We start from the raw sequence: 280,172 nt of genomic DNA, 5'->3' as shown, positions 1-280,172 counted from the left end.
AGACAGGGAATGAATGACCAGGAGGTTCTAGCTGTTTAGTTCAAAACCAAGGCCATGGTTGTGCTGGAGCTAGGACCTCCCCTCCCCCAGCAGTCTGAGCCCTGGAATCTTTGGGGTCTCAGGACCATTGTTGCCCATGGACCTCAGATGGAACCATTTTAATCAATCAGAGGCGTTCTGGTGGGTGGATGGAGAGGGCTCCCGCTTTTTAAAAAAAATATTTTTTAATTGATTTCAGAGAGAGGAAGGGAGAGGGATAGAGAGATAGAAACATCGATGAGAGAGAGACATTGAGAGGATTCCAAGATGGCAACCGACAGGACGGCAGTAAGAAAGAGGGTGTGAGTGAGTGAGGGGGTGAAAGGGGATTGTGTGGACATGTGGTGTGTGTGTCTGAGTGAGGGACAACTAGATCTTGCAGGACCTTCAGGGGCTGGCGGACTGGGCTCGTATAGCCGAGCAGCCTCTGCTACTGCTGTAATCTCTCCCAGGGTGCCGGCTCTGCTGCAGAGGCCACACCACCTTGAAGGGGAGAGCGCCTGTGACTGGGAGCCCAGTCTCACCTCCACCTGGATGCTCTCAGACACCACCCAGGATCCTACAGCCCCTCAGCCAGAGACCTGCTGCCTCGGCTGCCAACCCATGGACACCGGAACTTCAGGTGCACCCCTCCCCACAGCCAGAGGCTTTAGCCCCAGGCACTGCAACTGCACATGTAAACAGCCGAGCCTTACACAGCAGTCCAGGGCTCCAAGACTGTGCAAGCGCAAACAGCCAAGCCTTACCCAGCAGCCCCAGGCACTGTGACTGTTCCAGCAGCCATGTGAGCAGCCACTGCCCACAACCACTGGAGAAGCAGATGCCCCGTGACACTCCCCCCAGGAGTAACTGCTGCCCGCAACCACACGAGGCGCAGACATTCCACGACCACTTAAGGAGTGGCTGCTCCGCAAGCAGCCACCGTCCACGATCACCTGAGGAACAGCTACCACTAGCGACCGTGTGAAGAGCAGCCATGCTATGCCCCAGGAAGGAGCAGCCGCCCCACAACCACCAGAGGAGCAGCCGCCCCTGAGCAGCCACTGCCCCACGACTGCGCAAGGAGTGGCTACACCGTGACTGCCTAAGGAGCAGCCGCCACCTGCGACCACTTGAGGAGCAGACACTGCCAAGACCGCCTGAGGAGCAGCCGCCCCGCGAGCACACAACCCGCCACCAAGCTCACTGCTATAGCCACAGGCCCTGCATGACTTGACACCTAGATCCTTTGGTGAGAGCAAAAATGGGGAGACAGAAGAACCCCCAAAGGAAAGAAAAGGAGGAAGCACCAGGAAAGGAACTAAATGAAACAGTGGCATGCAATATGTCAGAAAAATAATTCAGAATAAGTGTCATATAATTCATAAACTGGATGGATGAGAAAATCACCAACCTATGTAAGAATTAGGAGGAAATAAAGAGTGATATAGCTGCAATAAAAAACAATATGGAAGCTTTCAACAGTAGACTAGGAGAAGCAGAGGACTGAATTAGCGAATTAGAAGACAGGGAAGCAAAACACACTCAATCTGAACTGCAATTGGAGAAAAAAATCAAAGGAGGAGAGCCTGAGGGAGCTTTGGGACAACATGAAATGAAGCAACATACCTATAATAGGGGTTCCAGAATGATAAGAAGAAGAGCAAGGGTTAGAAAACCTATTTGAAGAAATAATGCCAGAAAACTTCCCTGATTTCAGGAAGAAAAAGTCACACAAGCACAGAGAGTCCCAAACAAGATGAACCCCAAAAGACCCATACCAAGACATGTCATAATTACGATGGCAAATATTAATGATAAAGAGAGAATCTTAAAGGCTGCAAAAGAGAGACAGAAAGTTACCTACAAGGGATTTCCCATTAGATTATTAACACTTGGATTGCGGGAAACGAGTTAAGTCGGCTTGCGTGAATTGCGCGTACTCCGCGGGAGCCGTCTTAACTCGGTTCATATAGATTTGCGGTGGAGTGCGGGAAACGTGTAAACTCGGGCCGATTGTAACTGCGTATTACCAAATATTTGTTTGTTTGCCGTTCACAAAGATACCTACCTGCGTATGCGAACCGTTTCATACCCATTGGGGTAATAGGTATCATAAAAATCCCTTGTAAGTAGAGAACACTTTATGGCGCTGGTCGAGTACAATACCGTTAGGGTACCAATGTATTGTTTTCTCATTTTATAACCGATATCCCTGGATATCTCACCATGCAAAGAGAATAGTTATTGAGAAATACTTCTTGTGTCCGGACATCTTTAGTTTTGAGTTTTGTGAATATTATTACGTGTTTAAATATTTAAATATATTGTGATAAAGACATTCATATAGAATTTTTTAACCAAATAAAATAAAATCGTTCCGCAAAGTGTTCGCATAATAATTATTTTTTTATATCAGATATCTATCGGAGTACCGCTATTTTCAGTTAGTATTATTTTTATTTGCTTTAACCTAGAATGTCGCAGCATTCAGACTATAGTGATGATGAGTTTTGTGCAGACAAGTTGTCCAATTATTCTTGTGATAGCGATCTTGAAAATGCGAGTACAAGTGATGAAGATTCTAGTGATGATGAAGTAATGGATCGTCCCAGGACATTGAGGCGACGAAGAATTTCGAGCTCCAGCTCTGACTCAGAGTCAGATATAGAAGGCGGGAGAGAAGAATGGTCGCATGTTGATAATCCACCGGTCTTAGAAGATTTTTTAGGGCATCAAGGATTAAACACAGATGCTGTTATAAATAATATAGAAGATGCCGTGAAATTATTTATCGGAGATGATTTTTTTGAATTTCTTGTAGAGGAGTCAAACAGGTATTATAATCAAAATAGGAATAATTTCAAACTTTCAAAAAAAAGCCTAAAGTGGAAAGATATAACCCCTCAAGAGATGAAGAAGTTTTTAGGGTTAATTGTTCTCATGGGACAGGTGCGCAAAGATAGAAGAGATGACTATTGGACCACGGAGCCATGGACGGAGACGCCATATTTTGGTAAAACGATGACGAGAGACAGGTTCCGACAGATATGGAAAGCTTGGCACTTCAATAATAATGCGGATATCGTAAATGAATCAGATAGACTTTGCAAAGTGAGACCAGTACTAGATTATTTTGTGCCTAAATTTATAAATATTTACAAACCTCATCAGCAATTATCACTAGATGAAGGGATCGTACCTTGGAGGGGAAGATTATTCTTTAGGGTATATAATGCTGGCAAGATCGTTAAATATGGAATATTGGTTCGTTTGTTGTGCGAAAGTGATACAGGATATATCTGTAACATGGAAATTTATTGCGGCGAAGGAAAGCGATTATTGGAAACGATACAAACAGTAGTGTCTCCATACACTGATTCGTGGTACCATATATATATGGACAATTATTATAATAGCGTCGCAAATTGTGAAGCACTTATGAAAAACAAATTCAGAATATGTGGAACAATCCGGAAAAATCGAGGTATACCTAAAGATTTTCAAACAATTTCTTTGAAAAAAGGTGAAACAAAATTTATAAGGAAAAATGATATATTGTTACAAGTGTGGCAATCAAAAAAGCCTGTATACCTGATTTCTTCGATTCATTCTGCGGAGATGGAAGAAAGTCAGAATATTGACAGAACATCAAAAAAGAAAATTGTCAAACCGAATGCACTCATTGACTGCAATAAACATATGAAAGGTGTTGACCGGGCCGACCAATACCTTTCATATTATTCGATATTGCGGAGGACGGTCAAATGGACAAAAAGGTTGGCAATGTATATGATAAATTGCACATTATTTAATTCTTATGCAGTTTACAAATCAGTGAGGCAAAGAAAAATGGGTTTTAAAATGTTTTTGAAACAAACAGCTATCCACTGGTTGACGGATGATATTCCAGAGGACATGGACATTGTTCCAGACCTTCAACCAGTACCGTCTACTTCTGGAATGCGGGCTAAACCACCTACATCTGATCCACCATGCAGGCTATCGATGGACATGAGAAAGCATACGTTACAGGCAATTGTCGGAAGTGGAAAAAAGAAAAACATTTTGAGAAGGTGTCGCGTATGTTCCGTTCATAAATTGCGCAGTGAGACACGCTACATGTGCAAATTTTGCAATATACCTCTACATAAAGGGGCGTGTTTTGAAAAATATCATACGCTAAAAAACTATTAATTTCTATTTGTTTTGATTTATTATGAAAATTTTATTTTAAACTTTAAAAATATGTGTATATTTTTAGGTAATAAGTATTTTTTGGGTTTTTCGTATTTAGTTTATATATATCGAATTATTTATGTACTGAATAGATAAAAAAATGTCTGTGATTGAATAAATTTTCATTTTTTACACAAGAAACCGAAAATTTCATTTCAATCGAACCCATACTTCAAAAGATATAGGCATTTTAAACTAACTCTGATTTTGCGCGGGAAACCTAAATAATTGCCCGCGCCATCTTATATTTTGGTGGGAAATTCACCCGACACCGTAGTGTTAAATGATTTTTCAACGGAAACACATCAGGCCAGAGAAAAAATGGAAGAAAGTATACAAAATGATGCAAAGCAAGGGACTGAATTCAAGAATACTCTATCCAGTTATCTTTCAAAATTGAAGGGGAAATCATGAGCTTCACAGACAAAAAAAAAGGCTAAGGGAGTTTATCACTAACAAGCCAGCAATGCAAGAAATGCTAAAGGGACTGTTGTAAAAAAAAAGAAATAGAAAGGGAAGAAGGAACACAGGCACAAAAAATAAAAATGGCTACAAACAAGTAACTACCCTATATGATAAAGAGGTAATATGCAAATTAACCCTCACATCTTCTCAAGATGGCTGCCTATGACCAGGCCAGCAGGGGGGTTAGTGAGGGACGACCAACCGGCTGAACAAGCAGGTTGCGTGGGGTGACAGGCCGGTGGGAGGGCCATGAGGGGTGACCAGGGTGGCAGAGGGGGCAGTTGGGGGTGACCAGGTCAGCAGCGGTGGTGGTTGGGGGTGACCAGGCCGGCAACGGGAGCAGTAAGAGGCAATCAGGCTGGTGGGGGTGGGAGGGAGATAGAAGTGACCAGGATGGCAAGGGGAGCAGTTGGGGGTGATTAGGATGGCAGCGGGGGCAGTGAGGGGTGACTAGGCCGGCTGGGGGGGGCAGTTGGGGGCTACCAGGCCAGCAGAGGGGGGAAGTTGTGGGTGACCAGGCCAGCAAGGGGGCAGTAAGGGGTGACCAGGCAGGTGGTGGGGCAGTTAGGAGCAACCAGGCTGGCAGGGAAGGGGCAGTTGGGGGAGACCTGGCCAGCAGAGGGGTGCAGTTAGGGGCAACCAGGCAGGCAGGTGAGCGATTAGGAACCAGTGGTCTAGGATTGTGAGAGGGATGTCTGACTGCCGGTTTAGGCCCGATCCCCCAGATTGGGCCTAAACCGGCAGTCAGACATCCCCCAAGGGGTCCTGGATTGGAGAGGGTGCAGGCTGGGCTGAGGGGAACCCCCCCATGCATGAATTTTGTGCAATGGGTCTCTAGTCCATATATATATCCTATCTAATAGTAGACAAACATGGTAATTGACCGTACCTTCGCTACGCCTCCAATTGGCTAATCCACGAGATATGCACATTAACCACCAACAAAGATGGCGGTTAATTTGCATACGTAGGCGCAAAGAGGCAGAGCGAAGACTGAAGGCAGCTCCGGCCGGAGCAGTGAGGGCTCTGATGGCGGCTCCGGCCGGAACAGCAAGGGCTCTGATGGCAGCTCTGGCTGGAGCTGCGAGGGTTGTGAAGGCAGCTCCGGCTGGAGCTGCGAGGGCTGTGAAGGCGGTGCTGGCAGTCGGGGGAAGGAAGGCCTACTTTTGCATGAATTTCGTGCATCGGGCCTCTAGTCAATAATAACTTTAAACGTCAATGGCCTAAATTCTCCAATCAAAAGACACTGAGAGGCTGAATGGATAAGAAAACATGACCCATAAATATGCTGTCTACAAGAGACCCACCTTAGAACAAGAGACTCACACAGACTGAAAGTGAAGGGATGGAAAAATATCTTTTAGGAAAATGGAAATGAAAAAAAAAAAGCTGGGGTAGCAATACTTATATCTGAAAAAATAGACCTCAGAGTGAAGGCCATAATAAGAGATAAGGAAGGTCACTTCATAATACTAAAGGGATCGATACAACAAGAATAAGAGGATATAACTCTGGTAAACATATATGCACCCAATGCAGGAGCACCCAAATACATAAAAAAACTTCTGGAAGATATCAAGAGAGAAATAGACAGCAATATAATCATAGTAGGGGACTTTAATAACCCACTGACATCACTGGATAAATCCTCTAGACAAAAAATCAGCAAAGAAACAGCTATCTTAAATGACTCACTAGATCAGATGGACTTAGTTGACATCTTCAGAACATTTCACCCACAGAATATACATTCTTCTCAAGTGCACATGGGACATTTTCAAAGATAGACCACATATTGGGTCATATGCAAAGTCTCTTCAAATTCAAGAGGATTGAAATCATATTAAGCATCTCCTCAGACCACAATGGCATAATATTAGAAAGCAACTACAATAACAACAATAAAAAAATTCAAACACTTGGAGGCTGAATAGCATACTATTAAGCAATGATTGGGTTGCCAAAGAGATCAAAGAAGAAATTAAAAACAACCTGGAAATGAATGAAAATGAAAACACAACAATCCAAAATCTATGGGATACAGTGAAAGCAGTCCTGAGAAGAAAGTTCATAGCATCACAGGCCTACTTCAAAAAACAAGAAACAATGGTAATAAATTATCGAACTCTACAACTTAAGAATTAGAAAGAGAGCAACAAGAAAAGCCCAGAGTGATCAGAAGGAAGGAGATAATTAGAGCAGAAATAAATGACATAGAGACCAAAAACACAATACAAAAGATCAATGAAACTAAGAGCTGGTTCTTTCAAAGGATAAACAAGATTGATGAACCTCTAGCCAGACTCACCAAGAAGCAAAGAGAGAGGACCTAAATAAACAAAATCAGAAATGAAAGAGGCAAAATAAGAATAGGCCCCACAGAAATACAAAAGATTATAAAGAAAAACTATAAACAACTCTACTCCAACAAACTAAACAACCTAGAGGAAATGGACATATTCCTAGAAATATATGACCTTCCCAAACTCAATCAAAAAGAATAAAAAAATCTCAACAGGCCGATAACTAAGGAGGAAATTGAAGCAGTCATCAAAAAGCTTCCAGCAAACAAAAGCCCGGGACCAGACGGCTTCACAGGAGAGTTTTACCAAACATTCAAAGAAGAACTAAAACCTATTCTCCTCAGACTAGTCCAAAAAATTCAAGAGGAAGGCACACTTCCAAGCTCATTCTATGAAGCCAGCATTACCTTAATCCCCAAACCAGATAAAGACACTGCAAAGAAAGAGAATTACAGGCCAATATCCCTGATGAACATAGATGCTAAAATCCTGAACAAAATTCTAGCAAACCGGATCCAGCAATACATTAGAAAATCATACACTATGACCAAGTGGGATTTATTCCAGGGATGCAAGGATGGTACAATATCTGGTAATCAATAAACATGATACATCACATAAATAAATTGAGAGACAAAAATCACATAATCATATCAATTTATGCAGAAAAGGCATTTGACAAAGTCCAACACCCTTTTCTGATAAAAACACTCAGCAAAGTGGGAATAGAGGGATTTTACCTAAACATAATAAAAGTCCTATATGACAAACCTACAGCCAACATCATACTCATTGGGCAAAAACTAAAACCATTTCCCCTAAGAACAGGAACAAGACAAGGATGCCCACTTTCACCACTCCTGTTCGACATAGTATTGGAAATGCTAGCCATAGCGATCAGACAAGAAGAAGAAATAAAAGGCATCCAAATTGGAAAAGAAGTAAAACTGTCCTTATTCACAGATGACATGATATTGTACATAGAAAACCCTAAAGACTCCATCAAAAAACTACTAGTCTTAATAAATGAATTTGGCAACATAGCAGGATACAAAATTAACACCCAGAAATCCATGGTTTTTTTTATATACCAATAATGAACTCAGAAAGATAAACTAAAAAAAAATCCCATTTACCATTGCAACAAAAAAATTAAGATACCTAGGAATAAATTTAACCAAGGAGGTAAAGGACCTGTACTCAGAAAATTATACGACACTGAAAAAAAGAGATAGAGGAAGACATACTAGTAAACAAATGGAAGAATATACCGTGTTCATGTATTGGTAGAATCAACATCATTAAAATGTCCATACTACCCAAAGCAATCTATAGATTCAATACAATCCCCATTAAAATACCAATGGCATATTTCACAGACCTAGAACAAACTCTCCAAAAATTCATCTGGAATAAGAAAAGACCCTAAGTAGCTGCAGCAATCTTGAGAAAGAACAAAGTTGGAGGGATCACAATACCAAGTATCAAGCTATACTACAAAGCCACTGTTCTCAAAACTGCCTGGTACTGGCACAAGAACAGACATATATAGACCAAGGGAACAGAACAGAGAACCCAGAAATCAACCCAAGCCATTATGCTCAATTAATATTTGACAAAGGAGGCAAGAGCATACAATGGAGTCAAGACAGTCTCTTCAATAAATAGTGTTGGGAAAATTGGACAGATACATGCAAAAAAATGAAACTAGACCACCAACTTACACCATAGACAAAAATAAACTCAAAATGGATAAAGAACTTAAACGTAAGATGGGAAATCATAAAAATTCTAGAAGAAGCCATAGGCAGCAAAATAGCAGAAATTTGTCATAGCAATATCTTTACTGATACAGCTCCTAGGGCAATGGAAACTAAGGAAAAAATAAACAGATGGGACTACATCAAAACAAAAAGCTCTGCACAGCAAAAGAAACCATAAACAAAACAACAAGAAAGCCCACTGTGTGGGAGAACATATTTTCCAATGTTATCTCTGATAAGGGTTTAATCTCTAAAATTTATAGGGAATTCATACAACTTCACAAAAGGAAGACAAACGATCCAATAAAAAAAAATGGGCAAAGGACCTAAATAGATACTTTTTTACAAAATAAATTTTATTGATTTTTTACACAGAGGAAGGGAGAGGGACAGAGAGTTAGAAACATTCATCAGCTGCCTCCTGCACACCTCCCACTGGGATCGTGCCCACAACCAAGACCGGAATCGAACCTGGGACCTTTCAGTCTGCAGGTCGATGCTCTATCCACTGAGCCAAACCGGGCAGGGCCTAAATAGACACTTTTTGAAAGAAGACATACAGAAGGCTTAGAGACATATGAAAACATTCTCAAAGTCACTAATCATCCGAGAAATACAAATCAAAACAACAATGCGGTACCATCTCACACCTGTCAGAATGGCTATCATCAACAAATCAACAAACAACAAGTGTTAGTGAGGATGTGGAGAAAAGGGAACACTCGTGCACTGCTGGTGGGAATGCAGACTGGTGCAGCCACTATGGAAGACAATATGGAGTTTCCTCAAAAAACAAAACATGGAACTCCCATTTGACCCAGTGATCCCACTTCTAGGAATATATCCCAAGAAACCAGAAACACCCATCAGAAAGGATATATGCACCCCTATGTTCATAGCAGCACAATTCACCATAGCTAAGATCTGGAAACAGCCTAAGTGCCCATCAGCAGATGAGTGGATTAAAAACCTGTGGTACATCTACACTATGGAATACTATGCTGCTGTGAAAAAGAAGGAACTCTTACCATTTGCAACAGCATGGATGGAACTGGAGAGCATTATGCTAAGCCAGTGGTTCTCAACCTTGGCTGCACATTAGAATCACCTGGGAATCTTTTTAAAATCCTGATTTCTGGGCCTCATCCTCCGGAAATTATATTTCTTTGTTACTAATGTTGTGGCCCCACCCCATAACAAAGAAATAGAATTTCTGGAGGATGAGGCCCAGAAATCAGGATTTTAAAAAGATTCCCAGGTGATTCTAATGTGCAGCCAAGGTTGAGAACCACTGTGCTAAGCGAAATAAGCCAGTCAGAGAAAGATAAATATCGCATGATCGCACTCATTTGTGGAATATAATGAACAACATAAACTGATGAACAAAAACAGATCCAGAGACAGAGAAACATCAAACAGATTGTCCAACCTATGAGGGAAGGCGGGGGGTGAGCAGCTAAGAGATCAACCCAAGGACTTGTGTGCATGCATATGAGCATAACCAATGGACACAGACAGTAGGGGGGTGAGGGCATGTGCTGGGGGGTGGGTGCGGCCAGGAAGGGTCAATGGGGGAAAAAGGAGACGTATGTAATACTTCAAACAATAAATAATTTAAATTTAAAGAAAAAGAGAGAGAGACATTGATCGGCAGCCTCCTGCCGCCTCCTGCATGCCCCCTATTGGGGATCGAGCCTGCAACCCGGCATATGCTTTGACCGGGAATCGAATCGGGGACCTCTTGGTTCATGGGTCGACAGTCACTGTGCCACACCAGACAGCCTGGGTCCTGCCTTTTTCTCCCAAGAGTCTCTGGCACTCTGGCAGTTTTGTGTCCCCCACCCCCACATACACATCCCAGTACCAGTGCTCCATGCCCGGGAGTACTGGGCAGGGCACCTTTGAGGCTCCCTCAAAAAGGGGTAATGGGCCAGAACCGGTTTGGCTCAGTGGATAGAGCGTCGGCCTGCGGACTCAAGGGTCCCAGGTTCGATTCCGGTCAAGGGCATGTACCTTGGTTGCGGGCACATCCCCGGTTGGGGGCGTGCAGGGGGCAGCTGATCAATGTTTCTCTCTCATTGATGTTTCTGGCTCTCTGTCCCTCTCCCTTCCTCTCTGTAAAAAATCAGTGAAATATATTTTTAAAAAAAGAAAAAAAAAAAAAGGGTAATGGGCCCCAGCTGGTGTTGCTCAGTGGATAGAGCATCGGCCTGCGGACTGAAGGGTCTTAGGTTCGATTCCAGTCAAGGACACATGCCCCGGTTGCAGGCTCAATCCCCAGTGTGGGGCATGCAGGAGGCAGCCGATCAATGATTCTCTCTCATCAATGATGTTTCTATCTCTCTCTCTCCCTCTCCCTTCCTCTCTGAAATCAATAAAAACATATAAAAAGGGGGTAACAGGGGACTCCATACTTCTCAAGTGATTGACAATACTTGAACATAGATTATTCTGAAGGGACACCTGGGACAGACAATTTAGGGAAAAAAAACCCCCCAAAACAGCTGCTCTAGATGTTGACATAAGAAATGTCCAGCCCTGACCGGTGTGGCTTAGTGTATAGAGCGTCGGCCTGCAGACTGAAGGGTCCCAGGTTCGATTCTGGTCAAGGGCATGTACCTTGGTTGCTGGCACAACCCCAGTAGGGGGCGTGCAAGAGGCAGCTGATCGATGTTTATCTCTCATCGATGTTTCTGACTCTCTATCCCTCTCTCTTCCTCTCTGTAAAAAATCAATAGAATATATTTTTTAAAAATGTCCAAATCTGTAAACAATTTTTAAAGAGTTTATCTGAGACAAATTGATGTCATATGCTGGGGAGCATGATCTCAAATACAGCGGATAATAACAGTCTTACTGCTTCTTTTATGCACCTGAAATTGAGGAAGGCCCTAACCGGTTTGGCTCAGTGGATGGAGCGTCGGCCTGTGGACTGAAGGGTCCCAGGTTCGATTCCAGTCAAGGGCATGTACCTTGGTTGCGGGCACATCCCCAGTAGGGGGCGTGCAAGAGGCAGCTGATTGATGTTTCTCTCTCATCGATGTTTCTAACTCTCTATCCCTCTCCCTTCCTCTCTGTAAAAAATCAATAAAAAATATATTTTAAAAAATTGAGGAGGGATTTAAGGAAGATCACATAAAGATTGGAGGAAGCCAGGCAGGGGCTGGGTTACAGGATAGTCACCAAGACTGTGCTCTCTTGAGAACTAATTCCCTCCCTCTTCAAGGGGTGTCCTCCTGGTGTTCCCATGGCCTGTTAACCTGGATGCACAGGAACAATGCACAGGGCAGGCTTACAAGCTTCCGCTTGCCCTGGCCGTGGCGTAGCTGGCTGGGGCATTGTCCCCCACTCCAAAATGTTGCGGGGTGGATTCCCAGTCAGGGCACATGCCCGGGTTGCAGGTTCAGCCCTCTGTTAGGGTGTGTATGGGAGAGAACCAATCAGTCTTTCTCGCATCAATGTTTCTCTCTCCTTCCCTCTCTCTCTAAAAAAGTCAATGAAAATATATCCTTGGATGAGGATTAAAGAAACAGCAAAGTTCACTAAAGAAGTTATAGGCTGAGGGCGTGACTACGCACCGTGACCTTCCCTTTAGGAATTTATGATCAGGTCACCCTGTGAGGTTACTTCCCATAGAACCCCTCTTCTTTCGGTCCACATAGATAATAAACACACACAAGTTAATAGAAGGCTGCCCCCGCCCATGGCCTTCCTCTGACTCTGGCATTGCCCACTGTGCTGCACGTTCTTTGAGGGCTGCCCTGTGAGTGAATGAGCGAGTGAAGGTGTGATTAACACAGCCCTCCTACTTGACAATATAGGAAAGTTTTAACACATTAATTTTGCTGTATTCTTAACCCTTACCCTAATACCTGGCACACAGTAGGCACTCAGTAAACATCTGTTGAATGAATGAATAAGTATACGATTGAATATATATAAAAATACATCAAACATGTTTTTACTTGCCTTTTAAAAAGCCAGGTGAAGAGTGGCGCCCAGCCCGGCCGGTGTGGCTCAGTGGTTGAGTGTCGACCTATGTACCTGGAAGTCGGGTTTGATTCCTGGTCAGAGCACATGTCCAGGTTGCGGGCTCGATCCTGGTAGGGGGCGCGCCGGAGGCAACTGATTGATGCTTCTCTCTCATCATTGATGTTTCTATCTCTCTTTCACTCGCGCTTCCTCTCTGAAGTCAATAAAAATTTTTATTTTTAAAAAAGAGTGGAGCCCGTTAGCTGCAGCACTGTCAGCTCAGGGCAGTGGCACGGGTGGAGTCCCTGCTGCGCGCTCAGCGCTGCGCCTGGGCACTGCCGCCGCCAGGCTCTGCCCACACAGGCCAGTTTCTCTGAGCGCATTTCTCACAGAGCAAACAGCCCAGTTATTTTAAAACACACGGCGACATAAAGAAATGCACAGTTGCCTCAGAAAATGATGCTCCCTCTGAGCCCATGCACTTGTCCTGGGCGCTGCTCTTCTGTCAAGAAGGGGGCTTTGCAGTGACGGAGGGAGACAGTCCCGAAAGGCGGCCAGCAGAGCACGCGCCTGGGCCCGAGTGGGCCCCGCAGTGCCTGCCGCGGGTTCACGTCTCCAGCGGGAGCAGAGCCACAGAAACGGAGATGTTTATTCCCTCACTTCTAGTTAAAGATCTTTGCCCTGTTCTCCCCGTGACTGGGCCAATCTTATTTAATCCTTTGTTCTTTTATGGTTTTTAAATTTTAAATTTTTATTTATTGATGAGAGAGAGAGAGAGAGAGAGAGAGAGAGACATAGAGAGGTTGAGGTTGAGAGAGGGGTTGAGGTTGAGAGAGAGAAACATTGATGTGCTGCTCCGCCCACCCGTGCACTCACTGGTTGCTTCCTGCCCGGGTCCCCAACCAGGGAGTAACCGCAACCTTGGTGCAGCTGGAGGATGCTCCAACCAACTGAGCTACCCGGCCAGGGCCAGTCCTTTGTTCTTTTCTTTCTTTTTTAAAATTGATTTCAGAGAGGAAGGGAGAGGGAGAGAGAGATAGAAACATCAATGATGAGAGAGAATCATTGATCCGCTGCCTCCTGCACGCCCCCTACTGGGGATCAAGCCCGAAACCCAGGCATGTGCCCTTGATTGGAATCAAACCCGGAACCCTTCAGTCTGCAGACCAATGCTCTCTCTGCTGAGCCAAACTGGCAAGGGCTAGTCCTTTGTTCTTAAAGAAAAAAACACATAAAGGAGGAAAGGAAGGAAATCAAGCCACAGACAGCTCAGCAGTTCAGGAGGGAGACAGTGTCACCAAGCCACAGTGACATCCTGATCCGCTGCATCTTTGTTACTGACGCAGCCACGGAGGAAATGGTTACATAATCCTATCAGGATGCAGACTTCCTAACCCTGTTCCCACAGAGGCACTTCTCAACTGTTATGATTTCTTTTTCAATAACTCTTCTTTAAAAAAAATCGCATCAATATTCTATGGTTCTCTCTTCTCTATAATTTTAGAGGGCAGGAAATTTCATTAGAACTAAAAACACACAGCGTATTGTTTTCAGATTTGATTTTTTGAATGACAGTAGAACCCTGCTGTGATGTGATTTATTTGACTTATTGCAAAATAATGGAGTCAAATTTCATTCCCTGGGATATAATAACATGGAACAAAACCTCCAGACTTTAAAAAAATACATGTTTTTATTGCTCTAGCCGGTTTGGCTCAGCGGATAGAGCATCAGCCTGCAGACCAAAGGGTCCTGGGTTCAATTCCAGTCAAGGGCACGTACCTAGGTTGTAAACTCCTCCCCGACCCGGGCCCTGGTCAGGGCGCATGCAGGAGGCAACCAATTGATGTGTTTCTCTCACATCGATGTTTCTCTCTCTGTCTTTCCCTCTCTCTGCCACTCTCTCTAAAAATCAATGGAAAAATATCCTCGGGTGAGGATTAACAACAACAAATATATATGTTTTTATTGATTTCAGAGAAAGAGATTGAGAGACAGAAACATCCATGAGAAACATTGATCAACTGCTTCCTGCACGGCCCCTCTTGGGGATCGAGCCCGCAACCCATGTGCCCTGACTGGGAATCGAATCAGTGACCTACTGGTGCCTGGGTTGATGCTCAACCACTGAGCCACACCGGCCAGGCATAACCTCCGGGCTGTTTAACCAGGGAGGGGATCTCGGCCCTGTGTCTGGTCTCCTGGATTTACAGCTGAGGCCGGAGGTAATGAGGTTTTCCAGTGAGTGGCAGAGAGGGGGAGAGGGCCATGCCTTCCACACTGTCCCAGTAGGAGCGGGACTCACTTCTGTGAGTCTGGAAGAGGCATCCTCTAACTGAGATGAAGGTGGGGCAGGGCTGTGAGCCGGTCTGTGATGAGTCAGACTCAGGGAGCCAGGCACACCCAAGACGCGCTTTGCGACCTGGGTGTACCTCCGATGGGGTGTGGGTGCGAGGCCCCTCTTCACCGCCAGGGACTGTGTCCTGGGACCACGACCAAACAAGCCTTCTCTCAAAGCTGCCCAGAGCCCAGTCTGAACGCATGGACTCTCCCCAGCCAAAGGCCGGATCCTGCTTTATAGTCATCAGCTCACATGGCTGGTTCATCCATCTAACCTGGCACTTCGGCTCATTCTGGAAACTCTACACCTAGCGCAGTGGCAGGCGGGGTGCCTGTAGGCTATCAATCTCCTTTGCTATGTTGACCTAATTGTGGGGTCAGGAGTAATCTTTGCTTTTAAAATCTGCTCCGTCCTAAATCTTGGAGATTAGGACGCTTGCCTAGGTCTTGGGGAGTTTATTCCTTAGCCTGGAAATAAGTTGCCCTACCGACCACTAGATGGTGTCTCTCACACACACACACACACACACCCTGCACACACATCACTGGAAACGCACAGCGAGGCGTGGTGTTGAAAGAAGGCCACTGGATCCCATCCATCCCACCTGCTTGTCGTGTTTTGCTGGCTGGCAGCGTGCTCTAGGAGACGGTTGGGAACGGGCATGAGAGGAGGAGGAGGATGTGCCTGAGACAATCCCTCTGTGGCACTGTTGCGAGCGCAGAGGCAGAGAAAAGCAGGGAGCCCTCCTGGTCAGAGGGGATGCTGGCTTGGACCAGGGCCGCAGGCAATGAGGACGGAGAGAAGTGGATGGGTTAGGGGCAGGAAAGACAGGCCTTGATGATGGATGGGATCCAGCACTCTGCATCCACTAGTTTCAGACTCTCCCTTTGCCAGTTGGTATTTCCAGGCTGCATAGAGCAGACGCTCAGTATGTATTTTTTGGATAATAAATAAAGTAGTTAACATGTATCGAGTGCTTTATGGACCCTTTACATATATTAATTTCCTTTATCCTCCCCACCCCAACACACATGTCAGGCCCCTCCCTGCCCAGATCAAAACCTCTGGGACAGTCCTGGCCGGTGTTGCCCAGTGGATAGAGCGTCAGCCTTCCGACCAAAGGGTCCCAGGTTCGGTTCTGGTCAAGGGCATATACCTTGGTTGCAGGCTCCTCCCTGGCTGGGGCCCTGTTTCTCTCACATTGATGTTTCTCTCTGTCTTCCCTCTCTATTCCATTCGCTCTAAAAACCAATGGGAAAATGTTCTTGGGTGAGGATTACTAAAAACACACACAAAAACCCCCCACAACAACAACAAAAAAAACACTTCTGGGACGACTGGGCCAGAGCCACTGTATTTTGAAAGAAAGCACAGGTGACCTTTCAGCACTTCCCGCCCTGCTGGGAACGCATTGAGCCCCAGCAGGCTGGTCCTGCGATGGGTCCTGGCCCCCTGCTGGCCACTCGAGCTTTCCTAGTGGCCTCGGGACACGTTTCTTGTTATATTGTCAGCCAGGGAGCTAAATACAAGACGCCTTGCCGAACCGGTTTGGCTCAGTGGATAGAGCGTCGGCCTGCGGACTCAGGGGTCCCGGGTTCGATTCCGGTTGAGGGCGTGTGCCTTGGTTGCGGGCACGTCCCCACGGGGGGGGGGGGGGGCGTGCAGGAGGCAGCTGATCGATCTCTCTCATCGATGTTTCTGGCTCTCTGTCCCTCTCCCTTCTTCTCTGTAAAAAATCAATAAAATATATTTAAAAATAAATAAATAAATAAATACAAGACGCCTTAACAAGCCGATTAATTAGGAGTCTTTATTAACACCAGCGGGGCCCAGAGGGAGATGTCTCCCAAATTCTGGGCAAACAGAGGAAGGAGTATTCCCTTTTTATATCCTAGGTCAGTGATGGCGAACCTTTTGAGCTCGGCGTGTCAGCATTTTGAAAAACCCTAACTTAACTCTGGTGCCGTGTCACATATAGACATTTGCTGATCTTTGCAACCATAGTAAAACAAAGGTTTATATTTTTGATATTTATTTTATATATTTAAATGCCATTTAACAAAGAAAAATCAACCAAAAAAATGAGTCATAGGTTCGCCATCACTGGTCTAGGTCTTTGTGTCAGTTATTTTTGCAGACAGCTTGTAACCTTGAGTACATATCATATCTATATAGACACCTGGCATGAGAATATAGGAGTATTATCAGTACCAGCTCTTTTATTTATTTAAAAATATATACATATTTTATTGATTTTTTACAGAGAGGAAGGGAGAGGGATAGAGAGTTAGAAACATCGATGAGAGAGAAACATCGATCAGCTGCCTCCTGCACACTCCCCACTGGGGATGTGCCCGCAACCAAGGTACATGCCCTTGACCAGAATCGAACCTGGGACTCTTCAGTCCGCAGGCCAGCGCTCTATCCACTGAGCCAAACTGGTTAGGGCCAGTATCAGCCCCTTTGGATGGCTAGCTTGCAAGGTCAGACAGTTAAGTTTATCTTTTCTGTTATTTAAGCTAAAAAGCAAAGTTATTTTTACAGAATAACAGACCGTCTAAAAATAACAGAGTTGACTTATGGAACAAGGGACTAGCAAGAAATAGCAGAGAATTTCAAAACAGTTTTTCCAAAGGAGGGATCATTACTATGCTTCATTCTCTTCCACTTTGACCTCATTACTTCCATCAGCCACACACCACGCAGGCTCTTTTCTCCTTTCTCTCTTCTCCACAGGGCACCCCAGGCTCTGCCCAGTCCCTCTCCTGTCCCTTCTCCCTTCCATGCATTGTGCTCAGGTCTGGAGCACATCCGTGGGGTTGGCCCTGGTGCCCTCACTCAAGAAGCCCTGCCCATAAGGTGCCCTCGGAGAGGCTATCCTCGCAGCTCCTGGCTCCTGACCCTGCAGGGCGGCCATCCCGACTCCACCTCACCCCACACCCAAGCCTCTGTGCTCCTTGTTCCTTCTTACTGTCGGCTTTCCTCAGGCCTCAGGGCTGCTCTGCTTCAGAAGCCTCCCCTGGGGCCCCTCCCCCAGCCCATCTCAGCTGCCACCTCTGCTCTCCACCAGTACTGGGAGCCAACAGGGGACCAGACAGCAGGGAGGCCCGAGTATGTGGCACCTGGGAGCCCTGGCTGTGCTGCTCCTGTTCATTGGGCACCTGCTGGGCACCAGGTCCTGTGCTAGGCCCTGGGCTTACCCCGGTGAGTGAGACACCCTCACCTCTGCTCGCAGATGCAGCCACATGAACATCGTTACAGGCACCTGGTAGAGAAAAGGTGCAGCAGGCGGCGGTCACAGGGAAGGGGGGTGGGAACTGCGTCTGAGAAAGCACCCAGGCAACCCTAGTGCCCCTGAAAGCTGGACTCACGTGTCGCATCGACCAGAACACCGCATGCCCCTTGCGAAGACCATGGTTCATTGCAGAGCGCTGCCTCGGGGCTGCCAGGACCCCGTGGCCCTTCCCACACCTTCCGCGATGCCCAGGGTCCCTCTGCTTGTGAGCAGCGTCAGGTAGGAACCAGTCTCCACTTCCCACTCCAGACACCTGGGCCCTGCGCACAGTAGGTGCAAGGTGTTTGCTTGCTGAATGAGTAGGAGGTGCCATGTGAACTGGGAGGAGGGGGTGAGGAGGGGGTGGGGGAGAGGGGTGGTACAGGAAAGGGGAGATGTCACCAGGAAGAAAGGAGACAAAGGCACGCGGTCAGACTGCTCCCTGCCCCTCTGAGCAGCAGAGGCTCCAGAACCACCAGCTTTCCGGCTTTGGGGGCCACCAGCCACCGTCAGAGCCAGGTTTGCTGACCCCGTCCTCTGGGACGGGGCATTTGCGTGGCCTAAAAGGGAGGTGTGTGATGGCCTCACGTCCCTGGGCCCAGGGGGCACCCATCCTTTCTCTGTCTGCCCAGCAGCCAGGGCTGACTCTGCTGATCTCCTCGCTGGGTGAACTTTAGAATCACCAGGGATGCTTTTTAAAAATCCCGATGCTTTATTTAACTGGGCTGGGCTGGGCTGGTCTCGGGGAGCGTACGTTCTGAAAGCTCCTCTGGTGATTCTAAGGCACAGCCAGTGCCGGCAGGGCCCTGCCTCCCCCTGGCCTGCTCTGATCTGCTCCAGGCCTCCTTCACAGCAGTTCTGTCTCACACAGCACATCCCAGAGCCCTCTCGACACTGAATATACACACCCCGAAGGCTGCTGCCGTGCTCTGAGGCCAGAGCTGCAGAGACAGCTCCTGGCGGATATGTTAGAGCGAGCGCTCATTCAGCAGGAGCCCAGCAGAGACTCTCAGCCCCTGGAGCGTGAGGTGGGGTGACAGGTGGGGGAGCGACGGAGAGATCAAGAGAGGGAGCACGTTGCAAGGGCTGTCTCTCAGAGAGAAGCCTCTGGGCAGAGGGAGAGAGGAAGGAAGTCACAGGGAGCGTGAGCACCACAGGCCAAGCGAGCCCCTCCCTGGGCCCCTCCCTGGGCCCCTCCCTAGGAGGCTGGGACAGAAGACACTTGTCTAGTGTGGAGGCTGCAGGCGGCAGGGAGGTCACAGGCCAGCAGCCCCACGGGTTACCACTTGGGTGCTGGGCCGATGGGTGTAAAGGCCCCTCAGGGCGCAGTGAGCCCTTAGTCAGATAAAAGGCGGGTGTTAAAGGGCCTCCTGTATCAGCCCTTTAGGGCCTGAGCCAGACGTTTCCATCCTGAGGATCAAAGACAGGGTGTCCCAGCCCTGACCACAGGGGCTTCTACAGGCAGGGGCTCCTGGGAGCGCTCAGTCATTGTGTTTTAAAAAATTTTATTATTGATGTTAGAGAGGTGCAGGGAGAGAGAGAGAGAGAGAGAAAGAAATTGGTTGCCTCCCATATGGAGATCAGACCTGCAACTTGGGTACGTGCCCAACTGGGAATCGAACCGACAACCGTTTGGTGCACGCATGATCAGCTAGCCCACGCTTGGCATTCAAAACTTTACAGCTCACACGCAGGAGTCTGGATCGGCTCATTGTTAAATTGAATCACTGCTCTGATTGAATCATAGTTAAAAGTTTTGTGTGTGTTTGAATAAGTGAATAAAAAGATGAATTTGTTATGGGTTGGCTCAACGAGATAGACCACCGACTCAGAATTTAAATTTAAAAGCCTTTTATTAAACCGGCCAGCTGACCACAGCACCTATCTCCCCCTCTGGGAGATTCGGAGCATGTGGCCCCGACCAAGTGTGCAGCAAGATCTTTTATTGCCAACTACACAGTGTTAGAAAAAAAAAGAAAAAACCAACTACAAAGCGGTTCATTAGCCGTTCCTGGTACTGTCAGGGTAAAAAGTTTACATAAAATTTACGAGCAGGGTCATACCTGGCTGGGTTCAATCATAACACATTGCTTTTTTAGCGAGATAATTAGCAATTTTTCTCTCCCATGGTCCTTGCCCTTGACACAATCAGTAACTTTTTCCAGGCCGCAGTCCCTCCCCCCCAACACATTCAGTAAGTTTCTCATGTTTCATTTCCTTCCCCAGCACAAATTCACCGACGATGAGGAAGAGGCTGCCCAGCTCCTCTTGTTGAGAATTGAAGGCTGCCTTGCACGTCCTGGAATTGTATCGGGACGGAGGGGCCTGGGGGCGGGCGGGGAGTTGGGCTGCTCCCCCTTGGGGCACCTGGACCTCCTGAGGAAGGAGTAGCCATGTCCATCAGGAGGGTGGCTGGACCGCTGAGCAGGTGTCTATCCAGGGAGGCTGAGGACCCGAGGCCCGCAGGCTGCTGGGAAAGCCCATTTACCCCTCACCCAGAGGCCCCCTCCATTTCCAATCAGCTGGAGGCTTGGCAGGCAGTGGCGGGCTCCAGACTCCACCATATTAATGAAGGCCCCGGCCCTACTGGAGCCGGTGCTGAATTAGAAAGGAAGTGAAGTTAGCTTATCCCCAGAGGGCCACCCAGGCTTCAGTGGGCGGCTGTGGGCTTCCCTCCGGCAGGGCCAGGGTGCTGCGGGTGGGAGAGTTTCACTCCTGGAGCTAAGCCTCAAGGGGGGAAACAGGAGCTGAGATCAGAGCTGGGGGCCTGTCATTTTGGGCTCCCAGCAGAGAGGAACCCTGGGTCCCGGACAGACACTGGGCATCGTCTATCCTCATGTCGGTGAGGCAGGGGCGGGGAGCTAGGAATGGCTGGCCCCTCAGAGTGATGGAGGCGGCCCAGACTCCATGATGGAAGCCTGACCAAGCCTCAGGCCCTGGTTCTGTAGACAGAACTGAGAAAGGAGGGGCTGGCAACTTCTGTCCCTCCAGTCAAACCCCGCATGGCCCCACGTGCTCCTGGATAGTTGTGGGGGAGCCTGGGAAGCAGCCCACACTCCCGGGGAGGCCAAGCCAGCGGGGGGTGGGGTGGGGGACCAGCCGTCCTTAGCGATGTGCCCTCTGCCGTCAGATGCGAACAGGCTTGCATAGAACCCAGAGAGACATCTGAGGAAAACAACACAACGGCCACCAAGTGTGCTCTGGGCGCTTGTGCTTTTCTCCGTCCTCTCCTCTGGCTGCTCAGAGGAGTTGGAGGGGAGATGGAGGGGAGATGGAGACCAGTTGGAGGGGAGATGGAGACCAGCTGGAGAGGAGATGGAGGAGAGATGGAGACCAGCTGGAGGGGAGATGGAGGGGAGATGGAGACCAGCTAGAGAGGAGATGGAGGGGAGTTGGAGGGGAGATGGAGACCAGCTGGAGAGGAGATGGAGGGGAGTTGGAGGGGAGATGGAGACCAGTTGGAGAGGAGATGGAGACCAGCTGGAGAGGAGATGGAGGGGAGTTGGAGGGGAGATGGAGACCAGTTGGAGAGGAGATGGAGACCAGCTGGAGAGGAGATGGAGGGGAGTTGGAGGGGAGATGGAGACCAGTTGGAGAGGAGATGGAGACCAGCTGGAGAGGAGATGGAGGGGAGATGGAGACCAGCTGGAGAGGAGATGGAGGGGAGATGGAGGGGAGATGGAGACCAGCTGGAGGGCAGGTGGAGGGGAGATGGAGACCAGCTGGAGGGGAGATGGAGGGGAGATGGAGATCAGCTGGAGGGGAGATGGAGACCAGTTGGAGGGGAGATGGAGACCAGTTGGAGAGGAGATGGAGGGGAGATGGAGACCAGCTGGAGGGGAGATGGAGGGGAGATGGAGACCAGCTGGAGGGCAGGTGGAGGGGAGATGGAGACCAGCTGGAGAGGAGATAGAGGGGAGATGGAGATCAGCTGGAGGGGAGATGGAGACCAGTTGGAGGGGAGATGGAGACCAGTTGGAGAGGAGATGGAGGGGAGATGGAGACCAGCTGGAGAGCCCCGTGCTAACCCCAGGCTGCCCAAGGGCCAGGAGCAGCCCTTTGCCTTTTGCCTGGATCCTCTGGACGGTGGAGGTGAGTAGAGGCCTTGACAGGCAGGGGCCCAGCAGAGGGAGAGGGGCCTGCAGCTGATGACCCCACCCTGGCGCCTGGCCACCACCTCCATGACCATCATGAACATGACTTTCTGAGTGTGCCCAGCAGTGGACAGGAGATCAGGAGGGAGGGGAGCATGGACCACAGCTGGGAACCACACTTCCTCAGCGGAGCCTTGACACTGAGGAGCCGGGGCCGTGGGCTGGGTTCAGAGGATCGGTGGCCGGAGGGGCCAGGTCCCACGGTCTCGGCACACAAAGTCCCGAGAGCAGCTGGATCTGTCCACATACTCGGTCTCATAGGGTCCTTCCCAGGGCCTGGCTTGGGAACGTGGTCCGCCTTCATATGCATCCAGAGATGGGAAGGGTGCCAGCTGAGTGAAGTCCCCAGCAGAATGGGCCATAGAAGAAGGGATGCAACTCACACCCATGCTCTCTGCACTCCTTGCCTGATGGCAGTTCTTAATCTTTAGATTCTAGAAGAATCCTGAGGATGAAATGTGCCAGGCCTCACTCCCATAATCCTGACTAAGGAAGTCTGGAGTGGGGCCCTCTCAGTAATTTTATGAATTTCTGCTTTTGTAAGGAAGTCTAAGCAGTGGTTCTCAACCTTCCTAATGCCGTGACCCTTTAATACAGTGCCTCATGTTGTGGTGACCCCCAATTTCATTGTTACAAATTGAACATAATTAAAGCATAGTGATTAATCACAAAGACAATATGTAATTATGTCTGTGTTTTCCGATGGTCTTAGGCGACCCCTGTGAAAGGGTCGTTCGACCCCCAAAGGGGTCGCGACCCACAGGTTGAGAACCGTTGAGGGGCCGTGAAGCCTGCATCTTCTCTGGAGGATGGGTTCTCAGCCTGGAAGACCCCGCCCGCCGCAGGGCCCCTGCTGCCAGCCTGCCCAGCACAGGTCTGGGCGGAGATGGAGACAGTTAGTGTCTGGCCAGGTGCCGGGCAGGGCATAGAGGTGGCCGTCCCCTCCGTGGGCTGGCAGCACCCCCTGGAAGCCGCAGGATGGCGGCCCCTCGCCTCCTGCTCCGGGTACTGATCTGTGCTGTTGCTCCGGGGTCTCCCGTCTGCTGTGGCCGGGGCCATGGGCCCGTGGGAGCCGGAGCCACTGTCTGGTCTCTCCCAGACCCGGCCCTCCAGGAGGTACAGCTCCCTGACTTCAGTGAAAAAGAAGAAAAGCCAGCGTTCACTGAGCACCCCCTGCTCTCCGAGTCCCACTTAATTTTCACTGAATACAGTGTCTGTAAACATTCATGTACAAGTAAATCTCTTTGTGTTCATATGTTTTCATTTCTTTTCAGTAAAAACAAAACAGTGGACTTGCTGAGTAATATGAAACATGTATGTTCAACTTGATAAGAAACTAGCCGGTTGCTTCCCAAAGTAAGTGTATCATTTCACACTCCTATCAACAAATAGCTCTACATTTTTATCAACACTTGGGACTGTCTTTTAAATTTTAGCCATTCTAGTGGGTATATAGTAAGCAGGATCTAATATAAATTTAATTTGCATCTCCCTGATGATTAATGATATTGAGCATCTTTTCATGTGCTTGGCCATTTGTAAGCTTTTGTAAAGTGTCTTTTCAAATCTCTTTTCCATTTTTTTTTATTGAGTTACTTGTCTTCTGAATTTGGAGTTATGGGAGTTCTTTATGTATTTCTCCCTGAGGTTTAATTTGCATTCTTTTGTTATGTCTGAGGTTGGGCATCTTCACTTGCTTCGGAGCTATCTGTACTGCCTTCCCTGCGAACTGTCTGGTAATATCCCTTGCTCACTCTTCTTTTGAGTTATGTCTTTGTTCTACAGATTTCTAGGAGGTCTTCATCCATTAGAGAGGTTAACCCTCTGAGATAGGAATTGCAAGTACTTCCCCTTGCTGGTTGTCTGCCTTTGACTTCGCTTATGCTGTTCTTTGTCATGCAGAAGGTTTTTATTTTTATATGTTTGAATTTGCCAATGTTTTCTTCTGTGACTCCTGGATTTTGTTAGAAGAGACTCTGTCCAAGATTACAAAGGCAGTCCACCGTGCTTCCTTCTCCATGTCTTAGCCCAGATGACCTTTCTTTCTCTTTCCCTAAGAACCTCCTCTTTGCTCAGCAAAACTCCTCTCTCTCTCTTTTTAAAAAAAAAAATATTTTTATTGATTTTTAAAAATATATATATATTTTATTGATTTTTTACAGAGAGGAAGGGAGAGGGATAGAGAGTTAGAAACATCGATGAGAGAGAAACATCTACTCAGCTGCCTCTTGCACGCCCCCTACTGGGGATGTGCCCGCAACCCAGGTACATGCCTTTGACCAGAACGGAATCTGGGACCCTTTAGTCTGCAGGCCGAAGCTCTATCCGCTGAGCCAAACCGGTAAGGGCTTGATTTTTTTTACAGAGAAGAAGGAGAGGGATAGAGAATTAGAAACATCAATGAGAGAGACACATCCATCAGCTGCCCCCTGCACGCCCCCTCCTGGGGTTGTGCCCGCAACCAAGGTACATGCCCTTGATCGGAGTCGAACCTGGGACCCTTCAGTCCGCAGGCTGACGCTCTATCCACTGAGCCAAACCAGTCAGGGCAAAACTCCTCTCCCTGGATAGTGGGCGGCATCAGGCTTAGCTCTGGAATCCATTTTTGCTCTCAATGCATCCCTGTGTGAACCAATAACGTTGCCTGCTGAGTACCAATCACAGGCTGGTGCAAGTGGGCAGCCCAAATCCAGCTTCTTGGTCAAGTAGGTAATGTTTGCAGAAGCCGTGCATCTCATTGGCTTAAATTAGGTCACATGCCCTTTTGGGAACCAATCACTGCAAAGGATAGGAGAGTAACTTGAGACTAATCAGACCTACTCCTAATATTGGTCGAAAGGTGACTTTCTCTGAAGCACAGGGGCTGCAGGAGGTGAACCGAGACCTGAACTAAATTGGAGTCCTGTCAGGGGGCGGGGAAATGGGTGTTGGGGAGACAACTAGTAGAGCTCGGAATGATGAGAACAACTTAAATACACAGAGGAGGCGGAGAAGACACTTTGAATTTGTAAGGATTTCTTAAGGAGTCTGTGGCTCTGTCTGTTGAAGGGAGTGCTGTGGAAGTGACCTGCGGAAATGGCCATCTGACCATTGGACAAGCAGGAGGCGTCTGGTTATTCCTGCTTGATCCAAATAAACAACGTGGCTATCCAAGACCATTTGTCTTTTTTCAGTTACCCAATGGCCTTCTTAATTCAATTTCTCAAGTAGATTTTCTTACCAAGAAGACAATGTTAGAGTGTTCAACATACATTCTCTGGTCATCTTCTTGTCAATTAAAGATTAAATGCCATCTTTCTCATTCTAAGTTAATAAATAGTCATTCTGGTTTCTCGAATAATTTCTTTGGAATTTCAGTTAAATCAATTTGCCGAGGCCTGATCATCCCTGGTGAACGAAGGACACTTGGTCCTCCTGGACTGAATAAAATACCTAGGTAAGTATAAATGTGTCACATGATTATGATCATGATTGTGACTGCTGGTGTTAGGTTCTAGGTGACGGTAACAGGGTGATAAGCTGGGTGGTCCATTCCAAAAACAATTTCCTTTTTTTCAATCTGACTGCACGATCGTGGTTGGCCACGGCGGCAAGAGGTAAGTGAACAGGTAGTAAGACTGTCCAGGAGAGGCTGGACATATTCTAAGAGTGAGGTGGGAGCTGGGCAGCCTGCAGCCCATGGACTCTGTCCTGTGGACCGCCACGCGGCAATTAGCTTAAAGCTCGTGAGGGCAACCTAGCTGTGGAAGAACTTTAGCGACTATATTTCATCCTTAATTAGAACACCAATGAGCACTTATTAATCACTGCCTCTGTGAACGCCATAAGGAGATGCGAAAGTAACAGCATGAATACACAATCATCACACTATCAGAACTTCTGGGTTTAACAGGAAAACCAAACTTTCTTGTAAGTAGAAAATCTGCTTATATAACAGAGCTGCTGTCACTCAAAGTTCTCAGCGTCTCTCCGTTCCCCTCTGGCCTCGCTCACCCCTGCTTGTGTTATTTGTCCTGCATGCACATCCTCCTGACCTGGCCACTCCCGATGAAGGAGCGTCTCTCCCAGCTAATCTCAGAAAGCCTATGTTTGGCCCCAATTAGGTCACACGTCCCTTTATCAACCAGTCACTATGGCAGGAGGCTAAGGTACAATGACCGGCCCTTTCTGGACCAGCTCTACCCGTATGGGTTCTGGTGGAGGAGGTGCTTCCATCATCATCCAAAACCATTTTGCAACCCTGAGTGCAGGTGTTTGCAGGGGACATTGTGCGAGGGATGTAGGAGCCGATGGACATGGTCCCTGAACGCCAGGTGTTTACAGGGTCTGTCTTTGGCTGGGGGGGACACTGGTTAGGGTGAGGTTCCACTCCCCATTCACTAGGGGCTCGTTGGGATGTGGCAGTTTGAGAAGAACGAGGAGAACAGAACTGCCCTTAGAAGTTTGATTCTGTTCTAAGGGAGATGAAAGCACATTTGTGTAGAATGTTTGAATTATGACTCAAAACCGACCCACGAGGCTGTCTGCATCCTAATGAGGCCCCCTCATGCTGTGTGCATTAGCATGACTGGCTGGCTAATTTGCATGTCCACGGAACTACCACCAGATGGTGGGAGTGACAGAGCCAGCAAACCCAGCCATCACATCTGGGATCACTGTAACTGGGCTGCTAGTTTGCTATTTTGGAAGTCCCCACTCTGGACCCAGTCTACAGGTTGGCCTGGGCAGCTGCTCAGGGGAGAGAATATTCATTTTGCAAGGTGACTAAGGACCTGCCCCAGACAACCACCTCGAGATTAAGGTACAAATGGCCTTTTATCCCGACTCCAAAGGAATGTGTGTGTCCTATAAAATAAAAGGCTAATATGGAATGTGTGCATCCTATATAATAAAAGGCTAATATGCAAATCGACCAAACAGCAGAATGACCCGTCACTATGACGCACACTGACCACCAGAGGGCAGACACTCAACGCAGGAGCTGCCCCCTGGTGGTCAGCGCACTCAGCTAGAAGCAGGGTTCACAGCTGGTGAGCACAGCGGGTGGTGGGAGCCTCCACAGCAGTGCTAAGGATGTCTATCTGCCGGCGTAGGCAGGCTTGGGGGTGGGGAACGGACCTAAACCGTCAGTTGGACATCCCCTGAGAGCTCCCAGACTGTGAGAGGGTGCAGGCCGGGCTGAGGGACCACACCCCCCCCAAGTGCACGAAGTTCTTGCACGGGGCCTCTAGTTTTAAATAGAGTTCATTTAGGTAATGTAGTACTGAATGACCTTTTTTTGTGCTGAGCAATCTTGTAACAATGGTAAGTAGTTTGAAAAGTCTGCCTCCGGGCCGTTCCCACCGGTTGCATGAGGGGTGACTAAGGAGGGTTCCGGGAGGCTGACCTTCAGCCGGCCCCACGGGCTCGACTCAGTGGGGGCCCCACATCACACCCACTGCTGAGCGAGGGAGTGGGGAGGAGGATCTTTGAAGTCAGTCAGCGGCCCTGCCGAGAACAAAGCCCACTCACTGAGGTGCCTTGCTCTCCTCCGGGGGCGGCTGCAGGAAGACAGGGCGGCTGCTCCAGGTTTCCTGGGGGCTGAGGGCGGTGCGCCCACTCCCGCACCTGCTTCTGCACCTCCGGCTGAGCACAGGCTATAACCCAGCAGCTCCTGTATGGCTCCGTGGATGTTGCTCAGAAGAGCTGGAGGCTCTTGGAACACCTGCCCTTTGTTCTTTGGGGTGGAGGGGCTGTCATTTCAGACCTTAGGCGCTGAGGGTGGCCACGGCCACGTTCCCACAGCAGGCCTGTGGGCAGTGGCTGAATGGGATCACTGAGCCATTCCAGTTCCTCCAAGGAGGGAGAGAGACATCCCGCCAGCAGCAGGCACTTCTGCAGGAGGCTCTCGGGAGCGAGGGACGATTCTGAAAAGCAGAGGGTCGCCTCGAGGGGCCCGGCTGGGGTGTTGCCTGAGCCCAGGCGAGCATGTCCCTGCATCGGACCCCATTGGCTCCTGTGTCCTCACAGAGGAGGAACTGCAGATGGCAGAGGACATGAGGCCTAGGATTCCTGATCTATGGAGTCGTCTTCTCTGTTTCTGACGGCATTAGGACTTCGGGAAGAGGAAAGCACACTCTAGGGTCATTGGATCAGCTATTTTTAAAAAATATATATTTTATTGATTTTTTACAGAGAGGAAGGGAGAGGGATAGAAAGTTAGAAACATCGATGAGAGAGAAACATCTATGAGCTGCCTCCTGCACACTCCCTACTGGGGATGTGCCCGCAACCAAGGTACATGCCCTTGACCGGAATCGAACTTGGGACCCTTCAGTCCACAGGCCGACGCTCTATCCACTGAGCCAAACCAGTTAGGCCTGGATCAGCTATTTTTACTTCTCCCTTCTTAGCTTTTAGCCTGCAGAGCATTTTGCCTTAATAATAGCAATAATAGCCCCAACGCTGCAGCTTACCTGCGCCAGGTGCTATCCTTTCAGCAGCCGCTCTCCATCACCTCATTTTCACAACCCTGGCGACCCTCTCTGAGGCCCTCTGGGATCGGAGCCAGCTCTTCTGCGGCACTGTGAGGCCCCGAACCTGGGGAGTGGGGTGTAATTGGCCAAGGACAAGATCTTTCCTGGAACTGTCGTCTCCAGCCCAGGACAGACCCTCTGGCGGCTGATGGCACTGAATAAGCCAGGAGGCATCATTTTTTTTTTTTTATAATATATTTTATTGATTTTTTACAGAGAGGAAGGGAGAGAGATAGAGAGCCAGAAACATCGATGAGAGAGAAACATCGATCAGCTGCCTCCTGCACATCTACTGGGGATGTGCCCGAAACCCAGGTACATGCCCTTGACCGGAATCGAACCTGGGACCTTTCAGTCCGCAGGCCGACGCTCTATCCACTGAGCCAAACCGGTTTTGGCATGGAGGCATCTTCTTCTTATGCTCTGAGCTCCTCCGGGGGGAGGGTGGGCGGTTTCTGCTTCATGTCTGGGGGGATGTATCCATGCTGGGGGCTGGGTGCCTGTGAGAATGCGAGGATGGCGTGTCTTAGACAGGATTCACCGGCTGATGGGAAAGACAGGGCGAGGAGTCAGGGCAGAGCTGCCCACCTGTCCACCTGCCTGCCCACCGCCACTCTCCACTGAGGAGCTGGGCAACACGTGGACATGGTGGATAGAGAAGCACCAAGTGGAATATTGACGAGCAAGGCCTGGGCCGGGCCCTGACTTTGGGCCCATCAGGTTCTCTATAAGTTCAAGTTAAAGGAGTAGAGCAACTCGATGGAGAAGGGGAGGAGTTCTTTAAGTGCCTTTTTAAAAGCAGGCGAGTGTAGGTGGTTAGGGGGGTGACTGAGCAGGAAACAGTGACAGGTTCAGCTAAGGCTGCGCTGGCCCCAGGTGACGGTTGGGATTCGTGCTCAGGAATCACAAAAGGGGCTGCCAGGCACGTGGGCCGAAAGCATGCTCTTCCCGGGACGAGGAAGGGCAAGACCCAGGGTGGGCGGGAGGCATAGAAGTGCCGCTCAAAGTCTGTGCAGAACCTGCCAGTCACATGCAAACCGGGTGCAGGTGAACGCGAGAGCGCATTTCACATGGTCTCCGGCCCTGGGGACAGGGGGGCTGAGGGGTGGCGTGCCTCTGTGTCGTTCTGGGGCCTCCAGCGGGCTCTGCAGCGGCTCTACGCGCTGCAACGGGGCTGCCAGCTGGGTTAAGAGGCTTCCCTACAACCATGGTCAGCAAACTGCGGCTCGTGAGCCACATGCGGCTCTTTGGCCCCTTGAGTGTGGCTCTTCCTAAGCCGTAGGAGTACCCTAATTAAGTTAATAACAATGTACCTACCTATACAGTTTAAGTTTTAAAAATTTGGCTCTCAAAATAAATTTCAATCGTTGTACTGTTGATATTTGGCTCTGTTGACTAATGAGTTTGCCGACCACTGCCCTAGAGGATTTCATCGCTGGGTCAGGGGTGCCCCACCCGGTTCTATGCTGGCTCCCCATCCGACAGAGCAGCCCCTGCAGGTGGAGAAGCAGGCCCCGGGCACACCTGACTACAGGCTCCTTTTATTTTAAAAAACATATTTTTACTGATGTCAGAGAGGAAGGGAGAGGGAGAGAGAGAAACATCAATGATGAGAGAGAATCATTGATTGGCTGCCTCCTGCACGCCCCTGACTGGGGATCGGGCCGCAAACTGATCAGGAATCGAACCCTGACCTCTTGGTTCATAGGTCAACGCTCCACCACTGAGCCATGGCGGCCGGCCGGGTGTTTGGTTATTGGCAGCGCACCCTGATACGGACAGCTCAGGGGTTCCGATTGTCAGGTCGTGCTGGTTGGCAGAGAGCACCCACTCAGGAGTCCGAGCACGTGGGCTCATCACGTCGGAGCCGGTGAACCCAGCGGGTCCCATCTCTGAGCCCGGGTGGCTCAGGTGGAGGCAGAGAACACTGAGTCACGCCTCCCTCGCCCTGACAACATCTGCAAAGGACAGGGACTGAAACGCCTCCCTCCCGCCTCCCCTTCCCCCGCCATTAGAGCCCTGGGAAAGGCGTGGAACACCTGAGATTCCGTGGACAGGCTGTTATTACAAGTCATTTCGTTTGTCAACTCCGTGTCTGCAAAGCACTTTACAGTAATAACAAAGAGCGATAACCACCTGCACTTAGAGAGGGATTTTGCTTCTCGGGCACTTCCACCCCTTCATCTCACTTTAAATAGTCCCGGGATTCCACCAAACAGCGACAGTATTTACGGGGAAGGGAACCCGCAGCTCCAGAGCTTTGCGGGGTCCAGGGCGCGCGCTGGCGCTCTGTCTGGGGTCTTGTTTCATCTTCAATGCCCCCCACCTGGCCACCTGGCCACCTGGCCACTTGGCACCAGGAGCCCAATTTGTCGGATGAAGAAAATGAGATTCAGAGAGATTAAGACTTGCTTCATCTCAGGTCCCTTCCCCCCCAAAGAGCAGACATAAATTAATCAATACCAAATAAAAGCCACGTGCCAAGGCAGCCCTGTGAAAGCCTCGGCCCCCACAGGTCTGGCCTGGAGCTGGGTCACATCTGAAGAACCACTAAGGGAATCGGAGTAAATAATTGAAGAGTAATTGCACCCTGGACTCAAGTCTCCTGAAGGGCAAATCTGATTTATAATTCCCAGCTGTACTTCTAGACCCTCCTTTCCTGGCCCCCTAATTCTGACCCTCGCATTCTCGGGAACTCCAATTCACTCCCCCCCCCGCCCCCCCTCACTTGGCCCAGCTGGCTTTGCGCCCTCTTCTGCCCTCTCTTTTGTATTCTTCTTGTCACTTGGACTTTTTAAATTTATACTTGTTGAAAGAGGTCTTTCAGACTTAGATTTTTGTCATGTGTCATTCTGTGCACGCATCAAGAAGAAAATGTAAGTGAAAAAAAAATCGGTTAGGGTATTTTTCTGGCAACGACAACTACATCATCACCGCTGACGGCGATTCTAAGATGTCGGAGTTGTTAAGCACCTGCGACCAGCGCCGTGCTTAAGAAGCAGAATCACTCCCAGCTCAACGGAAAGGCTCTGTGCTCACCTCTGTGACACACCGTCGTCCTTTCTGCCCGAGGAGAGCCATTCTCCTGAATTCTGTGCTTGGTGAGATATGCATCCTACACAATGTGTTGCTTGTGGATTGCTCCACAAATGGGACTACAGTCGACCCTCGAACAACACAGATTTGAACTGCATGGGTCCGTTTATATGTCAACTAGAGGCCCAGTGCACAAAATTCGTGTACAGGGGTGGGAGGTGTCCCTCAGCCCGACCTGCACCCTCTCGAAATCCAGGACCCCTCAGAGGATGTCTGACTGCTGGTTTAGGCCCAATCTTGGCAATCAGACATCCCTCTCACAATCCAGGACCACTGGCTCCTAACCGCTCTCCTGCCTGATCGCCCCTAACCACTCTGCCTGCCTGCCTGATGGCCCCTAACTGCCTCTGCCTTGGCCACCATGGCTTCATCTGGAAGGACGTCCATAATGACATCTGGAAGGTCGTTCGGCTGTCTGGTCTACTTAGCATATTACGCTTGTATTATTATAGATTTTTCTTATAAAATATTTATTGTTGAAAGTATTGCATATGTCCCCTTTTTCCTCCCATCAACCCCCTCCAGCGATTTTTTTTTTCTTGATGGGATGTGGGGGTGCCAGGCACGGTTGATGGTACAAAATCCACTGTGAGGCCCTACTAGGCTGTGGGATGTGACAGCTCAAACAGAAGACAGCATTCCACTCTCACATGCACGCTGCTCCTTCTTATTTATTTACGCTGCGACCAAGAAAGTGGGTGTGGGTTCTCTGGGGATACTTGCTCGAGCCCTGGTCCCCTCTGCAGCTTCCTGCCTGGTCAGGGGTTTGTTGTGGACATAAGTTTCGCTCCTTTGGTGAATACCAAGGAGCGTGATTGCTCCCATGGAAAGCGTACGCTTAGTTTTATAGGAAACCAGCTGACTGTCAACCAAGTGCTGCACCATTTTGCTTTCCCACCAGCAGTGAGCGCTCCTGGGGCTCAGCATCCCGGCCGGCGTTCGGTGGTGCCGGGTTCTGGATTTTGGCCATTCGAATAGGCGTGTAGTGGTGTCTCATTATTGCTTTAATTTGCATCTCCCTGATGACATGCGCCATGGAGTCTCTTCCATGTGCTTCTGCCACCTGTGTAGCTACTAGGATGAAGGGTAGTCACCTGTGTCTTACAGAGCCCAGCTCCACACCCCCTGAAGGTCGGACAAGGAGAGAAGTTCTGAGAACTCTGCCTGGAGCTGCCTGATGAGGTGGAATCGCTGCTGGTGTTGATGTTTACTTTGCCTGGTCTGTTTCATTTTGCACATCAGCACTGTCCCCCACCCCTCCCGCCTCTGATTAGCATGTGGAGCGCAGGAGCCCACGGCACCAAAGCCCTTTGGTCAATATGAAGTGCTCAGCAAAAAGGTAGGACGGATAGAAGGTGTTGCTCGTAAAGCCCCAGTGGAGTCCCTGACTTTAGGAAGCTCATATTAAAAAATCAGAGTTAAAGAACAGCTAGACTAGGGACCAAGGAAGCCAGGATTTCATGTTTAATAGCAACGAGAAGGACACTAACCCCTTCGTGGGCCCTCACCCACATGTACATGTGCCAGGAACCTAGTTCTTGCTGTCCAGCGCCTCAGAGTCACGCAGGAATGCAGACCGGAAACATGGACAAGTGCTCATGGGACCATGGACTGAGTGTGCGCCTGGCAGAGGCACAGGGTGGGGGCAGTAGCTAACGCCATCCCAGGGCTGTTTTAGCCTGGGTCTGGCTTGACTGCATAAAACCACAACACCCCAAATCACAGAGGCTCAGAGGGCTTATTCTCTCTTATTGCAGAAGCAGGCGAGGGTGAGGCAGCCCAGGTGGCAGGATGCACCTGCAGTCATTAACCTCTAGCCCAAGGCAGCAGGAAACTGGACGGTGGAGAGCGGTGCATGATCTCCTTTTAAAGAAGATGTGCTGGAAGCCTCGCCCACCACCTCCCACACTTGTCAGGGACCCCGATGTAGTCACAGGCCACACCCAGCTGTAAGAGACTCTGGCAATGGAGCTTCTAGCTGAGAGCATGACTAGAAACTCGAAATAAAATCAGGATTCCGTCACACTGAAGATGGGGAGAATGGATGTTAGGTTATCAGATCTTGCCACAAGGAGTTGGGTACGTTTTCCAAGAAAGATAAAGTTTCCACTACTAAACGCTGCGATTTTACAGAGAAACCCTACAGTCCAAAGCTGTAAGCCAAAAAAATATGTCTAGGAGATAATTTGGCAGGGGAAAGATGAAGAGGAGGAGGAGGAGGAGGAGGAGGAGGAGGAGGAGGAGGAGAAAGTAAAGCTTTCAACTGTCAATATACTCCTCTCACTCCCCTTTAGAAATCGTTCTCCCTCATCTAGCCTCAAACCACGATCAGAGTAACACCACATACAAGTGCCCCATCCCTAACACTAACCCTAACACCAATCACAACTTTAACACTAACCCTAACCTTAACCTTAAATCTCCTTGATCCCTATCCTAATATTAACCCTAACTCTAACCTTAATACTAACCCTAACTTTAACCCAACCCTAATTCTCTCCCAGACTCTAACCTGAACCCAAACCTTAGCCTTACCCCCAACCTCAACTTCAACATCAATTACAACCTGAATCTCAGTTCTAACCCTAACTCTTGCCCTTCCTCTAATCTTACCCCTAATTCCCAACCCTGACTGTAATCCCTGCCGTAATCCTAACCTTAACTTTAACCCTTAGTGCAATCACAACTCTGTTACGGTTCTTCAGAGAAACGGAACCGACTGGATGTGTGTACAAAGAAAGATGTGTTTTGAGGAACTGGCTCACCTGCTTGGAGGCTGGTAAGCCCCACATTTCCTTGGGGGGCTGTCATCTGGAGACCCCGGAAGGAGCCAGGTTGCAGCTCAAGTCTGGGGGCCGCCTCCTGGCAGAATTTCTCCTGCTCAGGGGAGGTCAGTCTTTGTTCTATTCAGACTGTCCACTGACTGGGTGAGGCCCACCCCCATTAGGAGGGCAACCTTTTTTACCCCCAGTCACTGACTTAAATGTTGATATCATTCAAAAACACCCTCAGAAAAGCATTCAGAGGAATGTTTGACCACATAGCTGGGCACTGTGACCGGCCACCATAAACCTCAGCCCAGATCCAAACCTTCATGCTAATCTTCTCCAGAAAGAATCCATTCTCTTCACCAAGACACCTTCCCTCTGCAGATGGGCTGGGTGACCGGCGCCAGGGGGCCACGTGGTTGTTGGAGTGAGTGTGGGCACCCGGCCTCACGTAGCCCCGCCTACAGTGGGGCTAACAGTGGGGGTGCGGGGGGCAGGAGGAGTGTGGGGGCAGAACCACAGCAGGAGTGTCCTGGCCTCAGCCTGGCCCAGCAGGCTGCAGGAGCTCAGGTGCTGGGACTTCAGAATGCAGCTTCACCACTGTGGCTTTCACCTTGACTTTAAGTACAAATCGTGCTGATTTCTACTTCACAGGGTAGGGTTTCGTGGCTTTTGAATTCCTATAATGTACATAAATTAGCCGCTCTGATCCAACATTCAGCAATTTTCATGAGCGGACTGTTATTCGCTTTTGCTTCTTTGGTTTTTAACTGTCATTTTTGTAGATGGACTTTCTACCAGCTCCTGCTGGCACTGGTGCCCTGGGCATGGGGCCCAGTGGAAGATTCAAATGAGGAATGAAAGAGCATTGCTGAAATTCACAGGAACAAAGCACGCTTTCTAGAGCGCAGAAGAAAAGCAATGGATGGCTGTGATCTGTACAGTCTTGGATATGCGCAAACATGAGAAAGACGGTTACAGGCTGGGGGTGGGGACACCGGACAGGCGGAGACCAACCCCCTCCGCTCCCTCATTCCCTGCTTCAGTGTCAGTGTCAGGAGGGCGTCCCCGTGCACTCTGTACAGAAAGGCAGCCCACTCTGTCTGAGTCCCAGGTCCCTCGGGAAACAGGAGGTACGTTGCACAGGGATGTTGAGGGGTATTCATGCAGAATGGAGGAGCCGGGAAAGGAAAGTAAGGATAGTGAGGACGTGGGGACCAGCATCAGTGAGAAGCTATTTCTAGCCGGCAGAGGCAGGAGGAGGGAATGGTGGATGGACACCTGTGAGCTAGAGCTGTTCTCCTGGGGGAGGCAGCCCGTCGGACCGAGGGTGGGCGGACGTGGGAGGGACTTTCCCAGACCTCCCTCTCCTGCCGCCAGTGCGTTGAAACTGGCTGGTGCTGGCTCCCGAGGGCTGACTGTACGCTGCCCTTCCCACTCAGCATCAGGTTGGTAGTTGGAAATCTCTCAAGGTGGAGTATTTACACCACAGCAATGGGCAGATGTACAACCAGGGTATTTCACCCGGAGAGCTGGCTGATGAACACCTGTCAGCACCCCACTGGCCTCAGTCTCTCATCTCCTCTCTCTGCCTCCTCCAACTGCACTGTATGTGAGTTACATGCCAACGAAGCTGCTGTTTAAAAATTTATTACCACAGCTCTGGCCAGTGTGGGCTCAGTTGGTTGCTACACCATCCCAGGCACCAAAGGGTGGTGGGTTCAATTCCTGGTCAGGGCACATACCAGGTTGCAGGTTCAACCCCTCATCTGGGCATGTATGAGAGGCAACTGATTGATGTTTCTCTCTCGGCCTCTCTTTCTCTCTCCCCTTTCCTCTCTCTAAAAATCAATTTAAAAATTAAAAAAATTATTACCACATATTTTTACTTACAAATACATACCTCGTATTTCATCTAATCTAAGGCATCATCGATTGTTAGAAGCATCATTATTTTATGTCCCACCAAAAAAGATAAAATTTTACCAAAAAACTATGGCACAAGGTTATTTTTTTCCTTATAACACTGATTGTGAGATGCATCCCAATTTCAGAGAGATTAAAACAATGTTTTTAAAATTGATTTCAGAGAGGAAGGGAGAGGGAGAGAGAGATAGAAAAATCAATGATGAGAGAGAATCATTGATCAGCTGCCTCTTGCATGCTCCACACCGGGATCGAGCCCAAACCCCGGGCATGTGCCCTTGACCGGAATCAAACCCGGGACCCTTCAGTCCACAGGTCGACGCTCTATCCACTGAGCCAAACTAGCTAGGGCGAGATTAAAATTTTAAAATGTGTGTTTTAGAATTCATGAAACAAGGTACATAGCACACAGAGGAGGCAGGAGTGGCTGGATACAGGCTCCATTCTCGCATCTCAATAAGTATAATGATCTCAATAAGTATAACAGGCCCTAACGGGTTTGCTCAGTGGATAGAGCGTCGGCCAGCGGACTGAAGGGTCCCAGGTTCCATTCCGGTCAAGGGCATGTACCTTGGTTGCGGGCACATCCCCAGTAGGGGGCGTGCAGGAGGCAGCTGATCGATGTTTCTCTCTCATCAATGTTTCTAACTCTCTATCCCTCTCCCTTCCTCTCTGTAAAAAAATCAATAAAATATATATTTTTTAAAAAAAAGTATAACAGAATGTGTACCCATGTACCTACCACCAGTACAGCCGTAGCCTTTTTGCATCCCTCTCCCTCCCCCTATGCTGATCACCATCTTGTTTTTCTTTTTAATGAGGTACAATATGCATAACATAAACTGTACCACTGCAATCACTGTAAGTGCACAGTTCAGTTCTATGAAGTACAGTCACATTGTTGTGCAACCATCACCACTGTCCATCTCCAACACATTATTATCCCAAACTGAAGCTAAACGAGCCGAGTTGAATGGTAGCTCTTCATTCCTCCCTCCCAGCCACTGGCAGACTCTATTCTACTTCCTGTCTCTATGACTTTGACTACTCTAGGCCGCACGTGAGTGGATTCATATCCCATTTGTCCTTTTGTGTCTGGCTTATGTTGCTCAGCATGATGTCTCCCGGGTTTATCCGTGTTGTAGCATGGCCAACATGTCCCTCGTTTTTTTTGTTTGTTTGTTTTTAAATATATTTTTATTGAATTCAGAGAGGAATGGAAGAGGGAGAGAGAGATAGAAACATCCATGATGAGGGAGAATCATGGATCGGCTGCCTCCTGCAAGTCCCCCACTGGCATCGAGCCCACAACCCGGGCATGTGCCCTTGACTGGAATCAAACCTGGGACCTTTTCAGTTTCCAGGCTGATGCTCTATCCACTGAGCCAAACCGGCTAGGGCAACACGTCCTTCATTTTAAGACTCAGTGATGCCGAAACCAGTTTGGCTCAGTGGATAGAGCGTCGGCCTGCGGACTGAGGGGTCCCGGGTTCGATTCTGGTCAAGGGCATGTACCTGGGTTGAGGGCACATCCCCAGTAGGGGGTGTGCAGGAGGCAGCTGATGGATGTTTCTCTCTCATCGATGTTTCTAACTCTCTATCCCTCTCCCTTCCTCTCTGTAAATTATCAATAAAATATATTTTTAAAAAAAGGTTCAGTGACGTTTCACTGTATGCACGCACCACATTCTGTTCATCCATTCATCTGCCGATAGACATTCCGGTTGTTTCTACGCTTTGGTGGTTGTGGATAAGGATGCCGTGAACATTGAGTTCCCGTTTTCAATTCTATGTATACAGCCAGAAGGAGAATTGCTGGGTGGAATGTCATTCTATGTTTAATCGTGTGAGGAACGGCTGTATGTTTCCCACAGCGGCTGCACCATGTCCATTCCCACCAGCAATGCACAAGGTCTGTGTCTCCACATCCACACCCACCCGTGTTATTTTCTGTTTGTTTTGTCTTCTAACAGCCAACCTAATGGGTGTGATCACCATCCTGATTCTGGTGTACAATTCTCTTGCTTTCCTTATGGCTCACTAAATATACGTACCTCTAACACATTGTTTAATTTGTAGGTTTTAAAACTTTATTTCAAGGAATCAGTTACTCACTGAGCATCTGCTGGATGCAGGCACTGTGCTGAGTGCTGTGGAACCACAAGGAACAGGGTGGGCTAGGCCCTGTTGGGGAGGGAATGGGGCGGGGGGGACGAAGAGGGGGGGGTGACGGCCTAATGGGCCTGATGGGGAATTATGCATAGGATGCCCGCTCCCAAAGGGACTTGTGGGCGAGGAACTGGGAGTTTAACCCAGTTCCTGGGGGCAGGGAGGCCTCCTGAGGAGATAACTGGGGGAGATGGATAATAAAGAAGAGGCTGTGTGGAGGGGAAGCAGATCAAGAGGTTTTTGTTTTGGAAAAAGAAATGTTCCGCAAAGAAGGAACAAGGAGAGAGGTGGGTGGAAGAGGCCAGGCCCTCGGGCTACACAGTCCCGGGCGGCAGGTGGCCTGGGCGGAGCCCTGCCCAGGTGGCCTCTGCCACGGTGACCCCTGCTGCAGGCCCCTGGGAGGGGTCCCCTGGAACTGGGCTTGCCCTCGAGAATTCCCAGGTGGGCACCTGAGGCCCGAGGGGACACCTACCCCGTGCTCACTCGCCCTGCAGCCTCACTCCCAGAGACCTTTGCAGGGAACGGGAACAGGGAAACGGCAGGTTGTGAATGAAGAAGCTCAGTTCAAGTGGGCCGAGGGGATGGAGGGAGGGGAAGCCACGGCGCCCGCAGCGGCAGTCTCACCACCCACCCTGCAAGCTGCTCGCCACCCGCTGCCTCTCCTATTGATAGGCTCAGCGAGCACGTTCCAGCTGAGCACAAAACCAAGGGAGTCTGTTAAAATCTTCTTCTGCAAAAAATAAAAAATAAAAGTAAATAAACCTTCTTCTGCAACAGTGGGGTGGTGTGGGGGTGCAGGCAATGGGGTTCAAGCCCCCGGTGCTCCGGCCCCATTCCTGTGACCCCTTCCCCTCCATGTCCAGTGTGCAGAGTCCCGTGGGCTGGGAAGGTGGCCAGGCCCTTTCCCGCTGTCCCCAGGGCCTGTGGGTGGGGCTGGCAGGGAAGGTCAGGCACCTTGTGGCTGAAGAGCCAGGACACAGGGTTAGGTCAGGCATCAGAGGGAACGATGTGACGGCAGCGAAACCCAGTGGAGTGAGACTGAGTGCACATCCCGGACAGAGCGCTGGGCGGCCTCTGGAAAGTTACGCAACTTCTCTGAGCCTCGCTCGCCTCAAAGCAAAGTGGCGATCACAGTTCTCCTTTGTGAATGGATCTGAGGGTTAAGAGATAATGAACATGAAATAATGATACAGGGTCTGGCATATAGGAAGCACTTAATAAAAAGTAATTATCTATATAAATAAAAAGCCAGTGACCAGAATGCCATAACGACCAGAACTGGCGAACCAGCCAGCAAACTGGCAGGATCAGGGGGTGGGGCCGGTGGCCAACCTCTCTCGGCCCCTCCCCCTGGCCGGCCCTGACCCTTATTGACCTCTCCCACCCTGATAGAGAGCAGGGCAGCCAGCCAACCCCTGCCCCAACCCCCGTGGCCCTTCCCTCAGCCGCCCCCGCCCCTGATCGGTCCGCCCCACCCTGATCAACCCACAGCCCCTCCCCCCAGCTGGCCCCCCTTGATCTCCACCCCACCTCAATAGGGGGCGGAGCTGGCTGGCCAACCTCCTGCAGCCCCTCCCTCAGCTGGCCCCACCCCCGATGGACCCCCACCACCCTGATAAGCCCACAGCCCCTCCCCATGGTTGGCCCCGCCCCCAATCAGTCCCCCACCCCAATCAGAGGTGGGGGCCGCCGGCCAATCACCCGCAGCCCCTCCCCCCAGCCAGCCCGGCCCTGATGGGGGGCCAATCAGGGTGGGTCTGCCCGCTAACCTCCTGCCATCTCCTCCTCCCAACAGGCCTGGCCCTGATCCACCCCCATTGACGCCGGGCTAGCCAGACCCCACCTGTGCACGAATTCGTGCACTGGGCCTTTAGTATTTATATAAAGGAACATCATTTAGCAATAAAGAGGAATAAATTCTGCCAGCTACCTGAATGAGTTTAGAAGGCGATCCCTCCTCAGTCCAGCCTTCGGGCGTGTGGACATGGCCTGGGAAGACACCTCGGAGGGTCCAGGCCCAGCCTCCACACCTATGGCACCTGTGAGGCAATAATCCATGCTGTTTTGAGGTGCTAGGTTTGTGGTTATTTTTACGCAGCTGTGGAAAACAAATGCACTCTTGAGCTGTGTCTTCTGGTGTTTATCTCTGTATTTCTAAGTAATGTGCTTATGTTGCTTTTCTCCATTTACCAAATTTAGAGATTACTGATGTCCTATTATGGCAGACACGGATTTGTTTTCTTCCCATCCCTTCCCCTCTTCCTACCCTCTCAGGATAATGGCTTCAGTATTTTTAATGAATATTAGTAGGCAGTGTTTAATTATTACAACTCTGTAAATGTTGTTTATAGCAGGGCAAGTAGTATGCAGTGATTACGTTTCCTTCTTCCTTTGTTGATCTTGGAATTAATAATTACCTCATTTTAAATTTAGCTAGTTTTCTACGTGCCTTGCCTTATTCCCTTATTCTCCTTCAGCTCTTGCAAATGCCTAATAATATGGTTTCTGAGCAGTGAGACCTTTATTTAAAGAATGGATCCCACCCTGGCGGGTTTGGCTCAATGGATAGGGCGTCAGCCTGCAGATTGGAGGCTCCCGGGTTCGATTCCGGTCAAGGGCACATGCCTGGGTTGTGGGCTCGATCCCCAGTAGGGGGCATGCAGGAGGCACCCGATCAATGATTCTCTCTCATCACTGATGTTTCAGTCTCTCTCTCCCTTTCCCTTCCTCTCTGAAATCAAGAAAAATATATTAAAAAAATAAAGTATGGGTCCCATTTCCCCCTGGCGTCTGCCTCCTGAGCAGACCTCCCTCCTTCCCCAAACTGCTGGCTCTCCAGGCCCGCTGCCCAGCTGCCACTCAGAGCGCGGCCTTCCTGCTCTGCTCAGTCTCAGCTCTGCTTTCCCAGTCAGTGCCTTCCCAGTTGGCCGCGGCCGGCGTTGGTGGAGCACATTTTTGAGCAGTTGTTTAAAGACAGGATACACGGAAGAGCTATTTGTTTGAGTCCCTTCACACCTAAAAAATGCAACACTGACTGACAGGGGCTGGAAATGGAATGCTAAGCTGAAAACCAAGCTTCTTCCCCGGAGAAATGTTGAAGGCGCCGCCCTGTGTCTCCTGGTTCCAGTGTGGCTGCAGACAAGTCCGTGCGACTCGGGCGCCTGGCTCTCATTGTGCCGTGTTAGCTCTAGACGCTTCTGGATCTCCCGGAGCATAGTAACTTCCATCTTGTACAGAAAACTGCTGTTTAAAATTCTCTGCTATTGTTAGATAATCCCTTGTTCTGTAAACTCTGTCATTATAAACTCTGTCGCTTTAAGACAGTCTGTTATTCTGTAAAATAGCTTTGTTTTTAGTTCAAATAATAGAAAAAGATAAACTTAACTGTCTGATCTTGCAAGCTAGCCATCCAATGTAATAGACCCGAGGTCGGCAAACTTCGGCTCTCAAGCCACATGCGGCTCTTTGGCCCCTTGAGTGTGGCTCTTCCTAAGCCTTAGGAGTACCCTAATTAAGTTCATAACAATGTACCTACCTATATAGTTTAAGTTTAAAAAATTTGGCTCTCAAAAGAAATTTCAGTCGTTGTACTGTTATTTGGCTCTGTTGACTAATGAGTTTGCTGACCACTGTGACTAATACTGATAGTAATTACGCCAAGTACAAACTCATTATGTATTCAAGGTGACAACTGTCTGTAACAATAACTCGCACAGAACCCTTTGTAATATCTGCAAACAAAGAGGCTCTGAGAGTATAAATACGGGAGACTTGCTGTATGTGGGGTCAGAATTTGACAGGGGTAATCTGCTCTGAACCTCCGCGCAGTAAAGATGACTCCTAACTGATTGGCTGATTAAGGCATCTTGTTCAGCTCGCTGATTTGCTGCGATACAACACTCCCATTGTTGGTGTTCTGAAATTTCAAAATTAGTCCAGGTCTTTTCCCCCCATTTGCAATGATGAACCCTCAAGGGGCCCTTTCAATGTAGAAATTCATGCCTTCCTATTCCATGAATATTTTTGTATATATTTTAAAAATTATTTCTTCCCATCTAGTTTCTTTGTCTTCTTGATTCTTTTTTTTTTTAAATATATTTTATTGATTTTTTACAGAGAGGAAGGGAGAGAGATAGAGTTAGAAACATTGATGAGAGAGAAACATCGATCAGCTGCCTCCTGCACATCTCCCACTGGGGATGTGCCCGCAACCCAGGTACATGCCCCTGACCGGAATCGAACCTGGGACCCCTCGGTCCGCAGGCCGACGCTCTATCCACTGAGCCAAACCGGTTTCGGCGTCTTCTTGATTCTTTAACTCATCTTCCCTTTGTCCTCTTTGTTAGTTCTCTTTTCTGGCAGGTTTTCCTTTACTGAATTTCTATTTCTATATTATATGTTTTTAATGTCCATGAATTCATTCTTTTAAAAAATATATTTTTATTTATTTCAGAGAGAAAGGGAGAAGGAGAGAGATAGAAACATCGATGAGAGAGACACATCGATCGACTGCCTCCCCCATGCTCCCTAAGGGGACTGAGCCAGCAACCCGGGCATGTGCCCTGACGGGGAATTGAACCTGGGACCTCTTAGTCCATGGGACGACGCTCCATCCACTGAGCTACACCAGCCAGGTTGTGAATTTGTTCTTGTTCTCTGATTATTTCCTTTCCCACGAAGGGCAAAGTCTTCTCTTATTTCTCTGAGAATTTGCACTAGAATTCTTTCTCAATGTGTCTTCTGGGCCTTGCACTGTCTCAGTTGCTCCGACAACCCCACAGCCTGCCTTTGATTTGATCTCATTTTCATGTTGGAGTCTTTCCTGAAATATCTCTTGGGGATGGAGCCCACAACCCGGGCATGTGCACTGAACGGGAATCGAACCGTGACCTCCTGGTTCATAGGTCGATGCTCAATCACTGAGCCAGGCCGACCAGGCTCTATAAGTCTTATTGGAAGCTCAGCGTAGGTGCAGCATGAGGACAGGTGCGGCTTTTACCTTGGAAATCGCCAAATGTCAGGATTTCGTGATCTTTTTCTCTTGCCTGGGGGCAGGATGCCTGCAGCAGGACCAGCAAATAGGACCCAGAAATCCACTCTGAAGTGTTAGACTGTAGCCCTGAACTTCCCCGCACCCTTCCCTTTGCCTGGTAGCCCCACGTTCACCTGGGTAGGTGAACCTCCTCCGCATGCACTAGGCTCACCTCTTCCTCTGCTCACTTTCCTCCTCCATCTGCTCTCTGCCTTCTAGACGCTGTCAAAGTCTCTTATCTATAATTGTCTCCTCTCTAGTCTCCTGGTCTTTTCGTTTATACTTTCAAAAACGCATTTGTGCCTGGCCGGCGTGGCTCAGTGGTTGAGCGTCGACCTATGAACCAGGAGGTCATGGTTCGATTCCTGGTCAGGGCACAAGCCCGGGTTGTGGGCTCCATCCCCAGTAGGGGGCCAGTCAAGGATTCTCTCTCATCATTGATGTTTCTATCTCTCTCTCCCTCTTGAAACAAAAATAAATATAATGTGGTTCACCCCAAAACCCTGGCCTGACAGAAGCAGATGCCCTGTGTCTGTTCTCCCCAGCACACAGCCTGGGGTGGGGGTGGGGGGTGTCTTTGGAGCCAGTCACAGGATTTAATATGCGAGGCTGTTCTGAGCTCTCCTGTCTGCCAAGCTAATTGGATCTGGGGCATCTGCGAGCTGGGCTGAAGTGTCTGCATCACCCAGAAGGCCTGGGCCTGCTGGTCCTGCTAATATGTGCCATAGTCCCGCACCCAGACCCCCAGCTGCTGCCTGGGGCCACCTCAGAGTGGCCAGAGCTCAGCGCTCAGGCTCTGAGGCAGATGCAGGTAGGGAGGCAGATCTGAAGACAAAGAGTTCTAGATGCAGAAATAGAAACAGATACAGACGCATGGAGGCAGATGTCGTCGCAGAGACATAGACATGGGGACAGATGCAGCTAAAGAGACAGCGAGGGCACCAAAGCCAGCCAGGCGAAGGCACACCTTGAAGGCAGCCACCCCTTGCAAAGTCCATCGAGTCCGCAGAGCAGCCTTGTGGGGTGGGGTTTTTAGCCCCATTTTGCAGACAGGAAACCAGGGCTCCTGGAGGCTGAGCCTCGCCCGGGTCACACCTGAAGGAGACCTGAGCTGCGCCTTGTCCTGGGGCCCGAGTCCCCTCACGGCCAAGGCCTGGGCTGGGGAGCCCTGGGATTCGGGCCTTCCTGGCTCCCAGCAGACGCCACAGCCCGGGACTGAGCAACGCTGCCCCTGGGAGCCCCTGCCTGCCTCTGCCCCTCCCCGTGTGTGGGGGGGGGGGCTCCCTGATCCCCTGACACAGGGTCTGCCTTTTCTCACAAATTCCGAAAACCGAACACTAAGGAATGACTCGGATGAGCGGCCCCAGGGACAGGCCACGCCCAGCCGCGCCCCAAGGTCTCACACTTTATCTCCCCTCCTCACAGACAGCGGTTCTCAACCTGTGGGCCGCGACCCCTTTGGGGTTCGAACGACCCTTTCACAGGGGTCGCCTAAGACCATCGGAAAACACATGTATAATTACATATTGTTTTTGTGATTAATCACTATGCTTTAATTATGTTCAATTTGTAACAATGAAATTGGGGGTCACCACAACATGAGGAACTGTATTGAAGGGTCGTGGCATTAGGAAGGTTGAGAACCGCTGTCACAGACCCTGTCCTGTTGCCACACCCAAGCCTACAGGCCCCCAGGCCTTACTTTACAATCAGGGCAAGAGAGAGATGAAAGGACCTGCCCCTTCAGCAGCGCTTTGATGCGGAGGCTGGAGACCCTGGGTTTGCCCACCCCCCCTCCCCCCCATGGACCGAGTCTGGTGGCTCTGAGAGCGTGGACGGCCCACTGCCTCTCCACCTGCGGGTGAGTCACCTCTGAAGCTCCTGTGGGCAGACCTGGGGGAGGAAGGCTCAGGGACAGAGGATGCGAGCGGTGTCGTCAGCAGGCCCTGCTGGGCGGTCGGCACATCCTGCAGTTCCAGAACCAGATCGACTCTGTTATTTCCTTTGATTAAACTTCTGTTTTCCCTCAGCCCACTGAATCCATCTTCCCGTTATCTAATTCCAGCTGTAATAAAAAATCCATTGAGCTGCAGCTAACGCAATAGGAGGCTGGCAGCTGGCCGGGGGCAGCACCGAGCAGAGTGGCACCGACAGAGCTTTGTCGTTCTTATGGGCTCAGGCTCAGAGACAACCGCGTGGCGCTTTCAGTCAGAATGTGCGGAGGGGACGCACCAGTGAAAGTGGGGTTTGGGGGCAGAGGGAGGACCGGTGCTGTCCTGGCTGAGAGCACGCTGTCCGTTCCTAGTCGCTGCTACCTTCCTCATGGCTTTGTGGGGTCCAGCCCCCCTTTCCCGCGCCCCCCCCCCGCCCCCCCCAGGCTCAGAGCCTGCAGGCCAGCGTGGACCTGGCCCCAGGCACCCATATAACATCCCGTCTTTAGACCGGAATCAATGCTCACCTTCCAAGCCTCCAAGCACATCGTTCTTGTGTTTTCTGCTCTGTCTTTGAGGCTTATTTCTCTCCCGGGCCTTGTCCCACCCCACGGACTTTGACTTCCTGCGCTTTTGCTCCCTGCAGGCCGCCATAGACCCTCCCCTGGACCATCCTTCCAGCCAGCCCGGCTCGCCAGGGCCCCACAGTTGGTCAGGCAGCTTGGGTGTTGCCCAGCTGGTTATGTGGCCTCTGACAAGACCTGGCTGCCCCCGGCTTGAGCGGCACACCGTCTGTGCTGCGAGGCTGAGCCCCAGACGCAGCTGGGTCGGGGCAGGTTGGGCCGCTTCATCCCAGCTCAGGATGGCTGGGGAGGCCCTTTTAGACGGCAGTGCCCCTAGAGGGCGGGGCCCAGAGGAGAAATTCAAAATAACAAAAAAAGGGACCAGCACTGACCACGCGCCAGCCACCCCTGGAGCGACGTCCAGGAGGCCCCGTGCAGGGTCAGGCGTTAACCCTTGAGTGTGGGGCTCCTGCGCGGTCAGGGCGAGGGGCTTGGGAGGGAGATGTCAGGACCACGGCTCTTTGCCAACTTGTGTGGACGCATCTCAACCAGCCACCACCACCACTGGGATCAACAGGTCCAGCTGCGGTGCCACCAGCTGGTGGGGAGTCTGGCTGGTTCTGCTGAATGACTGTTGGATAGAAAGACAGGCTCCATGACCGGCCTCCTCTGTGAACGCAGCCCCTTGCCTGAGGCCTCCCCTGGAGCCACGGGGCCTCCCAGGGAGCAGGCTGCCGCCCCCAGGCTCTGGGTCCTACCCCCCACCCCCGTTTGCTCTTTGCAAGAGGAGGGGCACAAGGCAGCAGTCAGAGGCTCTGAGGTCAGGCTGTCCTGATTTCACCACTGCCTATGTGGCAGGCTGTGTGACCTTGGGAAAGTTGCTTAACCCCTCTGAGCCTTGGTTCCGCATCTGAAACACAGGGTTAATAGCACTTCTCTCGCCAGGGACCCATAGGGGTTTCTATGTTAAAAGTCTGCAGAGCACCTGGCCTAGGTAGGTGCTTAATCAGTGGTAACAGCGTTACGTCATTAATCTGGCTCCGATGGTGCAAGCTATCTATGCCCCCTCTCAACCTGACCACGCCCACATCCAGCCCACAGCTCCTGGGCCCTACCAGGTGCCCACACCGCTGGACACGCATTTCAGAAACGAACACCACAAACTCTATACTAAGTGCCACGCGGCGCTTATGGAAACAAACAAGGGCAGATCGCCTCCTGCTCTGTCCCCATAGCCCAGCCCCTCACCTATCCTGCTTGGAGACACCCCTAAATGTCAGGGTCCTTGTCCTATATTCCCACAGAGAGGCCCGGAGGGGGAGGGCCCATGCCCGTCACAGCCAGCGCCCACATAATGGCAAGGGGCTCGGACCCCCTCCAAGGCCGTCAGTCCTCAGGGAGGGGCTCTTCACAGCGGAGGCTGCGGGTGGAACAGCAGGGTTCCCTAAGCCAGAGACCTGGGGACCCCGGGCCCAGGACAGGCCACCCCCCCCCCCCCCCCATCAGGGCGGGTGGGGCCCAGCCAGGGAAGGAGGCTGGAACTGTGTGCTTCGATTTCTTTCTCACTGCACCCAGCCGGGCCTTTCGAACGGCCAGGTACGTCAGAGCTGATACGTTTTACGTGAGAGCTTTTCGAAAGTGTGCACTTAATCTAGGCTGTCTTTCCAGCTACCTCCCTCTCTAGTCCTCGGTCAGAGATCAGACTCAGCTCCGGTCTCCTGCTAGAACAGACTAACCCCGGCCAGCCTGCGAGACAGAAACCCACCGCTGGCGGCATTGCTTCCTCTGCCGGAGATGGAGACGGCCACCGAGAGCCGCAGAGACTTCTCCCAGCTCTGAGATGGAGGGAGAGGCCCTTTCCCAAAACCGATCATTTATAAAACGTTGGCCACATCGTTTCTTTTTGTTGTTTTTTTAAAATATATTTTATTGATTTTTTACAGAGAGGAAGGGAGAGAGATAGAGAGTTAGAAACATCGATGAGAGAGAAACATCGATCAGCTGCCTCCTGCACATCTCCTGCTGGGGATGTGCCCGCAACCCAGGTACGTGCCCTTGACTGGAATCGAACCTGGGACCCTTCAGTCCGCAGGCCGACGCTCTATCCACTGAGCCAAACCGGTTTTGGCGACCACATCGTTTTAGAGCGGTTCTCAACCTGTGCGTCGTGACCTCTTTGGGGGTCGAACGACCCTTTCACAGGGGTCGGCTAAGACCATCGGAAAACACATATATAATTACATATTGTTTTTGTGATTAATCACTATGCTTTCATTATGTTCAATTTGTAACAATGACATTGGGGGTCACCACAACATGAGGGACTGTATTAAAGGGTCGCGGCATCAGGAAGGTTGAGAACCACTGTTTTAGAGACACCCCCTCCCCCGTCCTGGCCGCACCCGTACCTGTGGCCTTGGTGGGGGCACCTGCAGGAAGAGGGCCCCGCCCCGAGGCCAGAGCCCATGTTTCTCAGGCAGGAGCGTTTAATTGGGCCAGAAATACCTCCTGGGCCTGTTTCTGGAAGAGGATCTCAGCTGTCAGGGACATCTGTGGTTCCCGGAAGGGACACGTGAGCCGTGGGCTGGCGCCTTCGAGAGGGAGCAGTTTCCTTTGTGCCAATTCCGTGCTGGTGTTTGCTGTTCTCTGAACCACCGAGCCTGAACCTTTGGCCCTGGGCTGACATTCTGAGCTCACGTGTGTCCCGCCACGACCCGCAGGGAGGCCCGCCAGGTGACTCTGGCACTGCAGGCCTTAGGGCAGAGGGGGCTCCCGGCAGGGGTGCTGCTTAAGGGAGGGGGGAGGGGGAGGGACTAGCAGGGCAGTGAGCTTGGGAGGGGCAGGCAGGGAATCCATGGGCACGAAGTGGCAGCACACCCATGCGTCCCTGGTCCAGCAGTACTTGCTGAGCCCTGTTGTGTGTGGGGCCATCGGGGGAAACCTGTTCCTGCCGTCGGAGGGGAGGCAGAGAAGGAAACTCGCATTTGACGATACCTGGGAGGGAAACATGCTGTGAAGGAAAAGAAAACCAGGTAAGGGGAGCGGAGGGGACAGGGTGGTTTTGGCTGGGGTCAGGGCACGGTGGGCCAAGGGCGACTTCCCTGAGCGTCTGCCAGGACTGCCAGCCTCCAGCAGCAGGGAGGGGCCTGGCCCAGCGCGTGCACAGAGGTGGCGTTGGGTGTGCAGTTCCAGGCGGTGGGGGCTTGGCTTTCTCTGTGTATTAGTCCTCAGGGGCCGCTGAGCTGAGGCCCGGCCCTGGTGCAGGCGCCCGTGCCTGAAGGCGTATGAGTGCCGTCGTAGGCCAAGGGCCTGGCTGGCACCGCAGCTGCCTGCTGGCTGACCCTTCCACCCGCACGGAAGTCCGAACGCCTCTCCTCAGACATTCATCAGCCCCCGTTAATGCAAAACAGAAGCTCGCCCTCCACAGAGAGCCCTTAGCGGGTGCCCTGGAGTCTGTCCCTCATTTGTCTGCAAATTGCCCAACAAATCGTGGTGAGGCTTCAGTCCCTTCTTATCAGAACAACGAAAGGGCCGAAGGTGAAGGTCAAAGGCCTTTGCAGACTCATGCCTTTCCTCGGCCTGTCACTGAAGATGCCCCCACCCCCCCAGACCCTCTCAGGGAGGCCTGGGTCTCTCATTGGCAGCTGTGGACGGATCAGAGCGCCTCCGTGGCTCAGGGATGCCCAGGCTTCTCTAAGATCCCGAGCGGGTTGCAGAGGTGCCTGAGCGAGTGGCGCTGTCCCCAAGAGGAGGAGCTGGCCGGCCTGTGCAGGGGCTGGGGCGTGAGCAGCCTGTGCAGGCAGCCGGGGTGTGAGCGGCCCGTGCAGGCGGCCGGGGTGTGAGCGGCCCGTGCAGGCGGCCGGGGTGTGAGCGGCCAGTGCAGGGTCTGGGGTGTGAGCGGCCAGTGCAGGGGCTGGGGTGTGAGCGGCCAGTGCAGGGGCCGGGGTGTGAGCGGCCAGTGCAGGGGCCGGGGTGTGAGCGGCCAGTGCAGGGGCCGGGGTGTGAGCGGCCAGTGCAGGCGGCCGGGCTGTGAGCGGCCAGTGCAGGGGGCCGGGGTGTGAGCGGCCAGTGCAGGGGGCCGGGCTGTGAGCGGCCAGTGCAGGGGGCCGGGGTGTGAGCGGCCAGTGCAGGCGGCCGGGCTGTGAGCGGCCAGTGCAGGGGCTGGGCTGTGAGCGGCCAGTGCAGGGGGCCGGGGTGTGAGCGGCCAGTGCAGGGGCCGGGGTGTGAGCGGCCAGTGCAGGCGGCCAGGCTGTGAGCGGCCAGTGCAGGGGGCCGGGGTGTGAGCGGGGCGTGGGCGCAGGGAGACCAGGATGTGACGCTCAGTGGGCTGCCGCTCACGCCCCAGGCTGTGCGGACACCCACACGACGCCTGACGCTCAGGGGACAAAACGGTCAACTCAGCCAAGGGGTGGTCAGCCTGGCACGCAGATGGCGGAACAGCAGGCGGAGGTGGAGCAGGCCCCACACCACAGTGACCCTGGGGGGAGTAGCATTTGAAGATGGCCAGCTCGCTCTTCCCTTCTTTTCCTGTATGTCAGCCCCAGGAATGAGCTTAGTGCTTCCTCCCACACCAGGGGTTGCTCAGTCCCCTTCCTGGCTCCCGCCCACCTGCCCTCTGGGCTTGGTCGGCCATGTCCTGGGTGGGGGTGTCCACGGCTTAGCCCCCCTCAGGGCCCCGTGCAGCAGGGCCCTCCAGCCCAAATGCAGAGTCTGGGACCCACCCTCTGTGCCTGAGCTCGGGGGCCCTCTAACCTGAGTTGGTGACGACATTGTGTTCGGACCTGCTGCCTGGCGGTCCAGGGAAGGAAGCCGGCCAGGCTCTTCAGCCCCTGGCGTGTCCTTGACCTTGAGGCCAGCTCCGTCCTCGGGGATCCCTGACTGTGCCCTCAGCTACCGATGCCACCCCGTGCCCGGATCACCTACCACCCATTGGCAGCCACATTATCTTCAGTTTCCTGGGATCCGCCTGCTTGATGGGCTCTTACCTGGGCCCGGCAGCTGAGCTGGGCCTCTGTTCTCAGCTCCTGCAGACTTTATGTGTGTGATCTCTAGGATCTACTGCAGTCCTTCTTCTGTGTCGGTCAGGCTATCGCGTTATAAGGTTGGAGGGTACACCTGGGCTTGGCTCCTTCGCCCTTTGACATGACCTTGTTTTTGGTAACAAGGTCCCCATGCTCCCCTTAGGCATCTCCTGCCCTCGACCTAGAGCTGGTCATCCCTCCAGGGAGCCTGGCGTTGGGAGGAAATGGTATTAGAGGCCGCCCTGGTGTCGGAGTGCTTGTGCTCCTGGGTTGTCATCACCTCCACAGCTCACTTTCCAGTCCTCAGAGCTCAGGAAATTGTTTAAAATTAAACTTTTCATGGGAGCATAACACATAGACCAGGAAAGTGAACGAATCACCCGGCTTCTAAAAAGGAAAAAACAACAACTCGAGTTCTACCGACACTTTCAATTCAAATGTAAGATTGTAGGGTTTTTACTTAACACGGTTGTATTTATACTTTCATTTCTTTTCTCTTTCCTGAAAAGCTTGATTTTTAAAGACTTCAACACAATGACTTATTTGCTCCGTTTGACAGTTTAACTATAATAGTTTCAAAGTAGCTATGTGCATCTTGCTGCTAACAGTGAGATTACTGAATCCAGCGTAAGATTTCTTTGTGGTCTGTTTTGCCCTTACAATACATCCCACCAGGAGAGTGTAATCAAATTCTGTCTTTTAAATTCACTGGAAGTAATCATTTTCTCTGTGCCTTTATGCCATCAATGCAGCATGCAGCTAGACGCCTGTCTTTTTGTTTTTGATTTTTGTCTTGCTTTTTTTTTTGGCCTTTTTGATTTAAAAAGTGTTATGAATTCAAAGCCAAAACTATATGACAAGATATATTTGGAGAAGTCTGGCTTCCATCCCTCTCTCCTCCACCCTGCTCTCTCTCCCTGCGAAGGTAACTTTTATGAACATAGGTAATTTTTACTAGTCTTCAGTCAATTGTTAAAAATATAAACAAATATGTGTATATTCACATTACCCTCCCATTTTGTAGTGGATTGTTGTCACGTTCCCTGTCAAGAGGAGATTTCTTTCTCCTCCCCTTAAACCTGGATGGTTGGATGAAGATGTGCATATATATATGTGTGTGTGTACACATGTGTATATGTATATGCGCCTATAGGTATATATGTATAGGCACACACATGTGTATATGCATATATGTATGTATACATATATATGTTAGTGCACATGTGTCTCTCTCTCTATATATACACACACACAATGGAATACCACTCAGCCATAAGGAAAGATGAAATACTGCCATGTGGGACCATGCGGATGGATCTGGATGCATCATGTTACGTGAAAAAACCCTGTGACTTCTTCATCCACAAGACTGCAGGGGACATGACGCTCCGCCAGTGCCAGGACCGAGAGGACCAGCAGCTCCATTTCCTCCATGTACCCCCGCCCTCAGGACTTGGGATCCAGCTGCCAAGGAAAAGAGCCCAAGCTGGCCACATGGAGACTGAGGGCCCGAGCCCTCACCCAGCCAGCCCCGCCCCGCTCGGCCCGGCTGCAGCAGCAGCAGCCCCCCCAGGCACACCAACAGAACTGCTCAGTCAACCACGGTCCGTGGGAGCGGATTATGTTTACTGATGCCTGAAACCACTGAGTTTTGGGGTGGCTTGTTAAGCAGAAGTAAATGACCAAACCCCCTTTCCTGTGGAGGGAAGCATGCCAGTCACCCCTCTGTGCCTTCTCTAACCACCTCATGCACGCGGGGTCCCTGTGTGTCACATACATTGGCTCTTCGCTTTGTGACGACCCAGGTTGCAGGTGGGGAGCCGGGGTCAGAGATATGGAGCGACTTGCCCGAGACTGCACAGCTAGTTCTCAGGCTGCTCGGCTGCCATAATACAGCTCTGTGGCCTGCGTGGCTTAAACAACCGTGATTTATTTTCTCAGTTCCAGCAGCTACAAGGCCAAGACCGAGGTGCCAGCGGGTTTGCTTCCTTCTGAGGATTCTCTCCTTGCCTGGCCGATGGCCACCTTCTCTCACGGTCTTTCCTCTGTGTGGGCATCCTGCCGTCTGTCTGTGTCCGAAGTTCCTCTTCTGGTCAGGTCCCCCGTCAGAGTGGGTCCGGCCCACCCGCCTGATCGCATTTGAACGTAATCATCTTTAAACGCCCGTCTCCGAAACAGCCACCTTCTGAGTGCTGGGGCGTTAGGGCTGTAACAGAGGAATTTGGGGGACACAGAATTTGTGACCGTCTTCACGCTGCTGTTGGGTTTAGACTAGTGCATATGCACAAGGTCTGTGGGTGGCCACTGGAGACGCTAGAGAACACGTTTGTAATCTCAAAGTGGGGATTGTGACTGTGATGGGTGAGAACTCAAACAATAAATAATTGATTTAGAAAGCATAGGAAGAGCCCAGCCGATTTGGCCCAGTGGGTAGAGCGATGCCTGTGGACCGAAGGGTCCCGGGTTCGATTCCATTCAAGGGCACAGGCCCAGGTTGCGGGCTCCATCCCCAATAGAGGGTGTGCAGGAGGCAGCCGATCAATGATTCCTTCTCATCATTGATGTTTCTATCTCTCTCTCCCTCTCCCTTCCTCTCTGAAATCAATACAAATATGTTTTAAAAAGCATAAGAAGAGAGAGTGAGAGACTCCCACCCCCTCTGTAATAGGGTGAGAGTGATTATTAGGGAAAACCTTGCTGGGCGGGGGGGGGGGGGGGGGGTAAGGAGGGCAGTTCTTCACTGAGATGCTTCTGTGTCGTGATATTTGCCAGGTTGCTTAGCGCCTATTTATTTAAATATTTATCTTCTTAAATTGGAAAAATGTAAAAGGTGTCCAGTCGGGCATAATGTTCCCCGAAATATGAATGTCACTCGTCTCTGAGCAGCGGAACGACAGGCAGTTTCTCTCTTTTTACAACGTTCCTGTACCTTTCCCCGCCTCCTCGGAGTAGTTTTAACCTTCATAATGGGACAAGGAGACATCTCCCTTTCGTCCGAGGAAGTCTGGTTAGAGACCAATCATCGCACCGGGAAGGACATAGCGGCCCGGGGCACCATGGAGCCGCGGAGTGGGCGGCTGGGTTCCGGGGAAAGTGTCTGTCAGAGGCAACCAGGCCACCAGGCCCCCCGGGTCCTTCCACAGCGGGAACTCGTCTGGCTCATCAAGTGCAAAACAGCGTGAGGCAGAGCGTCTGGTCCCGGGAAGGGTGTGCAGTCCCCTGGCTTTGCAGCAGCCAGCGCGGCCCCAGCCCAGGGAATGGCGGGCCCCACCTGGCTGCCTCCTGCACAGCGCCCCCCCCCCCCCCCCCCCACCTGCACTGGAGATCACCCTGGAGCTGCTCAGTGTCATCACACTAAGCTGGCTGAATAGATGTGTAACGATGTAGGTTTATTTGCTTGCGGTCTTTCCCCTTTCTCCCTCCCCTCCCTCCTTCCCTCCCTCCCTCTCTTCCTTCCCAATTTCCTTTCTTCCTTTCTTTTCTTCAAGTGGGGAAGGCGGTAACCAGCCACCATATCTTATGATCCCTCTGACCCAGCCCTCAGAACCCCTTAGGCCTGTGGTCGGCAAACCGCGGCTCGAGAGCCACATGCGGCTCTTTGGCCCCTTGAGTGTGGCTCTTCCACAAAATACCACGTACAGTGCGATTGAAACTTCGTGGCCCATGCACAGAAGCCGGTATTTTGTGGAAGAGCTGGTATTTTGTGGAAGAGCCACACTCAAGGGGCCAAAGAGTCGCATGTGGCTCGAGAGCCAAGATTTGCCAAGCCGCAGTTTGCCGACCACTTAGGCCTTGTAGAGAGAGAGTCGCTGTGTTGAACCCAAAGCAGAGCCTGGCGTGGTGTGGCTGGCAGAGGGCCTTTCTGTGAGGGAGCCAGGAGGGGCCTCGGGTGACTGGGCAGCCCAGGGGCTCAGGTCGGAGCAGCGGAGGATGAAGGGAGGAGGATGAAGGGAGCTGGGAGGAGCGGAGCCAGCCAGCGAGCGGTGCTGGGAGGCACCAGTGTAGGTGTTCTGCTTTTGAACTTCACAGCCGGACCTCTGCTGTGAGGGCTTCCCAGAGCCCCTGGGCTCACCCGGGACAGCTGAGAGCTGGGCGGGGAGGTTGAGCCCAGCGTGTGGATGGAGGTGGCCCTGCTGCAGTGGGAGCTGCTGCAAGACACTCCTGCCGGAACGACAACGATGCTTTGCTCCCGAGTGGCACCAGCTAAAAAAGGCTCTCAGGTTGGGTTGTCTGCCCAGAAGCTGATCTAGAAAGTCCTGTTGAGAATAACAAGAGTGCGTTCACCCAGGAATCCACAACGTATGGCGTCTTTGATGTAAAGTTACTGTCTTCTCACTTGGGAGCCTGTGTTGCTTTGCACAAACCCACACATGACACACCAGCCGGCTCTTGGGTTCTTAGGGCCACTTCCCAGGTGGGGAGGGGCTGCCGAAGCCACACAGGTGTGCGGACTCCGGGGGTTAGAGCTGATTGCTACCGCAGCCATCCGGCCGTGTGGTCGGTGGAAGGCCAGCAAGGTTGGCTCACCTGTTGGTCTCTCCCCTGGAACAGTGAGTTCCTGGAAGGCAGGCACTGCGGTGCTCAGTCAATGCTTCTGGAGTGAAGGCATGGAAAGGAGGCTGGGACAGCATTCGTTCTAGAACATTTCGCATTACTTCTCCCTGTCCAGCTGCTGTTATGACTTCCGATTGATCTTGCTGTTTTGTTGTTGTTGTTAATCCTCACCTGAGGGTATTTTTCCCATTGATTGTGTGTGTGTGTGTGTGTGTGTGAGAGAGAGAGAGAGAGGGAGAGAGAGAGAGAGAAAGAGAGAGAGAGAGAGAGAAACATCGACGTGAGAAAGACACATCGATTGGTTGCCTCTTGTACTTACCTAACTGGAGCTGGGAATGGAACCTGCAACCCATGTATGTACTCTTTTTTAAAAAATATATTTTATTACAGAGAGGAAGGGGGAGGGACAGAGAGTTAGAAACATCGATGAGAGAGAAGCATCGATCAGCTGCCTCCTGCACACTCCCTACTGGGGATGTGCCTGCAGCCAAGGTACATGCCCTTGACCAGAATCGAACCCGGGACCCCTCAGTCCGCAGGCCGACGCTCTATCCTCTGAGCCAAACCGGTCAGGGCCCATGTACGTACTCTTGACCGGGCATTGAGCCCGAGACCCTTCAGTGCGTGGGCTGGGCTCTGACCCGGGAGCCGCACCACCCAGGACATCTCGCTGTGTTTTACTTCTAAGACATCACCACTGACATGTTCCCAAACCTCTTTTTTTTTTCCTAAAGAAAAAGCCTCTCCTCCCAGCCACTGGGGATGGCACATGCGTTGCAGCCTCACAGCGTTGGAGAGCAATTGGCGTCTCCAAACAGCATCCGAGACGGCCTGGATGGCGGCTTGCAGGGTAATAAAATAAAAAGCAATTTATAAGTGGCAAGGAATTTGAATTGAAGCGTAATTCCATTTTCTGCAGCAAAGCCAAGCTGTTCTGCATAACTTGTCATCCAGCCAGGGCTCTCTGACTTGCTCAAGCCAAAGGCTCCTCTCTCCTCCCCATCAGCCACTGGTTCCTTCTAATTTAATTCTGAGTGGCAGGGCTCCCAGTATCCCCAGTGAATATGTTTGCGATCTCTCAGCTGAGCCAGCTGGTGTATGCTCTTTGCAAATGCCTGGCTGACCTGGGATGAAAAAGCTTGGCTATACGATCCCCGAAACAGCCCCCCGCCCCCCCCGCCAGGTTCTATGGTGGTTTTCAGTTACCCAGCACTGCATAACACCCACTCCAAAATGTGGTGGCTTCAAGTCGCCTTTTATCATTGATCATGATTCTGAGAGTGGCTGGGCTCAGTGGGCAGTTCTTCTGCTCCCTGTGTGGCCTAAGTCACTCTTATGGCTGCATTCAGCTGGGAGCCTGTCCGTGGCTGGAACATCCAAAATGCCCCCCCCCCCCCCCCCCCCTTCTCCAGGGCTTCTCTCCACGTGGCCTCCATCATCCGGGGCCTAACTGGCTCCTTCAGCAGCGCGGCTGGCTTCCCGGGAGGAACACTGAGAGGCAAGCCCCTGTGCAAGTGCTTCTCAAGCCTCTCGCCGGCCAGTATCCCTCGGGCCGAGCCAGTCGCATGGCCCATCCTCCCGGCCCTGAGAGGGGGATGTGCCAGGAGCCCATATGCTCCTCTCAACTCGGACTGTGGGGCAGCTCTCCTGGAAGGCCAAGGGCAGCGCCAGCTCCCAGATCACGGGGCACATGTCAGGGCACCTGAGAGGGAGGAGGCGGGAGGACGCAGTCTTCCAGGTGGAAATGCTCTCCGTAGCTGAGTGTCTAGGGCAGCGGTTCTCAACCTTGGTTGCACATTAGAATCACCTGGGAGTCTTTTTTTAAAAATATTTTTATTGATTTCAGAGAGAAAGGGAGAGGGATAGAGGGATAGAAACATCATTGATGAGAGAGAATCATTGATTGACTGCCTCCTGCATGACCCCTACTGGGGATCAAGCCCACAACCTAGGCATGTGCCCTTGGCCAGAATTGAACCTGGGACCCTTCAGTCCACAGGCCAGTGCTCTATCCACTGAGCCAAACCAGCTAGAGCATCACCTGGGAATCTTTTTAAAATCCTGATTTCTGGGTCTCATCCTCCGGAAATTCTGTTTCTTTGTTACTAATGTTGTGGCCCCACCCCATAACAAAGAAACAGAATTTCCGGAGGATGAGGCCCAGAAATCAGGATTTTAAAAAGATTTCCAGGTGATTCTAATGTGCAGCCAAGGTTGGGAACCACTGGGGTAGCGGGTCCCACAAATACAGCCCGATCCGGCTGAAGAACAGAATAGAGGGGGGCTGGCAGAGGGGTCAGGGTTGGCCCCAGCTGAGTGAGAAGGGGCTGACGTGTCCAGCGGGAGCCTGTCGCCAGCGCCTCCCACCTCCAGCCCAGGGGGCGTTCCCTCCATTACACCAGTTTTGCACTGTCAGGATCATACAGGCTCAGTGACTGGAACAGCACACATTTCCCTGTGAGAGCTCTTGGGTCCGAAGTCTGGGAGCTGGGGCGGGCCTAACGGGGCCCTGGGGTTAGGTCTCAGGGCTGCAGCCCAGGTGTCAGTTGGCCGCAGCCTCCTGGGGAGGGTCGGGCAGGAAGAAGCCGCCTCCGCCTCCGAGCGCTCAGGCCGCTGAGAGGGCTGATCTTGCCTGTGACCCGGGGCTGCTTTCAGGCCCAGGACGCCCGCTCCCTGCCATGTGGCCGCTGACTCCCTCCGGCCCGCAGGAGAGCTGCTCTGGGCAGTGCGGGCCCAGTCCCTCTTTAGGGCTCTCACCTCATTAAGGTAAGTTCACACACCTTAACTCACAACCAACTCATTGAGGCCCTAATTACACCTGCAAAATCCCTTCACCCTTACTTCCAGCCCCAGTCCCAGGCTGACCCTCCCCTTGTTTGCTAAGACTACACCCCCCCCCCCCCCCCCCCCCCCCGGCCCCAGACCCGCTCTTCTCTGTGGATATCGGATATCGAAGACTCAACTCTCCATCTTACTCACCCCGCCCCCCACCCCCAAGGTGTTTGATGAGGTGGCAATACTTAGATCAAAGAAATAAGTCCCCCAAAGGGACTCAATCTTTGTCCGAGGGCTGTACAGTGGGGCCTTGACTTACGAGTGCCCAGACTAACGAGTTTTTTGAGATACCAGCTGTCTCGCCGCTGATTTTTTGCATTGAGTTGACAGAGTAATTTGAGTTAACGAGCTCTATAACGAGCTCGGTCTCAGAATGAATTAAACTCATAAGTCAAGGCCCCACTGTACCTCATCCCAAAGAAGTGACCAGTGGGGGACATTTTAGGGACGGGGACTAGTGATTGATGAGAATGGTCCATGGGGGATGCTGGGAAGGGGGAGGTCACTCTTCGTCACTCTGCTGAGATGACCACTCACCTCATTACTGTAGGGAGTGGTTATAGGGTTAAGCCTCGGACTGACCTGTTGGGGAAGCCACAGACAAGTCCCAGCTTAGAGGGCACAGCCCTCTTAGCATAATTAGGCTTGACCTTATGACGCCCCCTAGATCCTTCCTAGGAAGCTAATGGGCTGAGCGAAGTGCAGCAAGTGCTGCCAGAACAAGTGAAACTCACAAGAACACTGTAACTGTGGTGACCACAACCTTGTTTACCTCTGGCTATAAAATAAAGGCTCAGCTTGCTTCTGGGTCTCTCTCTATGGCAGTGGTTCTCAACCTTCCCAATGCCGTGACCCTTTAATACAGTTCCTCATGTTGTGGTGACCCCCAACCATAAAATTATTTTCGTTGCTACTTCATAACTGTAATTTTGCTACTGTTATGAATCGTAATGTAAATATCTGATATGCAGGATATATTTTCATTGTTACAAATTGAACATAATTAAAGCATAGTGATGAATCACAAAAACAATATGTAATTATAGATGTGTTTTCCGATGATCTTAGGTGACCCCTGTGAAAGGGTCGTTCGACCCCGGAAGGGGTCTCGACCCACAGGTTGAGAACCGCTGCTCTATGGCCTTAGCCAGGCACAGGAGGTCCACCTAGAGTAGACCCAGCTTATTCTTTGTCTGTCTTTTCTTTAATTCTTTGCCGCCTCCCCTCAGGCTCACCGAACCCTTGACTGTGCTGGCCCGGCACAGTGACTCTACAGGGTCCTTTCTTCTGCGCTTTAGGGTCAAGCCTCCTTCCTCACACCAACCCCGAGGACCCCTGGCCAATCACCTATACTCGTGTGCTTGTGTTTTGCAAAGGAGGCGACTAGAGAACCCGGCATTGGGGACCTGCCCAGTCTCCTCTTAAAGTGTTAGCAATGGTAACGTAACACGTGCCATTTACTGGGCACCTACTCTGTGCTCAGCCACACGCTGAGCCATCTCGCTGCAGGCCTCACGCCAACCTGAAGAGGCAGGTGCGCTCATGGCCCTTGTTTTCCAAGTGTGGAAACTGAGTCGCTGAGGTCTAAGTCTCTTGCCCAAGGTCAGGTCGTTGGAGAGTGACAGAAGTAGGATCGCCCACCGTGGCCCCCACCTAACAGTGCCTCTCCGTGTGGCGTGCGCATGTGCCCTGCCCACCTCCCAGGGCACAGCCACACTGGGGCTCTCGGAGGCAGCCCCCAGGGCCCTGCAGTGTGGGGGATGGGAGTGGGGCCGGAGGAGCTGCCCTGGGCACAGGCCTGAGGACCTTTGGGGGGGCCTTTGCAGCACGGCAGCCCCCCTGGAGCCTTGGAGATGCTGGCATACATGCCGAGTGGTTAAGAGGAAACAAACCAACCTACGCCAGGAGCTAAATGCCAAGGGACCCGTCCGTAGTGCCTGCCAGACAACAGAGCTGCACGTCCCATGTGCCACCGGAGGACCCGTGAGACCAGGCAGCTGTGCAAACGCTGCCCCGGGGGTGGGGGTGGGGGGGCTGCGGCTGCAGACCCCAGGGGAGTGCTGTTGGTGGACGGGCAGCAGGTTAGTAAGGTCTCTGCCGTGACCCGCCCCCGGATTCGAGGATGTGCAGGACCGACGGCACCTGCCTTCTAGGCTGGGCGGGCTTCTCGGTTGCTTTTCCGGGTTTTGTTTTCTGGGATGTACCTTCCTTAGCTAAATGTGTGAGTCGTGAGTATAACGGCACATGGTCCAGCCGTGTGCCCCGTGCAGGTCACCTTTAAGGCAAGAGGTAAGCTCTCTGTCCTGGCCTGTCTGTCTCTCTCTTCCTCTCTGCTTCCTTCTCTCTCCTCCCTGTTTCTCTTTTGATCCCCCCCACCCCCACCACCGCAGTTCCTCCCATCCTCTGGGGAGTCATCAGTTCTAGGACTTCCACTGCTTCCGGGCGGCCTGGGACAGCTGACAACACAAACTGCAGGTGCTGCTTCGGGAACTGCCCGGAGCACCCTGATCGCACTGATCAATCACCCAGGGCGGCCCGCCCGAGCTCAGCTGGGGGTGGCAGGCGCAAAGGGGAGAAGAGCTGGGGGTGGGGTTGGGAGGAGGCCCAAGCTTGACCCTGAGGAAGATCCTGGGAGCAGGGCCCTTGCTCCAAGGCCACTGGGGTCTCTGGAGCGGGAGCAGGACAGGAAGAGGGACCTTCCGTCTCCAGGGCACCTTCACCACCTGCCCTGAGCCAGCCTCCTCCTTGGTCTCCACCGTCCTGCCCACTGCTGCCTGCAGTCCCTCTGCTCCTTCGAGAAACAGTCCAAGTCAAACGTGGTTTCCAGGCCAGTTAGGCCCCGCCCCCCTCCCTCAGGAAGCCCTGCCCCCTCACTTCTGCACCCAGTGGAGGGAGAGACCCCAGAAACCGAAGCAGGGAGAGTTACTGCCTGCGCCCTGGAGGGGGAGGGGCGTTTGTGAGAGCGCTGGAGGATTCCTGCCCACCTGGGCGATCCCTTTTCTGTGAAGGTCAGGATCTTGACCTCCAGCCCGAGGTCAGAGGTCGTTCTGGCCTCCACACACTCAGCCTTGGGGCAGCTGGGAGCGAGGTCGTCTGTGGTCAGGGCCTGGCCAGATGGGCCACAGGCGGGAAGAGGCAAGGTGTTCTGAGATAACCCCATTGGTCCTGTCAGTCGATGTGATTTATCGTTCAGGTTTTCAGCTGAAATTACAGGGAAACGCACCCTAATCACAGCAGGTTTAATCAGGAGAGCTGATTTATAGATTGATTACAACTTAATAGATTTCCTGTGTTAGGAGCCGAGTGGAACCGACGAGTAATTGTCTGAGTGAGGCTGGCCTGTTGCACTGGGAGACAGAAAAGAAAAATGAAAGCCAGGAGTGAGGGGAGGAAGGGAGGGGGTTTAGATGTGAGGAGGGAAAGGCTGGGGAGAGAACCCAAGAAGGAGAGGTGGGCCAGGCCAGGGAGAGGAAAAAGCAAGTGGAATTTGGTGGATTTGGAGAGAAAGCTTTTGGGCCAATCTAGTCTCTCTCATTGAACTCTTCTGAGCTACAGTCTGTAAAACGGGCATAATTCATTCCTTCCCCACAGGGTGGCTGTGGAAGAAAAATGAGGCTGTGTATGTGGAAGAGCTGAGCATGGTACCTGCTACACAGAAGGGGGTGCAGTGGGGAAGGGGTCAAAGGAAGAGGAAGGAAACAGGAAAGTGGAAGGAGAGAGAGAACAGAGAGGTCACCAGAAAGAGAACGCCGCAGACACTGACTCAGCGATGCCCAGCCGCCGTGGAAGAGACCGCACATGCCCGCAGCGGCCACTCCCCTGTCCACCGCCACCCACTCCTTACTGCTGACCAGAATGAAGTTTCCCAGCTTCCTCGCTGTCAGGTGCGGCCACATGACAAATGCTGGCCAGGGATGCAGTCGAGGTGATGCCTTTCAAAGGAAGGAGGAGCTCTCTGCTTCCCTCTCCCCGGCGCTGGTGCACCCTCCGGGACCCTGGACCGTGAGGAGAAGGAACCTCCCCAGGAATGGCAGGGTCGCGATGGAAGGAACCGGATGAACATAACTCGTCCTGAGGACCTCGGGGAGCGGCTTTACTGCCCTAGACTTGTGGGAAAGAGAGAGAGAAGTACACCGTCATGTCTTTAAGCCTCTCTGATGCTGCAGCTTCTTAATGTGCGGCCCGATCATAATCCAGCTCGGTGCTGTCTGACCACACTTCCGGAGACGACTGTTCCCCATCTGCACTGCCCAGTGTGGCAGCCACCGGACACACGTGGCCATCGAGCACGTGAATGTGGCCAGTGCAACCGAGGGACCGGATCTTACGTTTTGCTGAATGTTAACTAACTCTAAGTAGCCACAGGTGGCTGAAGGCTACTGGTCACAGGTGGGCGCCAGGCTGCCCAGTCCTCTCCGGGGACCCCCTGCCCTTTAGCTCCCTCTCCGTGTTGGGAAGAGCCTGCTGGGCCAGCTCCTCCTTGCCTCAGGTTTGAAATGGGGCCTGTGCTCCGGCCGAGGACTAGGAGGCCTTGGTTGTTAAGAGGATGAAATCTGTTCGATTTCAGCTGCTTTTAGATCCGGCCTTTGCTGGCAGGAGTCTCCTGCTCCCTCTCTTCACAGCATCCAGTTTCCTGGTAACCTGGTCGGCGGCGGCAGCAGCCTCCCCAACTTTAGGAAAACGTACAGCTGTTTGCGTAAGAAGTAGGATGAAATGAATAAAACTAAAAAAAAAAAAGACCGTACCTTTTTATGTGATGATGTTTACTTTGAATTTATATTAGTTCACACAAACACTCCATCCATGCTTTTGTTCCGGCCCTCCGGTCCAGTTTAAGAACCCATTGTGGCCCTCGAGTCAAAAAGTTTGCCCACCCCTGCTAGTCTGAGCGTCTGCTGCAGGGCGTCCCCTCCCTGGCCTTCTAGAGCTCATCGCAAGATGTTGTTCTCTGATCACCAAGACTCTAAATGTGGTGCAGTAATAGTCCTTCCCTGTCCTTAGAGACTGTGTAGGGCAAGCACGTCAAACTCGCAGCCCGCGGGCTGCATGCGGCCCACAATGAATGTTTTTGTGGCCCAGCCAATATAGCGGTAAGAAATGTTTTAATAAAAATTTCGTAACTTTTTACAATATCCTGTTATACATCATTATTAATGACGAACTACAACGTTCGCTAATGACTGCTGACTATAATCCTGTTGCATTCATTCCCCTTACGCGCCTTACGTGCAGGCGCACCATTTCTCCTCACTAATACCAGCAGCGAATATTTTAGCAGCCGATGGCCACATCATTAGTCCTGGACTGACTTGTTTGGTGTTCGAAACAGGAAAGATTTCACTTTCGGAGAACAAGAAAAATAGGTTTATTTGCATTGCCTTTATTAATTTGTGCAGTTATTCAGTGTCTGGTAAGTTAATGTTCAAGAAAAAATACTAGTTTTTATTAAAATGTTCTATTATTTTGTGTTAACGATGACTCATTTATTTCGGCCCTTTGTACTGAGCATGTCTCTATCGAAATGAACCTACGTTTCTATGAAAATGGAAGCTTTTGCTTTTTGCAGCCCACATGCACTCAAACCTTGCTTATTTGGCCCATGTTAGCCTTTGAGTTTGACATGCTTGGTGTAGGGCAAGGAACAAGGCTGTTTAACAGTCGCCCTGGGAGCTGGCAGTGCAGCATTGGTTGGTAGTAGAGATTTGGGAAAGGAGCAGCTCTGGGAATGAAGGCAATGGACGGGCCCTGCCTGTGGGCGGCTGGCCAGCAGGGCAGGCCAGAGGCACAGGAATTAGAGGTGCAGGCGGTTTCATCGCGTTGTGGTCACGAGCAGCTGGACACCCACAGGTTGCAGTCAGGGAGGAAGGTCGAGAGGGAAGGGAGAGCAGTTGTCAGCCCAGCAGCTACTTGGTGAGTCTCCCTGGAGAAGGCCTACGCCTGCGTTCAAGTGTCTCTAACTCAGCGGCTCTCAACCTGTGGGGGTCGAACGACCCTTTCACAGGGGGCGCCTAAGACCATCAGAAAACACATATATAATTACATATTGTGTTTGTGATTAATCACTATGCTTTAATTATGTTCAATTTGTCACAATGAAAATACATCCTGCGTATCAGGTATTTACATTACGATTCATAACAGTAGCAACATTACAGTTATGAAGTAGCAACAAAAATAATTTTATGGTTGGGGGTCACCACAACATGAGGAACTGTATTAAAGGGTCGCGGCATTAGGAAGGTTGAGAACCGCTGCTCTAACTGATTAAGTCAGACCCCCCCCCCCCCCCCCGCCCCCATTATCACCCACTGATGAACTTAAACCAAACTGATTAGGGATGTGATTGCATCTGCAGAATTCCTTCGTGAAGCACCGAGGTTAGTATTTGGTTAAATACCCCGAGAAGGAGCATGTTTGCTGTGAGATGGCCACGCCTCCCTTCCTTCCTCCAGCTCTTGAGAGAGGATCCCCAGAGCCCAGCCTAAACGCAAACAGCTTAGAATGGGAATTCTGGGGACTGCAGTTCAGCCTTGACAACTGATCTGTCAAAAGCCATCACATCTATACACGCCCCCTTGCCCCCATAAGCTAAATTTGGGTTAGGTTTCTATCACTTGGGATGAAAAGGCTCCTGGCTCAGTTGCCACTTACTGAGCGCCTTACACATGATATTTCACTTAATCCTTCCTCACACATACATCAATGAGATAGATATTATTTACAATTTTGGAGACTGAGGCTCAGAGAGGTTACAAAATTATTCAAAGACACAGAGCTCTAAGCAAAGTCTGTCTTTCTACTGACAATGCTATAATGCCAGTCTGCCAACAGGAGCCAGCCCTGCTGCTGTATGAATTACTTGTACAGTTTGGAAGCCGACTTTAGCAAAATTATTATTATTTTTTCAGCTAAAAGAGGTCCAACGCTGAGGCACTTTATTCAGCTGATGACAGAACAAGGCCAAGAAACAGATTTTGTCTTCATGACCCGATGCCTGGCCTCGATGTATTACTTGGCTGATGTAATCCAACGGTTCAATCTGGTTCCCCTGTCATGTTTGTGTCTGATTTTGAGGGGGATTATTTTTTAAGGTTTTAACTTTTATTTGGAGGCTTCTTCCTACCTGAAATAGCTTAGATCTTAAACCCTCTTTCAAACATCAGCCATGATCACAACGCCAGATGGGTGTGGCATGAACTCCGAGCGAGAGTGATCAGGAAGAGAGAGAGCCCAGATGAACAATGTCAGAACTGAAAGAGGAGACACCATCACAGATTTACGGGTATTAAAATGATGATCAGAGTATATTATGAATAATTATATGCCAACAGATTCAACAACTTTGATGAAATGGACAAATGCCTTGGAAATGGACAAGTGGGTGAGATTTTTGAGCTGGGACTCCAGTGAGCTAACCTCTTCAGTGCCAAATCCATCGGGCACTTTTGGGTCTTACTCGGCTCCTCTGTGGCCTTGGACTCTGCTACCTGCTCCTCCCTAACGTCTTCCTCTCCCGGCTCCCATGAAACTCTTACTGTGTCTCCTTTCAAACCTCTTTCTCTCCCCTCCCCTGTGCTGAATTCACAGTACCCGCCAGTGCGTCTCCCGGGCCCTCTCTTTAGTCCACATTTGTATACGGGGCTTTAGCTACCATTTGTGTGCTGATGGCTCCCAAATCTGCAGCCCAGGTTGCTTTGCTAAGCTCCAGATGGGCGAACTATCCAGCTTTTGTCCAGACAATCGTCCATGCTGGTCAACAAGTGCCTGCCACCCCTGGGTGCCCTCAGACCCTCACACTCAACTTCTCCCTCTTCGCTAATAACATCTAGTTTGCATTGGGGAACTATCCCTCCCCCAGTCTCAATCCCTGTATGTCCCCTCTCTTGGGACCCAACTTTACCCTCTCTAGTCCCTCCTCCACACTGTTGACGGATGGTTTACTCCCCAAACCATATCGCATTACGGTGAGTTTAAAGCCCGGGTTCAAATTCTTTGGCATTGCTCCACTGAGAGATGGGGTGTCCTCCACTTGATTCTAAGCAGGTTGGTGACTGCTTCAACCAGTAGAGGCCACAGAGTGACACTGTGTGATGTCTGAGGTTAGCGTCCACGGGTCCTGCAAGGCCCCTCTGAGGACTGTCCTCTCAGAACCATGTTGTGAAAAGTCTAGGTCATGTGCAGAGGCCACGTGCAGAGGCCACGTGCAGAGGCCACGGGAAGAGGCCACGGGCAGGTGCTCCAGCCAACAGTCCCAGTGGAGTCAGCTTTCAAGTTATCCCAGTCCAGGCACCAGCCCTGAGAATCACTTCGGAAGTGAGTGCTCTGTCCCAGCTGTTCCAGCTGCCTCCACCCAGTCTTCGCAGCTGAGCCTCAGACATAATGGAGCAAAGGAGAGCTGCCTCAGCTGCGCAGGCCGTTCTCCAGGCCCACGAAACTTGTGATCATGACAAAATGGTTGGGCCACGCCAATGAACGTTGGGTTGTGTTTCACATCGTCCAGAATAGGAACTGGGACACTTACGCCGCACACCTGCTTCCGATGTCCCAGTGACTCTACATCGCCACCAGGACCAAGTCCCAATTCCCGTGCCCTTCATTCCCAGGTTCCGGCCCATCTCCTGCCCCGCCCACACGAGCCCTGGTCCAGCCACACTGCACAATTCTTGGGATGTTCCTGCCCTTCTAGGCCTCCGTGCCTTTCTTTGTACATGCTGATGCTCTGCCTCGATCTCCTTCTGACCCCCAGTGATTAAGTGAGTCATCTGGGAAATTGGGGGATGTGAATCTGCTTCCTCCTCTGAAACCCTTTCTTCCAGGAACAATCGAGTTTGCGTGGCTCTAAAACAGTCCAGGTTCGCTGTGGAAGAATATTTTAAAATTTAAGGATATATTCTAGGTCTCTGCGCAGTTATGTGGATCTGGGGCCAGACTGCCTGCATTCAGATCCCAGCTCTATCACTTGCTAGCGGGCAACTTTGTGCAAGTTCCTTAACTTCTCTGTGCTCCATTTTCCCATCTGTGAAATGGGTAACATATAATACTTCATAGAGTTGTGGTCAGGATTAAATGAGTTAAAATGTGTAAAGTGCTTAGAATGGTGTCTGCAGGGAGTGCTTGGATAAAGAAGTGTTTGTTTAAAAGAAAATAAATCTCAATTGTTAAAAAAATTAATATCCAACCAGAGAGAGAATTATGGAGAGAGGCAAAGGATCATATAAACACATAATTGCTTAAATCTGTATGGCACACTCTCCTATATAATATCCTATATAATAAAAGGCTAATATGCAAATCGACCAAAGGGTGGAACGACCGGTCACTATGACATGCACTGACCACCAGGGGGCAGACGCTCAATGCAGGAGCTGCCCCCTGGTGGTCAGTGCACTCCCACAGGGGGAGCGCCGCTCAGCCAGAAGCCTGGCTCACAGCTGGTGAGTGCAGTGGTGGTGGCAGGAGCCTCTCCCACCTCCGATACAGTGCTAAGGAGCAGTGAGCAGGTGGGCCGTAAGGAGTGAGGGGTCCCGGGCTGTGAGAGGGATGTCTGACTGTCAGCTTAGGCCCACTCCCCGTGGAAATCCAGGTGGAAATGCCCTGAGGGGTCCTGGACTGTGAGAGGGTGCAGGCTGGGCTGAAGGGTCCTTCCCCTACCTCCCCCCCTCACCTCCAGTGCACACATTTCGTGCACCAGGCCTCTAGTCTTTAATAAAAGTAGCTTGGTCTTAAAAAATAAAATAAGTCTCCAGCAAGCAGCTAACTCTGGTCAGCGCTCAAGTCTCATTCAGTATCACCTTCTTTGGGAGGCCTCCCTGCTGCCTCCCCCACTGGAGCTGCCTTCAGACAGGTTCCTGCTTCCTCAGCACCTCAGCTCCCGCAGTCACACGGGCCACTGTCTATCACCCGATCCTTGGGGTGTTAGTGCCCCTCCGCTATGACAACCTCCACGGCAGAGAGAGGCCTTTCTGTCCCCCACGGCTAAGTCATCCGAGGCCTTTGATAAATGTGTATTAAACTGAGGATGCTTTGACTTCATAATCCCAGTAACTCCAGCCCAGAAAAGACTAGACGAGTTCTCCTAAGTGACACAGGAAATTAGTGGCTGAATAGAGACTGAAGCTTTTAGTCTTGTTCTCTGCTGACTGCCAGGCTTAAGCTGGTTACTGTGTGTGTGTGTGTGTGTGTGTATGTGTGTGTGTGTCCACCAGTATCACCACTAGCCCCTGCTGGCCGACTGACTGCTTTTAACATTATTTTAATCGGATAGCAGTAGAATAACCCAGGTCTTTGGGCGCCTCCCTCTGAGCCCTGCCCTGTGTTACTCCTGGAGGAAGAGGGTTCCTGGGAAGTGGATTTGCTTCCTTCCAGTTCTCCCCACGATGTGCTGAACTTCTGGAAACTTCTCATGCATTGAACCCCGAAGGCAAGAAGCGTTGCTTTCATCCTGAAAGTTCCCTTTTTCCAGGTGGGGCGGTGAGGGCGGCCGGATTCAGAAAATGTAATTCCAAGCACAGACGGCCTGTTCCTCCTGCTTCTATCCACTGCCGCATCGTCAACACCAGACGGCGCTGTGTGCTCGCTGGCGTCTAACCACCCCTGGAGCACACACAGGCCTGCTGTTCCTCCAGGGCAGATCCGGGGATGGTACCCAGCACCCCCCAACCCCCCACCCCCGTAGCAAGCGCATTTCTTTCCGCTTTTTGCGTGTGTATTTGTGTGTGGGGGGGTCCCTCCCTTTTTTTTATAATCCTCACCCGAGGACATACTTGGAGGGAGAGAGAAGGGAGAGAGAGACAGAGACAGGGAGTTAGAGCAACAGATGGGTGGCCTTCCCTACGCTCCCATTCCAGGTCCAACCCGCCACCCAGGAATTTGCCTTCACTGGGAGGCGAACAGCAACCCTGGGGCGCACGGAGGGCGCTCAACCAGCTGAGCCGGGCGGGCAGAGGGCGCACTGAATCCGCCTGCGGAGAGCGGCCTCCGGCTGCGCACTCCACCTCCGAGCCTAAGGTCGCCTTTACTCCGGGAGACGAATCCGTTCAATCAGAATGACCTGAAGGCCTACTAGGCACCAGGCTCCCTGGGTTCCTCGCCTCTGTCTCCCTAACGTGCAATGCCGCCGCCTCCAGATCCAGACTCCCGTTCAGGCTTCCCCGGCCCCGCCCGCCCTCCCGCCGAGAACACGCGCCGGTGCTCAGTGTCCCCGCGGAGGGTCCCGCCGAGCCCCTCTGGGGCGGGCGAGGTCTGTCCATCCTCCCGTCCTGGGCACCAGCCCCTCTGCGCGCCTCCACCACTTTCTTCCCTTCGCCCTGATCTGCAGGTGGCGGTTTGGGGGCGTGGGGTGGGGGCGGGGAGGAGGGCGGGGAAGGGCCGGCGGGGAGGGGCGTCGGAGCGCTGTCACCGAGTCACGCCGCCCTGCCCCGGGAGCGGAGCTCGCGGAGCGCAGAGGCCGGCGCGTGCGGGAGCGGCGTGCGGGTCCTGCCAGCCGCGGGCGCCCGAGCCGCTGGCCGCCGGAGCTCGGCGCGGAGCCGCCCTCGGAGCCGGCGCCCCAGCCCCCCGAGCGCCCGCCATGGAGCCTTCGCACAAAGACGCCGAGACGGCGGCGGCGGCGGCGGACCCCCGGGCGGCGGCGGCCAGCGGGGTGGTGGTGCAGGTCCGCGAGAAGAAGGGCCCGCTGCGCGCGGCCATCCCCTACATGCCCTTCCCGGTGGCCGTCATCTGCCTCTTCCTCAACACCTTCGTGCCGGGGCTGGGTAAGGCGGGGCGCGGAGGGGGCGCGGGGGGGGGGGGGGCGGCGCCCGGGCAGGTGGCGGCGGCGCTTGGAAAGGCGCCTGGAGGGCGCGGCGCCCCCGGCCCGCCTCTCACCTTCTCCCGCCCGTGAACGAGGTTGTCCGGCCCGAAGAGCCGCAAACTTTGCCGGGATGTTGGGAGCCCGCGGGCGGCGCCCCGACCCCCCCCTCCAGGCGCCCCGAAACCCTGCCCCTGCTCTCGCCGCGCACCCCTTTCTCCGAGGGGCCTGGGACCGGCCGGGGGAGCGCTGGCGGCCACGCTGGCGGCGCCCACGTCCCGAGAGTCCGGGGAGTCGGAGGAGCGGGGAGAAGGCAGCCGCGGGCTCAGGAGGGGGCGGCCGTGGGAGGGGGGGCGCTCGTAACCAGACACCCCCTCACCTGCCTTCGGAGACGCGATTCCGCCAGCAGCCCCGCGGGGCGCCGAGGGGACGGGATGGTTAGTTCGGATACCTGTGGGCTTGTGTGTTTTTAAAGATTTCTAAAACTTGATTTTGAGACAGAAAGGGAGGGGGAGAGAGAAACATGGGCTGCTTCCTGCACGCCCCCTAGGCTCCCCTACCCCCCCAGGAGCTGAGCCCCCCACTGGCAACCGGGCATGTGCCCGGACCTCGGACCAGGAACCAAACCCCAGCCCTCCAGGTGCGCAGGACCAGCCCAACCCACTGCGCTACACCGGCCGGGCAGGCACCTGAGGGATGGGGTCCCGCGTGGGGGGAGGTGACCCCAGCTCCCCCCTCCCGTTCCCCTGAACGTGGAGAGCGCGCCCGTGCAGTTCTGTGTTGCAGCCTGGCGTCTGGAGGGACCCTGGTGCCCCCCCGCACCCCGCTTTCCAAATTTTAAAACCGGAGCCCGTCGCAGGGACTGGGGTGCGGTGGGTGCGTCCGGGAGGGGAGCTTTCCCCAGCACCCCTCTTTACCCCCCTTCTCCGTCTGCACGCTCCCCCCACCAGCTGGCCTGCTGGGCGCCGCCGTCCCTCCTGCAAGGGGCGCCCTCCCCACTCCCGCGCGGGACCGAGGGCACCGCGCCGCCCGCCTCAAGGCAGCCCACGCTGGCCGCCAGCCCGGTGCCCGCGTCCGGCTCCCAGTTCCCGAGAACCGAGAACCGAGAACCGAGAACCGAGGTCGGTTCAGCTCAGGTGTTTTCTGTTCTGCTCGGCCTTTCCCGCCGCCTCGCTCTTGGCGGCTTAGCGGGGCCTCCGCGGCGCCGGGAGAGGGTCGCACCCGCCCGCGCAGGACTGGCCGCTCCCCCTGCGGGTCCCTCCGCCCGGGCCGGGGCCAGCACCGCCGCCCGAGCAGGGGAGGCGGCCGGTGGTCGCAGCTGCGCCCCCTCCCGGTGCCTCTCCCGCTGCCGGGCGCGGGCTGCGGGCTGCGGGCTGCGTTTGCGGGGCTCGTGCCCGGCGCGGAGCTGGGGTCCGCGGGCGCAGGAACCCACCCGCGGGAGTGTGAGCACCGCCGCCTCCCTGCCGTGTGGCCCCCGCCCCCCGAGTCCACTCAGTGTTTTTAAAAAGTGAAGTCAGTGCCACCCGCTGGTCCTTGGAGGAAACAAAGGAACTGGCGCCGGGCGGGGGCGCCGCACCAGGCCCTGCTGGGCGAGGGCGCCGGCAGCTACCACCTGTGCCCGCCCGGCCTCACCTCCTGGGTCCCTTCACTGCCACTCCCCCTCCCCCCTTAGGGACCCAGTGTCCCCTCTATGCACTTCCCTTTGTTAGGTCAGAGTCCTGTGGGATTCTTGTAAGAAACCTTCTGAGAAAGTAAGGGAACTGCAAAAGTAGTGGAACAGGTGAGTCTCGGGCGCAGATTCCCGAATTTTCAGTGCGCGAATCCCGCGTGTTTCCTTTAGTCCCTGTGGAGCTGACGGTGCACAGCCCGTGCCCCCCCACCCCGCCCCCCACCGGAAGGGGTGGTGATCCTGGCAGGGTCTCATCTGCGAATCAGAGGTGCGTCTCCGGGTTGCGGGCAGGGCTGTGAGGTTACCTAGGGCGCAGGGGTCTGGCGCATGGGGAGAGCCCTGGAGGTGGTGGCCCCTCCTGCTCTGTGCCCGGCTGCAGAGCTGACTCCGGTTCCATCTTGGGGTGTGTGTGTGTGTGGGGGGGTGCCGCCTTTCCGGACCTTTCTTCTGAGCACTTAATCTCTCTGCTCCCCTCGACCTGTGTGACATGCCAGCCCAGGCAAATGCAGGCGCCTCCCCTCCACTTCCCGGGGTCCTCCTGGCTCATCTGAAGCCCCGGTGAAAAAAGGGGGCGGCCGTGTGAGGGGGACAGCTCATTTCAATCCATTCAATCCACTCACGCATTCATCCCACGAGCACAGAGCGCCCGCCACAGGCCAGGCACTGGGGATGTGATGGCGAACAAACCAGCCAAGATATCATAGATCATCGGAGCAACTGATGCGAACTGTGTTTAAATTCCATGAGTGCCCGGATGGCAGAGCAGCAGTGTTTTAGCCGCTCCCAGTGGGAGCAGCATTAGGTTAGAGTCTAACGAGGAGACCCATCACCGCCCGGGCTCTCCCACCCTCACTTCACCCCGCTCTCTGAGAACTGGGCAGACCCTTGGCCCAAAGGTCTTCTTCTTCCTGGAAGTTTCCTTCCCTCCAGTCCTCTCCTCATTTGCAAGTCGTACAAGAGTGCAAGTGTGGGGGTGAATGAAGGCGCGTGTTCTCTCTGATGTAGGGGTTGTAGGTCCATGGAGGACCTGCCATGGAGAAGCCCAGTCTTCACAGTTCCCGGGTGACTTCTTCTTTATTATTTTTTTATTTTTAAAATACATATTTTCATTGATTTCAGAGAGGAAGGGAGAGGGAGAGAAAGATAGAAACATCAATGATGAGAGAGAATCATTGATTGGCTGCCTCCTGCACGCCCCCTAATGGGGATTGAGCCTGAAACCAGGACATGTGCCCTGACCAGGAATCAAACCATAGGTGGATGCTCAACCACTGAGCCACACCGGCTGGGCCCTGGTGACTTCTTGACCCAAGCAGTGGTGCTGTTGGGATAACACTCCGGCCAATAAGAGGGATGTTTCCTCTCCTGGGGAGTGGATGGGGAGCAGAAGTGATTTGTGGTCTTTCTGACTCCTCATTGGAACAATAAAAACAAATTTAAAATATGGATGATGGAGCCTGGCCAGGTGATTCAGTTAGTTGGACCGTCATCCCGTACACCGAAAAGTTGCAGGTTCTCTTCCTGGGCAGGGCGCATACCTAGGTTGCGGGTTTGATCCCTGGCTGGGGCGTGTGAGGGAGGCAACCAATCAATGTCTGTCTCTCTCTCTCTCTCTCTCTCTCTCTCTCTCTTGCTTTTCCTCTATCTTTAAAATTCAGTGGAAACATATCCTCTGTTAAGGATTAAAAAAAAAAAAGGACGGTAAAGAGAGTGACCCAGTCCTATTCAGCGACACCCCACTAATAAAGACCAGTGCCTGTACCTGCATAGTCCAACAAGTAGGGCAGTTATAAGGATATACACAAGCCTCATACACGTAGGGAAGTTCATTGTTATGGCCCTAAATAGCCAGAGAGTGTGTCTATTGGTCAGGGGTAAAATTACACTTTCATATTTTACAATTATATCTTGATTGACTTGGTGAAGGGAAAATGTTAGTAACTCCGATAGTGGGAGGGCAAGTGGGATGGAAGGGAGCTTCCATTGACTGTCAGCCCTTCTGTCAGACTCATGTTGGCCATTAGTCTGCTGCTGAATATTCATAAATACTTAATCTACCCCGAACATATTGCCTACTCTCTGAACTCAACTGAAGACTTGCTTCCCCCGTAAGAGCATCACTGGCTGGTTCACTCTAGCTTCTCTCGGCCTAAGGCTCTGATAGTTAATAGGTTCTACCTGAGGCATCTTTTGTATTGTTGACTTTTTATTACTCTTTCAGGAGTTTATTCTTTGTCTATATGTAAGTTGCTTGAGAGCAGCAACCATGTTAATTCTCCTTGATATAGCATGTCTTGTGTGAATATTTATTAACTAGAATTATACTCCAGGAATAGATATTAGCTTAATTTTATAGAAGCAAGGCAGGCCAGCACCTGGAAGTTTATATCCTACTCAACCTTTTTTTTGTTTGTTTTGTTAATCCTCATGAGGATATTTCTCCTTTGCTTTTTTAGAGAGAAGGAAAGGGAGGGGGAGAGACAGAGAGAGAGAGAAACATCAGTGTGAGAGAGACACATCAACTGGTTGCCTCTCACATGGGCCTTGACTGGGGACGGGGAGTGAACCTGCCACCCAGGTACCTGCCCTTGATTGGGAATCCAAACAGAGACCCTTCAGTGTGTAGGCTGACGCCCTAACCACTGAGCAACACCAGCCAGGGCTCAACCTTTTAAAGGAAGTTATTTGAGGATGTATTTTAGAAAACAACAGTGTCAACCAAGAAGAAAGATAAGAGATTCAGGAATAATGTATCTAATTCATGGCAGCCATAAAAGGCAACCTCAGGATGAAATTGTCCCCAGGTTTGGCGAGCAGTCTGTCTTATTAGAGTAGGAGGATGGAGGCACCAGGAAAGCGGTCTCTGAGGATGGGGGGTGGGGGGACCTTCCACAGAGTAGGATGGAGGTACTGCAAGGAATTGATGTGGTGATAGAACACACACAGCAGGAAGTAAGCAAGGAAAACAAGGCGATTGGTAACTGCAGGAAAGTCAGAACGTTATGCTAAAGGAAGTTTCTATTAGGGTCCCCAAACGAAGGCGTCTGCCCAATGAGAGTGGGTGTCAGCAGGCCTCAAGAAGAAGGACGGAAAGATTCCAAACAGTAAAGGGAAGATTTGGAAGCGACTAGGGACCCGGGGAAGAAGGCACAGATTTCTTCTTCCAACTGTGAAAGAGAGGCAATCAACACCTTCTGGAAAACCCAGACATCTTTATGAGCGGCATAGCTCCCATATGCAGCCAACAAAAACGTGGCCTGATTTTGAGCAAGTGGTGGAGAGTGAGAACGGCTCCTGTAAGTGCGCAGGGCCTGTCCCTGGCCCAGTGGTGCCCAAGGTGGGCTCTTAGTTCTCTTTGACTCTGCAGCAGAGAATACTTGCTTAGTCATATGATGTAAAGGCTGCTTCTAACACCAAACGCAGACAAAGCACTGGAGACTAAAATAGCTAGAAAGGAGGACGGAAAGGCTTTCCACCTGGACAAGAAAAATGAAAAGCACAGCTTGTAGCTGGCAGACAGGCAAGACAAGGGAAGGGTAACTGTGATAGATTAGATTATTGCTCCCAATTATTCGCTGTCCTCCCCTGGCTTGCCACGCCTCCTGTGGGAGGGGAATCCTTCCTTCCCTGCCCATTGGTGTCAGGCTTGGACATGTGACTTGCTTTGGCCAATGGGATGTAAGTGGAAATGACATAAGCTATGTCTGAGCAGACACCTCAAGAGGCACTGTGAGCTTCTGCCTTGTCCTTTTCCCCTCTCTCATGAGAGTGGCAGGTCTCAGGTGGGGGCTGCTCTTCAACCTGCTTCCCAGAATCAAGAGGAAATCAGAGGCAGGGCAGGGCAGGGCATGTGAATGGGAAATAGGCCTGAGTTGCTAAGGTTTTTTGTTGTTTACAGTGTTGTTATTGTCCTGGCACACCCTTCAAAGCTGACTGACATGTACAGGGGAGAGTAGGGGTGTGAATACCTTCCTCATATAAAGTGGGGGATCAAGAGATGCTGTCTGTAATCAATAGATTAAGAAATAAAGATTACCAAGGTAATCAATAGATGGACTGCAATAGTGATATGTTGGGACAATGGGACAATAACAGTGTACTGGGTAATGCTGGGAGAAGAGTAGAGCCAAGATGGGGGTGATGTAAGTGGCTAACTCTTATGCATCATAAGATTTTCTCTAATAACTCATTCCCAGAACCACACACATTTGCTGAACTCCGCCCCCCCCCCCCCCATCTTTTAAAAATAGCCTCTGTTGATCCTACTCTGGCCACTGCCCTTCTCCTCCCCCCTTTATAGCTGAGTGCCCTGAACCAGTGGCCTGGGTTTGCTGTCACCAGTCCCTTGAACCTTGCCTCCGCCTCTCACCTAAATGGTACATCAGGATCAGCAAGCACGTCTAGGCTGCTGACTGCTCCCGTGGTCAGTTCTCTGTCTTCATCTTCCTGGACCTCTCGGTAGCAGTGGACATCATTCTCGCTCCCTCCTCCCCGAAATGCTGCCTTCACGTGGCTTCTGAAACACCACCCTCCTGCTTTTCCTCCTGCCTCGTGTTTCCTTTGCTGTTTCCTTTGCTCATCTCATCAACCTCTAAACCTGGGAGTCCGCCAGGGCACTTGCTCTTGATCTTCACTTTGATCTTCATCTCCTTTCCGCCTACACTCACCTCACTCCCTTGATGCTCCGGCTCAGCCTCCTGGCTTGAAATTGCATCCTTATGACGAAGACTCCCAAGTCCACTTCTGCAGCTTGGACCCCTCCCTTGAGCTCCAGTGTTATATTCAACCGACTTCTCAGCATCTCCCCTTGGGAACCAAAAGACACCTTGGAGTTAACTTATCCAAAACCAAGCTCCTGCTTTTCTTCCTGAACCTGCTTCCCCCCATTTTTCTCCATCACACGAATGGCGTTCTTCAGAAGCTCAGGCCAAACACTGGGACTCACCCTTGACTCCTCTGTTCCTCATACCCTGTTGCCAGGAAATACTCTCGGCTCTACTTTCAAAATCTACTCAGTGTCCGACCACTTCTGAAGCCTCCAGCTTCTCCTGAATGATTTCAGTGGCCGCTTAATGGTCTCTTTGTCTTTACTGACATCCCTCATAGTCTCTCAACACGACAACCAGAGTGACCTTTTTAAAACACAAGGGAGTCGGATCATGTCACTTTTGAGCTGGAAACCCTCCGCTGGCTCCCATGTCCCTCAGAGTAAAAGCTCAGGTCCTTATCATGACCCACAAGGCCATAGGCCGGAACTTTCCAGAAGAAATATAACACGAGCCACAGAGGTAATCTAAAATTTTCTAGCACTTATATTATAAAAAGTAAAAAGAAACAGGTGAAATGAACTTTAACAGTATATGGGTTGGGCAAAAGTAGGTTTACAGTTGTATAGGGTGTCCCAAAATTCACGCAAGATTTGAATTTTTCGTGATCATTAACAACAACAAAAAAATAAAAACCTAATTTTACTTGGTTTATTGAATCAGATTCTAATATCTTTTGCCCTTTGATTTCAATCCCTTCAATTTGATAAGCATTACCAAGTACCAATTATGGCCCAGGAGCAGGGACAATGAAGACCACGGCTTTGTGTATGTGCCAGCAAAGCCGTGGAGGCCATTTACCCGATGTGCTATTCCATACATAACCCTATACTGTATACTTTGTGTATCAATAAAACATTTACAATTTTCAATTATAAACACGTGTTTTCTATCAAAATACTTCTTGCGTGAATTTTGGGACACTCTATACAAGTAAATAATAAATACAATATAAGAATAAACTCTGTTTTACGTGCTGGCAGGGCTGGTTTCTCCTGAGGACTCTTGCTTTGGCATGTATACGGCTGTCTTCTCTCTGTGTTTGTCTGTGTCCTAATCTCCAGTTCTTATAAGGGCACCAGTCATGCTGGGTTAGGGCCTAAGCTGGGTCAGGGCCTATGCATTTAAACTCATTCACCTCCATAAAGACCTTACCTCCAAATACAGCCACCTTGGGGGTTAGTGACCCTCCACAGCAGGTCCCTCAGCAGACGCACTTGCTCCTGCTATGGGCCAGGCCTGGCTCCAGCTGAGACAATGTCACGGAAGGCACAGTCCCGCCTCACACGGTCCCGCCTCACACGGTCCTGCTTCAGGGAGCTGACCTTCTGTGGGAGGGTGGGTTGTGCTAAGTGCAGACAGCAGTGTGTGCTCTATGGAGGGAAAGAGAACATGGCTGCTGGGCCCATCTCAGGTTCACGGGGGAGAGAGCACAGCTCCTGGGGGAATGAGCAACAGCTGTCCAGAGTGACCCCGAGGGCACCCAACTAAGTAACATTTCCAGTTCTGTGTCACATTCATGAAGCCACAAGCGTCATGGAAAGTAGGGAGGCCCGGCCAGCGTGGCTCAGTGGCTGAGCATTGACCCATGAACCAAGAGGTCGCAGGTTTGATTCTCGGTCAGGGCATATGCCCAGGTTGTGGGCTTGATCCCCAGCAGGGGGCGTGCAAGAGGTAGCTGATCAATGTTGGTATTTTTCATTGATGTTTCTATCTCTCTCTCGTCCTCTCTCTCTCAAAATCAATAAAAACATTTAAAAAAAGAAAGAAAGTGGGGTGAACCTCAGAGCTAGTTCTGGTTCTTCAGTAGCATCGAACCTTGGGCAGGTCGCTTAACTTCTCCGAGTCAAAATGGAACCAATGATCCCTGCTCAGCCACCTCACAAGAACATTATGTTCTGTTCATGGTAATGCCCTGCGTGGTCGGGAAGGGTTATCACTGCCGATTAACATCAGCAAAATTTCCTTTGTCCCGAGATCATTTCTGGGATTTTCCTCAGAGTGGCATCTGGGCTGGGCAGGAGACCAAAAGGCACTTCTGCCTTTCCCAGCATCCTGGTCCCTGGCCACGTCCAGAACTGAGACAGGGTATTCCTGGGCCCGACCAAAGTTCACATGCCTGGCACGCTGAGGGTGACAGGGGGTGAGCAGGCTCTCCAGGACTTGGTTTACCACACCCAGTGGGAGGTTTGCCATCCTACTCCCCAAACCCTGGGCCTGAGGCATCTGTCCCTGTGTAGGAGGCTGGGGGAGCATCAGACTGGTGAATGAGTATGGGTGTGTGTGTGTGTGTGTGTGTACATACATGTGTACACATGTGCATGCACACGCAAATGTCCCCACAGGATTTACCTCTCAGTTATTTCACTATGAAAATTAGAGGACTGCCTGGCTGGTGTGGTTCAGTGGTTGAGTGTAGGCCTATGAACCGGGAGGTCACGGTTTGATTTTCAGTCAGGGTACATGCCCGGGTTGCGGGATCGATCCTCAGTGTGGAGTGTAAGAGGCAGCCAACCGATGATTCTCTCTCATCATTGATGTTTCTCTCCCTCTCCCTCTTCCTCTCTCTGAAATCAATAGAAAGTTAGAGGACTGTTCTCAGGTTCATGTTCGAACAGCCCAGCCTCACAAGCCCAGGGAAGAATTGTTGCAACTTGGGGGTTTACAGTCTTGAGGCCCCATCCCCGGGGCAGGGGGGGCTGGTCGTGGGAGGATGTGTGTTGTGGGCAGGAGTGTCCTCAGCATGGAGCTTCCCGGTGAGAGCCGGGTGTGGGTCCCAGTGGCTCCGCTGAGCACATGTTCTCCAAGCCGTGTTCCTTAGGAAGGGCGTTCCTAGAGAAAAGCTGAGGCAGCAGTGAGGGACAGTCTCCTCCTAACCAAAAGGGACAGCACAGGAGTAAATGATGCATTCCCAGTAAGTAAGGTCTTAAATGACGTCGAAGGAGTCATTTTTCTTGAAGGAATCTACACTAATAAAAGAGAAACACATGGTAATTAGTGTACGACCGCTACCCTTCCCATTGGGTAATCAGCATATCCTTATGCAAATTAACTGTCAGCCAAGATGGTGGCTGGCAGCCATGCACTGAAGCGAACAGGGAGGCTTGCTTGCTCCAGTGACTGCGGACTACAACGTTCCCTGCGTAACTTGCCGGCCTCTCAGCTGCAACTCTAAGCAACTATGTACTATGTTGCAAATAAGAAGCTAAACAAAACCCAAGAAACCGGCTTTCAGTCAGCCCCGGACCGCAACATTGTATCAATGTTTTCAGCAGCGAGGCCTCAGAGCTAAAGCTGGCCCAGAATAAAAAAAAAAAAAAAGAAAGCAAGGAGCGGTTGGGAGCTTCAGTCACTCGCCAGCCAGAAAACAGCCCTCAGCCCCTCACCCATACTGGCCAGGCCCCAGTGGGGACCCCCACCCTGATCCAGGACACCCTTCAGGGCAAACCAGCCAGCCCCCACCCATGCATCAGGCCTCTATTCTATATAGTAAAAGGGTAGTATGCCTCCCGGCACCGGGATCAGTGGAGCAGCGAGGCTTCTGGCACCGGGATCAGCATGACAGGGGGCAGCGCCCAAACCCCCTGATCGCCCTGCAGCTCTGTGTGTGACAGGGGGCGGGGCCACAACCTCCCTATCCGCCCTGCTCTGTTCATGACGGGGGAAGACGCCCCAACCCCCTGATCAGCCCTGCTCTGTGCCTGATAGGGGGGAGCTCCCCAATCCCCTGATTGCCCTGCGGCTCTGTGTGTGACAGGGGGGAGCTCCCCAACCCCCTGATCGTCCTGTGGCTCTGTGTGTGACAGGGGGCGGGGCCACAACCCCCCTGATGGGCCCTGCTCTGTGAGTGACAGGGGGCAGCGCCCCAACCCCCTGATCAGCCCTGCTCTGTGCGTGACAGGGGGTAGCGCCCCAACCCCCTGATCGGCCCTGCTCTGTGCGTGACAGGGGGCAGCGCCCCAACCCCCTGATCGGCCCTGCTCTGTGCGTGACAGGGGGCAGCGCCCCAACCCCCTGATTGGCCCTGCTCTGTGCGTGACGGGGTGGCGCCGCAACCTCCCCATCGACCCTGCCTTGAGTGTGACAGGGGGTGGTGCCCCAACCCCCCAATCGGCCCTACCCTGGGCGTGATTGAGGGTGGCATCGCAACCTCCCAATCCGCCCTGCTCTGTGCATGACGGGGCGGAGCCCCAACTCCCCAATCGGCCCTGCTCTGAGCCTGACCAGGGGCTGCCCCTAGGGATTGGGCTTGCCCTCTGCCACCGGGAGCAGGCCTAAGCCAGCAGGTCGTTATCTCCCGAGGGGTCCCAGACTGCGAGAGGGCACAGGCCGGGCTGGGGGACCCCCCCCCCCAAGTGCACAAATTTTTGTGCACCGGGCCTCTAGTCTATATATATAAAAGCCAAGCGATCGAATGGCAGAAGGACCAGAATGACCGGTGGCTATGACAGCCGGTGGCTATGATGCGCACTGTGGTGGCCAACTGGCCTGATCAGGACGGGGCTGGCCAGCCAACCGCTCTCAGCCCCCCCCGCCCCCCCCATCAGGGGTGGGCGGCCGGACCCCACCTGTGCACTAATTCATGCACTGGCCTTCTAGTAAAATGACATGAGACCAGGGCTGTGCTGGAAATGAGCGTGTGGGGGCCATGGCCAGGGTCCCCTGGGTCCCCAGCACTTGGTAGACCTGGGTCTTTGTTAACTGAGAATTTTGACCCTGAGAACAATTTGGTATTTGTGGAGAAGAGCCTTCCCTAAAACCTCGACAAAGAAAATGGTCCACCAGCCTGGCCACGATGGCTCAGGGGCTCAGCGGCAACCTATGAACCAGGAGGTCATGATTCGATTCCGGTCAGGGCATATGCCCTGGTTGCAGGCTTGATCCACAGTCAGGCAGGAGGCAGCCAATCAATGATGCTCTCTTGTCACTGATGTTTCTCACTCTCTCCCCTTCTCCCTTGCTCTCTGAAATCAATTTTTTTTTTTAAAAAGGCCCACCTCTCTGAGGGCCGGACAGCTTTAGGGCCTCTCCAACGTCTTCATTTTAGAGAAGAGAGGGCTCCCCTGGTACCCAAGGCTCTTAAATTTCACCATCACCTGCCCCCGCCCGAGGCCTCCTGCCACCGCAGCGTCTGGCTGGTGCTGGGTGGTTTATGGATCTTTGTTGAATGGAGTGAGCGCACTGGCCTTTAATACAGATCTGGTGAGGGCTGCGGAGGAGGACCCATTCAGACCCCAGCACCGGACGGACCAGCACCGGACGGACACCTTCTCACCGCCCAGCGTTTTCCTACTAACAACGTTATTGAGATGTATTTTTATATCATCAAAGTCGCTTTTTCAAGGCGCAGCAAGTTCTTCCCCTGCCCTGCCTTCCAGTCTCACTATTCCACCGCTTTCTGAGCTTCGGAAGCTTTAGGTGAGTGACAGAGCACCTTCCAGCAGAAGCTGTGGGAGGTGCGACTGCTGGGAGCCTTCGGGTCGCCTTCCCGGGTGCTGCCTGTGCAGGAATCCTCGCCCCACGTGAGTGCCGCAGATGGGCCAGACACAAGCAGCCTGGAGGCTTCCGGAACAAACACTGTTTGGGAGGTTGTCATATTTTATTTTCTGTTTTGTTTTGAAAAGAAGCATTTCACCAAGAAGGCAAACTTCCTCAACGAAAACGGAATAGCACGGCGCCAGGAGCATGACTTTCGACGTGGGCCATCTCCCAGGAGGAGACAGATGGGCGCGGGCCCTGGCGGTGGGTGTTGCCTGGTTCCGAGAGGGTCGCCCTGAGGCCACGTGGCAGAGGGGAGTGCCATCCGCCCATCAGAGGGACCTGGGTCCTGGATCCCACTCAGGGCGGCTCTGGTCTTGCCACATTAATACATTTCTGTGTTAGCAGATTAAGCACATCCCTGCTCGTGGCTCAGCTCTGACCATTTTGTTCCTCTGCTCTGGAATCTTCAGCTCCTGATCCCGGAGCTCAGTTCACCCCACCCTGGCCCGCAAGGACCCATGAGCTTCACCTGCTTGCTGCCTCCCTTTGTGTAGTTGAGCTGGGCCACTGCCTTTCTCAGGTGCTGCCCAGGGGTTCTGCTCCTGCCTGGACCTCCCTCCCCACCATCATGTCCAAACCCCACAGCCGTCGAGGTGCCTCTCCGTGCCCCTCCAAGCCCGTCTTGATCACTCCCGTGCGGCGAGCTCCTCCTTCCTGGGCCTCTCAAGCCGCGTAGGACACTTCTCTTGCTCTTCTTCTGTTCTGGTCCTTAAGTCTGGCTCTTCTGTTATTGTCTTAATCTTCTTATTCTTGAATCCTCTCCTGGAGGGCGGGGGCTACGATTTCCTCACCTTCTGTGCTCCCAGCACCGAGCACCTTTGCGTAGGTGTTGACGGAAGTGAGGCCGCGCATGCGCACTGCCTGCTGGTGGTGGGGCCAAGAGCAGGGCCCGGCTCCTTTCAGCTAGTGAGCCCTTATCCACGGGACACGGGTTCTCCTGTCACCTCTCAGCATCCCTAGCTCAGAGGGACACAGGGACGGAGTCCTCAGGGCGGCAGGCAGGTGGGCGGGGGAGGCTGTACACAGCCTGTGTGTCTGAGGAGTCCTTGGTGGTCTGGTCACTCAGGGTGGGACGTGGGCAGAGGAGGGGTGTTGGCTGCCCCATCACAGAGGCACGGGGCTGCTCTCTGGGGGTGGGTTGGGGGTGGGTTGGGGGCAGTCACACTGAGAAGAGCCAGGCACCATCCGTCTTTTTGAGTCGTATCGCTAATGACACATAAGTGGGGGGTGGAAATGTTCAAGCTTAGCAAACTGCTGTAATAAAGATTGGTTTGGCCAATAACCATCAAATTAAATCTAGGGGGAAATTTTGATGAGGAGCAGGATATTAGCATGAGCTTGCAGTGTCCCTCTGCAGAACGCTTATAACTTTCAGGGAGAAAAATCCTACCGTGAGGAAATCAGATAGCATCGTGCCTGGTGAAAAAAACAGCAACCTTACCTGGACCCTGCGAACACTGTGCTAGGCGAAGGCAGCCTGTCACCAAGGACCACGTGTCCCCATCGTGCGCGGTGCCACTGCTATGAAATGTCCAGGACCGGCCCATCTGTAGAGGCAGCAGTAGTTGTCGGGGGAGGACGGGGGCGGGTGGAGAACTAGACAGTGATGCTGACGGAAGTGATGAAAATGATCTAACATTGATTATGGTCATGGTTACATAACTCTGACTATACTGAAGCCATGAATTATTAAGGGTGGATGTTACATTCTGTGAGTTCTATCTCAAACCTGTTAAAAATGAGCATCGGTGAGGAGGGACAGACAGACAGCACGTGCCCGTGTCACTTCTGCGGTATTCTGGCTGGGAGCGCAAATCCTGAGCTGAGTCATGAGGAGATATCAGAAAAGCCCACGTAAGGACTTTCTACGAAGTACCTGGCCTGTGTTCTCCAAAAATATCAGTGTCATAAAAGATTGAAAAAAGACTAAAAACATGACAACTAAATGCAAAGGATGATCTTGGATTATATCCGGTACTAGAGAAAAAAAATGAATACCAATAAGGACATTAGTAAGATGATCAAAAAACTTGGAATATAGACTGTAGATTAGATAAAATATATTCACCTGGCTGGTGTGGCTCAGTGGTTGAGCATTGCCCTAAGAACTAGGAGGTCACGGATCAATTCCCGGTCAGGGCACATGCCTGGATTGTGGGCTCATTCCCCAGTGGGGGGTGTTCAGGAGGCAGCTGATAGATGATTCTCTCATCATTGATGTTCCTATCTCTCCCTCTTCCTTCCTTCCTGAAATCAATAAAAATATATTTTAAAATATATCCATATCACATTTCCCGAAATTGATATCCCTAATATGAATATGTAAGAGAATACATACCTTTGTTCTTTGATAAAATATCATATGGTTAGAAGCCAAACATACTGAAATATTAAGGAATAAAGGCCTGTGATATATTCAGCCTACTCACAAGTGGTTCAGAAAAATAATAATATGAAGAAAGCAAGAGAGAGAAGGATAAAACAAATGTAAAGTGTTAGCAATTGGCAATCTAGGTAAAGGGAGGATGGGAGTTCTCTGTATTATTCTTGAAACTTCTCTGTAAGTTTGAAAGTATTTTAAAACAAAGAGTGAAAATATATGGTTAGAAGCCAAACATACTCATACAGTTCACAGCAATTGCACCGAAATCCAAATTACTGGGCCTGACGTTAGTCACATCCTTTCTCATCACTGAAGGCCTCTCTCCCAGCTCTAACTCACTCAGGGCCACCTGGAGCCACAGGAAGGAAGTCAAGGTACAGGTGCCTTGGCTCGCAGATCCCAGGCCCTCCAGAGAGGTTGCCCAGGGATCCCCGCTGTTAAAAGCCCATGGTCGCACCAACGCTCATTGCAGCCCTTGGGTGTCAGCTGTCCCTCCGCTCCACAGTGCAGGCTCGATTATTACGAAAGTGAGTTTCCCAGAAAGCTGGGGCCAGTGCCCACAGCTAGGTTCCTGGCAGGGGCTGTTGGAACTGAACAGGCTGCATTGGTAGCCGTCCTTGGGGGCCGACCAGGAATGGAAATGCTTCGGCCAGAGCTGGACCAGAGCCCAATGCTACAGAGCTATTTGGAGAATTCTTTCTCTTCTTGGTCATTCCTCCTTTTGACCTGTCAGGATGGAGTCCAAGAAGCATTCATGGACCTCAAACCAACAGCCAGTGACCTCGCCTTCCCAGGAAGGCATGGCCTCGCTGCCTCTGAGCCTTGGCTACTCTGAGGGGTCATGTGAGCTGAACACACAACTGGAATCATTCTGTGGCCCGACTCAGAAGGGAACAAACAAAAACACTACCATCTTAGGCCCAAATAAGTGGGGTTTTAAGGCTGAAGAAAGAAAGGGGGGGAGCGGAGGATGCACCGAACCATACAGGTTGGGCTTGACCGAAAGAGTTGGTCCTGGGCTTCAGTGCCGAGGCCAGACTCTGAGTCTGATACATCCTGAGAAGAGGGCCTTGGGAAGTGATCGAGGCAGAAGGAAAGCCAAGCCAAGCCACGGCTTTGGCCAGATACCTGATTGCTTGGGCCCACTCTTGGGCAAGACTGCTGTGCATTTTATTCCCCCTATAGCTTCTCATCTAAGCCCAGTGCAGCCAGTGTCACAGAATGTTCTTGATCTCCTGGTGCAGGTTTCCCTGAAGACTCGAGAGCTGGGTCTGCCCTGTGTCAGGATGCTTGGCGATCGACCGAAGCACAGTCCGGGGGTCGGGGAGCATCGATGTCTCCCCAATGCTGTTTGGAGAGACATCATTTCACATTCTGCATGGGGTTGCCCACCCACCACGCCCAGACAACGGGATCGGCACAACCACCAATCATGAGGGGAAACACACTTGATTCTTTTTAATTTTTTCAATATATTTTATCGATTTTACAGGGAAGAAGGGAGTGGGATAGAGAGTTAGAAACACTGATGAGAGAGAAACATGGATCAGCTGCCTCCTGCACGCCTCCCACTGGGGATGGAGCCCACAACCAAAGTACATGCCCTGGACCAGAATCGAACCCGGGGCCCCTCAGTCTCTGGGCCAAACTGGTCAGGGCCACACTTGATTCTTAACATAAGTCTGAAGACAATACCAGCTAGGGGGTAAGGGGTGCAATGATGAAATCAAGATGCATTGAAATCAAGTGTCTCCTCTTTTGGGTTATCTGGTCTACCTACCAGTCTAATTTTGGGTTTTCATTCATCATGTGGGTTAGTCTTACCTCTTCGACTACACCTTCTCTGTGTCTCCCTCTAGTGTGTGGGCCAGTGCAGAGCACTCAGCAAGACCCCAGGAAACTGCTGACTAAGAGAGAGTGCGCTGGGGAGGAGAGCGGGCTCTGCTGGGCTGTGGCCCAGTCCCCCAGCTTCTCATTCCGGCGCTGTCCTCACGGCACCCTTGGCTGAGTGGCGCTCTCTGTCTCTGTCCGAGCTCCACTTTGTACCCACCTGGAGCCCGGGTGGTTATCATTCCTGCCTCCGGGTTTGAGCGGATGTTGTAAAAGCAATAGGATTCTATGTACCGTGTGCCTTTAAGTCAGGAAGTGAACGGAAGCTCTGCTCCAGGCCTGAGTGCATGCTCTCAGGTCTGAAGGAGGGAGACCTGCGCTTGCAGAGGTGGCAGGAGAGGAAGCCTTCGCCCCCATTGCTCCCCGCCCTCCCCCATCCATTCTCCACCCGCCCCGCCCTGCCTCACCTGCTCCCCATGTGCTGACCAGTGGGAGGCACAGGCCGGGATGGAAGAAGGGAGGAGAGAGGTTGGGTGTTGGCTCCTCCAGCCCTGACCGCGACCATGGCCTCCGTCCTGCAGTCCTCCCTCCACCCCAGCCCTCTCCAGACTAAGACAGTGTACCCTTCCCTCTCCCTTCCCCTTCAGGCCCAGGGGTGGAAATGGCCTCCGCTGCTTCTAATCCTCAGCTTCTCATCTCCCGTGGGCTCCCTGGTCCCTCCTGGGCCTCTGTGAATAGTCCCTTCAGCAGGCCCGGGGCTCAGGCCTCTGTTTCCTGCAGGGACGCCCACTGGCACAGAGATGTTTGTTTCTGGCGCCCTAACTGGGCTGTGGGGCCCTGACCACCCCCTGGCAGCACTGTTGCCTCCCACCCCCACCCTATGCCCCCCTAGTTTTCCTAAAGAGGTTGGTTTCTAACGTCTTCCTCCTGGAAGCTCTGGAACAGCCAGCACAGGAGCCAGAGCGCCTGCCGGCTGCCGAGCGTGGGCGTCCAGCTTCCAAATGGCTCTCCTCGTGAGATGCCACGCTCCCACGGGGCCAGGGGAGGGGCTGGGGGGACCGGGGCAGGGGCTGCAGGCATGCTGAGCTCCAGGGGCCTCAACCGGCACTCTTCCTCCTCCGACTTCTTTTATGGGTTTCCATGTTCTTGCTTAACACAGGCACCAGCCTCAGCCCCTCCCTGGGCTGCTCTGGCCCCTGTGCTTGGCCCAGAGACCTCGCATCTGCCCACCTGCCCTGTGCACTCCCCAGCCCTGACCGCGGGAAGCCCAGATCCCCGGCAGCTTTGTGGCCCCAGGAACCACTGCCCTCCTTCACCCCGGAGCCCTGTCTTTTCTCACCTGCTCATGGCTCGGCCCACCTGTCCCCTTCCCCTCACGCGCGTCCACAGACCGGCCGAGCTTCCAGAACCAGCTCGCCATTCTCAAGCGACTACGGGATATGTTTCCATCTTCCTGATCATTTTGGAAGATGCAACACCTGCCGGCCTGTGTCCTCCTTACCTTTCCTGTGCTGAAAGGACATTGAAAGCAAACCCCCATCCCAGTACCGGCACTTGCCACTCCCTAGGACCCACCATTTGCTCTTTGTCCTTCATTTCCTTCTGCCCCCCCCCACCCCCCCGCCATGACAGTGATGGTGAACCTTTTGAGCTCGGCGTGTCAGCATTTTGAAAAACCCTAACTTAACTCTGGTGCCGTGTCACATATAGAAATTTTTTTATATTTGCAACCAGAGTAAAAAAAGACTTATGTTTTTGATATTTGTTTTATATATTTAACTGCCATTTAACAAATAAAACTCAACCAAAAAAATGAGTTCGCGTGTCACCTCTGACACGCGTGCCATAGGTTTGCCATCCCTGCTCTATGAAGATGGAGACCAGCTAGAGAATAAAACGGTCTATTCAGTTTGATCATCATCTCCCACTCGCAACAAGACCCTCGCTGTTTGAGTTGGAAAAGCCCCAATGACTTCTTGTTGTGAGAAGAGTCATCAAAATACGCCCAGTGCGTTTCGTCTTTACAAAAGACGCCAACCGTTAGTGCAGCATCGACGCAAAAGGACCCCCTTTGGTGCCACCCCGGCGACACTTTGAGAAGCGCACACGTTCTAGCTGGACAGGCCGCACCCGGCTCCCCTCCCGTGGGATTTGTGCGCAGCCTCTGAGACGCGGTTTTGTGAGTAGAGAGCCGGCGGGGCTAAGTCGCAGTGGCAGGAGCTGATGCAGCGGCTGAAGTCCTGAGTTAACCATGGGGTTGTCCGCAGGTGGGGAAGGCAGTCACACCAGGGATGAGGCTAGAAAGGAAGAGATCAGTGTGTCAGCAAGGCAGGTCTCTACACAGTCCTCTCACCAGAAGGGCTTGGTGTCGTTTTCCAGAATAGATCGAAAGTGCAACCTCTTTTTAGGAAAAGAAACCAGAGTCACACTTCACTTTCCCAGATTCAGCCCTCGGTCCGTGGAGCCAGGGCCAGGGCCTTGTCCCTGACTTCGGCCGTCGCGTCACGAAGCTCACTTGGTGTTGCCACCCGTATGCTCACTAATGCCCAGAAGGAAACATTTTAGGTTTTTCTAAGTGGGTTCTGGCAATTTGCTATTTTAAAAATACTTGTGAGACCTTTACAGTTGCCATGGTGATGTAATTTCCATAAACACGATATTTGTGAGGATTTTTGCACATTAAAGGCTGGGGTTGATACGCCGAGTTGGGGGGGAAGTAGGTGGTGAATTTGGCAGCCGGCCCATTGCTGCTTCCCTCGCAGGCTGCAAATCTGGTTCTGAGAGCGCGTGTTTATGGAGAGACCTGGCTCCAAACAGCACAGTGGGCACGAGAGGCTGCTGGGAAGACCTGGGGGGAGAGGCCGGCCGCTCCCTGGACGAGGCCACCGGGTGCTGGGCCCTGGGCGCCCCCGCTGCTGCTCGGTGGTCCTGCCCAGGCCAGGTGACCGGCAGTCTCTCCCCAAACCTCGGCTGCACAGAGCCTGCGAGGACGGACACCCTGGAGCTGCCCGAGGGATGTAAGGAGCCTGAGGGCTCCTTTCCCCTGTGCAGATTCGTCAGGAAAAACCCCCTTTCATGCATGACACGCTGCAACGCTGAACACCGCGATGGGAAATGACAGGAGGTAAAAGCAGAGCAGTATCAGCCACAAAGGAAACACGGGCGAGAAGCGGACAGCTGTATAGCCGCCCTGAATGCCGGTGGTTGAGCAAGAGCAGCTTTAATTAGAGAAAGAGGCAGACGGTCCCGAAGGCACCCGGCTTTGGCCAGATACGCTGGGTGGCTGTTGGGGCTCCGCGGGCTTCCCTGAGCTCCCTGTTACCTTCATTCCCCAGCAAACGGAACATACGAAGGGGTCAGGGGAGACGCGGAACAAACAAAATTTTCTAATAACGAAAAGTGTTTTGGAAGAGAAATGACCGTAAAAGGAGTTAAAGGCAGGAGTGCCGGTGCGAGAGAATCCCACGAGGGCTCGCTGGCGTGTAATTGAACACCCGGGCGCAGCGCGGGGTTTGCATCATGCAGAATTGTGAGTCAGGAGTAATAATTACTAGAAAGCCATTGTGTGGACTGTCACAACGTGTGCGGCGCCGGAAATTTGAACAGGGCCCCTGAGGAGGACGTGTCCGACTTCCTGCCTGAGGAGTGCTCCTCGCCGCTCCCTGACAGCCAAGCTGCGATGCCCAGGAGGGGCTGTGTGTGCACACCTGGTGCCTTGCATGTGTGTGCATGTGAGCCTGCACACCAGTGTGCACACGTATGTGTGAGCCTGCATGTCTGGTGTGCATGTGTACACATGAACCTGCACACTCACATGCACATGCATGTGTCAATGTGTACATCTGTTGTGTGTACACACATGAGCCTGCATACATGTGTGCATCTGCACACCTGGTGCCTTGCATGTCTGCACACATGTGAGTCTGCATGTCTAACGTGTGCATGCACATGTGAATCTGCATACTTGTGTGCGAACATGTACACCTGTTGTGTGTACAAACATGAGCCTGCATACACATGTGTGCATACAGGTGTGAGTCTGCATACCTAGTGCATGTGTACATGTGAGCCTGCACGGCCAGTGCCCAAATGTGCACAGGACAAGTGTTCTTGCAGAGGCTCGCACACGTCTGAAAGGCGAGAGCACCAGCCCACGGCTGACAGTCTGCCCTCACGAGGGAAAAGGCCAGGGGACTGTCTAGTCTGCAGGCTCTGGCGACAGCAGCTGCTGCTGCCGCTGCCACCTTGTGATTTAACTATGTTTATTGAAAAACAGAGAGCGATGAGCGAGAGACGTTACAGGACGCTTTGTGCTTCTAGAGTCGTGAGGCTCCGGGTAAGCCTCATTCCAGGGCGAGCAGGCCGAGGCCTGAGGCTGCGGGTGGAAGGCAGCCGCTCTGCCGCTGGGCTTCCCCGCCTGGGACGCGGATGTGACGCCGTCAGCCTGGGGGGGAGCCCGTCTAGGACAGGCGCCAGCCTCAGGGACGCCGTCCAGCTGCTCGGAGGGCGGCCAGGCATTGACTTTGGCCTGAAATGTCCGGAGGAGCGTGACGTGAAAAGCTGCCCGAGGTGGCTCACCGCCCCGTCCGGAGTGGGAACCTCGGTGCCTGCAGCCTGCCCGGCCTCCTCCCTTAACACACATTTCACTTAAAGCTGAAAAAGCCCCAGTAGCCGGCAGTGTGACGGGGCCGGGGCAGCAGGAAGGAGGCAGCAGCCAGGCCCCCCTTCGGCCACTGCCCTGCTCTGGGCAGGAGCAGTGTCCTTCGAGGGGGGCTCTGCCCTGGGGCCAGGCACCAATGCCGGGGAGCTGTGCCCTGGGGGTCGCCTCCTGGGATGCTCCCCCCACTCCAGGGTCAGGAAGGCCAGGCCGGCCCTTGCCCCCCTGCCAGGAACGAGAAGATTGCGTTCTCTGGGAGGGAGAAGTAGAAGCAGACCGCCTGCCACCCTGCCCAGAGGCGGGGCCTGGGGGGGAGACAGCCCCCGTGGGTGCAGAGCAAAGGGCATTTGGGGATGTGGCCCAGGCTTCGTTTATTTACTTTCGGGGTGCTTCCCTAAACGCCAGGACCTTTTCCTGGGTATAACTTCCTTATTTTGCTGAAGGTCTAGATCCCACTCTGCTACTGGATAACTGTGTGACCTTGAGCCAGTTAACCAACCTCTCTGTGCCTCTGTTTCTTCATTGGCAAAATGGGGATAATAATAGTACCCACTTGGTAGGATTCTTTTAAAGGTGAAATGAGCAATTACACGTAAAGTGCCTAAAATTGTGCTCGGAACATGTTAGGATTACAACTTATCACCTAGTTCTGAAGGATATCTGTATTTAAATCCCCGCCCCCCCTCAAACATACACCCCAGCTTCTGGTAACTAGGAGTTTGGCCTTTTTTTTTTCTTCAAAGATTCCACATGTAAGTGAGATGATTTCTCTTCCCGTGTCTTATTTCACTGAGCATTATAGCCTCAGGTTTCGTGCATGTTGTCACAAATGGCAGGATTTTCCCTCTTTTAAAGGCTGAACTACACAGGTACAGATATGTCATGTTTTAAAGTCCATTCATTCATTCGTGTTGTTTCCATGTCGCGACTATCATGCTGCAGTGAACACGGGAGAGCAGCTGTCTCTCAGACAGGGGTTTGGCTTCCTTCGGGCGTATCTCAGACGTGGGCTATGGATCATCTGGTGGCTCTAGTTTTAACTTTGGGGGAAACTCTGTGCTGCTTTGCATAATGGCTGCACCGATTTCCACCCCCACCTGCAGCGCTCGAGGGGTCCTTCCTGCCACCCTGCCCCCACTCGCTATTTCCCGTCTTCCTGCTGACAGCCATCGACAGGTGTGCGGTGACATCTCCCTGCCACGAGCGATGCTGAGCTTCCTTCTCTGCCCTGTCCCGTCCGCGTCTCTGTTAGAGAAAAGTCTGTTCAGCTCCTCTGCTCACTTTTGTGTTAATCCTCACCTGAGGGTATTTTTCCATTGATTTTTAGAGAGAGTGGAAGGGAAGGAGGAAAGGGAGGGAGGGTGGGAGGAAACTTGTATTTTCTAAAAAGAGAGAGAGAGAAGGAGAGAGAGAAAGAGAGAGAGAGATCGATGTAAGAGAGACATATCAATTGGTTGCCTTCCGCACGCAACCAGTTCAGGGATCAAGCCTGCAACCCAGGCATGTGCCCTTGACAGGGAATCAAACCCACGACCCTTTGGTCTGTGAGCCGACGTCCTAACCCCTGAGCCAAACTGGCTGGGGCTCGTTTTTTAATTGTTTATAATTAATGTCATTATTATCATCCTCGGAACTGGGACTGGGGTGAAGCCGGCCCTCCCAAGCGACCAGTAGGTCTGAGAGGAGCCATGTGGTGTGAGCCCGCGGGCAGACCGCGGCCCGTGGGCAGGACTGGGCCGCAGCGCTGCCCTCCAGGCTGGCCCCTGCCCGGCTCGCCGCAGGTGTGGGGTCATCGGGACAAAATAGCAGCCGGGAACGCGACGGGGGTGCGTCCTGAACCTCCGGGAGCGTGAGAACCTGGGACGCTTGCTAACCCAGGGCGCGCCCTCACAGTTCCACCCTCGCAGTCTCATTTAGCTTAGGAGGGCGGGGTGGGGCCGGGGGACTTGCTTTTCTGGAAGGAACCCCTTTGGAGAGAAGCTCTGGGGAGCCTCATGGGGGGCGCTCTGTGGCCCCAAAGCCAGGGCTGCGCAGCCGTCTCTGGGGAGAGGTCGTGGCTGAAGCATGTTTAACTCGGGGCCTCTCTCCAGGGAACAGAAATCCTAAAAGGAGCCCCCAGGACAGGCCCACAGCCTGCTGGTCCTGGAGGGCGGGGGGGCGGTCAGCACATGTCAGGGCCCCTCCTCTCCCCTCAGCCGAGGGGTCCCTCCCCGGAGGCCGCCCTCAGGAGCTGTGCGCGGAGCCACAGGCGTCCTTAGCCAGGACGGGCCCTCCGTCTGCCCACGGCCGTCCGCCCAGCTCTGAAGTGGCTCCTCTGTTGGGGTCATTGGAGGCTCGGATTGCAGCCCAGACACCAGCTGCTGGTGTGGCCGAGGGGCCCGCGAGGAGACTGCGCGGTGAGTGAGGAGGAGTGTGCTTTTATGGAGCTGGGCGTTTAAAGGAACTTCTGGGGTTTGTCTCTTAGCAACAGGCCCATCCAAAGCGCACAGCACAGTCAGAGCATCCAGCGATGCCCTCAGCGCCATGTAAAAGAGAGAAGATTGTGGCGGAGGAGGGGCCTTCTGAACTAGCGCCTCCTGCAGGTGGAAACCTCGGGCGCCGAGCAGAGGCAGCAGCTGCTGATCTACCGAGCACGTCAAGCTCTGGGCGAGGCCGCACGCCGCGTTTATTTGGCCGTGTTAGCCTTGAGCTCGACATGCTTGATCTCGACCAAGAGGGACCATCACTAAACCGCCAGCCGCCTTCCCCGCCTCCGCAGCCCAGCGCCCCATCACGCCCCGCCTGTGGCTGTGGAGGAATTGTGTCCCCCCAAATCTGCACGCTGGAGCCCTCGCCCTGCATGTGTCTGTACTTGGAGATGAGCCCTGTAGGGGATTGTTAAGGTTTAAACGAGGCCGTAAGGGTGGGGCCCGGGATGGCGTGAGCGCCCTTACTAGAAGAGGCACCATGTGAGAACCGTGAGCTGGTGACCGCCGGCAAGCACGGATCTGACTGCGCAGCCTCCGTGACTGTGAGGAACCAGCGGCGGTTAAGCCGCCCCTCGAGGTGCTGTGCGTGGCACCGGGCTGCCTGAGCTGAGCAGCAGGCACTCCTAACATCGGGCTGAAGGAGAGCCTGAGGCACAAAGCGCCCAACTGCCCCAGCCCAGGTTAGACGGGGGCAGAGCCAGGCTGCCCGTCCCTGGCCCCAGCCGCAGTCTGCTCCACCTGTCCCACCACCGCCCCGGCAAGCAGCGCCTTCCTCGGGGGTCTGAGGACTCCAGGAGACGGGGCGGACTGAGCCCTGGGACAGGCCTGGCGGGGAGCAAGCCCTCGGGAAGGTTGCTGCTCTGCCCAGGCTCACATGGGGGGGAGAGGGGAGACTCAGGGAAGGGGCAGAGCCAGGAACCGCCCCCCCGGGAGCTGAGGGTCCCTGAGAAGTAGGTTGGCCCGCCTGGTTCTCCGACAGGCCGCTCTCTGGGCCCCTTGCCAGCGGGGCACCCAGGCGGGTGGTGTGGGAGGGAGCAGGATGGAGGTGAGCCAGGTCCCTGAACTCGGCAGCCAGGCCTGGCTGGCCCCTGGGCCGTGGGGAGCTGGGGGTGGGGTGGCTAAATGGCAATGGAGACGTGTGGGCAGTGGGTGAGAGCCGGCCACGGGCCAGCCCCCGACTGCGGTGCCGGTGAGGACAGTGCGGGGCAGCTCTCGGAACCTATCAGACTTTCCGAAAGGCGTTTCCGAGAGGGAGGAAGGAACCCGCTCTCTACAGAGCTGCATGCCGTCCTCAGCCACCCGTTCCCGGCCCCTTGCGAGCCGTCGGGGCTGGAGCGGCACTTCCAGCACAAACCCAGCCCTGACGCCGCAGTCTCCTGCCCTAATAGGAAATGTCTGGTGTGCGTGTCTCCCCAGAGCCTGCCCTGGCGCCCGGCCTGGCCAGGCCGCCCTCCCCAGCTGGGCCCCCGTCATGCTCCTGCTTGCTGAGCCTGTGGAACGCAGTGCACTGCCCGAGGCTGCAGGGCCCAGAGAGGCCTCCTCCACCAGTGAGCTCTGCTTCCGAAGTCCATCAGCCGCAGAAGCGCTCTGTCTGACCCAGCGGTTCTCAACCTTCCTGATGCCGCGACCCTTCAATACAGTTCCTCATGTGGTGGTGACCCCCAATCTCATTGTTACAAATTGAACATGATTAAAGCATAGCGATTAATCCCCAAAACAATATGTAATTATATACATGTTTTCCGATGGTCTTAGGCGACCCCTGTGAAAGGGTCGTTCGACCCCCAAAGGGGTCTCGACCCACAGGTTGAGAACCGCTGACCCGTGCTTCCCTCCTGGGCGTCTCAGCCAAGCCTCCCGGAAAGGCTGGCAGTGCCTCGCCCAGCGCCCCCTGCAGGTGGAGTGATGGTCTGGCTCCGCTGGGTCTCATTAGAGGGGGTGACAACAGTCAGGTGGCTGTGGGGTGCTGTCGGAGGGACAAGGGCCCTGGGTCAGGGGTGGCCCCTGTGTGTTCTGGGGACCCAGCTCTGAGTGCCCCTCAGGGGCCCGGAGCCCTGATTGGCCTTCACACTCTACCTCCCAGTGGGCCGGACCTCCTTCATCCGCTTGGCATTCAAGTCAGAGAAGACGGGATTCTTCCTCCCCTTTAAAGCCGTGACGAGGTTACGTTCAGGGAGGAGAGATCACACGGGGCCAGGGCTCCCCACGCTGTGCCGGGAGCGTGAGGTCCCAGTAAAGATGCGCGTCTCGCTGAGGTTGCCAAGGACTGGTGAGTTAGTAGACAGCAAAGGTCATTTTTCTGATTGTGGTAAAGTTTCACAACAAAATGCGCCACATTAGCGCTTTAAGTGCACACTCTGTGGCATTAGTATATTCACGATGGCTGCACCCACCCTCTCCGGAACTTTCTCATCATCCCGGACTGACCCTCTGTGCCCACTGAGCTCCCAGGTCCCTCCCCCTCTCCCTGGGGACCTCATCCTACTTCCTGTCTCTGGGACCAGACGGTACTTGTTCTTTTGTGACGGCTTATGCAGCCTTAGCCTACTGTGCTCAGGGTTCTCCGTGCTGTAGCGTGTGTCAGCGTTTCCGTTCTCCAGGCTGAATAACATTCATTGTAGGGACCCACCGCTCTCCGTGTATCCATCCTCTGCTGATGGGCAGGGCACTTAAAAACGCGGTATTGTTCTAAGGGGCCCGGATGTCCAGCTGTGGCAGCTCACGTGGTCTCTAGGGTTGACTTGGAGCATCTGGTTGCCTGGGAGGAGGGGTGCCCAGAGTGAAGGCGAGAGGGGCACGGCTTTCTGGTAAGAGCTGTGTGTGGTGGCAGTGAGGTTGACTCCCAGCATCCTTTGCACCCAGATGACTAGTGTAAGGCAGTCCTGGAACCTCATACCTCGGGTGGGTGGCTGGTTCGGAAATGGCAGGTGACCCAGCGATCATCAGTCAGGGACTTGTCAAGGCTGAGCTTCTGGAGCCGCTGAGCCGTCTGGCACCGGCTGTGGCTGAAGCCAGCACCAAGCAAGTCAGCGCAGAGAGAGGCAGCGAACCCGCCCCACCCTGGCCAGTTTAGCTCGGGGGATAGAAGCGTCGGCCTGCGGACCAAAGGGTCCTGGGTTCGATTCCGGTCAAGGGCACGTACCTCGGTTGCAGGCTCCTCCCCGATCTGAGGCCTGGTTAGGGCGTGTTCAGGAGGCAACCAGTCGACATGTTCCTCTCACGTTGATGTCTCTCTCTGTCTTTCCCTCTCTCTTCCACTCTCCCTAAAAATCAATGGAAAAATATCCCTGGGTGAGGATTAACCCCCCTCCCCCGCTCCCCCGAAAAGGGAGCCCGGCCCTTGGTGGCACAATTGAACTTCTTAGTTATCCAACCTCTGAACCACCTTTGGGCTTCCTGTCATTTGCGATGATAAGTGCGTCCTATCACTTAAGCTAGTTTGAGTTGGTTTCGTGTCACTTCCAGCTCAAAGCATCCGAAGGGTCATCGGCTATGAGTGGCTGGACCCTCCCATGGGTATCTTGGGAAGCAAAGCATAAACACGGGTAAGTTACCCGCCTCGGAATGACAGGGGCCTGCGTTAATTGTAAACGTCGGTGTGAGTACAGAGAGCCAGCGGGGGCTGGTGCAGCAGCTGGCTACGCTGCGTTCATACCCTGACGGCTGGGGCCTGAGCCTGCTGGCGCTCCATCGGGGTGCGTGGCACACACCGCACCTGCCTCTGCTGTGCCCGCTTCTGGGAGCCTGTGGAGGGGGCCGGGCCCTCCGGCAGGTGATGTGCTGAGCCTGGACCTGCAGGGGAGGCCTGGCTCCGTGTGCGAAAAAGCCACTGCATTTCAGGGAAGGTCGCATCTACAGGACGCACTTTTATGGGTGATCCTCTTGTCCTGAGTGCCATCGGCCCCAGCAGGGCTGCGGGCTCGGACCAGCCAAGACTGTGACCTCCCCCCCCAGCCCCCCAGGATCTGCCCTCAGGGTGGCAGCACAGTCTTTTTTTTTTTTTTTAAACTTATTTTTATTGATTTCAGAGAGGAAGGGAGAGAGAGATAGAAACATCAATGATGAGAGAGACTCATTAATCGGCTGCCTCCTGCACGCCCCACACTGGGGATCGAGCCCGCAACCCAGGCATGTGCTCGGACTAGGACTTGAACTTCCTGGTCATAGGTTGACACTCAACCACTGAGCCACACTGCCTGGCTCTTTTGAAAATTTTAAATCATTTCCAGAAGCCTCACCCTAGGCGCAGTGGTTCTCAACCTTCTGGCCCTTTAAATACAGTTCCTCATGTGGTGACCCAACCATAAAATTATTTTCGTTGCTACTTCATCACTGTAATGTTGCTACTGTTATGAATCGTCATGTAAATATCTGATATGCAGGATGGTCTTAGGCGACCCCTGTGAAAGGGTCATTCGACCGCCAAAGGGGTCGCGACCCACAGGTTGAGAACCGCTGCCCTAGGGGGTGACATTCATTTCCGGAAATTGGTGCTTTGCAGCCAAGGGAGGTGAATGGAGTGGGCGACTAAGCTGAGTATTTGACTCCTGTGAAGTCAGGATGAACTGTGACCCTGAGTCCCGACGTGTGTGTGTGTGTGTGTGTGTGTGTGTGTGTGTGTGTGTATGGCAGTGGGGGGGGGGTGTTGAGGGGGGGGCTCCTGCAGGCTCACCTGTGACAGCGTGTGTGTGTTTGGCGGGGGGGGGGGGGGGGGGGGGGGTGTTGAGGGGGGGGTGTGGCTCCTGCAGGCGCATGTGCTGACGTGGGCGGGGGAAAACAGTCAGCATTTCAGGAACGGCCGCGCTCTTTGAGGTGCTGTCTGTGCACCGATTGCCCGCACATCTGAAATGTTTCTGACGTGACTCCGGGGAAGGGGGTGGGATCTGATCCCCAAACCCTTTGGGGAGCTTTTCCCTGGTCAGTGTTCTGTTCGTGTCCACTTTGGGGGGGGGCAGTCTGGGACATGGAGCGCTCATGCTGCTCACACAGCTCCTGGTGTCAGCCTGTGCCCTGAGGGCTGTCCCCTTCCTGTCCCCTTCCCAGGCCCTGAGGGGGGAGCGACTTCCTGGACCGCACAGCCTCCCAGAAGCCGGCTCCTGCTCCCTTCCCGACGGCAGTGGTGCCGGCTCAGGCATCCTGGGCTGAGTTCTGCCGGTGCCAATCACACACCATGAGCAAGAGCCAGCCCCGAGTGGGTGCCCCAGGGGGCGGCGACGGCTGAGGCCCCCGGGTAGGGCTGGGGGCCGGGGCATGGCCCCACCTACCTGTGCCAGGCCGCCTTTCCGAAGCAGCCGGGGTGCAGGCTGCCTGTCTCCGGGGCTCAGCCGCTCCTCCCCTGCAGGGACCGGGGGAGCTCACCTCCTGGGCTTGTGGAACCAGCTTCTCAGCTAAGAGGGTCCTCATGGCCGCGCTTCTGTGCTGCTGTGTGCGGCCCCGGGAGGGCGGGGGCGGGGGACTGCGCGGACCTGGTGGAGACCTGCTTACAAAGGAAGCCCACCACCCGGGCTTGTCCCCAAGGGCACATGGTCCCCTCAAGGTCAACCACGTCACACCGGAGACAAGGACAGGAGGCCAGAGAAAGAGCACAAGCCACAGACACGGCCTGTCCCGTTCTGCGGGCCTTAGCAGATGCCTCTGTGGCGATCTGTTCATTTTAAACCCTCGCTGAAGGCCTGCGTGTTCCAGGCGGTGCCCGGTCCTGGGATGTAAAGGGGAGTGACATGCAAACCCCGTTCCTGGTGTGGCGATGCGGTGCCTCCTGGGCTCCCGCCCTGCCTAGGCACCTGCAGCTCCCGCGTGTGGGACAGCACAGAGAGGTGGGGCCACACCCGGTAGGCGAGCCAGCAAATGCCTGTTGGTTAAGCCCGATTGAGGGGGTTACTTCCAACATAAAGGCCACATGCCCTCCTGCAAGTGTGGTGCATCCCTGTGGCCTGAGCAGCGACGTCAGCCCTGCTTGCAGCACGCCGTCCACGCTGATCCCGCGGGCCCTGGCAGGAAGCTGTCCCGCCCAGCAGCACACAGGCCACCCCCAGGGCCCAGGCCGCAGGAGCAGGTGTGCCTGCCCGGCCTGTGGGAGTCCCCAGCCAGACAGGGAGCACCTGAGCCGCACACGGCCTCCCTCTGCCTTCCCCCGTCCTCCCTGGTCCTCCGGGAGGCTGGGCTGTCGTGTGGCCCCCTAATGACCACAGTGGCTCCCCTGAGTCTCTGGAGCCTGGATCACGACCCGCTGCCAAACAAGAACCACAGTGTCCGCCTGCTCATCCCCCCGCCGGGGAGCCCCAGCCGCCCTGGGCTGGGAGCCGCGTTGCCTGCTCACTGGGAAGGACGCCCTGGGTCGGGGCTTCCCTCCAGGGCTTCCTGGGAGCTCGGGGTGCCGTGTCGCAGCCCCAGCAGAGCCCCACGACCTCGCCTTTTCTCCTGTGCCTGTGCCTGCGTGCCGCCTGCCCCCTCGGGTGCTTGCTGTTCCCGCCTTCTCTGTGGCCAGTGAGAGGCCGTTTGCCGCCGGCCTTGTGGAGTGGGCCCTGGCAGGTGCCTGAAATGCTTCAACTGGAAAGAGAATTTGTTTTTTGAAAAAACAGAAAAAGCTACCTATCACTCTGCATGGCAAACTATGCTCATTTTTCTTCGTGCACGGCAGTCCTTGTCCACATATGTAATTATTTGTGACGAGAGGCCGGGTGCACAAAACTTGTGCACAGGGGGCGGGGGTGGTCCCTCGGCCCAACCTGCACCCTCTCCAATCTGGGAGCCCTCAGGGGATGTCCTACTGACGGCTTAGGCCCGCTCCCCGTGTTTCTCAGCTCTCTGCGGAGGCCTGCTTGCCCCTCGGTGCTGCAGCGAGGGCTTAAAGGACTGGGGGACTCCAGTGGTGCTGAGGGGACTGGGCTGGGCGCTGCCATCTTTGTTGCAAAGTGACGGTCAATTTGCATATTCTGTCTTTATTAGATAGGATAGCCCCGGGCAGTGTACATGCTATTGTTGTAATTTCCCTGGACGCACCTGCCCAGTCGCTGTGCAGCCATCGTGTTTGTGCTTTTCACCAGCTGCTGACGCCGGGGCCTGTGGGTGGGTGGCGTGCCTCCCTGCATGAGGCCGCCGTGAGCGCGTGGTCGTGCATTTGTTAGAAGGTGAGGAGGCGCCACTCTGAGCGGGCGTCAGGGAGACCTGGTTTCATGCTCAGGTTCCTAGTGCAGGGTCTCCTCCAGCAGAGGCTGCGGAGCTGTCTTCCTGCCCCACCCCCGAGCCTGGGACCGGGGCTGCGTGTGCTCCTACGTCCCTCATTCCGTGCACTCTGTATGCTAAACACTCTCCACGCTCGAACAGCCCTCGCACCCTCGCTGCCCGGCAGGCTGCCATCAGCATCATAATCTCATGGTGGGGAAACTGGGGGCCAGAGGAGCGCGTCACTGTCAAGGCCTCGGGCCCTGGGGTGATGTGGCTGGAACTGGGCCTGGCCTCCTGCTGCTCCCCTCTGTCCCCCGGTGATGCTGCCCCACCCTGCGGCCGGCCACGCAGGGGTGGGTTCTGTACCTGGCGTGTCTTCCTCACGACGGGGACGCCCGAGGCCAGGACTCCTCTCTGTCCGGGTCCACATGGACTTAGCCCAGCTCCTGGCACCTGGCAGGTGCGTCAGGAACGCTACGTGGACACATGGGAAAGGAGGGATGAAAGACCAGGAATGAGTTTAAGGAACAGGCAACTCTGTGCCAGGACCGTGGGCTCCGGGCCCAGGGGCATGATGGGAACTGCTCCACGGCCACCCACACGCCACGGCCCACGCCCCAGGGCTGTCCTCCCGCAGGCCCGGGTGGCCACGGGGGGCACCTGCGGGCACCCCCACAGCACCGGGATGGCCCAGCCCTGGCACAGCTGCCCGCACACGTGGTGGCCACAGACCCCAGGCGGCCTGGTCCCTGCGCCTGAAGCAGCAGGAGAGAGTGACTCGCTGTCCCTGGCTCAGCGCTGAGCGGGCAGTAGGCCCGGCGTACGTGCTGCTTGCATTTGGGTGACTGGATGCGGGTCCCCCATGAACCCAGAGGTCTGGGCCTCACCCCAAAGGGAAGAACACCCGCTGAGACGGGGTGGCTCAGGCCTCGGGGTCCCGCTTCCGTTCCTGCAGCAGCCGCTCCCTGAGGGCCCTGGGGGCTCCCCGGCCAGGGTCTCACTGCGCTGACTCACAGACTCCTGGCGGACTGTGGGCAGAGCCTCTGCTTCAGTCTCAGTCCAGCCGTCTGTCCGTGGGAACTATCTCGCCAGGTGCACTAGCCGGAGATGGAGCTGTGGTGTCTCCTCTCACCTGTCACCTGCTGCCCTGGCCCTTCTTTCCCCCGAGTGACCCCCTCAGCATATTCCTGCGGAGAGCAGGAGGGCACAGCCCAGCCTCAAGGGCTCAGTCCCAGCCGGGTTCCCATTCATTACACACCACCCTCCCCACCCCACTCCACCCCATTCCCCCCACCCCCATCCCTCCCATCCCATCCCACCCCACCCACCCCATTCCCCCATCCCATCCCCACATCCCTGGTTCACCCTCTGCCATTTAAGCTCAGACTCTATCATGACAAGGCTCAGAACTGGTTGCATGTCTGTCCCGGGGCCTCCTGCTGCCCCGCGCCCCCCACCCCCACCCCACCGCCGCGAGACCCTCAGTCCTGCTCTTCGCTCCCCTGCCCTGCGGTCGGTCGCCCGGGGCTGGGACCTGGCCCGGGAGGTGGAGGCAGAGATTGCTCTCAGCACAGGGCACCACGATGCAACACCAGCATCATGAACTCCCAGCGCAGACAGCTGGCCCAGCAGCGGGGAGCAGCCTGACGCCGGGGCAGAGGGACAAAGAGCTGGTCTGTTTCTCTGTCCTTGCACGGCAGGCGATGGGTTTATCTGTGGCAGCGCCCCCCCCCCCCCATGCCGTGCAGCCTTTCGGTGGGAGAAGTTGAGGCCCCGGCCGGGTGTGGCAGCGCTAAGGACGGACCCCCACGCGGTCTCATGTTAAGCGCCTTATCCGTCTGAAGACACCCCCCTGCCTTGCCCGGCTCCTCCATCCTGGGGTCCCAGCAGCCCCTCGGCGCGCCTGAGGCCTGGGTGAGGGGGTCAGTAGGCACCCGGGCTGAGGGGATGGGTCAGGCGTGGAGCAGCCGGGCAGGGCCAGCGGTTCGGTCCCTCCTCCTTCTCGTACAGGGACAGCCTCCCCCCCCCCCCCCCCCCCCGCTCGTCATGATTTCTCTCCCATGAAACCCACGCTCGGAGAGGTTACGTCATAGTCAGGTCACAGCCTCGTCGCTAACGAATCAAAGGTGACAGGACGGCCACTAGGACCCGTTCCTGCACTGGAGACATGCTTCCCACACGCTCACGAGGGGCGTCCCATGGGCTGGGCCCGTGCGGGTGTCTGTGTGCTGTGGGTGGTGCACTGGTGCGGGCACAGGGTGAGGGCGAGGGCGGGTGTCTGTGTGCTGCGGGTGGTGCACTGGTGGGGGCACAGGGCGAGGGCCCCTGTGGGTGTCTGTGTGCTGTGGGTGGTGCACTGGTGCGGACACAGGGGTGAGGGCTCGGGCGGGTGGCGTGGGAGAACTGGAGGGCCCGGATGAGGGACGTACAAGAGCTGTGCTTTGACTTGCACGGTCTCTCGGTTGTACAGTCTGTCTGCTCTCAGCAAGCTCCTCGCTGCCAGGACGGGAGTCCTGAATGAGGACAACGCCGTCCTCACAGAGCCCACGGCCTCGGACCCTGGGCCGGCTTCCCAGACTCACACCCCTTCGCCCTCTCAGACACCTCGTCCCGCTCAGGGGGTCTGAGAACCTTCTCCTCACCCTCTGCCCCCGAGGTGGCTGAGCTGAGAAACCAGGCAGTGCCTCCCCCCAGAAGTATCTCCTCCCCTTTCTGCCCCGCCCCTTTTTATTTTAAATATTTTTACTGAGAGAGACATCAGTGATGAGAGAGCATCATTGATCGGCTGCCTCCTGCTCGCCCCACACTGGGGACCGAGCCTGAAACCTGGGCATGTGCCCTGACCGAGAATCGAACCCTGACCTCCTGGTTCATAGGTCGATGCTAAAACCACGGAGCCACACGGCCGGGCACCTGCCCCATTTCTTAAGGAATCAAACAGAAGGTGTAAAGCGCAGGCATCGAGCACCATGAGGACTGAGCCCTCATCCCTCATCGTCTCCAGCTCGCGTAGCCACGGGCGCATCAGCCTGTGCACTTTCAAGCTATTCTGATTCTTCCTTCCAAGCACTTTCGTCCGGAATCGTTTGTGAACTTGTATACTCCTCTGCCTTTCCACTTCCACTTCCCGTTGAAAGAACGGCACGTGATGAGGAGGTGATGCCCGCACCTCGGAACTGGGCCTCGGGGTGTGGGCCTAGCGAGGTGTATTGTTAGCACAGCCCCCACTGCGTCTGGTGCCCCTGAGGTGTGAGAACGGAAGCTTCACGGGCTGAGCTTGGCCCTGAACGTGATCTCCACTCGTCACGTCCTGGCTCTGCCTGGCAGCAGGCGGCAGTGGGACCTGTGTGCAGGCTGTGGCTTGTCCTTCCCCATCGGCTGGGAAGTCCGGCCACGCCTCCCTTCCGATTCCTTCCTGCCCTGAAGCTCCGTTCAAGGTTGTGCTGGGAAGAGGGCTGTGCTGGCCCGGCCTGCATGGCTCAATGGTCAGCGTCGACCTATGAACCAGGAGGTCAGGGTTCGATTCCTGTTCAGGGTACAGGCCCGGGTTTCAGGCTCCATCCCCAGTGAGGGACGTGCAGAAGGCAGCCGTTACATGATTCTCTTTCCTTATTGATGTTTCTCTCTCTCCCTCTCCCTTCCTCTCTGAAGACAATAAAAATATATATATTTAAAAAAAGAGGGCTGTGACACCTCCCCCCCCGCCCCCCCCCCCCCGCCCCCTCGGGAGGAGTGAGAGGACACCCAGGTGAGTCAGTGGCTGCAGGGGGCGTCTGGCTCTGACCTGACTTACTGGCCCGGGTCCCAGGGGGGACTTTGTATGGGGAGCAGCTACTTCAGAAGACAGCGCTGCCTCCCCCCTCCCCCCGCCCCCGAGTTCCAGGAGCCCTGAGAGTCCCTTTCCCATCAGCGCCTCCCACAGCCCCACGGGAGGCCTGCAGGAGGGGACCCGGGGGACCTGAAGGCCGGGAGGACCTGTCCAGCCCCAGACCCCTCCCTGATGGGAGACTGCCAGCCGACTCCTGGGCCTCTCTCCAGGGCTCACCAGAAGCGGGTGGGGGAGGGGGAGCCAGGCTGGGGGGCTCCCCCAGGACCGTGTAACTCCAGACAGAAGGGACCCAGGCTTCACTTCCCGCCGCCTGCGCCTGCATCTGGGCCGAGCCCTGGGCTCCTGGGGAGCTGGTGACCTCAGCGGGAAGGTGGCCAGGGGCTGTGGTGAGAGCCTGCGGGGTCTTTGCTGAGTGTCCGTGGGGTGGGGTCCCGGGAGGACGGACACAGAGCACACGCCCTGCCCATGTTCTGGGGCTGCTCACACGCCCACGGTGGCTGACCGCACAGCTCACTGTCCTCTGTGCCAGCTGGAGTTGGCGGAGCCTTGACGCCCCAGGCACTTGCTCAAGGCCCGGCCCCTGCCTGTCCACAGAGGGTCAGCCCCCCCCCCGGGGCACTGAGCCCCGTGGGGGGGCTGTGCACAGTGAGGGCCGGATCGTGGGCTCCTTCCTGCAGGTCGGGTGGTCTCTGTGAGGCCGATCTCCCACGGGATTTGCAACCCCGACTGCGCGTTGGAATCAGGTCCGGGATGTGTTATTCTGAAATGGCAATCCCTGGACCGGGCTGGGCCTCCGGGGCCTGGAGGTGGGGCCTGGAACCTGCTTTCAAAACACTCGGCCTGAGGTTTCTGATGCACAGACCCGACTGGAATCTGCTGTAGCTCCCCCACCCCCACCCCCACCCTCACCTTCTCATCTCATCAGGACCCTGATGCCCCCGTCGGTCACACTGTCACCGCCCCTGCCCGGCAGCTTCTCCTCTCGGGTGAACACGCTTACGCTTCTCCCGGGACTCAGACGCTGGTCCTCGCCACATCCTGGAATCCACTCCTCATTCTCGCCTCCGACCCCTGACATCCGCTCCCGTCCGTCCATCTGTCATTCCTTCTCTCAGACTGGCCACTGGGCCGCGGCTGGTCCCTCCCTTCTCCGCAGCAGGGGACCCCGCATCTTCTCCCCTCCCGCACCTGGACGCCTCCCTCAGCGCCCTGACTGCCCCCTCATCCCCTTTGTACTCACTTTCTGCGCTCGCCTAAGAGCCCGGTGTCGCTCAGCATCTTCCCTTGCGTTCCTGCCCTCCTGGGGTGACCTCATTCACTTCAGTCCCCATCCCCGTCCCCAGCGGCCTCCTCAGCCAGTGGACACCCCTCTCGGCTTTCCCGCCTGGTTTAGGGCTGCACCTCACCCTGCGCCCTGGCCCCTCCGTCCCCGTCACACAGCTGGCCGCTGACCCTGGGGACACGGCCTCCTCCTCCTCCGTGGGTCCTTCCCACGGTCTCCCCCACTGCCCCTCCCGCGGATTTCTGCTGTGTCCCTCCTCCCAGCTTTCTTCCTCACCCCTCCCGACGTCCTCCCCTGGGGGCCACAGCCCTTGGGTACAACAGCCCTTGGGGATCACAGCGCCTTGGGGACCACAGCCCTTGGGGGCCACAGCCCTTGGGGCTGGTTCTGAAACTCAGCCCTGGCTGCATCGTTCCCTGTCGAAACCCTTCCCAGGGCTGCCAGCTGCCTGGCGTGGGTCCCATGCCCGTCTGACTGCTGCCCACCTCAGCCTCGTTCTTCCATGTTTTCTAAACCCAAGTGTGAGCTGGCCTTGTTTCCTTGCCGTGTCCAGCAGCCCGTGGCCAGGCAGACCCCGCACCTCTGAGCTCCCGGACGTCCACGCGGGTTGGTTCTGGGGTGCCCTTCGCCCTCCCTCCCTGGGCTTTCCAGATCTCGCCCCCATCCCTGCCCCTCCCGTGGCGTCTCCCTGACATGACCTGGAATTCCTCTCTTCCTCTGTGGCCAGTGTTCCCTCCAGAGCGTGCGCTCCCGGGTGGGGGTGGGGGTGGGGGGCCAAGGCCCGCTGCCCACGTGGACTCTGTTCCCAGGACCCCGCACAGGCGCCTGGTCAGTGCTCGTGAATGAGAACGAACACGTCGCTGTTGGGGAGGGCTTTTTATTTATTTAAATAATTAACACCTCCGTATGAAATTGCGCTAACATTATTTTTTAAGTTTCTTGCTGACTTGATTAAGATGATGTTTTTATACGATAAATCCACGCACTTAATCCTTCTGTGGCATATGTTACTTTTATATGACAAAAGAGACCTATCACTGTTGTTTCTTAGTGAAATTATTTATCCAAATTATCATTAATAAGTTCATTAATAATAATGTATCTAAATTAATGCAACTGCAGGTATGACAGGTACGTGTCGTACGAGTCAGTTGTACACAGTGTGCTTGCATTTTTATAGGCGTCTTACTGTTACCACGACTGCGTCAATGTGGCAGCAGAGCGAGTGGTAACCAGAAGTCCCTCCCACACCCCCCGCCTGAGGTTGTCCCCTCTTTCACACAAGCCTCTCTCCCCCCAATTCCTTCTATTGCGGTAAAATCCACACAACGTGAAACTCACCTTCTCGGCCGGCCTTCAGTGCGTATCTCGGTGTCAAGTGCATCCACACGACTGTGCAGCGTCTCCACCGTCCGTCACAGAGCGTTTTTATCTTGTAAACGGAAACTGTGCTCCCGTTAAACCCGAACTCCCCATCTGCCCCGCTCCCCGCCCCCCGCAGCCACCGTTCTACTTCCTGTCGATGGATTTGACTCCTCTGAGTACCTCGTACCCGTGGGACCCACAGTCTTCGTCTTTTTGTGACCGGCTCCTTCCATGTTGTGGCGTGTGCCAGAACTCCCTCCTTTTCCAGGCTGAATACTGTTCGTGGTGGATCTACCACATTTTACTTACTCATCCCTCCCTCTATGGTTGACGGGCCGCCTCCGTGTTTAGCTGTTGAGAATAACAGGCTGTGAACAAGGGAGTACAGGTGCCCTGGGAGACTGTTTTCAGTTCCTTTGGGAATATATTTAGTTGTAATTTTTCGAGGAACCGCCCTCCTGTTTCCCAGGCGGCCATCCCAGCTCCCCTGGTTCCCAATGTGTGGAGGCAGCGCCCTGACCGAGGCGAGGGCAGGCTCTACACCAGGCAGGTCTGGGTCTGAATCGGGGCTGTGCCGTGTGGGCAAGGCTTTCAGCCTCTCCGGGCTTGGTTCCCATCTGTAGAGTGGGGGTGCTAATGACTGCCTCCGGGACTGGAATTGTCCCCCATCTGTAGAGTGGGGGTGCCAGTGACCACCTCCGGGGCTGGAATTGTCCCCCATCTGTAGAGTGGGGGTGCCAGTGACCACCTCCGGGGCTGGAATTGTCCCCCATCTGTAAAGTGGGGGTGCCAATGACCACCTCCGGGGCCGGAATTGTCCCCCATCTGTAGAGTGGGGGTGCCAATGACCACCTCCGGGGGTGGAATTGTCCCCCATCTGTAAAGTGGGGGTGCCAGTGACCGCCTCCGGGGCCGGAATTGTCCCCCATCTGTAGAGTGGGGGTGCCAGTGACCGCCTCCGGGGCCGGAATTGTCCCCCATCTGTAGAGTGGGGGTGCCAGTGACCGCCTCCGGGGGTGGAATTGTCCCCCATCTGTAGAGTGGGGGTGCCAGTGACCACCTCCGGGGCTGGAATTGTCCCCCATCTGTAGAGTGGGGGTGCCAGTGACCACCTCCGGGGCTGGAATTGTCCCCCATCTGTAGAGTGGGGGTGCCAGTGACCACCTCCGGGGGTGGAATTATCCCCCATCTGTAGAGTGGGGGTGCCAGTGACCGCCTCCGGGGCTGGAATTGTCCCCCATCTGTAGAGTGGGGGTGCCAGTGATCGCCTCCGGGGCTGGAATTGTCCCCCATCTGTAGAGTGGGGGTGCCAGTGACCGCCTCCGGGGGTGGAATTGTCCCCCATCTGTAGAGTGGGGGTGCCAGTGACCGCCTCCGGGGCTGGAATTGTCCCCCATCTGTAGAGTGGGGGTGCCAGTGACCGCCTCCGGGGGTGGAATTGTCCCCCATCTGTAGAGTGGGGGTGCCAGTGACCGCCTCCGGGGGTGGAATTGTCCCCCATCTGTAGAGTGGGGGTGCCAGTGACCGCCTCCGGGGCTGGAATTGTCCCCCATCTGTAGAGTGGGGGTGCAAGTGACCACCTCCGGGGCTGGAATTGTCCCCCATCTGTAGAACGGGGGTGCCAATGACCACCTCCGGGGCTGGAATTGTCCCCCATCTGTAGAGTGGGGGTGCCAGTGACCGCCTCCGGGGCTGGAATTGGCCCCCATCTGTAGAGTGGGGGTGCCAGTGACCACCTCCGAGGGTGGAATTATCCCCCATCTGTAGAGTGGGGGTGCCAGTGACCGCCTCCGGGGGTGGAATTATCCCCCATCTGTAGAGTGGGGGTGCCAGTGACCGCCTCCGGGGCTGGAATTGTCCCCCATCTGTAGAGTGGGGGTGCCAATGACCGCCTCCGGGGCTGGAATTGGCCCCCATCTGTAGAGTGGGGGTGCCAGTGACCGCCTCCGAGGGTGGAATTATCCCCCATCTGTAGAGTGGGGGTGCCAATGACCGCCTCCGGGGGTGGAATTATCCCCCATCTGTAGAGTGGGGGTGCCAATGACCACCTCCAGGGCTGGAATTGTCCCCCATCTGTAGAACGGGGGTGCCAATGACCACCTCCGGGGGGGTGGCAGAGTCCAGGGGATGCAGGTTGAGGGGAGCACAGCGAGCGCACTGTAGCTGAGTGGGGAGCAGCGTCCGTGTTTTTGAACTTAAGATCCCCCACACGTTCTTGCTCCTCGCATGCCGTCCTACTTGGGTGGTGTTCTCTTTTAAAAAACTTAAAAAAAAAAAATTGATTTTTAGAGAGAAGGGAAGTGAGAGGGGTAGAGAGAAACATCATCTATCAGCTGCCTCCTGCCCGCCCCGCACTGGGATGAGCCGCACCCAAGCATGTGCCTGACGGGAATCGAACCAGTGACCTGGTTCATGGGCAATGCTTGGTTCTCAGACACTTCAATCCGCCCACACTCTGCCCACAAGTCACCTTCCTTAGATCCCTGCTCCGGGGGTATCACTCTCCTGCTCAAAACGGTCAGCTCAGTCCCGACAGGCGGGGCAAGCCCCTCTCCGGGCATTTGGAGCCCGACAGGAGCCCTGAGCACGCCCCCCCCATGCCACCCGCTGCTGCCCCCACGGCACCCTGTGTCCCCAAGGCCCACGGCAGCCCCGTGCTGGGCCTCCTCCAGGGCTGCACCGGCCTCTCCGCGTGGGGAGGGGGGAGGGCCCGGTGTGAGCGGGGAGGGGCTGGACACAGGCTGCTTCTCCCCGGGCTCCCGGGGGCGGGCAGGCCCGGCAGCGAGGAGCATGCCGGCGTCTCCAGCACCTAACACGCTGCCCCCTCGGTTCACAGGGACGTTCGTCTCGGCCTTCGCAGTGCTGTGCGGGGCCCGCACCGACCTCCCCGACAGGCACGTGTGCTGCGTCTTCTGGCTGAACATCGCGGCCGCCCTCATCCAGATCCTCACGGCCATCGTCATGGTGGGCTGGATCATGAGCATCTTCTGGGGCATGGACATGGTCATCCTGGCCAGTGAGTAGCCACGGGCCAGCCCCCCGTGGGCGGGGCTGGTTGAGGGGGCGTGGCCGGAGGAGCAGCCACGGGCCACGCCTCCCTGTGAGGGGGGCAGGGCCGGAGGAGGAGCAGCCATGGACCACGCCTCTTTGTGGGCTGGGCTGGTTAAGGGGGCGTGACCAGAGGAGGAGCAGACACAGGACACGCCTCTTTGTGGGCTGGGCTGGGCCAGGTTAGGGGCGGGGCCGGAGGAGGAGCAGACACAGGCCACGCCTCATTGTGGACAGAGCTGGGCCAGGTTAGGGGCGGGGCCAGAGGAGGAGCAGCCACAGGCCATGCCTCCTCATGGGCTGCGCTGCTGGGCGGGGCCGGAGGAGGAGCAGCCACGGGCCACGCCTCCTTGTGGGCGGAGCTGGGCCGGTGAGGGGACGGGGCGGAGGAGGAGCAGGCTGACTCTCTGGGGTCTGGGTGTCTGTGACCCTCAGGGCTGGGCCTGCTCCTTCCCCGAGGGCTCACCTGTGTCCTCCTCACGGGTGTCCGTGTCCGTGCTGCCTGCCTCCCTGCACGCCCAGCCCCACGCCTGCAGGGACTCCTGGGTGCGGACAGGCAGAGACCAAGCCAGGGAGCATGAGCGAGAGGGAGCTCGGGTCCCTGTGCCTCCTGCCCTGCGCCTCCTTCATGCACTTTCCAGAAAGAAGGGAAAGGCCACGTGGTGCATTTGCCCGCGGACACCCTGTGACTGCGTTTTACAGCCAGAGCAGCATAATTTCTCCTTTACACTAAGCTTGTCGCTTGATTCGAAAGCCTGACTTCCTCAGTGGGATTGCGTGGCCCTTCACCAACCATTTTACACCGAGGCTGTACCCAGGATCCATGGGGCCTGGGTCTGAGCCATAACCTAGAGCTGCCCTCGCCTGGTCCTAGATGAGGACATAGAAGCCCCGAAGTACAGGCGGGGACCTGCCGCTGCCTCACTTCCCATCACCCAGAGCCCCGTCCTCTATGGCTGGTGTGGGGCCATAACTGGGCTGCAGGGTCATCAAATGCAGAACCTCACCCCCACCCTTCCTACTGCTCCCAACCCGAGCCTCCCCTGGGGTCAGAGCCAGCTCCCTGGATGTCTGTACGCTGTTCCTGGTGCTGTCTTCATGTCAGACATTTCAGAGCACTGTTTGGGGATGGACTGGGGGCTGCACCAGAAAACCCGCCAGACTTCACTCCTACCCACTTTCCTGCCCTGGACCCAGACTTGCTCACCCACCTCAGCACAAGGTGTCCTTGCACTTTCCCCAAAAAATAAACCCACCTCAAAGGATGAACAGTTGCCACTCTTGAGATGGTGCCATGGGCCTGGATGGCCCCAAGCAACAAGGCAGTGTGTCCCAGGATGACGAGTTTGAAGGGAATAACCACAACTGACTTCACTCCTGGCTGGACAGAGGCTGCCCTTTCTGGTCCCTCCAGCCCCTTCCGAGAAAAATGAAGGAAACTTTTCCGTTGTAACCATATAGTAAGATCTTTCACATGGCATACCATACCATACCATACCATACCATACCATACCATACCATAAAACAATAACAATAACAAAAAACTCCTAAGAGGGGAATCAGAGAAATATAGATCAAAGTAGAAGTTAAAATGAAGAACTTACAAGCTCACTAATGTGTGTGTGTGTGTGTGTGTGTGTGTGTATTAGAGGCCCAGTGGATGAAATTCGTTCCCCCGGGGGTGGAGGGGGGTGGGCAGGGGCCTCAGCCCAGCCTGCACTCTCTCCAATCCGGGACCCCTCAGGGAGTGTCCAATTGTCAGTTTAGGCCATTGGACTTCCCTCTCACAATCCTGGACCGCTGGCTCTTAATTGCTCACCTGCCTGCCTGCCTGGTCACCCCTAACTGCCCCTCCCTGCTGGCCTGATTGCCCCTCACTGCCTCTGCATGCTGGCCTGATCGCCCCTAATTGCCCCCCTTGCTGGCCTGGTTGCCCCTAACTGGCTCCACTGCCGGCCTGGTCGTAGGCAGCCATTTTGTGAGGGCATGAGGGTTAATTTGCATATTACCTCTTTATTATATACTAGAGGCCCATTGCACGAAGAGATTCGTGCAATAGGCCTTCCTTCCCCTGGCTGCCGGCACCGGTTTTCCTCCAGCACCCGGGACTCAGGCCTTTGGTCCAGCCGTAGCGAGGCGAGGCTTGGCTTCTCCGCTGAGGCCGCAGCAAGGCTTGGCAGCAGAGAAGCCAAGCCTCTTCAGTCTTCAGTCTTCACTCTGGCGCCTGCATATGCAAATTAACTGCCATCTTTGTTGGGTTAATTTGCATACTCATCTGATTGGCTGGTGAGTGTAGCGGAGTGACACCAATTTGCATGTTTTTCTTTTATTAGTGTAGATCATATATTATTGATTTCAGAGAGGAAGGGAGAAGTAGAGAGAGATAGAAACATCAATGATGATAGAGAATCATTGATTGGCTGCCTCCTGCATGCCCCACACTGGGGATCGAGCCCCCAACCCAGGCATGTGCTCTTGACCAGAATCGAATTGAACCTGGGACCTTTCAGTCTGCAGATCAATGCTCTATTCACTGAGCCAAGCCTGCTAAGACTCTACTCTATATTAACAATAAGCAAATAACAGGGAACAACAGCCTGTCTTGGTCATGGGTCAATAACTACTTGGTAATTTTACAGTCACTTCTCTCTACTGCCTTGCCCATGGCAGACATTACCAATCAATTGCTACACTTTCTGCTGAACAATCTCACGATGGGAGCTTCAGGCAGTCACTACCAATTGATCCAAGACGTTTGCAAGATAAAATCAGCTTGCCTTCCGGGCATTAGATTTTATGTGTGGCTCCTGTTTATACAAGGCGACCCACAGGGCTCAGACGCAGCCGAGCCGGGACGGGCGTGGCACTTCAGTGCCTTTGGATTCTTGTGGTCAGACCTGTTCTGCAGCTGACCCTGCTCAGGTCCACCCAGGATTCACCTCCAGGCAGACAGGTGTTGGGGTACAAGAGAGTGAGGGGCAGGAGGCGAGCAGCAGAGGGGGCGGGGCTGAGCTGTGGAGGGAGGAGGGGCCTGGAGAGGGCTTCTTGGCAGTGCCTCACGGGGCAGGACTCCTGGGGAGGGGGGGCCCTCGCGGTGCCCGCAGCCTCACGGGGCCACCGCGGGCGGCATGGCCGGCCACCGGCCACCGTGAGCCCACCCCGCTCCATTGCCTGGGCCTGAGCATCCTCCCCGTTTTGTATTTCAGCAGCCCCTCTGCCCCCTGTTTTCAGACTCCTTTCTCTTTTTCTTTTCCTTTCCTTCCTCGTGCTGCCTCACATCCTGTGTTCTCCAAGTTTCCCAAGGTGAGTCTGTTGGTGGGTGCCAGCCTCGGGCCTGGGCTGCCTCCCCCCACCCCCAACAATGCCCCACTCGTCCCCTCTTTTAGCTGGTCAAGTGGCTTCTATTTTTAGCTTTTTATTTTGGAAAATGTTGAAACATAAACAAACATAAAGGCCTAGTCCAGTGAGTGCCTGAGGCCCAACAACTGTCAGCTCACGGCTGCTCTTGTTTCATCAGTTACTCCCTGCATCGCCCCCACCCCCAGCCCTGGATTTCTCAGCACCCAAAATAGATGAATAAATGGATAAATAAAGAGGAAAAAAAGTTAAGTCCACCAAAGGTCCTCTTTGGGCTGAGTCACCAGCTAATAGCGGGTAACCACTCAAAATTCAAGACTCACAATTTTATCCTTAAATATTTCAGTAGGTATCCTTTTTTAAAAAACACAACCACAGTACCCTTTTATACCCAAATAAACAAGCAGAAAATCTCTAATACCGATGTGGTCAGTGTTTCCCGTGGCCTCATAATTATCACCAAATGTTCTAAAGGCTCCAAACCCTCAGTCACCTTTGCCTGTGCCCCCGATGTCCAGCTGAAGACACGCATGCTCACTCCCTCCTGTGTGCTGTCTTCCTTCCTCCTAAACCCACACGTACCAGGCGCCCATCACTTGGGGGAGCCTGTCTGGCACCTTCTCCCGGGCACCTTCATGCCAGGCCAGCCTGAGGGGGATGCTTGTGTGCAGGGGTGTGGGCTCAGGGGGCGTGGATCACCTCCCAGCCCCGCCCTCCCCCCCCTACACACGTCCCTCCTCCCATGTCCCCAGTAAACCCCAAGCTCCACTGTTTCCATTCACCCCTTTGATTCCCATGAAAAAGCCAACGCCCTTGGGGACAGTTGGACCCTGTGGGCCATGTGACTAAGGTCTCAGGAGCAGATCCTCGTCTGGGCGGCTCCGGGAGAAATCCTGAAGGAGGTGGGTGCCTCACCCTCTCCTCTGCTTCTTCCTTGCAGGCTACAAGGAGCAGGGCATCCCACAGCAGCTGTGAGCCTGGAACCCCGAGAGTCCCAGGGGGGCCCCATGAGGGCCGCCCGGCAGCACCAGGACCTCCCAGGCTGTCTCTGCTGTTTCCTGGTTTGGAGGAAAGGGAGGATTTAAAGCGATTATTTATTTTGGAAACACATCTGCTCTTCTCTGCAGCTCTGAGGGCTGCCAGCCCCTCCCCGCTCCGAAAGCCCTGTGGTCGCGGCACCCAGAGCCCCCCTATCCCCGGGGTGGGGGGCGGGGGTAGAGACGGATGCGGACAGAGGCTGGAGTGTGCCCCCACACCCACCCCCTCGCCTCGCCCAGGGCAAGGGCACGCCGCCAGGAAGCAGGGCCCGTCCAGGCAGCAGCGGCTCCCACTGGCAGGACTGTGGTGGACGCTGCCTCTGGGTCCCCAGTGCCTGCGAGTGGCCTCCTGGGAGCAGCACCAGGCGGAGAGAGAAGGGACGGACTCCAGCGGAGTGGACAGGCTGTGGTGCCCTCAGCTTTGGTGGCAGGGGACACACGGATCCCCCCGGTGTGACTGGCCCTGCCCTCCCGCTCGCACCCCAGCTCTTCGCCTCAGAAACCTGCGGGCCTGCGTGTGTTGTGACCTGTTTCCCTGAGAAGGATGCAGGGGCCCCGCGCCTGGGCAAACTGCTGGGGTCAGACGGTCGCCCACAGAATTGCCACCCGGTCTGAGTGCGCACAGCCAAGCACCTTCCCCATTTCACTTAACACCGCTCCTGGCCCCCAGTCCTTCTCCTGATCACTGGAGGGGCTGGGTCTCTGATTCAGGAATGTTGGGTCCGAGGGGAGCAGGAGGCGTGTAACCTACATGTCCTAACAGCCCGGGCCTGGAACAGCTCTCCTCCATCACACAGGTGACACGGGTGCCTCTGGGGCCAAGAGCCGATGGGCCCTGGGGGGGGGCCTCGTGATGTAGCAGATCCCGTGGAAGTTGTCCAGGCCTCTGGGGTCACGGATCCAATGGAAGGAGGAGGAAGACCTCTGCAATGCTAGTGAGGAGGCGGACACTCACGTGTCTGTGTTCACTGTCCGTCTAACACATGACTCACTCAAGTGCGCCCTGGCCCCTGCCGGCTGCCAGCCCACTGGCCTCTGTGCAGCTGGGTGTGTCCCTCTTGGGGGGGGGGGGGGCGGGGGGCTTTTCCTGTCGTCAGGGGCTCAGCCAGAATCCGGCCAGGACCGGGCAGTGACCTGTCTGGATGGGATGCTGGGCCACAGCTGGTCAGGCCCCTGGCTCCTCCGTGAGCCCCTTCGGGGCCACTGTTTGCATAGTCTCCGCTCTTAACCCCCCACCTGGGGCAGTGGTCCCCCCACCCCATCCCCTGGGCGTCTCAGTTACAGTCCTGCTGGGAAGCGGCCTCGGGTCCCTCTGGCCGGACAGCTCCCTGGCATCCCCTCCAGCCACTCCTCCCTTCCCTTCCCCCCCTTTGCTCCCCCCCCCCCCCAGTTCTCTGCTCCTGGCTTGATCTCTGCCCCCCGCCCCCGACCCTGTAGTTTTGAGGAGTATCTCGCCATGGCTGCCTGGGGCAGGGTTGCCTTCTGAACCCCTGGGCCCTCTTTATCTCCTCCCTCCTGTCTCCTGACACCAACCCAGGCCTCTTCGGGCTTCCATGTGCCTCTGTGCTTTTCCGGTGGGACCAGCGAGGGTTTGATCAGAAAGGAGACCCTTTCGCATCCTCCAGGCCGAGCAGGGAGCTGCTGGCTGCTGGCTGTCTACGCTCAGGGCCTCCCCTGGAATCAGATCAAACAGCCTCCACTGGCGAAGTGACCACATGGCCCAGCGCCCTCCGCCCACAGCCCTCACCCAGTCTGTGGCTCCCCGGAGTGGTGACGGGTCTGGGGGGGGCACCCCTACGGGGGGGGGGGGGGGCGGTGGTGGAGGAGCTGGGGCTGGGCTGGGGCTGAGGGTAGAGGAGAGACAGCTATTATGCTGCATGTTTAGTGACACAGTCCAGGCGCAGGTGGGGTTCTTTTTGAGTGACAGGTGTCACCACGAGTGCTGTGTGGAGTGACTTAGCGCAGAGGCGTCTCCAAACCTGAGGAGGCTTTAGGCTCAGGGGGAGCCCCTGTTCAGGTAACTGGAGGGTGGACCCCCAGGTCTTCTGAGCGGGGCGCTGTGAGGATGCCATGTGGGCGGATCTGCTCCGGGAGCGCCATCTGATCAGCTGCGGCCTGGGCATCGCGGCCTCATTAGAGAAGGAGCGGTGGCCGCAGGCTGTCGGGGCCGGAGCTCACACCAGCCAGTGGACGGAGGGCTCTCGCCCGCGTGCTGGGTGGACACCCAGCCCTGGGCCGGCCGATGGCCCAGCACGCACAGGGCTCCCTCAGGTGGGCCTGTCATCAGTCGGAGCCCCCAGGACACTCCCTGGCCTTGGGTGTTCGGGGGTCACCGGGGTGCAGAGAGCTCCATCGTAAGAGATACTCCCGGGACCTGGCTGTGGCGCTGGTCAGAGGGGGCGTCCTGGGCCGAGGGGGGACCTGGCGCAGGAGTGAGCCCTGCGGGGGGACGGCCTGTGGGTGTGGACGGAGGCTGCTGACGGGAACTTAAGGTCAGGCCGGGGGCAGGGTCCCTGCGGAGGGGCCGTCACCGCCTACGGTGCGGGGGGTGGGGGGGGGGGTGGGGGGGGGGAGTGGTGAGGGCGCGTCAGCTGCGCCCAGATCCGGCTCCTCGGGCCGGCTGAGCCAGGAGGGTCCGACCCGAGAAGAGCCTGGGGGGAGCTGGGCCCTGGGCTTCGGGGACTCAGGCCGTTGTCACCACCGTTAGTGCTGTTATTATCCCTCTTGCTCTGCTGTTTGGAGGGCTTTCCGCAGAGGGGCTGGCGGTGGAGGAGGAGCGTTTGAAAGTGTGTGTGTGTGTGTGTGTGTGAGTGTGTGTGTGTGTGTGTGTGTGAGTGTGCGCGCGTGCATGACTGATGTCAGAGAGGAAGGGAGCGGGAGGGAGAGAGAAACATCAATGATGAGAGAATCATGGATCGGCTGCCTCCTGTACGCCCCCCATGGGGATCGAGCCCACAACCCGGCATGTGCCCTGACCGGAACCGAACCCTGACCTCCTGGTTCATAGGTCGATGCTCGACCACTGAGCCAGGCCGCAGGGCTGGAGGAGCGCTGCTAAAGCAGGGTGAGGTCCTGTCCGTGGGGGTGAGGTCCTGTCCGTGGGGGTGTGGTCCTGGCGGTGGGGGTGTGGTCCCTGCGGTGGGGGTGGGGTCCCGTCCGTGGGGATGGGGTCCTGTTCGTGGGGGTGGGGTCCCGGCGGTGGGGGTGGGGTCCCGTCCGTGGGGGTGTGGTCCTGGTGGTGGGGCTGGGATCCCTGTGATGGGGGTGTGGTCCCGGCGGTGGGGGTGGGATCCCTGCGATGGGGGTGTGGTCCCGGGGGTGGGATCCCTGCGATGGGGGTGTGGTCCCGGCGGTGGGGGTGGGATCCCTGCGATGGGGGTGTGGTCCCGGCGGTGGGGGTGGGGTCCCGGCCGTGGGGGTGGGGTCCCGGCGGTGGGGGTGGGGTCCCGGCGGTGGGGATGGGGTCCTGTCCGTGGGGGTGGGGTCCTGGCGGTGGGGGTGGGATCCCTGCGATGGGGGTGTGGTCCCGGCGGTGGGGGTGGGATCCCTGTGATGGGGGTGTGGTCCCGGCGGTGGGGGTGGGATCCCTGCGATGGGGGTGTGGTCCCGGCGGTGGGGGTGGGATCCCTGCGATGGGGGTGTGGTCCTGGCGGTGGGGGTGGGGTCCTGTCCGTGGGGGTGGGGTCCCGGCGGTGGAAGCTCCTGGTCAGACGCTCAGGAACCCGCCCTAAAGCCCGTGAGACAGGAGCCCCTGAGCGCCCTCCCGCCTGGGTGTGAGTTCCTGGCTCGGTGCCCTCGGTCTCTCCCACGGCTCCGGCCTCAGTTTAGCCATCTGTAGACCGGGAACAAGGAGGGGCCTGGGCAGCCATTGTTTCCCCATTTCTGTCAGGGCAAAGGGCTGGGAGGGGAGAGGAGGGGGGGAGGGACAGGGGGAGGGGAGGGGGAGGAGCAGGGGGAGGGGTGTGTCCTCTCCTGGCCTCGTGGACTCAGGCTGGACCCTGCCTCCGGGACTTTCTGGTAAAACGGAAACACCGGCCCCAATTCCACTCCCCCCTCCTGACCCCGCCCACTTGGTCCCACTGGTACGTGTCTAAGTTCCTGGTACACGTTGTGTCTCGCTTTGATTTCGCTGTGGAATCTGTCCCAGCCCCTCCCCCTCTCTCCTGCCTGGATTCGCCAAAATGCCAGCCACCCCGGCGGGCCCGACTCCCCATTGGCCCTCCGCACACCCACCCTTCAGTGGGCCGCAGCACAGACACGCACGCACTGCACACACACGCACACTGCACACACGTGCACGCACGCACACTGCACACACTTGCACACGCATACACTGCACACACATGCACACACGTACACTGCACACACACATGCACTGCACACATGTGCGCACAACTGCACACACACTGGGTACACACGCACACTGCACACACGTGCACGCACACACTGCACACACGCACTGCACACACGTACACTGCACATGCACACACTGCACACATGTGCACACGCACATGCTGGGCACACACGCACACTGCACACACGTGCGCGTGCACACACGCACACTGCACACACGTGCGCGCGCGCACACGCACACGCACACTGCACACACGCGCACTGCACACACATGTGCACTGCACACACACGTGCACACGCACACTGCACACACTTGCACATGCACACACATGCACGTGCACGCCCACAGCCCTCTGCGTGCTGGGAGACGGCAGGACGGGCCACTGGAGGCTCAGGTGGGGTTTTCCTGTCCAAGGGGCCTCGCCTCGTCCAGGAGTCTCCTTCCAGCCTGGGCGGTGGCACTTTTGCCCCGTCAGCCCCCTGGGGCCCAGATGTGCCGTCTCCTCTCTCCAGCACCTGGTCGGGGCTCCCTCCTCCCCAGGCCAGGGCTCAGCCCCCTCCCCGCGCTGGGCTCACCCCCACGCACTGTGCACTGCGTGGCTCAGTGGGAGGCGAGGCTCCCAGAGGAGGGGACAGGGGCCGCCTTCTGGGCTCATCGTGCGCTGCAGACAGCCTCTCCCCTGAGGCCTTTTCTGCTCCCCCAACGCCCGCCCCCCATCTTCCCCGTGTGGGGACCAGTGAGGAGAGGAGGAGGAGGACGGTCACGGCCACCCCATGTTCTGTGCTGGTGCCGGGTCCGTGACCGGCAGGGAGAGGGGTGGCGGCTGTGACGGGCGGGCGCCCTGCTCACAGGCTAAGTCCATGCTGCTGTAAACGGTGCCACCGTCTCTTCCTTCCTTCCTCTCTTTCTTACTTTCTTTTTTTCTTTCTAATTTTAAACACACACACAAGCCTGGCTCTGTGCACACACGGGTGAGCGTTGTGTTGTGAACTGCAGTGTTTTGACACCGTGACTGGCTTTGTTTGGGCCTGTTCTCCGTGACGTCAGTCGCTGTGCATTTCTCTCCTTTTCTGACAACACGCGCTCACCGACCTCCCAGGCTTCCTCCACTCACTCCTACCCAGACCACTGGGAGCGGCCCCACCAGCTTCCGGGGTCCAGCCCCCAGGGGGTCCAGCACCCCAGTGACTGGAGCCGTTTTGGTTCCAAGAGAGAAAGGAACTCTGATGTCAGGGATGGAGGGAAGCTTCCGACGTGCCCTGGTCCCAGCCGCGCAGCCGGGCCCTGCGCACAGCCTCACGCTCCCGGGGCCTCCGGACAAGCCCGCGACCTGCCCCCGGGGCTGGCGTCTCCACGGCGCCCAGTGGGGCTCCAGTTTCTTCAGCGCCGCCAGCTTTGACATTCGTAACTCGAGCACCATTACTGTACATGTAATGAAAATACCACGTAAGACGGCAAAGCCTTTGTACATATCTCCATGTACATATTTCTATACTCACACGCGTTCCTGTTCTTAGTATGTAAAGCATGACACATCTGGTAGTCCAAGTTCGTGGTTTTTTAAATCCTGGAAAATGGCTTTGGAAACCTTTTCTCCCTTCCCCTCTTTTCTATGTAATAAACACCATGTGACCTTGTTGGTGGCTTCTCCAACCTGCGTGCTCTCAGGTTCATAAGCGAACGGATCGCGGACTGGCTCCCCAAGGCGCCTCTCTCTCTCGGCTGCATTGGCTGTCGGCGGCCTTTCCGTCCTGAAGGTCACCCTTTCCGTCCTGAAGGTCGCCCTTCCCCGGGGCGGCTTCGCCTTCCTCAGACCTTCTCACCCACACTCCTCTTCTCCTGGGAGGCTCTACAATTCCTCCTCCCAGGGCCATATCTTTGATAATCTGATCCCTTTGCAGCCGGAAATTTACACGTTAAGTTGGTCTCTGGGCCCCGCCTGGGTTTACCAAGAAGACGTGTGCAGATGAAACTCACGGCCTTGTCTTGATTGTGCGAGGGGTTGGTGAGGCAGACGTGCGGACGTGCGCATGGCAAGGCCTCCCACATCAATAAGAGCAAGGAGAGAGTGTCTGGAACTCGGAGCTAGAGGTTCAGCTACAACCAGGGACTGGCTGGCCCGGTGCTCCCTTGGAGGGAATCGGCAGGGCACAGTCCACGGCCCAGCCAACACCTTCGGCTTCTTCGTTTAAAAATATGTTTTTATTGAGTTCTCAGGTGAAGGGAGAGGGAGAGAGAGATAGAAACATCAACAACGAGAGAGAACCATTGATTGGCTGCCTCCTGCACACCCCACACTGGGGATGGAGCCCGCAACCCGGGCATGTGCCCTGACGGGGAATCAAACCGTGACCTCCTGGCTCATAGGTTGACGCTCAGCAGTCGGGCCAGCCAACATCTGTAGAAACTGGGTGAAGACCTAGCAGCTCTCACACTCGTGGAGGAAGGGAACCAAGTCCATTAGAACAGATCAGAGTTCACAGCGCTCTCGCCAGACAGAGGCATCTCACAGGTGAAATCCAGTAACTGACTCTGATGGTCACATGGAAGGGTGCTCACTGCTCCTCACACCCAGGGCGTCATCCGGCACCGTGGCGGGTGGCGGGCGACAGACAGTGTCTGATCGATGCATCAGAGCAGCGGGCACATCAGCTCTGGGCACGCTGGGGGCGACTCTCACCCCAGGGAAAGGCCCTGCCCCTCACTGTGGCCTCATGTGAGCCCCGGCCCAGCTCAAGTCCAGGGTCAGACAAAACCATGCCCTTGTTGGTTCTTCTCACACCCTGTCCCAGTGCCAGGTCCTCCCCTGCTTCCCTGTGATTCTGGGGGTGCCTGCCAATCATAGCCCCGCCCCCCACCCAGGCCAATAGCAGGGCCCTCTCGCAGAGCAACCTGCAGGGCGGGGGCTTTGCTGAGAGCCTTCTAGCTGCAGACTGGGGACAGCTGCTTGCTCCCTGGCCCGAGGCTGCAGTGCGGAGGCCTGCGCTGCCCAGGACCAAGGCCCGCCTCGTGGAAACAGGAGGCTGCAGTGAGACACGACACAGAGACAGCGGAGAGAGCCATGGAGCGAGAGTCACTCCCGTGGCTCCATGACCACGGCCACGGCCACCTCACCCGCCCCAGTTCAGTGCACAAGCCACCCATGCGCCTCCCTCCGTCCCTATCTTTGTCTTCTTTTTCTTTCTTTTTTCCTTCCTTCCTTCCTTCCTTCCTTCCTTCCTTCCTTCCTTCCTTTCTTTTTCCTTCTTCTCCCTCCCTCCCTCCCTCCCTTCCTTCCTTCTTTCTTCTTTCTTTCTTTCCAAAAACTCGTTCAGGATGAGCTTCTCTCACTAACTACAATAACAGCAAAGTTCTCACTGAGTCTCTGCCCCCAAAGCCTCCTCTGACTCCCTCGGTCTTCACCGTCTCCCCACCGACCAAGTTCACAGTGAGACCCACACCGGGGCTCTCGTCTGTGACCCGTGTGCACATGCACACATGCACACGCCAGGCCTGGGCACACGTGTAACTGTCTTCCACGTGGGACGAGTGACGGATGTGGCACTTACATGTGACACGATTTTATCCCTTCCACCCCGTCCTCCCACCTTCCCACCCCACCTGACCTCTCCTGTGACCAAGAATATTGGAGAACAGCATTTAAAAAGCGTGGCTGACACATGCACAATGATCTCAATTAAAAGTGTGAATAGAAAGGTTCCAGTGGGGCTTACAGACACGCGCCCATCTTCTCCCGTCCCCCCGACCTCGAGGCCAGGCAGAGCCGTGGACGCCGGGCGAGGCTGCGCAGCTGGCGGCACTTAGCCGGCTCCTGGGGGCCGGGGAGGCGGGGCCTGGATCTCAGTCCCTACGTTTGCATCTCCTTCGAGCCCTCGTGAGAACGGAACCTGAGTGTGGTGTTCCGAAGCCCCCGGGAATTCTCGGATTCTCGCCCTCAGCCTGGGGCCTGCTGTCCGTCCAGCCTGCGAAGCCCCCGTACCAGCCAGGCCCACGGGCCCTTCTCAGGGAACCAGGTTTCTGACACGAAGCCCCCGTCGCCGCCTCCTGGGAGGTTTGTATTCTCCCCCTGCCCCCTGGCTGTCCCGGGAGCTCAGCTGGCTCACCTGCCGGGAGGAGCAGTAGCAGCAGGTCACTCACCTGTATGAAGGGCACCTGCACCTGGCCCCTCTCCCCACCTCCCACCTCCCACCTCCCACCTCCCACCTGACATGGGAAACACGTGCAGAATCCTCTCTAGGACAGAGGCAGGCTGTTCCCTCGGCTTCCTGCTTCTCTGAAGGGCTGGGGACTCGCCACGCAAAGAAGCCCAGGCAGCAGGCCCGGGAGCCCCCAGACGTCCCCTCGGGCCGAGAGGCGTTGGGCAGAGAGGAAGAGAGCAAACACGGGAGACGATGAACAGCCCAGTCCCGTCTCAGGGTGCTTTGGTAGCCTGACCGGGATTTCCAAAACGACTCGAAACTCCAGCAAAAGCATCTCACCCACAGGCTTCTAAACAAAGTTTATTGGTTTGAGGGGAGGGAGGGAGGGAGGGACATGCTGCGTCGTCCCACTCATGCCTTCACTGGCTGGTGCTTGCACGCGCCCTCACTGGGAGCACACCCGCAACCTTGGCGCATGGGGATGACGCTCTAACCCACCGAGCCGCCTGGCCGGGCCCGGGCTTTGTTCTCCGTGTGAGACCCGAGAGGCATGGTTCGAGGAGGCCCCTCGGCAGCCCGGAGTCTGGGGCCCAGGTCATTGGGGGGCGAGTCTGGGAACATCTTAGAGTGGGAAACGCGTGTGCGCCAAGGCCCAGGGTGTGAGGAACAGTGACCGCAGGGCGCGGCCTCATCTGCTGCCCTGGCCGGGACCCGGCCTGGGAGGCGGACTTGGATCCCGTCTACAAAACACCCTCCCAGCGACACCGGGACTCACAGAGCGGACACAACGCCTGGTTTCTGCAAGTGACAACCGTGTGGAAGGAGGAGTAAGAATGCACGTGCATCACGCCTCCGGGAGCTGGTGCCGACCGGAGCATGAACGGTGGTGACGCGGGCAAGAGGAGCGCAAACGGAATCACTCCCAGACGCCTCGGTGCCCTAGGGGACGTCTCAGGCCTTTAACTCCACGCTGAAGAGCAGTTACCTTTTCAGTTAGGTTTTTTGAGACACGTTTACATGTTGAAATTCACCCCTTTGTGGTTCTATACACAGTCCTGTGCGCAATCTGTCCAACACGAGAGCTGCAGAGCCACGACCACAGCGAAGGGCTCCTCGGACCCAGGGCCCCTCTGCATCCAGGACACAGGAGGGTGCCCCTGGGGGGGGTGACTGGCAAGATCTGAACATTGATCAGTGCAGTTCACCGTCTCAGCAGCTCGTCAGGGCAAAGGTGTGGCTGGGCTGGGACCAGTGACCAGAGGAAGGGGCTGTCGCCCCCTGGGCATCAGGGACGGGGGTGGGGGGGGTGGGGGGAAGGGGATGGGGGAGGAGGCTCCCTGGGCAATGAGGCTCCCAGACCTGCAAGGTGAATGACTTCAGGTGCCTTGTAATGCACATGGCCGTCCAGAAGGGGGCGGCCTCCCCCGATGGGGACCCTGTCACTCGCTCTCCCCACACGTGTTCGCAGAAGCGTGACTAAAACTGGGCCTTTGCCCTATTGAACTAGCGCGGGGCTGCTGGTGGCAGCACGCTCTCTCAGCCCATGATTTGCAGAAACTATTTTTAAAACAACCCAAGGACACGTCGCCACATTGAAAACCAGGGATGAGCATGGCACCCCGCCCCCTGGCCCCCACCTGCTTTACTCACAAGTGCGGGGGTACAGGCGGAGGGTAGGGTTGGAAACAGTGCGTGAAGTTAGTTAGCAAGAGGGGCACTGCTGTGGCTGAGTGCCTGTGCCCCCCACCCCCCAATCCCTAACCCCATGCGATGGTGTTTGGAGAAGGGGCCCGTGAGGACCCCAGAAAGGCTGAGGCCATCATGACGGGGCCCTAGTGAGGAAGAGATGCCAGAGTGCCTCCCCCCCTCCCCCTCACACACACACACACACACAGACACACACACACACACACACACACACACTCTGAGAAGGTGGTCACCTGCCAGCCGGGAAGAGCCCCCCAGAGGCCAGACCCTGCAGAGCTTGACCTTGGCCTCCAGCCGCGGAAGGAGAGCTGCATGTCTGTGTCCAGCCGCCCGGTCAGGGTGTCCGTAGGGCAGCCCAAGCTGGCTGAGACCGGCACCTACTCAGGGAGCCCCTTCTCTTTTTACCTTGTTCTTGTTGACAGCATGCTATCGGACTATTTATAATCTTTTGCTTTTATGAAAACCCTGCCACCCTCACATCTGCTGAGTGACCCCCTGCCCGGGGTCATCTGCTATTCCCTCTGCATGTTATGCCCAGATTTCAAGACCCCCCATAGATCCACCAGGGAGCGCCGAGTCCGATGCAAAAGCATAGAGCCTTTATTCAAGCTGAGCTTGGTCCCTCTCTGCCTCCATTACTGGATGCGAGAGAGCCCGAGTCTGGAAAGAACAAAGATTTTATAGGGCTTGGGGTCGGGGGGTGAGGGCTCACTCGGACCACTGATTTGGCCGATTCCGGTTGGTTGAGGGCCGGGGGCTAATGACGCAAGGGCAGGGTGCAGTTAGGGTCTGGTTACACAAAGACAGGGGGTGGCTAGCATACTTTTGGCCTTGGGTTTGTTTTTCTTGCTTTCCCATTGGCTGAGATAAGGGCAGGCTGAGTAACATACATTCTATGGCTTTTTCTTGGAAGAGGAGTTAGGGACACAGCTATCAGTCCCGTTCTGTCCTTTCACCGCACTTCTCTGCGGAAGGCGTCCCCTCAGGCTGAGTGGGGGGGCCCTGAGTGCCAGGAGCAGGCCGGCCACGCAGGAGAGACACGCCCGCTGTTCTGGGTGTTTGTGAGAGCTGGGATGCGCTGGTGTGGGAAGCACAGGGCTTGGTTGGAAGGTCTGTAAGGAGGATTCCCTGAAAGGTCAGGGGCCTCTGGGGGACCTTGCCAAAGGCGGCAGCCGCTGCCTTGACTTTTCCAAATGAGCCTGAGCCCTGGGTGTTCACTGGAATCTCAATGTTTAGACTTCAGACATCCTTGTTTGAAAGACGCTGCAGATGCATGTGTTTTCTCAAGGATGCTTGCCCGGCTGATTGTGTCTAGGGGTTAATTTTAGTTCAAGCTGTTGCTGCAATAAAAGCCTACGGAGGCAGGCAAACAGGGCTGCCGGGTCCCTTTAGCCAGGCAGCCCCTTAGCCTCTCTTTCACAGACCGTGTGTCAGAGTCATCATTCATTCGCCTGTCGCTCAGGGTCTGCAGGTCAGTCCGGCACACTGGGTTTTCTGTGGGAGGCCATGAGCCAGGTGAGCGGCAGGTGACCTTGTCGCTGTGGCTGCTGCGGTGGGTGGGGGAGGGGTGATGGTGACTGTGAGTCTCTGTCCCAGGGCTGAGGGGACAGAGGGCTGCAGGCTTGTGCTTCCCTGAGGTCACAGAGCCTGAGACACACAGTGCCTGAGGGTCAGAGGGCTCCCGGTTCAGGGTCCCCCCTACACACACACACACACACACACACTCCCGGGCTGGCTGAGGGTCTGGGCGGCCAGAGCTTGGCCCCACCCCTGGGACCTGGGCCAAGAGAACACAAGCCCTGTGCCCCCCACACACTCCCAGGTAGGAAGACAGAATCGGTTTAGAAACCAGGCAATTTCTGGATTCGAATCCCCGCTTCCCATTTACTCCCCAGGTCAAGGTATTTGATCTCTGAAGCCTCAGTTTCCCCATCTGTAAAATGGAGATGACACAGCCTTGTTCGTGGAGTTGATATGGGGATAAAAGGGGACCAGAGCCCGACCAACGTGGCTCAATGGTTGAGCGTCGGCCCATGAACCAGGAGGTCACGGTTTGATTCCTGGTCAGGGCACATGCCCAGGTTGCGGGCTCGATCTCCAATAGGGGGCATGCAGGAGGCAGCCGATCTGTGCTTCTCTCTCGTCATCGATGTTTCTGTCTCTCTCCCCCTCTCCCTTCCTCTCTGAAATCAATAAAAATGTATTTTTTAAAAAAGAGACTGCAGATGTGAGCCCCCCGAGGCTGTAGGGGCTCCCGGGGGCGGGGGGGGGGGAGGCAATGCTGGGGAAGCACGGCTGGTGGCTGGTCAGGACCCTGGGCTACGCTGACGGTTTTGTGGAAGAGGCAGAAGAGACTAGCTTTGGAGCGTGTCTTAAATTCTTTGCAGATTAAAACGCTATTCAATCAGACCCCTGTTCCGCCCGCGGGGTCATCACAGCCCGACTCAACCCTCCAGTTTCCAGGCCCCTCCCGCCCCCCCCCCCCCCCCCACCTCTCCAGGGCGGGGAGGACACACTGCAGACAGCATGGTGGTCTCCAGGCCTTTATTAGGAAGGTACAGAGCGCGGCAGCCTGTCTGACAGGCCTGTGCGGGTTGTAACAGTTCAGTGTTCTCCGCGGTGACTCGGGGAGCGGGGCGCAGAGGGCAGGAGACCCCTCGAGGCGTCCTCCCCTCCAGAGAAAAGGCACTGGCTCGGCGACACTCTGCTCCTTCCCGAGAAGGCTGGGTTATGTATACACAAGGGTGACCGGGTGGAGGCAGAGGAATTCAAAGCTAAATACAGCTAATGAGGTGGGGGGTCAGGGGGGGCTGCATCCGGCTCCCCCCAGCAGGAAAGGAGGTTCAGGAAGAAGGCGGAGCTTAGAGGAGACACAGATCCAGCCTCTCGGTCTTAGTGTTTTGTGCAATTAACAACAACAACAAAATAAATATAACTTAAAACTTCTTACATGACTCTCAAGGCAAGTCCGAGCCGAACGGTTGAGAAAACCTTCCTCGAAGGCCAAGCAGTACTGAACCCCAAGAACGCGGGGCGGGGGGTGTGAGGGCCAGGACAGGCAGGGAGGATGCTCCCCCCGGCACCGGCGTGGCCAGCCCCAGAGTCCGGGCCTGCCCCGGGCTGGGTGGGGAAGGCCATTCCGGGGGAGCTTCTGGGAAATCAGGGTCCTGGAAGGAGGTGGGAGGTCAGAGGGGAAAAGGGTGAGAGAGTAGGTGCTGGAAGGGAACTAGCACAGTAAATGCAGACCCGCCCCTAAAGGCACAGCCCTGGAAAGATGCCACTTTCACACACAAACCAACCACTCGCCCATCAGCGCAGCGTCTGCAGCCGCTGCTGCCGCTAAAGTGCTCCTTGTCCTCTTAGTAGGGACTCTGGTCCCAGACGCTTTGTTCATAGCAGGAATCTGCTGTATAACAAACTCGTCCTAGACAGGAGGTCACTGCTGGCCAGCCCGCAGCTTAGAGCCCTGGCGGCTGCCTTAGTGAGCCCCTCCCCCAGGAGCCCCACAGAGACCCCCCCACCCCCACCCCCCGCCCCGTGGAGACGGCTGGGGCTCAGCCTTCCGGGTCACGTGCCCGTCACCAGGTGGTGGGGCGGGGGTGCGACCTTTAGCAGGTCGGCCCACACCAGAGCTCACCCCTGTTTTGAACAAGAGCCAGGAAGTTGAAAAGTGATTTCCTTTTTTAAAATCTGAACTTCTACATCCTCGCACCCCACCCTCCGCCCCCACCAACTGTCACTAACCCAGCGTGAAAGGGGAACCGTGTCATGTGGGCGAAGCTGACAGTTCCCCCCGAGGCCCCGGGTGACAGGGAGCCCTCCTCTGGATCGGTCCCTCCAGGTACACACACCTGGGCGCACACCGTCTCCACGTGTCCCCGAAGCAGCGCTCCGTGGAGGGGCTGGCCCCAGTGGCTGCTGGCCTGGTCCCCAACTCTCCCCCAACAACAAGGGGGGCCCCGGGGGCACCGCTCTACATGGCCACAGCCAGGACGCTGCCTTCAAAAGTCATGCAAGTTTCACACCCCTCCCTGTAATACAAACACACTTGCTTTACAGTTAGAATAAGGCTCACAGCTGGGTCCCCACCAGCCTTCCAGCGACCTGGACCCCAGGAAGAGATGCCACACGTGCCCCGGACCTGCCCACACCACACGGGACCTATTTCAGGGGGAAAAACAGATGCCAGGAGCCGGCTTCCTGCTGCTTCCTGCCTGCCCAGGGCTGGCCTGAAGCCCTGCCCCGAGCTGCAGGGGACTCGGGGCCTCATGAGAGAACCCCGGCCTGCAGGCAGGGCCACTGAACACCACCCAGGAGGTGGGAGCGGTGAGGACGAGGCGTGTCCTATGCAGGTCTCTCTCCCCCGGGCTGCCTGGCCCTGGCCCACCCCCGGCACATCACACAGGGGGCGGTGGGCAGAACAATTGGCTCAGGGTGGGCGGCGCCCTGGAAGCTCTGAAGTCATGGGCGAGAACCGCAGATGGAAGAACTGGGGAGGCAACACCAGAGGGCACAGCCTGCTCCTGGCTCCCGGGCCTGGCCCAACACTGGAGTTCAACACAGACCGCAAAGGGACCATGAAGGCCCCACACGTCCTGGGCCCCCGGCTGCTCCTCGGAGGTGCTCTACTCAGGGCCGACACGCGTTTCCGGTGGTTCTGTGCCCCAACCACGGGAGAGCCGGCACCAGGCACCTGCTGAAACAGGCTCTTACGGCCCCAGCGGCCCGGGAGGATGGGCAGAGACTGGCTGTGCTGGGCAGCGGCACTAATGGCATTGGCCACCAGGGGGCAGCAAGCGCCCACAGGTAGCCCGCCCGGAGGCGCGGCATCCCAGGGCCCGAGCCTCCAGCCAGATGGAAGCCCAACTGACCTCCCCCGCGGGCAGCGGAGCCTGGCGTGGACACTGCGCTTCTAGAAGGAGACCTACTTACGGAGAGAAATGGGAGCCCAGCGCCAAAGCCCTTCAGTAGGAAAAGAACTAGAAAGCCTCGTCTCCTCTACAAAGTGTCTCGTAGTGCAGTTGGAGGGTCAGTTCTGGCTGGCACCCGGGTGGACGTGAAAGAACACGCAGGAGGAGAAGGCAGGAGGGGGAGGAAGGAGGCCTGGCACGCGGGAGGCGGGCCGGCGGCTCAGGCCACGGGGGCGCCGGGGGCCGGGCACATCTCCGTCAGGATGTCGATGAGGTTGTTCAGGCCCGAGAGGTAGCCGTCCTCCCGGTTCCCTTCCTGCCAGGGGATGTCATGCTTCAGGGTCTGGCCCTCGGGCAGCGGCGTGGTTTTCCCGAAGTCGATCATCCACACCTTGGCCTGTTCCCTCTTGTCGTGAATGAAGAGGAGCGAGCTGCCGATGACCTGCAGGGAGCAGGGAGGTGAGGAGGGCCAGAGCCCGCTGCCCTCCCTTCCCGCTGCACCCTGGCTCCCGGGGACCCGGACCGGATGGAACTGGAGAGGTGGCTCAGGTGAGGCCCGAGTCTGCCCCTCTGCTCGCGGAGAGGCCACGAGGGGCAGAGGACATGGGATTCCCGACAGCAGCCACCCTCTGTGTGGGCAGCGGCAGGAGGAAGTCCCAATGGCGGATTCTCTCCACCCCCCACTCCCCACCCCGCAGCCTGCACACTTTCCACTATTGCAGACCACAGCTAAGACTTGGGGCTCACCCTTCCCCTCCTAGACCTTGACTCCCCAACATCCTGAGTAACTGCCCATGTGATAGGAGGGTACCAAGGAGATGCCACACTCTGCGAGGCCGGATCGCCCCCATCCCAGCAGGAACCCCTGCAAGTCCTGGGCAGAGGCCGGCGGGGTGTCTGAAGCTGGGCCCTGCCTCTGGTTTCCCAGGGGCAGCAGCACCAATGGGCCCCCTGCTCTGGGCAGGTCAGAGCAATGGCACGGGCAGTGCTTTCCCAGGTAGAAACAGCCACAAGCCCTCACTCGCGTCACCCATGTGGGGCCAGGAGCTGGGGTGCAGGGCGGGCTGGGGGCTCTGGGCAGGGCAGGGGAGACCCCAGAAATGCCAAGCCCAGAGAAAGGGCTTCTTCCGGGTGAGAAATAACAGAACCTCAGGTTCTGTTTCCCAGTGAGACTCGCGAAGAGCACAGAGAAATAAACTTCGAGGACGAACGCAAAGGTGCTGAGAGCAGAGAGCAAGGCGTGAGACACAGCCTGGGCTGCCGAGGGGTCCCAGGCGGCTCTGAGGCCCGAGTCCTTCCAGGCCAGGCCTCCGGGCGCCCCGTCCCCGGAGGAGCAGGCAGGACGGAGCGAGGGAGGCTCCAGGCTGAACCAAGACCTTGCATCCAGCTGCGAAGACAGAGGCCCAGGAGCAGCGAGGACCCGGGACAGCTGGGCTTCAGCGAGGCCACGGGGAGGGGAGGCACCCGAGAGCCTAACCATTCCAGGGGGCGGTGGGCACGCCGAGGCTGCAGCTGCATGCGCACACGTGTGTGCAGCTGTGTGTGCACGTGTTTGCCCATGTGTGTGGGGCTGATGTCAGGATCTTATAAACCAGTGGTTCTCAACCTGGGCTGCACATTAGAATCACCTGGGAATCATTTTAAAATCCTGATTTCTGGGCCTCATCCTCTGGAAATTCTGTTTCTTTGTTACTCATGTTGTGGCCCCACCACATAACAAAGAAACAGAATTTCCGGAGGATGAGGCCCAGAAATCAGGATTTTAAAAAGATTCCCAGGTGATTCTAATGTGCAGCCAAGGTTGAGAACCACTGTTATAAACCCTCCAGGAACCTGCTGACAATTTCCAAACCCTCTCTCTCAGGTGTCTGGTTTCCTGCGGACAGAGGCGGGAGCAGGAGGTCCTGCAGGTCTTGGGGTGACAGGGGTCACTCGGCTGTTCTAGTAGCTCGGACAGCTTCTCCCCTGAGACCCTCGGGTGTGTGGGACTGAAGTCCTGCCACAGCACCCCGAGTGGCTGGGAGGGAGAAGGAAGGGCATGGCCCGACCTCAGGCAGGACAGTCCCGAGGGGTCACCCCGGCTCCTGGCAGAGCGGATGACGCGGTCCCTGCGTGAGCCGGGCCGCTGGGGGGCTGCCTCTGTCACCCTGAAAGCGCCCCTGGGGCTTGTGGAGCAGCAGACGTGTTAGTGAGAGAGGCGGGCTCACCGCCCAGGCCCAGGTCACCCCGGCTACACGAGCGCAGCTCTGCCCAGGGCAGCCATGGCCCAGTACCCACCTCGTGGCCCTTGAAGAAGGGGGACACCTCCAGGGTGGCCCGGATGTCCTTTAGCCGGTCCCGGTAGGCGATCTGGGAAGAGAACGATGACGGTTTTTAAACACTTGGGGCTGGGGCTGGGTTTGAAGCTCCATTAGGGTCACTGCGTGTCAGGGGGAGGGGCACGCAGGTAATGTAAGCAACCGAGGCCCAGAGCAGACCGGGGGGTGGGGGTAGGGGGGTGGGCCGGGCTCCTGGCCGCGCCTTCCCAGGCCGAGGCTCCGAGGGCCCCGTGGGAGAGGCCCAGCCCCGAGGTCGGTGCCGCTCACACGGGGTTAAGCTGACTCTGGCAGGCAGGGCAGCGGCAGGCAGCACCCTGGGAGCCCGTTGCCATGGCGCCTTCCTGACACCAACGTCAGTGCCCTGACTTCTGAAAGGGCAGAGCGAGCGGGAGAGCCACACACCCCTCCCCAGGGGCCTCTCCATGGAGCCCTACAAACAGGGCCGATGTGTGGCCTGGGGGTGCCGCCTGCCCTGGGGACGCTGGGGAAGCCCGGCCACACAGGCGCACACAGGCGCACCAGCCCTCAGTGCCGCCGGGGCAGGCCAGCAGCCCGGGCACGGCCCCGGGAGCAGACCCCTCCCTTCGGGGCACAGGAAGCAGCTTCTGAGCTGCTCTGTGAGGAGCTGGTGACCCGGCACCCAGAGCCTCAGGCCGGGAAGGGCGGGTGCGTGCCCAGGGGTCAAGGGGAGTCTCCCCAGTGGAAAGAGAGGGAGTCTCCCCAGCTCCAGCGGCCCTGTCTCCTTGGAGAAAAGGGTCTGCCCCACCCTCCCTGCCCTGCAGCCCTGCTAGAGGGCGCCTCGGTGCCCAGCCCGTGTGCCTGCGTGTGGGACTGTCACAGGGCTCCCAGCCCGTGTGCCTGCGTGTGGGACTGTCACAGGGCTCCCAGCCCGTGTGCCTGCGTGTGGGACTGTCACAGGGCTCCCACCCCATGTGCCTGCATGTGGGACTGTCACAGGGCTCCCACCCCATGTGCCTGCGTGTGGGACTGTCACAGGGCTCCCACCCCATGTGCCTGCGTGTGGGACTGTCACAGGGCACCCACCTGTGTGTTCAACTGTCACAGGGCACCCAGCTGTGTGCCTGCGTGTAGGACTGTCACAGGGCACCCAGGTGTGTGTCTGCGTGTGGGACTGTCACAGGGCTCCCAGCCCGTATGCCTGCGTGTGGGACTGTCACAGGGCTCCCAGCCCCGGGGTGCAGAGGCATGGCCCCCTGCTTTTGATGGGAGGGTCGGGGTCCTGATCCCAGTGGTCAGAGCATCCGTCAGGGAAGTCACTGTGTCATGAACTTCTGCCACCCGCACCTCCAGGCTGAGACGCCGGCAGGCTCTTCCTGAGGAGGACCTGTGACTCCCCCCGGCCCACTCCCCTCGCTCAGCCTCACAGCCTGGGAGGGCCGGGTGCCGGGGCCAGCAGGCTGCAGCCCTGGGTGACCCCTCTCCGCCCTGCCCTAGCCGTGTGACCGTGACCTCTGTTTCCTCATCTGCGGAATGGGGACAAGAACATCCACCCGCGCCAGAGGCTGCCAGGAGGACGATGAGCACCGAGCACAGCGCTTGGCCGGCAGCGGCTGGAGAGCCAGCGCCGAGAGGACGGCTCTTAAAAGGACGGAGAACGCTTCTGGGAGCCGCGAGGTGGCAGCGAGGGAGAGTGAGTGTCGCCGAGCTTCCCCATTTGCCCGCAGAATGGGGCTGGCAACCACTTCACCTTCCTCTCACCTTCCCAGCAGCAGTGTGGGCCGGGCGCTGTGTGGGCGCCGTGGCCACTGCGCTGTGGCCGGCTCAGTCCCTGCAGAGTGGGCACCCCATCCTGCCAAGCCCCGCCCCCCCGGCGCCCGGACTCACCAGGACGTTAGGGTTCCCCTTGGTGAACTCTCTGAAGGCCTCGGTGACCTGCTCCCGCGTCTTGGTTTTCTTGAAGTCCCGGTTCACCGAGCCGTCTTCTTTCTGAGGAGGAGCCGGGAGGGGTCAGCAGGGGCCCGGGGGCAGGCTCCCTGCTCACCCACCCAGGGGTCTGAGAAAGCCGCCTGCCAGGCCTGGCCCCGGGCAGCGCGGTGTCCACCTGCGGGCACAGGGGCGGGTGCGGGCGGGTGCGGGAGGACGTGCATCTGGGCTGCGCCTTTCCCGCGGGGCCCCGGGGCGATTCCTGCACCGAAGGGAGGGGCTGCTGGTGAGCTGGGGCTGCTCTCCGAGCTGGTGGCCTCCACCCCAGCAGGTGGGCGGCTGGCTGTCCCCGCAGCCGGACCAGGGACAGAGCCCAGAACATCCAGAAGGAGGGAGACGTGGTGGGAAAGGCGGGGTATCTCAGCCGGGAATGGGCAATGCGTGTGGGGGAGACGCCGAGCGTGCGGGGTGCGCCCAGCCTGAGGCTGGATGTGAAACAGAGAAGCTGGTTTGGGAGACAGGGAGGGGCCCACGGCTCGCAGAGCAGCTGTCGGGGAGGCAGATGCACCGGCTTACCAGGTGCACCCCAACGGCAGAACCATACCCCTAAACGCCATCGGAGGGCGCTGCGGAGCCCGCCAGGCTGCAGCTGCCCCAGCAGGGCCCCCACCGCCCAGCCCTGACCCGACTGACTCTACAGCTGGGCCAGGAGGGCCGAGAGTGAGTGACAGACAACAGAAACCAGGAACCCTGCAGGGACCGCCCTCCGCTCCGGGGGCGGGGGTCGGGGGGCTGGCTTCCCGAGACCCTGCAGGCCACGCCTCTCGGCCCTGCTCTGGGGGTGACTGAGCTTGCTCTTCAAGCCCCACAGCAAGGGGGGGCATAGGGAGAGCATCTGAGACCCTTCTGGGGAGACTGAAGAGAGAAGGGGCGGCCCTGGCGTTGTGGGGCTCCGTGCCGCCTCCGCAGAGCTCCCTGGGGACACGAGGGGCAGTGCCTGGTCCTGCAGCCTGGGCGCAGTAGCCCCCCCGCCCCGCCCCCCGGCGTGGACATGGAGGCAGCCCGTGTGCTCCCTCCCGGGCCTGCATCTCACTCCCGACCCCAGATCCTGGGTGCTGGGTGGAGGGGCCAGCTCCCCCACCACATCCTGCAACCTGCCTCCCGGTGGGTTCTCAGGGCCCAGATGGCCTGGGCTCAGGGCAGAGTCCTTAGCAGGGACTCATCCGGGCAGAACTGGAGCCACACCTGCTCCAAGCCCAGCGCCCTTCGTGGCCACCCGCCTGTCCCGGCCTGAGGAGCAGGACAGTTTCTCTAAAGTTCCGCCCCGGGCTGCCCACACCGGCCCGTGCGGAGGAGCGGGGCCTCGGCAGGGGCCTGAGACCAGGGCAGAGCACAGCGCCCCCCCACCTGGAGCTGGGCGGGGCCCGGGAGCCCCGGCTGCCCTGGTGGCCTCACCTTGATGCCTTCGATCCGGAAGCCGAGGGTGGCCGTGGAGCTGATGGTCTCCCTCCACTGCATGTACCTGGGCTTGGTCACAGCCCGCTGGGCGTTCTCCTCCTCGGTCGGGGCCGTGGGGTCCACCTCGACCATCTTCTGGTACATGTCCTTCCGCAGGCTGGGCTTCTTCCGGGCCTTGGTCAGCTCTTCCTCCAGGTAGGTCCTGTGTGGGGCAGCCAGGTGAGGCCGCTGGCTGGGCACCAGGGGCCGAGGGCAGGGGCCATCGGGGCCCAGCTGCCCCTGCTCGGCGGCCAGGGCCCTTCCCCAGAGCACCCTCTGAAGGCCGCGCCTATCCCCGCCCACCCAGCTCCGGCTCCCAGCGCTGGGGCCGCCTGAGGGGCTGGGCCGGCCCTCAGATCAGCCGTCGCCAACCTTTCGGACCTCACGGACCCCCGGTTGGCGACAGCTGCCTTAGATGACTCTGGAGTAACAGTCAGGCCAGGAGGTGGCTTCTCCAGGGGCCACAGGCCTGGAGGGAGACGCCCAGGACAGGAGACAAGGCCAGGGCTCCGTGGCCTCCGTGCTGCTGCAGAGACGCCGCGGCCCATCCTGCCCTGTGGCCACCAGGCCTCAGCCCATCCCGCCCCCTCTCGCCTGAGACCCCAGCCCAAAGAGCCAGAGAAAATGTGTCCAAATGACCGGCGCAGCGTCCCGCCCTCCGCACAGGCAGGCTGGGCCTGCGGCGGACCTGGGCGTGGGGTCCCCTGGACAGTACAGGGCCAGCAGCCCGAGGCCGAACCCCTTCCCTGCCCCCCTGCAAACTCCCCTCTGCCCCGGCCGCCCAGTGACCCCTCACGGGACAGCCATGTGCAGCGCGACTCGGGAGAGGGAAGTTCGTCCCGGGCCCTGCGTGGGCGGAGCGGCCCACACGCCCGTCTGTCCTGGCCTCACTCCGTACTTCCCCCCACACCCCGAGCTGCCGGTCAGGACCCCGCAGACTGAATGCCAAACGCATGATGCCTTGTAGAGACACTTTTCCAGAATCCACTGTTCATCAACTGATGAAGAAAAACCCAGACCCCTGGGTGTGACCTTGGGCCTGATCGTTTGACCTTCCAGGAGGTGGTGAGGGCGTCAGGAGCCCGCCCCTGGCTGACCACCTGCACCGGCGCCCACACGTGCTCACACGACGGTGCGTGCTGAGCCAGCCGGTGACGAGAGCTGGGAGGCAGGGCGGCTGCATTTGCACGGAGCCCTGCGGGCGGGCCTGTGTGTGCAGGTGGCTGGGCAGGGGTGCTCCCCCAAACGTCCCTGACGCACTGCAGGGCCTGCGGGTGGTGGGCGGCCCCACTTCTGCAAAGAGCCCTCGGGAGCTCCTCAAACAGGAAGTAAGCCTCGCTGTGAAAGCCCTTCCACGCAGGCTTTTCCCGAAAGGGCCTGCGCTCTGGGCAGAGCTGCTCGCCTCCGGGAGGGAGGGGCCTGGGCAGGGATGCCCACAGGAGGCACCGCTGGACGGGGCTGTGGGGCCGGCAGGGAGCCACCCACGCTGCCCTGCTGCCTGACCCCCCACCCCCCGGGAAGGTCATACCTCCATCTCATATGGCAGGTGGGGGCTGTGGGGTTGGGGGTGGGCGGTGGAGAGCCAACAGGTGACACCCCAAAGCCACCTACAGCTCTGCGCAGGGCAGAGGTGCAGGAGACGGCGCTGGTCTCCACCCCAGGCCCTGGCCCGATGCCAAGAAGACGCGCTGACTCTGAGTGGCAGGTCACATGACAGATGCACAGGGTCAAGTCTAAGGAAGTCCCTAGCGCAGTGTGAGCAGGTCCACGTAAGCCGGGGCCCGAGGCGCCTCTAGTTAGGACTCTGCAGGCACCCCCTGCGCTCCGTGCTCTGCCTCCCCCGCTGCTCGGTGACAAGTCCCGCCCTGTGCCCGGGGGAGACGCTGGGCTCTCGCCTCCTGCCTCTGCCAGGCACAGCCACGCTCTGGGGCCTGGGCCTGGGACTGCTGGCCTCGGGGGAGGCGTGAGGCCAAGGGCTCCGCACAACACAGAGAAACAGCAGAGTCCCGGCGGCCAGCACAGGTGGAGGCCGGGCTGAATCTGCAGGTGGAGGCCCAGCAAATGAGGGCTGTGCCGCTTCGGGACTATGGCCCTGAGGGTCCCTTCACCTCCCAAGTCAAAGCTCAGACCCAGGGAGGCCAGGGGCACCCAGCACAGCACTCAGCACAGCGCCCGGGGGCACCTAGCACAGCACCCAGCACAGCACCTAGCACAGCGCCCGGGCACTCAGCACAGCACCTGGGATTATCCAGCACAGCACCCGGGACACAGAAGGGCCCATCCTAAGGCAGGGAAGGTGGAGCTGGGTGGGGCAGCCTCACTAGCCCACTCTGGGCCCTTCTGAGAGCCCTTGGGCGCAGTGGGCAGAAGCACAGGAGATGGGGGCAGGGCGGCCTGGGCAGAGGGGCCCGTGTGCCCAGCGGCCTCCCAGGGAGCAGAGAGGCACAGCCCCTTTCAGAACCGACGGCTACGCCTTCTCCCCGGGTGCACGCTCTCTGGCCGGGTCTGAATGGACACCAACCAGGTTATTTATGTTTCCCCGTGAGAAGGCGTGTCCTGGTGCCCCAGGGAGGGGGAGGGGCGCTTCCTGGGACAGAAATGACCCTGGGGAAGGGCAGTGGCCAGGTGGGGGCCGGAGGGACTGTGGGCTGCAGCTATCGAGGGCCCGAGAGCGCAGGGAGGCAGGGGACAGTGTGAGAGCAGAGTGGGACCTGCACTTCCCACCTGCCCTGCCCTGGGGTCACCACCACGGAGCCCAGCACAGCGTCCGCCTGCGGGTCAGACTTTAGGACTCAGCGCCTGGAGGAGTGAGGGGAAGGAAAGCGGGCGTGCGTGGCCTCCTGGCTTCTCTCTCTCTGTGTCTCCCTCTCTCCCATCCTCCTCCATTTTCTTTTATAAGAAATAAAACTGCTTAACCACCCAAAGCAAACAAGCTCCGCTCCGAGTGTGCTGCTCGCAGCCTGGCCTGCCCGGCGAGCGGAGGGCCCGCGTCCGGCCTGCCTGCCCGGCCCCTGCAGCAGGCGGCTCTCCGGTCACAGCGCACGGGGCACCTTGAGGCCAACAGCCACACCGAGCCCCCACCCTGGGCCCAGCAGGACAGGGAGCCGCATGGCGATCCCGGGATTGAGGGTCCAAGTTCGGGAGGGGACGAGGAAACCGGGCAGCCAAGCAGGGCCCAGGGCTGAGGGTGGGGGTCTCAGCGCCTCCGGTTCCACTCGCCTCGCACCCAGGCTCCGGCCCAGTCTCCTCCCCTCCCACCTCCCAGCTCCTCTCCTGCTTATGTCCTGGGCAGACATCAGGGGAGCCTGCGTCCTGGGGAGGAGGGGGTGGCCCAATGCTGCGCACGGGCCCAGGTGACCCTTTTAGCCAATGTGCTGGGCCCAGGGCCTGGAGCACCCTGGGGGATGGGAAGAGCCTCCCCTCGAAGCTCATGTAACAAGAAGTCACCCCATGCTACCCCCGCAGCCCCCGGACCAGACGGGCAGTTGCCTCTGCCCCTCCCTGGGGACACTGAGCACCAAGCCCGGCCCCACCAGCTAGTGCTCCTGCCCCACCCTAGCTCAACCGAGTGGGGGAGCCATCGGGGTCAAAGCCAGGGTGCCGGTCCCCTCTGCAAGTAATGGGACATGGCTGGGGTGGGGATGGGGTCCAACCAGACCCCCGGGCCCGCCCATGCACCCACGAGGCCTCGGGGGCGCCCGGATGCCGTCCGGTATCTGCCACGGGCCTGGCGCGGTTGGAGGCGCGTGCGCGGAGGAGCCTGGCTCACCTGACGCCCATCTTGCAGTCCATCACGCAAGGCGAGTCGAAGTCGGCCAGCAGGTCGTCCATCTGGTTGTAGCGCTCCCCGTCCTTCACCACGTCCCCGTGATAGGCCGGCACGTAGGGCCTCAGCACGTCGGCCATCAGCCGGTCCAGGCAGCGCTGCTCCGACTCACAGTGCTTCTTCAGGATCCGGCCGTTGGCAGCCGCCTTGAAACTCCCTGCAGAGCGAGGACCTCAGCACAGGGCTCCCCACTGGCCCCTGCGCCCCGGGCCTGTGCCCCTCGGGCTTGCTAAGCGCAGGGCTGAAGGTGGGCAGGTCTCCATTGTGGACCGAGCACGCTGAGAGGAGTGGGTGCAAGTCCCAGACCCCCACACTGACGGCAACTCCATCTGACGATGGAGGGACCGGTGCTCACTGCTGGAGGGCGGCAGGGCCAGGGGCAGGTCTGTGCCAACACTTACTCTCTCTCTGCATTTCCACTGCCATCCCCCTTCCACCCCCATCATCACTCCTGCTTCTCGGGCAACGAAGGCGTCTCTGGTCTCAGGAGAAACCCCGCTAGGACTGGTTCGGTGCCAGGAAGCAGCCTGGCTGAGAGCCGGGTCCACGCTTGCCCCCCTGGTCATGCGCCTACCGAGCACACCCTCAGGGGGCGTCTAGGGAGTGCGTCCATCCCGAGCCTGGGCTGCGCCCATGTGCTTGGGGTATAAGAGAGACGTGCTGGCTGATGATGAAGGCCAGGCCACGGACAGCCACCGAATGCCCTGGAGGACGCCACCAAAGGGCCCCGTGTGACCCGGGCAGCTCCGGGCTCGGCTCCAGGTGCCCCTCCTCCCTGTCACTGAGAAGCAAACTAGAGCCACGTGGCTGCCTGGTGCCCTGGCACCCGCACCCAGCACGCCACCCGTCTCCCACCTACGGCCCCTCCCAGCAGATACTGCATTTTCGTTGATGTTGCCACCCCGGGCGATGGGGTACAGCAGATGCTCAATGAAGGCGTAGACGTTGCCTCCTTGTCCCAGATGACAAATGGGGGCCTACAACGTCATCTGTCTTATCGAGTTAAGAGACAGAGACTCGGGGGTGGGGGGTGCGTGTTTGGGGAGGGGATGGCAGCTGTCCGTGGGCATCTGCTAGCAGCGTTAGGGCCACATCTCGAGAGCATGGCTGCCGCTGCCGCTGCGAGTCTCAGAGAACCTGATTGGTCACTTTCACCCCCCAAGCCCCTCCCCCCATGAGCTGGGCGACCCCCAGGGAAAACCCGGGAGCTGCTACCTGCGTGTCCCGCCAGCTGGATCCAGGGGTACTTCTTCTTGAAGGACATGACGAAGGGAGACCAGTGCACCATGTTCTTTATCTTCCTCCATGATTTGCTCTGGAAACAAGCCAACGAGAAGCTGGGCATTAGCACGAGAACGGCCTCCTGGTTAGGGTGAGCTCCAAGCAGGGTGAGCACCGGGCCTGCGAGAGGGCCACGCCCACAGTGCCCACAGCGCGGGCGCCTTGGGGGCCTCATCTGCCAGAGGGGCTTCTCCAAGGCTGAGCCAACGCCCAGAAGCAAGGGCACCTCCACGGAGGAGGTTTCGGGTGTGAGGAGGGGGAAGGGTGGTCTCAGTCCAGGGCTGACCCCCATCCCGTGCGCCCTGTCAGGGAACAGCTGAACTCACGCTGCCCCTTCCCACCCTCTCAGGCCTCCGTCTCTTCATCACGCTCGTGAGGGGGACAGCTGGTCCCCGGCTCCTCGGCCTGATGGACGCTCGGGGGCTCTGAAAGTGACGTCGTCCAGCCCAACAGCCGCAGCCACTCAGAGGAGATGAGAGAGGGCCACGTCATCCACGCCACTGTCCGCTCACGTCACTCGTAGACGCAGTAACGACAGAGCACCTCTGCCCGCGAGTGGTTAGAAGAGCGATTTTAAAGGGAGCTCCCCCGGCACATGCGGTGAGCAGGCCTGTGGGTCTCTCCCCTTCAGTGCTGCTCCTTTTCAGGCCGGGCGCTCACACGCATGTGTGAGTGTGCGTGCATGTGTGAGTGTGCGCGTATGAGTGTGCATGTGCAGGAGAGGCTCCTTGGGCAGAAAGGAGAACTAACATTCATCATGCACCTTCTTTCCCAACAAGCATTATGGTCATTTGTAGAACCCGAGCCGCAGAGAAGTAAGTGGGGAAATTGGCATTTAAACCCTCACCTATACAACTACTTTTAAAAAACACATATAATTTTATTGATTTCAGAGAGGAAGGGAGAGGGAGATAGAAACATCAATGATGAGAGAGAATCACTGATCAGCTGCCTCCTGCCCGCCCCACACTGGGGATGGAGCCCACAATCCGGGCATGTGCCCTGACCGGAAATCAAACAAATCCTGGTTCACTGAGTCACACCAGCCGGGTAATATGACTACTTTTTAAATATCCCCTTTCCCCCCAGCAATAAGCATTTCTCTAGGAAAACATCCCTGGGTGAACTTTAGTAAAAACAGGCTATTGAGCTAAAAAAAGACCAAGTGGCCCCAAACACACGAGCCCCGACGGGGCGATGAGCATCTGAACTGAGAGGGTTTCCTGAGACAGCGGACCCTCACGGCCAAACCCAGAGTGAAAACCACAGGCTCTGCTGAGAGAAGGGAGCTGGGGTCCTGCAGGAGGGCGAGGGGCCCTCACTCCTGTCCCACTGGCCGGAGCCAAGGTTAAACCAAGGTTAAATCAGTCTCCCTTTCTCTCTTCGCCGAGACACCACCCTGTCATCAAGCTTCCGAGTTAAGGTCTGTTTAAGGAGAGGAAGTCTTCCCTCCCGACCTGGCCATTCCTATCCCGTCCCAGAGCCACGGCCTCGGCTCGCTTCAGCCGGCCACGTGACGGGGCTGGCCGGCACTGACGCGTGTTTTTCCAGGTCCCCCGATGGAGATCACCAAAGAAGGCGAAGGAAGGGAGGCGTTTCTTATCTGAGCGCCCAGAAGGCTGGTAAACAATCGGGCAGACAATGCCGAGGCAACAATGGAAAACCTAATGACCGCGATGAGCCCAGCCCGGCTGGACGCCCGGGAAGACATCAGGGCGGGGCCGGAGGAAGAGTGCAGCGGCCGCCAGCTGCTGGTCACGTCCCTGCAGCCCAGCTCGGAGGGGCCAGGTCTGATAGGCCAGGGCAGGTGGGGGGAGGGCAGAGTGCTTTCACCCCAGGGCTGACCCCACCCCCTATCACCCCCCAGCTGACCCCCTTAGTGCCTCGGTTTCCTCGCCTGTCTAGGAGGAGGAACTGCTGGTCCCCCAGACTCCTTGGACCAACAGACTCTCCAGGACTCTGGGAGATGAGCTCCCACATCCCAACAGCCAAGGGCACTCGGAGGACGATCCGCGAGACCCACTGCCACCTGCTGCAGTGTCACCTCATGTTTTATCCGTAGACACGGTGGCAACAGAGGACCCAGGGAAGCTGTGCCCCAGGCCAGGGAGGGGCCACGCAGGCGCGATTGTGGGAGGAAGGCCCGAGGCGGCTCTCGGCACAGGCACTGGGGACGGACTCGGGAAGGAAAGAAGGCATTGGGGGACGGGTGGCTCGGGGGAACAGGGGCCTGGGACGCGGATGGCTGAGCAGGTGATGTGGTGTGCGGGCAGCAGGCCACCTGGTCTGGGTCCTGGCTCCAGCCTCCTCACTGACTGACCTTGAACAGTCCTGACCCGCCTTGAGGCACTATTATGCCACCTGTAAAATGGGCATAACACAGACCCCCCCCCCCAGTCCCAGCAGGAGGTAACGCCATCAGCAGAGTATGGGGTGTCGTGGGAGTCTCAGCTCTGGGTTCAGGGCGGGCTCTCTGAAGCCATCCCGGGCGCTGTCAGGCTGGGGCTGAGCGGAGGAGCTGCCATAGTTACTGAGGAGCAAAGACCACGGAGCTGGGCTGGCTCAGGCCACCCTGTCGGGACGCAGCTCTCCAGAGACCTGGGGACACGCTGAGCCTGCAGCCCGCGACCCGGGAGGCAGGAGAGATCAGGGCACTGGGAGCTCGAAGCCTCCAGGCCTGGCCCTCTCTTCCGAGGCTAAAGACCAGGGGTCCGGCTGCAAAGAGAGGGGCCGGGGCCTCTGATGGTTCAGGGACCCACGACCCTCCCCACATCACTGAGCTCGGAGCAACGGGGCGTTTTCTGCTCGGCTTCCCCCTCCCGCCCTCCTCCACGAGGAAGCATTTCTGCTCCACGAGAGGGGCCCCGACGGCCACGGCCACCCGCGCCCTCCATCCGCGCTGCCCCGCTCGGGAGGCGGTGGGACACTCCACTGGGCGGCTTGCACACGGGACGCAGGGTTTGCCCGGCTTTGAAGTAGCAGCGCCAGGAGCGGAGCCTGCTGGGTGGCCCTCCCGGCCCACTCCCACCGCAGGAGCGGAGACAGGGGCGGGCGGAGGAGAGTTCGGTGTCAGTTCCGCTCTGAGGGCCCAGGTCCCCGCTCGGGCACCACACCACTCGCAGGGGGAGCTGCTTTCCGGGCGGTGGGTGAGGGCCGGTCGGGCACACAGCCTCCCTCCACGGCCCGCGCTGGAGGGAGCCGCCGTCTGAGAAACAGATGCCAGGCCCCCACCTGACAGGTGATGAGGTGACAGGTGATGAGGCTAGAAAGGAGGACAGCCCACCGCCCGCGGGAATTCACACAGAATAGCGGCCCTCTCAGCTCTGCTCTCCCTCCCCTCTCGGGGCGGTTCCCGATGGCCTCGGTCTCTCCTCTGGAATCGGGCCCCTCCCCCTGCCGGGCTCGGCTTGGGAAACACCAAGGCAGCCTCAGGTGCCTCGAGAGGGGGGCAAAGGGTGCTGTCCCTGCCGGGCAGTGCTGGCCGCCCCGACTTCACGGCCTGGTCCTTCCTCACCTCCCATCGCCAGGGGCCTCTGGTCACCTCCTGCTGACCCTTCCTGGGATGTCCCCAAAGCCCACAGGCCTGACAGTCCCTGCTGGGAGCTGCACGGAGGCCCGGCCGCCGGCCGCCGGGCCTGGTGCTGGTGTCAGGGTTGTCACTATGGACTCCACTACCTGCCAGGCGCTGGCCGGGCACCTTACGGCCTCCCCGCCGACCTTCACAGCCACCTGATGACAAGCATTTTCTCTGTCATACGAAGGATCCAAGGCCCAGCAAGTCGAGTTGCTTCCCCAAAGCCGTTCCGTTCTCCGTCCTGGCCAGTGGGTGCTCACACTGGGAACTCAAACCAATTCACCGGCGGCCAAGCCTGTCAGCCAGCAAGGCTCCTGCCAGGGCTCCTGGCCTGTGGGATGCTCCACAGCTGGCCACTCTGGGGCTGGACAGGGCCCCTCCTGGCTTAGCTGCTGGCCGCACAGGGCTCCCGTCAGACCAGCTAAACACGCCTGGACTGTGGCGGGAATCCCGCTCCTGAGATGTGCTGAGAGCAGGCGGAGGGAAAGGACAGCGGAGGGGTCCCCTGCCAGCCGGCGGGCCGCAGTGTGGGCGGGGGACGTGGTGCGTGCCCGGATGCTGTGCTGTGGGCGAAGCCCCTGAGGGTGTGAGTGAGGGTTGGGGCAGCCCCCCCAGGCTTACGGGCTTGGAGGAGCCCAGCTACACGGCCCTCGGCGGCCGCACGTTGGGGTTAACGGGCACTGGTTTTGGCTTTGCTCTGTCTCCACCCGAGCGCAGGGCGGTGGTTCCTGCTGGTCTGGAACAGCCCTGGCCTCCAGCTGTAAGAGGTGGGTCCTCGGGCTGCACAGCTCCCTCAGTTCAGGAGGGAAGAACCAGCAAACAGCCAGACGGGGGCGGAGGGTCCCCGAGGACCCAGGCGGCCTGGAGACCGGGTTCTGGCGCTGCTGGGGCACTTTCTCCCCTCGCACCCGATTCGACAGGCGCTGAATGTTCCGAGGATTCGGAGAGGCTTGTCGTGGGAGAGGAACCCCCAGCCCTCTTCACGCTGAGGTGACCGACGTCACAGGGAGAGTGAGTTCCAGAAAGCGGAACTGTCTCCAGCCCAGTCAGCCAGCCTGCGCCCACAGCCCGCAGTCCAGGTGTCCTGCCTGCAGGAGGACGGCACCATGGGAGGCTCGGGCAGAAGAGGCCCAGGCCCAGGAGGCGCCAGGGCAGCGTCTCTGGTGCTGCCTGTTTGTTTAACCGGATTCCGGGCCTCCTCCGTGTGATGCTCACGGCCCCGGGGGCACCCACCCTCAGGCTGGGTGACTGGGATAGGCCTTTGTCTTCTATCCAACAGGCCCAAAGGACTGGGGTGGGGGTGGGGGAGCAGGGCCCAGGCCGGGCTGAGGGCCTCTGGCCACCCACCCACAGGTGCTCTAGGACTGTCAGGGTCCTGCGTGGTATCAAGTGAAATGGGCGCCCGTGTCCACAACTAGTGAGGACGCCAGACGGGGATGGCAGAGCAGGAGCCCCGTGTGGACACCCGCTGTGACCCCTGGGACTCCGGCCGAGCTGACCGATGGGAACCGGCCCTGCTGCCTGGTGGAGACAGGGGACCTGGGCCTGCAGGGCTCTGCCCGCTGGCCTTCTGCTGATGACCACGGCCTCCCCGCTGCGCTCGGTGCTGGGGGCAGGGGAGGGCACGTGGGGCCCCAGGACCCCTCCGAAAAGGCCGGGCAGGAGGGACAGGATGGTCACCCGCCTTCAGCCCTCCCCTCATTCATCTCCGCACGTCCTTCAGGGTCTGGCCTGGCTCTCTCCTCCCTCAGGCCTTCCTTCTCGTCTAGGAGGAGGTGAGGGAGCCGCGCGGTGCCAACCCAGCCTCCCCCACGGGACCGGGACCGGGACGGTGAGCCACCCAGGCCCAGCGCCATCTCCTCCTCACTCAGCCACCGCACCTGGGGGTCTGCTTCCTGTGTCTGTCCAGCCACCGCCTGCCCCTCCAAGCTGAACGCATGCTCGTCCACGGAGTCTGGGTGGGCGGGAAGGAGGGAGGGACACGGGGGACAGACTGCTGTGAGGACTGCTTCACCCACGCGGAAGCGACTGCAGCTCCCGCACACTCAGGCCTGTGAGACTCCCCCCAGCTCCTGCCTCCGTACACCCCCAGCCGCCAGGGTGGGACTGTCGCCACCGGGGACTCCCACGAGGACGGCCACGGAGGCACAGGACTCAGCTCCGAGGCCCCTCTCCCAGCCCCTTCCTCTGCCCGACGCCCCTCCCAACGTGCCCCGGCGACACCTGCACCCGCTTCTCGTCTGGGTGAGTGTCAGCCTCCCAGAGCCAGGACCCCGCTCCTGGCCCACCCGGCTGGGTGTCCCCGAGAGGCCACCAGTCAGCCACGCCCACATGTCAGGTGCGCGAGGAGCTGCTCTGCCCATCGGGCGCCTGGTCAGACCCGGGAAGCACGTTCCAGGCAGGTGGGGGCTCGCTCCATGTCTCCCCAGGGCCCTGCCACGCCTGTCCCGTCGGCCACGGCGATGCCTGGGCTGCCTCCCAGACGCAGGCCTCCCGGAGACGGCTGCTCACATCCCGCGTCACCCCGACACCCCGTTTCACGGCCCCTAAACTTAAGGCTGAAGCAACACACTCCTCCCTCTCTGTCTGGGTTCTAAAATCCCCTGCCTCTGAGCTGGAGGGGCGTTCGTTACAGAGCCATGAAGTGGAGCAGCCCAGCGCTCACTTCCCACCTCAGTGTTCTCATCTGGAAACTGGGCACGACAACGCGGCAATGCCCTGCCCACCCTGGAGGCAATGATACGGCTATGCGGTGCTCTGGAGACTGTCGCGGGCCGGCCACCTTCCAGCCCACGCTCCCCTGGCTTCTCTATGTGTTTTTTTAATCATGTTTTTTTAAATTTATTTTTTTATTGTTTAGGTATGTGCCCTGACCAGCAACCGAACCAGGCCAACGCTCAATCCACTGAGCACACTGGCCAGGGCTGCTGTTCTTTTGTGTTTTTTAAAAAAATATATATTTTATTGATTTTTTACAGAGAGGAAGGGAGAGGGATAGAGAGATAGAAACATCGATGAGAGAGAAACATCGATCAGCTGCCTCCTGCACACTCCCTACTGGGGATGTGCCCGCAACCAAGGTACATGCCCTTGACCAGAACCTGGGACCTTTCAGTCCGCAGGCCGACGCTCTATCCACTGAGCCACACTGGCCAGGGCTGCTGTTTGTTTGTTTTTTAAAAATATATTTTATTGATTTTTTTACAGAGAGGAAGGGAGAGGGATAAAGGGTTAGAAACATTAATGAGAGAAACATCGATCAGCTGCCTCCTGCACACTCCCTGCTGGGGATGTGCCCGCAACCAAGGTACATGCCCTTGACCGGAATCGAACCTGGGACCTTTCAGTCCACAGGCCGGCGCTCTGTCCACTGGGCCACACTGGCCAGGGCTGCTGTTTTTTTGAAAAATGGAAATAGTTTCTCCTCCAGCCACATGGATGGGCAAGAATCCTCCGGGCACTTCCCGAGGGTCAGGCATTGCCAACACAGCATGAGCCACCATGGGAGTCACCGTGCACAGAGCGCCCCCCGGAGGCCAGGGCGGGGAGGCCACAGGCGGCACCTGTGGCTCAGGGAGAGGGTGAGGCGGCCGCAGCTCAGGTGTCTTCACCCGTCTCTGGGTCAGAGGTCAGCACAGCTGCCCGACAGAGAAGAGCTTTTCAGAGAACCCATCTGCCCCGTGGGACTCCGCGAGGCGCAGCGATGGGCGGCATTTTGGGGGCAAACAGATTGCTGAGCATGCGTCACTTTATAACGGGGCTTACATCTCTTCAACCCCCTTCCCACGGACTGTCCCCCAATTTGCTCCTTTTCCCTCCAGCATCTCCCTTTTTACTGAAGTAGTTTGATCGCTTGGCTCACTTTCATCTTTAAATCATCATAAAAAGTCTCCATTGTTTTTCAGAGTAAACGCGATGAGAAATCTCTAAAATGTCAGAAAAGGGGAGTCACCTCTGGGCTCTGAGATGCTCCCAAAAGATCCTGCCAGATCCCTGGCTTTGCCGCGTGAGTGCCTGTGAATGGGGAGGGCCTGGCTGGTGGGGGAGGAGGCAAAGAAGCCACGTTTTAAGCATCGAACATGTCATGAGGCATCTGACTGCGGAAATCTCGTGCAACGCTCACTCACAGCACCGAAACTGCTACCTCCAACCCACAAGCGCTGACCCATGCTCAGAGAGGCTGAGTGAGTTGCCTGAGGTCACACAGCGTCCTGGTTCTCACCACTTAATTGGAGGATTTTGTTTTGTTTCAGCCAACAAAGCAACGGGGCCCCCACCCTCTCTCCCTGACCCCGGGCCAGCTGCCCCCACCCCCCCCCTTAGCTCAGATAAACAGCCAGTGCTTTGTCAAAAGAGTGGCCTTTTGGATGGGGAAGCCCTGCCCTCCCTCAGGCCGGCTCCGAGGCCTGGCGACACACTCCACGCAGGGAAGGCACATTCCACAAAGCACTGGGGTGGGGCGCGGGAGGCATCAGAGGCTCTGCTCTGGTCTTGGAAAAGTCCGCACGAAAGCCACCGAGGTGCCCATGTTTGGAAAGAAAGCTGTTTTCTCCCTCCTCCTTCTTTTGGTCTTTCTAAAACAGGGAGGGTTTCCCTGGTGACGGTGCCTCCCTTGGCTGGGGCGCGGCCTCGCTCCTCGCAGCAGCCAGCTTTGTTCATTGCGCGGCCGGCAGGGTCCCCCCCCCCCCCCCCCCCACCCCCCCCCGACGGCAGGGTGCAGGCCCTGGCAGGTGGGCCCTGCTTGGAACCTGGCTGTGGTGAACGGAGGAGGAGGAGGAGGAGGAGGGGGAGGAGGAGGAGGAGGAGGAGGGGGAGGAGGAGGAGGAGGAGGGGGAGGAGGAGGGGGAGGAGGAGGAGGAGGAGGGGGAGGAGGAGGGGGAGGAGGAGGAGGAGGAGGGGGAGGAGGGGGAGGGGGAGGAGGAGGGGGAGAGGGGAGGAGGAGGAGGAGGAGGAGGAGGGGGAGGAGGAGGGGGAGGAGGAGGAGGAGGGGGGGGAGGAGGAGGAGGAGGAGGGGGAGGAGGAGGAGGGGGAGGGGGGAGGAGGAGGGGGAGGAGGAGGGGGAGGAGGGGGAGGAGGAGGGGGAGGAGGGGGAGGAGGGGGGGAGGGGGAGGAAAGGCCTTTCAGAACCACGACTCCAAGGATCGGAAAGATGAAGCCCCGGGACTTGGCAGGGCGGTCGCTCCGGCTAAAAATAAGTCTGGCTTTGAAGGCTAACCATCTGCCCCTTCCACAAACAAGAAAACTCCCCTAAAAAACCAAACGCACAAACGCTTTTGGAAAAAGACCAGAGGGATGTTCCGTTCCCACCCTCCCAGCCGGGTCACTTGATGCTGCCGCCGGCGGGGTGGCGCAGGGCACCTTTGGCGGAGGTGACGCTGGGCACCGCGTCTCTCATCCTCTTCCCGAGGGCCCACCAGTGAGGGTGGGCGGAGAGCGCCTCAGCGTCCACAGCAGGTCCGGGGCAGAAGGACGGCCCACCCTCCCCAGCGCCCTGGCCACCGGGCGGGTGTGAGAGAAGCCAGCCCCTTCCCCAGGTGAGGGCTGTGTCCTCCCCGCTCCTGCTGGCATCAAAGGGACTGCGGCTCCCGGTCAGGCTGGGCGCACAGGACCTGGGCGGCCCGCAGCTGCCGTTGTAAAATGGCACCTGGCTGGCCGGTCCTGAGGGAGCCACCTTGGCCAGTCCACTCCCGGCAGCATTTCTGGCCAAAGCCGGACAGACCCCGAGCGAGTGCCCAGCGTCCCCTCCTGGTGAGCGGCCTTCTTCCTGTGGCACCGAGAGGCCCGGTGTCTGGGCCAAGGGCAGCACCCAGGCTGCACCCAGAGGCCCCAGCATGGACACCTCCCTCGCCCGCCCCCAGACACAATGCCTGCGGACGGGGCTGCCCCGGGGCCCACCGCGTGCTCCCCGACCCACCGGAGGCAGGGGGGCCCCACCAGGAGCAGACCAGCCCAAACCCCTCTGTCCTCACCCCCCACACTCCTCTTCCAGGCGCCTCTCTGGTCCAGCAGGGCCGGCCCCTCCCGCCCCACCTGCAATGTTCTCCCGCCTCCGTCTCCCTGATCACAGCCCGCCGTCCCTCCAGCTGGTCCCGCTGGAATCTGTGATGAGCCCCACCTTCCCCATGAAACTTCTCAGCTAGTCCTGCCACACGCCATTCCTGGAACCCTCCCCCTAGCGCAGTGGTTCTCAACCTTCTGGCCCTTTAAATACAGTTCCTCATGTTGTGGCCCAACCATAACATTATTTTCGTTGCTATTTCATAACTAATGTTGCTACTGTTATGAATCGTCATGTACATATCTGATAGGCAGGATGGTCTTAGGTGACCCCTGTGAAAGGGTCGTCCGACCGCCAAAGGGGTCGCGACCCACAGGTTGAGAACCGCTGCCTAGCGGGACAGGGTTTGGGTGCTCTGTGTCTCCGAGCAGAGGGAAGCTTCTAGAGAACTGGCACTTAGGCCAGCATGCTGCACGCCCAGGCTGGGCACACGTGGGTGCACAACGCCATCGGCCACCTGAGTTTCAGAGAACTTCACGGCCAACGCACAGCCAGGGCGGAGCGCCACACCCAGCGCCTGGAACCCCCGGCACTCCCTCCCGCTCACCTGCTCGAGCCTGGATTTTTCCAGAGGCTTTTCCAGGGAGGGGTGTGTGTGTGTGTGTGTGTGTGTGCAAATTCGTGGGAACTTCCTGTTCAATCTGCCTGGGGTTCCTCCTCTCCGTGTCCCCAGGCCCCAGGAGCTGGCAGCCTGGCTGGCCCGGGGTCTCCTGCCAGACACCTGAGGGTGTGAGGGCCCCCTGACGGCCCCAGGCCCCACCCACCTCCTTCCCTCCCAGCTTCCCAGGAGCTGGCATCTCTGGCGCCCTCTCTCGCAAAGGAGCCTTGTGCTGGTGACCCCAGACGAGAGGTGTCCTTCACCCCAAATGTTAATGCCGCAGCTCTCCCCATCGGGAGGCGCAATGGGCCCCCTCTCCGCCCGGACTCCATCCTCTCGGGAACTAAAAATACTGGCGGCCTGGGGGCCAGAGGCAGGAGAGAGGAAGCAGCAGAAAGCGTAGGAAACGCTCGGTGCACCGAGGCCCCGCAGCCTCTCACACCAGGAGCCGGCGGGGCCTCAAAGGTTGCTGGGACCAGAACTGGGGACCAACAATAGCAGGAAATGGGGAGGCGGGGAGGCCTGGGAGTGAGGCAGCCTCCTGGGCCGGCTTCCTACTGGACGGAGCCCACAGGACAGGCACGCTTCCTCTGGGAAAGGGCATCCGGGGCTCTGCCCGCTGGGGGCGGGGGGGGGGGGGGCGCAACACGCCAGTCCCCTGCCCTCCCCAGAGGTTTTGGTAAAATACAAAGAAGCAAAGCGAGTGTGCGAGCCTGGAAATTTACTGGAGGCCCGCGCCGCCGGTCAGCGACACTGGCACCGCAGGCCTGGGACCGAGCACCCGCGCCCCTCCCAGGCCCATTCCTGAGCTGGGCCCACCTGCCCGCCCCACCCCCTCCAGCTCCCCAGTCTGGGGCTCAAGGCTTCCCCTCCCTCCTTCTCGGCCCTCTGGAGATGACAGGGAAGGACAGATGGGCAGCAAGCGGCACATTCTCCTGGAACCGGTCATAGATGGCGAACAGACATCGAGTGCCTGCTGCACAGATGCGGTGCTAAGCGCCTGATAAGGATTATGTATGTTCAACCTGAGTACCTCAACCTATGGCACAGGCTCTCATCCATTCCACAGACGGGGACACTGAGGTCAGGGAGTAAACACCGGCCCAAGGTCCCCCAGACGGGAAGTGGCAAGGCCGGGGTTGAACCCAGGCAGTCGGCTCCAGGGTCTGAGCTCTTCTTCATCACTCTCTAGGCTGCGGTTTCTTTCTTTCCCTTTCTTAAAAATATGTTTTTATTGATTTCAGAGAGGAAGGGAGAGAGAGATGGAAACATCCACGATGAGAGAGAATCATGGGTCAGCTGCCTCCTGCTCACCCCACACTGGGGATCGCGCCCGCAACCCGGGCCTGTGCCCTGACCGGGAATCGAACTGTGACCTCCTGGTTCATAGGTCGACGCTCGACCACTGAGCCAGTTGGCCGGGTTGCCTGGTTTCCTTTTGTTTGTAACCGGTACCCTTACGGCCAGATAAGCCCAGATTCAGATCCCGATTAGGTCCTGGCTGGTGGTGTAAGGCAAGTTACCAAACCTCTCTGAGCTCCGGTCCCTCCCGATCCATAACATGGGGCTATCGCCCGCCCCTTGTCTACAGGATTAAATTCCGCACGTGCAGCGCCTGCCACACAGACAGAGGCCTCGGTAAAGTCCCGCACACTCTCCCGAGTCCTGTCTCAGCCCCGAGGCAGGAGCCTGGGTGTGGGGCGACCCCTGGGAGGGGCTCCGTGCTGGCTCCGCAGATGTTAGCACCGGCTCCGGACTCTCCCTGCAGCCCAGCCCCGGCCTTCACACCCCCCCCTTCCCAGGAGGGCGGGGCAGAGGCGAGGCCACGGCCACAGGAAGCCGGCTGAGGCCGTCCTGCTCGTGCGGCGAAATGAACCCTGGAGGAGCATGGACTTGCTGAGCAGATCTTTCTGGAAGCCCAGACCCCAGGAGTCGTTTAAAAGCTGAGAGACGGCGGGTGAGGGAGCCGCGAGCAGAAGCCACCAGCCGGGGCCACGCGGCTCTTCGGTTTCCTGCAGGCCTTCCCTGCCCGGCCCTCGTCCCGGGGCCTGTGGTCAGAAACCAGCCCCTCCGCTTGTCTCCCGGGGACTCCGCCAGGCAGCTCGGCCCAGCGGCCCTCGTGGGAACAGACGTCTATCTCCGCGCTGGAGGATGGCGTATGAAGAGCCAAGGATCGGAAAGGACCTTTTCTGCAAAGTGATGACGAATCTAAATCGTCACCTTTGCCCAGCCAGCGTGGCTCAGGGGCTGAGCATCGACCTAGGAACCAGGAGGTCACGGTTCCATTCCCGGTCAGGGCACGTGCCCAGGCTGTGGGCTGGATCCCCAGTGTGGGGCGTGCAGGAGGCAGCCGATCCACGATTCTCTCATCATTGATGTTTCCATCTCTCCCTCCCTTCCTCTCTCTCAAATCAATAAAAACATATCGTCCAAACAAAACAAAAACCCTCTCCCCGCGGCTCTGCGGCCCAGCCTTTAAGCACGCCTCTCCCGGGCCCAGCTCTGTGGTCCTCCCTGTATGTCCACAGGTTTCGCTCAGACTGGAAGCCTTCAGGTTACAAATGAAGAAGCTGAAGCTCACGCCTGAGCACAGCAGGAGGGACAAGCCTTCCTCACCAGCTAGAGTTTCTCCTGCCCCAGGCCCAGGACACCAACAGGCCAGACCCCGCCTCGTAAGCAGCTTCCTCGAACCCAGGAAGCGCCGGGAAGAGATCTGGGAAGGGGCTGACTCTGGACTAACTGCAGAGCCAGGTTTCTGCGAACTCCCACGTAAGGAATTTCTATCAGGGCATCTTCTGGAAGAGCCTGGAAACCACATGCGAACTTACAAGCGATAGCAAATATTTCACTATATTTAGAAAATATTTCTGAGCAAGATACGCTGGTGCGACTCAGGCTCCTGACAGGACACGGGCCTGCCTGTGGCGGGTGGCGCTCAGCACTCGGGAGGGCAGGCCGTGGCGGGAAGCCGCACCGAGCCAGAGGCAGCCACAGGCTGCCGGGCTCGCCCCGAGGCCCCCGCCCCCAGCTCTGCGCCCAGCAGCCATGCCTCTGTTCACGCATGGAGCGCCCCAGGCACCGGAAAAGGCTGCCAAGAAGACACACCAGTGAACCCCCAATACTCTCCCCCGGGCCATCTTGACGTCTGTGATTTTCATAAACAGACGGACTCCCCGCCCTTCCCCTCACCGCGCTGTCACCCGGGCTGAGGGCTTCCCCTGCACTTCCCCACGGCCTGAGCCTCCCAGCCTCCCGAGGGCCAGGCTGCAGGCCGCCTCCCGCCCCAGGGAAGCAAACAGGGACCAAGGGGCTCACCCTGGCTGCGTCCTCATCGGGCACAGACCTGGGGGTCCTGCCCATCCTGCTGCAGTGGGTGTGGGGCTGTCTCCCGCCCCCTGGAAGCAGGGACCGCCCCCCCCATCATGTCTGTTTCCTTCACTCTTTGCTTTAGGCGACAGAGAGGGAATATTTGTTTCACGTTGGGGTGTTTTACAGCAGCTCTTGGGCTACTTACAGGATGGGTTTTCACCAAACTGCGGTGGGACCCGGTCCCTCCTGGGTTCTCCCCCCGATTCACGGAGAGGCTGACCCACAAACACGCCATGGACGCTGCATGCGGCACCAGGTCCGCTGTCTCCCGCGCCACACCCTCTGCCTCACAGCCCGACCCCTCCAGCAGTTCTCTGAGACTCTCTCGTCCCCTTCCCACCCAGTGAGGGGAAATGCAATGTCACTGTGAGATGCCAGTGGCTTATCTGAGAAATGTGTCCTGAATGAGAGGCCGGGGAAGGGCGGACGCCCTCGGAGAGTCCTCCCAGCCAGTGGCCCTGAAGCAAAGGAACTCGAGGGCCCGAGGCGGGCGGGGGCGGGGGGAGCTGCTCAGGGCGGATGGGGTTCAGGTCTCACCAAGGTCCAGGCTGCGGGCACAGGGCAATGGCAGGTGTTGAGGGCTTTTGTCTCCAATCTATGGAGAGAGGGGCTGCTGGCTGCACTGGGGGGACAGGAGCTTCAGAGAGCCGGTCCCAGAGAGGGGGCTGGGGTTGGGGGGGGGGGCTCTGTGACCACAGCTATCACGGGCCCGCCCCTCAGCGGCCTCTGGGGACGCCCCACACTTGGGAGCTGGACCGTCATGGCTTCCAGGGAACAGAACCAGGGGCTGGTTTCTTCCCCGTCACTTTCACTGCTATTATTAGGGGCCCACCTGTGTGAGTGAGGTCGCCAAGGAAAACCTCCGGAAGAAACGTCAAGCGCCGTCATCTCGATTTTGGGAAAGGAAGCAGGTGAGGGGCTGCCGCGGCGCCCGGAGTGCAGGCTGACCCGGGAGGAGAGCGGCAAGGGTCTGCCCTGGAAAGGCAGGGGCTGGGCCGTTTGCAGAGCGCGGGCCAGCGGACCGCAGTGGCCCAGCCGCTTCTCACACTCCTTCCTCTTCCCTTTCCCCCCCAACCCTGAATCAGACCCAGGGGAAAGCAGTTGGTGACAAGTGACCTAATGATGCAGGCAGAGAGTCCAGCCAGTGGCCAGCCGATGTATTTTCTTTGGCTACGATTACTTTTTTCTTTTCTGAATTAGTTGCCAACATTTAAAAATCAGGACGTTTCACGCACAAAAGCCAACTTTCTTTGAAATAAGGGGCTCGCATTCCTGGGTGGCACCCCCGTGGCTGAGCCGGCCAGAGGCCTCATCGTGTCGGGCCGGGCCGGCGTCGGAGCTGAGCCCCTGGGATCGAGGCGAGGACAGAGCCAAGGCAGCCGGGGGCCTGGTCTCCGGTAGCCCCCCCAGGCCATGTGAACGTGGACAAGCCCCTATTCCTCTGAGCACCCGGTTCTCCACCTGCAAACAGGAGACAAGGCACAGGGAGGCCACGCAGGCGAACAGGGGAGTGAGTGCTCTGAACACCGACTGCATCAGACATGCCAGCAAGACATGGCCGTTCGGGTCCACGGGGTCAGTAAGACGCCCGGAGAAAGCTGGCCTCTGATTGGGTTAGCAGCCGGGGAGGCGGGAGAGGGGGACGGAAGCAGGGAGATGGCTCAGGGGCCCTTACCTAGAGGGGCTGATTCAGACCCACCCAGCCACCCACCCTGCCCGCCTGCCCCATCCCCTGCCGCCAGGGAAGTGGGGTGTCCCTCGGTCACGGCTGACGGAGCGGCGGCTCTGACTGGCCTCTGCCTCTCAGAATTTAGAACTGGGGGGCGCCTTGCCTCTGGGGCTGCTGGCCTGACCCAGCCTGGGCAGGAGACACTCGGATGGCTTCTGAGCGTCACCCTGTGGAGCAGGCTAGGGAGGAGGCAGCGGGCACAGGGCAGCGGGCGCACTGGGTATTCAGTGCAGACTTCTGCGGCACTTTGAGCGCTGGCTGCCATCTGCCCCAAAGGCCCTCGGCCGTCCTCTCTCTGCCCCACAACCTGCCAAAAAGGGGCGGGGAGAGGACAGAAATGACAGCAGAGGGCCAGCTACCGGGGCTTCTGCAGACAAGAGAGGGTCTTAGCCCCCACCTGCCCCAGAGTCTCCCCACAGACAATGTCCGAGCTCGGGTTTTCTGGGGGGAAGGCTAGAGAGTGAGCAGGTGACCTGCTGGGATCTGTGCCTGTGGCGGGCGTGGGGGGCAGCGATAACAGGCCACCCAATCGGCTGCCTCCCCAGGGCTCGCCCAGCTGAGAAGGTGGCGGGTGGTGTGGCAAGTGCTCATCTCTCAGGCCAAGAGGGCGTCTTCCCGCTCACCAGCTCCTGAGCCGGCATCACAGATGCAGGGGCTCCAGCCGGGGCAGTCACCACACCCAGCGGCGGTCCGCGGCGGCGAGGGGCTCGAGGGCACCCAGACCTGGGACCCCTGCCCAGCGGGTCTGACGGGACCGAGCTGAACTAACGAGGATCACAAACGTTGGGGGTGACCCTGAGATCTCCTCTCAGCAGCTGAGGGGACTGTAGCACAGTGTTTCCAGAACACTCAGCAGACCTGATTCTGCACCCTGACCACTCCCTCGTCCCCATCACCATCACCCTTGCTCTTGTCCCCCTGGGTTAGGACCGCCGTCCCCGTCTCCGGGCCTGCCCTCCCGCAGCCCCTCTCCTCAGCCCGGGAGATCTTCCTAAAACGTACATCTCATCATGCCAGCAGGCCCCCTGCTTTAAACCTCCCGTAGCTTCCCAAACTCCTTCCGGCGGGAGGGACCAGCCCAGGAACAGCTCAGCAGGGGAGAAGCCAGTCTCTCACACCCAGGCCAGCGCGGGCTCCACGAACACGTCGCCTTCCCTCATCCGCCTCCCTCCTGCTGAGAGCTAACCAGCCCCTGCTCTCTCCAGGCTCCAGGCCCAGGCTCCCCTCTCCTGCCTATGGACCCACACTCGGGGGGCCCTACGGCGTCACCCCCCACGGCTTGCACTTTACCACCTAGAACAATCTGTACCCATTCCAACCCCACAACATGTGCCAGACACGATGGACTGGGCTCGGCGCTGAGCCCCGGGGAGCCCACAGGCCACAGCAGGGCCGAATAACCACAATAGAGGGTAGAGATGTCGGGGGCCTTACGGAGGCACAGATACTGGGCGACAGGGCGTTTGTTTCCTTGGGAAACAGAGGAAATACATCTAGGAAGCGTCATGGAAAAGGTGGCAGAGGGTGTGTGTGTGTGTGTGTGTGTGTGTAAACTGGGGGTAGGGTTTCAGGTCTGGAAAAAACATGAGCAAAAGCAGAGAAACAGAAAAAGCACCAACAGCCAAGCTCACCTTGGCACCAAGGGTGGGCAGTGGGCGCAGTGTGCCCGAGAGGCCAGCAGCGCACAGCATAAGCCCCCGACGGAGGGCAGGCCGTCTGCAGGGAACTCGAAACAGCGATAAAACCGCTCGCTCTGCAGCCTCCCCAGGCGCTGGCGACGGGACTGAACGCAGGCCTCCCGCCCGCTCCCCAAACCTCCTATCTCATTCTAAACAGTCGCCGAATTGCTGTTTCATTTCAGGAGCACATGGGAGCTTCCCATCACGCCTGTTGTTTACCTTGAATAAATATCGTGTCCCACATGGAAGTTCGTTCAGAGAACGCGCAGCTATCGAGTCAGCCCCTAACGCAGGCGCACAGACACGTTTCAAGAGCACGTTCACAGTCCAGCCCGCTGCGGACTGTGGGGGAGGATGGGCCTGGGCAGGGGTCCCCCTGCCCAGTTTGCTGAGGGGCCACCCCCAAAGTTAATTCCAAGGGGTCCCTCAGTTTGCTGTTCCCAAACCCGGCGGTACTGCACGTTCCCGAGCTCCAAGAACAGCCCAGAAATAAACCTCAGGCCAGAAGTAAACAAAGGCAGCCCCGCACGAAGACAAAGACACCGGACCCGGCTCCTTCCATCCTGTCATTCTCTGAGATCACTGGGAGCTTTTGTTTGTTTAAAGTTTTTCGGCAGCAGAGACGTGGCATCCATCCCAAAGAAACACAGCGAAGGGCAGGTTACACCTTCTGGTTTACTGTCGACGGGAAGTCTGTGACAACGTTATCTGTATGTTTAAGGCCTTTTCTATCTGTTGCTTCAGCTCAAAGGAACTCTTCAGAGTTAAAGCTAATGGCACGTGCTCTGCAGGCCACTACAGGGAAGACAGGCAGAGCTGCCCCTGTCCACCGACATGGACCTGCAAAGGAGGCCAGCTCTTACGCAGCCTGACAAATTCACACACGGGCAAAACCAGACACGGCCATGCCATTCTTCATTACAGCTGCAGACAACACGCAAGTGCCAACTCCCCCTTCCTCCAAAACATGCACCAATGCATTTAACAGGTATTGCTAGACCCGTCACCACTCCCCAACTTCTTTTTTTAACTGGTGTGAGCATGTACACAAAATCCAACAGGAAAGTTTCACTGTCTGCACCCTGGTCAGGGCTCGACCCCCAGTGGGCGGCGTGCAGGAGACGCCAGCCTATCAGTGTCTCTCTCTCTCACACCGACGTTTCTCTCTCTCTATCCCTCCCCCTTCCTCTCTCTCTAAAAAGCATCAATAAAAACGTATTTTTAAAGAAGTTTCACTGTCTGCAATTCCTTTCTGGCCATTCTCACGCTTTATTTCTTGATTGTTAGGGAAAGTCACTTTTGTCACACAGAAGAGGAGACTGTTAAAGAAACCTCACCCACGCTAAGTGCTGAATGTGCTAGATCCGTCACTGGCTCACGTTCCTGACAAGAAAGCTTCAAGAGGACAGGTGAGCCTTCGGGGAAGGAGAACTGAGCCGACAGCACCACGGCCTTGACTGCAGGCCGATGAGCCTGGACTAGAGTCTCGAGGCAAATGGTGAGAAAGGACAGAGGGCATTACCAAGAGCCCTGACTATACAAAATGTATAAAAACTTTAAGCATCAAAGGCAAAAAAACAACAACCCCAAGTTAAAGTGAAAGTCAAATAAGCTAAAGAAAATGGTTTACAAAATATATTATAACGAGAGGCCCGGTACATGACATCTGTGCACTGGAGGTGGGGGTGGGGGTGTCCCTCAGCCCAGCCTGTGCCCTCTTGGTCCGGGACCTCTCAGGAGATGTCCAACTGCCAGCTTAGGCCTGCTCCCCCCAAGGGGTCTTTAACGCTGCCATGGGGGTGGGAGACTCTCGCCACCGCCACTGCACTTGCCAGCTGTGAGCCCGGCTTCTGGCTGAGCAGCACTCCCCATGTGGGAGCTCCTGCTTGAGCATCTGCCCCCTGGTGGTCAGTGTGCGTCATAGCGACCGGTCGTTCTGTCATTCGGTCGATTTGCATATTAGGGTTTTATTATATAGGATGGGAGGGTCAATCCCTTTGGTACATAAAGAACTCAAGTAAGCAGGTGAAATAAAACGCTGAGAGTTAGCAACATACACATAAGTTAACAGACACAAAATGGAGATAACAATATACTACTTCCTTATTAAGTTACAAAACACAGAAAAGTAATCCATGGACGTGCCCCTGAGACGCGCCCAGAGCTGCTCGGACATCCCCTCGGGGAAAGCAGCCCAGGAATATGTTTCAAAGGCCACACAAGTATCTGAACCTTTCAAACGCTATTTCACCTCTGGAAATCCACTTAAGGAAACACTCTAAAATGTGGAAAAAGTTACAAGCACAGAGATGTTAATTATGCCATTGTTTGTTTAACAATAGCATCGAAAATAACCCCAGATCCAACAATAGAGGAATGGCTAAGTACATGAGGGGCACATCCTTACCACGGATCATTCCAGGCCCGAACAATAAGAGAAAGAAGCGGACATTTTTCAACATGTGGCGGGGAGGGGGAGTGTGATCGGCTACAAAAATGTACATCCTTTCAGAGGCTGGGAGGAAACAGACCAATGGATAAGAATCGTTGTATCAGCATGCATTCCTGTGCTTTAAGTTTATACTGATTTCCATAAAACTATTTGACCCTTTGCTCGGATTTATGAGCCATTGGTTATATTCTAAGGCACTGCATGTAAGTTTGTAAGCATCCTCAAATCCTTTTTGAAGATAAAGTAGAAATTAACCAAGTATCGGATAATCAATTAACAGAATCCATATGTTCAGCTGTACGGGTCAGGTTAGGATGACATAGACCAGTGGTCGGCAAACTCATTAGTCAACAGAGCCAAATATCAACAGTACAACGACTGAAATTTCTTTTGAGAGCCAAATCTTTTAAACTTAAACTATATAGGTAGGTACATTGTTATTAACTTAATTAGGGTACTCCTAAGGCTTAGGAAGAGCCACACTCAAGGGGCCAAAGAGCCGCATGTGGCTCGCGAGCCGCAGTTTGCCGACCACGGACATAGATCATCATTCTTTATTTTCGAAATGTCTGTAACGCAGCTGGTTTGCTTTTACAGTTTAACATGTGTGATCACCACACCAGCAGGTTCTCCCAACACGGTCAGTGCTTCTCCTGCATTAATCTGAGGACACAGCGCCCTCCAGGGAGCCCCCTCCTCCGACAGAGACACACAGCTTCCTTCTCCGAGCAGGTTCCAGCGGCCAAGACGAGCCCTGTCCCCTGAGCGGACGCCATGGAACCCGGGAGGGCCATTTCGATAACAAGCAGCCAGGATGGGGCAGGGGAGGGGCCACCCCCATATTCACAAAGCACATTCAGGGACAGGAGTGGTGAAGGCAGCGTGGGAACCTTCCACAGAGAAGAGAGCAAAATCCCGAGCTCCTTGAGAGAGAGGGGCCTTGAAAACCATCTTTGCAGCCTTGCTACCAACTCGATGCTCAATGGCAGCTCAGTCCAGGCTGCTGCTAATGGACTCGTCTGCTCGTTCATAGGGCAGATATGAGAGTGCCCACCACGTGCCTGTCCTGGGTGCAGGGATGTTGGGGTGAACATATGAACCCTACCCTGGAAGGGGCTTAGGTTCTCAGTGGAAGGAGACAATCTCTCTCTATATAAGGCTAATATGCCAAGTGTCCCCTCGGGAGTTTGACCAGGAGTTCAATCGATTGCTATGACATACGCTGACCACCAGGGGGTGGAGCGGAATGAAGGAAGGCCCCAGCCAGCCAGCCAGGCCCAGGGACCCTACCCGTGCATGAATTTCATGCACCGGGCCTTTAGTGAATAAATAAACATGGACGACATCAGACAACAAGTGTTTTGGAGAAAAATACAGCAAGGTGGAGAGGGAGGAGTGGCCCATTCTGCAGGAAGTGGGGAGCTGAGCCCTGCACCCTCCCGGGAACAGCCAGGAGCAAAGGCCCCAGGCAGCGTCTGGGCAGGAGAAAGGCCAACAAGAGCAACAAAGGCTGGAACCGTGAGCAAGGGCAGCTGGGATGAAGCGCCTCCCCTCACGCCTCCCCTCACGCCGACGTCCTCAGGACAACTTAGGGTTTGGATTTGATGTCAGCCAGGGGAGGGCACTGGAGGGTTGTGAGGGAGAGTGGCATGATCTGGCTTATGCTTTAAAATAGATATATTATATATATATTGGATATCAGACAGGAAGGGAGAGGGAGAAAGAGAAACATCAATGATGAGAGAGAATCACTGATGGGCTGCCTTCTGCACGCCCCCCCGCTGGGGATCGAGCCTGAAACCCAGGTATGAGCCCTGACCAGGAATCCAACTGTGACCTCCTGGTTCATAGGTCGACGCTCAACCCCTGAGCCACGCCGGCTGGGCTGGCTTATGTTTTAAAAAGGTCACTCAGTCTATGTATAGAGTAGATTGAGGAACAGAAAGCACATGAGAAAAGGTAAAACCAAACAGGACCACGTTTGAGGCCAGGGGACGTGTCCAGGTAAGAGGAAGAGAGATCAAAAAACCTCTTTGCTTCAGATCATGACTGTCTTTTGGTTGCTTCCCGATTCCCACTGGCACCTGGAGGTGTGGCCCCTGGAAGAAGGTGGCTTCCGAACATCCTGACCACGGGAAGTGGGAAGGAGCTGGGGCTGGAGACGAAGAGCCTGCTGTGGGCCTGGGTGGGGGCGGCCTCAGGTGCGCTCAGGGGAGGTGGGTCCTGGAAGGAATCCCAGGTGTGAGCAGGAGCTCCTCCGAGAGGCGTGGCCTTGGGCAGATGGACAGGAGGAAGGTTCCAGAAACACAGCCTGCACTTGGTTTCTGTACCCTGGTCCCAGGATGAGAGAACCTGCCACTCAGGCAATGCCCATCCTAACCAGCATCCTGTCTGACAAGGGAGAACACGCTTGCGCGGCACCACGCGCGCAGCAAGGACGTTCTTCCAGATGCTCCCATCTAACACGGGGAGGCAGCGTGGTTGAGCATCAGCCCATGAACCAGGAGGTCACGGTTTGATTCCTGGTCGGGGCACATGCCCGGGTTAAGGGTTAAACCCCAGTGGGGGGTGTGCAGGAGGCAGCCCATCAGTGATTCTCTCTCATCATTCATGTTTCTCTCTCCCTCTCCCATCCTCTCTCTGAAATAAACATTAAAAATAAAATAACAAAATAAAACAGGGATGCACTGGACAAGTTGTGGACATGTAGGTTCCGTCTGGCCCGGGAGCGGGGGGGACTGGGGGAAGGCCCTCGCAAGCCTGCCAGAGCTGCCGGAAGTGCCTGCCCATTCTGCCCAGACCGCCCTGCCAGCCAGGGGGGAGTCAGCCACCAGTACAGCCACCTCCCCATTTTCCTACATTCTCTGGACGTACAGGTCTGACAGGCCCTCTGGAGCCTGTGGGCATAGAGCGATACATACTACACATCACACGCGTTAGGTACGTGTGACATGTTTAGATTCCTTGGGTTTTCAGCGTATCGCCTATCTGCACACCATAGGAGACACGGCAAGCCTGTCTGCAATCGACGTTTCCACATCTGGACGGTCGTGCAAACCTGCCAGAGATGCAGGAAGCTCCTGCCCCCTGCCCAGTGCGCTCTGCCAGACGGGCCCCGCGGCCTGCTCCGTGCACACAGGCAAGCACAGGCCCAGGAGTGGCTGGACTCCCCTCTGGGGCTCCGTCGCGGGCATGGCTGGCTGAGCAGGGAGTCCCGAGGTTCTATAGCCGCAGATGCCTCCAAGCCCTCCTTGTCTCACTCGGTCTCAGCGGCCACCCCGAGGGTCAGGGGCCATCAGCCCCACATCACAAGAATTCTCTGGTGACAAATTCCATGGTCTCAAAGGCTCTAAGAAAATCTGGGGGGAGGGGATTCAGAAGAAGTCCTTGTAACCCAAACCAGCAAAGATGAAAAAAGTATTAAGGTACTTTTAAAAAATAGATTTTTATTGATTTCAGAGAGGAAGGAAGAGGGAGAGAAACATCAATAACAAGGGAGTCATTAATCGGCTGCCTCCTGCACGCCCCCTACTGGTGGTCAAGCCCACAACCCAGGCATGTGTCCTGACCGGGAATGGAACCGGGCCTCCTGGTTCATAGGCTGATGCCCAAGCACTGAGCCATGCGAGCCGGGCTTTTTTTTTTTTTTGCCAGGCATATTTTTTAAATATCTAAAACGAGGGCCTCTCTTTAAATGTCGTACTCACCCTTTACTGACCCCTCACCTACATCCCCCACTCCTTTCGGCGTCTGCGGAACCCGTTTGCTCCCTGGTCCCATCACCTAACCACCAAGTCCTGCCCGGCTCCCGGCCACTGTCTGCTCCCGACCATCCTAATGACCTGAGGCGGCCCCCACGCTGCTCCCCCCACGCCTCCCCTCCAGCTCACCCAGCGACTCCAACAACCAGTGACTCCACATCCCTCCTCAGCTGAGTCCCACCCGAGTCCCTCCAAAATGAGGCAGGAGGACACAGGGCCTCAGACCCGCATCCGACCTGGGCGGGTTTTCCGTTTCCCAGGCCCCTGCAGAGGCCTGAGAACTGCCACCCAGAGGGGAAGGGGGCCTGTCCTTAAGAACCCCGTGTGTGCGTGCATGTGCATGTGTGTGTCTCTGTGTGTGCGCGCGCGTGTCTGTGTGCGTGCGTGTGCATGTCTCTGTGTGTGTGCGTGTGTGCATGTGTGTACATGTGTATGTGTGCGTGTGTGTGCATGTGCGTGCGCGTGTCTGTGCGTGTGCATGTCTGTGTGTGTGGGTGTGTGCGTCTGTGTGTGAGTGTGTATGTGTGTGTGTGTGCGTGGGCATGTCTGTGTGTGCCCGCATGTGCAAAGTCAAGAGGGTTAAAAAAGGAACCCACCGGGACTCTCAGAAGGGAATGCGCGGCAGCAACGGGTGTTTACCACGTTCCACTGGGCGCTGAGGAGGAAGTGGTTACTCTAACCCCGAGGGGGAAATGCTCGCTGAAACAGGAAAATGGAACCCTTACTACTTTCCACTGGCAGCGTGCACGCAGCAGCCACACGGGGAACGCCTGCACGAGCCTCTGCCTGAGACCCGGCCCCTCACCCCACGCTGACAGCACAGACCAGGGCAGGCACGGTCCCTGCGCCCAGCCACATCTCAACACGGGAACATCCTCACGCCCCAGCCCTTACCCAAGCAGTGGTTCCCAGGTCGGGCACGCCCACAGGGGGGCGTGTGATGTTTAAGGGGGGCAATTCGCAAATGAGTTATTAACAGTGAACTTTCTGCATTTCTCATGGTTCTAGGGGCCTCATCTACAGTATACAAATATATATTGTGACATATTTATGCGCTTCAGTTCTCTATTATATGTTTTGAAACTATTTGCTATTTTTTCATATCACTTCATATTATTTTTTAGCAATTTCTTAGTGACTGTCCTTTCGTTCTTCCTTTTAGGGTTCCTCCACGTGACCAGGAGTTTCACTTTTTGAATCATAAGACTTACATGTGGGGGGGCATCAGGGTTTTAGGGATGCTTAGGTGGGGCGTGGCTCTAAGCAAAGGGAATGAATGGCCAGGAGCCCCGGGAGTGCAGGGGAGGGGAGGAGGGAGGGCGAGGGGAGAGGAGAGGGGGCTGGAAGGCGGACTGGAAAGAACATAGCACCGAGCCCAGCCCCACCATTTCCTAGCGGTGGAACTCCTGGCAAGTTACTCAACCTCCCGGCCTCTTGGTTCCCACTTCCTCTCTGAGACGGGAGATCTGAGCGCCCTGCTCACGTCTTCGGCTGCTGAGCCCGCGTGGAGCAAGGCAGAGAGAGACAGGTAGGTTTTCTGGAAACTCTCACGGGCTCTACAGATGCCGGTAGTTGCTATCAGCAGGACCAACGTCTTCCTTGGACTTTGGCTTCTCACACGCACCCCCTCGGGCACATTTCCATTGGAGAACTTCCCCAACCCAGCCTTCTGAGCCTTATTAGAATCGACCCGCATTCCTGCAGAATTTTGGTAGAATATTCAATACAGTCTGGGCAGAGGAGTCTAAACAAGACTGAACAGAAGAAGTGAGAAGAAATAAATGAAACTGGCTGAGCCCGGGCCCCCTGCTCCCACATTCTCTACAATCCAGAGACGGAGACGTCAGTCCACGGCTTCATTTGCCTGCCTGGAGGGTCAGGTTGGCTCCGGTTCTGAGTCAGAGTTTCCATTTATTAAAATGAACATCTGGCTGCTGCCGGGTGCCTTCGGTGCAGGGCCTCTTGACTCACGATTACCTGCAAGGTAGTTCTGGTGTGTAAAGCCACGCAGAGCATAATCGCGGCACCCCTAGCCAATCCACGCCACGACGCCCGAGCAGAAGCCGGCGAGGGCGGGCACCGTGAAAACCGCCATCTTGGCTCCAATCTGACATGCAAATTCTACAGGAGAAAAGAAAGCCGTTCAGAAAAGCAAGGACCGGCAGGTCCCCGGGCAACATAAAGAACCGGTGAGTTCATTTAAGTTCAAAGGGACCTGGTCAGCTCAGTGGGAAGCAGGACAGTTAAGGTGAGACTGAGCTCAGACTCTCTCTCCACCCCCGTGGGACCTAGAACAGACCACTCGACATTCCAAGCCCGTGGCTTCCCCGTGTGTGAAACACGGATGGTACCATGACACGCCCTGCCCGGCTCCCAAGGCTCCTGATGACCGAGTGAGAAAGCACATGGGAAAGCGCTCTGTGAACCACACGGCAGGCCCAAGCCAAGCGATTCTCTGGCAAAAGTGCCTTGAAAATAACCCCAAGCCTGGAAGTGTTTTATTTTAATCCCTTAGTCGATGTGCATCCCATCTGGACTTAGGAGGAACGTGAGGTGGCTGCCCAGAGGGGTTCTCCAGTAATTTCTAAATAAGTTGATCCACGCAAGTTCCAAAACCCCGCTGAATGGGGCAGCGGGCTTTTGGACTTTGTTTTAAAGGGGAAACCTCAAGAGGTTTCACTTTTCTTTGCTCTTATTTTGAAAAGGACTCAGGGACGTGCACTGTGTTGCCTTTCAAGTAGCGCTAAATGGAGGTGCCTCACCCTCACCCTCTCTTCCTCTCTGCCCCTGGTCACCTTGGCAGGTCCCTGGCCATGCCAACCAGCCCTCCCTCAGGCTGCCACAGGCTGGAGGCCTAGAGCTATTGGAAACGATGTTTTCCTAAGACCGTGCAGGCCAGAGGCACCCCGTCCTCCTTCCAGGAGGGGTCGCCCTCAGGGAGGGACAGGAGTTCCCAGGCCACACAAAGGCTCATTCTGCTCACAAAGCGTTTTTACCAAGTCGCCCCCAGAGGCTGCCAGGATGGCCGTGCAGAGCACAGACTCCTGATTCACTGCTTGGCAGATCTACCCTCGCTATTATTAGCGCCCAGGCGAGGTGCCACCAGGCTGGGGAGAGACCTTTGTGTCAAGGCAGAGAAAGCAGGAAGAGGTGTGTGTGTGGGGGGGGGGGGGGGGGGGGGCGGGGGGACGGACGAGCAGAAGGAGCTGTTTGAGGTTTCCTTCAGGGGGGAGGGGAGGGGAGGGGTGTCTTTAAGGTCGTCTTCTTCCTCCTAAGGCTCTAACCTCATCTGAACCTCAGACTAGCCCAGCCCCAGGATCAGAAGGCCTGGGACTCAGACCCCTTCTGGCTGTGGCTCCAGGCAGGGGAGGCGGGCTCCCACGGAACCTTCTAGGCCTGCTGGGAGTCACACCTACCGACTCCACTGGGCTCCGGGCTGTGCCAGAGACTACAGTGGTTCTCAACCTTCCTGATGCCGCGACCCTCGTGTGGTGGGGACCCCCAACCATAAAATTATTTTCGTTGCTACTTCATAACTGTAATTTTGCTACTGTTATGAATCGTCATGTAAATACCTGATACGCAGGATGTATTTTCCGGGGTCTCGACCCACAGGTTGAGAACCGCTGCAGATGTTGGAGCCAGAGAAAGTGATGGGGGGAGTTGGAGAACCCCTCCTTCTATGGCAACAGCCCTCACATACACATGTTCCCTCCACTAACAGCTACGATGTAAAGAGCACCTCTCCGTGCACCCTCCTTCGTCCCTCAGAGTGGAGAGGGGCGGAGGGGGGCGGGGGGAGACCGTGGTGAACACTGACCACCAGGCCAGGGTGAGCGCAGGTGGCCAGCTTCACCTGTAGACATCGTGTCACGCATTTGTCCATCTTACAGGCAGTTCGTGGGTTGTGTATTTCGCCTGCTGTATCAAGCTTGTACCGGCATTACGTGAATACTCGGAAAGACATCAAAGGAAGGCCAGTGGCTAGTGCCAGACCCCGGACTCACTCAAGAGGGAGGAACCTGAGACGCCCGTGCAGACGGCCTCCATGCGCTGCCTCACAGGGGAAGGGCTGAGCCCTGTCGGAACCAACCAGTTGAGTCTCGTGTTAGCAGCGTGGTCTCTGGAGCCGGCCCAGTGGAATTCTGGCTCCACCGTTCACCAGCTGTGTGACCGGGCCTGCGTGTCTGTGCCCCGTCCTCTCCCTCGCGATAAGACGGGCTGGGGCCACTAGGAGGCGGCTTTTTATAACCATTACACGTCCCAGTCAGAGGGCCAGCCTGGGCTAAGGCTCTGGTCAGGTTCTTCCTTGGTCTTGACAACCATCCTCACAATCAACTTATCCTAAACTGCTCAAAGGGAGGAATTTTCCCGAGTGATGAGTGACGCTTCCCAGGAAGTGGCACAGGTGTCAACGAGTAAGCACAGGTAAACACAGGTGTTTACCAAGCAGGTAAAACAGGGCAGGCAGAGTGGAGGGCCGGGGGCAGGCCCAGCAGAAATGCTGCCGATAGAGGAGAGAGAATGGTGGCTGGCCCGGAAGGCACACAGCTGGCAGGAGACTAGGGGCAGGGGGACATGGGGCCAACTTCTCCAGGACTGGTCACACGGCCCAGAGAGCCGGTGCCGCTCCCGGCAGAGCCAGGCCTCGACGCGTCTCGTGCTGGTGTTTTCTCCCAGTGGGGACAGCCTCTACCCGGAGTTTTAGAACATGTCACTTTGTGTTCATTTGTAAAAAGAAATCAGAATGTACCAGAATTCTAAGGAAAACTGTCCCTTTCTACTGCTTCCCCCTTCCCTTCCAGGCCTTGACTTTAAATTTCCCACCTGCAAATGAGGGTCATAGTCAGTGCTCCTGGGGCCGGGAGCCGAGTCCAGGCCTGGGCTAATTAGCATCCCCTAGCAAGGCCTGTCACTCTGGTCTCAGTCCACAAAACGGAAGGATTAACCACATGAGCTCAAAAATAACACCCGACTCTGAAATTCCGTGGTCTTGGGAGAATGTCAAAGAAAGCCGAATTGTGGGGACTGACCCGCGTTAATATTCCACTTCCCCTTTGAAGTGGTTTTAAGGGAGCAGGCAGATAAGAGAATGGAAATTTTCTTCTTTATCAGAGTAACCCAAAGGAGTGTACTGAAATAGCCTTTTGACAGCATGAAAGCCACTTTTTTAAATGCTTAGGGGAAAAAAATCCAACCGGGTGAGCACAGGTGATTTTCATTTCTTTACAGTTTTCTAGCTTTATCCAGTTGTCTACAATGGATGTGTAACCTGTTTTGAATAAACTTAGAAGCCACTGTTTTAAACTGCATTTGCTGGGGAGAGAGTTCAGGAAGAGTCTGACTCCTTACCCCTCTTTGCACCCATGTTAACTGCTCTCCAACGGGGAGAACTGAAGCCACAGCCGGAGCGGGGAAAGGGAAATGCGAAAAGCCCCAAGAAACGGTGGTTTTCCTGCTGCTCCGCCCAGCGCCTGCGCCTCCGGACCCGCTTGGGGAGACCGAGCACCTCGCAGCCTAACACCGGCTGCTGGGAGCGTGCGGTCAACTCTCAGGCTGAGCTTCAGGCTGAATTTTCAACCAGAAAAGCAGAGGGAGGAGCCTCGCTGCACGGGTGGGCGGGGCTGAGCGCGGGTGGGCGGGGCTGAGCGCGGGAGGGCGGGGCTGAGCGCGGGAGGGGCGGGGCTGAGCGCGGTGGGCGGGGCTGAGCGAGCACCTAATGGCCCACATCAGCGCGATCCCCGAAGAGCGCCCCGCTTCTTTAATTCGCATTTAATTCGCACTCTTTTAGGTTTGAAGGGCAGCATCGAGGATCCGGGCGGACTGTAGGAAAGCTGGAGGGCAGCCCAGTACCGCAGGAAGATCAGGGACTCCTCCCCAGGGGCCTAAGGAGATAAATGCGGAATGTTTTCGGGTCCTTGTCCAGGGACATTTGCAGAAGGAGTTACTGGAGAGTCGACCTTACCATGACGAATTGTATTAAGTTACTGGCGATTCTTCTTTAAGAGGAAAGCAACATCTCACCGTTTGGGGAGGAAAAAGGGCACGGACAGCAAGGACATTCGCAAAGAGAATGACACCCGTGACAGGAACTTGTCGAGAACAGGCAGCTTCGTTGCAACGTGAACCAAAGGAAAGGCAGACGGAGGAAACCCAGCCAGGGACGTGTTGTCCAAGAGGCGTCTTAAATGCCTTCTCTCACCAGAGGACTGACACTGCCCTCCCTCCTGCCTTGAAGCCAGAGAGCTAGCCTGTCCCTAGGAAAAACAGAGTGGATGCAAGACCTCCCACCCCCGCTCCACACACACACCTGCCAATAAGTGAAGCGGGCATGGTCCTTGGTGTTGCTAGGGAACAATCCCAAATAGGACGTGTCAGCCTGTGAGATGATCCTACCAGAGGCACTGCCCTCCGAAACCAAATTCACCGAGGGTGGCAAAGCCACTCCTGCATCCTGGTGGTCTTTCCTCCTGGGTCAGAAACTTGTCACCCACTCCCATGTCCAGTGAGAAGGTCTACGACCCGGCACTTCTCAGCCCCGGGGCTGGGCGGGGTCCCAGGAAGAGGCCAGGCGGTTCCTTTATTCCCAGCCAGTGGGTAACACTCCTGCCTAGACCTGCCCTTCTGTTCTTAGGGGTCTCACCTCGTTTACTGCTGGGCGGGCAGGGCAGGCACCCCTCACCAACATGGGGCAGGGGAGGGAGGGAGGAGCATGCACATGTGCTCGGCATGTACTCTGGCACTGTGAGAGGCTGAGTCCATTCTCTTTAGTCTTCACAGGCACCCCGGCAAGGGCACCGAGCTGGTAAGTGTTGGAATTTGATAAATCCAGCGCCCAGATCCAACCAGGCCTGCCAGATGTCAGGCTGCCTGCCTGCAGTTGCCTGGGCAACCAAGGAACACCTATTCAAGGTAAAAGATTGGATTTAAAAATTAGTAGCCTTTTATTTTAAAACCCAGTTTCCATGTGTTTGCATTATGCAGAGTTGGATCTGTGCTTTATCCTTCCCCACCCGCAGCATTTAAATGCCCAACCTGAGCACTAACAAAGGACGCGCACCCAGGTCTCCCGGCCGTCGTCTTGGTAACCCTGCCGACAATGCCCACCTCCCCTTCCAAACAAAGGCCTGGGTGCCAGCATCCGTCTCTGAGGAGCCCACGCTGGGAGTTCGGTGCTGCTTGTAAGCCCACAGGCTGAAGGTCACTATTAACTAAAAGAGCCTTCACAGCGCGATCTGGAAACTGGCCAAGTGGAGTGGGCCCCCTAAAGGACTGGCTGCAGAATTCCTTGGCCTCCTGAAGGCGCGCAGGCAGCTGCCTCCGTAATTCAAACGAGCCCCCCTGCCGCAGGCCAGGTGTCCGCGCAGAGGGCTTCATTTTGGCTGACAATCAGCATCACCTGGGAGCTTCACCACTGTGGTCCCGGTCCAAGTGCCATGGTTCTGACTTACTTGGTTTGGGCTGCAGTCTGGTACAGAGACTGGCCAGATCACCTAACGCGCAGCCTCGCTGAGAACCACTGGCTGGCATTTGGTCCTATTAGCCTGAGAGCTAGAAAAGCGTAAGTACATTCGGCACGCTGGCCAGGGCTCTGCAGGATAGGCCAAGCCCAAGGGACTTGCTGATGGGCAGCGAGAGGTGAGGTGGCAGCGGGAGCAAAGGTTTTGGAGCCAAGCAAACAGAAATTTGAATCCCAGGCCTTCGTTTCCTCGTCTGTTAAATGCGGATGGTGATAACACTCCCTCACAGGGCTGTGCTGAGACCGGCTGTACCGGGCCACTGCCTGGCATGAGGTCCTCAGCAGAGGATGCCTATGACTGTGACAAACAGCTGCAAACGGGATTAGCTGGTACGAGTTCTCAAGAAAAGCCCCCTTTTCTTCAGAATCTGGCAGAGCGAGGTTCATACCTTCTTGGGGAGAAGCTGTGGGAGGTAAACAAGCTAAAGGTGGCGTGGGAGGCAGGCGGGGCAGCAGCCCCAGCGCCAGGACACCCCAGCTTTTGTTCCCACCTCCGGGTCCCTTGCCACTTCCAAGCTCAGCCTCAGGAGAAGGTGTGTGCTCAGAGGGAGAGACCAGATGCATTTGGCCACAGCTCTGCCTCCCATGGTGGGCGGCGATCAGACTGGATTGTGTCACCCCGGATTGTGTCACCCCAAGCAGCTCTGCCCAAGACAGGTCTGTCCGCCCAAGGCCCACGCCTACCCTCTACTCCTCCTTTGAGCCGTGACGCTCTGAGGGGAGCCAGAACCTGGAGAGCAGCCAGCACGGGGTCTGTCGCCGGCTCTGTACAAACGCGTGCAGGCCCGGGTAGAGGGGACAGACCTCGGGGACCTGGCAGTGACCCAGGCCCAGGAGACGGGGGTTCATGCTCTGAGAGCCCGGCATGAGGAACCTCCTTTCAACACGGTTCTCTCCTCCTCCTCCTCCTCTGTCCTGTAACGTCTGTGGAGCTGCTGGGGCTTCCACACGTGATTTTTATGATGCGCAGCCCCGAGGCAGGCGATGGCAGAGACGAAGATTACCCCGAGTCGCCAGAAAGAAAAGAGCTCAGCAGACCCCGTGACTCGCTCAGGGTCACAGAACTCATCAGAGGCAGAACCAGGACTCGAATCCATGTCTGTGCACCAGAACCCAGTTCTCTCCACCTGCTCTGTCGCCTGGTCCCCTAAAGCCAATGGCACACTGGGCGATGGAGTGGGCGGTGGCTGGTTTGACTCTCAATTCTAAAACTGGTCTGGAGAGCACGCCACGCCCTCTTCTGGGCCTCTCTCCTCTCTCCTCTGAGAAAGGGCAAAGCGGCCGCCCAAGGCCAAGGTGAAGAACTAAAATCCCATCCGCCAAGCACACGGGCACACGGTCTACGCCCCGGAGTGTAAGCTCCCATCTTCCCAAAGTTCATATTAAAACACAACGAAAGAAATGAGGAGAGCACGCGGCATTATGTAAAGCGTTTCTAAGTGGCTGGTCCCAAGGAGACACGGACACCCTGCCAATACCAGGGCCCTGCCCCACACGGACAGCCCATCTGGCTCTCTGGGTGTTGGGGAAATTTCCAGTATGAAGAGTAAGTGAACTTGAACTCGTAGAAAAACAGCCCCTTTACAGAACCCAGTTCTCACCAACCAAGAAGTCTCCTGCCCTTGGCGCGAAGCCCTGGTGTGGGGCCATTAGGAACAAGACCAAGGGAAGGAAACGCGGCCAGACAGTGTCCCACAGCATCATCACGTGCAAGCAGGCGCAGACCCCACAGAACGCTCGCCGGGCAACCTGGCTCACCCGGCACCTGGCCCTCTCCGGCCAGCTGCCCGGCCGGGCTTCCAGAAGGAGAGGGGCAGCCAGCCTTAGACCCACCACCCTCTCCCGGGAGCCGGCCTGGAATGCCCCGGTGTGGAGGGAGGACAAAGAGAGCACTTTTTAAACCAGGGAGGGGCACACGCAGGTGCAGTCCATCCTGTCCCAGAGCCGGGCTCCCTCCGGGCCCTTCCCAGGCAGCGTCCTTCCCACATGAGGACCCGGCGAAGCAGCCCTGGGCGGGCCGGGAGCGGGACCCGAATCAACGCCTGCGAGGTTCTCGGGCCTCAGGCCCTGTCCATGTGAGGCAATGCACTGCCTGTCACGGAGACTCCAGGAGGCGGGCCGTCTCTCCACCCGACTAAGACGATTTCTAATAAGAGCACACGGGCACACAGGGCCCCACGACGTCACGCCCCTGCGGGCACACAGGTGGGCGCAGAGGCCGGGCGCCGAGGCCACGGTGCTCTTCTGTCCATCAGAGCAGCCTACCCCCCACCCCCACCCCCCACCACCACCATTCACGCCCACGGGTCCACATTCCTGACCCACGGAACTCAGAACCGGGCTGATTCACGGGGCCGACATGGGGCCAGGAGAATGAGGTCAGGAAAAACCACCGTTTGCTGTGTCCCTTCAAAGCCCGAGCAGACACTGAAGCCAAGGGGGGCAAGGATCCAGGCAGGAAAGTCCCTTTGACGGGAACGCGCTCAGAGAGGCACCCAAACACCCCGCCATCAGGGTTACTCCCTATGCCCAGGCTGACGGATGCCACTTTAAAAACTGGCCACGTCCTCTTGTCCCCCACAGGGTGTTCTGATTTCCTCAGCGTGTGGCACTTCAAGATTCAGCTCACGCGCCAGCCCTTCCCCATCAGACCCAGGCCCTGGCCACCGGCCACTCACCATTTCCCGGTCCCGCCACATTCTCTCAGGTCCCTTGGCTGTTGGATCTTCCAACTTGGACTCTGACTTCCTCCCTGTCCAGCCACTGACGTCCACTCAACAGGGAGGACCTGGCTGACTCCTGGTTCTGGGAACCGTCCGGGAGCTCGCTCTCGCCCGGGGCTTCCCAGCACACCCCTGGGCAGAAGTCCCCGCTGCCTGGCGGCGCCCCGCCCTGTCCCTGCACACCTGGCGCTGGGATGATTGCACGTCTCCGTGGCCGGCTACACCTTCAGCTCCTCCACCCAGCGGGCACTGGGTCTCGCTCGGCTGGAATGGTTAGCATGTCACATGCGCTTAGTTCAGTGTTTAGGACAGTGGTTCTCAACCTTGGCTGCACATTAGAATCACCTGGGAATCTTTTTAAAATCCTGATTTCTGGGCCTCATCCTCCGGAAATTCTGTTTCTTTGTTACTAATGATGTGGCCCCACCCCATCACAAAGAAACAGAATTTCTGGAGGATGAGGCCCAGAAATCAGGATTTTAAAAAGATTCCCAGGTGATTCTAATGTGCAGCCAAGGTTGAGAACCACTGGTTTAGGACAAATGAAAAGCCCAAACACATCAAATCATTAGAAAAAATCCCCATTCTTGGTCACGAGGCTCTAGATCTGGGGGGATGAAACAGCTTGCTTCTGCCTCAAGGGCCGATGGGGAGTTTTAGGAAGAGGCTGTCCCTGGGCAGATGAGTAGGGAGCAGCCAGGAGCTAGTGATGGTGCCACGGAGTGAGGAGTGGGGGAGGGTGACGATCCCCGCCCCCCCCACCCCCCCACCCCCCCGTCTCCCCCGTCCCCCAGAGGAACAGGGCAAGCTGCTACCGAACAGAGGAGCCCATTCAGCGTGGCAGATAAGCCCGCACGCACGCCGGGAACCTCAGGGGAACCAGGAGAAAGCCATGCGGGCCAGCAGGCTTCCCGACCGGTTCTGTCTGCTGTGATGAGGCGCTGGAGGCGGGTGGGCCGGGGGCAGGCACAGAGGCACCTGACCTGCCTCAACAAGCCAGGCTCCGGCTGCTGAGGAACGTCTCCACCCCCAGACACCCAGGGCCGGAGCCACTGCTGGCCTGTCTGGTGTTGACTGAAAAGGAGGTCGTGGTTTCCACCAAAGGAAGTGGAAAAACTCCCCTGGGCTCACAGAACAGCATGACAGGACTGGGTCCGCGTAGTTCACAGGCCAGCCGAGCCTCGGGCCTGGGGAAACGGGAAGGATTCGAAGGATCAGCCCATTCAAGCTTCCTTAAGCTGGGGGGGGGGGGGGGGGGGGGGGGAGGGGAGGCGCGAGGAAGAGGGCGTGAAGGGGGGGGACACGAAGCTCCTGCAGCGCCTCCCCACCCTCTGAGAGGCCCAAACCCCCTCAGGCTGCCCTGTGAGGCCCCTCTCCCCAGCACAGACCACCCGCAGGGTCCTCTCCACTCTGACCCTGCCTCCAGCCTGACCGACTGCTCTGGGAAGTGGACGACGTCGCTATGCGTGACGTTGGAAGAAGACATCGCAGAGGGCTTGGGTGTGTGTCCACCTCCCTGGGGTTGTCCTGCGTGGTAAGTGTGGCCTTGCTACCACGCCCTGGGGGCCCCCTGTGGCTTCTTCAATGGCAAAGGGAAGGGCTGAGCAGAGGGCGAGGTGCAGCAGGGCCGGAGGAAAAGGAGAGTTATGAGCAGCGGCTGAGCCTCCAGGCAGCGCGGACACCGTGGACCACTCCCGCCTCACGGATGTGGCACAAGCCACTGCTGCCTTGGGTTTCCAGTATGGAATCTGTGTGCAATACATAGAACATTCTCATTCATTCATTAATTTATTCAATCCTCACCAGAGGATTTTTTTTCCATTGATTTTGAGAGAGTGGAAGGGAGAAGTGGGAGTCGGGGGAGAGACATAGAAACATCCTGAACACGCCCCACCAGGGCCGGGGATCAAACGTGCAACCGAGGTATGTGCTGTTCATTGGGAATCAAACCCCCAACCCCTTGGTCTGTGGGCCCACGCTCTAACCACTGAGCCCGCCCAGGGCAAAACAGTGTCTTCTTACAGCATCACTTACACTCGGCTGCGATACACTCAGAGCAACATCAACTCTGGTCACTGAGCGAAGGGGTCATTGGGCCGAAGGCGGTGGAGGCAGGAGCCGCGCCTTCCTCGTGCCGGGAGGTCTTTGGGCAGCATGATCCACGGCTCCCAGCCTTGGAGGCAAACTAATCTCACCCAGGACCTACTGGCCACCAAGGCCTCGAAAGGGGCCAGTCGGGCCTGGGGTCTTGTGTGCCACCTGCCGCGGGCCCATGTGACACCCGGCCCTGGCACACCCCCCCCCACCCCCCCACCCCCCGCCAGCGCGGCCCGGAAACACTCCGCCTCCCGTCCCAGGAGCAGCTTTCTCCACGGGACTCGGGTGCCCACAGTCAAGGAAGGTGTGTGAGCTCGGAGACAAAATCTACTCTGGCCCTGCGACCTGCGGCCAGCACCGCCGAGGAGGCCCTGAGCCCAGTCCCACCGCCCCACTGACCTGGAGACCCGCACCTCCGCCTCCTGAGACCCCGCCTGGCACAGAGACAGGGCCACCCAGAGGCCAGTACGCAGGCCCCGCAGCCTGGGCAGCACCCCCAGCCTGGGCACCTCACTTTGAAGGGCCACTATGTGCGGCCTGTGACCAAGACAACAAAGACCGAGGTCCAAGGGCACCACCCCGCACCGCCGAGGAGCCCCCCAACCCCCGCAGGCCTTCGGGGACGGGAAGAGCTGCCCCTGAACCAGGGTCTGCAGGACCAGCCGAGGGAGTTCCCGCAGCAACCCTTTGGTTCTTGCGTATTTTTACTGAGACACAGGAGAAAGCTCATCTGCCTGTTTCCTGAGGATGAACAGCCCCACATGGGTGAGATGAAGAGAAAAGCCACCCCGTCCTGCTGGATAATAAACACTAAGGAGGGGAGGGGAGGGAGGGGAGGGGAGGGGAGGGAAGGGGAGAGGGGAGGGGTCTCGGGGCCCAGGCAGCCCTGACAGCAGCAGGAGCCAATCGCGCTCCCCAGCTGCTTGGACCACGGAGCTGGGCCACCGGCCGTGAGTGGCGCAGCCTGTCCTGTCCACACAGAGCTCTGGTGCTGGAACCTTCTCCCTGCCTTCCCCCTGGCGAGGGGAACCCCAACAACGCTCGCTGTGCCCTTCTCCCCGCCTGAGCCCCCAACTACGCCCGGAGGCTGGTAGGATTCATTGGTCAAACCAGACAGGTGCCCTTGGGGGCGGGTGGGGAGGGAGGGGGCCCAGAAAGAAGGATTTGAACGCTCTTTGTTCCCATCACCATCCATTCAATTTCCCCCAACACACAAGCCCCCCCACTTCACTGGTGTCTGGACTCGGTCAGCATGGGGCTGAGTCAGTTCCCGCCCCCCTCGGGCCCTCGGCGACTGATCAAAACAGCTCTCCAAGGAGGGCACTTCGCTTTGTGAAAACCCCTGAAGCCACTGGGAGAGCTTTTCTTGCCAAGACATCGGACAACTGGCCTGTTTGTAAAGTTCCAACGAATAATCTTTGAAAAGCACTCCACGTACAGACAAGGTGATGACCAGCAAGTAAGGAGGCCGGTACTGGGTTCTTGCGTTTCAAACAAGTCAGAACGCACCCACCCAACTAAGTCACGCTCCCTTCAGCGGTCCCTCGGGGCCTGCGTGCACCCAGGGCGTCCTGCCGCTCAGGTCACTGCGGAAAAGCCCTGCTGGGGCCTGGCCTTTGTCTCACGTTTGTGTTCACCGTAAGGCTGACGAGCCCTCACCGGGCAGCCGCTACCGTGTCCACACAGTGTAGGCCCGGGGAGCCACATAAGCGAAACACAAGGTCTCCCCTGGCAACGTGTTCCCCGTCTGGTGGAGAAGGGAAGAATAAAGGTATAAAGATTTTTTAAATTTATTTTTCTGTTCATCCTCGCCCGAGGACATTTCCCCATTGCTTTCCAGAGAAAGAGCGAGGGGGAGGGAGGGCGGGAGGGAGGGAAACATCGATGTGCGAGAGACACACCAACTGGTTGCCTCCCACGTGCACCGGACCAAGGGTGGGGAGTGAACCTGCAACTCAAGTACACGCCCTTGACCAGGAACAGAACCTGCTCTAACCACTGAGCCACTAGCCAGGCCTGACGTCTTTTTAAAAATGTATGCCATAAGCCAAGTGCCGGGCTAACAGCTTTTGGTATGCTGTTTCATTCTCTCCCCTTCCCACCCCCCCGCCCCCACCTCACACACACAAACACCTCCCCTTAGATGCAAAGACCGAGCTTACGAGAAGTTAAATGACTGAGCCAGCGTCACACGGCCAGGAAATTACAGGACTGGCTCTGGCCCTGGACTGCCAGGCTACAGGGACCTCCCACCACCCCCGCGGCCGCAGGGCTACAGTAACAGGCCATCCCGGTACAGGAGGCACAGGTGGGGTGGGGGGGCTGCTGAGCAGTGAACACTGGGCCGTCAGGACCCGGAGGAGCAGCCACCGGCCTCCCCTCCCTCAGTGCTGGCCTCACACGGGCCTCTTGTGTACCTTCCCATCAAGAGTTTCTGACAAGCCGGGAGGCAGGGAGAGTTTCTCTGGGTGTAAGACAGGGCTTTTACACCCCGTTTACATAAACTGAGACAGACCGAGGGACACCGGCCCGCACGCACCTCCCTCCCTCCCTCCCTCCCTCCTCGCCTACCTCACAGGAGGCAGAGAAAGACGGCCTCGCCTCCACACGGCCAAGCCGTTTCCTACAACAGCCAAGAAGTGGCGGCAACCCAAGTGCTCACCGACGAGGAACGGAGGGTGCTGGAGCCGTGCCACGGAATACCCGTCAGCCTTGAAAAGGGAATTCTGACACACGGACAACACGGGTGAACCTGGAAGACACTGTCCACCATCACTGAGTCACAAAGGGGGTGACTCTATGTGATCCCACTTTCAGGAGGTACTAGAGCCGTCGAACGTACGGAGACAGAAGGCAGAACAGCGGCTGCCGGGGCCGGGGCAGCAGGAAGGGGAGCCTGCGTTGAACGGGGACAGCCGTTCGGTTGGGAAGATGAGCAAGTTCTGGAACATCAGGTACAACAGTGTGAAGGTACGCGATGCTACCGAGCGGTACACTCCCAACGGTTACAACGGCACATCGGACACACCTTTTAAAGCCTCGTTTATTCTCTTTGGGGGTAAGGATGCATCTTCTCTTCCCCAAACTAACTTCACACATGTTTGTAAGATCAGGTTCCTCCATTCTCCTCCCAAGCTCAGAGCATAAGGTTTGCAACGCACGGGCAGGAGGCAGGCGGTGGCCACGCGCTGGGAAGCTTTGTGCGCCAAGCAGGCAGTTATTCTAAAATCCCCCGAAAATCCCCCAAATGTATGTGAGCGCCGTAGCGGGGCCTGAATCGACAGCAGGAAGGGGAGGGCCTCGAATGAGCAGGTATCCTCCCGCCAGCGTGCAGTATTCTGGCCAGTACATCTGGCCCCGTGGAGAGCAGAGATCATTCCAGGGAGGAGCGGTGAGAGGAGACTGCTAACCCCAAGACTGATGTCTTCAAGGAAACTGTTCCCACCAAGCGTCCACGTTCCCTGAAGATAACAACGCGGGGACGGAGCCAAGCTGTCCGTTACGCCATCAACAGCGCGAGCTCTGCTTCCAAACGAGTCCCGTGTGCCTGGCCTCCATTTCTCCACACTGCATCTGTGGATTCAGTTTTCATGACCCCAAACCAAAACAAACACGGAAGAGCTGTGGGAGCCGCGCTAGATTGCATCAGCCCCGAGCCTGAAGGCAGTTCTCAGTGGGTCCCCGGGGCCGCCCAGAGCCCACCCAGGGCCCCCACCTGGGGGCCCAAGTACTCTCGGTTCTGGGCCCCCAGGTACCTGCGGAAGCCCAAATGGATGATCTGCTGGTTGATGGCCTGTGGCCAAAAAGAAGAGTCCTGGGAAGACAAGGACAACAGGCCGGGGGAAGTCGACACTTACCAAGGGCCCCCTATGCACAAGGCACTGTCTTTAGCTTCATGGGCCTTTACCAAGGACAAGAAACTCAGCAATGCACCCGGGGAGCTGAGCTGGGATTCCACCCTAAGCCACCTGGCTCCAGTCCACTAGGCTGCCTCTCAGGATGACTGAAAACTTAAAACCCTGCTTGCCTGGCTTTTTAACTTCTTCAAGTTTTCCCAAGGCCCCCGCCCAGCCCAACTTTCCATTTGGGTAAAAAGAACATCATCCCAGCTGCTGTGTCCCAAGTCACATGAAACGGCGGGAAAGTATTTCATAAACAGAAGTTCAAAAGCTTCTTTAAATACATCGGAAAGTGGAAGTCATTTTTCAAGGGGCAAGCTTCTAAAGAAAGCACTCCCGTCCTGCAGCCCTGGGATCCTCAACATCAACCAGCCCCGGCCTCCTCCCAACGCCCCCCCCCCCCCCCCCCCCCCGCCACCCCACCGGCCACAGAGCTGCTGAGCCAAACCCTCCTCCTCCAGAGCCTGGGGTCTGGGCACTCAGCGCGCTGGCTGTTTCTGAGCCACCATCACAGGAAGTCCATCAGCCACCACCGGCCGGAGGGAGCCTGTCGCTCAAGTTCAAGAGCTTTATCCTTCAACTGTAGAACTGCCCAATATATATCAATATCAGTATCAATATCAATATCAGTATCAATATCCAGGTTTGAGGGAGAGGGAGAAAAGGAAGACAAAGAAAGGAAGTAAGACAAAGGTAAGAGGGAAGGAAAGAAAACCTCTTCATGAAACAACAGGCTTTACCCTGACCTGGGAGTTCAGTTGGTCGGAGCATCATCCTGAAACACCAAGGTTGCAGGTTCAAGGTTGCAGGGCACACACAAGAATCAACCCACACATGCATGAGTAAGTGGAACAACACATCCAAGTTCCTCTCGCTCTCAAATCAATGAATAAAAATGTTAGCCCAGCCAGTGTGGCTCAGTGGTTGAACATCGACCTATGAACCAGGAGGTTACGGTTAGATTCCTGGTCAGGGCACATGCCCGGGTTGTGGGCTTCATCCCCAGTATGGGGCGTGCAGGAGGCAGCCAATCAAAATTCTCTCATCATTGATGTTTCTATCTCTCTCCTCCCTGCTTTTCTGAAATCAACAAAAATATATTTTAAAAAATTTTTTAAAGAGACAACTCTGCTCGGTGTAAACACTGCCTCATTTCTCCTCTTCCGCTTTCCCTGACAGGCACCAACATCGAGCAGACAACAAAAACTCAACATCTGGCTCCTGCGTGCATGGCTTTCGTCTTCTCCTGGACGCAGGGGGCTCTTTCCTGAGCTGGAATCCCTGACCAGCTGCCTCAGGCCTAGCTGTCACAGAGCTCGCTGGTCAGGGAACAAAGCAGCCTCTGGTCCTGGTACCACTGTCGTCCAGGGACGAGGGAGCCTCCGGGCGGCAGTCACACCAGACCCTTCTGGACAACATCATAAGCAGACAGCACAGAGCCCTGCTTTCCCAGAAGCCGGACTACAGTCACTGATGGGAACGGGGAGGCGCGTCGCTAAGACTGCCGGGGGCTTCAGGGAGCAGTCACGCCCCCCCATCCTGCCCCCCACCCCGCCCCCGGCCTTTCCCTGGCTGGTCTACCCTGGACAGTCAAGGGAGGCTGAGAGCCTCTTTCTCTCAGACATCGGGGACCCCTAAGAGCCACTGCGTTAGAACGTGACGTCCAGATGTTAGAGCCACTTCCACGCGGGTCTGTGGAGACCCTCACCTCTCCCAGTCCTTTTCACTGTGATCTGTTATAAGCAGTCTGACATGCCAATATTTTCTCAAACACACACACAACCGAAGACAGCAGTTTCACAAAACAGCACTTATACTGCTTTCTGCAATGCACTCTAATATTCCTATTCCAGGGAATTATATTCTATTTCATTAAAATGCTGCCCGTGACCTCCTGGACCAGCCCCATCGGAGGGTCATGGCTGACATCATGGGTCAGACGGAAGGTATACGTTAGTTGATTTGTATCTTAGTCCTCTTTCCTGGGTAACTCAAGTCTACCCATAAAGCCCCACACTGGTGCTTTTTAGAGAATTCAAATTATCTGACGGCCCAGGCACAGGGGGTCCTCACAGCACACCTTGCCGATCCTCGCCTTCAAGGCGGCCATGAAAGAACTCAACTATGCGTTCAAAAAACCAGTGCTAGTCACCTTGAAGACAGCACAGAGAACACGGGAACGGTCAGAGGACTAAAGATGGGCAAATATTTGCCCCATGTTTTGCCAAATTGGATTCTGGAAGCCTCTGACTGGCAAACATAGCGCTGGGTTACAGAACGAGGGATCCGGGAACGTTGACAGGGAAAAGCCGAAACCACGAACAACTGAAATGGGTTCACCGAGAGAAAGTCTCAGCAAACCACTCCCATTCCGTCTTCCGAGGCGGCTCAGAACCAGGAAGAGGGCCACGGAGAACGTGCGTAGGTCTCACCCCGTGGCCCGAAGTGACAGAGAAAGAAGCCTGCCTCCGCGTGTGGCTCGACACTTCTGCAGCTGCTTGAACACCCTGGACGCTGCGGGTGACGGGCCCTTCCTAACGGGAGGAGCGCCCCTGTTGGGATCCCGCGGGCTCCTGCCCAGCCCATGCCCGTCTACCTCGTCATCACGCAGCTCTGTACCTTGGGGACAGCTACACTACTGACGGGCACGGATGCCCACCACCGTGACTGATGACCGAGGAACTGGGTGCCCGTGAACACGTCACAGCTGCATCCAGTATTTTCACATATTCTCTCAGCGGAGCCTCCCAAGCAGGTTGAAAACCAGGCTCGGCCATCAGGGTTTCCCAACCTCGGCCACGCTGACACTCTGGACAGAGAAGTTCCTTGCTTCCCTGTGAGGGATGGGTAACAGCCTCCCCGGCCTCTACCCACCAAATGCCAGTAGCACAGCAGGGTGAAGGTGAGGAGAGGGAGAGGGAGAAAAGGGACCTAAAGGGTGTCCCAAAATTCACGCAAGATTTGAATTTTGCGTGAGCATTAACAACAACAACAACAAATAAAAGCCTAATTTTACTTGGTTTATTGAATCAGATTCTAATATCTGTTGCCCTTTGATGTCAATCCCTTCAATTTGATAAGCATTACCAAGTACCAATGACGGCCCAGGAGCAGGGACAGTGAAGACCAATGAAGACCACGGCTTTGCGTAGGTGCCAGCAAAGCAGTGGAGGCCATTTACCTGATGTGCTATTCCACACATAACCCTATACTGTATACTTTATGAATTAATAAAAAATTACAATTTTTAATTATAAACCTGTGTTTTCTATCAAAATTACTTCTTGCGTGAATTTTGGGACACCCTATAGGACCTGGACCAGGAAGAGGAGAGAAAAAGGCAGAGCCAGGGAAAAGGCGATGTCCCCCCGGCCGCCTCCACAGCCCTGATCTTTACCCCCTTAATTCCTCGTCCATCCCGTTTCTCACCCCAGACTCCCGGCTTAGCGCATTACCACCCAGTACTGCACCCCCGGGAGTCTTTGAATTCAATATACGCGGCTAAAATCCTGGCTTTGCTGGCTACTAGCTGTGCAATCTGGGCCAATTATTTAAACTCTCTAAGCCTCGGTTTCCGTATCTATGAAATGGGGATAATATCTGCCTCATAGCTTTGCTCTGGGATCTCATGAGAATCAGACCGGTACACAGAGAGAGCTCGTCAGCAGCTAGAGTGTAGCTGTCACAGACGACGCCGTTACACGCAGAGAGTAGCCGCTTTCTACGTACCCAGGAGCCGGCTCCCCCTCCGCCACGGCCACAGCCACGGCCTCGAGAGGAAACGCGCAGGCCGGGCCCTGACTTTCTCCTGTTCCCCGAGGACACATTTCCTAGTTGGAGCATGAGTTGCTCCTACTACTCAGGGTCCCTGTGGAGACAAAGGGACACTGGGATGACTGACCTCTGCAGAGTCACTGCTGGCTGAACGAGAAACAGCAGCCCTGTGGCACCTTCGCACGCGGCGAGCGCTGTGAGAGGTTTTATCACTCACCGAGGTCACGGCGTCTCAGGGCTGAGCCACTGAAGAGGGGACCGGCCAGGCCTCCGCTGTGGGCCTGACCCCCCTGCAGCGCCTCCTGGGTGGCCAGGGAAGTTCCCGTAACCCAGTGGTTCTCAACCTTCTGGCCCTTTAAATACAGTTCCTCATGTGGTGACCCAACCATAACATTATTTTCGTTGCTACTTCATCACTGTCATGTTGCTACTGTTATGAATCATCATGTAAATATCTGATACGCAGGATGGTCTTGGGCGACCCCTCTGAAAGGGTCGTTCGACCGCCAAAGGGGTCGCGACCCACAGGTTGAGAACCGCTGCCATAACCTGTCCCCACAACCAGGAAAGCATAGCAGCATGGGTCACACTGCATGGTGCCGGCTGCCCGCAGGAAGGACAGACACCGTGTCCCTCGCTAAGAAGAGGACACAGCCCTGGAGTTCACTCATCCAGGCCCCTGGGAGCAAATCACACCTGAACACACGGGTTCCTTTGAACGTGGAGGTGCTGCGGTATGAGTCCTGCAATATAATTCACTGACCCAGAAAACATCGGCAAACACTGGCAACAGTTGGTGAGTCCAGGAAGAAACCCACTGGCTCAGGCTGCGTGCCTGTTGCAACTCGGTTAACCTTTCTAATCTGCTTCCTCGTCAGCAAGGCGATGGAAAAACCGCCGTGGGGCGTGCTCACGGGGGGACGCGTTCAGGGCATGGGCCACGTTCGGCCAACACTCAACAAATGTTAAGTGTCTTTCCCTTTTCCCCACCGATAAGCAAATCTGAAAAGCCACAAGTGCACGGAGCAGAGAACGTGAGGAACAGGATTTCCCCCTTTAGACGGGCGAGCTCTTGCAAAGCAGGCACAGCCCTGGCGTGGGGATCTTCCCTCTTCCTGTTGGCCCCACTGCCGGGAGGCGGGAAGGCTCTCTTTGTGCCTGAAGATACTGTTGGGGGGGCGGGGGGGAGGGGGTGGGGAGAGAGAGAGAGAGAGAGAGAGAGAGAGAGCGTGCTCTCCAAGTTCCTCAGCACAGAACCCAGAGCTGCCCTAGCCACAGGCGCCCAGGACTGCCATGGTCTCTGGCCTTGCCTGGCACCTGAGCCCCAGCCATGCCCATGCCAGGCATTCAGCTAGGGTTGGTTGGTGTCTCCCGGGAGGCCTCCCAGGGTGGGTGCAGGTCCGAGGCTTAGGACAGAGGGCAACAGGCTCCGGGCCTTGCTTCCCCGAGCCCGAGCTCAGGGGAAAGTATGCCAAACGGAACGCTGCAGGGAAGGCAGCCCGTCGCCCCCCCACACAGTTCCCCCAAGTGCCCTTCCGTGCCCAGGAGCCGAAGCCGCCGTCAGGGACCGTTCCAGGGGAGGGCCCCGTGGGCTGAGGGAGAACAGCGGCCTTTCCATCTAGACCCAAGGGGTCCAGAGAGGAGCTGAGAGCCGCCCGGGCAGCCCAGGCCACAGCCCAGACCAGAGGCAGGCGTCGCAGCTGCGCCCGGACAGACGGCGGCCACCCAGCCCCTGGCAGGCCAGCGCTGCCGCGGAAAGGCAGCGTGGCTTTCTCTGCCCAACCGGTTGCATCTTGTTTTCTGTCCCTAAATGTCACGGGTGTAGCTGTCAAGGGGCCAAGGGGAATCACCACGCCGAGCAGTTCCGTGCGGGCGGGTGTTTGGTTGGATGTGTTCCCGCGGCACCTGGCCCGGGGCCTGCACAGCCTGGGTGCTCACGACATCTCTGCTGCTGCCGCAGGTGAGGAAGGTCTCTGACTCCTGGAGGCCCCTGAAGCGGCGGTGGCAGCTCATGTCTGCACCGAACTCAGCTGACCGCAGGGCCAAGGAGCAGGGCCGGGGGTGCGGGGCTGGGTGCATGGGTGACCGGAAACCTCTTACATGAGTGTGGATGCTCTGAACCGATGGCAGGAGGAGCAGTGACCCCCCAGGTGGGAAGCGTGTGCCTTTCCGTTTCACCTCGTGCCTCCGCAGGCTCAGCGCAGGGCCCAGCTAAACTGCTCGGAGAAGGCAGAGGCCCGGGGACAGGCCCTGTCCACCCACACGGGAGGAGGTCACAACTAACTCCCAGAAGCTGGAGGAGGACAGAAAAGCAAGACCCTCCTCCGGTGGCCAATCCCAAAGCCAGGGAGCTGCTGACCCAGGTCCAGGTCCGAGGAGGAAGAGGAGGCAGCATCCGCAGGGGGGACAGAAAGCTGCTGCCGACAGGGGCAACCCTCCCGGCCAGTCCCTGAGCGAGCGGTCCCAGGCTGGCCTCTCCCGCCCGGGGGCTGGGTACTCACACATGGGCTGCGGGGCTCCAGCAAGAGCCCTGGGCAGCGTCCGCTCCGCGTCTCTGCTCAGATCTGCGCTGGCCCTCTCTCACCTGCTGCACGAATACGCTTGGAGTTCGAGAAGCCAGGGAAGAGCTGAAGCCAGTGTCGCACAGTGTCATCTGGGAACGCTAACAGCTGGGAAGGCCCAGGGCCGAGCTGCCGGGCAAGAACAATGCCTGGAGTTTTCCTCCGGCTCCTTGAACTCTCCATGCCCTCCGGCCTCCTCGCACCCCCACCGTCTCCCATGCAGAACAGCCGTGGCTTTCTAACGGTTGATAATAAGGGCCTATCAGGCCAAGAGGGAGGGAAAGGTCTCGGCCGAAGGGAAGTAAGTACTCAGTGGGCCGTTTGTTCCGTAGGAAAGCGGAATGCGAGGCTCCTGGCCGCAGTGGCGGTCACAGAGTGAGCCGTGGTGCAGGGGCCGGACCCCAGGCTGCCTCCAAGGTCTCAGCAGCACCCCCCGCCGCCCCCAGGCTGCTGACAGCGCTGACCTCCTGACCTCAGCGCTGGTACTGAGGGGCAGGGTCGAGAGAGCAGCAAAGAGCCCGGACTCCAGACCAGCCGCTGTGTTCCCAGCTCACATCCTGGAACCTTCTCTGACCTTGAGAACCTAACTGACCTGTGTCTGTGTCCTCACCTGCACAACAGACATACTAAGGCCCGCGCCCCACGCCCGCGACCAGGAGTCAGTAAGCCAGAATACTGCAGCGGCGCACTGCCTGGCAGAGTGAGCCCTCCACAGCGAGCCACCGTCCTCCTGTCAGCTCCTGACAGCCGTCCTGCCTCGGACACGCTCCACAGCGCCCAGGACAGCACAGCCTCGTTAACTTAAAAGCAAGAATATTAGTACCACTGACCATGCAGGCAAAGCACCTGACTCCCATCAACCCATCCCCGTGCAAACCCAGTGCGTTAGGTCTGATCAAATCAATGAATCGATGCCCCTGCCCTGGGCACTGACCTTTAGACCACGTCACCACCCGCGTTCCCTTTCGCTTAGGCCACATTCCATTGCTCAGACCTTTATCTTTCCCCTCCTGACTTTCCCAGGATCCGAGTTCTCTGCCGAATAAGCCCGCCTGGAGTCCCTGACAACCTCTGCCTCCCCACCCCTGGGTGCTGTCGCCATTTGGGGGCTCAGCCCATCTGGTCTCCAGATGACCTAATCTATAATAATAAAAGCATAATAAGCTAATTAGACCGGATGTCCTTCAGACAAAGCCGGGGCTGCGAGGGAAGCCCGGGTCCTGGGTGCCTGTCAGCAGCCAGAGAGAAGCCCTGGTCCCGGGTGCCTGTCAGCAGCCAGAGGGAAGCCCTGGTCCCGGGTGCCAGAGGAAAGCCGGTGCCGGCAGCCAGGGGAAGGAAGGCCTACGCTTGCACAAATTTCATGCATCAGGCCTCCAGTTGATTTATAATCCCTTACCACTTTGGGCCTCGTGCGTTCCTAACACAGTGCAGGAGGGTTTTCACCGAAGATAAATATAGCGTCATCGCCTAAAATGGTGCTAGTAACCGGCCGGGCTGGGAGGGAAACCCCACCTCGGACTCCAGAGCCAACCTCCGTCCAAGGGCTACGCTGCCCGACTGGTGCAGAGCCAGAGGGACAGAACCGAGAAGCGATGCAGGGGACTCAGAAGGCCTCTCTCACTGGCTGGGAGAGCCTGTCTTTTCCTGGCTCTGGGTTTGTCATCCTCTGCAGCTTTCCCCGTGTCTCTGGATTTTAGCTCGCACAGCGCATTCCATGGCAGCACGCGGCACCTGCAGTTCTCCACGGGAACATGCCTGCACCAACTTCCCATGCTCTTGGCGTTGTGATCAGAAGCCAGCCATGCAGGGTCTGTGCGTGCTGCAGGGAGACTCCGGGGCTGCCGAAGCCAGAACTCCTGCTTCTGGAAGACGTGTCCCTGCTATGGAACAGAACGAACAGCCCCAAAGTTATCCCTACAATGCTCAGCGGCTCTCCATCTTGCTAACAACAGCCCTGCTTCACAAACCCGACTTTCCCTGCTTTCTCCAAGGGCCTCGGGTCTTACGCTGCACGGACACACAGAGACCTGCTCAGTAAGCTGCCGGCAAGGCAGGAAGTAGGAGTGGGGTCTTCTCAAGCCGCTGCTGACTGGCACCCAGGAACCCCCTCCTTGCGATGAGAGGCTCAATGTCACGACCAACGGAATCCTCCTTCCTGACCCACAGCATCGGTGCCATCAACACCCCCTAGTTCTGCAGCACAAATCCCAACGCCATTTCCGGCTGCCCAATGGGTCCTGTATCAGAAATTCTCCTCCTCCTCCTTCCTCCAACACGCATGCACTCACACAGGAGGATCAGAGATGGCAGGCAACGCTGGCCTAAGACCAGAGCAAACGCCAGGGAGCAGGGACAAGAAAACGACATCAGACATGTGTTGAGCAGGACGATTGTTTCCCCAGATCCACTTGGGGCCCCCCCGATTTCTTCATGGTGAGGTTCCCCAGAAGAACTGCCTTCTGCTGGGCTGCCCATGTTCTTAGGGCCGCCCTCGATCAAACAGGCAGGAAGCAACCGGTCAGAGAGAGAGGAGCTGGGTTCGCCACATATGCACGGGGAGAGCACAGCTTCACCCAGTCACAGGCTCCAGGACACCCACCAAACGCAGCTCCTCTGTCCCTCCACGGGCAGGTGGGACGAAGATGCAGTAACAGAGTGCCTCCCCGCCTCGCCCTCCTAGACCCCAGTGGGTGGGGCTGGGAGGCCTGGGCTGTGCACTAAGAAGGAGAAAGTCAATCTAAGGCAGCGGTTCTCAATCTGTGGGTCGCGACCCCTTTGGGGGGTCGAATGACCCTTTCACAGGGGTCACCTAAGACTATTGGAGAACACATATATAATTACATATTGTTTTTGTGATTAATCACTATGCTTTAATTATGTTCAATTTGTAACAATGACGTTGGGGGTCATCACAACCTGAGGAACCGTATTAAAGGGTCGCGGCATTAGGAAGGTTGAGAACCACTGCAAGCCGGGCCCCCAGGAGCCCAGATACCCGTCCCACCGGGGCTCCTCGGGCCCCTGCGTTTCCTGACCTTCACCTGTGAGCATCCTCGCCCCGCCTCCCCGCAGCGGGTTTGAGCCGTTTCCCTCCTTTCTGAGCAAACAGCTGTCCCTCCAGCAGGTCCTCCGCACGGGCCTGTCGGGGAGTCTGAGCTGGTGCAACTGCAGGAGGTGTATTTGCACAACAGAAAACATCTGCAACCAGCACGCCCAGTGCGCCAGCAGCTCCGCACCGAGGCCGACCAGGCCGACACCACTGGGCTCCCGGCCGCGCGGGCGGGTGGACACGGGGTGGCAGGCGGGGCCGGCGGCGGGGCGGTGCCGCCGGGAAGGAGGACGCACACGGAGCCCCGCCGCCTGGGCGTGAGGACCCCGGTGCGCGCTCCGCAGGGCGCAGGGCTGAGCGCCCCCTGCTCGCCCGGCCGGGACCCGGGGCCGCGGGTGTCCTTCCTCCCCGAGTTGTTTACAAGCCGAGACCCGCTCGTCCTTCCGCCCCGCCCTCAGCCCGCGGCTCCAGGCGAGACGGCCGACCGGGCGGGGCCCCGGGGGTCGGGGGGAGCCGCCCCGGGAGGGGGCCCTTCCTCCCCGCGGTTCCTCCCCGGCCGGGGCCCAGCGAGGCCGCCCGCGCCCGCCGCCCACGCGCGGAAGCTCGCGGCGGGGAGGGGCGCCTCCTCCCGGCAGGCCCCGCGCGGCCACGTGACGGGGTGGTGCCCGAGGCGGGGGCGGAGCCTCCTCCGCGAGGGGGCGGGGCCTGTGTCGCGAGGGGCGGGGCCTGCGCCCGGAAGTGCCGCCTTTCTACCCGACAGTGAGAACCCCGCAGCCTCTCGCTGCAGAGGATCCCGGCTGCTCGCCAGCCCCGCGGCCCCGCGGCCGCCTCTGATGGCGGCTTCCTCTTGTGAACCGGGTGGATGTAGACGCGTGTGAAGCGGGGGGCTGCTCTCTGGGGGGTTTGTTGCCTGAAAGGGGCGGCCTGGGCCTGCGGACCTCATTCGCTCAGACAGCAGGGGCTGGTCGGTGGGGCTCCCCGCGTGCCCCCGGTCTCTCTCCAGTGCTTGCACGTCCGTCCGCGTCCACATGACCAGCTTAGCAGCCGGACTCGACGATGCCAGGATCGGCTCCGAGGACCCCCATCCCTGTGCGCGAGGAACGGACTTGGGTCCCAATTTGGGTTCACTTTGTGCAAGGACTGATGCGCGCCCCCGCCCCCCCCCCCCCCCCCCCCCCCCCCGCCCCAAACAGACCTCATTTCTTTCCTCAGCCAACACTGTGCCCCAGGCGGGAGGCTGGGAGGGGCAGAATTCGGCTTGTATTTGCTCAGATCTCAGACCCAGAGACGGCCAGGCCCAAACGCCATCCGCTCAACCCAGAGAACTCCCCACGGTTCAGTCTCGGGCTCACTCCCACCCGCTTTGCACCAATGAGCACGCACACATGAACAGGACAAGCAGGTCGTACAACATCAATCACACTATTCATTCTTAGGACATTACGTCCAATGTAACTGTACACGACCAAGAAAGTCATGCAACAACTTGCCCTTTTAAAAATTACTATGTAACCTACACTAGCCACACCACAACACCCACCACCGTCCCTGGTCACATTTCCTGTACAAAACTCCGTGTGTGTGCTGATGCAGATGTGTGAGGCTGGAGGGACACACACCGCTGGATTCTCTCTTGGGCCACGGTGAGGCCGAAACGCAGGCAGCCAGGATCGCTCTTTCTGGGAGACTTTCTGGGGATGCTACCTGCCCTCCCGCTGGAGAAACAAGCAGAACGACGCGACAGACGCGCTGGAGATGGAAATGGCCGGAGATGGACCGTTTACAGTGGCTTGAAACAAAGCAGTGCATCATCCTGGAGACTGCACAGCCAGGCTTTGTTCGGAGACCACTGGCTACTTCAGCAAGAGACGGCGGCCCACCGGGCAGGGCCTGGGCCAGCGGTCAGAGGCTTTCGCCTCCACAGCTCACATGGGGAAACCTGTGACTTCGCACGGCCTCCATTTCACGGGAAATCCTGAACCGGAATGAACTTTCTTAAAGTGGTAGGTCCGTTTGCATGATGAAACAAACGCCTCCTAAATCTTGGGACTGGAAGAGAGAAGAGGACAGCTCTTGCTTGGTCCAAAGTGCTCAGCGTTCAGAGATGAGTTCCAGGATAGGAAGGAAACACGAACAGCACAGCACCTGTACCCGGGGCAGAGCCGGGCCATTCTCCCACACGGCAAAACCGTCCTAAAATTCCACAAACCAGTTAGGCGCTAACTCCTGTATCACTTTCTTCTCATTTCCAGAGACATTCTGGTGGCCAGAAGGAGGGAAAAGGTTCTGGTCTCTCCCCCCTGCCCCGGCCACGTCAACTTTCTGGGTCAAACCAAAGACTCAGAAGCGCCCGTGAACGCAGATGCGCACACAGACCTTCACCCTCCCGCAGAAGGACTTCTCTCTCTGACCGCCTCCGCCTCCTGGGAGTCAGCGCCAGCCCCCACCACCAGGAGGCTGAGGGCATCTCCCCTCCAGCTAAAGTCAAATGGCCCTGGGGACTTTTCCTGACCCCTGAGAATGGATGTTTGAGGTCCAAGAGTCACTCCTGCCAACTCCCTCCCAGGCAGGTCATTTGAGGAATTAGGAAAGTCCCTGGGAACTGGAGCAGAGCCTCTCACCAAGTCAGCCCGGAGGTGCAGGAAAGGCACTCGGGGCAACCGGGAGATGTTTTCCTCTCTCCCGGCTCCCAAGCACCCATTTGCTCACAAAAACATCGACTCCACCAGCCCGCTCTCTCGTCCCAAAGCTGCTAAAGGCTAAGGGGTCAGCGAGCACAGGCTGGTAGCTGCTGGCAGCTGTCAGTCCCATCTGGGCAGATGCTCCCCCTCCCTGTGACGTGAGGGTCAGAAACATAACCAGAACCCACCTACCCCCCCCCCCACAAACCCCCAAGAAGCCAGAAAGATTTTAATAGCTTCAGTCAGCGGCAGCACCGCAGTTTTAAAGAATAAGATGAAGGGAAAGAACAGGGTATCGCAAGGCTGAGCTCAACCCCGAAAAATAACAAAATAAAAAACAAAAATATCTGACAGCTGCTTCCTCCGCTGCATCCCCAGTTTCCTTGACCGGAAACTTTCTAGAACTGGGGCTTTCTGGGCTGAAAGGGACCTCAGAGATCAACAAGTTTTGGGGTTCTAAACCCTGTAGGCTCTAGACTGGAGTCGAGATGGGCTTCTAGCCATACCAGTCCTGAAAGGGCACTCAAACCGGTGAGTGAAAAGGCATTTCCCCCAGGAGATGGCACGAGGCCGCAAAGGGGTTAACAACCACTGCCCTGGCCCGGCTCCTGGATTGTACACATAAGCCCCAGAAAACTCAAGGAGGACTTCAGGTGACAGAGCAAATTATATGTCACCTCTTACAGCTGCTCGGGGCCCGGAGGAGGAGGAGGACGCCGCGTGAGCAACAGGCCTTTTCCCGTCTAATTATAAAGGTTCCGTGAAGTCTCCAGCCGCCACGCTGTCTGGCTTTCTGGGCCTGGTGTGTTGGTCACCGCTCTGTTGTCAAGGTGTATAGATGGCCAGGGACTGGGATTGGCCTCTACGGCCAGTGGCCAGCTAGTTAGCACCCAGGCAGCAGCCCGGAGCCAAACTGCTTCCTGGGCATTCAGAAAGGGGTTTTTAAGAAACCCAGTCTTCACGGGGGGTGGGGGGGGAGCACAGTTCTATCCTCTCCTTCAAGTAGGCTGCATTAAGAAACATTAGTCAAAACCATTGCCCTCAAGGGCCAGATGGTCCCTAATTCCAGGCCAGGGCAGTTAGGAACAATTTCACAAGAGAAACAAAAAGGATCTGTTAGTCAGCTGGAGGGAGAACATGTTGCAAAATAAAGTACCATTTCAAGAGAAAGCCCCAGAATAGAAAAATACTTGTCGGTAACAATGGAGTGCTTACTCCGTAAAAAAGCCACCAACAGGTACTGTCATTACATTCAATTCCATGGTCGCTCCACGGGGACCAGCGGCAGTTTACCCAGGAGACATGCGGAATCCCACTTGGAGACGAAAGGATGACGAACTTAAACGTTAAGGCACGAGGAGACAAGAGCAAACTACGAAGAAAACCCAATGGCGGTGGAGAAGCAGGAGCGTTCGGGCTGCGGATGTCGCGGTAGACGGGTGTCTCCCCGTCAGGAAGCGGGAAGGTGACAGCCACGCATCTCTGTGGGCTCTGATGACAGCTCTCCCGAGAGGAGCACTTCCCAAGGCAGCTGCTCACGGGAGAGGAGAAGGGTCATTGTCCCGAAAACGCTCACTGCTGCATAGAGCCGTGGTCGGCAAACTGCGGCTCGCGAGCCACATGTGGCTCTTTGGCTCCTTGAGTGTGGCTCTTCCTAAGCCTTAGGAGCACCCTAATTAAGTTAATAACAATGTTCCTACCTATATAGCTTAAGTTTAAAAAATTTGGCTCTCGAAAGAAATTTCAGTCGTTGTACTGTTGATATTTGGCTCTGTGGACTAATGAGTTTGCCGACCACTGGCATAGAGTGGCCACCACGACCACAGTGAAAGCAGCCCATGGAAAGGACGCAGTGGTCCAGAGCACGGGCTCAGAAACCAGACCGCGTCAGCTTCTAGATCCTTCGTGCCTCAGCTTCCTCATCTGAAAACGGAGTGCTACGAGAATATAAGTAAATAACCCGTGCATGGGGAGTGGGATGGCCGGGGAGAGGTCAATGGGGGGAAAAAGGAGACACAGGTAATACTGTATGTAATACTCTAAACAATAAGGAATTTTTAAAAAATGCATGCAAAACACAGAACAATGCCTGGTCCATGATAAGTACCTGATAAAAATTAGGTGCTATTACTACTATACATTCACTCACAATGACAAGCGGATGGCCTATGTCAATGCACGAAAATGGGTGAGATGACATGGAAATGACCAAATCAAAAGAGAAAATTAGCCTCGTCGCATCACAAACGTGGAAAACAACGTGAGGCAGCTTCTCACAGACTGAGGTACTCCAGGAGAAAGTGCTTCTCACAGACGGAGGTACTCCAGGAGAAAGTGCTTCTCACAGACGGAGGTACTCCAGGAGAAAGTGCTTCTCACAGACGGAGGTACTCCAGGAGAAAGTGCTTCTCACAGACGGAGGTACTCCAGGAGAAAGTGCTTCTCACAGACTGAGGTACTCCAGGAGAAAAGTGCTCCTCACAGACTGAGGTACTCCAGGAGAAAGTGCTTCTCACAGACGGAGGTACTCCAGGAGAAAGTGCTTCTCACAGACGGAGGTACTCCAGGAGGGAGTGCTTCTCACAGACGGAGGTACTCCAGGAGAAAGTGCTTCTCACAGGTGGAGGTACTCCAGGAGAAAGTGCTTATCACAGACTGAGGTACTCCAGGAGAAAGTGCTTATCACAGACAGAGGTACTCCAGGAGAAAGTGCTTCTCACAGGTGGAGGTACTCCAGGAGGGAGTCCTGGTCTCCTCAGGCTCCTTCTCTGTCGTGAAGGGCATGTTAAAAAGCCAGGAGAACAAATGAAAAATCAGCACCACCTCAACTCCCCGGTAGGACGAGGTCGGAACAGAGCGGGGGGCCTGTCTTTGTGGGGCGTCTACGTTGCCTCTGAAGGAACGCAGCAAAACGCGTGCCTCCTTAGGGCTGCTCCAGGAGAAAGTGCTAACTGTTTATCACTCTCCCGCCAGAGGCTGACCCAGGCACCAGCATGTGGCACAGTCTAATCAATGAGACGGGTTTCTGCTGGGTGTCTTCAGAGAAAGACCTTTGCCTTAGACACAAGAAGACCTGTCCCTCCTTTTATTTTTTTTTTTTTTAAGAAAGGGGCCTGGCAGTCCCATCTCCATGTACAAAAGAGCCCTCCCAGCCTAAGGACAACTCAGGCACAGCAGGCAGGTGACAGCACGGGCAGCAGAGGCAGGCGCCTGGCCCCCCCAGAGGCCTCCATTTCTGGGCGCACACCAGCTGCAAAGCTGTGGCAGAGCCGCCCTCTGGAGCAGGGGCTGCTGGGAAGAGTGCGGACACCCAGTCGAGCTTGAATTCCAGATGAACAGCAAGCACTTTTCAGTGTAAGGGCGTCCCCTGCGTGAGGCTCCGAGCCCTCGCGCCAGCGTCTCCCCTCTCTGCCAGGCACCAGACCACACAGGCCTCCCTGCAGCCACGCTGGGAACGGAGGTGGCCTCCCTGCCCCTCCTGTGTCGGCTAGGCTACTGGGGTGTGTTTGGCCCTGAGTAGGAGGGTGGCCAGTGTCTCCGATGAGTCTGGGAAGGTCTGATGTGTATTTTATAGTAACAGACGAGAGGTGGCGGGCACTTACAGTGCGCGGGCGGGGCGGGCGTGCCTGCGGCCCTGCGAGGCTGGAAACTATGCGCAGACTGTGGGAGGAGCTGGGGGGCGGGGGGGTGCGGGGAGCACTGCCAGTCCCCCCACAAGGACTTCTCAGCTGAGGCAGAAGAGATGGCCTACCTCGTTTCAATGTGGCTTTCACGACTTTGTCCACCAGCGCGGAGTGGCAGCAGGCAGGCCCTGGCCTGTCCACTGCCTGTGGGCGCCCTGTCTGTGGTCACCGTGGCTGACGGCCTCTCTCCAGCCGGCCATGTCCTCCAGTCCCCGGGCCCTGGACAGGTGTGGGACTCGCTCTGTGTGGCGCTGCCGACCAGCTCACGCACAACAACCCCTTAGTGACAACGGCCGCTGGGCGCGGGGCCTCATTTCCTGGAACCTCGCTGGCCAGATCCTGCCTGAGCCCCTGGGTCCTGCCAGGACGGGCACAGAGCAGGTGCCTGTGGGGAAAAAGCTCCCTGACTAAGGAGGATGCAGCCCCGAGTGGCCAAAAACTGCAGTCAGCGCCCAGCGACTGACAGGCCTCCCGGTGCCCCGGTGCCCTGGTGCTGTCCCAGCGGTCGGCCTGGCGGCAGGCTCAGGCTGGACGGGAAAGACATGGGGAGGAGCGGCTGGTGGCCGTGGCTTTCAGAGGGGAGAAGACACAGGGACCTTCTAACTTGACAGTCATTCCTCAGAATTAGTTGTCTTTCTGGAAACGATAAGGAAGCCCTGGGAACTGCAGGTAAGAACGGGGTGAGCAGGGCCCGGTGCGAAGCGAAGACGCAGCACCTCTGTTCAAACAGCAGGAAAAGGGCTGTGAAAGGTGTGAAGAGGCAGCGCGTCCTTCGCTTGCAGCGTCTCGGGCCGGTGTAGATCTCGGGCCGGTGTAACGTGGCTTCTTTGCTATTTAACGCCCGTGGCTCTGGCCACGCGAGGGGGCCGTGTGTTCCCTCCGGCCAGCCGCCCAGTCAAGGGCAGGGAGGTCTTCTCTGGCCGCTGGCCCGCCCGAGGATGGGGGCACGCAGAGGGACGGCCACCTCCGCATGGATGTGTGGATCTAGGGACATGGTACCCGGATCAAGAGTGGCCCTAAGGCTCACTCCCACCGAGTGGCCCCTGTGGCCCTGTCACCTGCGGTGGGGATGGCACTGGGCCCTGCCTTGTGACACTGGGGCATGGACACTGGCCCTCCCCGATGGGCCCGAGATGCAGAACGACCTGCTGGGCCAGACCCCTGCCCATGGACACCTGCCCATCCGGCTGCCGCTCATTTGTCATGGAGGCAACAACTGCCAACAAAAGCCCTCAGGAGTGTTACTGCCCATCGCTTCTTTAAAAATATACATAGATGCCGAAACCGGTTTGGCTCAGTGGACAGAGCGTCGGCCTGCGGACTGAAAGGTCCCAGGTTCGATTCCGGTCAAGGGCATGTACCTGGGTTGCGGGCACATCCCCAGTAGGAGATGTGCAGGAGGCAGCTGATCGATGTTTCTCTCTCGTCGATGTTTCTAACTCTCTATCTCTCTCCTTTCCTCTCTGTAAAAAATCAATTAAAAAGTATATATATAGATAGATAGATAGATTTTTATTGATTCCAGAGAGGAAGGGAGAGGGTGAGAGATAGAAACAATGATGAGAGAGAATCATGGATAGGCTGCCTCCTGCACGCCCCACACCGGGATCAAGCCCGCAACCCAGGCATATGCCCTGACCGGGAATCGAACCCTGACCTCCTGGTTCTTAGGTCAACGCTCAACCACTGAGCCACGCCGGCTGGGCTGCCCACTGTCTCTTTGAGGTTGGAGCTGAACCTGCTAGGGGGGCTGTCACTGCCTGGCATCGCTCCCAGCACCTGGCCCCTGGGTCTGGAGAAGGGCTTCGGGAAACCGGCACCCTTGGTGGGGGACAGTGAGCCACGGGTGGAAACTTAGCAAGAGTGAGATAATGGTCTCGGTTATATATAGCACCTGTGTCTTCCGGAGACCTCACCGCACGGGGAGGAGCGGGTCCAACCTCCTTCCTCCCCGAGGGGCGGGCCGGCCCACTGGGAAGGGGCCCTTCTCCAGCCCTGCCCCCTCCCTGCCTGTCCCCAGTGGACGGGAGCCTCCTGCTGGGGACTGGGGCCCCTGTGAGGTCCACGCAGTCTGGTGCCCTGCCCTCCTGGGCACTGTGGGCACGATCCCAATCCTAGGGGAGGAGAGGGAGGCAGGCGACCACAGCCTCTCCTCACGACGTGCGTGACCGAGACAGGAGGCGATGGACAGGCCTCCGTTTCCTCCCAGCGCGGGTGCCGCTGCAGACACTTCCTGCTCAGCTGAGCACATGCCCATGTCCCAGCTGTGAAAACACAGGTGTGGAAGGAGCAGGGAGGGGCCTTGGTGGAGGGAGTACCCGACTGGGAGGAAGGGGAGCTGGCCTTGCCCTGGCCCTGCACTCAGCAGCCTGGAACCGTCAGCTCACCGACCAGGTCTGTCCATGCAGGCCCATGAGCTCTGAGGCTTACTCCATTCTGACATTATCTCAGTGGTTCTCAACCTTCTGGCCCTTTAAACACAGTTCCTCATGTTGTGACCCAACCATACAATGATTTTCGTTGCTACTTCATCACTGTAATGTTGCTACTGTTATGAATCGTCATGTAAATCTCTGATATGCAGGATGGTCTTAGGCGACCCCTGTGAAAGGGTCGTTCGACCGCCAAAGGGGTCGCGACCCACAGGTTGAGAACAGCTGCATTATCTGGTTCTGCACGGCCTGCTGAAGCTTCCAGAAGGGCTCCGTCGGCCTTGCTGCCCTCAGGAAAGAAGAGTACAGGCTGGAGGGGGAGCACCATGGAGCGTCCTGGAGCACCGGGCAGAGGCGGAAACACAGCCCAGTCCAGGCAGCGATCAGCAAGCCCCAGGATGGTCAGTACAGCCCGCCCATCTGCACCGCCTTCCACGGAAGCCTGCTTCGGGGGCACAGGCATGCACACGTACCCCTACACCGACACGCACGCACACACGTGTACACGTGTGGGAGGCCACACATACGTGCTTGTGCACACGCGTGCCAGCAAGACCCTGGAGGCGAGGTGTGGAGCTGGCAGCGGCTGCAGGTTCTGCTCATCGGGTCCTGCCCAGACTTACTAATTCTGTCTCCCTCTGAGTCGATGCCTGTGCCCTCCCAACCCCCCGTTTCTGTCCATCTCACTTGCCCTGGCTCCCTCCACATCGTGGAGAGAAACGGTCAGAAATACAGTGGAAACCAGATCTGGAAAGAGCCCTTCGTTGGGGAGGGAAGTGGCCAATGACTGCTATTTTTATTTCTATTTTCCTAAGACCTCGGTGTCCCCTCTGTCGAGGGGTGACAAGGCCTGCATCCTCCCCACAGGTTTCCGGTTTTATCCCATTTTAGACCCACGGCAGCCAGGCTCCGTCTCTATCTCCTCGCCGCAGGGCCTGGGACGGGGCTGCGGTCGGAACCTGTGTATAAGGAATTTGTTTAGACTTTCTAAAACCACCTCGGATGATCTGGGGGCTTCTGCTCGCATCTCGCCCTTTCTTCTGCCTCAGGACGGCCCCAGACATGCACAGCTCACAGAGGCACCGTCTCCTACCGGACACCGGGCTCCGGCCTGCAAGCTGGGCTGTGCACTGCGGACCCGTCAGGGAAAGCACCCGTGTTCAGAGAACGGCCCTGTCCGGACAGCTACCCTCACCGATGAAACCACGCGGCCTGGCGTAATCGGTGTCTCCCACGCCCTCTCTCGCGTCCTAACTCTGCAAATGGGGGCCTGTGGCCTGGTCCTCACAGATAAGGGCCTCTAGGACTTACTCAGAGGATTCGAAAATTCAAAAACGTCGACCATCGAAGTTTTCTCTTTTTGCAAAAGTTCTCGCTGAATTTGGCAGAAGGCCATTCTTTAAGGCCAACCTAGGAGGCCCTCAAAGAGATGGCAAGTGCCCGTGCGTGCACGTCCCAGCGTGGGCCTGTGAGTCTGTGGGAGACCTTAGTGCCGTTCCCCCAAACCTGTGGTCGGCAAACTGCGGCTCTCGAGCCACATGTGGCTCTTTGGCCCCTTGAGTGTGGCTCTTCCTAAGCCTTAGGAGTACCCTAGTTAAGTTCATAACAATGTACCTACCTATATAGTTTAAGTTTAAAAAATTTGGCTCTCAAAAGAAATTTCAGTCGTCGTACTGTTGATATTTGGCTCTGTTGACTAATGAGTTCGCCGACCACTGCCCCAAACAGTTCCAGTTCCTGCCACCCTAACACACAGGCCTGTGCTGCAGCACTGCCTACCTGGGAGGCCGGGGCGCAGAAGCAGTGGTTTTCAACCAGGGCGACTTGCCCTCCGGGGACGACATTTGGCCACGTCTTTGACATTGTTGGTTGTCATTTGGTGGTTACAACCACGGGGCGGGGCTATGGTCAAGGACGCTGCTGATTATAGTGTACGGCCAGCCACCCCGCCCCCCAACAAAACAAATTAGTCCAAAGTGCCAACAGTGCCCAAACTCAGAAACGCTCGCTGTTCTAGAATAAGAATGCCTAGATTTGCCCTGGCCGGTGGCTCAGTGGCTAGAGCGTTGGCCTGCGAACCACAGGGTCTTGGGTTCAATTCTTGGGGTCTTGGGGTCAAGGGCACGTCCCTGGGTTGCAGGCTCCCCGCCCTGGCAAGGGCAGCCAATGGATATGGCTCTCTCACAGCGATGTTTTCCTCCTTCTCTCCCCTGCCCCCCGCTCCCCCCCGCCCACCCCCCTCACCCCCAACCCCCTACAGTCTTCAAAAAGTACCCTCCAGTGAGGATGAACCACAAGAATGCCCGAGTTCACATCCCGGGTCTGCTATTGCTGGTATTCCAGGCATGCCACCTAACCCCCCATTCCATGCCTGCCGCACAGTAAATGTGTACATTTCACTCCTCTATGGAGTGAAAATTCCTAGAAGGTGAGAACAAAGCTTTCCTTATATGCAGATCCTACCTCCCAGCCTAACGTCGATGCCCCCGCACACGGCGACAGCTCGTGAACAGCAGGAGAAAGACGCTCACTGGCTACTGACAAACAGTAGGTAAGACCCTCCTGGTCCCCGAAAGACAAAGGCTGTGCATTTAGCAAAACCTCTGCTCGTTTTAGTGTGACGTGTTGCTTCTGAATCATCGCAAACACAAGTGCAGCAACTCTCAGTCAGCCAGAACATTTAAGAAGAACACACAGCCCCCTGGGAGAATGCAAGTTCCTGGGAAATACACTTCACAACAGCGATGCCACCTGGGGAAGTCACTTGGATCAAAACGCACTGCTCACCAACAGCCCTAATACGTTTTATTTTATATATATATGTTTTATTGATTTTTTACAGAGAGGAAGGGAGAGGGATAGAGAGTTAGAAACATCGATGAGAGAGAAACATCTATCAGCTGCCTCCTGCACGCCCCCCAGTAGGAATGTGCCCGCAACCCAGGTACATGCCCTTGACTGGAATCGAACCTGGGACCCTTCAGTCCGCAGGCCGACGCTTATCCACTGAGCCAAACCGGTTTCGGGCCCTAATACATTTTATTTATTCAACCTTGGACCAAGCACAAATATCACATTTTAACTGGAACCGGGAATGTAACAAGAAGTGCTATTTTTTCTTTCTTTCTTTTAACTCTACTGAACAAGTTCAAACCAGAACCAAACCTAGGTTTTCAAAAAGTTACCAAAGCAGGAAACTTCGGAACCAACCCAGCATGTGATTCAGCTACATCTTCGGTCTGGGGCCCAACCACAGGACCGTTAAATGTTCTGGAATATTCTAGCAGCCCCCGGGGGCTGTGTGGAAGGCCTGTGACCATCCAGCTCCACTACCCAGGCTCAGGGACACGTGTCAACTCCTCTGCCCATTTCCCCAAAACCCTCCCAGCCCACACAGAAAACAATCCTCCTTTGTGTAGACTGTCCGTACAAATGCACCAAAGGAGATTTCGCAAATATTACACTTCATTATGCCGGGGAAGAAACACCAAGCCTTGTCATTTCTGATGACTCACTGAACTGAAGACCAAGGATGCTGCTTCACACACTGTGAAGTCCCACGCACGTGACCAGGCAGAAAAACAGAAATGCAGGGTCCACTCTCACGCAGACGACCCCGCTTCCCAGCGGACCCCCAACCTCCAGAGGCCCTGACACTGGAGCGATCCCAGCAGGCAAGAGGCAAAAATTAAAAATCAGCCGCACTGCCACGCAGCCTAGGGTGGAAGGGTGCGATTCAGGTTTAAAGAGAAAAATGACTTCAGTCAACACTGCTCGTAACAGTTTTAAATTATATACATACATTTCCTTTATTTTTACTGTTAAGGTAAGAAGAGATGTGTTTCCGGGACCTTCAAGTGAGTCCATGTTGCAAAACTAAAGCCGATGCACAGGCCCAGCTAGAGACACGAGGGGGGGGGGGGGGGGCCCCACACAGAGGGGAGGGGGCTAATCCTGGCCACAGCCCCTGAGGGAAGCCCAGAGGGAGACAGAAGGGAGACACTCTGCATTTGTTCCTTTGTTTTTCTGTTCATGTCCAGGCCCCACAATCCATAGACAACTTTCCTTAAGTAGAGCCCCTGTGAGTCAGCTCTGGTGGGATCCTGTGGAGACAGAGCTGGGGGTGGGGGGTTATGTGTGGGGGGGGAGCCCAGCCTGGGGCAGGGGGCGCTGCTCTGGGTCACGACTATTTATTTAGGAGTCAGAGGGGTTGGGGCAGGAAGGGACCTGGAGATGACGAAGCGCCCTCACCTGAAGCCTTGAGAGGTGGGGGGGGGGGGGGCGGGGGGGTGGCGCGGGGGGCACGCCCAAGGATTTGTTGCCTCTGTGTTCCCGCAGTCCTGTTCCCACAGCACCTCCGTGGAACTGTTCTTTAAGCCAGATCACTTCACTGAGGTGGACATACAGATGGCGAATCAGCACATAACGAGGTGTCCAACACCATTGGGAAGACACACTGCAACCACAATGGGACGGCCCTGTTACACTCAGCGTGGCTGGAGCAAGCAGTAACGCCGCCCTGTGGGCGGGCGCAGAGAGGCCATCGCCCGGGCACTGCCCGGGGTGCACACGGACAGCACCCTGGACCCGGCTTCTTAATAAAACACAGAAACACGCCCCGGCCACGGGACCCAGCAATGCACTCCTGGCCTCTCAGCTCCGAGAAGTGAAAGCTGGACCTGCATGCTCAGCACCAGCCGAGCACTGCAAACAGCACAGACACCCCTCCTACGAGCGACAGCGTAACCAGAACCTCAGATGGCAAGGCCAAGGCTGAGGAACCCAACTTCAAGGCAAGGCACCCGAGCGTGCGGCGGACGGACCCCGCCTGCGACCAACCTGGCCCTGAGACGGGCCGCTCGCCGTCCCCTGTGCCTCTCCATGGTCCTCACGGGAGGCCCGCCCGGTGGTGGGGACCTGCTGTGCCCCCCGCAAGGAGGCACCAGCGCATTCCCAGGGTCACCCCCTCCAGGCTCAGCTCTGCCCAGCGAAGCTCGGAGAGAGTCTGATCTTGCAGGGGAAGAACCCGGAGACAAGCATCTACTGGAAGGCGGGCCTCCTGTCCGCCTGCCCCTCGGAGTAACCGGGCTCCCTCTGCTCGTTCAGCGCCTCCTGCTAACTGAGGTCTGGAGGCCGGGGCAGGCCACACCAGTGCTCTCCGCCTGCTGAGACCCGGCCCGCAGGCAGCTCTGAGCACTCCTCCCGCCCTGCAGGCAGAGTTCCCAGGGCCCTGGCCTGCGGACCCATGGCTGGGTCCCTCCTCTCCACGGTCAGGGAGCCGGAGGCGCTTTAACAGTCACTGCCTCTCGGTTAGGACCTGGCTTTCCTCTCCAGCAGCCCCAGGGGCTCACTTGCCGGGTTCGGTCTCCGGTCTCCCGAGTCTGTTTCTGTACAAAGGCCCATTCATCCAGGAGGCCAAGAATCCTCTCTTAGTTCTGCAAGTAGAAAACTGATCTTGACCAAAACGCCACTTACTCCAGGGCAACCATGGAAAGACGATTCCCTTTACTCTATGTCCGAGGCAACAAGCCACCTAACCCCTCAACCATCCCAGGGTCATGGGTCTCCCCCATCCTCCTCCAACAGGAGCCCAGAGCTCGCCTCAGCCCCGCCCCCTCTGCCCGGAGCTCCGCCCCCTGCCTCGGCTCCCCAGGTGACAGGTGATGGGTGGCAGAGAGGAAGGGGCAGGAGTCCAGCCTGGCCACCGAGCCGCTGTGCCCTGGGACTGGCATCCTCATCTGCTCGGTGTAAAAGGAGGAACGTAAGATACACCTTGCAGACACGAAACCCAGTCATTTATGGCACATGCCTGGCACATACCAGACACTTCAGAAAACACACCGCCATTGTGTTATAACTCTTGTGCAGCCGAAGACGCCGGGCCTTGGTAACAGCTGCACCGCCGCTGTGCACGCTGAATTTCTGGTGACGTCGCAACTCCCCGGAGCGTCCTACGAAAGGCGGACGAGCCAGGCCCCTCCACCCCATCCTGTGTGCAACGGAACTTTTAAAACCTCCATTCAGGACTCCCTTCTCTTCTACGAAGCCTGATCCCGAGGTCACACTGAACTATTTCCTGAAGTTCCTGAAACCTTCTCTCCACAGTCAGTTCACATGTCCGCAAACCCGTCAGAGGCAGGCAATGATCCCGCCGCGGGCCACCTGGGACTTTCCGGGCCTTCCTCCCGGCTGGCCCACATCCCCCAGGGCCCGCCGCTCCCGGGGAGCCTGCCAGCCTTCCCCTGGGGATGTGGCATTTGAGGCCAACGGGGACAGGCAGGAAATCTAGGCCAGTCCGAACGCCAAGGACAGGATGCGGGAAGAACCGCTGGGCCTGCAGGACTCTCAGCTTCTCCGGCCTGCAGCAGGCGGGCAGGGCGAGCTGATTTAAGGACAGTGTGACACCATGAGGTAAACGGCGTCCAGGCGCAGCTCCCACGGCTTTAGCCGATCGCAGCTCGTTAGGTCTGTGTGTATCTCCGGGCTGGGCCATAGGGGGTTATTGTCCTGAGAACTCCCCGTTCAGCCGCCTAGAGGTCAAGGCTGCCACATGCTAGCAAGTTCTTTTGGTGGTTTCCTTCCTACCAGAGGCCAGTCCCCGCATCCTCGCAAAGGCCCGGGGGAGGCTGAAGCCAGGGGAGACATCAGCGCAGGCCAGGCCTGAGACCCCGCGCTCCAGAAGGCCACCGGGCCCCAAACCGCCCCTCGAAGGAGCCCTTTGCTCAGTGCCTGGACATCTGACGGCCACCGCAGGGCACTGGAGGGCGAGTCCGGCAGGAAAGATGCGAACCCCCAGGGTTAACACTGCAGCCTGCTCGCCCGTGTTACAGCCAAAGAGGATTTACACGTCACATGTCAAATGCCTAGCAAAGCCCGTGTTGGCAGGCGGGTGCCAAGGCTGGGGGATGTCTGGCCGAGGAACAGCCTAGCTGCTCTAGGGACCTGTCACCACCCAGCCCCGCCTCCTGTCAAACTCAGGGTCCCCCAGGCCTTCCTGGAATCCAAAGGGAGCTGCTGTGTTTGGGGTCCATCCAGCTGGGCCCAGCCACCTGGCCGGCTTTTCCCTCCACCCCACCACCCACCCCCGCCCTGAGGAACAGTCCAGAAGGCCAAGTCCGCTGGGCTCCCTGCACCTCACCAGGACGATGGCAGAGAGCGGCCTTGTGACGCAGGACGTGCAGGGCGGGAGAGAGGAGGTGGGGTGGGCAACGTGGGCCCAGAGACCCCGCCCAGCCTGGCCCTCAAGGCCGCAGGGAAGGGAAGCCTCGCTTTCGCCTGAGAAAGATCCTGTTCTAATCAACACGTGCCCGCTGGCACCCGGCACAGCACGGAAGCGACACAGGCCGTTCGGCCACACGTGTTCCAAGTCCCGCCGGCAGAGCCGCGGCTGTGCCAAGCAGTGGGGGTCCATGTGCATCTCGTTCTTGCCCTTGTGAGCCACGGAGCTCTGAGAGGGGCACCAAGAACGCAGGGAGCCCTCGCCAGTGTGGCTCAGTGGATAGAGCACCTGCCCACGGACTGAACAGGCCCCGGGTTCGATTCTGCTCAAGGGCACGTACCTCAGTTGCAAGCTCGATCCCCGACCCTGGTCAGGGCGCATGCAGGAGGCAACTAATCAATGTGTCTCTCTCACATCGATGTTTCTCTCTGTCTGTCTCTCCCCCTCCCTTCCATTCTCTCCAAAAATCAGTTGACAAATATCCTGGGGTGAGGATTAACCAAAAAGAAAGAAAGAAAGGGGAGAAATCAGGAGAGGGAGAGGAGGGGAGGAGCCTTCCATGGCCCCCAAAGCTGGGACTCCTGTGCCTGGATGACCTCAGCCAGTTTCTACCTCCAAAAGGTACCGAGAGGCTGGGGGGGGGGGGGGGGGGGGGGAGGGGCGGCGGGGAGGTAACCTGACCCCCTCCCGCAGCTGAATGCAGCCCATTGTTTTTAACCTCAGGTTCTGAGCCCTGGGAACAGTGAGGCCTCTCCTGCCTGAGAGCCTCCCTGGAAAGTAAACCCGCTGCTGTCATCACCCACCGGGAGGGACAGGGGAGGAGCCACCTGGGCGAGGACTCGAAGGCCAGTTCCCGCATCAGCCGGAGGCGGGAGGACCGGACAGGGCTCCCTCCTGCCCGCGTCCTGTGCCAGGTCCTTGTGCTGCCTGATCTCACTTCATGTTCACAACAGCCCATGAGACAGGTTCATTATCTTCACGTTAGAGCAGCGGTTCTCAACCTTTGGGTCGAGACCCCTTTGGGGGTCGAATGACCCTTTCACAGGGGTCGCCTAAGACCATAGGAAAACACATACATAATTACATATTGTTTTTGTGATTAATCACTATGCTTTCATTATGTTCAATTTGTAACAATGAAAATACATCCTGCATATCAGATATTTACATGACGATTCATAACAGTAGCAACATTACAGTTATGAAGTAGCAACAAAAATAATTTTATGGTTGGGGGTCCCCACAACATGAGGAACTGTATTAAAGGGCCGCGGCCTTAGGAAGGTTGAGAACCACTGCGTTAGAGCCAAGGAAACAGCTCAGAGAGGTGAATCCCCGCCGAGGCCTGGGACCCAGGGAGGGTGCGGATTCAGGTCTGGCCGCCCCGCCCGGCTCTCCCGCGGACAGACGGTCTCACTTTGCGCATCAGAACAATCCTGCTCCTGCACAAACCTCCTCCGAAGAGTCCCTAGAGCAGTGATGGCGAACCTTTGGAGCTCGGCGTGTCAGCATTTTGAAAAACCCTAACCTAACTCTGGTGCCGTGTCACATATAAGAATTTTTTTATATTTGCAACCATAGTAAAACAAACTTATATTTTTGATATCTATCTTATATATTTAAATGCCATTTAACAAAGAAAAATCAACCAAAAAAATGAGTTCGCGTGTCACCTCTGACACGCGTGTCATAGGTTCGCCATCACTGCCCTGGAGCCTGCCTGTTCCCGGTTGGGAAGCAGCGACATGCCATTCCTCAGCGATCACCCTCACTACCACCTACACAGGGAGGAAGGGGGAACTGGGGCTCAGCCAACCTGCTGATAGCATGGCTGCCTCTAACGTCCATGCAGTTTATTTGCTGTTCACTGAGCATTTAGGACCCACAGACACCGTGCGGGCGCCTCACACATTACCTCACTGAAGGCTCACAGCCTTCAGACGGGCACCATCGGTCCCATTTTATAGATGTTGAGACTGAGGGGCAGGAAGGTAAGACATTTCTCTCGGGTCACGCAGTCAGGAAGGGGTGGAGTTTGGACTCAAACCCAGGACTGTCCTGACTCCACACCAGGGCTCTCTACCCCCTGACCTCCCTCCCACGGTTCACGCTCAGTGAGCACGCACTGGGCATTAGTTCCTCTCCTGTCGTCCTGACCGCCTCGCTCTGGTCAGTCGGGGTGGGGGTGGCGGGTCTCCATGTGACAGTGCAGCTGCCCACGCCCTGAACCTTTTGTCAGCCGAGCGTCCATCTGTGTGGAGTCTTTGGATCCAGAACAATCCCTTTGCTTGACCACTTCTAACAGACAGCAAACCCCCCAGACTCCTTCCCCAATGGCTGTTGCCCAAACTTCATTCCTCTTCCCTGTCCCAGGACATGACTGCAGCTCCCGCGGTCAGGGGCCTGCACAGCCCGTGGTTTATAACTCGCAGTGAACGAATGGGCAGCAGCCCACTGGGGAAGGAGTCTGGGTTCCGTGGCTCTCCACTTTGTTCTGAGTGGTGCACATCTCAAAGACGTCTGTGGGCATCAGCTCTGCTTGGAGGGCAGACCCCAAGGCCAGGAACAGCACCGATGAGGCCTTCTCTCCGGCACCGGTACGTGCAGACGGAGGTGCGGGCAGAGGCCTGCTGTCTGGGCGGCCACCGGGTGCAGGTCCACGCGGCCACTCGGGCGGCCACCGGGTGCAGGTCCACGCGGCCACTCGGGCAGCCACCAGAACGGAGGCCCAGCTCTGCTCAGAGGTTTCCGGATCTAGCCCGGCGCCCGTCATGCTTAGAAGGTGCCCCGTATGAATCTGCTGAATGTCTTGTCTGCTTTGTTTATTTGTTTGTTTGTTTTGTTATATTTTTTCCGTTGATTTTTAGAGAGAGTGGAAAGGAGGGGGACAGACATAGAGAGAAACATCTATGTGAGAGAGACACATTGGTTGCCTCCCACATATGCCCCCGAGGTACATGCCTTTGACCAGAATCAAACCCGAGACCCTTCAGTCCATGGGCCGATGCTCTATCCACTGACCCAAACCGGCCAGGGCTCACGTTTGCTTTGAAAGCTCAAGACTTTGCTGAATTCCATCCTTTCACTTCCCAGGACACAGGGAGAAGAACAGCACATGGTCCTGGAAAACTCCAGGCCCCGTCAGGTGTCCTCGAGCTCAGGGGGGGTGCAGAGTCCTCTCAATCACTCAGGAGCTGAGAGCCCTGTTCCAGAAACATCCGACTCCTGCTGGCGACGCCCTCCTGGCTCGCTCCACTCTTCCCTCCTGTCAGTCATTTGCATTCTCACCTGCAGGTCGGCAAACCACAGGGGCAGGAAGCTTCGGCCACAGTCCACACCGGTCAAGGTGGCCACTCAGGCAGGAGGAGGCGGGACCGAGCAGCGGAAGTGGAACCAGGAGGGGACCCAGAATGCCTGTCCGCTCACCCCTGCTTCCCACCCACACTGCAGCGTCCGGCAGGGCACGCCCTGCCATGCCCGTAAAGATGGTTCTTACCAAGGTCTCTTTCCACAACGCGGAGGGGGGCCCACCCTGCTGGAGGGCGGAGCTGGTCCTTGTCCGTCTCTTTTAAAACTACTTTGGGCAGGAAAGAGCACACACTCTCAACGTGACTCTACAAGGATTTACCTCACTTGAGACTCACAAAGACCCCATGAAGGAGCAGACCAGCAATACACCCATTTTACAGATGAAGCCAAAGCCCATGGAGGCCACACCTGAGAATCGCTGGTCTTCCCAGCTCACTGCACTCCTCGGGTACGCCCAGCAAAGCCCTGGGAGGAGGCCCCGCGTCTCCTAAACCACTTGGAATCACTCAAATGCTCACTACCATGGGGACCTACCACTGTCATGGCCGCAATGACGACGGCAAAGAGGAGGAAAAGCTGTCAGTGGTTTCCCAGAGACTAAACTATCCATGATAAACGCATTCAAAACGGCCCCCCCACCAGCCAATGTTGTTGGGGGGGGGGGGGGGGGAGGGTGGCGTCAGGGGTTTCTCAAACCTGAACACTGTCTTCCGAACCTCCCAGTTTCACACCCAGCAACCAACTTTCCTACCCTCGTCTCAGCAACCGGGGCCTCAGGATTTGCTGTCCCAACAAAGCCTCCGGGCCATTTATTTCTTAAGCTGTTGGCTGCGGTCGCATTTTCCACTTGACATTGTTTAAGAGATTAAACTGTTTATCTCATTGTCATACACAGGCCCTCTCAGCTTCCTGCTAATAGATTCAGGTTAGATAAGGGTGACAGAGCGATACCCCGAGTTGCTCCCATGCCCCCAGCCCAGGGCCTGTCTGCACGGCTCTGAGGCACATGTTACTAAATCTACTCTTCAGAGGGCGCGCTGGCCAAGAGGACCCCGCGCACGGCCACGCAGAGCAGAGGGCTGGGCACACGCCAGCTCCCGGCCGCAGTGGAAACAGCACTTAACAGGAGATCCTGCGGAATTATCCTCTAGACCCAGCCATCAATTGCCATAGAGAAGGAAAAAACAAATTGAGCTGAGCCTGGAAAGAATGTCGGCGAAACTGGAAAAACACTTGCTGGGAACTGCCTGGGGGTACAGTGAGCTCTCCTGTCATCATCCAGGCCCACCAACCCCAGTGAACCCAGAGAGGCTGCAGATGGGGCTGGCGGATGGCCAGTCACCAGGGAACCCTCCGCCCTGCGGCAGGCTGAATACCCCCGGAGCATCTGAAAATATTAAGTGCCGGTAATATAAAATGCATTACAACTTCTTCTGGGGAAACAATACAATCAGTTTATTCACTGATTGAATGGATGGGAGCCGGGGTGCGGTGCAGAATTCAGAGAATCCCATAAGAAGGGCAAAGAAAAAAAACATTGCCAATGCCCCAAAGCCAAAGGCAGAAGTGCCTCGCTTGGGCCCTCTGATGCACGAAGACCAACTTTATGAAGGTGAGCAAAGGGCCTCCCTCTGGGAGAGTTCTCCTCGGCCGGGATGGGACCGTACCCTGCGTCGCTAATGCACAGTATCACTGCTGGGCCAGGCCGACCCGAATCCTACCCCCAGGCCAACGGAAATGACCTCAATGCCTTTGTCTGAGATGCTGCGACACTTGGTTTTCCCTTTCCACCCAGGATCTTACCACGAAGGTAAAACGCTAGACTAACAGGATAACAGCGAACTTCACTTTAGTCGAAAATTAACCATCACCATCCCTGGCTGAGAGCAACGTTCTTTTACATAATCTGAGACGGGAGATAAAACCATACCTCTCCCCACATTCACACTTACTATATAAATACAAATTACAGGGGTTCATTCTTTTGCTTACCGTCTTTTGGTTACTTGTGAAGATTATGAGCTGGTTGGGAGCAAAACAAAAGTAAAAATTCAGGAGATAAAAAAATGTAGTAAATATTGACTAGTAGCCTTCTGTTGAATGTATTTCCATTAAGTGATATCCAGTTAATAAAATACAGCTCAATAAGAGGAAAGATCAGGTTTTTTAATAATGACTTTTTAAAAAATATATATTTTTATTGATTTCAGAGAGAAAGGGGAAGGGAGAGATAGAAACATCAATGATGACAATCACTGATCGGCTGCCTCCTGCACACCCTCTATGGGGATTGAGCCCACAACCCAGGCATGTGACCTTGACCAGAATCAAACCCGGGACCCTTCAGTCCGCAGGCCGAAGCTCTATCCACTGAGCCGAACCGGCGAGGGCAATAGCGACTTCTTCATGAAATTGCTGAGCAACACGCCCGACAAGTTGGTCTACAGCCTGCGTGTTGCTTACCAGCAAAATGATGATGATGATGATGATGGTGGTGGTGATGATGATGATGGTGATTACAAGTCCTTTCTCATCAGAGAAAGCTGGGAAGGCCCTGCCTTCAAGTAGGAAAAACGTCAGAGGGGTCTTCCCTGTAAAGACTCGGCAGAAAGGTGTCATTGACCTCACTCCTCCAGGCCTGTGCAGCGTACGCTTCTGCTGCAAGCCCATGTGTCTCTTTCATTTCCAGCCTTAAAATAGTCCCCAGCCCTGCAAGTGAGCAAAAGGAAACCACACCAGGAAGCAGTCAAGACTTCCCGCAGGTAAGGCCAGCCTCACCCTCCACACGCCCTGAGAGGTACTTCCTCCATGGGACGGTGGCGGTGCCGCAGTAGCCTGCGTACCAGTCTTGGAGAAATTTAATTTCATTCCAGACATTCTGGCTGAGGCAGAATCACTTCCCAGGGTTGTACTGGGCGGAAAGCGGGGCCTAAACAAAGCCTGGAATATAGTTACAGGACCCACACTTTTTGGAGAATGCAGAGCGTCTCTTCCGAAGGACCCAATGGCTTCTCAAGACAGACACTGCCTCCCCAGCACCCAAGATGTCTCCCAACTCCACCTCGCCCAGCATCTCTGGAGCCTCTACTACGTGCCAGGTGCTTGCCAGGTACTTCTATACACACACTGCATCACTGACCTCTGACCCCATGAGGCCACGCCCACTCGCCCCATGTTTCAGAGGGCTTGCAGACAGAGGTTTCACCCCAGTTTCTTAAACCCCAGTCTGTCACCCTCACGCCTATGGGCTCAGGGCACAGGAATAAGCCATGAGCTTGCCTTACTTGTTCTTTCCCCCCTTTCTTTGTTCTTCATCTTCCAGATGGCTTAACATTTCTTTTGTGGACAGATAACGAGATATTGTCTCCCATCTACTGCTTCATTCATTCACCCCATTCCTGTAACAATGTTTTTTAAAAAAATGTACTACCTTTAAAGCCAAGGCAGATCTCCCAAGGTGAGTAAGGGGTTTACCCACTAGTGAAGTTTTGTTAGTGAAAACGGAGAATGCACATGTGGGTCCTGTAACTATATGGAATACTCGCTGGGCTTGCTTTCCTCGTCTGTAAGAAGTGGATACTGGAAGAAATGAGCTCTCAAGCCTTTCCCAACCCCAAATTCACATCATGTTAACTATATAGGAGATAGAAAAGTTTTTAATTTTTTTGATAGTAAAAAACAGAGGCCTCGCTGCCTCACAAAGTCATATACGTTTACGGTATCTTTCAGCCAAGGAGGCATGAGTTGTCTTTAAAGGAACAATCCGCCCCTGGAAAAATGAGCGACCAGGTGTCTGGAAGGACCACCGTGAGGTCAAGGTTGGCGGGAGAACTACAGCAAGGCCAGGGTGACTCCAGGATCGTGTGACGAGGTTGGTGGACCCTGCCAGACCTCAAGATCGGCCTCCTCACTCGGGTAGGCTGGACCCGCTGGGCAGCGCGAAAGCTGCATGCGGGGTGTTTCTGCTCCAGGATGTTGGGAACGCTTACACCACCGCCGTGCCCGGGGGAACTGGGCACACAAATCCCGAACATCCAGGTAATACACTGGTACTTGGCCAACTAAATAAAGGGCTTCCCATGTTTCTAACGAATTCACAGTTGGGCTTGGTGTGATTTCATCAACAATGCGCTCCCTGATTCGTGAAAATTACATCCGTGCCAGTTCTACCTCGTCAGGAAAACAATTGTTGCAAGGCATGCTGGTCACGGACTTCAGGGCACACCGTGCATTCCCTACATCGAGGTCTCCTCTCCTATCAAAACCCATAGAACCGTCCACATCGAATGCATAACCACAACTGGACCTAGAGGAGTTCCTGAATTCATTCAGGTTCCTGCCGATTACCTGAAGTCTCCAAAGTTTTCTCTATCAAGATATAAAATTCTCTCCATTAAATATTTAAAAACTCTACCTTTAGATAACAAAATCAAACCTGACAAAATAAAATAAGCCTAAGCAATGTTATCCATGCTCCTAGGAACATAAACAAACTAATCTAATCTGTAACTGCATGTAACAGGTGTGTGCCAACAAAATCACAAACGTGACTCCACAGCAATTCAGCACTTAAAAACAGAAGTGCTGGAAGCGATTTCTCTTACACCTGAAATACATTTTTCTCGAAGCAGCAACTGACGGGTTTAGTATGTTTTTCTTATAAAACCTGAAGGCTAGGTGAGTCCTGAGCTGTGTTCTTGCAATGCCTCCACATCAGTCTCTCCTTTTCTCTATGCCCTCCACCTTTACTTGAAAGAATTTTCAGCTGGCTGAGCTACTTCTATCTTTGTTAAAAAATGAAAGACTTTTGAAGCGATGTTTTGGCTCTATGCAGGCAAAGCCTCACTTTCCAAACAGAAATATCTGAGGAGGCCAAAGCCCTCGGATATCAGCATGTTTTACTTTTCAGTTCATGTCCTGGCAGCCTACCAGGACAGCTCCTAATATCAGTCTAGTTACTAATGAGAATCTTGGGATCCTACTGATGATTTATTGTGATGCCTTTTTCAACATGAAATTACAAAGAACCAGTCTTCCAGGGAAGAGAGAGATGACAGACACATAGACTGATGGGTTAAAAGCACAGAATTGAATGTGCCCAGTTTTGGCCTCTGGGCCCGAGGTCTACACCAAAGGAATCTTGCCACACTTCCAGACACCCCGAAATGTCACCTACACCGCGTTTTGGGTCAAATGTCTAGAATTACGTAGTCACAGACAGTTAGAACTAGACAAGCCCCCATGACGTCACCCTCACGCAAGAGACACATTTTAAAAGGAGGAAACTGAGCAGAGAGTGGAGCCACGCATGGGCCCCTTTGTCTCGCTGAGTCTGGGTTTCTTTGTCCCCAAACAGACTAGAGTCACACCCAGAACCTCACATAAATGACTCAGGGTCCTCCCAGACCTGAAAGGTGCGAGGCCTTGCCCGAAAGTTCTGATCCACGTACTGGACAAAGAAGGAGGAGGCCCCGGCTCAAGAAAACTGCATATTCCACCTGACTCAGATTTCCCCTCTCCCTCCCCGCCAGATCGGGGCCTTTAACACTCTCATCCAGAAAAGAATTTTCTACTTAAAAGTACTTACCACTACATTCTTTTTTTTTTTTAAGTAATCCTCTAAGGCCTTTAAATTTTAATTTGGTTTGCCCACAAATAAAAATTTTATACTTTTCAAAACCACATAGAACCCTTATAAACTGAATTTTTTAGTACATGTGTGAGTTAGTTTTTCACAAACAAGACAACAAAGATGGGCATTAGATTATTGGGGTGATCACTTGCTAAGTTATATGAATGTCTAATCGCCATGCTGCACCCCTAAAAATACTATAATACTGTATGTCAACTGTAGTTGGAAAAAACACACAAAACTAGTCAATACCAAAAAAAAGCAAAAGAAACAAAACTCTAATAGCCCTTAACAAGTAGTAAGCACAGGAAACCAAAAAATGTACTATCCTTCTTTATATATCCATCCGACCCCCACACCACAGAAAGCTAAGCCAACATTTGTGTGGGTTTTTTTGTACCCATAATTAATAGTACAATGTTGGAGCAAATCAATAAAATCTACTTTTTTAAAGTAATATGCACACATATTTTAATGTAGTACTTTAAGCCTGGTGTTTCAATGGCTCAGATACTAGTGAATGGAATAACAGAGGCAAATAAAGAACTGCTGATTAATTTTGAGTTATTTTAAAGAATAAAAGAGAAATTCGCTCGGAGAAACTCGCTTCTGTCCAGATCCCAGTGAAGAATAAATGCCCGAACTTAAGCCACTGAACACAAGGCACGTAATACCATTTCTGCCAAACAAATTTCAAGTCCCATCGTTTATAAACAGACATCAGGTGCAAAAACTCGGAACGTTCTACTTCAGGGACAGATGCATCTGTCAGGCTCATCAGGAGACACGGGAAAGGCCTCAAGCTGTGCACGTTCCCTGGGGCTCTCTCTGGCTCCTTCCCATGGGGGCAAATGAGGAGAGTGGCCTTCTCACCGCATTCCCTGCCAGTAAAAAGGCCTTGGCTAATTTGCATAATCTAAATGGAGAAGTAATTGTCAGAGTGCATGTCCAAAGGGCTTGCTTTTCCCCGTGTTGTTAACTATAGGGAGGTTCTCTGAATTCCCCGGCTCACCGGGCTCTGAGATCCCAGCAGTGGTGAGCGGCCGGGAGGCCAGGCGGCAGGGAGCCCACAGAGCAGCCAGCTTCAGGCTCCTCTGGGTGGCCCCTCCGCCTGCACAGCCTCAGTCACTCCCTCGGCCTGTTTCTCAGAGGAGAGGCAGAGCAGCTCAAACCCCAGGGCCGGGGCGGGAGGGCTGAACACGCAGTTCCAAACCTGTGTGTGTGTGTGCACGCGCGCACATGTGCAAGGGTGTGTGTGGGAGTGAGGGTGTGACAGTGTGCAAGTGTGTGTGAGCAGAGGTGAGGGTGTGTGTGAATCTGTATGAGTGAATGTATGTGTATGTGTGAGGATGAATGGTGAGTGTGACGGTGAGTGAATGTGAACATGTGTGAGCGTGGACATGTGTGAGCGTGGACATGTGTGAGATGTGTGAGTGAATGTGAGCACGTGTGAGGGTGTGAGCACCTGGGTGCAGGATAAAAACAAGCAGCAAAGCCAGAGGAGAGAAAGGGGTGTTGGTACCGCAGCGCCTCAGACAGAGCTGGCTCAGGGTTTATCTATGAAACACTGAGGAGCCCAGCCAATCAAGATGTCTGGCCGTCTGTAGACAAAACAGCAATACCTGGTAAGCAAGGGATTTCTGAGCCAATGAGCAGATGTTGTGGTGTCCCAAGTACGGCTCCACCATAACAATCTGTACAAGAAATAGAAAACTTAGCCTATCATGCCAGCACTCAACCAGAAGCTCAAATGTCCCTGGGACCCCGTAATTCCCAGTTGGTTACCCCCTCACCCCCAACACACATTCTCCATCAGCCTCGTGTGAGTCAGAGAGCAGGGCGGGCAGGGACTCCTCCTGGCCCTGCTCTGGGGGAGTCTGGGAACCTGTGTAAAGGCAGGAAGGCGGCGGACAGAGGCAGGCCGAAAACACCGCCCCACCCTCCAGTTTCTCAGCCAGCTCCCCTCGGGCACCTGACACAGACACACACAAACCCGAGGGTCACCTGTCGTTATTTCTCGCCCCTCCACTCTCTTCCAGGCGAGAGCCCTTTTCACACCCGAGACGCACTAACTGTTTTGAGAACCGGCCCATAGGAGCTGCGGATCCGCCGCTAGAATGGGCGAACGGAAAGCGGGAGAGCAAGGTAAAGCACCTGGGCTGTGCCAGCGCTGCTTCGGGGTTTAAAACGCAAACGGAGGCGTGAACAGAGGGCCATGTCCTCCTCGCCTGTAACTGTGGGCAAGAAGGCAGAGAACGCAGGCCCGTCTCCCGGGAGCAGCGCTTCCCACCGTCCTGTACCGCCACCCTCCCGGTGGGCCAGCCCTCCGCTAGGTGGGCCAGGCCTGACACCCCGTCCCGGCCACCGAATGCCAGGCTGACCTGGGCCATGTTTTGCCTCCCGACCACCAACAGAAAGCGGAGCTTCATGAAAAGAAATGCCCTGGTTTCCCAAAGGCAGACTGCGATTTCTGCAGTGGGAACGAGGGACAAACATGCTTTGAGGCCCAAGACACCTTAGACACGGATGTAGAGTAGAAATACAAAGTTCTCGGTGCCGTGGGTTAAGTCACAGAGGCACAACCAACAGTGCTGGATATTCAAGATGCAATCGGAAGGCTGCCTACGACACGAACACGCAGACTTTCCCCAGGAGCACAAGAAGCCCTCGCTGGCTGAGCGAGGAATTTCCCCAGACGCTGGAAAAGCTGAGAGAAAGTCCAGGCCCTTTCAGAAGCGCTACCTTCAACGCGTGTCTTCCGCAAGACACTCTGATCATCCTCAGAGCGAGAACAGCCGAGGACTGAGATTAACCACAGCAGAAATAAACAAGATGTCAGCACGATGGACCAGGGCGGATGCACTTGAACATGTACCCGTACCAGTCAGCACGCATGTCCATGGGGTGGTGTCCACCCTGGAGACATCACCCAGGTCCCTAGCCCGGCAATCTGACCTAACGCAACATTCTGCGGTTAAAGAAACGCAAAGCCTGGTTTTTATTTTCATTGACACATCAAAACTGCATCTTAGTTACACCGGCCCCATGAATATTGATTGCAATGTCCTGACTTAACTTACTGAGGCCCAGTGGCTCTGCACCCGGTAGACCCGCCACAACCACATGTCCACGTCTCAGGCCCTGTCACAGAATCGCATCACCCGTTTTCCTGGCCTCTTACCATAGAGGCCGAGCCAATTCAATGCCGCCCTGTCATGTGTCCTCTGCCTAAAAGAATCGCAGCATTAAGTGGTTCACCTGGTCAGACAGCAGCTCCCCTTAGCAGCTCTGCTCACTCCCGCTGGGGATTAATCGGGAAGATTTTGGTAACATTCGAGAACACCATCTTCCTCAGAAGTGCCTGGCGACCTACATACAAACTGGTTTGTTTTTTTTTAAAGATGTTCATGGAAATAGCTACAAACACCCAGAGAGAATAGTAAGTTGTGACTGACCCAGGGCCCGGGCCAGTCTCCGCGACTCAGTAGAAAGTCGGAAAATGCAGGAGGGCATGAAAGCAACTCAAGTTCTAGAAAAATCTCAGGGCAAGACTTACCACTCTGGGCTTCTGCTGGTCCAGGGTGTGCAGGAAGGCGGCGCTGGGGTCCAGGCAGCGCTCGGGGTCGCTGGAGATGTCCTCCTCCGAGTCCTCGTAGGAGGAGGAGAAGCCGGCGGAGGAGGCCGAGGAAGAGGACAGCTTCCTCAGGGGCAGGATGCCCAGCGGGCTGCCCTGAGCTTCCTCCAACACCCCGTCCTCCTGGGCCCCCATGTCTGTAATGATGACGGCAGGGATATTGCCGGGGCTGCGGGCTTCCCGCAGCAAAGGCTTGTCCTCCTGCTCCGGGGAGAGCAGCTCTGGGCCTGAGTGGGTGGCTCTGTCTTTCGGGGGGCTTCCCCAAGTCCCCTGGGCTGGTACCCCCAGGCTGCACGTCCAGGCCAGGCAGGCTTCCTCCATGGGGCTCAGCCAAGCCCTGGAGCTCCCGGGCTGCACGCCCACCCGGTCCGCAGGGAGGCGCTGAGGGTCTTTCACATCTTCTGCTGCTTCCCAACAGGGCAAAGGTTCCAGCATTCCGCCAGCGGGAATTCCCGCCTCCGCCTCCTCCGCACCTGGCTGTGCCGAGCGGCTGCCCCCACTCAAGCCCAGCGGCGGAGACCCTTCATCCACTCGGCTGGAGCATTGCGGAGGCTCCCGGGCCGCTGGGGTCCCACCCTGGGTCACCCCGGGCTCTACCAAGCCCACGTCCCCTGCGCTTTGCGCGTCCACAGTCCTCTCCTCCGGCCTGGCGCCCGCTTCGGGATGCCCGGAGCCCGGCTGGCCACAGGGCGGACGGCCTTTCCCTGCTGTCGTCCCAGGGGGCTCTCCACCGCTGGGCCCCACGCTCTCTGGGGCTGGACTCGTCTCACGGCCCAGCGCCAGCCCCTTGCCCTCCACCAGGGCGGCGGGGGGTGACGAGGGATGCGCACCCCGGGGCTTCTCCGGCAGCTCCGAGAGGGCAGGGTCCTGCGGATGGTGCGGCCCAGGGGACGTGGCTCTCGCTGCCACTTCTGCAGCCACCACGGAGTTCGCTCCGACCTGGCCCAACGAGGGCGCCTGGCAGCTCGGAGTTTCCAGAGCGGAGACCATCTTGTCAATCTCCATCGCGGCCGGTGAGCCACAGGTGGGGCGGGCAGGGACCCCCTCCTCCATTCTCACCGAAGGGGCTTCGCCCTGAGCCCCGGAGCCCGACGGGGAGGCCGGGCAGGGCAGAGGTGCCACTCCCTCCTGGTCCTTGGAGAGGCTTGGGCTGGGCGCCCCGGCGCTCCTCGCGGGGTCGGCCTCCGAGGTCTCTGGGCACCGCTCCCCCCAGGACTTGGTCCTCCGTCCCACGCTCTGAGCCAGGGCCCTGCCCGGGGGCTGGCTGCTGCTGCGGAAGGGGCTCGGGGAGGGCGAACGCGCCCGGCCCAGGCGCGGGCTGCGGGGCGCGGGCATGGCGGAGCCCTGCGCCTGGATGTGCGCCTCGAACAGGTCCACCTTCTGGTTCACCTGCACGTTCTGCAACTCGCGCTGCAGGACGCGCAGCTTCCTCTGGGCCTCCTCCGGCCCCGGGGCGCTGAGGGCGCCGGCGGCCGCGCCCTGCTGCCCGTCCCCTCGCGGGCGACCCGCCCAACTCGGGCTGCTCACGCCGCTGCTGCCGCTGCCGCCGCTGCTGCTGTTCAGCCGGCGCCGGCCGCTCCGCCAGCCCCGGGGGCTCCCCGGCTCCTCGGGCGACGACGACTCGGTCGGGGGGAAGAGGAAAGAGGCGTCCCTCCCGGGGCTGAACACGCTGCCGGGGCTCAAGGTGGCGCTCCCCGGCGGCGGGGGCGTCTCGCTGCTGCCGGGCCGGGGGGCGCCGCTCCTCACCTGGTTGGCGCTATTCATGATCACCAGGCTGTTGAGCGCATAGCAGTACACAGCCATAGTACTGGGTCCCGCGCCCGCGCCGCCGCCGCGGCCCCCGCTCCGGCCCCGCCGCCCGCGCCGCCGCCTCCCGCGGCTCCCGGCTCAGCCCCGGAGGCCCGGCGGCCGCGGCTCGGCGCGCAGAGGCAGTGGCATGGCCTGGGCGGCGCGCGAGGGGCAAGTCCACGGGCTCAGCCCCCGCCCCGAGCTCCATACACCGCAGCGCCCTGTGGAGACACAAGGAGAAAAAGTCAGGACCCCATGGGGAGGGTGTGGGCACGGGGAGGGGGCGCCTCGAACCGCGGAACCCCCACCTGTCGGGGATCGGGTGCCCCTGGCCCTCTCTGGTTCTGCGCGAGGACACGGCCCAGGGGGTGTCGGTGGCCAGCACGGTGGGGGGGGGGGGGTGCCTTTCCTGATCGCGGTCCCACCCTCCCCCTGGTTTGTTATTGCTCAGGAGGCGTCTTCCCAAACTCCAAGGCTCGTCCCCGGCGCCACGCGGGTGGGCAGGGGGCGGTGTGCCACTACTCGGTCCAAGCGCGCTAGGGGCCTCTGAGCGAGGGCACCCTGCACCCTCTCCGGGCTTCCGCCTGGGCGAACCCAGGTTGCATCGGGCAAAACGGGGCCTCCCCGCCCCACCCTCCCTGGCCACCCGGGACCGACCCGGAGCGACCCGGAGCCGGTCGGACCTGCCGCCCCACGCCGCCGTCTGCGCTCCGGTCCCGTGCCGGCCGCTAACCTCCCTGACCTGGCCGGGGGGCTGCGTCCCGCGGCCCACGAAGGTCTGGGCGCGCGGCTGGGCCGCAGCCGAGGTGTTTTTCGCACCCGCTTTGTCCCCCGAACAAGTGAGTTTTGTGGGTGTGGGCGCGCCTGCGCGCGTCCGGGAGCGAAGAGCCGCTCGGCCCGGTCCCGGAACCAATGCTTGCCGCCCACCACGGAGGGGCCGCTGTGCCCGCGCGCCCCGTGGGGGAGGACGCGGCTCTCGGCGGCTCTGGGACCCGCGCTCACCCGGAGGGACCCAGGGCGTGCCTGGCCGCAGCCGCCGGGAACCCCCGGCTCTGCAAACCTCCCGGGGCCCGAGGTCGAAACCCCCGGGCAGCGCGGCCAAGTGCAGGGCTTCTCCGCATCCCAGGCCGCCTCGCCGTCGCCCGCGGAGCCGCCGGCCGCCCGAGCGGGGGGCGCCTGGCGCGCCGGGAGGGGCGCGGAGCCCGCGGCCTGGGAGGCGAGCAGGGAAACGCCGACAGCTCCCTCCCGGCTCTCCCCGCTCTCCCCGCACCCAGACTCCGCGCCAGCCTGCAGGATCCACCCCCTTTCCGGCCTCCCCAGCCCCTCTCGCTGCGCTTTTCCAGAACCCGGGCCGCTCGTGTTCGCCCCGGAGCCGGGAGGGAGGGGAAAGGAGTCCCGGAGCCGGAGCGATGAAAAAGCCGCCAAACTTACCTACGGTGTCTCCGATCCCCGGGTCCTGTGCAGACGACACGGCCCAGGCACAAGATGGCCTGAAAAGTGGAAAAGCTCAGACGTGACCGCCTCCCCGAGCGGCGCAGACAAAAGCGGACCGAGCGGCGGAGAAACGCTGCTGGCCGGGGGCCGGCGATCCCGCGGCGGCGACGCGGCCGGCCCTGCGCGCCCTTCCAGGCGCAGGAGAGAGTGCCCGTCTGCGTCTGCTCCCGGCGACTTCAGTGTTTGTTCAATGTGAGATTAAAAAAAAAAAAAAAAACTTGGGCGGGGGGTGCGGTGAGGAGGGAGGAGGGTGAAAGGCGGGGGTTGGGGGAGGAAAGCAGGAAGGAAGTTGTGAGCCTGTCTGGGGTTGAACTCAGCGGAACAAGTTTTTCTTTTTTTTTTTTCTATTGCTTGGCAAGACCGAGGGAGGGAAACACTTTTTTAAAAAAAAGTTTCCATTGTTAGCTAACAAAAAAAAAAAAAAAAAAGCCTTTTAACTTCTGCGGGTTAAAGATATACGATCCATTTTCCACCCCTCGGTAAAGCCTTGCTGGTGTCTAGCTTTATGAAACTCTTTTTGAAAAACGTTTTTAATAAAGTTTTGAGTGTGCATTTTAAGCAAAGCAAATCATGGGGACCTTTTTTTTTTTTTTTTGAGCATTTAAAACGGGCTAAAATCCCATGTAAACGGTTTGTGTTCTTGTACACGAATATGCAAATCACAGAAGAGACTTTGTGGGCACCTCCTTGCAAAGTTGCACATTTTAAATGCATCACACCAACATTTTGGAAGGTGGGTTGGGCTGTGAGCTGTTGATGGTTTTGCAGTGCAGTTGCTAGTGGTATAAACAGGCTTTTGCCTTGCACGTTTATCTGTTAGTACATGCACGCGGCAAATGTGACCTTGGCATATGTTTTCACTTAATTCTCAAAATTATTTTTTTGAAAAAGATAGTCCTGAGACAAAGAAAACCTGAGACCCTTTGCTCAGGATCCTGTAGCTCATTTTTAATACCCCTCCCACCCCTAATCAGCAAAAAAAAAAGGGGGGGGGTAAAGGTGCATCAGCCCATACTACTGGGGATCCTACCCCTTTAAACTCTGGTACTGCAAGTGTGTTTTGCATAATTCTCTAAGTCCCCAACTATAGCATTTAGTGAAAAGGGAAAACAGAGTTGCCAGGCTCCGGAGATTAAAACATCTAAAGGCTGAATCAGCCTGGATATTCCCAGGAACGGGAATTTAAACGGAAATGTTAACTTTGCTGGCAGCAATCTTCCCTCTTGCTTGTTTATGGAGCGATCCTGTTTACGTGAGCAAAGCAACCTGCTGCCCAGTCAGGAAGAGACTCATGTTCGATCTAAAACCAAGAGGTCTCCCAACTAAGGATTCCTGGGAATCAGACACAGGGCAGTCCTTGTAATGCGCCAGGCAAGGACGGAGCCTCGTTCCTCTCTCACCCCCCATTGGGCTCAATAAAAAGAGCCCACTGTGTATTCAGGTGTTGACTCAGGATCTGGGTGCTGTTAAGCAGAAAAGCCAACCCTATCCCGGTCCCTAAATCAGTTCCCTGGTGGCAAAAAAGAGGAGCCGCCCGTCCTCAGGAATCTCCGTGGAGTTTATTTCGGAGTATTCTAGAAGATGCAAGCACCATGTCAGGTGTCATGGTTGAAGCAACTGGAGGACCTATCCGTGCATGTAGTGAACACGGAACGGAGCTTCCCAGCCCTGGGAAAGCTCACTGTCACCCAACAGACATCACTGGCCTTGCCCGGGACTGAGAAATCCGGGCTTCCTGCGTGTACAATCAGCCTGAAGAATTCTCACTCACAAGGCAGCCGGCAGCCAGTCAGGTGCCACATACACACGGGATTCCTGCCGCGGTTGGGCTGGAGGTAGAGCTGGAAGGTGATTCTACCAGCCTGAAACTCTCACTGTGCCACCACGAATGGCAGGGGTGGGCGAAAGATGGAGCAAAACCCACAGCTGGAAGCCAGCATGGGTGGCTTGCTTCCTGAAGCAGAATCTAGTTGTCTTTCATGAATTTTAAGTGAACATAAGAAGGAAAATATTATATAGCACTTTTTATTATCCAGGCACTGTTCTAAGCATATTATAAATATTTATACATGTCAGACCTCACAACAACCTACTGAGGCAGATGCTATTGCTGCCCCCATTTTACGCTGGGAAACGGAAGCGCAAAGCGCTGAGTAACCCCCAGCAGGTGAGTGGCGAGGCCCGGATCTGAACCTGGGAAGCGCGAGGCCAGAATCTGTGCTGGCCGCTGTTTCTCCATATTCTGTCCTGGTTCCCTACAACTGGAGGGGGAGTTTGCCTAACTCTTCAGGGCTTTCGTTTTCCCGCGTTTAAAATGGAATTTTTAAAACCATAGCTATGAGACTAAGCACAGAAAGCAACTTCCTCAGCTTGATAAAGGACATCCATGAAGAGACCGACAGCTCACATACGACTGAATGGCGGAGGGCCGGACACTGGCCCCCTATGAGCGGGAACAAGGTAAGAATATCTGCTGTTGCCACTTCCGGTCAGCAATGCACTGGACACCTAGTCAGGGCAATTCAACAAGAAAAAGAAATACAAGGCAGCTGAAAACCTCCCTGCCTCAGTTTTGAGCTCTGTAAAATGGCAATCGTTATAATACTGCCTCCATACTGTTCTTCTTCTTCTTTTTCAATCCTCACCCAAGGATAGTTTCCCATTAATTTTTTTTTTTAATATATTTTATTGATTTTTTTACAGAGAGGAAGGGAGAGAGAGAGAGAGAGTTAGAAACATCGACCAGCTGCCTCCTGCATATCTCCCACTGGGGACGTGCCCGCAACCCAGGCACATGCCCTTGACCGGAATTGAACCTGGGACCTTTCAGTCCGCAGGCCGACGCTCTATTCACTGAGCCAAACTGGTTTCGGCAGTTTCCCATTAATTTTTAGAGAGAGTGGGAGAGAGAAAGAAAGACAGAGAGAAATGTCAATGTGAGAGGAACACATCAATTGGTTGCCTCCTGCACGTGCCCTGACTAGGGCCAGAGCCAGGGAGGAGCCTGCAACTGAGGTAGGTGCCCTTGACCGGAATCGAACCCGGGACCCTTTGGTCCACAGGCCTATGCCCTATCCATTGAGCCAAATCAGCTAGGGCTCCATAGTGTTCTTAATGAAAATGTGTTAATGCCCTAAGCACTCCAAAAAAATGGACGCTTTTAAAAAGTAGGCTCCCACACCCTAGCATCTCATACCAAAAAGATCCAAGAGTTAATGGATCTAAGACTCTGCCTTACGCACAGCAGGTACTCAATAAATAGTTGCTTCTAGAATGAGCTTCTTTAGAGCCCTGAGACCCCTTCTCGCCCTGCTGGTCTGATCTCCTGGTGACGGGATGGCACTGGTGGAGGGGTCTGGATTGCTACCAAGCAGTCTTGTCTTTGAAACTCTGAAATCTAATGCCATCAAGATGGCTATGCCCACATCCATAAAACCACATAGGGATGCCTGTTCGCAGCCCCCTGCCCCTCCAAGCGAATCTCTGCCCAGTTCCCTTTAGAAATGCTGGGAATCAGAGGCCCACTCGGGCCCCGCAGCTAACTAGGCCAGGCCCCAGAGCTACCCGTAGGTGGGGAAGGACCTGCGTGGAAACACGAGGAGCCTTGTCACAAGAACTGAGCAGAAAGGCCACGTGGTGAACCTGGGGTCATGCACCAGGGTGAGCGCTGTGAAGGAGAAGCCAGTAAGGAGCAGAGGATGTCTGAGTGAGTGGAGGGAGTAGTGAGGGACGGGCCTGTCTAGACAACAACAAGCCACAGCGCTTGGTGCAGGCCATGGAGAGAGAAAGGCAGGGGCTCCCTGGCTGGCTGGCGGCTCCCAGAGCCCATTCCCAGGAGGCCGGCAGGTCCTGTGTCTGCCCTTGGATCATGTGAGCAACTGTGGCACTTCTATGAACAACCCCACTGCCCCCAGCCACCTCTACCTGGCCCCACACATAAATATTCATGATTAATTCCTTAATCTTTTAAAAACACTATTTTTTAAAATATATTTTTTATTGAATTCAGAGAGGAAGAGAGAAGGAGGAAGAGAGATAGAAACATCAATAATGAGAGAGAAGCATTGATCGGCTGCCTTCTACACGGCCCCTACTGGGGATCGAGCCCACAACCCAGGCATGTGCCCTTGACCAGAATCAAAACCGGGACCCTTCAGTCCACAGGCTGACACTCTACCCACTGAGCCAAACCAGCCAGGGCTAAAAACACTGTTTTTAAAAAAGAGATAGCCTTATTTATTTTAACACACACAGAGTCTTGCTTCCCTCTGCTGCTACTAATAAATACGGGACAGAATCTGGAAGAGCAAAATGCAAAGAGCAAATGGTATGATTCCAGACTGAGATGAAGAGGACAAAGTCCATTTGACACCCACTTCCCCTGTCGTCGCTGCTGTCTTCCCGGACACAGCCCATGGACTGGGGCTTCCCTGTGATGATAGATGTGCATTTGTTCACCCACTTATCAAATGTTTCCCAAACACTCTCCTACCACACCTGCTGTAATCTGCTTCCTCTTGTTTCTTTCTCACTGAGGCAGAGAATGCTAACGCCTCATGCCCACTGGCACCTGCAGTGCCTGCTGTGGAGAAGGGACTACACAAATGTTTGGTGAATGATCAATGACTCCAACGCAGGCAAGGGCAGCTAGCAGACTTTTCTCTCCTAAATCCAGAGGATATGGGCAGGGGATGGGGGGGGGGGGGGGGGGGGGAGGGGCTGGAATGGGAAAACACACTGATCTGATTGGAAATATTCCTGCAACAAAGCATAAGACACTCACAGGTAGACAGGGTTCCAGTTACATGTGGACACGGAGACAATGATCTAGTTTCAAATAGACTTTTCAGCTGTTCAAACAACGGGTTCTGCACAGTTGGGTTGGCTCTACTGCAAAGCGGACTCAAGCGCAGAGACCCGAAAGCCGTGGCCCGGCCATGATCTGAGCCAGTGGTGTTTATATATCCTATGTTTTCATGGTCTGGAAACAACCCTGAGCTGATAAGAGGTGGACTGAAAGGATGCAACCCTTCCTTTCATGTTAAACATGAACTTGGCTAACTTACCCACTCATGTTGAAATGTGGGGTCAAGACTGCGTTTCAATTTCAATCGAGTCGTCAGTTTGAGATGTCGGCTCTTTGGGTTTGCAGCACAGACACCCCTTCCCCAGGGAGCTGTCTCCTCTTGTTTGCAGGGCCTGTTGGTGACAAAGGGCGGCTCTTGTTGTGAAGCTTAGCGGGTGAAGCAGTGAGGAGCAGCCTCAGGTCCACACCCTTCCCAGGTCCCCTTCTCAGGGTACACGGACTGGCTGACATCTGTGCTCCCCCTGGGGCAAAAGGAAGTAGTGAGGAAGAGCACCAGGGACATGTAAGTTGCATGAAGTTCACAGACACGTGCTTTGAGGTTTGGATGGAGCCAGCCTTGGGTTTGAGTGGTCTCCATCAGCAAGTCCAGGAGAGCCGAGAGGGCCCTTGAGTCAAACCCGCCCCGTCGTTGGATATTCTGAGAACAGAGAGGAAGTGTAACCTTCCTATCCGGGTCTTTAAGGACAAAGCCTCGGGAAAGGTCAGCCTGCAATGCTCTAACACAAATAGACTCTGTTTCCAGCAGAAAGAGGAAGTGCGGCCTCCATTGCTCCTGTCCCTTACAATGAGGGACAGTATTAGCAACATGAGATTTTATCTCTGATGTTTGCAAACCACACGCAGCAGCATTTCAGGTGTCTGCAGCGCTTGTCCTGTGTGTCCACCAATGCGGCCTGCTTAGCTCCATTCGGCCCACAGGCACCTTGCTTCCGCCGTGGGTGTTGTTGTGAACGCCAGTCATTTACTCGTTAACCCACTCGGGTTTTTCAGGCAAAGAGAGGGAAAAGAGAAGGACTGAAGAGGAATATGAAAAAGGATAGTGTGCGGGGCTGCATATCTGGCGCTTTGGCCAGACGGGTCATGCTCTGCTGTCTGTTCCTAAAACACATAGACAGGAAGGTACTGACATCAGGCCAGGCCTTGAGATATGGTCTCATGGCCCCTTCCCAGCACGCAGGCCTTCTTTCTCAGAAGGCCCAGAAGTCTCATTCCAAATTTGGGAGACAAAGGACTGGAAAAAGTATAAATAAAGAGAGTTTCCTCCATATTGGGGGCCCAGAATTTGAAAGACACATTTTTCTCTGGGCCTGCACAGAATTTAATAATAAAATGTAACTCCTGTAGTCTGCGCTGCAGTTCAGCCTCTGCTTCAACAGGGTGCTGTAACTGTAGTCAGCTGGCCAGCTTAATAAAGGCTCTTAAATTTAAATTCTGAGTCGGTGGTCTATCTCGCTGAGTGAACCCATAACAATAGGAGAGGGACAGAAGTCTTCAGAGAACTCACAGAACAGAGGGGAGCCGAGGTTACAAGGAATTACAACAGCATCCTACGCGGTATAATAGCACGTGGAGTACCAGGAGACCCGGTGGCTGCCCTTGGGCTCAGGGAGGAGGTGGAAAGACTTCAGGAGAGGGTGATGGTCGAGCTGGGTCTTAAAGTACAAGCAGGAGTTCACTGGACAAAGAAGAAAGACTCTCCCAGGCAGGGACACCGCGTGGGCAAGTGCTCTGACCCCTGGAGGAGCAGGGGGAGGAGTGAGTGGGCAGTTGGTGTGGTTGGAGCCAACGGCGGGAGGGGGTGAGCAGTGGGGAGAAGGGCCTGGGGTAGCAGTCTGGGGACATGTGATGAAGTTCCTAGATTGCTGTGCTAAATAGTTCAGCTTTTTATTAAAAGTGATAGGGAGTCACCAGGGAGTTTGAAGCAGAGAGTGACACAATTAAACCAGCATTTCAGAGCAATCTCTCTGGGGCAATGTGGAGGATGTGTTGGGGGTGGGAGGACAAACCCGCTCAGGGAAGCCACAGAGATGTCTAGACCCTATGCTGGCACTAGGACTTCAAAGACGAGTAGACACCATCCCTGCCTTCCAGGAGCTGCAACCAAGCGAGAGTATTAGGACTCTGCTGCTGTGGGGACACCCGGATGGTAGAGGCTTAAAACCGCACATCTGAATTGTCTCCGTTCACCTGAGATCGGTGTGGCGTGGCCGAGTCCTCTGCCTTGGGCCACCGCCGAGGTGCCGGCCAGGGTTGTGGTTTCATCTGAGGGTCGACTGGGGAAGTAGCTGCCCCCGAGCTCACAGGGCCTGGCTTTGCAGGGCTGCCCTCTGCTCCTCTCCCTGTGGGCCTCCTTGGCATGACCATGTGCTTCATGAAAGCACGCCAGCTAAGAAGGCAGAGGAGAGGGTGTGCGCACAAGACCCAAGTTACAATCTTTTATTTTTTAAATGACAGCCGCTCTTTTTTTTTAACTTTATTTTTTATTGATTTCAGAGAGGAGGGAGAGGGAGAGAGAGAGAGAAACATCAATGATGAGAGAGAATCATTGATCGGCTGCCTCCCACACACCCTCCACTGGGGCTGAGCCCACAACCGCAGCATGTGCCCCCGACCGGAATCAAATCTAGAATCCCTTAGTCTGCAGGCCAATGCTCTATCCACTGAGCCAAACCAGCCAGGGTTGAAGTTGCAATCTTATATAACATATCACAGAAGTGACAGTCCATCATCTCTGCTGAGAAGCAAGTCCCAGGCCCCCCCACACTTGAGAGGAGGGGAATGGAATACATAGGGGCATAAACACCCGTGGGCAGGCTGAGTTTGGGAGCATTTTAGAGTCTGTCTGAAACGACTGAATAAATCAGGAAAAGATAAGGTAGGTATTCTCCATGGGCTGTGAGATCAAAGAGGTTAGGACCAGCCCAGCAATAAAGCGATGCTTCCTCAAGGAGTTCGATGAGGAGGTGGTTGCTCTGGTCCTGGGAGATGCCAAAGCCTGACCTTTTTCTGTTCATCATTTATTCTTATTGGCCATCGGGTCCGTTAGCGTAAAAGCCTGTGGTGGACTCAAGCCTGAATCCCCGCTCTGCCATCTGCAGCCGTGTGGACTGGGGAGTCAGGGAGCCCCTCTGAGTATTAGTTTCCTAATCTGCGAATGGGAGCACTGCTGCCTCCCCCGCGGGGTCTTGGGGAGCTGCGTGAGATGCTTATGTAAAAATGCCTCGCACAGGCCCTGCCACACCCGAACTTGCCCAGGAGACAAGGCCACATCCTAACGAAGGCCAATGGTGCAGACCCAGATGGACTGAAGGGCTTGTTCAAGGTCATACTCACAGCAAGCCCTGGCTGAAGGGCTGTTCAAGGTCAATTCAACGCAAGCCCTGGCTGAGACAGAGCCTGCATCCAGGCTTCTCCTGAGCGTCTGCAACCAAGACTCACAGACACACCAGCATCCGGGCCGCCTCAGTGGTGCGGTCGGAGGCCCCGGCACTCCCACGTGCGAACACTCCGTTCACTTGGTGGCCACCTGCTGCATTTGGTAAATACTCGCTGACCGTCTCCGAGGCCGGGCTCTGGACCATGCCCTCCGCTGCAGAATGCTGCAGGGCCCTGAAACAGGTGGGCCCTCTCCTCCCTGTCGGTGCCCTGTGGCTCCAGCACCATCCAATGGCCTGGAGCACCCAATGGGCGCTTATGAGGCCTGTTCAACCTGGATGACATGGGCAAGTCCAACACAGGGGACTTGGAGAGCCAAGTCCTTCCGGGTCATCCCACCCTTCTCCGAACGACCTTCTGTAACAAAATCACAGGGGAGCTCCTACAGCCCGTCCCAGGCCCCGGAGTCCACCGCCTCTGACACCAGACCTGACTTCCACACACTGAGTCCTACTCGCTCCATCATTTATCTAAAACCCTCTCCGTCCACAGCCCAGCAGGAGAGAGGCCTTGCTGGGATTACTTTGGAATTTATTATGTGCCCAGCCCTGTGCTAAATGAAAACACGTGATTAAGGATGCGCTGACCTTAAAAAATAAAAGAGCCAGGTGTTTTGTTTTGTTTTTTACCAGCAAAATGGGTTTACTTGAAAACAGCAGAGGGATTGCTATGGCAAACCCAGGGCAATCTGGAGAACCGAGGAGAGGGCCTTGCATTTATAGGCGAAAAGAGGGAGTTGGGAGGGGCCGAGGGGGAGCATGAGGCAGGAGGAGCCTGTCGGAGGCCCTGAGTGGCCAGGCAGAGGGCAGAGGCGGCCCACGGGGAGGCTGGTGGTGGTAAGAAGGAGGCAGATTCTGGATGCATTTTACAAGTAGAGTCATCGGGATTTGATGGATTGGATGTTTTATACTTTCTCTCAATCTCGTGTGTGTGTGTGTGTGTGTGTGTGTGTATACATACACACACATATATATACATATACATACATATATACACACATATGCATATAATATACATTTATATGTATGTGTGTGTGTGTGTGTGTATTTAGGCAAAACAAGAAAATCTTATTCTAACCAGAGTGCTGTTCCAAAGTTAACAGTGCACAGTAAACTAAATACAGATAACAAAGAAAAAGAGATTAGTCCAGTTATGAGGCTAAGAATTGATTAGCTCGGCTCCCAGTCCCTGCCTCTAGGGAGTGATAATCCGAGTGATATTTAAGCTGCTTGAGTGCTTGCCGGGTGCAGGCCTGTCCCGGCACCTTACATCCACCATTTACCATCGGCCATTGCATTATCACAGCGCGCCATAGGTGGTTGATACTATTATTCCATTTTAAAGGCAATGAAACGGAGTTATGGAAGCACTTAATAGGTTAGATAAGAGCCACTCGCAGAGAAATGAAGTTTTGTCTGTAGGAAAGATGGAGTAATTATTAAATAACCACTAAGCAAACACATTCCTCGCTGTGGCTCCATTACCCGCAGCAGAATGAGGTGGCAGAAGGGATGGTTGCTCCAGTCCTTCAGCTGGGACTCTCTGGGAACCCGCCAGTGCTCGCAGAGAAAGTGTCCCTTTGCCTCCCTTGCATTATAAACATTAAATAATTCATCTTTCCTCAATGCCTACAATGAGCAGTTGAAGATTATTGTAAAGAATAACTTCATTTCATGAGTATTTATGTTATTGCTTAAGTAATTGTTATGGATAATTAGTCTGATAGTGTTCCTTTATTTAGAAATACTGTGCTCTTTCATTTACAGAGCCAAATATTCCCCAACATGAGTGCAAGTCACGAAAGAGTGTTATAGTGCAAGCAAGAGCTATTTGTGGCACCCAAACCATTAATCCACCCATCCATCCACCCATCGTCCACCCATCCATCCATCATCCATCCATCCACCCATCCATCCATCATCCATCCATCCATCCATCCATCATCTAATCATCCATCCATCCATCCAACATCCATCCATCCATCATGCTTCTCTCCATCCATCCATCCATCCATCCATCCATCCAAGAGAAAGGCAATAAGTCAGGGTAGGTGGACGTGGGGACAGGTTAGGAAAGGCAAGCTTCCACTGTTTTGAGTGCTGGTTACTTTACATCCCAGCTGTGTGGCATTGGGCAGTCTGCTTAATCTCTTAAAGCCTCAGTTTCCCCACGTGTAGTACCTACGGCATGGAATTGTTGCAATAATCAAATGATGTGATATGTAAAGGGTTAGCATATAGAAAGCACTCATTATTCTTTAATTCTCTCTTAACGTTGCAGAAAACTATAATATATTGCTTAAAGCTTAAAAAGCAAAGCAAGGAGAACATCGAAAGCCCTAAGGACCCCACCACCCAGAGATAACACTCACTACCGTCCTACAGCCTGGCAGCCTCTCTCTGCACATATACGCATACATATTCACATTTAACAAGTCAGAGTCTAATCTGCATATCCATATGTTACCCGGTGTCTTCATTTGCTGAATAATGTTCTGAAGAAATGCAGCGTTTAAGAATACTTAACTCTAAACCTAAGTTGTATACATTAGATCTGCACAGCTTTCTGTATGACAGCTATTCCTCAATAAAGGGGTTTAAACAGGTTTAGGAGAGTAACTTTATGACTAGAACACATGACTCATCGATGCCTTATCCCTTTCAGGGAAAATGCTCTCGAGCACCTCTCAGGACTGGCAGGTTCTTTCCGGATAAAGTTGCTCAGATGTGTACAAACACGACGGTGTGCACCAGTTCCTTAGTGTTACACGTCTTAGGGAACTGCAACGACAAGCTGAATGTTGAAATGAAATGCTCCCTCCACCACTGCCACCTCCTATTCCCGCAGACAAGAGCTGATGGCCAGCGAGGAATGCATTTCATATCGTCATCCAGCATCCCCTCAGGTCCACTGTCAGCTATCTAGGGGAAACAGATATGTTATATAGATAGAATGGAAACGTCCAATAAAGGCTTCTTTGACCTTGCTCTCATTAAGTCTGATGCACCCTGATAACTTCTCTTCATTTATTCTGTTTCCTTTTCCTCAAAATGCAGGTCAGCTCCCCTGAGGCTGATTCCACTAACCTCTAACGAGAGACTCCAGTCCTTCACTCTGAGAAACACTGCAACTCTGGGGGCCAAACTATGCCTTTTAGTCTCTATATCCCCACCCCACAGACTAATGTGAAAGCTTAGAGAGAAGGCATGAAGGTTAAATTAGTAATGTTCTTTCAAACACTGATGAGGACAATAGGACACAGAGAGGTCAATTGACTTGCTCAAGATCGCACAGCACACAGATGCATTTGGATGCAGGTCTGCCCACGGCCCCATGGTCACCAGAAGCAGAGCCTGAGACGGGTTCGGTGCCCGCAGCTGACGTATGAAGAGCTTGAAAGGGAAAGGGTGAGGCCGGGGGAAGGATGTGAGGGGAAGGGTGTAGTCTTCACCGGAGGCTGGTTTCTGCAGCCTCATCCCACAGGTCGCTCTAGAACAAGAATTACACCGGAGTTTGTCCCACCGTGGGACACGGAGGCGGTCACCTTTTCGTACCTCTATGCGTCCACGAGCCATTGGCTACGGGCTGCAGGCCCCACAGCCCAGGTCCCATGTGGCCAAGGCAATCCCCTGGAGAAGAATTTAGCAATAATTAGCCATGTATGTTATTAACGATTATAGCGTGGTGTTCGTGACCATGGGCAATAAGGTTTACGCTGAAGTCCTCAGCTAGCTGACTGGGGGGTTGACTGGACGAAAACACTAACAGAAGCTCCCACCTGCCTGATGGGGCAGGACTTCCTGTCTCAGCTCTGCACGTGGCAATTCAGTAATAAAGCCCTGAGGGTCCAAGCCAACTCCACTTCCACCCAAATCCCAGTGTTCGGTTCCTGCGACGATGCCCAGGGCTCACACGGGTCAGTGTGACCTCGCGTGGAGCTCGCAGAGGTGGGACTGAGGTTCAGGATGAAATCATCACCCCAGCCCTACATGAAGTCTAAGGCTGTAGGATAGAGGGGGTGCAGGCAGGGACGGGAAGGCTGGGAGGGCAGGGGAAGTGTCCCCAGCCTGGGTCTCTGCTCCAAGCAAAGACTCCGTCTCCCTCCATGACTTGTGCTGACATCACTGTTTCCAGAGTCGCTGAAGGTAACCCTCCGGGGATCTTCCCTGTCTGACACTCAGCATTTCCTGCTGGTGCTTGTCTACACCCACCCCTCGTCCCACCGGTCAGGGCATTAAAATGCCGAGTTCCTGCTGAATTTCAGAACCTCAGATGACTCATACTGTGTGCTTTAGTGAAGGCGAACCATTCCTGCTGCTGAAGCAGTGGTTTCACACTGTTGAGATTATGTAAATCTGCATTTTCTTTGCGTTTTGTGGAAACATTTGAGGAGGGGGTGAGGACATAGGGCAGAACAGGGAAGAGGCAGCTTGGAGGAAGTCAGACTGGGCACAAATGTGAATATATCTGCATAATCATTTTCTTCTACTTCTAGAGACATTTTCTGGGACCTGGAGCTTAATGGAATTGGTTTGTGTTTGGGTGTTTTGGTTTTTTGTGGGGTTTTTTTGCTTCTGATCCCGCCCCCATCTTAAATGCAGATAAGTGGTTCACTCCGATGCCCCATTCTCTTATCTAACTTCATTGCCTCGCCTCCACCTTTGCTGATGACACCCCAGACTCTCTCCAGTCCTGTTCTTCCCTGAAAACCAGCCCTGTGTCTAAGGCAGCTCTGTGATATCAAACCCAGCGAGTCCGAATTGAACACAGTATCCTCTGCTCTTTCTGTGTTCCCTCTCTCAGTTACGAGCCTAATGCCAACACCCATTCCTTCAACTAAAAATCCGAGTCTTCCATTTTCCTTAAGGGATAGACTTTGCTTCTCATTCACGGCTACTCACCCACTTGAGTTATCGAACTCGGTTCTACTCCAACTTTCAATGTGTCTCAGATCTACTCCTTCCCCTCCATTTCTGCCTCCAGTGCTCAGGCTCACACCATCCCTGCATGAAACTATGGTGATAGCCTCCTGACTGATTCCATCCATCATCCATCCATCCATCATCCATCCATCATCCATCCATCATTCATCCATCATCCATCCATCATCCATCCACCCATCATCCATCCATCCATCCATCCACCCTACATATTTATTGAGCACCAACTCGATGCCAAGCACTGTTTTAGGATCTGAGGACACATGGATAAACCAAACAAGATCCCTGTCCTATGGAATTTGTGTGTGTGTGTGTGTGTGTGTGTGTGTGTGACACATTTATTTAATAAGGGGGATGGGGAACTGCTGTCTCTGTTGGTGTGTACAGAGCAGTAGGGAGACGATCAGAGCTACTTCTGTCCTGGCGTAAGGGCTGCTCTGGCCCCATTGAATTTCCGTTGTAGTGGGGTGGTCAGGTGACATACAACAAGTAACGAACTCTGGGTGGCAGACTGAAACTTTCTCATGGAGTTTTGTTCCACCAATACCTCAAAAATTGCCAGGAGAATAAAGAAGTATTAATAACTGAATGAAATTCACCAACAGCAATCAAATAAAGAAAAAGGCATACCTAGTGCAATAAACTTCAAAAATGGTGAACCAGGAAAAGAAACAAGATTCCTGGGTGGAGCCAAGAAACCTCGCGGGGTTGGCTCCTAACTGGGTACCTACTGCCCTGGAAGCTGCCGTGAAGGATCTGCCACGTCCTGCGATTCTCACGAACACCCACAATGCTGAGGGAAGCCAGGCACGGGAGTGTCTGTCTCCATTTCCTCCACTGACTGAGAAGTGGTGGAAGTGGCTGAGGGAGAAACGGGTATCATGGGGGAGTGAACAATGGGGCTGATCTGACCAAAGGGAAGACGTCAGAGCAATAACCTGAACGTGGGCAGTAATTCAATCCTGAGGTTCTACCCCAGGGAGCAGTGCATACGACCCAGCCCTGAGCACTAGATCCTGACGCATCTCTGGTGTCACAGCAGGTAGGGCAGCGCCCAGGCGTTCACATCTCCAGCACGCTGCCCACTGCCCACCCAGTTTTCACAACCTCAACATGAAGTTGAGAGAGAAAAACAATGATCTCATTTACATGAGGAAGAGAATCCAGAAGTCACCCACACTCTATCAGAACAAATAAAGCTAATGGGAGAAGTTCCCTAAGCATTAGCAAAACGAAAAGAAAAAGCATGACAACACTAAAACCATACCACAGAGGTGGGGGAAATAGAGCATGCAAAAGACCAGCAGCCCAAGTGAGAAGAAGTCATAGCTCAAGCAACAGAAGGGAATTCCTTCCAATTTTTTTCATGCACCCAGTGAAAGACTCACAGACAACATGGTAAGACAAGAGAAATAAGATGAAAGGGGAGATTTCAGATTTAATAAAACAAACAAAGGACAACATTAACCTATCTATACTAGTAAAAGGGTAATATGCTAATTAGACCAGACATCCGGACATCCTTCCAGACAAAGCCTTGGTGGGGGGGGGGGGGGGGGGGCCAAGGCAGAGATGGTTAGGGGTGATCAGGCCAGCAGGGGAGGGCAGTTAGGGGCAATCAGGCCAGCAGGGGAACAGTTAAGGGGTGATCAGGCCAGCAGGGGAGCAGTTAGAGGGCAATCAGGCTGGTAAGGGAGCAGTTAGGAGCCAGCAGTCCCGGCAGTCAGACATCCCCGGAGGGGTCCCGGTTTGGAGAGGGTGCAGGCCGGGCTGAATTTCATGCACTGGGCCTCTAGTCCTTATAATAAAGAGCTAATATGCTAATTAGACCAAACAGCAGAATGACTGTCTGGACAACCTTCCGGACGAAGCCGGGGCTGTGAGGGCCAGGGCTGCAAGGGTCAAGTCCCTTGCACGAATTTCGTGCATTGGGCCTCTAGTAAATTATAAGTATGAAGAAACTGAATAGATGCTGCTGAATTTGAATACTGATATAGAGGAAAGGCTTAAGATAATCACAGCGAATATAAATGAGAAAAGAAAGAAATAGATATGGAAGAGAGAAAAACATTAAATATATGTATAACTGATGGCTCTGAAGTAAAGAGCCCAACATATGGGACAGAAGATGTATTTAAATATATAATCAAGTTAATTTGCATGAAAGGAAGGGCTGAATATACAACTAAACAGAACAAACTCTATTCCAAGAAAACAGGATGCAGAGTGTAAAAGACCAAAATATATTCTAATTAAGTTAGTGACCTTGTGTGATAAGGAAAAAGTCTTCAGGCATCTTAACAGAAAAAGCCAATCACCTCAGGGGAGCAAGACTCAGTCGCTAATGTTTATTGGAATTTATTATATGTTAGACACTGTCCAAAGTTCTACGGGAACTTGTTCACTCTTCACAGCCATACCATCAGGAAGGTATAATTATCCCCCATGGAAATATTTCTTGAATAAGTTACTAACAGTAAGTCATGATTTAAAGAAGTTACAAACTGAAACCCGTTCTAGAACTCAAGGGCTGCCTATCACAGTCGAAAGGACTTGGTGTTGTCAAAGGGACCCATTGTCTTGTGGGTACTTCCCTGAAGGTAGCGTGTCTGAGCACATAACAAGGATGGGATGACCTCACCCAGAGAGACTGGGCCAACGCCAAAGATGCTGGCTCAGAGGCAAAGGGCACCTGCCGTCCTGGCTCTCTCCTAACATCATAGGTTCCCCCTGAAGCCGGCAAACAAAAGAATAATTGCTTTTCGGAATAAGTAACCCTGGTACTGGCTGGAGTCCAAGACACACAGAAGGAATCCTTCTGGAAGGTAGATCATGACGTCTCCAGCAAGACCGTGGTTTTGTTTTCAAGATGAGGAAACAGGCCCGTAGAGGTAAAAGAAATGATCCATGGTCGCGCAGCTAGAACTGGAAGTAGAATCGGGTCACTTTCTGTGCGCCCTGAGGTCTGACACATGCTGACTGTCTCCTCAGATGGCTCACAGCCCCAACTTCAATCCTCAGAGGCGATGTCACCTGGCCAGGTGGCCTCCATGCTTTGTCTTTGGTTTTTGTAAACATGCTCTGGAGGAGCCCTGGGCCAAGGCTGATCAGAGTGGGGAGCTCCAGGTGCACAGTTCTCTCCCCCGGACCTCCCCTGCTCAGGGCGGAGAGCATCTCACCTGGGACTGGATGCAGCCCCACTGGAGGTCCACAGCATGTCCCAGAGGGAAAGGCAACGTGCTTTGATCTCACATTCTGATCAGAACAAATGGGCCTCTGACCCCACCAGCTTCCTGAGGACCCTCTCCCCGCCATGGCCCCACGGCCACCGGGCCCTTTCGGACCTCTCTATGCCCAACTATCAGCCTGCAGGGCGGCCGTCTCCAACCTTGGGCCCACGTTAACACTATTGTACGGGGTTTTCTGGATTGATTCGAGGCTGTCGCTATCTCTTGTTCTGAGATTTGGGGCTAGACATGATCAGAATGTCAGAATATCTCTAGGCTGGTCTGTTGCTTCTCTTGGATACAGACTCCAAAATCCCTAACACCCTCAGTCTCCATAGTAACAGGCCCACCCTAATTGTGCGTGGGCCCAGGGCAAGAGCACACGCCAGATGTCTAAATGGTAAGAAGCAATAAGTCAAACCAATAAACTATTAAATAAAACACATTCATCCTCCTATCTTGATAAATTTATCTTTCTAACAACAAATTTTTAAAATATGTGTGATGATTTTTATATGACTGCAAGTCAACAAAATTTCAAAGTTATCTAAATTTCATTATTGCAGGACATGTCTGGTTGATGGCCTGACAATATCTAGATGTGTAACAAAATAAAGCCATGTATCTATATATATAAAAGCCTAATATGTTAAGTGTCTGACTGTTCAACCAGTCGCTATGACACGCACTGACCACCATGGGGCATACGCTCTAACCGGTAGGTTAGCTTGCTGCTGGGGTCTAGCCGATCGGGACTGGGTGAGACGGGCCGGACACGCCCTGGGGTCCTCCCATGGTCCCTCCCCAGCTGGCCAATCTCCTGTGGTCCCTCCCCAGCCTCTAAAATATTTCTTCTAATTAATTTCCTTTTAATGTGCACGAATCTATGCACTGGGCCTCTAGTAATTCACATGTTATCACAGTATTTATGCCATATAATTAATTTTTCTTGTCTTCATTTTAGCTACATTGTGAATTACGTTATTGTAAAAAAGATGGCCACATAATTTGTTTTTCATAACAGTAATGATCTAAAAAGTAAGTAATAAAGGCAATTCAATCCAAAGCCAAATTTTAAAATATTTTCATAACAGTATAAAGAAAATGTAAAAACTAAAATGGTTTTTTAAAGTTATTTTTTCTTAAAAACTTAAACTTACCTATAAAAATTAAAAGCCAGATTATAAATTATAATTAATGAATATAAATATTTTAATCAAAATTCTTTAAAGATAAACTTTCTCATTTACTTTTTGCAAAATTTAATGAACGCTTACTACATCTTTTTATAAAAATAAAACTGTATTTTAGCATTCTGTGCCCAACTAGTTAATAGAATATAAAATGTTATTATCTCACTTCATACAAGTTGCATCTAGATTACATACAGTTGACCTCTTTGTTCACAAATGCTGTATTGATGAACTCACCTACTTGCTGAAATCTAATTGTTACCCCCAAATCAATACTCGCAGCATTTTCTGATCCTTTGGGGACATACACAGAGCCGCCTCGTGCACACGGCCCAGCCGGGGGAACCGGCCGGCACTCTGCCCTCTTGGGTCAGCTCTCGCACTGTAATCACATGTCCCTTCCCCACGCTGCGATGCTGTCGAGTGTTCCTCAGAGCAAGAAGGAAACACGTGTGTTGGGTAAGCTGCGTTCAGGCATGAGTTAACGTGCTGCTGGCCATGAGGCCAATGTTAATGAGTCAACAATATCAATTAAATAAGGGGCTTTAAACAGAAACGCACATACAACAAGGTTATGTCTTGATTGGCCGATGAGAATGTTTAATGTGATGCTTAATATTGCGAAATGCCCTCTGGCTGGCACGTGCAACTGGCAGATTCTGCACTCGCGAGGGCCTCCAGCCGCAGCGGGAAATCCGAAGACCATGAAGAAAATGCAGGTACGAGAACCCATCGCATCCATACAGAGAAGAGGGCCTCGCAGGTTCGTTCACTTGTCTGTTGTCTAAATCCTCCCACTGCGTACATCTCCCCACACTCCCCAAACCGTGGCCATCTCCGACGCTGACAGCGACACAGCCACCAACGCCACGGCCTGCAGGTGGAGTCACCTTTTGTTTTGAAAACATGGGGCGAGCGACGTGGAACAGCGTTTCTCTGGGGCCTCAATGGTATTGGCCGACACACGGGTATTTAAGGTTACAGACCTGGCTCAGCCAGCGCCGAGCGCCAGGCCCTGGTGACAAACCTCCCTCCTGCGTGTTGTTGGACAGTCATTCCTGGCACATGTGTTTGGTGTGCAGAACCCACAACACCTTGCCCGACAGAACAGAGTCCTGTCCAAGGGTGTACTCCACACCCACCTGCAGCTCAGTGACCTAATTCTACCCAGGAAGCGTCCAAGTCAAATACTGTGCTCATATGGTCCTTCCTCCACTCTTTCATTACATATATTTTATTGATTTCAGAGAGGAAGGGTGAGGGAGAGAGAAATGGAAACATCAATGATGAGAGAGAATCATTGGTCAGCTGCCTCCTGCACGCCCCCTACTGGGGATTGAGTCCGCAACCCTGGCATGTGCCCTTGACCGGAATCGAACCTGGGACCCTTCAGTCCGCAGGCTGACGCTCTATCCACTGAGCCAAATCAGTGAGGGCTCGTCCACTCTTCTATCACAAGCCAACTCCATAAGGTCTGAAATTCCAGTCCGGTAGTGGAATGCTGTATGTGAGTTGTTTCAGAATAGCGTGTTCATGTTTAATGTTTGCCGCCCTCTTCTCACAGGAGGCGTGTTTATTGTTCTGGAGAAGAGGCAGCAGAGAGTCCGAGTATTTAGAAACCCACAGCATTTTTATTTTATTGTTTTTACAAGATGTCCTTTGCTGGGCATGCAGTCTCTTGCCCTGGTTCTCACCCCGGTTCTAGATCAGCGCTGCCAGGCCATCCCCAGTTTTCCCAGCAGGAGGTGCTCTGCCACTCTGCGCACTTTCCTGTTCTCCTTTTTGTTGTTATGTCCATCCTTCAGGGTTGGGCTCTGAGACAGCCCTTGCTAGTTCCGCCCGCCATCTGTGGGAAGTCCCTGTGTCTCCATTTGCAGAGGGGGGGTGCTCGCGCCCACCACAGGGCATTGCTGTGACAGCGAGTGACATCCTCTCTACCAGGAATTGAGGACTGGGCCAACCTTGTTGTTGTTATGGTGATGGGAGGGTTTGACGAACCCTCCCCCCTCCTCCATCAGAAGGATTTCATTGAACTTGGAGCCTTTCCCAGGGTAACAAAGCAAGGAGTCATTAGAGATTCATGCTGCTCTTTTCTGAGCCAGGCGGGCCCCTGGCGCAACATGGGTTCCTTGACGAGGGCCGGCGGGCTCCTCTCAAACTCAGAAAATACTTGCTCTTTCCATGTGGTGCTGGACAAGGGAAGTTAAACATACGAGCACCTGAGAACACGGGACGTCTTCATCTAAGAGCTTCTGTCCATTTTGGTTCTACCTAACCCTTGGGAATAGCAACAAGGAAATTCCCACCCGAGCGCCCACGTCCACGCTCACCCAGGTTGGGGCGGCATGTCCTGGAGGATGGGGGCAGCCTCCCGGTGCAGCCACTGGCCCGGCGGGGAGAAGGGTGCTGCAGGCCCCGGCGTCAGGGTTAGAGGGCCGTCATCGCGGGAACGAACACCGGCCACTTAGAACGCTCAGTGGGCAAGAATCTAACGACTGAATCAGGGCTGCGTGGAAAGAGCGCCGCGGGAAGGGCGTGGGGACGGCAGGACACAGGCAGCAAACCGTCAGGCCAGTCCGAGAAGCGGCCCCAGTTCCTGGGTGAGCGACGTGGAGGCGAACTGTCACCGGGACTTGGCTTGGCAAACACGGCCGAGGAGCACGGGCACCAATGACATTCATTAAACCCGATGGCCTGTAACGGCCTGCGCTTGCGCCTCCCGTGGTTCTCCCCGCACCTCCCCTGGGCCCGCACACGGCACACCCAGCCCATGGTGCCTGGGACTCACCCCACCTGAGAGTGAGAGGCAGCAGCCTCTAGTCATGGCTTCTTGTCTGCCAAGAGCCTCCCGAGGCTGCGTGCCTCACCGCCTGGCTGTGCGTGTGCGTGCGCCGTGCCACCAGGATGGGAGAAGCCCAGGAGCGAAGCCAAGCGGCGAGGGGTGCCCTGGGGGCAGGCTGCCCTCTACTGAAGGTCGAAGGCTTCGCGGGCTTGCACGCTGCAGCCAGAGCTGGAATCAAAGTCCGGGGCAGCAGAATATTAGCTCCCAGATGTGTCCACGCGCTAATCCCCACAACCCGTGCTCGTCACCGCGGGCAACGGGGACTTGGCAGGGGTGGTTACGGTAAGGACCTTGAGACGCAGAGTTTACCCCCGATTACCTGGTTGGGCCTGATGTCATCATCACACCCCTTATCGGAGGGACCCAGGAGGCCGGGGTCCACGTGACAACAGGACAGAGACTGGAGTGACAAGCCCTGAAGCAGGTGGGCCAGGAGCTGAAGGGTAAGGGAGTGGCTCTCCTCTCACATCCCAGAAGGAACCAGTCTTGGTAACACCTTGACCTCAGCACAGAAACTGGTTTTGGATCCCGACTTCTGCAAGAGAATAAATTCGAGTTGTGTTAAGCCACTAGGTTGGTGGCAATTGGTTACAGCGGCCATAGGAAACTAGGACGCAAAGGTATGTGTGAGGGGCCCCGGGACAGCTGACACACTGATAATCATTCATTGGGCTTAGAACCTAATTCCATTTTAGGCACAAAACCAAGGGCTTTGTTCACAGTGTGAGAATATGCAGGATTTTCCAGGGAAGAACGCTACCACACGTCACTCCCCATTTCAGAAAACCACACCAACGACGGCAAAGCCACTGGTGATACTTGAGTCGCCAAATCAACATGTCTTATCAGTCACGTTTATGGGGTTCTAAGTACAAATGCCAACATCTCACCCTCACAAACTGAAACACATATGATTTTATTGTAAATATGTTCCTTCTTTCTTCCTCTATGGGGCCTCTATGACCTAGTAGGGCCTCGTCTTGCGCTTTAGAAAAATGTATGTATGGACCGGCCAGTGTGGCTCAGTGGTTGAGCATCGACCTATGAACCAGGTGGCTCATGGTTCAATTCCCAGTCAGGGCACATGCCCAGGTTGTAGGCCCGATCCCCTGTGAGGGGCGTGCAGGAGGCAGCCAATCAATGATTCTCTCTCAGCATTGATGATCTCTCTCTCCCTCTCCCTTCCTCTCTGAAATCAATAAATTAAGATATAAATATGTGTGTATATATTTAAAGTATGTATGCATGTAGGTTGTGGCACGCATTAATTCTACTCCAGGAGATACAAGCTGTTGGAAATGGGACTTTGGGTCAGATGAGGCTGCTAGCGACAGCTCTCAAAGGCTCTTCTCTGCACCTGCTACCTGGGTAACTACACCTTCCCCGGTGACCCCTCCTGGTAGCTGTACTTCTCACTCTGAATCAGCAGCAGGGCACTCAGATAGGGACCTGCAGCCACGTTAATGTTAATTGGCTCCTGAAAAACATGGGCACTATCATGGGCATTAGAGGGGCTTTAGATTCCCGAGCCTGCATGACTGAACCTGGCCTCGGTGAACATGCTAAGCTAACCCTGACCCCAGGAGGCCTCCTGCTGGCTGCCCAGCCAGCCTCCCCCGGCGACCCCTCTCCACACACCAGGTTCCATTGGCCGTCCACCTTCTGCAGTTGAGTCTGAACTTGCAGGTGAGAAGCTGAGGCTCAGAGAGGTTAAACAATTGTCTTGGGGTGCACATAGCCACCAGGCCAGGAGCCAGGAGATGGCCACACGAGTCTCCCATTGTCCCCCTCCCCCCCCTCTCTGTGCATTAGCCACAGCTAGCAGGACAGATCCTGAGGCTCCAGAGACTCGTGTGGCCAACTCACCAAAGAAACAGTCAACTATGTCCACGTAAGCGACCATGCCTAAGAGCACAGGACAGAGGTAAACAGCACACGTGCTGGCCCATGTCATCACTTTACTATTCGAGTCTTTTTAAATATATACTTATATGTATATACTAGAGGCCCGATGCACAAAATTTGTGCAAGGGGCTCGGCCCTCGCAGCCCCAGCTTCATCCGGAAGGTCATCTGGAAGGACGTCCAGAAGGTCGTTCGGCTGTCTGGTCTAATTAGCATATTATGCTTTTATTATTATAGATATATAATTTGTTTAATTGATTTCAGAGTGGAAGGGAGAGGGAGACAGAGATTTTCTATCTCAATGGTGATGAGAGAGAGTCATTGATCAGCTACCTCCTGCACGCCCCACACTGAGGATCGAGCCCGCAACCCAGGCACATGCCCTGACCGGGAATTGAACCTTGACCTCCTGGTTCATAGATCGACGCCCAACCCCTGAGCCACGCCGGCCTATTCGAGTCTTCTGTCCCCCTGTTTGCGTCCTCGTCCTGTGCTAACACCATCGGGGAGCTGTGAACAGGCAGGGGCGTGTCCTCTTCCAAAGCCAAATGGGGGCTGGGCCCTGAACCCAGCAATGAAGCCTCAGGTCTAACAAATGTAACGACGGGTGTCGCATGGGAGGGAGGGCTCCTGGGGCCATAACCCAGCCTGTGGCCTCCCAAAGGCAGAGAGAGAGAGAGAGAGAGCTGCCCACCTCCTTCCCACCTCGTTCCTCGGGACCAGTCCTTCCTACGGCCCAGGCCCAAGCGCATCTCCATAATAGGGAAGCGAGTGCAGCCTTCCAGGGGTTGACTCTCAGGGCTGCGAAGAGCAGCTGCCGGTTCTTTGGTCTGCAGTATGTCTCCCTCCCCTCCCCCTCCCCCAGCGGGAGTGTTTTTGGCCTTTTGCTCGCATCAGAATTTATTTCACATCTTGACACTGTTGAGACAATCCACAGCACCTTCTTAGGGATGAGCTGCGCAGGAAGCCGCCGGAAATGGAATCGAAATGTCCCCTGTCCGCCAGCTGAGCTCCTGGAGACTGGACGGGGGTGGAACCCTGCCTCGGGGGAGCACGGGCCTGAGGGCTGTGTGTCCTCAGAGTGGCTGGAGCCTCCAAGCAGATGTGCTCCCCTGAGAGCTGCCCGCTGTTGTTATAAACACCCGGGAGAGCTCTCGTGTTTTAGGGCCGAGAGAGCGAGCTGTGAGACCACTGGTTTGGCTTAAGGACTCCGACAGCCGGACAGTTTACTGCCGTGGCTGTGACATGATGGACGCCATTTGGTGAAGACCAGGTCTCGGGACCTTGTCCTGGTGTGACCAGGGCTTGACACAAGGTCCTTCTCAGGCGCCTGGACAGGCTGGTCAGCCCCACCTGTATGTGTCCACAGGGCCCGCCCCCAAGGGAGGGTCAGGGGTGTGAGTGTATGCTTGCATGTATGTGCGTGTGCGTGCGTGTGTGTGTGTGTGTGTGTGTGGGTGAGTGAGTTGAGAGTGTGTGTGAGCTGTGAGTGTCTGCGTGTGTGTGTGCACGTGCATGTGTGTGTGTGCATGTGTGTGTGTGTGAGTGTGTGGGTGAGTGTGTGTGAGCTGTGAGTGTCTGTGGGGGGGAGTGTGTGTGTGTGAGTGTGTGGGTGAGTGAGTTGAGAGTGTGTGTGAGCTGTGAGTGTCTGCGTGTGTGTGTGCACGTGCATGTGTGTGTGTGCATGTGTGTGTGGGTGAGTGTGTGTGAGCTGTGAGTGTCTGTGGGGGGGAGTGTGTGTGTGTGTGAGTGCGTGGGTGAGTGAGTGTGTGTGAGCTGTGAGTGTCCGCACGTGTGTGTGCACGCGCATGTGTGTATGTGTGTGTGTGTGTGTGAGTGTGTGGGTGAGTGTGTGTGAGCTGTGAGTGTCTGTGGAGGGGAGTGTGTGTGTGTGAGTGTGTGGGTGAGTGTGTGTGAGCTGTGAGTGTCTGTGGAGGGGAGTGTGTGTGTGTGAGAGTGTGTGGGTAAGTGAGTGTGTGTGAGCTGTGAGTGTCCGCACGTGTGTGTGCACGCGCATGTGTGTATGTGTGTGTGTGTGTGTGTGTGTGTGTGTGAGAGTGTGTGGGTGAGTGAGTGTGTGTGAGCTGTGAGTGTCCGCACGTGTGTGTGCACGCGCATGTGTGTATGTGTGTGTGTGTGTGTGTGTGTGTGTGAGTACATTGGTATGCTCCCTGAAGTCAAGGGGCAAGTTCTATGAATCCCTGCTTTGTCAGAGGCTTCTCTAAAAGCTCCATGCATTTACCGCCCACTGTGTGGAGCTGAGCATCTGGTAAAGTGTCAGAGGAGACAACCTGTGGGGGTTAAGGAGTGTTTCTTGCACCCGGGTCATGTTTGGTTTCATCCCTCTCAACCGTTCCTTTCCAGACTGAGGGAGCCTTCTTCCCGAGGGCAAGTTCACCTGCACCCTTCGAAGTCGGCCCTTCCGTGTGAGTGGAAAGGCCAGGGAGAAGCTCCCGGCCGAGGAGAGAGGCCTTCTGCCTGGGATGGCGGCGAGCCGGCTAAGCCGCCTTCGAAAGCGAGCTGCAAGCACGTGGGCGTGTGGGGGTCAATGTCTTCTCCCTTCCTTCCAGGGCGCAGAGCCAAACCACATTCCCTGCCTCCCTGGCGGCGAGTGTGCTCACGATGAAGGTCCTGCCCACGGGACCTGAGCAGAAGTGGTAAGTGTAACCCCCGCTACGCATTAAGAGAGTAAGTATCCTCCCTCCATGCTTCTTCTCTCTTCACCAGCTGGACAGCTGGAACTGGCAGCAACCAAGCGTTGGCAGGTTGAGGACAGCAATGTCACAGAGCAATGACTTGGAAGGAGGCCGAGTCTCTGAGTTACAGGCAGAGCAGAGATGCCCACTAGCCGGGAACGCTCACCTCGAACTGGACAGGAGAGAGATTTAAACACATTCTTTTATTTATTTTTTAAAAAAATATTTTTATTGATTTCAGAGAGGAAGGGAGAGGGAGAGAGAGATAGAACATCAATGATGAGAGAATCATTGATCAGCTGCCTCCTGCATGCCCCCTACTTGGGATCGAGTCTGCAACCGGGGCCTGTGCCCTTGACTGGAATCGAACACAAGACCCTTTAGTCCACAGGCCGGTGCTCTATCCACTGAGCCAAACCGGCCAGGGCTACACACATTCTTTAAGCCACTGACATCTGGGGGATGGGCTACAGCAGCCTGGCCTCCACCTAACTCATGCACCCTTCCTCCCCTGCAGGGGCGAGAGGCTCGGGCTGCATCGAAGGCCCCTGCTCTGCAGATCTTTGCTCTTGTTTTCAGTGCAGAAAGCGTGAGCGGCCTGGCAGAGAGCGCTGTAGAGGGTTCACAAGTGCTTTGAGCAGAAACCGGTTTGGCTCAGTGGATAGAGCGTCGGCCTGCGGGCTGAAAGGTCCCAGGTTCAATTCCAGTCAAGGGCATGTGCCTGGGTTGCAGGCACATACCCAGTAGGAGATGTGCAGGAGGCGGCTGATCGATGTTTCTAACTCTCTATCTCTCTCCCTTCCTCTCTGTAAAAAATCAATAAAATATATATATATTTTTTTTAAAAAGTGCTTTGAACCATAGTCACTTGTTCGGTATTCGTCCCACAAACATCGCCTCAGCACCTGTGTGTGTGAGCGGGCCGTGTGCTCCCCGCCTCCCATTCCGGCACTCTCCGCCCACCCTGTGCCCACCAAGTCCAGGGTGCCACCTCCCCAGGCCTTCAGGAAGCAGGCCCCACAGAGAGAATGTGAGTTCCCGGCACATGCTTCCCCGTGTGGGCAGGCAGGACAGGGAGAACGGAGGGTTAGGGTAAAGAAGCGCATTCGCCGTCCTCGGGGACCAGTCTCAGCCCAGCTCCTACAGACATGCAATTGTTCGCTTCCATTCATTCACCACCAGGTTCATCCCCGACGCAAACCTCCTCCCACCCAGGTCTCCTCTCTCACTAGAATTATCTATCCACTGGTTTGGCTCAGTGGATAGAGCGTCAGCCCTCAGACTGAGGGGCCCCAGGTGCAAGTCCAATTAGGGGCACATGCCTGGATTGCGGGCTCTTGATCCCCGGCCCTGGTTGGGACACATGTGGGGGGGGGGGCAGCCAGTTGGTATGTCTCTCACATCAATGTTTCTCTGTCTGTGTCTCTTCCCCTCCCTTCCACTCTCTCAAAATCCATAGGAAAATATCCTCTGGTGAGGATTAACAAAAAAAGGAAAAAAAAGTAAGTGTTTCAAGGAAGCAGGGGCTAGTTTGGTCAGGTAGCCTGGCATGAGCCATAACCCTTTTAAAAAAAAAATACTTTTATTGATTTCAGAGAGAGGACGAGAGATAGAAACATCAATGATGAGAGAGAATCATTGATCAGCTGCTTCCTGCACACCCCCTTCTGGGGATCGAGCCCACAACCTGGGCATGTGCCCCCGACTGGAATCAAACCTGGGACCCTTCAGTCCTCAGGCCAACGCTCTATCCACTGAGCCAAATGACTAGGGCTGTGCTGTAACTCTTAACACTTCTCAGCCAGGTTGTCTGACTTCCAGTCTCTGGCACTCAGGTTCCTCGCCTGTGAAATGGGGGTAAGCTTTTCTGTCCTGATCGTCTCACATAGCTGTTGTGAGGTTGGGTTGCAAACGTGGATATAATTATAGTGAGCTTTTCGAACCCCTGGGCACTCGAGGGCACTAGCCACTCCCGAACTGTGGGTGATAAGAGCTGACATGGCACCCCCACATGAACCTCTGCCCCCTACCTATGAGACCCAGTCTGTAAATTTCCAGATATTCATGGATAGAATATTTTTCACCCATAAAAAGGAGATACTAATACACACCACAATGTGAATGAATTTTGGGAAACATTATGCTAAGTGAAAAAAGCCACACATTTTCATAAAATATCAGAAGAGATAAATTCATAGAGGACGTAAGAGATATTGGTGGTTGCCAGGGGCTGGGAGAAGGAGAAATGGGAAGAAACTGCATCATGGGTTTGGGCTTTCACTTTGAAGTGATGGAAATATTCTGGGACTAGATGGAGATGGTGGTGGCATAGCATTGTGAATTAGTAAATGCCACTGAATTGTACACTTTATTTATTCATTTATTGACTAGTGGCCCAGTGCACAAGTTCGTGCACATTGAAAGGAAATTAATTAGAAGAAATATTTTAATATCGCTATTCGCCCTTTCTCTATAATAGAAGTGTCAACCAAATTCACTATCGACAATGACAGATGGAAACACATGCGTGCGATTGACGCCAGTGAGAGCTTTATATGTATCTCGCATGTGCGAGTCAGCTTAGCCTTTTGTAGATATAGAATAAACTTGTTTAATTAGACCTGCTTTCTGATTTAGCTAAACCTTTTCCAGCCCAGTGAAGCACCCCAACTTCTCTTTCAGGTAATTGTCAGCAACACAGCAGTAACAATCAACACGAAGCAGATTATTATTGTAGATCACGCAGGGAGAACTAAGGGTAAAATATTGAACTGCAGCAGTGTTTGGCTATATCCTGCACAGTGAGAAAACCTGAAGTCATTTTCAAGGTCCACCATTTCTTACTTCTTTTCAGTCGGGTCAAGTTTCTAAGCTTTCTAAATCTCCGTTTTCTGGCTAATGAAAAGAAAATAGGATTCCACCGAGTCTCCTATCTACCTGCTCCAGGACTTCTGTGAGGATCAAATGAGATGAGGCACGGGAAAACGCTTCACAGACATGTGATTACAGTGTAAAGTGTTTCCACCTGTGTTCCTGGGCTGAAAAAAACTGCAAGGGAGCTAGTCATTGCCAGGGAGAGGAAGCCAGGTGTTGCTACATGAAGTCATTACCCAGACAGACACTTAGCATATTAGCCTTTTATATAGAGAGATTTGTTTATTTGTAATCCTCACTTGAGGATATTTTTCCATTGATTTTCAGAGAGAGTAGAAGAGAGGGGGGAAGACAGAGTAATATTGATGTGAGAGAAACATATTGATTGGTTGCCTCCTGCACGCGCCCTGACCAGGGCCCAGGCAGGGAAGGAGCCTGCAACCAAGGTACGTGCCCTTGACCGGAATTGAACCCGGAACCCTTCAGTCTGCAGGCCAATGCTCTATCCACTGAGCCGAACAGGCTAGGGCTGAATTATACACTTTAAAATGGCTAATTTTGTTATGTGAATTTCACCCCAATGTAGTTTATTCACTGCTTTACGAAGTGGATGCGTTCTGAGAAATGTGTTGTTAGGCGACTGTGTCATTGCACAAACATCACAGTGTCTAGCTTACCGCACTCCTGGGCTATCCGGTGTAGCCTGCTGTTCCTAGGCTACGAGCCCACACCACCTGTTACTGTACTGACTGCTGTAGGCAACTGTAACACCAGTACAATAAAAATAAAAATGCAGTACGAAAGCTTTAACACATGGTACACCTGTGCAGGGCACTGCCACGAAGGGAGCTGGTGGGACTGGGAGCTGCCCTGGGTGAGTCGGTGAGTGAGTGGTGAGCGACTGTGCGGGCGTTACTGTGCACCAACCGCCGTAGCCTTCACAGACACTGTGCGCTCAGGCTGCACGGCGTTTATAAAACAACACGAGATTAAATCAGGCAAAGAGAAAATGATGCAATCAGGAGGCGTGGTAACCAGAAGAGGCATGAAGCTGCTGGAGCAACACAGCCTGCTGTTTACAGCAAACCTTCTAAAAATATGTAAGATAAAAATAATGGTAACGATTATAGCGCAGTAAGTACATCCACCCATGGCCTGGCCGTTCCTTGTCGAATATCACGTATGCACATGCTGGCATGGGCTGCACTTTCATGCGACGGGCAGCCAGTAGGTTTGCTTGCACCAGGCTCACCACACATGTTGCACAACCACATTTCGGAGGCTGTGACGGCAACAGGACATTTCAGCTCCATTATCATCTTATGGGAGCGCCATCGAATGTGCCATCTGTTATTGGCCGAAAGGGTGTTATGTGGTGCGTGACTGTAATTTTTTTTAATTAAGAGAGCTAATTAAATGATAGCCTTTCAAAGTGGAACCTCAACACTGGGATGAGTTCTTCTCCAAACTCTCTGAGGAGGTCTCTCCACTGTCTCCACTCAGAGCCCTTCAGGCACCTGTAACACTGGTCATCGTTCTTTGGTGCAACAAAGGCCTGCACCACAACATGGCAGACTTCACCCGCCGGCCGCCCACCGCAGCCTCTGGGGCCGAGCTCATGGCGGCCTCAGTGGGGACACTGAAATGTATATCAATTCACCACATTCTACAAATATGGGACAGCCATTCCAGAGAAATTAGACCCAAGTTTCCAGGCCAGATCGAAAAAGCTGAAACCTATGTGTGTGTGTGAGGGGGTAAATGGAAATGTTAACAGTAGTTAGGTCTTATCCTTGGATGGTAGAATTAGGAATAGGAATTTTAATTTTCTTTTTTTATTTCTTTTTTGTTGTTGTTCATCCTCACCCGAGGATATATTTCCATCGACTTTTAGGGAGAGTGGAAGAGAGAGGGAAAGACAGAGAGAAACATCGATGTGAGAGAACCACACCGATTGGTTGCCTCCTACGCGAGCCCCGACCAGGGCCCGGGCTGGGGAGGAGAATGCAACCAAGGTACATGCCCTTGACTGGAATCGAATCCAGACCCTTTGGTCCACAGGCCGACACTCTATCCACTGAGCCAACCTGGCTAGGGCTCCTTTTTATGTTGACCTATGTATTTTTATTTTTTTAAATATATTTTATTGATTTTTTACAGAGAGGAAGGGAGAGGGATAGAGAGTTAGAAACATTGATGAGAGAGAGAAACATCGATCAGCTGCCTCCTGCACACCCCCTACCGGGGATGTGCCTGCAACCAAGGTACATGCCCTTGACCGGAATCGAACCTGGGACCCTTCAGTCCCCAGGCCAATGCTCTATCCAGTGAGCCAAACCAGCTAGGGCAGTATTTTTATTTTATTTTTTAACTTAAATTATTTATTGTTTAAAGTATTATATATGTCTCCTTTTCCCCCCATTGACCTCTCCCCAGCCACTCCCACCCGCCAGAACATGGCCCCGCCCCCCTATTGTCCGTGTCCATTGGTTATGCTCATATGCATGCATACATGTCCATTGGTTGATCCCTTACCCCTTTGCCCATCCTCTGAGGTTGGACAGTCTGTTCTATGCTTCTCTGTCTCTGTCTCTATTTTTGCTCATCAGTTTATGTTGTTCATTATATTCCACAAATGAGTGCGATCATGTGTTATTTACCTTTCTCCAACTGGCTTATTTTGACCTATGTACCCTATATAATAAAGAGGTAATATGCAAATTGACCATCACTCCAACACACAATATGGCCACCCCCATGTGGTCAAAGATGGCCGCCCCCAAATGGACACAAGATGGCCGGCAGGGGAGGGCAGTTGGGGGCAATCGGGCTGACAGGAGCAGTTAGGCGTCGATTGGGCTGGCAGGGGAGTGGTTAGGGGGTGATCAGGCAGGCAGGCAGAAGCAGTTAGGGGCAATCAGGCAGGCAAGCAGGCGAGCGGTTGGGAACCAGCAGGCCCAGATTGTGAGAGGAATATCCGACTGCCTGTTTAGGCCCAGTGGGATCGGGCTTAAATGGGCAGTCGGACATCCCTCGAGGGGTCCCAGATTGGAGAGGGTACAGGCTGGGCTGAGGGACACACCCCCCATGCATGAATTTCGTGCACTGGGCCTCTAGTTTTCAAATAATTCTACAATAAACATGATTTGTTTGTGTAATTGTAAAGAAAATATTAGCCCTGACTGGTTTGGCTCAGTGGATAGAGCGTCGGCCTGCGGACTTAAGGGTCCCGGGTTCGATTCCGGTCAGGGGCATGTACCTGGGTTGTGGGCGCATCCCCAGTGGGGGATGTGCAAGAGGCAGCTGATCAATGTTTCTAACTCTCTATCTCTCTCCCTTCCTCTCTGTAAAAAATCAATAAAATATATTTTAAAAAAATAATAATAATAAAAAAAAATAAAGAGTGGTACATACACTCAGGAAAAGTTACGGTCGTTCATTAGGGCTTTGGAAGCCCCTGTACATGTGGGGCTTGCACAAATGAGGTGTCTCCACCCCCAGGAGTCCCAGTGCCCATCACCCGCCTGCGATGCTGGAGGCCTCACAGAGCTCCATGCACACAGCTCCCTGGAAAGATGGGTTCATTCTACTTGAAGGAGGGCCTTGCGGAGATTCATCTGAGCCAGGCTTCTGTTCCAGCCAGTGGTCCCCCCATCCCCTCATCTTCATCGTCTTCCCTCCTTTCTTTGGTCATAACCCTTTCCTTCTTCCAAGGACCACAGCGGCTCCTCTTCTGAATCACCTTATCGCTTGCCGATGGCATCATTTTACGGCATGTGTTGTATGCTGCTTATCTTTTCATGTATTTTGCCCCAATTATATCATAATCTGTTTGAGGACAGACACTGCTATTCCATACCTTTCAGGAACCACAGCATCCTAAAAAGTGCACTATTGATGGTTATGATCTCAGACACGTATTCTGAATCTATCAATAATAAAATGGACATGCCAGAAGACCCTTTACTATTTGTGGGTTGTTTTTTTTAATTCTTCAGGTGCATTCTTAGAAGAGTCCGTCACAAATTAAGAGTCGCTGAGCACAAAGCCAGGCTGCTCGTACATGCTCTCTAAGGGCGACCAGAGCAGACTCAAAAAGTGGCTGGAAAATGAGAGTTTCCAAAAGTTATCAAGTTTATTAATCGATACTCTGAAAAACGGAAACTCTGAATAAAGTATGTTCCCACACAACTCGCTTTTGTTTGAATACCAGCTAGAAGGTTCGGCACTAAAAGAGTCACCGTCTAGGCTTGAAATGATTCTTTCTCTAGAATGAGAGATGATTTCTGGAAACTCTTTAAACAAACAACGCTGTTTTCAATTTATCTTCAGCCGGGCTTGCCGCATGCGTCGCTGCAGGCCTGGTGATGAATAACAGAGGCCCAGGTTACAGTAGCTTCAGTTACCCAGAGGTCCGCTTCCTTCTCAGATGTGAGAAGCCTGGAGGTGGTCAGCCAGGGTGGGTGCAGCCTCCCCCCTGTCCGAGAGCAGGTCTCCTGTCTTACTGCCTGTCATCTGTGGCTTCCATTCCCAAGGCCCACGGCAGCTGCCAGCGCTCCAGCCATTACGTCTGCCGTCTGAGAAGCAGAAAGAAGGAAGAGAGAGAGATTTCCTCTTTTAAAGGACTCTGACAAAGTTGCAAACACCATTTTTCTAACACTCCATTTGTCAGAACAAGTTGGAAAGTGTGATCTTGATTCTAAGCAGCAACATGCACAGCTAAACATCAGGGATACAGGAATGCTTAGCTTTTTTTTTTTTTTGGTCCCACAAACCCCTTTGGCAGTCAGTCTAGTTGAGCCGTTGGACCCCTTCTCAGAATCCTGTTTTTAAATGAGTAAAATATAATACATGAGGTTACAAAAGATTCCAGTTGAAATAGGATTCTATGGACAAGCCCTTTGAGGGCTGTAGACCCCATGTTATGAAGCCCATCTATAGTAAAGAGAAGGGGGGCAGTATCAGCCCCTGACACTCGACATAGGAAAAGACCCTTCAGATGACTCTACTCCTGACGCAATGGTCGAGGTCCTGCTTTCAGCCCGGCTGTGCTGTAGACTCTGATGGTGACAAGAAGATCTGGCTGCTCCTCTCAGTCATTCTCTAAATTACTTACTAAAATGGAGAGTCAGATGGGCCAGGTTTTATGTTCCAGTATTAGGGGAGTTCAGAATAAGGGGGTGGGGAATCCTGTGGAGGGGGCTTGGAGAAAGGAAGAAAAGTAAAAGGCTTATTCTGAAAGAAAAGAGAGGCAGTGTACGTGGGGGGCGGGGTGTTTTTTCTTTTTTTTAATATATTTTTATTGATTTCAGAGAGAGGAAGGAAGAGAGAAAGAGCTGGAAACATCAATGATGAGAGAGAATCGTTGATTGGAATGCCCCCTAGTGAGGATTGAGCCTAAACCCAGACATGTGCCCTGACCGGGATCAAACCGTGACCTCCTGGTTCATAGGTTGATGCTCAATCACTGAGCCACACCAGCTGGGCAAGAGGCAACATATTTGGAAGGAAGGGGTTGGGGAATGGGAGGGGAGGCCCAGGAGTGGGGGGAGGGTCCCACGGAATTCTACAGGAAATGGCTTAGGAGGAGTGGTTGGCAAAGGAAGGGTCACTTATGTTTGAGCTGATTAGAAGTAGAGAATCACTGAGTCCTTGAGAATAAAGGGGTGAAAAAAGTCACACAATGTCCATGTGACATAGGTTGGTTAGGTTGGTATGCAAAAGTCTTTAAAATGGTCTGGAAGGACAGAATTCAAATTTCTGAGAGTGGTGGCTGTTGCTTTTGGGGAATTGAATGGGGTGACAGTTAAAGGGACTGAAATTCTTTTGCAAAGAAATCCTTAAGCTCCTTGAAGGCCCAGCCTCTCATGTTCTGAAGCAAGAAGAGCTTGCATTCCCTATTCCCGTTCCATTCCCGGGGCAGACATAACTAATCAACCCCTGAGCTTGGACATGGCCTCAGAGTCCTCTCCTCAGAGCTCCTTTGCATAGACGGCCAATTGCATAGACTGGGCATGCAGAGAAACCTCTTTCCACGCCTGCCTGCACCTTCTGCACTTTTCCCCAAGCGCCAGGGTTGTTCGAAGAAGAGACTCTGTGAAGGAACCAGCATTATCTTGAAAATCTAGAATTATAAAAACGTAAAGCACATAAGGCTGAAGAAACCCCATAACTCATTTTAGTGACATGCTGATGGCCGAGTCAACTGTTTGAGCGAGTCAAGGCACTAGTCCGGAAAGGGCCTCAGAGAAGTTGGCCAAGGATCACAGCGCAACGCCTACCATAGTCCCAAACACCCACACCCTCGCTCGGCGAGTTAGCTGCCAGGCCGCAGGTGAACAGCTCAAGTCCGAAGGCATCCCCTCGTTTCCACTAGGAAGTGGAAGGACTGGGTCCCCAGCTCCTCTAGACCACGGGGAAGCCCTAGGACCGGGGAAGGAGAATTGTGGGAGTATCTTCTAGTGAGGCCATTGGGACGAGGCCTCAGAACAAGTCCTCGGGCTGAGTCCTGGCAATCTTACTCCGCCCCTAGGAGATGTCAGAGTCCCAAAGGATTGCCATGAGTTGACGGTTGTAGCTTTTTCCCGTGGTGCCCAACTCAGTGCTGGACACACCTTCCTGGGGAAGAGGGGACTGAGGGACTGTCTTAAATGATAGAAACACCCTGGCCGGCGTGGCTCAATTGTTCGGCGTTGTCCCGTGCACCGAAAGGTTGCTGGTTTGATTCCTGGCCAGGACACATGCTGGAGTGGGGGGGGGGGGGGGCGGGAGGGCGGTGATCCCCTGTAGAGGGCATGCAGGAGATAGCCAATTGATCTCTCTCTCTCTCTCTCTCTCTCTCTCAAAATCAATAAAAAATATTTTGAAATAATAATGAATAAATGATAGGAACTCGGGCTAAGCCATCTCAGCTTGTAAGTTTGCTCTGTGACCTTGGAAAGCTCCCTCAGGCAGAGCAGGAGCAGCCGCTGAGCCCTCCATGAAGACAGTGCGCTGGGAGACAGGACAAACCTGAGCTCCTCAGACCTGCAGTGGCTGAGGGCACACAGGACGCACGGGGTGGAGGAGGAGGAGGAGGGGGAGGGGGAGGGGAGGAGGAGAGGTGGCAGTCCCTGCCCTTGATCTGCAGGCGTTCACCACAGGAACTGAGCAGCAGTTGGGGCTCTGGGGAGCGCCCCTGTCACAAGGGCGGCCCTTATCTCTTTGCAAGAGCCACCTCCTTCCTGGGCCCCAGCCGCCTGCGGTTGCCTGAAGCTCCCAAGTGAAGTTCGACCCAACCACACACCCCCAACCTGAAGACCACAGGAGGCCCTGGATTTTCCAGGGCAGCAGTGATGCTGAATCTTTGTCTCACTGTCTGAACATGAGAGGTTGGACCACATGTTCCAGTTTGGGGCCCAGAAATCGAAGTGGGGCCCCTAGGTGGACAGTTAACGTGGACACGTTCCCTGTCCCTCCTTACCCACTCCCCTCTCTGACCTGCAGCGCACGGGGCCACCTCTCCTGCTGGTCCTCCATTTCCTTAGCTCTCGGCCTCGGTGCCCTAAGCCTGGGCCTTCCCTCTCACTGTGGCAAGACTCAGCGGCCACTCTGCCAATGGCCTCTGGGGCCCCGGAGACCAGAGCCCTCGCCATCTAATGTATTAGGGACCAAGGAGGGCGACCTCCGAGTCCTGGCCAGCGGCTGGGAGGTGAGGAGAGTGCTCAGGGGCTGAGGGTCTTGGGGTGGGGGCTCTCTGGTCCTGGCAGGTGGGAGCCAGAAGCCCCTCTGCCCTCCGATCCTGGGTGGTGAAGTCACAGGGAGCAGAGGGGTGACGGGTTCGGAGACAGCAGAGGTGAGTGTGTCCTCCCTCTGCCCCTCGCCAGTACTGACGCTCCCCACCGGCCATTTCCTCACCTACAAAGGGGCCCACACCTGAACCGGCTGGGTGCTGAGCGGCTGCACCGAGACCAGCGCCCCTGCCGCTTCTGGGGCTGGGGAACCCGGGTCTGTGCCAGCGCCCCCAGCGCTGGATGAGCTACCCTGAGGCCCTGCAGGACCACACCCACTGAGAGGACACACCCACTGAGAGGACACACCCACTGAGCAGGATACATCCACTGAGCAGGACACACCCACTGAGCAGGGCACACCCACTGAGCAAGACACACCCACTGAGCAGGACACACCCACAGAGGACACACCCACTGAGCAGGACATACCCACTGAGCAAGACACACCCACTGACCAGGACACACCCACTGAGAGGACACACCCACTGACCAGGACACACCCACTGAGAGGACACACCCACTGAGCAGGACACACCCACTGAGCAGGACACACCCACTGAGCAGGGCACACCCACTGAGCAAGACACACCCACTGAGCAGGACACACCCACAGAGGACACACCCACTGAGCAGGACACGCCCACTGAGCAGGACACACCCACTGAGAGGACACACCCACTGACCAGGACACGCCCACTGAGCAGGACACACCCACTGAGCAGAACATACCCACACCCACTGAGCAGGGGAGGGTTGAGGAGAGACACACGAAGGACTCCCAGGGCTGAGGGTCTGTCAGGACAGGACAGTGAGGAAAACTGCGGGTGAGCAGAAGCCAAGAGGCAGAGAAGGTGGGAGAGAGAGACGGAGCGGCAGGGGCAGGAGCAGCTGCAGGCACTGCAGAGACCTGGTAAGCTGAGTCACGCCTGGGCAGAATCACTGGACCCGGCGCATGCACACCTGTGGGTCCTGAACAGCATCCCTGTTTCCCTTGAGGCCCCATCGTCTTGACGCCACAGTGTCCCTGCGTTCCCTTTCTTCTGGTGTCTTCACATCAAACAGCCCTCCCTGGCCGGTGAGCAGCACTGGTCTCCGTCCCTTGCAATCTGAAAAGGTGAAACAAAGTCCTACCATGCGGGATTGTGACCAAAATCAATCAAAACCATACGTGGAAGATGGTCCCTGGGAGGCTGGGCTCAGCAGGACGTAAGAGGGGCTGCTATTGCGAGGAGCGAACACACAGCAGAGCCACAGCATCTCTCCAGCAGCCGTTGTTTGCTACCCGTGATCTGGGCTGTAGGGAAGCAACCTCAATTTTCTGTCCCGTCCCCCAGAGACCTCACAGCGACAGGAACAGGGTTTTAGAAAAAAAGCGCAGGCCTGATGCTGGCACAAGGCACACCTGTGCTAGTCCCGTCGGCGAGGCATCTGAGAATCCTGGGGTGGATGCTGCAATGCTCAACCGTTTTGATGTCGTACGAGGCTCTGCAGAGACTATCCGAAAAGAAATCGGCGCTGTCCTGAAGTCCCAGAACACAGGGGGCGAAGCCTTCTGGCGTGTCCCTGAGCCTGGCCTCACGGGGAAGGTGGATGAGAAGGGAAGCGCGTTGCCCGAGCCCCAGGGCACCGGGACTGTGCAGGCAGTTTGACAAGCGATCCCATCGGCGGCCTGATTGTCTTGATGCTGGACTTTTTGCTGCGTTTCCTTATTTCCAGGACATTGTCACGATGGCCCTCCGTCTCCTGTGCTGAGCAGCGTTTGTCACTAGGCCTTCCAACATGAGAAAGTCAACAACTGGGCTTTGGCGGCTCAGCTCAACGTTGCAGAGCAGGGAGCCAGGTCAGAGAGGGTAAGTGGCCCGCCCAAGGTCCCGTGAGTGGAGGTGCGGGGCTGGGATTCACACCAGGTCGGCTGCTTCCTTCCCGGCCGTGCCCAGGCATCGCCGCCGAAAAAAGCGAAACCTGGGTGTTACAGTAAACGGGGCAGAGGCGAGTTCCAGCCACGACCTGGTTTTCACACCACACACTCACTCTGAACCTGCTGGTGGCAAGTGGGAAAGTGCCAAATTGGTTTGGGAAAGGGTGGGGAGAGGAAGCAGCGGGGAGGGGGGGGTCAAGCTGACAATGTTCTCTGCTGCGTCAGAGGAGAAAGGAAAGGGGCGCTCTTCTCGTTTTCCTTAACAGAAGCAACACAGGAAGAGAACAGCTCACTCGGACCCTGCGCACTTTGGCAAGCGAGCAGAAACCCCGATCTCAGTTCTCGAGGAGAAATTGTTCGCAAAAGAAGGAAAAGGAGAAATCAATAGCTTTTTCTTAAAAGAAGCCTTCGCTGGCTTCCGGTGAGTGAGGGCCTGTGTGTGGGACTTTGTTTTACATGAAATCATCCAAACGTACTATCATAAGCTGCCCGGTCTCAGGGCTGAGGGCTGGTTTGCTGAATCTACATGGACCCCACAGCCTGGGGCGGGGCTTGCACACAGGAGGCGCATAATGAGTGCTCAGTGCTCAGAACAAAAGCGCCACCTGACTACCCACCAGGCTCCAGCAGCTTGCAGTGGCATTGAGGTCACAAATAGACAGCCCCAGTGTCTGCTGGCCCCGTGGTCCCCCTCCAATGTCACCAGTTCAAGAAAGGACTTGCTCAGAATAACCTTAAAGCTAGGCCTTGGAGGTTGCCAGGGAGGAAAGACATGAATATTGTGGTGGGGGTCGGGGGTGGGGGTAGGAGGTTGGGGAGGTTCTAGTGACTCTATCCTCCAGTGGCTCCATCCTCTTCTAGGTGGACTTCCAACCTAGGGGGCCGGACTCCGTGGTTAGATGTCAAAGGTAAGAAGCAGACACATTCTTCCCAGGATTATACATCATCTCGCTCATCTTTCAAAATTGAGTTTCACTGCCTCCTTCTCCAGGAAGCCTTCCCTGACGCCTCTTCCTCCTGTTCTTCTGATTCTGGATGAAATCCCTCCCTCCCGCGTGCCTGGCTCTCCCGTGCGACAGCGCCCCTCACCACCCTGGATTCTGACACCTATGGCCACACTGTCAGGTCCTTGGGGGTAAGAGGGAGGTTTTCTTTCACTTCCTGGCCCCAGTATTCAGCCACGAGCCTGGCATAGCCTGGGCCAGTGATGGCGAACCTATGACACGCGTGTCAGAGGTGACGCACGAACTCATTTTTTTGGTTGATTTTTCTTTGTTAAATGGCATTTAAATATATAAAATAAATATCAAAAATATAAATCTTTGTTTTACTATGGTTGCCAATATCAAAAAATTTCTACATGTGACACGGCACCAGAGTTAAGTTAGGGTTTTTCAAAATGCTAACACACCGAGCTCAAAAGGTTTGCCATCACTGGCCTAGGTACTCAGTACATTTTTGTTAGATGAATGAAAGAAAGAAGGGAAGAGGGGGTGGGAGGAAAGAGCACACCCTAGGTCTAGGAGCTATCTCACCTCCTTTTTGAAATCGGCCTCATAACGACTTGCCCAGCGCTTGTCCACAGACGGCGACTGACGTTTGCATTCTATTTTCTGTCAGTGGCTGAGCTCCTCCACTCCCCGCTGTGTCCTTGGCACCAAGGGCAGGAGGAACCTGGGGGAGGCTGGGGGGCTCTGGGAGCACAGGGCCTGAGGAGTGTATGTCCAAGCACAGTCTGAACTAAACATGTCCCTGAGCCACAAGCAAAAGGCACGCACAGTCCCGTCTGTCTCCCTGGACCTTAGTGACTCAGCAATTAAAACTGTCAGGCCACGGCCAAGCGCCACGAGCAGCCAGCCACGGAGGGCAGGGAGCTCGCGCTCCTGTTCACGGCTGTCTCCGCGGCGCCCCCAGAAGGCCTGGAACTGGGGGTGCGCAATAGCGATTTGTTGAATGATTCAATAGGTGAGAGAAGGACCTGAGCCCTTAAATGTCACAGAATTTCTGCTGTAGATTTCCTGAACTTTACTCGCAGGAGCGGCCCTGAGATTCTCACTCAAGTCATGGTGACACTTAGCTCACCAACAGCTCTATCAGGCTTATTATCTTGTTCTGTATCCACTACAGAGTAAAAACTTGGAAGAGAAGAAAAGAGTTTTTACTCTACTGTATACATATACGTTTTCATTATCAGAAAAGTGGGTACAAAACTTCTAACAGTAGATGAGGACGAACTGTGGCAACAGTGAACTCTAAATAGTGTAACGGCTCATTCCAAGAGATCACAGGACATCACCGCTATCCAACATAATAAGCGAGCGATGGAAAGTAGGTAAAATTAACTTCAGCCTGCTCTTCTGAGGAGAAAGGAAAGTGAAGGAAAGGTTTAAGATCTCCATCCATGGAGGACAAGAGTGAACAAGGGCCTACCTGGAGAAGTGATCCCAAACGCATTCCCTTCGCTGAGTCATGTGCAGTCTGAGTAGTTTTTTGGTTTGTTTTTTTAATATATTTTATTGATTTTTTTACAGAGAGGAATGGAGAGGAATAGAGAGTTAGAAACATCAATGAAAAAGTAACATCAATCAGCTGCTTCCTGCACACCCCTGACTGGGGATGTGCCCACAGCCAAGGTACATGCCCTTGACCGGAATCGAACCTGGGACCCTTCAGCCCGCAGGCCGACACTCTATCCACTGAGCCAAACCGGTCAGGGCAGTAGTTTTTATTCTCGACTTGGTTGTTGTTCATTAGCGCTGTCCTTAGGCCTCTCCCCATTGCTGCGAGTGGTCACAGTCGCCTCGATAACACTCTCAGGGTCCTGCTCATCAGAGGACAGGGTGGGGGGGCTATGGAGACCACCAATTAGAACCCACATCTGAATCCGTCCTCAATGGACTCATTTCTGGATTCCTCAGAGGGCCGGGAAGAGCAGGAATACGCGGAATGCTGTGCTGATGCAACAATAGTCTCAGTTGAAGTTAGAATTAGTGGGAACCTGGGAGAGAAAGCCACGCAGAGCGGGGCTGGCAGGACTCCTGCCCTCTGCCCGTGGGGGGTGAGGTGTGCAGGCACGAGCACCCATTGCCCCTCCTCCAGGATGGCACCGGGGGAAAGCGCCCCTTCTTCCTCCAGACCCTAGTGGCAGAGCAAGCACTTTACCCGAGGGGCCGGGCCCAGGGGGAGCTGAGGAACCGGTGCTGCAACGGGGCACCTGTGAGTCCCGGGGACAGGGCGTCTCGCTGCCGGGCACAGGTGGAGCACCCACCCCTTCCTGTCTCAATGGATGGCTCCATGGGCCCCCGAGACTCCCACCTTCGAGGAGTCTAGCCTGGTCTGATGACTGACAGGTCCTGGACGGTGGCTGTGGGAGGGCCACAGGGGCCCCCCAGGACACCCGCCAGAGCTGGTGCTTACAGGATCCAGCTGGTTGTCTTTGAATGTTCCAAGCAGAACAGCAAGCAAACAAAAGCTGAAGAAGCTGCTGCGGCCGGCTCTGCCTGCGGCAGCCGAGGACACCCCACAGACACCCCGCAGCCGTCCTGGGCCTCCAGGGGCCTGGGCTGCTTCTCTTCTCAGCCTGGTCTGTGTAAGTGTCTAGTGCAGACAGACCAGGACCTGACCACTCGCAGAGCCACTGCGGCCGTCTTCTGGGAAGACATGCTTCATGATAAAACGTTGCTTCCTTCTGTTTTATGTATGACCTTTTCCCAAAAGAAAAAAGAAAGTTGGAATGACTAGCATCATTATTCTTTTCGCGCTTTTAGTTTCCACTCCAGAACCATCTGTCATCAGAAGACAGTTTCCTTTCCACCTCTCAGGCTGCTGTCCGCGGCCGGCCGGAGGAGGCTGGCCAGGGGAGCAGCGACCTCTGGATGCCCCGCAGCAGAGGGGCTGGGAGGTGCGGAGAGGAGTGAGTGGCCAGCCCCGGGGTTGCTCAGGAGAGCGCCCCCCGATGGAGCGTCCGCAGAGGCAGGCGAGGGGACCGCGCTATTGCACGGTGGTGCCTCAGACAGGGGCTGCCTCCCCGAGCCCCTCCCGTCCGCTCAGTTGGTTGAAAACAGTTGACGTTCTGTCATTGTCGGTGCAAACATTACCTGTGACATGGGGGCCGGGAGCACGTGCGGAGGGAGCCAGCACAAAAGCTTTCAACTGAGATCTTTCATCCTAAAGTCTATGGGGCCCTGAGGGACCACAAAAGACAAGAGGGCCCGAGCTGCTAATGACTTGTTAGCAGATTTCTGCCCTCCTGCTGCTCCACATGCACGGGCCAGGGAGAGGCCAGGCTGAGGCCGCTGCTGTGCACCCCCAGGTGGGGACGGACAGGGAAGGTGACCCACGTCTCCATGGCTGTTGCTGTCACGTCACACGCCAGCCATGGGAGGGAGGGTTGACACCTTTGGGTTCTGGGTTGATGCTGAGCTAAGGAACCTGAAGGAATCTGATTTTTTTTTTTTTTTTTTTTTACAGAGAGGAAGGGAGAGAGATAGAGAGTTAGAAACATCGATGAGAGAGAAACATCGATCAGCTGCCTCCTGCACATCTCCCACTGGGGATGTGCCCGCAACCCTGGTACATGCCCTTGACCGGAATCGAACCCGGGACCCTTCAGTCCGCAGGCTGACGCTCTATCCACTGAGCCAAACCGGTTTCGGCAGGAATCTGATTCTTCGTTCGAGTTGAGATGAGCTTTACCATAACTTTGGGAGCTACACTTTCAGACAATCGGACTGAGGACATTTCATTCTGGTCGCCAGGCACCACACTTCTTCACGCTCTACCCCGGCTGGAAGGTGGGCACTCATCTGACAGGGAGCAGGCAAATCGGAACTTTATTTTGTTTTTGTTTTTGTTTTAAACTATACTATAGACACTGTTCCTCATCTACTTTTCTTTTTCAAATTGGGAACTTTTTTATTTCAAGAAAAATGATTTTAAATGTAATAATGTTACATCCAATAAACATTAATATGTTAAGAAAACGATTTTAAATATAATAATAAAGTATGTAAGGAACGTTTTAATAAACATTTCATAACTTAATTTTTACAATATCCTGTTATAAATAATTATTAATAACGAACTACAACGTTTGCTAATGACTGGTTACTATAATCGTGTAGCATTCATTTCCCTTACGCGCCTTATGCGCAGGCGCACGATTTCTCTCCACTAACACTCGCAGTGAATATTTTAGCAGCCGATGGCCACATCTTTAGTCTTGGACCAATTTGTTTGGTATGAACAACAGGAAATATTTCACTTTCGGAGAACAAGAAAGATAGGTTTATTTGTGTGACGCTTATTAATTTGTGCAGTTATTCAGTGTCTGGTAAGTTAATGTTCAAGAAAAAATATTAGTTTTTATTAAAATGTTCTATTATTTTATGTTAACAATGACTCATTTATTTCAGCCCTTTGTATTCAGTATGTCTCTATTGAAATAAACCTACATTTCTATAAAAATGGAAGCTTTTGTGTTTTTGCGGCCCACAGACACTTAAACCTTGTTTATTTGGCCCATGTTAGCCTTTGAGTTTGACATGCTTGGTGTAGGGTGGTGGGTCTGGGTGCTGTTATAGGTCATCAAGGTGGAGAACCCAGGAATGGCTAATCCTGCCTCAGCCCAGCCACCTGTTGACCACAGAGCTCCTGGGAAAATCCAGGGCAGAAGCTGAGGAAGGAAGAGAAAAGGCCACGTGCAAGTTGCCACATTAATCCCCCTCCTCGGGTTTCTTCCAAGCGCAGGAAGCTCAGCTACCCTTGGATCAGTTAGTTCCATCCCCGGTCTTGCCACCTCCTCCCCACTCCCCCGGGGAGACAGCACCCCTGCCTTCTGCGGGCCCAGCCTCAAGCTTTATAGGGGCTGCAGGGGGCCAGCGCCGGGGAGAGAACCGCTGAGAAACAGCCCCGCCCTGGGGATACCCCTGGCGCCCGCGCAGGCTGAGCCCCAGACACAGGGTCTCTGGGGAGGGAGGGGAGGGGTCCCCTGTTGGGAGCCTTGGGATGCAGCCCTTCATAACATTTCAGAACAGTGGACGCTCCAGGCTCCTCCCCGCACTGAGCAGGCTTTGGCAGGGGGCAGGCGCTTCTTTCTGATTCCCGCGGAGACCCTGTCCTCTCGGCAGACTCCCCTCTGCCAGAACCTCCCAACCCGGAGTGAGTCAGGGAGACATCTGACCATGGCCTCCCAGGCCAGAGCTCCGGCTGCGGCTCCCTGGTCAACACTCATATGGCAGGCCTGGCTGGTCTGGCTCAGTGGGTAGAGCATCGGCTGGCGGGCTGAAGGGTCCCGGGTTCTATTCGATCAAGGGCACATACTTTGGTTGCAGGTTCCCCGGCCCTGGTCGGGATGCCTGCAGGAGGCGGCCCATCCATGTATCTCTCTCACGTCGATGTTTCTCTCTGTCTCTCCCTCTTCCTTCCACGCTCTCTAAAACGCACAGCAAAAGAAACCATCAACAAAACAACAAGAAAGCCCACTGCATGGGACAACATATTTGCCAATGTTATCACCGATAAGGGTTTAATCTCCAACATTTATAGGGAACTCATACAACTTAACAAAAGGAAGATAAACAATCCAATCAAAAAATGGGCAAAGGACCTAAATAGACACTTTTCAAAAGAGGACATACAGAAGGCCAAGAGATATATGAAAACATGCTCAAAGTCACTAATCATCCGAGAGATGCAAATCAAAACAACAATGAGGTACCATCTCACACCTGTCGGAATGGCTATCATCAACGAACAACAAGTGCTGGAAAGGATGTGGAGAAAAAGGAACACTCGTGCACTGCTGGTGGGAATGCAGACTGGTGCAGCCACTATGGAAGACAGTATGGAGTTTCCTCAAAAAGTTAAAAATGGAACTCCCATTTGACCCAGTGATCCCACTTCTAGGAATATATCCCAAGAAACCAGAAACACCAATCAGAAAGGATATATGCACCCCTATGTTCATAGCAACACAATTTACCATAGCGAAGATCTGGAAACACCCTAAGTGCCCATCAGCAGATGAATGGATTAGAAAACTGTGGTACATCTACACCATGGAATACTATGCTTCTGTAAAAAAGAAGGAATTCTTACCATTTGCAACGGCATGGATGGAACTGGAAAGCATTATGCTAAGTGAAATAAGCCAGTCAATGAAAGAAAAACACCACATGATCTCACTCATTTATGGATAATAAAGACCATTATGAACTGATGAACGAAAATAGATACAGAGGCAGAGCAGCATTGAACAGACTGTCAAACTACAGCGAGAAAGAAGGCTGGGGAGGGCTTGGGGGCGGGAGGGGGGGGGTAAGAGATCAACCGAAGGACTTGTATGCATGCATATAAGCATAACCAATGGACATAAGACACTGGGGGGTAGGGGAGGCCAGGGGAATGTCAAAGGGGGGAAAAGGAGACATATGTAATACTCTTTGTAATACTTTAAGCAATAAAACAAAATTTAAAAAAAATCAATGGAAAAATATTGAGTGAGGATTTAACAACAACAAACCATTCATCTGGCCCCAGTGGATCCCATCTGCTGTAGTCAGGACAGGGCCACAGGTCTAAATTATGAACAGGGCTGGGTCCATTTAGCAGGGTTGTGTGTGGGTGTGGAGGCGGGGGGGGGAGGTGACAAGCCATGGTTGGAACCTCTAAAGAGACCTCTGCAGCCTGCCGCGTGTGGGTGTTAGAGCGAGGTAGGGACCAGGGAGGGCAATGGGCCCAGCGTTCAAAACTCCTACCCGAGAGATTGTGACGAGGCGGCCCAAGACGCCCTCTGAGAGCCGCGGCAAGCTCCCGGCGTCAGCACCATGACAGCATCGGTGCTGGCGGTGGTCACGGGAGGCTGTGCCGATATGGCCTTTCTGGGAGGCCAGCCCTTGGGAGGAAAGGGTTCCCAGTGGGCGGGCGGAGGTGGCAGGAGCGCGGGTGCCCTGTCCTTGTTGCTGCCACTTGGAGCGTGTCCAGGGTGCGGCTTGCCGCTGCGGCAGCCCGTCTGCAGGCTGGCGGCGGCGTGGCGGGGCTGCTGCCGCTCCTGTAACCCAGCCCCCCAGGTCCGGGTCCAGGGGGCTCCCAGGCCGTCTGACTTGGACATGGTGGTCTCTCCAAGGGCTTCATGGGAAGGAGCGTGAAATGATTCCCGATTCCCTGTGGTCAGGTGAGGTTCCCATGGGCCTCCCGACCCCCTCGGCACGATCTCTGGTCAATTTTATTTCCTTGGCTCCCCCCTGATGTGCCCTTGGCCCAAGCGGCTCTGGGGTCACCAGGCTGGACTCGCAAAGGCTCCCGGAGGCAGGCCCACTTCCCCCACAGGAATGGAACTGGCAGGTCACTGACTCCTGCAGCATCTCCCCCAGAAGATGCTGGTCTCCGGCTCCCACTGCAGACGGAGATGCATTCCAGGCCGGTGCTCGCGGTCCCCGGGGGAACCGCCTAGTGACGGGCCAGGGCCTGGCTGGGTGACGGCTCCCAGCACCGCACACTTGAGCAGCTTGCTGGGCTGCTGAGCAGGCGATGACCTTGAGCCGCCTCGCTCGCGATTCAGGTGCCTTCGGGACAGAGCCCACTCGGAGTGGAGGGTGGAGGGTGGGAGGAGAAATGTGGGATGTATTGAGGTCAGCTTCCAGGGCGGATCCCGCCCAGGGCAGGACCGAGAATACGGCTCTCCCCGCCTTGGAAAAAGGCCACTGCAGCCACACAGATCGCGGTCAGAATGGCCACAACCTGAGACTGAAATGGGCACAGGCCTTTTAGGGTGTGGTTCCCCCCCTCCCCCATCCCTCTCTCTGGCCTTTCCGAGACCCAGGCGCCCAGGCTTCGGAGCCTGAAGGGTCCCCTCAGCCAGGCCGGGCCCCACAAGAGGGGCCTCCCAGCCTCCTCTGCTTCTCTTGGGATCAACTCCCAGGAGGAACTCCCCATCCTGTTACTGGAGGTAAACCCGCGTCACACACTCGAATGGAGTCGATTTATCATCATTTCTGCTCCCCTCCTGTGGGTGCTCTGTTTCTGGTTTTCGAATTTTCACTCTTCATACCTGTGGGTGCATATACCGTCTTCACATGGTGTCTCTTCTGAAAGACATGATCCCCCCCCCCACCCCCCAGGAAAACACAGCGTCACCAAAGGTAAGCCTGTGTCCGACGCCTGCCAAGTGCTTTCCAAACGCACCCCACTTTGCAATGTCACCACGGATGTCTGAGAGCCGCAGTCCTGCCCGGCCCACCGGCGTCATTATCCGTGAACCGCCTTCCTCAGTTAGTAGTTAGCAATGGACTCCCTCGGGGATGTTTCAGGTCTGGTGTCTCAGGTGACCAGTGAGACCGATATGTTCCCACTGTTGTTTATTGGTTGCACTCTCTCTTTTCTAAATCGTCTTTCCCCTGCTCTGAGCACACATCTGCTAGAAGCCCGGCGTGCTTTTCTTGTCAATGTATCTGCTATTAATGTTTTGTGGTATTTGCTATGCACGTCTGACAACTTGCAAAGCTATTGTGTGTCTTACAGCTTCACTTGGATGTCTACTGGGCCTTTCAAATTTAATATGTCAAGATGGGACCCTAAAATTCCTCCCTAAACCTGCTCTATGTCTCTGGTCTTCCCCGTCTTGGTAAATGGCCCTATGACCCACCCTATCCCCAACCCTGAGTCCTTCTGGATTCTCATCCACCAGCCAGGTTCCCTCCCCCGCCTTCCCCATCCGCACCATCTATGGCCTCTACCCTAGTCACTAGTCGTCACATGGCACTATGCTCTCTTCCTTATGGCATCTATACTAATAAAAGGGTAATATGCTAATTAAACTGGACATCCTTCTGACAAAGCCACGGTGGTGGGCCAAGGCAGAGGTGGTTAGGGGCGATCAGGCTGGCAGGGGAGAGCAGTTAGGGGCAATCAGGCCGGCAGGGGAGAGCGGTTAGGGGTGATCAGGCAGGCAGGCAGGTGAGTGGTCCTGGATTGGAGAGGGTGCAGGCTGGACTCAGGGAACCCCTCCCATGCACAAATTTCATGCACGAGGCCTCTAGTTTTTCATAATTGGATATCCTCTTGTTTATTCATTCATTTGCTTCTTCATGCTGTGTACCCTATCTAGATTTCTGAGTCTATAGTATAAGCTCCAAAAGTTCAGAGCCTTGCCTGCCGGATGCATCAGTGTATGCCCGGTGCTTAGAGCCATGTCCATCCCTTAGTACAGCGGTTCTCAACCTGTGGGTCGAGGCTCCTTTGGCAGTTGAACGACCCTTTCACAGGGGTCGCCTAAGACCATCCTGCATATCAGATATTTACATGACGATTCATAACAGTAGCAACATGACAGTGATGAAGTAGCAACGAAAATAATTTTATGGTTGGGTCACAACATGAGGAACTGTATTTAAAGGGCCAGAAAGTTGAGAACCACTGCCTTAGTGGGAATGCACTAAACACATGCTGAATGAGTGAGTGAGTGAACTTTGCCCTTTAACCCTATTTACATTGTATGAAGGAGGCCTCACAACAGAGGATTGGAGCATTGGCGGTGGGAGGGCAGCCCCGGGGATTAAGCTGGGCTCTGCCCCTGCCTGTGTGATCTTGGGCAAGTTACTTAGCATCTTTGAAAATGAGCCTAGCAGTACCCAGAGGGTCGGAAGGTGCATGAGATACTGTGGACTAAGTGCTTAAACACAGATGAGCAAGAATGAGCATCAGTAAAGGCCAGCCTGGCGGGGGCTTCTCTCTCATTTTCCCCTGTGGTTCCTGGGCTTAGAAGTCACTCCCTTCTCCCCGCTAAAACCTTAGTGCACACACAGGGCATTTATGTTGGTTTTTGTGGTGTGCGTAAAAATGATGAGCCTTTCAATGCGTGGGAACTTACTCGTGTATTAAACAGAGTGAACTTCTGTATCGGCATCATTTGTTGACTGATCTGTCTCATTTGTTACACGTACTTTGTTACACATTCAATTTTTACATATGGAGTGGACAAAAGTAGGTTTACAGCTGTGAGCGTGCAAAGCACAGAGTTTTTATTCTTGTGCTATTATTGACTAATTATTGTATTATTTGTTTGTATTGCAACTGTAAGCCTACTTTTGCCCACCCCTGTGTACTAGGGCACTTTTTCTGGCTGTTAAGTCTGTCTCCCTGTCCCTTCGGGGTGGGGACTGCCCTGGGTCACACGGGTTTGCCAAGTGGTCAGACTCCCCACCTTGCTCGAGTCGTGGAAGATTCCCACGTTCTCTGCTCACAGACTCAGCAACGTGACGCCCGCGCGGAAGGCGTGTTTGTGCTGGTGTCTGTCCCTCGCAGGAGCACTTGTCCTTCTCGCCCTGGGGCTCTCTGGGACACCAGCACATCCTGGTATCCCGGTCCGCTTTTCACGGGAGCCAATTCAAACAGGCTTCTGTGCCTGTGGCTCGCCCAAAGGTAAACATCACCTTCATTGTGGCCTGAGGAGCACCCCCGGCCAGTGAGACGGCATTCCTACCTGTCACAGAGATGAAAACGCCGTCCCCAACACGTCATCAGAGACTTGCTGCCAACAGGGTCAGCAAAGACAGGAGAGTCCTCAGGACATCGGTAAATGAGGCCCCACATACCCACCCTGCCACCACCGTGATGCTAACAGCACCCCGACACCCAGCTACAGGTTCGGACAAACCCAGAAGGCAGGCTGTCCCTGACCCACTCATGTTCCTGCCAGTTCACCCCGCCGGCGTGGCTCAGTTGGTTGGGTGCCGTCCCACGCACCCAGAGGCTCCATTCCCAGTCAGGGCACCGGCCAGGGTTTCAGGCTTGACCCCCAGTAGGGGTTATGCAAGAGGCAGCCAATCGATGTTTCTCTCTCTAAAATCAATAAAAACATACTTAACAAAAAGCAAACTACCAGTTCAAGTGGCCTTTGTAAGGCCAAAGAAATAACATATGTGGAAGTACTTGCAAAACAACATTAAAATAGATTATTGTTGTTGTTGCCTTTTTTTTGTTCCAAAAAGAATGTGGAACAGCATACAGATTAGGTATTAATAATAAATTATTATTTTTAATATGTCTGAGGAAATAACCATTTCTCAGCCTATAAAGGTACCAAGAATGGCGTGTGTCTGTACCTGCCCTGGGCCCTGGAGTATATCCCACCCCTTTGTTTAAAAGTCCTTGGTGGCAGCTGGCTGTTGCTGAGTGGTTGGTTCTTGTTTTCTGGGGTGTTTGTTTACCATGTGACCTTCTTTCTTTTTTTAAAAAATATTTTTATTGATTTCAGAGAGAAAGGGAGAGAAACATCAATGATGAGAGAGAATCATTGATCAGCTGCCTCCTACACGCCCCCCACTGGGGATTGAGCACAAAACCCAGGCCTGTCCCCTTGACCAGAATCAAACCCGGGACCCCTCAGTCTGCAGGCCAATGCTAGCTAGGGCTTGACCCCCTTTCTGAGTCATGAAGTATATAAGAGAAGGTCTCTAAAGCGAGTGTGCTAGACGCTCGTTAGATTTGTTTGCTGTCCTAGAGAAGACGGGAGAGAGCATCAAGGAAAAGGAAAGAAAGGCTGGGAAGACAGAGGAGTGTTTGTCCCACTCCCCAGGCCGGGGAGAGTGACTCAGCCGGATGCACCATCAGGCAGGAAAGCCGGCCAGGCTTGCGCATTTCCCATCGCCCCGCACCTGCTGGGATCTCCTGGCTGGCACGGCCTCTGGGTCACCTGGTGTCCCCAGCGCAGGACGCCCTGGGGCCTTTTTCCTACTCAGTCAGATGCCAGCGGGTGTGGCCGCCTCCCAGTCACAGGCGGAGCTCCTAAGAGCAGGCGCTCTGCCTCTCAGAATGCAGGCACACGACAAAGGTCTTGCATCAGCAGAGGGTCAGTCCTTGCAATTTATTCAAAAAGACCCGAACCAACTCAGCAAGCGGAAACCCTGACCTGCTGCCGCCTCCTCGTGCTGCTCCCACCTGACTACTGCCGGGGCCCTGGCTTCCTGGTCTTTGCCCCTCGCCCGTGGCCTTGGTCGCAGGCAGACTCCTGGCGGCCACATCTCTTCCTCGACTTTCTGAGAGGTGACACCATGGAAACCCACCTCCGTGCACCCCAAAGATGTGCTGGGACCAAGCAAAACTGAACCATGAAGCTAGAGAGGGAGGTACCCTTCTGACCCCGTCCAAGCTCGCCAGCTCGGGCAGGAGTGGGGGGGGGGGGGGGGGGACTCCAGGTGAAGGCGTTTTGCTAACGTTGCTCACATCCAATTCAAAACAGCCTCTGCTGGCAGAGTATCAGGAAATGCTCCCCTTGTCCCTGCCACCTGGTTATTCAAACACACAGAGCGATGATTTACATACATCCCGTCAGGAGTCCTCCCCGAGTCAAATCATTGCTGCTGCTTTTTCCATGACCCAGAGATTTGGTTGGAGATGATCGGGTCTCCCAGGAAAGGAAGGGCAGGTGATCGGCTTAGGCTGCTGTCCCCAGCTCACCCCACCCCATGGTTCAATGGTAGGTGCAGGCCAAGCCTACAACAGGCTAAATCCTCCATCTCAGATGAAGCTTCTGACTGCTCTCCCTGGTCTGGAGCTTGTGCACAATGCCCCAGGAGCTGTCCCAGTGGACTGTCCGTGCCCGGTGGAGGCCTGAGGGCCGGTCTTAGACTCCCCGGTTCTCAGGGGCTTGTGGGATGTCAGATAACTCCGGTCCCTCGGCACCAACTGCCTTAACAGACGCTTCCGTGAGTAACGACCGCGTGCTGCAGGCCGTGCCAGGACTTGATCAGAAGAATCCCTGACTGTTTCTTACTTGGATCTTCCTCAGACTTGGCTCTAGGCAGCTCCTAACCTCAGGAAGTGCCCTACGTCTCCATGGAGACCCGCATTCTTCAGCCAGGACTCCGCCCACCCTGTGGGACTGTCCTGTGAAAGCCTAGAGAGAGGGGAGAGAGAGCCTGGGGCCCCTTTCCTCCTTGAGCCCCTGCGAGGCCCCCCCCCCCCCTCCCCCGCTGAGGCCTCTGTTGGACAGGGCTGCCGCCTGGGTGCCTGGTCAGAACAAGTTTAAGGAAGTGCACCCGGGAGTTCACAAAGGCGCCCCCGTGCGCTGTGGTGCTATGGGGACTGGGTGTCCTTTCCCTCCGCCTACGTGAGTTTAAGTGTTTTATGAGGACATCGCCTGCCAATGTGCCTGGCTGCATGAGCTGCCTGCTGCTGTATAATGAACGACCCCAAACGCAGCAGCTTAAAACAATGCAGGTTCATTCTCATGAGTCTGTGGATGGGTTGGGCTCAGCTGCCCTGCACCGAGCCGGCCAAGGTCACGCACGTAGCTGGGAGTTGGGTTGGGGCTGAGGCATCCCAGGTGGCTTCGCTGACGTCTGCAGCCTCAGCCTTGCAGCCTGGAAGGGCAGGAGCTGCCTGGGGCTCCCTCTAACACACACTCCCACTCAGCACTTTCACCCAAGCACCTGCGTGGTGGCTGCACCCCGAGGCCAAAGCAGACACGCTCAGGCCTCGCCAGGCCTGGCCCCGGAGCTGCCCGAGCACCACGGCCTCCAGAATCTTTTGGTCAAATCATGTCACAAAGACCGGCTGGGCTCAAGGGTTGAGGAGATGGGCACTCGGCTGGCCGGTCGGGAGGAGTTGCATGTGGTCCTAGGGAGGGGAGGAACTGTTGATGCCATTTCTGAAAACAATTTACAACGCTAACAAAAGGAAGGAAGTCAACAAAGGGATATGTTGTGTGTGGCTCAGATAACAAACCAATTGCCATTTTTTTTCAATATTAAAATTGTCGCATGTGGTCCACTTGCAAAGTTTCAAGCAAAAGCACGCAGAACTCCACTGTATTGAGTACAGGGCGTTCTCATTAAAATCAAAGCCCTTCAACAAAACTAAAACCATTTCAGCGGTAAAAAAATAATAATAATAAAATAAAATAAAAGCCCTTCAAAGCTAATCTATAGGAACAGAAAGCACATCAGTAGTTGCCTGGAGCTGGGGTGTTGACAATAGGAAACTTTTCGGGTGATGGAAAATAGTCTATATTTTAGTATGTTGGTAGTTAAATAGGTGTATACATTTGTCAAAACTCATTGAATTCTACACTTAAAACAGCTGTATTTTATTATATGTAAATGATATCTCAATAGAGTTGGTTTAAAATAACAACAACCAGAAAGCCAGCCCTGGATGGGTAGCTCAGTTGGTTAGAGCATCGTCCCAATATACCAAGGTTGCAAGTTCGATCCCTGGTCATGGCACATACGAGAATCAACCAACGAATGCATAAGTCGGTGGGACAACACATGAGCATTTTTTCTCCCTCTCTCTCCTTTCCTTTCTCTCTAAAATCAATCACTAAGTAGAAAAACAAAGCCAAGTTAGTGAGGACTACCAGAAAGACTAGGTTTGAGGTGTGGTTAAATAAAGCTGATATTCGGGGTATACTATATTTACAAACAATAGCAAATTCCTTCGGGCTGGGAGAGGAAGCACGCGGCTAGAGGGGATGTTTTATTAGTTCCAAAGCAGGATACACGTTAACGTTACCATGTCCTCCTGCTGTAATTGTACTTAACAGCATTTGCTGTCATTTGCAGAATGTTGAGTATGTGGTTCTTGGTATTTTATAGATTACTGAAGAGTGACTACATCCTGCTTCCTGGGGTGCAGGAAGGGCTGGGGTGACCTCAAAAGCAGAAACAAACAACAAAACGTGCGGGTCACTCCGTGTGAGACCATCTTGGAATGAAACGGGCCGGCACCGGGGCAGCTGACTGGTGACCATTACAGATCGCTCCAGGATGTCCTAACTCAGGAGCCAGGATCCGGCCACGAGCACATCTTTGCACATTGTTTGGGTTCTAGGAAGTGTCATGAAGGGCTGCATTGGAGCATCTGGGGGTGAGCTGGTAGGTGGGCGTGTTAAGTGCGTTCTGCCTACCTGGACACATGGAGACAGCACCAGGACTGCCAAGCTCTGGACCCAGCTTTGGGGAAAGAGATGGTTTGGGGCGAGCAGGAGAGGGAATAAGGTTTAGACTTTCTGGAGGGGTGCAGAGGCTTAGCCAAGAACGCCCATGAGAAAGGCAAGACACTTGCTTCAGGAATGGAAAGGGTCAGAGGTCAGCCCCCTGGGTGCATTGGGTGGCTGTGGGGATAAAGGGGCATGAGCCAGGGAGCCCTGGGTCTCCTGTCTGTGTCCATTACGTAGACCAAGTGGTTGGTGGGAACCGGAACTGGAGATCTGTTTTAAATGAATGGCCACTTGGGAAAACAAGCGTTAAATAGAAGCTATTGATCAGATAAAGCTCAGTGTACCCACATCCGCCATGATCTTTATTTATTGCAGCCAGATCAGCAAGGGACAATTAGCATGGACCACTGATTTTTGTATTTCACTGGGGATAATCTGAGTTATGATCAGAATTCTGCTTGCACTTTTAACTGGTAGGGGCAGGCGCAGGCCAAACCCTTTCTAGGGCTGACGTTCCTCGTGTAATTAACAAGCACACGCACCATCGGGGGAGATGTGCCCACCTCATCTTCCGGCGTCCCCTCAAAGGACTGCGTTTATCCATCGGTTCGACCCTACATGTGAATAGCTCCTCAATGAATATCCTCACATACTCCTGCTTCCCCCAATCAAACAACTGTTAATTTTTTTAAAATATATATTTTTTATTGATTTTAGAGAAAGGAAAGGAGAGAGAGAAAGAGGGAGAGAGAGAGAGAAATATCAATGATGAGAGAGAATCTGTTGCGTTCTGCATGCCCCCTACTGGGCATTGAGCCCACAACTTGGGCAGGTGCCCTGACCAGGAATTGGACAAACCATGACCTCCTGGTTCATAGGTGGATGCTCAACCATTGAGCAACACCAGCCGGGGGGGAACATAACTGTTAAAATTCATTTCTTGGGAAACTGTTCTGCTGAAGGGCCACTGGAGAGGATCTGATTAAATGCTTACATGGATCATTATTGAATTATTCATTATTGGCACGGTCTTCACTTTTACCATTCTAAGGACTTCGGATTAGGATGCTTCAGCCTTAAGCAAAAAGGAATAAAAAGGCCTAAGGATTGAGTTCAGGCCATGGTGACCAGAAAACGTCTCCTCAACAATATTTTGTGGAGGAAAAAAAAATCTTGCTGGGATTAGCATTCCTCAGACGAAGCCGTTCGTCCCTGTAAGACCCAGGCAAACACGAACAGCTTTCCGCGGCGGCTGGGGGACCAGGGAGCAAGCGCGGGTTTGATTTCACAGCCGCTGAAATTCCTCTGCCTTCTGAGCGTCTGCTCACAATCTGCTGCCTTTCCGTACGTTCCCTCATTCTCAAGGGCCTCTAGGCAACAGTTAATATTCTGGTCAACATTCTTGGTTCAAGGTTTCCAGAGCAACCCTGGGAGGGAAGGCACAGGATAAAGCCTGACTCGCAGAGACGCTGACAAAACCCTCGCTTTTCCACAGAGCCTCGTAAACGACAGTGACTCAGAAATGCCAAGGACGGAGCCTGACAGCCCAGCGGGAAAGCGTGACTTCATCGGACACTGAGCCGGGGAGCCGGCACATCTGCTCCGTCCTTGACAGTGTTCTGGGCTGAGCACGGGCTCCGGGAAGCGGGGGTGTCCAGGCCCGGCCCCAGCTGCTGCCTCCCCCTGACAGCTGTCAGGCCGGGAAGGGCCGGACCCTGCAGGGCTCTCTCGCTGGCCTGGCCGTGGGGACGCCACCCCGGGAGGCTGGCTCTGAACATGCTTCTGGCAGCTCCCTCACCTGTGCTGGAGGGAACCGTTAGCTGTCCCTCGCTTCCCGGGGCCCCTCTGCGGCCCCCCTGAAAACCAGAGCTTTCCTCTTCGTCATCGGGACCACGGTCTCTCCCCGCGGCCACTCCAGGATGAAGAGGACCGGCTGCGCTGTGGTTGTGAGGCTCTGCAGCTGGAAGGGGGAACTGCTGTGCACTTGGCCTCCATTTGCTAATCCTGCTGAGCCCTTCTGCCTGGCCGGAGAGGCAGACACTCCACCGCCCAGCGCTGAAACGGGCAGGCTACTGACCGCCAGCCTCGAGGTGGCCCCTCAGTCGCGTCCTTAATGGCAAGAGGACACCCACGCTGCCAGGCGAAGGAGCAAGCCGACTTATTGGAGACTATTGTGTGGCTCGAAGGGGCTCCGGGACGGCCAGAGATTCAGGCCTGGAGGCCGTGTAGCTGACACTCAGATCATCTTCCTGCCACTGCCGAGTGCAGGTACCACTGGACTTCAGACCCTGAGACGGGACCACCACCAGGACCTCTGCCACCGCTGCCCCGTGCCCTCCATGCTGCTCCCCTGAGCCCCCAGAAAAGAATCCCTCCAGGTGATGTTCTCACCAAGGCACATTGATTGGTGGGGCCACATGCCTGTGTCCTAGCCGCAAGGGATCCTGGGAAATGTAGTTCTGGCCTAAAAGTCTCTAAAAATAGGACAGGTATCCAAAAGATGCTAAGGAGTCACAGATATGACATATTCATTCTACATGGTCCCTCATTTTAGTCACTGTGGCCTGAAAATAAGCATTTAACATATACCAATAGTATTTGTTTATTCGTGCACCGGTGGGGTCCCATGGCCTGGCCTGCAGCTCTCAGGCATCCCCCAAGGGGTCCCAGATTGCAAGAGGGTGCAGACCAGGCCAAGGGACCCCACCGGTGCATGATCGGGTCTGGGGAGGGACTGTGGGAGGGCTCTAAGGAGTGTTTGGCCTGTCTCGCCCAGTCCTGATTGGCAGGACCCCAACAGCAAGCTAACCTACCAGTCAGATCATCTGCCCCCTGGTGGTCAGTGTGTGTCATAGCTACCAGTCTAACGGTTGCTTAGGCTTTCATATGTATAGATATTTCTGGAGGTCAGACTTTTGAAATACATGCCACTGGGATGAAATCAAGGTGCAGAGGCGGCATCTCTCCTGCAGGCTCTAGAGAAGACTGTTTCCTTATTTTCCCACCTTCTAGGCCCTAGAACCTGGGGGTTGCCTGCCTTCCTTGTCTCACAGCCCCTCCCAGCATCACTCTGACCTCTCTTCTTTTGTAGTCACACCTAATTCCCTCTCTGATCCCTCTTTTCCCTCTTTTCAGGACCTTGGAATGACATTGGTCTCCCACTCAGATACCCATCCGGGACGACCTCACCGACCTCCCCGTCTCAAGGTCTTTAATCGCTTCTGCAAAGCCCTTTTCCCCACATCGGGAAACCCAGTCACAGGCTGGGAGTCAGCATGTGGACGTCCTGAGCCATCCTCATCCTCCCACATCCTACCAGGCCAGCTGCTGTCCGCACCAGGCCTCCGAGAGCAGAGGGGGGTTCCCTGGCGGATTGACCGAGTCCAGGGCCCAGTCTTCCTCCTCGTCAGTGTCACAGAACTGACCAGGCTTGAAAAGGTCGGCTCGGACCATCCGACACACAGGACGCTGCTGAGTAAACCAGGATGCCAGCGAATTCCTTTTCAGTTCGCACTATCCTTTCCAGAGGGGCTGCCTGGTGTCTGGCTGCCTGTGCGGCCTGAGTAACAATCAGAAAGCTGTTTGGTGGGTGTGTACACAAGCAGATGGTGACGGATGTTTCCACGAGGTGTTCACTCGGGCAGCCTGAAGGCAGGGCAGGGGCCAGGACCATTGTGTTCACTGCTACGTCTCCAAACCTGCACACAGCAGGGGCTCCGTAAAAGGCTGGTGGGTGAGCCCTCGCTGGTGTGGCTCAGTGGATAGAGCGTTCGCCTGCGCACTGAAGGGTCCTGGGTTCGATTCTGGTCAAGAGCACATATCTGGGCTGCGGGCTCGATCCCCAGTAGGGGGCATGCAGGAGGCAACCGATCAATGATTCTCTCTCATCATTGGTGTTTCTCTCTCTCTCCCTTTCCCTTCCTCTCTGAAATCAATAAAAATATTCTTTTTTAAAAAAAGGTTGATTGTTGAATGAGCAAGGCTGCCTGAAAGACACTGTGCATCTCGGGACAGCCTGGTGTGTGCAGAGAAAGAAGGTCTCATTGGGAGAGTGGTCAGCCACAGGGGCCCGGAAGGGGGAAGCACAGGGGCGAATGTGGCAGAGCCCAGCCAGGCACCATGGCTGAGTGAACTCAACATCATGAGCTCCTAGTACATGTCATTGGGCTCCTACTATGTGCTAGTTGCTGGGCTCCTACTACGTGCTAGTTGCTGATAATTAACCGATGCGTGGGACCTCTTCCAGTCTAATGAGGAGCTAATGAGGAAAGACAGCCCAGTCAGCTACTCGAAATTCTGACTCTTGTAGCCGGTATCCGTGCACCCACTGTGAAGAGCGATGTTCAGAATATGTAAGTGCCATGGCAGAGGCGCTGCCCAAACAGAACAGGCGCCAGCCGTCAGCAGCTGGTGCAGTGGTGGAGGGCAGTCCAGCTGGGTGTCCGCGCTGAACGAATGCAAGCAGAGATCCCCCCTTCACGCGGGAATCACACTCCCCACTACACTTGTTCTGGGCCACGGCCACCAAGGGAACACGCCCCATCCCCTGCCCCGACCTGTGGAGCTGGTCAGGCTGACATATAAGCATCTGATCGTATTTTCCCTTGTAAGTGATGGTTTCAGACCTCAGTCTCTCGGGAGCCTCCTTGAGTCCCAGCACCGCTGGGCCATGGATGAGAGTTTCCCAGCCTTCGGGGTCTGGGGCCCGGCCCCCACCTTCTTTAGGGCCAGGCCAACGTGTCAGCCTCCTT

At 55.4% G+C, this 280,172-nt stretch overlaps 2 protein-coding genes across 3 annotated transcripts; one reads left to right on the top strand and one right to left on the bottom strand.

Moving 5' to 3' along the window:
• Nucleotides 1-70,420: 70,420 nt before the first annotated feature.
• On the top strand, nucleotides 70,421-116,967 carry STUM (stum, mechanosensory transduction mediator homolog). The gene is made up of 3 exons (XM_070401101.1): nucleotides 70,421-70,689; nucleotides 110,578-110,757; nucleotides 115,087-116,967. Exons 1-3 carry the CDS (start codon nucleotides 70,506-70,508, stop codon nucleotides 115,119-115,121), a joined length of 399 nt encoding a protein of 132 aa, XP_070257202.1. The 5' UTR covers nucleotides 70,421-70,505; the 3' UTR covers nucleotides 115,122-116,967.
• Nucleotides 116,968-127,910: 10,943 nt separating this feature from the next.
• On the bottom strand, nucleotides 127,911-222,010 carry ITPKB (inositol-trisphosphate 3-kinase B). 2 transcript variants are annotated; one of them, XM_070401042.1, is made up of 8 exons: nucleotides 221,751-221,999; nucleotides 218,454-220,540; nucleotides 141,034-141,133; nucleotides 139,762-139,975; nucleotides 135,951-136,155; nucleotides 134,457-134,558; nucleotides 132,571-132,642; nucleotides 127,911-130,735 (listed from the first exon to the last, which is right to left on the bottom strand). In XM_070401042.1, exons 2-8 carry the CDS (start codon nucleotides 220,332-220,334, stop codon nucleotides 130,514-130,516), a joined length of 2,796 nt encoding a protein of 931 aa, XP_070257143.1. In that variant the 5' UTR covers nucleotides 220,335-220,540; nucleotides 221,751-221,999; the 3' UTR covers nucleotides 127,911-130,513. The 2 variants fall into 2 exon arrangements, with proteins under 2 accessions (XP_070257143.1, XP_070257144.1); XM_070401043.1 differs by lacking the exons at nucleotides 127,911-130,735; nucleotides 132,571-132,642; nucleotides 134,457-134,558; ... (1 more) ...; nucleotides 139,762-139,975; nucleotides 141,034-141,133 and adding an exon at nucleotides 211,469-211,974 and having other exon boundaries at nucleotides 221,751-222,010.
• Between the last annotated feature and the right edge of the window lie 58,162 nt (nucleotides 222,011-280,172).

This window comes from Myotis yumanensis, unplaced genomic scaffold, assembly GCF_028538775.1.
Source record: "Myotis yumanensis isolate MYYU_CA2020_CCGP unplaced genomic scaffold, mMyoYum1.0.hap1 SCAF_22, whole genome shotgun sequence".
NCBI classification, from domain to species: domain Eukaryota; kingdom Metazoa; phylum Chordata; class Mammalia; order Chiroptera; family Vespertilionidae; genus Myotis; species Myotis yumanensis.
Note: the sequence above shows the minus strand (reverse complement) of the source record. Positions and strands in the feature narration are given on the sequence as shown.

Coding starts and splice junctions, on each gene's coding strand:
- STUM (XM_070401101.1), top strand. CDS start 70,506: ATGGAGCCTTCGCACAAAGACGCCGAGACGGCGGCGGCGGCGGCGGAC. Junction 70,690..110,577: donor CACCTTCGTGCCGGGGCTGG/GTAAGGCGGGGC, acceptor CTCGGTTCACAG/GGACGTTCGTCTCGGCCTTC. Junction 110,758..115,086: donor GGACATGGTCATCCTGGCCA/GTGAGTAGCCAC, acceptor TCTTCCTTGCAG/GCTACAAGGAGCAGGGCATC.
- ITPKB (XM_070401042.1), bottom strand. CDS start 220,334: ATGGCTGTGTACTGCTATGCGCTCAACAGCCTGGTGATCATGAATAGC. Junction 136,156..139,761: donor GACTGCAAGATGGGCGTCAG/GTGAGCCAGGCT, acceptor TGCCCCACACAG/GACCTACCTGGAGGAAGAGC. Junction 132,643..134,456: donor AGGGGAACCCTAACGTCCTG/GTGAGTCCGGGC, acceptor TTCTCTTCCCAG/ATCGCCTACCGGGACCGGCT.